This window comes from Tasmannia lanceolata, unplaced genomic scaffold (assembly GCF_043159265.1).
Source record: "Tasmannia lanceolata isolate RefF3 unplaced genomic scaffold, GAP_Taslan_0.1 ptg000013l, whole genome shotgun sequence".
Lineage (NCBI taxonomy): Eukaryota > Viridiplantae > Streptophyta > Magnoliopsida > Canellales > Winteraceae > Tasmannia > Tasmannia lanceolata.
In genome coordinates this window covers 7,533,273-7,813,090 of record NW_027518690.1, presented here as the reverse complement: position 1 = coordinate 7,813,090, position 279,818 = coordinate 7,533,273, and the positions used below count along the sequence as shown (strand labels likewise).

Below are 279,818 nucleotides of genomic sequence, written 5' to 3'. Positions count from 1 at the left end.
TTTTCTTTTTGAGGTTTGCCGAGTCCAAAACTCATATACCAACATGATTTGATTAGTACAGCATTCGAACTACTGAAAGAACTTCCTTTTTCTGAGGTCTCTTTGAATCACTTGTTAGGCAGTTGGGGTGGGGGTCGGGGCAGTTTACAAGAGACCACCCATTTGGCAGCTCTGTAGATTTCCTTGAAATGAGGATTTGGAAGGTTAACATGGATGAGAGTACCAAATTGTCAAGGGTTAAAATCACTCCTGCTCAAAGGAATCCATGATGGCACTAAGTCTTCCTAACTTAAGTCAGCCAAAACCCACACTCAATACACAATTGAGGCTCTCTCAAGAAAGGGACAAGCACACGTAAAACAAAAGCATACACAAAGCACAACCACAGAAGGGACATTAGTTCTTATCGTTGTTCGGCTCAAACAATGCCGACTCCACAAGCAATCTCCGTTGCTTCTCTATTACAAACTCTTTTTCTAGGCCAAAAGCCATTACAAGGAAGGTTTTCTCTCCAAACACACACAAACCCGCATTGGCGATGATCAGTAGCTGGTCCGAGAGGATGATCAGCCACACTGGGACTGAGACTGAGACACGGCCCAATTTCCCAGGAACTATAGAATAGACCATATTCTCCTAAAGGCTTTTCATGGTCAACGAAAACAGGGATATTTGATCATCTATGATATGGTTAGACCCTACGGGACTGAATCCATACTTCCCTGAGTCTCTGACAACTGGGTCTGGACTTTGGAGGAGTGTTTCTTGAAGGGCATGGTGAGAATTGTAATCAAGTCCTGATGGTTGCTCTGATGCTGAAAGAGCAGAATCTTAGCTCTTAGATATTGTCACTCCTTGGCTTCTATCTTGCATCTTTAGAATGAATTTCTGATTTTCTTTTTTCTTTTTTTAACTGTGTGCTCTTGAATCTTGATATTGCATCTTTAGAATGAGTTTAATTTTCTTTAAAATGTGAATCTCTTGTCCACCAAATTCTACTAAAAATATATTTCAAATGAGATTTTAGATGTCGTCTGGCCGTATGGTCCAGTATTTTTCAAAAAGTAGGAGCCATTTCATAGCATGATCCAAACCGTTCATTTGTTGGGCCACTACGTAAATAGGTCATGCCCCCAAAAATCATTTCCATAGGATGATCCACACAATCAATGATCATCCACACAAAACGATCTTTGGACCAAAGGTGGTTTTAGATGAATCAAAGGTGGGTCCCACATATTAGCCCACTATAGTCAAGGATATAGTCAAGGAATCTATTCTTTTCCAGTTTCAACCATGTATTGACGGAGGAAATATATCTTTGTATACATGGTCAAGACCATGCACGTGAATGGGCGGTGCTCGTGAGGTCAAACATCAAACCCAACAAAAAATTACTTTCTAAATGCTTCATCCATCAAAATCAACGAAAGAGAAATACACCGAGGGGCCGTTTGGATACTCAGATTTTAGAATCCGGGATTTCTTCAAAATTGTAGCTAAGAGACAAGAGAAGAAGCTGACCGGCCGTCGTTTTTTACTTATTTTTTACTTCTCTCCCTTCTTTCCATCGGGAAGAGAGTAGCAGATCCTCCCGTATTTCCAGGTTTTAGAAATTTTAGGATGCAGGAGAGAATTTTAAAACCTAATTTTCTTTCTTAAAATCCAAGAAACGCTGCCATGACAGCACACAACAGTTTGATCATGAACCCTCTCTTACACTGTTTTCAAACTAAAAACATGGACTCTAAAATCCGCGTATCCAAATGGCCCCCAAATAAACAAAGAGACATTACAATTTGTAATATGGATGGGTTGAGTAGACCAGGTAGGGACTCGGAGTGTCAATTAGTAGAACAAAGTCTTAAATTTAAAGTTAGTTCTTATTAGAAAAACAATATCAAGACATGCTTGTTTTAGGGCGTGTTTGGAAACCATGAAAAATTATTCTATGGAATATTGGCGGACCCAATTGCAAAAGAGGAACTTAGAAAAGCAAGGAGTAGGGAGACAGAAGAGGGCCAAGTAGAGACAGCATGGAGTGAGAATGAGCAATGGCCCACAAGCATGAGAGAGTGAGAGAGAGATTTACATTGCCTAGCTAGCTTTATGTTATGCCTATGAAGATACTAATCAAATCCAAATGTAGCTCCCCACACGGGCAAAATCATCTTAATTTAATGAAGTATAATTACTGAAGCCTAAAAGCAATTAGCATCTCTATCTAACAAAACGGAAAAAGTAGGGTGGAATGATAGCTCAATTCCTCAATGTAAATGGAATCCCTCCATCCCTTAAAAAAATTCTCATTCTTCTATCACTTTCCACCCCTTCTTTTTATGTGTTTGTATTATTCTATAATCAAGTAATTATACACCCCTAAACACTTTTATAGACTTTTAGGGCATGTTTGGCAACTACAAAAAATATTATTCCATGGAATATTCATGGGCCCAACCGTGAAATAGGAGTTGAGAAGGAGGGACAGGGAAAAACTTGAGAGGGTGAGCAGAGAGAGAGCAGGAGAAATCCCTAAAAACATGATATTCCATGAAATATTTTTTCATGGTTGCCAAACATGCACATTATTCCCTAGGGTATAAAATCTAAGATGTGACCAACCCTATTAGAAGGAAAGAAGCACATGGGCGATGTTCCTTTTCTTTGATTAAACTGAATTGTTTACCTTAATCCAAACTACATAAAATAGATTATAGACAATTAGGCAGGTCTCTACTCTATCTAAACCATTTTATTCCTCTAAGCACGCTTTGATTTTTAAATGTACCAACCAACATTTTATTATTCATGACATTACATCATGATTATGTCATACTTTAAATAAATCTCCATAATCGATTCACACAATCCTAACAAAATGGTGAAGCTATTGTAGAAAGAGTAATTTCATGTAGGCTTAGGACCAGTAATTCTTTGTTAAATATTTTTCTAATTGGTTTTGATGGGTTTTGGCAATTCTAAGAACTATTTAGAAATGAGTGAACAAAAGTGGGTCCCCATTATTAAAATAATAGGGTGAGCATATCATTTGTAACTATGAAAAAAAAATACGGGAAAAATTATTCTATGGAAAAGACTTTAGGGGATCCATAGAAAATAAATATTCCATCATTTGGTTAACTAAACCATTTTACTTGGAATCTTTTTCAAAAATCTTAGGCTCTGTTCACTTGTTTTCTAGCTGCAGGAAAAGAATCTGACGTGGAAAACTGGAAAAGAAAGGAAAAGAAAATTCCGTTGTTCACTTGGCCAAGAAAGGAAAAGAAAGTATACAGGCAAAGTGGTTTTCTCAGGAAAGTGATTTTCCTATCCTTTTAGTGATAAAATTTAGAGGGAAAGTGCAAGAAAGTTGGTTTTCCACGTCATTATTTATATTTTCCACCTGTGTAATTCCGCTTTCCTGAGAAAATAAGTGACCGGCGGAAAATGTTAAATCATGTCCAATCACGGGAAAATTTGGCTTACTTTCTTCTCCTTTCCTTTCTCAAGAAGGCAAGTGAACAGAGCCTTAAAGAACGAGTTAGCGAAACGCTAGGAAACTCATTTTTCATGGATTTTTTTTTCAAGATAAGTTTTCCATGCATCCAAACAATCTTTATAGAAACTATATGAATTGATATAACAATAAGATTAATCTTCGACAAATGGCTCAACTAGAAGTCTACCACACTTGAAACATTGTCGATCGTAGGACCACTCGTGCTCACAATGGCATACTGAAGCAGGGCGCGGATCAGAGGAAGGGAACGCTTTGATACCAAATAATGCAGGGGAGGGATGGTGGATAGCTCAAATATCAAGTGGACGAATGTTGTAGCTGAAGCTAAGGAAGGATGTTGGTGGCAAGAGCGAAGAATGGTCGGGTTTGGGCATATAATCTTGGCTGTAGATGAAAACTGAAATTTTCTTAAGGTTATCTAATTTCCTATTGGTTCCTTGAAGCTAAAGAAAAGATAGCTGCAACAAAAGGGAAATTCTAGGCTCGATGGGCTAAGTTTATAAGGGATAAGATGGCTTGGTTTCAAAGGCTGTTAGAATCAGATAACACAAAGGGAACGGATGAAAATTAGAGGTTCCTATTGGGTAAGTGATGCAGGTGCATCTCGCACGATCATGAAGATCATCGGAATATTAATTGGATCGTCCAAGATACGGCATCTAAATCAACGGCCCGCGCCGATTGCTGGTGTTAGATTTATTAGACTTTTTATTTTATTTTATTGGGACGATTTTATTAGGAGAGGTCGTTGGATTTTGGATACTTCTAGATATTTTACGAGATTAGAGAGAGTTTGTAGGGAGTTGAGTTTTATTAGGAATCTTATTTAGGGAAGTGATATTTACGCCCCTTTTCATCACCAGGGACACCCAGTGTCAGTGTATCAATGGCAGAAAGGGGGCTCATGTACTTTATGTCAGAAAAATCCAGAGGCTTTGATTGCAAAGTAAACTGGCAAATGGGTGTCCCTGGTGATAAAAGGGGCGTAAATATCATTTCCCCTTATTTATTGAGCCAGTAAACTAGGATTATGATATCTTTTAGAGATTTGTTTAGAGAACTTTTAGGAATTTTATGGGTAAATGAATTGTAGAGAATTTATAGGATTCTTTTCTTTTTTTCCGTTTCCTACTTAGAGTGTAGGAACGCCCATACAAGCCTATAAATATAGACCACTTGTAACTTTTCTTCAAGCTTTTATGAATAATATTTTGGTTGCCATCTGCTGCTCTTTTGACCCTCTATGAGAAAGCCATCTGCTGCTATCTCTACAATAAGCCATCTGCTACTTGTTTTTGCCGCCTCAATTAAACCACCTGCTGTTGAATATTTCAAATACAAGCTTTCGCTATATGCCCCTGCGTCAGTAAGGTTCTGTAGACTGAAAACAGGACAAAGAAGTTAGAGGTTTTTATGTGATAAGAGGAAGGGAATTGGGTAGAGAAAGGTCACTGCTAGTTAAAGATGGTGGATGTGAGGCTAATTCTTGGGTGATGAAGAAGCAGGTATGGGGCTGCTTCTACATGATGAAAAAATGAAACCTGAAATAAACAAGTTAGAAGGTGATGGGGAAGAAGATGAAAGACTAGAAAATTTCAGTTTTTGCAAATTTACTTCCAAGGAAGAAGATGAAGATAAACAAGGAATATAATTCCTAAAAAAAAAACTCTCAATTTTAAATCCTAAAATATCTCCTAATAGTATCCGTTCAACTCTAGCTTTCTAGAATTCCTAGCACAAGTAGGAAAAGGCTTCTATTAGCCAATAGAAAATTCCAAAATAAACTAATTATAACTATTTAAAATTATGGGATCCTTGATGAACAAGGACTGTTGATTTTAGGGCGGGAGTTGGAAAATCATGGCGTAGCACAATCTCAATCCCGATCGTCGATACATGTGATACATGCCATCCGTTGCTTGATCCGATGGTCCAATTTGTTTGATCACGGCGTTGTTGCTCTCGGCCTTCGAACGGCATAGATGCACATGCATCACATACCCCAGCTTATCGGTCACTTGGAACAACTTTGTAAGCGCGAAAAAGACAGCGAGGGAGCATGATCCCCATATGTCCACTAGGAGAGTGTCAATTCTAGGCTTTCTTTGCCTCATTTCACCAACAAACCCCACCTATGAGGGCGAACACTCCTTGAGTGCTCCCCCGAGCTTTACCTTTGTTTGGTACCATTATGACCCACATTATTCTCTTGTATTGTTCAATATAGATAGCTGTGTACTATTTTCCTGTGAAAAGATAAAGGGAATAAGTACAATCTATCTTCTAAATCAATGGGAATGGGTGTATTAAGCATAATAATTACTATAAACAAGTACAATCTAATCATTGACCTACGAATCTTGCGGCTAAATGATTTAGCCTAAATCTTTAACTACATTTTCTTAATCAAGGATTTGGAATTCAAGAACCCATGTTAGCCTTGGGTTAGTCAGGTGAAGGACCCCGGAAAAGCCCCAGTACCAAGGAACCGTTTGAATACATGAATTTTATAATCTAGGATTGTAAAATTCTGGATTTTACGAGCTAAAACCTCGATTTTACAATCAATGTACAATCTAAGTTTTAACTTATAAAATCCAAGATTTTAGAATCCTGGATTATAAAGCACGGCATCCAAACGGCCCAGGGAATTAAACTCTCAAACTAAGGATTAACTTGATCAGGAGGGCATGTGATGAAGGGTACATAGTTTACAACTTTGAAGAAACCTAAAACAGATGGATTCTAAACTCACATGCGCCCTTGCAAATTTGAGATGAAAGGGCACTCCCATTGGTTGAAAATCACCAGAGTGAATTGATCAAAGCAGGTAATAATCAAAGAGTAATAAAACACTTAGGTGGGGAGCGCGCCCTTTCATCCCAAATTTGCAAGGGCCCTGTGAGTTTAGCATCCCTCCCTAAAACAACTATGTTTTGGGCTTGGAAATGTATTTTGTTTCCAACCCATGTTGCAAAGTTTTCCTTGCCAAGTATGAAGTGCGTCTCACGCGAGTCTGATCGCAAGGACTCTTACTATATCCGCTCCCTCTTCTTTCCCAGTCCACCCCCTCTGGTGTATTTATGGCTACTCTTTTTCTACACTATAAGGGGGTGGCCGGGGTAGAAAAGGGGGCAAATATACCATTTCCCTTGAATATTTACCTATAAGTGAGGCTTAGCCCCTTCCCATTGTTCCCACATTAGTACACAGTACCAGTCAGGTGGACTGCATGTGGGGTCCTTGCTGAATGGAAGATCCTGACCATCCGTTTGCAAATTGGAACTAACGATTTTGTTCTGGCCCATCAGATCAACAGTCATGATTACTACTAGGGAAATGATACACTCGCCCTTTTTCTTCTCATGTAGCTTAAAAAAAGTAGTCATAAATACATTAGAGGGGTGGACCAGGGAAAAAAAATAAGGGCTGCCCAGGGGAAAATGAGTAGTAAAAAATAATATAAAATGACAAAAAGAGAGTTACTTTTAGGGCTGGCAATTTCACCCGGAAAAGCGGGGATCCGCCCCCCGTCCCGCTCCGCTTGGGGAGGGGATTCCCTGATTTGAGTAGGGGAAGAAGAAGGGGAAGGGGATTTTAAAAATTCCCCGGTGCGGGGAAGGGGATGGAGTTCGCCCCGCCCCACATTAATGCCATTTTTTCCTTGTATTTTTTTAAGTGATTTTTTTGTTTTTGGGAAAACTACTAGAAACCCCTTGGATCAAAACATATCTACAAGATTCCCCCAAAATTTTCATAATTTCCATTAGTACAGTTTTGTCCCTGAAATAGCTTTTTATGTTTTCTTTTACCCATAATCCATTGGGCATTGTCCCTCATTATATTAGTATATTACCCTTAGAAATCCTTAAAATCTCTCCATCGAATCATCACTGTAAGGCAACATTAAATTCTTTGAAAATCTCCCTCCTCAAATAAAGGCAACATCTCTCTGATGAATGATGAGATTTTATATGGTGTGCGCTCGTATAGTCCATTATTTTTCAAAAAGTAATGTATGGGCTACACCATAGGATGATCTAAACCGTCCATTTGATAGGCTACAATTTAAAAGTATTTTACAGGCCACACCATAGATCATCCAAACCGTCCATTTGATGGGCCACAACGTAAATAGATTGCGGCCCAAAAATCATTTCCATAGGATGATTGCAACCCTCCGATATATAGAAAGTACCATAATATGCAATTCCTCTATAGATCAGAGGGTTGGGATTATCCTATGGAAATGATTTTTGGGCCACAACCTATTTACGTTGTGGCCCATCAAATGGACAGTTTGGATTATCCTATAATGTGCCCATCAAGTGGAAGGTTTGGATCATCCTATGCATATGGCAGTATGGTGTGCCCATCAAATGGACGGTTTGGATCTTCCTATGATGTGGCAAGTACAGTACTTTTTGGCAAGTGGGATTGGGAATTAGGGATCTGCTAGGGACTATTGATCAATTAAATGAATATGAGAGCAACCACCTTTGTCCCCATGTTAATAAAATGAATAAGACAAAATCTTAGCTTATGTGGGTTGTGTGGCTACTCTCACATGCAACAGCCAAGCCACAACATGCCTGAAGTGATTGTCCCTAGCAAATCTTTAGTTTTAAACCTAACATTTAACAAAATAAAGTGAGAAAGTAAAGTGATTGTCCCCGAAGGATGCGGGGCGGGGAAGGGGAGGGGATGGGGATTGGATATTCCCCGTGGGGAGGGGAGGGGGATTCCCCACCATCCCCGCAGTGGGGAGGGGAAGGGGAGGGGGGAAATTCCCCGCAGAGGAGAAGGAGTAGGAGACCCCAACATCCGGCCCCGCCCCGCCCCGTTGCCAGCCCTAGTTACTTTTACCCCCTTTCCACCAAAGCTACTGAGAACCATGGTTTTATATTTCGACAGAAATCTTCAACACCGAACCGAAACACTCTGAAACTGAAATCTCAGAAATGTAAGAAATTTTGGCCGAAATTTCAGAATTTTAGTCGAAATTTCGATAAAATGCTAATTTTTTATTTCCTTACAGAATTCCAGCCGAAATTATCGGGACAAAAAAGGGACATTTGGGGAGCTTCTACTGAGCAAAATTTCAGGGTTTTGACCAAAAGTCGGGTTTCGGTGAACACCGAAATTATACCCGAAACCAAAATTTAAAACCATGCTGAGAACTTCTTGATTGAATGATCATAAACCCTTGATCACAAGCCAGTATAGGGTTCCATCAAGAAAAGTTTAACTATTGAATTTTGTAGGATATCCGTTGGGGATGGGGATCAATATCATATGGGTCACCTCATTATGGTCTACGAGATCAACGGTCCTGATTTCGAATACGTGCTTCCATTTAACACCTAAAAGTTACTTTCTGCGTAATTGTCCACCGTAAAACATGCCATGTAGGGTCCGTGATCAAAAGATGGTAAAAGTGGCGGTGGTTTGATAACAGTAGTCACATGTTACTATTTCATAGTGGGCCCCACTTGTTTGTTAATTTCGACCGTCGATCTTACCCCAGTTAGACAAATTTCAATATCCAAAAGGGAGATGATATTTTCACTCCCCCTGCATTACGCATGCGCTCCCCTTATACCGTGATTTGACGTGAAAAGTGGGAACTTTAAAGCTTTTGGACGTCGAGTCACGTTATAAGGGGGGCGCATGAGTAATACAGGAAGGTGAAAATATCATCGCTCTATCCAAAAATGTAATTTTTCTCGTTAAAGTTCAATTGGCATGATTTTTGTGTCTGTAGCGATCGCAATAAGGGCCTACCAAATGGATGGTTCTGATCAACCAACAGAAGGACCCCACTTCTACCAAATTGGGTGTGCCACGTCAGAATTCATACTCCATTGTCCATAATGGGACCCACCACAGCTGGCTTCCCTCTACAGGAATAAAATAGTAATTTCCTCTTAAGTCCAGTGAGCGAGAAAAACTAGAACAGGAAGAAAGCAAAACTCAAAAAGGTGGGTCCCATCCAGACAGCTATAAAACCTCCCTTCCTTCACAAAACCCACCAAGTTAGCCAACAACCAAAAAGAATTAAAAAACAACACAGAAAAAAGAGATACCGAATCTCCCCTTTCACCCCCCTCACCGGCAATCCTTTTTCCCGTATTCCGGCAAACATCCAACTACTCTTCTCCGGCCATGGTCGACGTGGACCGTCGAATGGCGGGCCTAAACCCGGCCCACATAGCAGGCCTCCGCCGTCTCTCGGCCCGAGCCTCATCCACTTCCGGACCCAACCCGGCCCGGAAAGGCCTCCTCTCATTCTCTACCCTCACCGACAACGTCATGACCCATCTCCAAAACTCCAGCATTCCAGTCCATTCCGGACTGTCCGATACAGAATTTATCCGAATCGAGGCCGAATTCGGATTCATCTTCCCTCCAGACCTCCGGGCCATCCTCTCTGCCGGACTCCCAATGGGCCCGGGCTTCCCGGACTGGCGATCCCCCGGACTCCGCTCCGCCTTCGATCTCCCAATTGCTGCCATCTCTCTCCAAATTGCCCGAAACTCTTTCTGGCCCAAATCCTGGGGTCCGAAACCTTCGGACCCTAAACGGGCCCTTCAAATAGCACGAAACACTCTAAAAAAAGCCCCCCTTTTAATCCCTCTCTTTAATCATTGCTACATACCCTCTAACCCTTCTCTCGCCGGAAACCCAATTTTCTTCATCGATGAAAATCGGATCTTTTGTTGCGGATTCGATCTCGCCGACTTTTTCAAACGGGAGTCCGTTTTCCGGTCCTATGATCCGTACATCAAGCACAAGCGATCCGTTTCGGAAAAATCCGAAATTTGTTCTTTGAATTTCTCCCGGAGAAGTTTAGATTCCGGCGGGAAAACCCCGAGATGGATTGAGTTTTGGAGTGACGCAGCAATTGATCGGAGACGCCGGAGTTCATCTTCGTCGGCCTCGCCGGAGATTTTCTTTGAAATTTCTCTCCGGCGGGAGTTTTTCCAGGCGAGATTGCCGGAATGGGTGGAGGAGTATTTGGGGGGAATAGCTTCGGTGTTGAGGGAAGGTGGGTGGGAGGAATCTGACGTGGAGGAGATTGTACACGTGTCAGGATTTGGGTTTTGTGAACCGGACCCGGTTTTTTTAGACCGGCAAGGGTTTTTAGACGTGCTTCTTTTGAAGGTGGACCGGTTTTCGGATTCTTTAAGGAGAGCGGGTTGGAGCTCTGAGGAGGTTTCGGAGATTCTGGGTTTTGATTTCCGGCAGGAAAAGGAACGGAAACCGGCGAAATTATCGCCGGAGATTGTTGAGAAGTTTGGGAGACTGGCTGAGAATGTTTCCGGCCGGTTTTCTAACGAACCGGAAAATTAAAAACCGGGTTTTTTTGTTTTTTTTTTAATGAAAGTTGGGAGGAGACACGCGGTGTAGTACAGAAGTGTAAAAGGAGTTTGGTGAAAAACGGTATAATATTACATAGTAAAAGGAATAAGATATTTACAAGAATGCCACTGTTTGGATTTTTATTTTATTTTGTTTTGTTTTTTTTAATATTTTTCTCTGCTGTTTTTCTCGAGCAACGATCTCTGGTTTTTCTAGGGCGCACGGTTTGCCGTATTTCGAAAAAGAGCCGTTGAGATACACATGGGGGCCCCATTCCTTTTATTAAATCAAGTTAATAAGTTTTTGGGGTCCTACTGCTAGAATGCGCTGGGCGGGGTCAATTAGAATATTACTGTTTCCAGCTAAAGTGCTTGATGGATCTTGCTAACGTGCACGGGAATGCGCATCGGATTCGAGAGACCTGCTTGGTAAATTGGACCGTGCCGGTTTTTATCATTGGCCCACAACCTACACGTGGCGAAATCCAGTGGGTCTCATCTCAGATTGATCTTGCACAGTGGCTTGATGATGGGTGCTTATTTTGAATTAGATGGGTCCCACAGTGATGAACTGAGGTTGGGCCCACCAAGTTTGACAAGATGGGTCCCCCGGAAGCAACCCCCTTCTTCTACAAGCTCGAAGAAAGAGAGGGTTGAGATTTTTTTAATGATGTTACGTGCGTGTCTGTCGTCTTTCTAGACTTAGGGAAGAGGAATTAATAAGGCTTTCTTGGTTTCCAATTTCCAAATTAAAGTCTAGATGATCTAAATCGTTCATTTGGTGGTCCCGCTATAGATATTTTGTACGCCGTTGATCAAGATGATCCTAACCCTCTTGAGATGGCATTTATGTTCTGTTTGGTTGCTTGTAGATGACTCGGAGAATAGGAGAAAAATAAGTAAAAGAGATTTAGACAAGAACGGAAGAGAATGGAAGATGGGGAGAATATTAGGAGGGAGATTTGCGAGTAGTGTTTGGTTGCGAGAGGAAATTAGCGGAAGATTTAGGGTGTCATTATCAAAATATAGGTGGAAGAGAGAGAGAAGAAGAAGACAAGAATTTCTCCTAATACCCCTAACAAATTTCTCCATTTTGGTGAAAAATGGCAGAAGATTACCAGGGGGGATGGCAGAAGATTACCGGGAGTGGGGGAGGAACATCTCCGCCACGTAGGCGCCACCTAGGATAAAAACCAAACTGATTAGAGCATCCTTCTTCTTTATAAGGACACCCTTTTTGCAACTATCTTTATAGTCTTTACCGTTGTAGGAAATACTAGAAAAAGTCGTTCTTTTTAAAGACTTTTTCCAGAAAATTAATTTTTTGGAAAAATGAAAAATAATGGTTACCGATACCAAGCTAAAGCCCCTATCCATGTGTTGCTTTTACCACTAGCATTCAGTGCCTCTCAGTACAAGTTGGCGTGCGCATATTACGCTCGTCGCGCAGTTTAGAGAATCGTGCGCGGCGCCACGTGGAGGAAAGATTTTTGTGTACGGACTCCGTTCCGTAGGATCCGCAACATCACGTGACCTCAGGGGTCAAATTACGAAGCTACCCTCCTCAAAGCCATTTTCCTCTCCGTACGGGCTTCCGCCTCGACTGCTCTCTCTTTTTTGTTTTTGTTTTGGGCTTCCCCCTCGACTTTTGATATTTGCACCCCACGCCTGTTTGTAGTGCAAAATTTTCTTCTCGGCTGAGGATGATCCAACGATAGATTGGAGGGTTAGGATCATCCAATGCAGTAGAGTACCCAATTATTTGGGACCCACTTTTTGTTTTGTACATGTTCTACCCTTTTTAAAATGTTGAAAGACACTTTAAATTTTGGACAATGAAAAATCCGCACCCCCTTTAAGATAATTACGCACCTCCTTTAAGATGAGGGTATGTGGTAGAGATAACCGGGTGGGAATTTATCATCGCCCCAGGGTGCGAATTATCCTACAGGGTTCCGAATTTATCATTGCCCTAAATATTTTCAATTAAATGTTGTCCACTTAATCAGAACCTATGAGCAGGGAAGTGATATATTTGCCCCCTTTTCTTCCTCGGGCCAACCCCCTCTAGTGCATTTTTATTACTCTCTTACACTACAAGGTGGTGGCCTGGGGAAGAAAAGGGGGGAATATATCATTTCTATTATTAGAAATGTTCCTTTGGGTAATGTGGGATGGGACCCAATCTAGATGAGCCGAGCAGAGATGGTCCCACCACATCCAACGATTAATTGGGGATATTCGATCCCATTTTCTTCCCAGGGACACCCCCTTCATGTCGATTTATGAGTTATGACTACTCTTTTACACTACAAGGGGCTGTCCCAGGCAAGAAAATTGAGTCTAATAATCAGTTTTGAACTCACAATTGATTCTCATACAAGACAAACAGTGCGAATTCTAATTTTACATTTTCTTAGTTGGCATAACCTTCTTTTATTGAAACATTAATCTCTATACTACTTCTTGAATAGTGTTTAAAAACTTGATAGACAAACATAATGTCAAATGAATTGATATACTAACCTATGCAGTTAATATCTACAAATTACCTTACAGGCCACTTGGCATAAGAAAGGGTAGTTTACGCATTTTAAGTAAAAGTAAGAAATAAAAAAAAGAAATTTGACTAGTACGTATAGCTTCGGCCTTCGGTATTATTAATAGGGATTTGCTAGCATACATTGCAGAAGGCATTTCGCGGATGATCTGTTGTATGTGACAGTAAAGGTTTTAAATTTTGGTTTCGGTACCGATTTCGGACCCCACCGAAATCCGAAATTTGGTAATAATTAAAAAACATTATTTAAGGAATGTTTCTTCTTTTTAAAAAAAAAATACATTTTCTCTAAATTTCAGCCGAAATTCCAAAAGCCCGAAATTCGGAATTTCGCCAAATTTCGGTTTCGGTCTCCACCGAAATTAGAAATTTAGGATTTCGGCCGAAATTTAAAACCATGGTGACACAACCACAAAGGCTCACTTTTCAACAGATTTTGTCTTCATTCACGAGGTGGCTGCTGTTAGAGGCACCAGGCCATCCACGAAATGCCTTTTGCGATGAACGCTGGCAGATCCCTTATTATTATTATTAATAATATTGATATTTTGAATGAAAAATGATTTTTTTCACCCATTCTAGTGTAAACAAGTAGACATAAATAGTTAAATACAATAAATAGGGGCTGGCCGAGTGAAAAATGGGGGGTAAATAAATCACTTTGCTCTTGAATCAGGCATTCAAGCTTCTAATTTCTTGTTTTGAAACATGAGGGTTAGAGGTTTTAATGTCGATAGGCTGGAAATATTAAAAACAGAGGGCATCTTTTAATAGACTTTGTACCAATGGGTAGTAAAATATGCTGTACTTACTGCTTAGTGGGGTGGTAAAGAGGAATCAAAGTGTCAAACGAGGTGCCCTAATGCAAATAATACTCCAACGGCCACTTTACCAGAAATGACCGTTGAAAAACCACGTGTATTGCCACTTGCCACCGCTAGTTGTGGCTTTTCTTATCCAGCACGTGAATAATTGACACTTGTCACGTGCGTGCTCGGTCGCCTGTCTCTCGCCATGTGTGGCTACTCGCGGTATTGTTGGCCCGATGGACCATCCCCAATTCCCAAATCGAACTAAAACGGATCCATGGACACACATATTGGGACCCTATCATAGGATCCAATATATTACATATTAGATCCCAGACAACCAACAAAAGCCCGGGAGTGTCCTAAATCTGATTTATCGTACTATTTTATAAAAATCTCCACTATTTTTCTTGGGAAGTGATATATCAATTAAGCCGCAGGCTCCACTCTTGGTGGTGTCCTTCTGTCAATTCCTTTAAGTTTTAGCCTTGTGACCATATTCCTCCCAGAACCTAAAAACTTTGATTTCTCACAATGTGACAGCAGAGTCCTCAAGATATTTCACAAAGTCGGACAAGAGTCAAGCTCAACAGGGTCTTCTTTTCCTCGATAGTAGACAGGAACACTGGGATTACCAGGGACACCTAGAGCCAGTGTATCAATCAATGACTAAAGTGAGGCTGATTGACGTTAGAAGAATTCAATGGGCCTGATTGCCACGTACACTGGCGCTGAGTAACCCTATTAATAAAAAGGGGCCGATATATCACTTCCCTTTATTTATAACTCTAAGTATTATTTTAGGGATATTTTATAAATAAGTCATCCGCATTTTTTTCTCAAACTACTGCTATCTTTTGTATTTTTTTTGGTCATCTCTCTCGAGTCTTGAGTCACCCTCTTCTCTTCTCTAACTATTGACCCTAAGTCCCTGGCCCACTGCTCAGAATGTAAGTAGCACATGCTAGCACACTCTGATGGATGGTCTGATTTGAAATGAATCATGACCGACACATAGAGAGTAGGATCCAAAGAAGACTCTGAATCCAATCTCATCGATACGAAATTTGAATGGATCATGACTAAGATATAGGTGGATCCAATCTGAAGTGGATCTGTTGACACCCGTGTACATTTTTATGAAAAAAAATGAGTGAAGAATGAGATTATGTATCGAACGATCAAGATTGTCTGTAAGGCCTTGCTTTGGATATCCTAAGGCCCAGAATCACAACAATCATCATATCTTATCCTTGAATTCGGACTGTCTAATAGATCCAAAGGATCAGAACGTTAATGGACATGATTTGGACACAACAGATGAATCCGAGCGTGTCCATCAGATCCATATCCGAAGGTCCATAAGAAGAATTAAGATCCGAAAAGCATTCCAAAAAAAGATCCAATTAATAATGGAATCCGAATGGATTGTAGATCCCATCCGAAGTAGTTCCAATTACAACCCTAGCTGCACAACTTGGGCCCTAAACAGGTAGAGAACATTATGTCTAGGTGGGACCCTTTTTTGCCCCTTTTATTGGGTGATGATAAATTCGCAGCCCTGTAGGATGATTCGCACCTCTATAAGGTTAAAATATGTGGCAGACTTTGTTGCTTTTTAATGTTGCAGAGGTGCGAATCATCCAACAGGGGGTGCGAATTTATCATCTCCCCTTTTTCTTTTTTTTCGTGGAGAGTCCGGTCATTCCATCCGTGAAAAGTTTAAATCCACACTAAATAATCCACCATAGCCCATGGAATACATTTTCCTCAGATCAAGCAAAACACAGATGTATCAACTGGCAAGACCCACCTATGTGAACGGTCAGGATCCACTCGGATCCTACTCTTGGCATTTGATTCCTCTTCCATTCCCAATCAGACCGGCCATGATCCAACAACAACACACACAAAAATATTTTACTATCATTACAAAGATTACTCATACATGTAACTACATGTTCCAATGAGTAAATATTTAAAAATCTTTATTAAATTTACTAAATTACCCTTATAATTTATGGAAGAGTATATTTTTACAATTTTTTGGATCAGAAAGGGACCCACATATGTCCATAAATCCATATACTATCGATAAATAATTTTTGAGAACCGAATCGGCTTCTAAAATATGGATTCGTAAATGAAATCAGTTTCAAAATCTATTTTAATTGGATCAGATACTAAGGATCCGTTGGACCGGACCCATCGAGCTCGGGTCTTTTCAGCCTCTACTACGGTTTAGGACTTAGGGTTTAGGGTTTGTTGACATGATAATTTCCCATTATAAGCTCTCACTGGGAGTTTGAAAGTACATGAGTCAAGAACTTGTGTCCATATCTAATCTAAGACATTGCTATCTGTGTGAGCATGGGATTTTAAATGCCTAAGCATGGGGCTTGGCCCATCTCTTCTTGTTGTGTCTGCAGGTCTAAAGACAAAGCATTGCAAGACACAAACTTCGCCCTGTCCTTTTCGCCTACCCCCTATTTTTCCCACAACCACCCCTTTTGTCCTTCTTCCCTTTTCATGTCTAAACACATTGCAACTGTCCTTTCAAAGTCCCTTTGTCCCTCCCTCCCCCTACCGTTACACAAATCTCCTTTCTTAGATCCTAATGGGTCCCACCTGGCCATCACCGTCTGATTTTGATCCAATGCTCATAAATTCTCGCCAATTTCACAAATATCGGATGTTTTGTGGGTCATACCCGAATCAAACCCACATAGCGGCGGACGGTTGGGACATGCCCACTCATCCACATACCATGCCAAAAATTATGAGGATGGGTGGGTCCTGTCTTGTCTAGGCGAAGATCTCTCTTATTGCCATCATGGATGGTCCCATTGTCGTGGCATTTGAAGGCATTACACCTGATTCGGATTTAATGCGCTTGGTAATGACCCAGCGATCACCCCGGTCTTGACCGTGACCACACGTTCTATGACCATGCAAATTGGGCACAATTATTAGGGCGATGATATTTTCATCCCCCCCCCCCTCCCCCGCCCCTGCAGTACGCATGCGCCCCCCTTCTAACGTGATTTGACATCAAAAAGCGTTAAAGTTGGCCACTTTTTACGTCAAATCACGTTATCAGGGGAGCGCTTGCCTAATGCGGAGGGATGAAAATATCATATCTCCCAATAATAAATTGAAACTTTGGCATATAAATCATCTCTATCACGGGTTGGGAATAGTAATTTTCGCCCATAATTGAGAAGGTCAAGCGATCAAGCCATTAAGAATTTTCAATAGGGGTGCAACTTGGGTTGAGTTGAGGCCAACCCTAGCCCAACCCGAGGTGGCATTCTCTCAACGCTATCCCAACCCAATACTCGAGCATTGAGTTGAGGATGGTCAACCCTAACCCATCCCGCCGCTAAATCTCTCAACCCTAACCCAACCTGTCTAACCATTTTCTTTCCAAATCGACTTGAGTCAGGTCGAGTTTTCTTGCGAAAAAGGTAGAGAATAAAAGACATAAAAAAATTTAACCCCAAGATTTTGAAAATTGAATAAAATTAGAGGTCGAGGTCGAGTTGCCAAAGACCCCAGCCCGACCCCACTAGAAATAAAATCTGGTTTGTTTTTCCCAACCCAACCCAACCCGAGGAAATACCAACCCAACCTAACCCGAAATTGGGTTGAATCCGTGGGGTTTGGGATGAGCACGAACCAAGTTGCACCCCTAATTTTCAATCATCGAGGTTTTTAGACAATGACTCATTCATTGGACAATACAGTTCAAAGGCATGTGTACCATTGGGACATTAGAGATGGTTTAAACTCTAAGTTTTGGTTTATAATTCATAGTAGTTTGAGCATTATGATAATATTCTTGCAAAATTAATGTTAATAACGACCATTAAAAAGATCACGAGTGCAGTAGACTTTGCTTCTTGCAATGTCAAGAAATAATCCTAACATTTGACTAAAGCTATAAATTTGAGGTACCCTTATTGATTTTTGCCACAAGCCTAGCTTTATATTTTTCTACGGTTTGATTTTCAACTTTTCTTTCTTGAAGATTCACTTACACCTAAACATTTCATTTTTTTTCTACATAGAGTGCAGTTTTTCAACATTGCCCTCGATCCCTTACACCTAAACATTTCATTTTTTTTCTACATAGAGTGCAGTTTTTCAACATTGCCCTCAATCCGTATGTTTGAATTAGCATCCTCATAGGTGGGTCTTATGTGCTACCATATCTTTACAGGTCACCGACTCCCTCTTACTTCGAAAGTCCTCTTAAGAGTTTTTGTTTCCTATTTTCAATTATCATTTAGGGCACCTTTGGCTGCCATGATTTTTTTTTTTTTTTCATGATAAATCGGTGTCTCCAAGTTATGTGAAGTGGGGAAAAAACAACAGAAAACAAAGAACTCTACTAAAAATCGGATCGACTTTTTCCTTATTTTTAGCAACTTCTCTGGCTCATCTCTATCACGCCCTGTCAAATCTCTCTCCAACTGCCCTACCCCTCTCTCACCAATTGGAGACACCGTTTTATCAAGAAAAAAAAAGCTCCTGGTAGCCTGGCGTGGCCCTAGGTTATGTTTGGCAACCATGGATTTTTTTTCACGATAAATTAGTTTCTCAAGTGGTAAGAAAGGGATAGGGTGGGTGAGAGAATGAGAAACTTGAGAGGGCACGGGGGCGAGAAGTGGCTAAAAAACAAGGAAAAAATTAATCATATTTTGAGTGGAGTTTTTTCATTCTTTTGTTTTTCATGCTTTTCTACTCTCTCATCACTTTAGTCCCTCTCGTTTCTATCCCTCTCCCGCCCTCCTTCGCATTTGGGTAAGCTAATATTACAGGGGGGGAATCATGGTAGCCAAACATGCCTTTAATCGTGTACACGATTTAGATGAAATCATCAATCGGTTCTATCTCCGCTACACAATTAAAATCCTTACTCAAAATGACACAACATTCCATTTTTCTGCTTATTTTGTTTTGATGACATTTCTCTTTGGTCTTCTCCCCTAATCCTGAGCCCTCATTGTGTACACCATAAGTAGGACCTAAGATACTCCGATGACGGTTTGATTTGAAATAGAGCATGACCCAAGCTTGGAAAATAGGATCTTAAAAGCACTCCAAAAAGGATCCGTCTGAACCGATGAGGGTTCAGATGAATCGTGACCAAGACATACGTGGATCCACTCAAAAGTTGTACCATTGACAACCTACATAAATTAAATCCGAAACATATGTTCTACCATTTTTAAAGCCAAGTTAGATTGGTGGGTCCCAAAGTAGTTAAGCCCAACAATAGGGACTACATTTGTTGTTGAGATTAATTGGTACGGTGAATGATCAAATTATAGAGATGCATATGATCAAAGTACCGTGTTTGGGATTTTCAGACTTTGAATGAAAAAAAAAGGGAAAATTGCAAAAAAGGAATTCGACAAACTCAACCTGCAATGCCCTCAAGTTTTTCTAGATTATGGATTTGGAGCACTAAAAGAGGGAGAATGAGAATAGTAGGGGGGGTTCTTAAGATTTTATTAACCCTGTAGGGAATTTAACGGGTAGACCTCACCCCTAAAAGCTAGCTATTAGAGGGAGGGTGCACATTCCCTTATAACCCATCCCCATCCATCTCACTTTACCGATGTGGGACTATTTTGCTTTTGCATGGAACCCCAACAATCTCCCCTTCCACGCGGAAGCAACGTGGACAATCTCGCCCCTCTACACAGTGGCAACGTGGTTCCCACGAGATCCTACACCGAGGTTTCCAAGATCTTCCCCGAGGGACATTCCCGCCCTAAGAGGAAAACTGGGGTTACCACCCCCTAACTTCTGATACCATTTGTAGGGAATTTAACCGGGTAGAACTGATGCAGGACAATACTTAATATAGGGAAAGTCCTACACTCCTAGTGAGATTCAGACTTTAGGACAATTTAGGGCTTACACGGAAAACTAAAAGAACACTTGACAACTTACCTAGAGCTGAATTAACGCCTAATTAATCTATGGGCAGCAACAATAATGAGACTTAAATAGCATAAATAATTGTAAAGATTATAATTAAGCATGAACTAAACCTTATACAAATCAATCAAAGCAATAAGGATTCGTTAGATGAATTGATAATAGAAACATTAGTCCGAAACTAGGCCTACGCATGCAACTAATTAAAGAACTAAAAGCTAAGGCAAGTACCAATGAAATAGATTCACACTAGCATGAAAATAATAATATCCAATGAAGAAAAATAAAAAAAAGTCTAGCAGCAGTAAAAGGCTCAAACGATCTAGTTTTCGGTTGTAGGGGTATTTTGGTAATTTGGCATATTTGGGATTTTTGGTTTAATATTGCTGTCCAAATCTTAGGTTAATGTTTAGAAGGTAAAAGAAAGGTAATTTCAGGGTTTAGGTTCTGATTTGATGGTAGGTTTAAACTATGGATCTCTTAAAAGGGTTTCCGGGCTTGAAAATGGGTGAAAAATAAGGCTAAAAATGGGTCTAAACTTAGGGTTCTTAGGTGTTTAGGCTGAAGTTTAATCATAAAAACAATTCCTCAAAATCTTATAACAAAATCTTAGAGAACAAGGGAAATATATGGATTTTGGATTTCTAGTTTTATGGTTCAAGAACAAAGAAAATATAAAATTTGATTTACTAACCTTATTTGTGTTGATTTGATTGAAGAAATAGAAGATAATAGATGAGAGGGGATGAGAGAAGAATGGCTCCAAACCACCAAGAGAAGAAGAGAAGAAGAAGTCCAAGCCATAATAGCTCTCCCAAAAAATTCTCAATTCTATTCAATAATCCAAAGTCTCTTACATTGCTTTCATAACATGTATTTATAATAAAATAAACCCTAGAAGATAACCTAAAGTGAAAAATTAATCTCAACCATTCATCTAATCTAAAGCAAAGGCTAAATAAAGATAAAAACTTACCTAAAATAGTAATCCCGTAACAGACCTATACCACTTCTTAAAAACACTCATAAGTTGCTCAAAACACATCCAAATCATGTGATCTTGAGCCCGTTAGATAGGTAATTGAAAAACCTTTCTAATAATACAAAAAATACAGCAAACGAATGAGATTTGATGCCTAAAAAGTAGAGTACAAATAAAATGCCGAAAACAGAAAGTAAATAATAAAAAACAACTAAAAGAAAAGTGGGCGTCATGTGGCATGTGGTATGGCACATGTAATATATGTAGCATGTGTGAACGCTCATCTCTCATGCAAAAATCAGTCACTCTCCTTCCCACAATTTTTTTTCGCTTGTAAACTTTGAATCCTCCTCCTTCATTGATGTCCCCATTAAGAACTCACCTCTAAAAGCTAGCTATTAGAGAGATGGTGCTCATTCCCTTATAACCCATCCCCCTCCATCTTACTTTACAGATGTGGGACTATTTTGCTTTTGTGTGGAACCCCAACAAACTCATTGTAATATCTGTGACTAGGGGTGTCAATGGGCCGGATTCTGATTTGATCCCCTCATTTCAAGATCATGGTCTACTCGGATTTTAATAGGAGGATCCCTTCAATCCTATCTTTTTGGGTTTGAATCTAGGCGCATTCGGATTCGACCTTCGGTTTTAGGATCCAAAAGGGGGAAAAAAAGAAAACTTATTGTGGTACCATAACAATAAAGCCATATCATGTTCTCTATGTTTTTTTAATGGGATTTCCTAGCGTCCAATGCAAAAGGCATTTTGCAGAACTTCTGTTGCATGAGAGAGCAACCACATAGACTCACTTTTCAACATATTTTCTCATTATTCCTGGGGTGGCTGCTCTCTCATGCAACAGACTGTTCGGTAAAATGCCTTTTGCAATGGACCCTAGGAAATATGAAATTATGAAACTAGCCTAAATTCACACACTAAACCATATAGATCATAGAGGAATGCTAAACTGAAGCGTGCCCTTGAAAAAATCCCAGGCACAAGGGCACCCCATTGGATCCAGCCTAAACTAAAGGGCACCCGTGAAAAACTCAGCTGCGAGGGCACCCCATTGGATCCACATCACTCCACATAAGAATGATTAATTAAGGGCATTTTCATGATCTGTGAAACCTTGATCGGGCGTTCTATGGATTATCTCTCAGACTGTTTATATGGATCCGTCCGACTATCCGACATCCTACCCTTCACAAGAGAGTTTCATGGATGAATAAACCTCAATGGAAGTAGCTTCACAACATTTGAAAAGCATCATAGAAGTATTCTCAAAGAGGGATGCTAAACTCAAGGGAGAAACCGGCGACAAGGGCGGCACCATTAGATCATCCTGAGCGCACTGATAACGGTGGAAGGAAATGACGCGAATTGTATCCCATGAAAGAAATGTTTAAAAAGTCACCTAATCGTTCGAATCTTTGTTGCGAAGTCTATAAATTATACATCCCTTGGTTGAATCATAACGACTTACTTCAATTTTGACTCTATCTCCCGGTAGTATCCTTACAGTTGCAAAAGTTGGCACAACTATTATAACCATTTTGGCTCAACGGATCATCCCGTGTGCATTTATAATGGCACTGATAGCGGTGGAAGGAAATGATGTGGATCCAATGGTGCCGCCCTTGTCACCGGTTTCTACATGAACTTTGCATCCCTCATTCTCAAAACAGCTTAATTTTAAAAAAATATCAGGCCATCAATATAATATAGAGTAATGCTAGGGAAACCGAGAATAGGACCTAGAAGGAGACCCAGCAAATTGATTCACGCCACAACATCACAAGTACGTGAGCAGACCCTTATTTTAGGGAAATCTAAAAAAATAATTTTTTTTTTCAACACATGGCATATTCTCATTGCAGGTCCCCTATTTAGGTCCTATTCTCGGTCTCCATAAATATAAATCAACTTGAACTTCCTTTGATTTATAGTGGCGCGAATTATATATTTTGATAAAGAGATTTGCTAGGTACCATCGCAGAAGGCATTTCGCCGAGGACTGTCGCATGAGAGAGCATCCACTACAGAGGAGTTAGATGAATAAGACAAAACCTGAGCCTATGTGGCTGTTCTCTCATGCAACAGCCCGTCAGCAAAATGCCTTCTGAGATGGTCCCTGGCAAACCCCTTTGATAAATATGCTTTAATTCTCTTTCTCAATACAAATTTCATTAACTCGACTAAATTATGGGTGCCAATATAAGCACTAAAAAATAGTTATTCGTTTTGCTCAATGATAAATTCGCACCCCCTGTAAGATAATTCGCTCCACTGTATACGTTAAAAAGAGTTAAAGTCTGCCGCATACGTCATACCCTCCTTTAAAGGGATGCGAATTATCCTACACAGGGTGAGAATTTTTCATTGCCCTTCTTTTTAGTTTATTCTTTCTTCATTTTCATGTCCTCTATGCCAACAAAAGGGGGATTTTAGGATCGAGGATTGTAAAATGGGATAATGGTGTTTAGATTTCCAAAACCTAGATTTTAAAAACTCATCCCTTTATTTTCTTCTCTGCAACGAAGAGGATTTGGATTTCGACATTCCATCGGAGCAGTTGTTGCATTCGTAAGGTTCTTCTTAGATCTGTAATTCCTCTTCTATTTCTATTATCTGCTTGGATTCTTCTTTGTCGCCCTAATTTCACGATGTAACAAATTTCTGTTTCCTGCTTATGATCATTTCTTTCTTAGGGTTTCTGCTTCAGATCGTTTTATGCTGTTTAAGTTGCTTTCTTAGGGTTTCTACAATTACTTCATTTTTCATTTTTCTTTGGATGATTCTGTTAATTTTTTAGGCTATTTTTAGGTTTAGATCATTCTCTGTTGTTTAAAATGAGGGATTGTGATATCTAGGCAATTTTGTGGTCGGTGCGTCTGTCTTGAGAAGCTAAATCATAGGATAGAAATGGGAAAGGATGTCTGAAAATGATCAGTTATTGTGTTTGATTATCAGTGCACATTTATAAGAAGAAATGATTACTTGTGTTGTTAATGTTCATCAAATGTCAAGAAGTATGTATAAGATCAATGTTTAAACCCCTGAAAATGTATAACTTTGCTATCTACAAAACTAATTTAATGCATAAATTTGCTGACTACAATACTTCTGTTAGGACGAATATTTAATCCTTCATTTTCGATTTTTGGGCGGTCGTGCTTACCCATTTCTTTGTCAAGGCTTTTCCTTCACACCATGTTTAATAATCCTCAGATCTATTCGCTTTTCCCGACCTTCTTGTTTTGCGACAAATTTTATTACTATTTAAGAGAGCTAATATGTTAAATGTTTTTTTTTTTTTTTTTTTTTTCATTTGTGCTTTTCCTCTGTGCATCCAGATAGTGCTGCAGAAAATTTGGTTTAGAGATTTAATATGGCAAGTACTGCATGCTTTATTATTGTCAGTAGGAATGACATTCCTATATATGAAGCTGAAGTGAGCTCTACACTTAAGGTATGAGTTTATTCTTTCTTGGCTTCTACTCCCTCTTTGCACGTATCATATATGTCTGTTAGAACTTTCTTTGATGACATATATCATTGGAAACTTTGTATTCATTATGAAGTAAAGTGTATTTGTTTCTCTGTGGTTGAGTTTGAAATAGTGTTACCTGTCTTCGGACCTACATCCATTGACTTTTATGATTTTGTATATAGGTATTATGTTTTTTCTTTTTTTTTTCCTTTTCGTTTCTTGGTTAGTTCCAAGTTACCATCTACACAAAGAAGCTAAGAAGTGTGTTCATCTTGCAGTCCTGAGCTATCCTGCAATGTACACGTTGTTGCCTTGAAAATTGATCAATCCATACCATATAGTTACATCTTAATCTTACCTTGAAAATTAGGCCGGATCTATAAGCAATGACAGCTCTCTGACGGATATGGAATTATGATTGGCATTAAGTCAGTTTTTTAAAAGAAATTTAAAATGAGATGTTTTGGACTTTCGACGCTTTAGATGTCCTTATTTCACTAATTGCTTTGGGTTGGAACTTTAGAAAGGGGATTAAAAGATTGGGATGCACAATGCCAGGAGGATTTCTCTTCTTATGACTTGTGAGGCGTGGGTTTTTGTTTCCGTTTAGGATGGGTATATATTGAAAAAACATCAATAACAATCAAAAGTCCTCCAAAACCATGGTTTTGAAGTATTTTTTATTGTTATTGATGTTTTTCTTCAGGGGTTGAGCCTCCAGCTCAGTTGGTGAAGACTATGTTCTTTCACCCTAAGGTCAGGGGTTCGATCCCAACTTACCTATTAAAAAAATTGATGTTTCCTTCTCTACTGAGAAAAGTAGAGGAAGACTTGGGTTGTAGTCCCAAATCCAATGAATGATGGTTGTTGCACTCTCCTCTTTCATGTTATGTTTTTGCTTGGATCCATCTTGTTTGCATCAAGTAATATCACATGCTTGTTGTGCTTGGTTCATCCTCAAAGGTTTGGAAGAGATGCTTGTGTGAATGCAGATGTTGGAGAGTATGTAACTTACAATACATCATTCGATGCCCAAATCATGTTGGAAAATGTATCAACTAATGTGCTCCTGCATCTAGCAAGTAGCAACACCCTACAAAAAGGGTTTGGAGATTTGAAGTTAGATTTTGATTGTTCGAACAATCAAATCCCTTTGTGATATTTGAAACATTCCTTGATTGTCAAAGTTGAAAAAGAGTGTGTTTAATTACAAGAGTAATGATGGAGGCATCATTGGTTTGTAATATGCACCAAGCCAGCATGGAGCAATCAGCATGGTCTGAAAGCTTTATGGAATCGTCCTCATTGCCCATCTATGATCTGCCCATATATGATAACATATTTTTAGATAGGGTTTGGGCAATGGCGCAGTCTAAAGGCTCTATGTAGTCTTCAATATTTTCGACTCCTGACCGTGTATGAATATTTGCTCAGGAATTTTAGTAGATGGACCCAAAATCAAAATGTTTCAGCATTAAGTGATTTGAAGATCCAGAGCCTGACTCTACCGTTGATAAGCTGATTTCTAGTTTCGATGTGTTTTCTGTAGATTATATCTTAGATTGACTTCAATAGACCAACCATCTTCACCAATCATCCATTTCTTCAATTAACCTGCATACTGTGCTTGTTTTTCTAGTGAACAAGGACAACATTTACAGGAGCTCCTACCCAAGTTTCCACTTTCAACTTGTCAAAGTTAAGTTTCTTCTAAGTTCCAAGTTCCAACCGGGAAGGTTTGATGCCAGAGCTACAAGCGATGACATTACTATTGCATCTTGTTGGGACCATCGAAGTAAAAGTGTTCTAGAGAAATATTAAACAATGCTTTTGGGACTTTTTATGTTTAGACTTCCTTATTTTCACATTTAATTTAGGGTGGGAGTTAAGAATTGGTATTAGAAGCATGGGTTGCACGACAGTAGGTTAATTTTAAGCATGGGTTACATGGAAGTAGGTTAATTTTGGGCAATTTATTGTTGTTAGGAGTAGAGCCTACATTTTAGTTAAGAAATTGACTAGCAAGACTATATATTCTTCATGAATGAAAATGACCATGACTAAGTGCACTTGTAGCATATGTTCGTGGTGATCAGGGCCTTTGATCTGATAGACTATCACAGAGTGACCCAGTGGGTCCAAGTTCGAATGACCCAATGGGTCCAGGTTCTATGCTGAACGGAGACCTCAATTGCATGATTGGGGCATTCAAAAATCAACGGCTTAAACACACTTAAAGGATGTCTTTTTCAACATGCTTGATTGACGGTCTAGAATCATCCGATGAGGGTGGTACCAAAGGAAATAAGCCAGACTTGTGACAGACAACAATATTCATGGACCACATCACCTTCCAGGTGGTAATGGTTCCATCTGTACAATGATTGTTTTCATTGACAATGATTGCTCAAAAAGTTTTTCAGTTTGGTTACTAAGGCCCATATGTGGGAATGGAATGGGTTTTGGGGTGTTTTATATTATTACTGATGGACCACATCCCTAAAATTCTCAACAGCCCCTCCCACCCACCACCCAAGCCTCCTTTACTGGTTTTTTGAAGTTCACATTCGGGGCTTCTTCTCGCTTTCCTTTTATTCCTTCTCCCTTGACAAGAGCCTCTCCCCTTCTCTTCATTGTTCTCTGTTACCTCCATTTCCTCCATCCTCCTATTCTCAATGATGCCTTCATATGATTTCGTATTAGCTTTCTCCTGCAAACTTCCTCTTCGCCACTCTCCCCTCCATTGAAGATTTTTATCCCATCTTCCATTTCATGGAGACGACAGTCGAGAAGGCAACCGACCAAAATGATCAGTGGTGAGATAGAGCCGAATTACGAATACAATGGGTGTGTCGATGGCAATGTTGCCATGACTGGTTATGGCCTGTAGCAGTCATATCTGGCGACGGAGATAATGCATGTCAATGATAGGAAAGGAGGTTGAGAGCTTGGTGATGTGGCGCATGAGTGGCGTTGGGATGGTGAGGGCTCTTCGACAGTGGTGAGAGAACAACGGGATTAGGCAAGGGAATGATATGCAATAGGCTTGGGTGGCCATGGTGATTAGGGATCTAGCCCTACTCGAAATTGACGGGTTGAGCCTGATTTCGGCTTGGGTTGGGTTGGCCTTGCCTTAGGTTGGGAAAATCTAACCCGATATAATTCTGGGTTGGGTTAGGCTTGAGGGCTTGGGCAACCCAACTTGACCTGAACCCAATCAAATCCCCTAATTTTATTGTGATTTTATTGTGACCAGAACCCAACTCCACCCCGAACCCAATATCCATTATTTTTGTATTTTTTCTCTTTTTGCCCCAGACCACCCTGGACCCAACCCAACCCAATTTGAAAAATCGGGTTAAACAAGTTGAGTTATGGTTGAGAGGTTTTAAGGAGGTTGGATTAGGATTGACCATCCTTAACCTAATGTTCGGGTTGGATCGGTTGAAGGTTGGGGTAGTGCTACCTTAGGTTGGATTGGGGTTGGCCTCAACCCAACCCAACCTGGTCTGAGTTGCACCTCTAAGCGTGATGAAAGCCCCCAATCGAGGTGGTGGTGCAGGAGGAACACTGGCAACGGCGTTGATGGGCGATGTGGTGACGGTTGAGGACATGCTTGCGTCTTGCCGCGAAGTGTTTTAGATCGGCAATCGAAATGCAGGGGCAACCGGTAAATATATCTGCATCCTATCATATATTGCAATATAAAATATATGACACTCGCAATACAAGACATCAATTTTGCAGTTTCACCTCAGCGTGGGTTTAGGACTTCCATCATAGTTGATTAGACACTAACTGGTTGCTAGCTGCAAGAGCAACAAGTGTGCGAATAGTCGTCATCTTGGATTTGCTCATTCTCCTCAGTTTCAATCCTATATTTGAATATCCCTTTTCAACAAGGCTCGCCTTGCTTGTATCTTTTTATGGCCTAAGGGTTGCCAAACTCAACCGAAGGGCTTGCTCACCTTCAAGTTCAAGAGTCGTAAGCCAAAACGGCAGGAAGAGCATATTAGGGGAAAGGAAGGCTAGGAGAAAAGGAATTTACCACTTCGCCCTAATCGAATAGTTGAAAAGTTGACTTCACGACTCGTCTATTGAGTCCCTATAACGGAACCAAGTGACTCCGTCCGCTGCCTTCTTGAAAGAGAGATGTCATGAACCACCAGATGATAGGGGCATACCTGCCCGCGGCGACTCCTGATGAGAGCTGATCTAGTTGATTTAGATCATTTGGAAGAGCGAATAAAAGCTTGCTCTGTGAGGAGAATTCCCCTTAGCCCGTCATGTCGTTTGCTCCGCTCGTTCCCTTTGTAAGTAAGCTATTTTCTATCCGTAGATAGTGATTGAGCTTAATGCTCTGGCTGCCAAGGAAGGAAGAGGGCTTGTTGAGATTAGACGACGTATTGAGCGAAGGACTTCCTCAAAAGAAGTCTGAGTGGGATCTCATTAGTCTTCCAATCAAGGATTGAGAAGCCGAAAGATCCAATGTACTACAATGATGGTACCAATTGTCGCATAAGAAAGACTCAACTTTGGCAGTCGAATTTCTTTCTAGGGCTTAATGGCGCCTAGCCTATGGAGTGTCAACCCGATCCTAGGGGTTTCTATTTTAGTTCTCGCTTTCGCATTTGTTTCTGATTTTAGACCCATCTTCGGAAAATCATTCATTTCCTGGACCACCCACCGCCCTCGTTTCAACTGTTGTGAGCCTTCAATGATTGAGAATCTAGGCCTCGCCGCTTGAGAGTACCCATATTCTATTTTTTGTCTTACTAAGGAAAGGCAGGCGAAAGAAAGGACGATTAGAAAGGAATTTCCCAAAGAATTGTTCCATAGTCAGAAGGAGATCATTCATGTTTTTCATCGTTTAGGTGGATTAGGTTAGATATATGAAATTCTCCCTCAATCCCTTGTTGTGTGCTTGCTTGTTTTGAAGCAAGATGATTTGAATTTGTTTGCTCAATGTTTGATGAGGAAAAAGACTGCGGTCATTTATAATGGGGTCTTCACTTCCACTGCTATTTCCAGTAGCACGACCAAGACTGTTCATTGATTTACTTAGTGCACACCTGTGTTGTAACTCCTCGTTAGACAACATCGAATTGAACCAATAGATATGGATGCTTTCTTGAATAATCACTTGGCCTTTTCCATGCCTGCCTTTATGATAGAGTAAGCACCGGGGAATCGAAGAGAGTCTGGCCCTATCACATTGGGAATGCCCAATAGAGGTGAGGCGGGTACGACCTAGCTAGCCCAATAACGGATGGAAGGCGATACACTAGTTGGACCCAAGCGAAAGCGGGTGAAGCATAGGTGACTCTCCATCGAGTGGATCCATAGCACTAGGACCAGATCGAATTTTGATTCTTAGTTGTTGAATCCGAGTCACTACATAGGTGGAATTTAATAAGCTCCTGTAGGCCGACTGGCCCATAGAGTCTTAGGGTTTCCCTTGACGCAAGGTCGGGGTCGTTACAAATATGACAAATATACACCAAACCTTTGAAGGATGAGGTTCTAGTTCACCATTCCTATGCGCTTCACCTCAAGAGAGAGAATTTCTTAAGGTGCGGCAACGACAAATACATGCGATCGAAACATTGCTAATACGAGACCACCTACCACTAGTCTTCGGCCAGAGGGATCAGTTTGACCGGGGCTCAAATCAGACTTCGCCGAGCAATGATCAACTTAGGACCTCATTAAGTAAACTCGCTCGCCAAATGCATTTGTTTGGGATAGCAAAAGCTTCAAAAGCTTCATTGATGATTGACAATATAGCTGGAGAGAGATTCTTTGGATCATAATGAACACTCTTCCTTTTATTGATCTTCTTCCCCCCTTACTCCATAGGCGAATCAAGGAATTTGATAAGGCCTTTGTTTTGCCATTCAAAAAAAGAATTAGAAATCAAAGATGGGAAAGTAGAGGACTACCTCTCGGACCTCTATGGACTTCTATACTGCAATATAAAAGAGGAAATGAAAGCGACGTGTGTAGCTGACCAATTGCGAGGGCTGAGCTAAGGCTACAATACACATCTTACTTCCGCCTTCGTGTGTCAATGGATGTTTCTCATACTCCCTATTATGTCTCCCTATTGGTCTCCTTACCATACCGAACCCTCGCTCCGGTCGCCTCGTTCCCTTGCTTTTCCATTGCATCTATGGATTGATTCCCTGAGCTGGTTACACACAAATCCACTTTTCTTCGACATCGAGTCGAGCTTGGAAAACTTTGATTATATGATATACCCTCTTTCTGAGCCAACAAGGCATGTTTGCATGCTCTCATATAGAGAGGAAAGTCAGGAAACGCTTCCCCGCCCCCACCTGAACCGGCGGCAGAATTGGACTAAGACTAAGCAAGATCCTTCCCTCCGAGTGTGTAGGTGATCAATAGCCTGTGAAATATGAAATGCCCTTCAACGCATGTGGTAATGCTCATGAATGGATTATGAGTTCCCAACTGTCATTAATGACAGCAATTTAGTGACTTAAGATCCTTCCATATTGTTCCACTTCTGTATGCCTCTGTGGCAGTGAAAAACACCAGAAAGAGCAGGTCTTCGATAACGATTTGAATCCCACCAGAAGTAGGATCTGTAACCTATTGGGGATCAACAGCGCGACTGATGAAGACAAACAACTAATATCTCTTGGCATCCCTTTTAAGGGGAAACACACCTGTAGGAAGGACTGGTATCCATTAGGTATTCCCACTCAACTCAAGCTGATCATTCCATTTTGAACTCTTAATTGCATTACAGTGGCGGCACCTCTTTATGGAACCTGCTCTTTGGCTCACATTTCTGGGATGGACAGGCTTCTGGGCTAATGCTGTGGAACACTGACAACCGTGTTGATGGGTGATTCAGTAACGATTGAGTTGTAGCTGAGGACATGCTTGCATCTTGCCGCTAAGTGTTTTAGATTGGCCATCAAAATGCAGGGGATCAGCTTTGAAAACTTAGGAATTGTGCAGAGTGGTTTGCCCCAGCTGCACTACACCGATCCTCAATTCGGCTGGACGGATCTCTCATTGCATTCCAAGCAATTCCAAAACCTAAAACCCTAAAAAATATAATTATTACAGAAAAATAAAAAATGTCAGTTGGGGGAGGCAATGGATGCAGTGGAGAAGAAGGTAGAGGAGAGAGGCTCTTGTGAGGGGAGAAGAACAAAAAGGAGGGGAAGTGTGTGTGTGTGTTTTGTTGGGTGCGTGCGCGGGGGGGGGGGGGTTGGTTGGTTGGTTGGTTGGTTGTGAACTTTGCATCCGGTAAATTTATCAGTACCCTATCATATATTGTAATATAAAATATGACACTCGCAGTTCATGACATTAATTTTGCAGTTTCACTTCAGCGTGGGTTTAGGACTTCCAGCATTGCTAGGTTTCAGATTTCGGTTTTGTTATTCATATCAATTGTGATGAAAATGGAATCATGTAGGTTTTGAATGGACATTTTGGTGGAAGTCCTATAAAATCACAGAAACGTAAGAGAACATATTCAAATGATGTAATATAAATAGGGAAATGATTTCAGCGCTCCAATGTTTTGATAAACATGCGCTCCACATGTTTGTCATGTAGTATTTAAAGGTCTTTAAGAGCTTTTTGAGAACCGTAATATTCCTCTGACATCCCTTTAAATACTACACGACAAAACTTGGAGCGCATGTTTATTTAAACATTGTACGGAGAAATCATTTCCCTATAAATATTTATTCATAATATATACACCACATTTCATATGTTATTCATATAAATATAATTATGTAATATAGTGTTATAGTATATTACTAATATACATACGGTTTTGCTTTTGGTGTGCGTTTTGGTGGGTTTGGAAACAAACATTTCGGTCATTTTGTGTCTGTTTTGGTGGTAGTTAGCTATGACTGGTTGAACATGATGATTTTAGTTGACTAGTATCATCATGATTTCATTTCTTGATCAAAGTAATATGCTACTTTTTGTAGAACAGTTCCTAAACTTCCGATTTTCATTATTGTTTGTTTCTAGATAAGATTTTTATCCGTTTTCTAAATGGTGTTTATCTCTGGCCCATTGACTCTGTTATATTACATATGTGGGGTGCATGTGACAGAAAGAAGAAGCTGCTCATGAACACCAGTTCATATTACACGCAGCCTTGGATATTGTTCAGGACCTTGCATGGACCACAAGTGCTATGTGAGGTTCCATGGCCTTTAATACTTCCACCTATTGCTTCTTACTATCAAGAACATGTGTTTTGATCATGGATTTAAATTTTGGACTGAAATTTCGGCCGAAATCCGGAACCAAAAAAAAAGAAAGAAGAATTAATTAATTATTTCCAAATTTTGGCCGCCGAAATTTCAGTAATTTCGACCAAAATTTCGGTATTTCGGTAATTTTGACCGAAATTTCAGTAAATTTCAGAAAAATACTATAGTTTAAAAAAGAAAAAAAATTCAAAATCTCGAATTTCGGCCAAAATTTCTGGTTTGGTTGTGTTAAAGTATAAAAGATAAATAGTGCCTTTCTCCAACAGCTTAAGCTTTTGGAGAAGTTGGTAAGTTAACATGGTATCAGAGCCAAAGGTCTTGAGTTCAAACCTCTCCCGGATAGCAAAAATCCACATGCGATGGTCGGCCCGAAGTGGGACTACATGTGCCACGTGTTTGCCAAGAGGGCGACACGTGCAGGGGAGTGTTAAAGTATAAAAGATAAATAATGCCTTTCTCCAACAGCTTAAGCTTTTTGAGAAGTTGGTAAGTTAACAGGTTGATTTCGGTTTCAGTCCCAACCGAAATTCGAAATTTCGGCCGAAATTTAAAACCATGGTAATTGTATTCATTTTCATTTTCTTTCAACTTACCACCTGTTATATACTCCAAACAGGTTCTTGAAGGCCATGGACAGGTTCAATGATTTGACGGTGTCTGTTTATGTAACTGCGGGTCATATCCTACTTATGCATGCACTGTGCATTTGATTCTGAAGATGAATTTATTCTATGATTATCTTGCCAAAAGAAATGAATGTCACCTCAGACCACTCACTTTCATGCAAAACATCCAAGTATTTTTAACAGAAAAATGAAACATAAGTGTACACCATACAACCTGTTTGTTACTCGGTAGAATGATAGATTCAGAAGAGTTTCTCAAATCCATTGGGATCTTTTTGGTTTTCTGTATCCATTATGAGAATTATATTGAACCTTTTGAAATCAATATCACTATCTTTAAACTGAAAATAATCCTTTTCTATTCTGTTTCTAGATAATATTTTTCATGTCAATATTTTTTTTTAAAATGATTTTTCATGTCAATATTGTGACAGTTCTTTAAAGAATGTCACTTCTTTAAGAAACAGTCTATTTCAAGGAACTTGTACCCATCCTTATGAATTATAAATCTGGAATTTAATAGTTCGTTTTTACTCGACCACATTTTTTTCTTAGATTATCTAAATGATATCAACTATTGTAATTTTGTTAACAAGTTTCAATTGTGGTATATCGTTGTACTATGAGGGCCTGTTCGTTTGGGATTGTGACAACCGATTGTGAGTCCAAAACCTATGATTGGACTAAAAATTACATTTACATTTGAGTCCGATAATAGATTTGGATCTCACAATCGGTTGTCACAATCTCAAACGAACAGGGCCTTATTGTTTGTGTATGATTCTATTTTCCTTGACTTACATATCATACACACTAGATTGATGCTACTTCATGACTCACGTAATGAAGATGGGATAAAAAGCTTTTTCCAAGAGGTCCATGAGCTTTATATAAAGGTAATGTTGCTTCTGCCCAGTTGCACCTCTTAAGAAGTGATCTTTTCTTTAATTTAAGTATCGCGATTCGTGGAGAGTGGTCCTTTCTTCAATTCATGCAACTGTTTTCATAGTGTCTGAAATTCTATAGATTCATTCTGAATTTCTTCAACTTCTTCATGGAGTCGTGGGAGTAATCTCATGATATTCTATTTTTGAGTTCATGGGGACAATGCCTGAGTTTTACTCCATGGTTTGTCACAGACCTTGATTTTTTGAGTTTGACGCCCAGCTTTCTTGTCAAAAGAAAAAGCTGCCAATCTTCCATAGCTGATAAAACTTTGAAATATATTGGTCTTTAGTTCCTTGAACAGTCTTTTCCCTAAATATAGGGACTAGCGTTGTATGTCCTCTAGTTGAGAAGACCTAAAACAACTGCACCCCAATTGGGGTTTCGTTTAAATAAGCCCCGCTCACAAAGCTAAGGGTCAAGTGACGCCTTCGGAACGTCGACTCCACAAGAAGGAAAGTGTCACTTATCAAAGTCTGATATCAGATATAAAATGACCTTTCCTTTCACTGGCAAAGGCAAACTCACTATTTTCCTTACCCAATCCTCCCTGAACAATCCACGGGATAGCATTATAAACGAGTTATAACCGGAAAAAAGCTTAGAAAGAGGAACATGCTATGGCTCTGCCGTTGGGATGGATACACGGGTACTGGTTCTCGAACGGACTCTGCAGAATTAGGAATTGGCTGCGGAAGCAAGGTGCCGAGCTACCATTTATGCAGTGGGTATTAAGTTGATTGGGCAATTTGATCATTGGTCGTATTGTACATTTTGGTTCCCACACCATATCTGTGTTCAGTTTCACTTTCATCTCACTTGAGCTTGGGCTGTTTGTTTGTTGAGCTCCCTGTCTGATAGTTTTTTTTTTATTTGATTGTGTCTGTATTGGCAGATTCTTCTAAATCCTCTATACATACCAGGGTCTCGCATTACATCATCATATTTTGACACAAAAGTCCGAGGCCTTGCAAGGAAATATCTGTAGCCATGTCAATCTTGGAAAGACAAAAGCTTTTTGCTTGCTGGGCAAAATAACATTTGTGAGTTTCTTTTCCAACTTAAAATTGGTAACATGGATATCTTCTTAGGAAAAAATGACCTTTGAACTTCCAAAAGATAAAAATGCTCTAAGTTCTAATTTATTACAAACTAAATGGTTTCTTATATGAAATTATCTTTTAACTTCCAAAAGATACAAATACTCTCGAGTTAATGTTTTCTCTCATTTTAACAGAAAAAGTACAATTTCTAGCACTTCAATATCTAAATATTTATTTATTATTTTGGGTAAAGCTAAGTCTCATTAATTTAATAAATTATTTCTACCTTAAAATTAGTCTCCAATGGATTGTGACTATGATTTAGGTGGATTCGATCCGATGTGGATCCTTTGACACCGCTACCCGCTAGCATTTCCAACTTTATAGCAGTATAATTTCTTAAATAATGAGCTAGATAATATAATAGGTGAAGTCCACCCAATGATGCCAGTTAATAGAGGTTTTACTTTCTTTAGGTACTCTCTTGAAACTCCTAATCAAAATGATGTGCTTTTCTATGTTTTCAATCAGGTTGCTGTTTTCAGAGGTGTGGCAAACTCGTTAGCTTGAATGAATTTGAGTTTCAGCTATCCACATATTGTTCCTTTTTTTTTTTTTTGGTAATGTTTTCTTATGTTTCCAGAGCTTCAGACCATCAATTGTCAAATGAATGGTCTTGGAATTGGGATGAACTCAATCAAGTTCGGTATGTATAATCTTTACATATCACCAAAAGAATTTTTTAATCAAGAGGAACTCCGTCAAGGTTGGGATGTATATAATCTTTACATATTACTAAGATTTGTTTTGATCAAGATCTTGATTGACAGCTTAACATGATGAGCCATTCAAAAAAACAGGGCACCAATGAAAAATTCCGCAAAAGAAAAATACCATACTAGGCATTTTTTTCCGGCATGTTATGTGTGCTCGCCTCATTGCCGATCTCTCAAAGTCTCTCCCTATTTGCCCATCCCTCACAATTGGTCCCACGAAAATTTCTAGAGAGTATTTTTCATGGTTGCCAAATGTGCCCTAAAAATTCTGCTTAACACTAACTCCTCTTTCAGTCGAATTTCACTCGATACTAAGAAGGGTGTGATAGGTCTTTCTATGCATAGGGTCCCATTAGTAAGGTTTTAGCCCTTATTAGTTTGTCATTGCGCCCTTTAATCTCTTTCGCTGATGGCAAGACAGATTTAAATGGAGCTGATATGGTGATAAACTTATAGCCTCCCTGTTTTATTAGAAGACTCTTTTAATTGGTAAATGATATTTACACCCCCATTCTTTTTTATGGAAAAAAAAAAAAAAAAAAAACCAAACAGAAGGGTGTGAAAATGCAGGTATTATTAGGAAAAGGCAAACACGAGGATTACAAATGCTAGAAATAGGGGTGCAACTTGGGTTGGGCTCGACCTGAACACGAAGAGTTCAACAAGATAAGCTCAGGTTGGTTGGCGTTTACCACGGTTGGGTTGCGAAAAGCCAACCTGATTTAAATTCAGTTTGAGTTAGGGTTGAGGCCTTGGACAACCCAACCCGAGCCAAACCCAACCTCCGTCCTTTAATTTTATCATAATTTAAATTTTTTGTTTTTGCCCTTGGCGAACTGGAACCAGACCCAACTCAACCCCACCCGATTTGGAAAAAATGAGTTAGACGGGTCAGTTTAGGGCTAAGAGATTTAGAGGTGGTTGATCATCCCTGACCCGAGGCTCGGACTGGGTGGGGCTATGGTTGATGGAATGCTATACCGGGTTGGGCTAGGGATGGCCTCAATCTGGTCCGACCGGGCCCAAGTTGCGCCTCTAGCTGGAAAATGGTGGTGAAGCATAGTTCAATTTTAATTTTTCCATTGGTGAGCGTAGGTTTTTTTTTTTTTTTTCCATACACATGTTTGAGGGTGCCCTTATGCAGGCCTCCATTGGCAGAAGACCATCTCTTCGAACATGGTCCATAGATCCCTCAAATGTTTGCGTCACATGTTCAGGAGGAGGGAAAAAGTTGGGTCAAAATTGTTGTGCATGAAACAATTTTTATGATGACAAAAATTTTCAAGAGATTGAAAGTTGTCTTCATCCAATTTACACACTAATTACAAGTGGTCAATAGAAAATTCAATTGATGAAAGTAGGGGTGCAACTCTGGCCGGGTTGGGTTGGGATTGAGGCCAACCCCAACCCAAGATAGCATTCCCTCTACTCTAACCCAACCCGCGTCTAAATCTCTCAACCCTTTACCGAGTCATCTAACCTGTATTTTTCGAAATCGGGCCGAGTTGAGTCAAGTTGGGTTCCTATTTATTTCCAAATCAGGTCAAGTTGAGCCGGGTCGGATGGCACGAAAAACATTTCTGATGGGAAAATTTTCTATTTCCACGATTTAGAGGATAATGATGTGACTAAGTTAATTTAGAAGGATATTATCATAAATTGAAGGTGGCTCTGAAGAAAAATTGAATATGTTTGGTTCGGGTACCTCCAAAATACCCCAGTTGAATCGTCCCAATCAATGAATTATGGTATTTTATTCGGATATACAGTGCCAACTGTCGATCATCCAAAAGCAAGATAAGGGAGCCCACTTTAGTTTTCAAACCATGGATAGTTTATACACTGAAGTTTCGGTGCATAAAGATGATCACGTCTTTTCATCAACCTGTTCGGCAAAAATTAGTCGTGCAGACAATCCCTAGTTATTGAGGAGGAGAATGAAATCAACTCGCCACTACTCGACCGAGGAAAGTGGATTTTGGATTCTGAGAATTGGTTTTGAGTCCAAATCTAATTATAGAACTGAAAGTTGCATTTAATTTTAACTTTTTATTTTTATTGGAGAGGTTTGCATGTCGGAATCGGTGATCAGAATCAGCATCTTATTCCAATTCTTCAAGCATTTGGCGGAAATAAATGAAAGTAATAGGAGAGCGAAATTGAAACAGAGCAGAACGGAGGGAGAAATTTAAGGATCTATATGTTTCCTGCCCAAGAAGTGGTATTCTGATTCCTGATTCAGGTAAGCCAAACACAATTTTATAGACTGCAACCTGTGATTCTGCATAGCAGCATGTATTTCCTTCGTAAAGCAATTCAGGCAAGTCAAACACAATTTTATAGACTGCAACCTGTGATTCTGCATGGCAGCATGTATTTCCTTCGGAAAGCACAAGTGGGCCGCCGTGACCTGATTCCTGATTCCGGCAAGCCAAACACAAATATCCTCTTCTTCTTCTTTTTTTGGTATCTTTTGTTCTTTTTTGCGCTGAGCAAATCCGAACCCAAAGTGACCCAATTTGAAAAATCGGATTACCCAGGTTGGGTTAGGGTTGAGAGGAATAAAGGCTGGTTGGGCTATGGTTGACCCCCAGAGCCCGAGGTTCGGGTTGGATCACGTTAGGGTTGGCCTCAACCCAACCAAAACCACCCTAAATTGACACGGCAGACACTGATAGTAACGGAATAAATAGCAAAAGATAAATCATTACCAGTATCCTAGTCTGAATTTTCCCAACAAAGCAGAACCTGCTGCTCTCTCAAAAAAAAAAACTTACATTCAAGAACACCCCAAAAGGGATCTATTTACAAACAAACTCCAGTTCCAGAGTCCCCAAGCAAGTCAGTATCTGGAACGGCTCCTTACCCTGCAATTTCAGAATTTCTTTCAAGAAAAAGGCAAGGCAGAGCACAGCACAAGTACAGTAATGGCCAAATGCATTGAATTACCTCCTCGGTGATCGAGAGCGTGAATGGTATCTTCGAGGGCTCCTACTTCTGCTTCGACTTCGGCTTCTGGTTCGGCTATGTCGGTATCTTCTACAAAAGTATGTGATTATAATGAGATGGTGAGGGCATCATTTTCTAAAGCTCTAGATTTTAAAACTAGTCTGCTTAAAACGGGACGTGCGTGGAAGAACTGTGATGTCAGATTCGGGACCAGTAGAAACGTGCGATGCAAATGAGGCTGAGGTTAGGGCTCTGCTGTTTGGGCTTAAATGGTACTCAAGTAACACCTCCAAACCTCTCATCGTGGAAGGGGACTCATCAAACACGATAGTATGGGCAAAGGATGATTCGAAAGGACCTTGGCGGCTTCACAATTACATTGTGGAAATCAAGGACTTGGTACAAGCGATCCGCCCGAAAATTGAGCATCGAAGGCAGACGGCAAATGAAACGGCGGATGGATTGGCAAAACAAGGGGTAATGCTGGCATCGATGTCCATCCACATCCCACCCGTTCACATCCCACCAGCTGTTATGGGGAATGGAGATGGAGTGTTATTAATTGCTATTTCATTATTTCCTCATTCACTGCGATGTAATTCTGGCGGGATACATATGCCTGTCTACTGTTTTGAGGGACACCTTGTCCTCTACTTTTCTGGGTTAATAAAAGTTAATTTTGAAAAAAAAAACAAAAAACTAGTCTGCGTACTTAAGAAATTCTGATGTTCATTCACAATGTGATGCTAGTCATTTTCTAGCAATTGTATGGACTCTCATTGTGGGTATAATGCTAGATGTTGGGCACCAAAAAGTAGGAAAAAGTCGAAAAAGGAATAAATATAGTTCTTATATTCTCCATCGCTGTAAACAGTAAAGTAAATAGGAATATTGAAAATCGAATAAAATTACGTAACTGGTGAGAAGAGGCGACTCGTGCAAAATTGATGGAGTAAAAAGTGGTAGGGGCAGGCCGAAAACAACTTGGATAGAAACAGTGAGGAAAGAGTTGATAGCTAGGAACATAACAGAGCATATGACCTTGGATATGATAGAATGGAAGAAAATGAGCTAGGTACATAACAGAGAACATGACCTTGGATCGGATAGAATGGAAGAAAATGAGCTAGGTACATAACAGAGAACATTTTTCTTTTTTGTAATGGCAACAACATAACAGATAACATGACCTTGGATAGGATAGAATGGAAGAAAATGATCCACGTAGAAGAACCCAACTAGAGCTAGGATTAGAGCCGGATAGATTCCTTCACATTCTTCATGAATTTTCTTCTAAAGGATTCCTTTAGCCGACCCCAACTAGTTTGGGACAAAGGCTTTGTTGACTTGAGTTGAGTTGAGTTGTGGGCCCCGGAAGCCTCACTCATAAGTTGCCGGAATTGACAATGGAAAAGGCAGATGAGCCGCTGAGTAATGGGAATGAGGTTCAAAGAAAAAGAAAGAAGGATTTTTTGTTCTTTTCTTTCTTAATTTTTCCATTATATCAATGACTCAATAAAAATGAAATTATCCCCAAAAAGGAAATATTTGTTATGCTTAATATCTTTAGTTTGATCTGTAAAGGTTTTTCAACAGGTTCAGGGTTTGGAGAAGACTAGGGAGTGCCTGCCATGCTAAAACAAGTCTTATAGCAAGCCATGCTAAAACAAATCCTGCTCTAAATGGATTCGGTCTGCAGCATCAACATAAATAAATCCCTAGGGTAAACAATTTCTTTTTCATGCAAAGATAATCTTCGGCTTCCAGTCTCATGATGAAAAACTAAATCCATGAAAATTCCCATATTGCTAAGCTTAATGCATACAAGGGGAAGTATTGATCTCAGACACTAAATCCATGCGAATCCCCATATTGTTAGAAAGTACAAATATTTCCTAGAAGTACCCACAATAGTTTGCATCATGCTATCAACAATGTGAACCAAAGACAGGAGCTTAGCTTGATGCCTGCTAAGTTTTAGATGAGTCAGGCACCACTCCATTCACTAAAGGTCAAGGCTCCAAATCTCGATAGCTCTAGGCACATCCAACAATGCCCAAACTGTTATGTATCTCATATTATCATATAAATCTACACAATACTTTTTTCGTCTAATAGACTCAAAACTCCACCAGTAAATATGGTTTCTCCACAGGTCCCTGCCTTCTATTTTAATAATTTTTGACAGATATTGTTTAATAAATATCTATGTTTTGATAATCTTAATGTGATTTATCATGTTTTTAGTGTACTGGTGTGAGCATGCCAGACCTTCCCATTTGCTTGCCTATCGATATTTTATATCTACCATCCGAACAATAAATGTTAAAACAGGTGAGCAACTAAAGAAATGAATATTGATAAAAAAAACTAAAGAAATGCATAACATATGAAATACACGAACACAAGTCACAAAAGAAACACTAGTAGCTACATTTACATAAAATAAAAGGCAAAAGAAAACCAAAATAGAATTATATATATATATATATATATATATATATATATATATATATAGAGAGAGAGAGAGAGAGAGAGAGAGAGAAAACGGTTCCTACACATGTGTAGATAAGTTATCTACACACTAGCTTAAATACAGTGGGGGCCACATTATTTGGGTGATCCAAACCATTCATTTTTAAGGCCCTCACATAGATAGGGTGTCCACAAAAAATCAGATCCATAGCATCATCCTAACCATTCGAACTGTGGAGGCAAAAAATGGACTAATTTGTGAAGGTTTAAAGACATCCATTTTACCTCCGCAAATCGTAGGGTTGGGATGATCCTATGGATCTGATTTTTTGTAGACACCCTATCTATGTGAGGGCCTTTAAAATGGATGGCTTGGATCACCCAAACAATGTGGGCCTCCCACTGTATTTTAAGCTAGTGTGTAGAGAACTCTCTACACATATGTGTAGGAACCGTTTTCTCGTATATATATATATATATATATATATATATATATATATATATATATATATATATATATATATATATATATATATATATATATATATATATATATATATATATATATATATATATCCCCAGACCCCACAATTGCGGGAGCCTATATATGAAATGATGACAATACTTTCTAGTTTACCATGTTTAGCAGAGTAGTTTTGGCGGAGACAAAAGGCAGTCATAAGGGGTTCCAATGTTTTTGCGAAGAGACCACTTTAATCCTCACCGGGAGGACAACTTTAATCCTCAACGGGAGGACAATTTTGGGGCCTCATGCATTCTCTAAGAAAAGAAACCACCGGATACCACACCTTGAATTTAATTGGTAAATGCAAATGACTTCCTAGATGAAAAGTTCACACAATAATCCTTTCCTTTCTTAACTTTGTAGTCTCATAAAAAAACAATCAATTATTGTTTCAGTTCAGAAAATATAGTAGATGCCATATGATAAGAACAAATTAAAAAGACAATTGAAAAAAAAAGAAGCTCTCCATGCATAAAATACCTTGGTGGAGAACGACTGTGGCTTCTACTATGACTTCGATGCCTATATCGACTTATTCTGCTTGTTTCTGCAAGTTTTTCCTGCCTTTGTCGTTCCTGTTCTCGTTTTTTCGCCATCTCAACAGCAGAATCTTTCTTAACTGTAGAAGCCATCAAGTGTACAACCATCCCCGGTCATAGATCAGAATGGGATGCATCCTCTAATAATCAGAGTAATTAAAAATAATCCAAATTCATGGTTCTCTTCATTGTAGCATGGTGCCTTTTTTTCATAATGCTGCAGTACTAATAACCAAGGTTTTAAATTTCGGCCAGACTTTCAGATTTCAGTTGGGACCAAAACCGAAATCCACAAAACCCGAAATTTAGGAAATTTCTCAAATTTCAGGAAAAATGAATTTTTTTTTCTGAAATTTCGGCCTAAAACAGTAATTCTCCTTTTCCGAATTTCAGCCGAAACCGAAATTTAAAACCTTGCTAATAACACATGATATTCATCGGACTTTCTCATTAAAAAAGAAAAATAATATATATATATATATATATATATATATATATATAACATACTTTGCTTATTCAGCTGCTTGCTCATTATCCGCTTAAGACGTTCCTGAGGTGTTTCTTTCTTCTCAGTCTGCTGTGGTTTTAAGGCACCCCCAGTAGCAGTTGGCTTGCTTAACTTTGCTATTGCTGACGATGTGCTATCATTTAAGAGAAAAACAGTTGTAGAATAAGTAGAAATAATGGCAATACAACCATATAAATTGGCAATACTTTCAAACAATCCATTGTCTTATTATATACATAGCACACAATGCCTCCTGAGCTATGTCACAAATGCCATTCTCGGGAATTTCTCGGCAAGAGAAAATCTCAGGATATATTAAATTTTTTTATTTTTTTCAAGTTTATACCATAGTTAGCAAAACGTGATATGCCAAAAAAAGGGGATGGCAAAAATTCGAGTTTAATATGGTACCGATTCAAAAAAACGCAGTCCAAAAAACGGAAACACAAGAAAATGAGTTTAGAGTTTTGTCATTTACATGGTGGGGGTAAAATTGGAAAGTTGGCACAAAAAAACATGTTTAAAACGTTTAAAACGCATTTTAAAAATATCGTGATATTATCGGGATATTTTATGATAAAAACAAAAATATTACCATATTTTTAAAATCTCACGATTAGTTGGGGATTTTGTTGTTTTATGAACATGCCGTGATAAAAACGTAATATATTGAAAATATCGAAGATATTTGTGACATGGAATAAACAGCAAAGAATTCAAACGGGTCCAGATATCAAAAGAGAGATACCTGACGGGACTTTTCAACAATTTAGTGTTTCTTTCCTGATCAAGAGACACGGCAGATGCAGGATCAATATGCAATGCCTCAAGTATACGACCAGCCGATGGCCTGCAAAATTGCAGAAGAGTTAGAGATACTCATGGAAATGGTTCAAGATTAGCTTTTGGGAAATGATTATAAGGGTCTATTTTACAAAAATCTTCTTTTGACAGGAAGAACCCATCTAGTAATGCCGTTATCAGTGATTTAGTCAGCTCCAAATTCCATAGATCCCCCCCTGTAATCATTCTGTTAAGACTAGGACTAAGGTACCCTAAAGGCCTAAACCCCAAAACTTGGTTTAGATACCCAGAACGAGCACGAGAATAAGCTGCAGCAGATAAAACATTGTTGAATATATCTTTGCAAGAATAAAAGGCCAAGTGCTCCGACCGGTTCAATACATCAGCTTGAGATTGAGGAGAATGTGGTGGAGACACCCCCCGTAGCTTCTGAGCATCCAAGTTGCCGGTGCCCCCAAACTCGGTAATATATTCTATTTTTGAAGTCCTTGGTTTGCCACGGTGCCCATTATCGTCATGTACACCACGGTCATAGCGTCTTGAGTAAGATGGGGAATGTGAACGTGATCTGGATCTGGATCTGGATCTGGATCTGGATCTGTCCAAAAGAAGCATTTCTCTCAAGGTCAAAGCAACCAATGAAAGAGTAACATCCAGTAGAGAAATACCAGTACATAACCATCCAGGAAGATCAGTGAAATATAATAGATGCACACTGCATACTTTCTGGAACGAGGATAAGCTTCATAAGTAGGACTACGGCGAGACTCCCTGTGGATCATAAAAAATAACCATCAGAATCGAAGGCATAGCCAAGGTTTGAAATTTCGGTTTCAGTTTCAGCCTCAGCCGAAAATGAAATTTAGGTGGATTTTTCGATGGCAATTTCGATTTCGGTAGAAATTTCGGTGTAAATCTTACAATTTTGGCCGAAAATTTTAAATTTTGGTTTCGGTTTTAAATTTTGGTTCCAGACGAAATCCGAAATTTCGGTATTTCTGCAGAAATTTAAAACCATGGGCGTAACCGAATGTATTTGTTTTATGTGCTTGTACCATAAGCTTTAAGAACAGCTGTTCTATTTTAAAATGCATAGCAGGCGTATTTAGAGTTGTACCTGTAGGGATCATGATGGAGCACTCGGCCACCTGTTGTTATACGTGCAGCCTCCCTCTCCTTTTCTCTTTCTATTTGAGAAGCCTTCCTTCTTTCTTTGCGACTCAGTTTTCTCTGCGAATGTTAAAATAGTAAGCAGCTAGCAGAAATAAATAATACAACTACAAGAAGCCCAAGTAGTAGACACCTCAGCCTTCTATGATGAACTTACAATTGCGGGATCCCCCTTAACTACTTCCTTTTGCCGTTTCTCTTCTTCTTTGGCCTTTTTATCCATATAAACAAGCCAACTAAACCTCTTCACTCCAAATTCTTTTGCAATATTTTCCATTCCTTCATCATTGCTATCATCTGTACTAATCCCCTTCTCATCATCATCTTCATCGTCAGTATCTTCATCCTCATCATCGGTGTCCAAAAGATTGGATTCCTCTTTCCCATCTCCATCATAAGAAAATCCCACCTGTGAGTATGAACCCTTGCTTGCGGGAGGTTGTGGTGGATATGATCTACTCCAGATAAAGATAACAATACATGATAAGGGCAGCCCAAATAATAGAGAAGTCCAAAACTCGGAGAACTTGGTCTCAAACTCGAAAAACAGCAGGAAGAAGGCAAAACCAAAATATTTCATGAAACAACTTAGAAAATGTACACAGACCAAGTAGTGATGCAACTGTGTTAACTTGACTCTACATGAGTACAATTATGACTCAGATCTAAAGATTCAAAACCTTGGAGACAGAATGATAATTAAAAGCATTGTTATCCTCACACAAGACGCATCGACACTTAAGCCTAAGGCCTTGACAAGGTCAACTTGACTTGAGATTAAACTTTGGCGACAGCATAATATCATAAGCATTATTGACCTCACAGCTAAGAATGAAGCATAATGTCTCAAGGCTCAACTCTAAGGCCTAACAGGATGAGAAGCAACAATACACCAGTCATACACCTTTAGCGTTGAGGCATTTCCTTTGGGCAGAAAAGCAACCATGGCAAATGGGCAATGATTAATTTTTAAGGTGTTGGTTTAGTTATAGCTTATAAATGTTCAGATTTAATTCATTGGAAAATTAGCCATACTAAAGAATTTGAATTGAAAGAATCTCTTGGATGATTACTAATGCCAACTTTTGATGAAATATGGTTTAACGTGATCATTTTTAATAGTCCATTTTCTTGTTCTTTTTCTTCTTCTTTTTTTGCCTTTTGAAACGTAAGAAATTACTGAAGAAAGAAAAACAACGCAGAAGAAAGCAATCATGACCAAGATGGGTTGCTTTTACTGTTTTGAAAGAAACTTCCTGACCTATTTTATATCTTTTCCTAATTTCTATTGCTTTAACCTTGGAGATTATTGTCCGAAAATGCAAAGAAGACCAATTAAGGGAATCCCATAATCTTCTCAGATTGTTTCCCTAAGACCATAGTTCTATGCAGGGGCAGTAATGACAAATTCTAGTTCAACAGAAACTCGTTGCTCAATAAATGTCGTTAGAATGGGCTCATATTACCTAGAACGTGGGTATCTCTGATACAGCATAGAGTAAGTGGTGTGCTTCTTCCCCGTGCATAAAATACAATGAAGGTAGGCCTAGTTAGGGCACTCCTCCAGAATGTGGTACATTTGAGGAGTTTCATTTGGGTCTCTCCGATATACTACTAAATATACATATATTGCATAGTTGTACTCATTATTAGTTGTACTCATTATTTTGAAAATCTTACGATTTACGATTCAAATCAAATCTTATGGATAACGATTTGAATCCCATGATTGAATCTTAATTTGTATGAATCATACGATTTTCGATTGAATCTTACGGTTCGATCGTAAATCTTACGATCCAAATTAAGTTTTGTCTAAAAGAATACCATTCAAAAAAAAAAGTTTTGTATAAAAGAAAATAGGACCTTCTTTCAAAAGTCATCATTTCTTTTCTACATTACAAGAAGCTTTCAAAATCTCTCTCATTGGAAGGAAGAAGATAGAAGAGTAGGTTTTCGAACAAATTGAACCAGTCAAGCATAGTGCATGTGCTTGAGGGCATTACATGCATCAGGGTGGGAGACAACTATAATGAGGACAACACCAACGACTCCAATCTTTTATGATTGATATTTGCCATTTGACGTTTGAGACTTTGAGAATTGATACGATCTTGTGTCTTTTTTATTTTTAAGATTTTTATCCAATATGCATGGGTTTGGATGAGAAATAGATGATTAGTGTGGTCAAGTTTGTCACCAAAAATTCGTATTACGATATTGAATGGCTAATCATGGTAATTTCTATTTGAATTAATGAATTTGGATGAAAATTGAATAATTGGCTATTTTTTATTCTTTAATTTGTTTATAATTATAATTTTTTATTTTATATATATATATATATATATATATATATATATATATTTCTCTTTTATTGGTATTTCTGAATGAATCTTCCGATTTACGATCCGTTACGATTCGACACCCATTATGATTTACAATTTGATTCCCAATTTTCAAAACATTGATTGTACATGTAATTATGAACAAATTAACCTAATTATGAACATCACCCACATTAATCTTACACCCTCGCATGCCTTTAACCTCATTCCCCTATACCCTACACTACACATATCCCTTACCCTTAATCACTTCTAGATTTCGTTTGGCTATAATTAGGGAATTTATTTTTATAGATCAGCTTTGGTTGATAGACCTGATTAGATATTTGATGATTATTGATAAGTGAGATGCTTTTCCTTATTTATAATCTATTGTATGGAATTCTCTTGGCTCATTTGATTTCTATTGGTGGAAGAATTCAAAAGCTTTGAACCTTTGTGAAAACCTAATTGTTTTGTGATTACAACTTGATGTTTATTCTGTTATGAGAAGTGTGGTGCTATTTTTAGTGAAACTAGAACCTATTTACACGCCAACAGTTCCCAGTAAATGATTCGTGAACCCTAGGTTCACATCAAATTGGCATTAGAGCTGGATTTGCATCACTTTTCTATGTTGTCTTCTTCTTTTTTTTTGAAATGGTAACTTTTCTATATTGTCCAGACACAAAAAAAAAAAATGAGGGTTTCAATTTCTTGACTTCGTATAGTTTGAGATAGTTTTACGAAAGGCCAATCCTATAAATTAAAGATAATCAGGTAAACTGGACCTAAAAAGCAGCAAACTCCACAATAGACATGTGACAAAAGTTAAAATTTAATGTATAAGAGATGTAGCTAAGAACAGGAAGTTGCTAATAGATAGCTCAAGAAACATATTCGCATTAAATTAATGAAGCAAATTCTTTAAAGGGCCCTACTATTCAAGAAAATGGAGTTTATGAGCAAATATGTCATAAGGGTATATATATCCAACCTGTCTGATACAAAAGGAGTAGCAGTCTTTGCCTCCAGCTCTTGGTTAACATTTTTCAAACCCTCTTCATCAGTAACTGTTGGATAGATATTGTTGAGCTTGTGAAAAGCGGCAAACAGTCGAAATAACGGAGTGCTACAACATCGAGCTTAAACAAACTATGCATGGAACTTGACATGGATTGTTTAATCATCATGACTAAGAGAATAATTAAAATGGAAATGCAGGAAATGTTAAAATATGTTCAAGTATGCCAAGACAGGATAAAAAATAAAAAAATACCGACATCCTTTACGGCGATGCTTAATTAAATCCCGATAACGCTCAAAATTAACAAACTCTTCTAGTTCTTCTTCCTCTTCTGTTTTTTCTTGGACCCGGAAAAGACGGGAATCAGACTCTCGAATGAAATCAAGGAGAGCGCGGCCGTCAAATCTGCCCAGAATAAACCACATAAGAACCATTCAAAAAAAAAAAAACCACATAATAAGAGGATGTCTTCAATACACAAATACACAAAAGTGCGAATGCAATTCACCTGTCAATCAATATATTCTGTTTCCCATTCCAAGGTATCCTGTCATTGAAACCAATGATAAAAAAAAGTTCAGGAAGAAATTTATTGTTCAGCACGAGTAATGACATCACTCTGAACTTGAAGAAAAAACGATAGAGAATTTTCCATTGCTCTGAAAAAACACAGCCAATGTGGCATAACAATACAAAATCATGTTGCATTAAGCCTATGAGATTGAATTGTAAGTTCTCTGCCACAATTTAAAAAATGCAAGAACTTGATGCTACACATGCAACAAATACGCACTAAAAAATTATGCAAAATAAAAAAGTTTGACAGCAATTCAATAACCAACTCCACACCCCCCCCCCCCCCCCCCCCCAAGGAAAAATAAATAAATAATAATAATAATAATATGAATCAAGCAGAAAAAAAGAAGAAACACAAGGAAATAAGGCTGCTGTTCCAATGGTTAGCATGAAAGAAAATTCGAGGAGTTCAAAGGATGAAAAAACCTCCAAAACTTGACAAAAGTAAGCAATCCACTCAATTTTCCAATAAACTATAATCAATTCTTAACTCTTAAAGTAATACCCCTTCAAGACTTCCTAAAACCAAAAGTCCTCACAGCATTAAAACCCCAAAATTCAGAAATAAAATCAAAATGTAAATTTTGAAGAATGGGGTTTCGAAATACCCAACTGAGATGATTTTAAAGCCCAACGAACCCAAAACTCCATAAGGCTCCATTTCTTTCAACGTAGAATGGTACGTAAAACAAATTTTATGCTCAATTTTAAGTCTAAAAAAGGGCATAAAATTTGTTTTTAGACCCATTTTATGTCGAAAGAAACGGAGCCTAAACAAAAAATGGCAGCTACATTTAAGATTGAGGCCAAAGGCATGTGGTCCATTACTGCAATCAGCATGATGTTATCATGAAATCATCAGCCAGATTCAATCTCAGGCCTTCTTTAATATCTTGCAATTGCTATCATTTTCGGGTTTAGTTGCCTTGAATCAATCCTTCCCCTCTCCTCCTTTTCTATCTTTTCTTCTTTGTTTATTGTGCCAACACAAATTATGCACACAACACCATGGAAGTTTCAATGATTTTCTAGGAAAAAAACGAAGCCCCAATTCAGAAAACTTTTATCAAACCACATATCATCATATTTATCAAGATTAAGAATCAATATATCTATGTTGAAGCCTACTTCAAAGAGAAAAGCAAAAACATCCACAAAACCAACAAAAGGAAAAGGGGTGTGTTGAGTTAAACAATCGAAACCCCCAAGCAAATTTTGGGGAGATGGAAATTCTTAGAATAAAAAAACTCTAAGCTGAACCCTAATTCAAAGAGAAAAGCAAAAAACACCCACAAAACAAACAAAAGGAAAAGGGCTGTGTTAAGTTAAAGAATAGAAACCCTAGAACAGATTTTGGGGAGAGATGGAAATTCTTACATGCCCTGCTGATCTAACTTTTCTCTTTGAATTAGGGTTTTTTCGCACAAAACAAACAAAACGAAAAGGAGTGTGTTATGTTAAACAATAGAAACCCTAGAGCAAATTTTGGGGAGATGGAAATTCTCACAGGCCCTGATGATCTTGCTTTTCTCTTTGAATTAGGGTTTTTTCCCTTCTAACATGCCCTTATGATCTTGTTTGCTCTTTGAATTAGGGTTTTTTTCCTTTCAAAAAACCTAATTCAACCACAAAACAAACAAAAGGAAAAACAGGGGTGTGTTAAGTTAAAGAATAGAAAACCTAGAGCAAATATTTTGGGGAGATGGAAATTCTTACAGAAAAATAATATTAAAAACTACTATCTAACCACAGATTATCGTATTAATTGACATAAAGAATCAATAAATCTACGTTGAACCCTAATTCATATAGAAAAAAAAAAAAAACCAACAAAACAAAACAAACAAACCCTAATTTGGTGGAGATAGGGAATTCTTACAAGCCCTGCTGATCTTGAGTGGCTTGATAGAGGCCATCATCACGGTACATACGGCATCGAGATCCCATGATTTGGAGAGATTGTTGAGGATCTCCTCTCCTCTTCGCTAAGAACACGGCCCTTCTCTGAGCTCGCCTTCGAGCTGCGTCCATCAGATCGTGAACTTTCCTCTCTGATCTTCTCGCCTCGTGCCACATCGTTAAGGAAATTCAATTCGAGATTTGCAGAGCAAAACCCTAACCCTAACCCTAAAATAAGTTCCACCTTAGAACGCGGGGAAAGAAGAAAGCGAGGACGTGAGGAACGTGAGAAAAAGAGAAATTACAGAATCCCAATTTGTAGCCTCTTCAGCTCTAATTTTAATCTCCTCGGTAATATTTTCACCCCCTGCAGTACATGCACACCCCCTGATAATGTGATTTGACATAAAGTTGCCCACTTTTCACGTCAAATCAGGTTAGGGGGTGTGCACGTAATGCAGGAGAGTGAAAATATCATCCCCTATGGGCTGCGCACCATTAAAATACTCAGGTCGTGTAGTACGCACGCCCTGGATGGAAAATTCAACTCCAACCTAATTTTTTGTTAATAACCCAGAAATTTCATTGTTTTTTCCGAAAATGTAGGGGTGAGATGATATTTTCACCCCCTCCGTGGTAAACATTCGCCCATCTTATAACGTGAACAGTAGGCAACTTTAACGCTTTTTGACGTCAAATCACATTAACATGGGGGGCGAATGCATACTGCACGGGGGATGAAAATATCATCGCCCTTAACCGTTGGCACTGTATAGTCCAAAAGACCTTTTTAGTTTTTACCCTCAAAATTAGTCCAGACTATGGGTGTGTTTGGCGTACTGTTTGAAATAGCCGTTTTGCAAAACGGCATTTTGCCAAACGGCGTTTTCATGTTTGGTTCACCAGATCAAAACGACATTTTAAACGGCAAACGGAGGTATTGTGTGTTTGGTTGCAAATGCCCCAAAACGGAGTTTTAGTAGTAAAATGACCAAAAAGGACATTGTTTGGTTGGCTTCAATGTAACTCAACTACTCTCTCATTAGGCCCAATATTAAAAGGTCATTAGGATCTCATTCAAACACTATTAAAATTATACCTTTGGGGTTCTTCTCCTTCTTCTTAACGGCTGGATTTGACGAATGAGTGGAGGCGCTGAGGCAGTGAGGCAGACGAGTGGGTTTGCAACTTTGCAAAGTAGATGAAGAAAGTAAGAAACTAGGATTTCTTTTAATTCTTTTGTCTTTAAAAAATCAAAATTAAGAGATCATATAATGATATCAGCAGCCCCATTGTTTTGAATTAAATATTAACAATTTAACAAATTTGCGAGGGCAAACACGTAAAAACCCACAACCCAAAAATTCCGTTCAAAACGGCGTTTTGCAAACGGACCTCCCCCCCTCCATTTGCAAAACGCATATATGTAATAATGAATAAATACAAGATTTTTTGGAGATATTCCTTAAATTTCGGGGATTGCCGAAGGTCCAAATTTTGAAAATTTCGGCAAATTTTTTGATAAAATATTAATTTTTTATTTCTTTACAGAATTTCTGCTAATTTTGCCACAAAAAACTGACATTTGGAGCACTTCTACCGAATTTTGGCAGAAATTTCGGTTTCGGTAAGGACCCAAATTGTACCTGAAACCGAAATTTAAAACCTTGGTCATCCCAAGTAGTAAGCGTTGTTAGGGGTATATGTGTGTAAGAGGTGAAGGCATTAATTGAGTTAAAAAAAAAAAAAAATTTGCTAACTAATTAAAAATTAAAAATTGAGATTTGCTAGGGATTTTCGCACAAGGCATTTCGTGGCTGGCTTTTTGTATGAGAACACCCACCTAGGCACAGATTTTGTCTTGTGAATTTAATTCATCTGAGGTGACTGCTCTCTCATGCAACAGCCAGCCGCATAATGCCTTTATGTGAAAATCCCTAGCAAATCCCATAAAAATTAAAACATTTCATTTTAAGACTTATGAAAGTGATATGGAATGCATGAACAAAAGCAACATCCTTTCTTCACCCCCCCCCCCCCCCCCCCCGGCCCACTTCGCTTTTAACGTGATTTGATGTCATAAGTGTTAAAGTTGCCCACGGTTCACGTCATAAGTGGGGCGAATTCTTACTGCAGAGGGGGTGAAAATATCATCTCCCAAAAAAAATCTTATTTTTGTAATTGTTATCAGGTACTTGGAATTTAGCATATACTCAGAATAGATAAGTAAATATCGATGGGCCGTTTGGATACAAGGAATTTATAATCTAGGACTGTCAAATCCTGGATTTTACAAAGCTAAAACTTGGATTTCATAAATTAAAACCTAGACTGTACATTTCCTGGATTGTAAAATCTAGGGTTTAGCATACAAAATCTTCATTTCAGCTTATAAAAATCCAGGTTTTAGCTAGTAAAATCTAAGATTTTACAATCCTTGATTTTAAATCCATGCATCCACACGGCCAGAAGTTTGAAGAAAAAATCATTTCCCCAATGCTCTCAACGAACAATGAGAAGAACGCAATAAAACAAAGGCGCTGATATTCCCCCTCCCCTGTAGGCTATTCCACCCCCCCTTGACGGCTTCCTAACGTTAAACGTTAGGATCTAACGTATATGTCACTTTCCCACCATTTGACCGGTCGCTCTCTCTCTCTCTCTCTCTCACTCTCTCACAACAGGAACAGTTGGTGGGCCCATCTTTGAGCAACGTAGGCCCCGCCCATACCATAGGATAATCCAAACCGTCCATTTGATGGGCCATAAACGTAAATAGGTTGCATCACAAAATATCATTTCCATAGGCTGATCCTAGCCCTCCGATCTAAATAGAAACTACATCTTATGCAACCTCTATAGATTGTAGGGTTGTAATCATCCTATGGAAATGATATTTGGGGCACAACCTATTTACATTGTGGCCCATCAAATGAATGGTTTGGATCATTCTATGGAGTTGGTCGTAAAGTAACATTAAGGCCCGTCCACAACATAGGACGATCCAAGCCGTCCATGGTTTGGATAATCCTATGGAGTTGGTCGTACAGTAACATTGAGGCCCAATCGTAGGCCCCACCGATATTTTTTCAAATTGAATGTACTGTCCACAACATAGGATGATCCAAGCCGTCCATCGTTTGGATCATTCTATGGTGTGGTTCGTATAATAACATTAAGGCCCAATTTAGGCCCGACCCATATTTTTGAAAATGAAGTGTACCATCCAGACCATAGGATGATCCGAGCCGTCCATTTGATGGGCCATAACGTAAATGGGTTGTGCCCCCCAAAAGGGTTGGCCAATCAAATGAATGGTTTGGATCATCCTGTGGTCGTACAGTAACATTAAGGCCCGTCCACAACATAGGATGATTCAAGCCGTCCATGATTTGGATAATCCTATGGAGTTGGTCGTACACTAACATTAAGGCCCAATCGTAGGCCCCACCGATATTTTTCAAATTGAAGCGTACCGTCCACAACATAGGATGATCCAAGCCGTCCATGGTTTGGATCATCCTATGGTGTGGTTCATACCAATTTAGGCCCCACCCATATTTTTGAAACTGAAGTGTACTGTCCATACCATAGGATGATCCGAGCCGTCCATTTGATGGGCCACAATGTAAATAGGTTGTGCCCCAAAAATCATTTCCTTAGGATGATCACAACCCTACAATCTATAGAGGTTGCATAAGATGTAGTTTCTATTTAGATCGGAGGGCTAGGATCAGCCTATGGAAATAATATTTTGGGACGCAACCTATTTAAGTTTATGGCCCATCAAATGGACAGTTTGGATTATCCAATGGTGTGGTATGGGCGGGGTCTACGTTGTTCAAAGATGGGCCCACCATTCCACCAACGGTTTCTGTTGGGCCCACCAACTGTTCCTGTTGTGTGTGGAGAGAGAGAGAGAGAGAGAGAGAGAGAGAGAGAGAGAGCCGGTCAAATGGTGGGAAAACGTTAGCCAGCCGGAGAGGGGGGCGGGGGGCGGGGGGTGGGGGGTGGGGTGGTGCGGAAATAGCCTACAAGGGGGGGAATATCAGCGCCCTAAAAAAAATAAAAATGAAAAATAGAAAGGAAAAATTCTAAGCTACTTTTCAGTAGATGCCAATAAATTCTAAAATCTAATCTAAAATAATAATACATGATTAATCTGCTCCTATTTTACTAATTAATTATACCCAAAATTTTAAACATTTTACATTTCAACACATCTTAAGATTTCATCCAAGATCTCAGGATAAGTTTTAAAAAAGGGAAAAATACACTTAGACCCCCTATGGTTTCGACACATTCAACTTAACTTCAAAAGTTTAAAAAGTTACAAGTAGACCCCCTGTGGTTTCATTAGGTTTTTTTAACTGGATGGAGCTGACGGCGTGGGAGAAAATACCAAAATGCCCTCGTCTTCCCCAACTGAAAATTAGCGTTAAAATTGGGGTTTGATTCAAACCCTTGTTGATTTATCAACATAAACCCTCCATTTAGGAGTTTTATTTGTCTTCATTCATATCATTATAATGATTTTCACAAAAACCCTAATGTTTTAGGGCTTTATTTTTTTGTTTTTATCAAAGTTTTTTTCTTTAAATGTGGGTTTGATGTAGCCATGAGGTGGGGTTCGATTGTCGTGTAGGTGATGTCGCTTGCCGGAGATGGAAACAGCGGCGGTGGCCAAAGGTGGCGACGAAGGCTGTGGCCGGCGGGGCGACGGCGACAGTTGGAAATGGCGTAACCAAAATATTAACCATGGTTAGTTTTAGTCTGTCCGTAAGGTTAAATTGACAGAGGGGGTGTACTTGTCACGTTTTGAAACCACTGAGGGTCTACTTGTAACTTTTTAAACTTTTGGGGTTAAGTTGAATGTGTCAGAAACCACGGGGGTCTAAGTGTATTTTTCCCCTGCTCTTAATGAACAATGAGAAGAACCCAATCCAAAAGAAAATGAAAAATAGAAAGGAAAATTTCTAAACTACCAGTCAGTACATGTCACTAAATTCTAAAATCTAAAATAATAACACATGATTAATTTAGTCCTCATCTTATTTTACTAACTAATTATACATAAAAAAAATAAACATTTTTAAGACTTATGAAAGTGCTATAGAATGCATGGACAAAATGGTCTCATGGGTGGCTCTTCACCATCTTAAGCAAAGAAGAAGAACCTTATGTTTTGTAGTTTTAACATTGCACGTGGAACTTTTCAGCATACACTCAAATTAGATTAATTCAAACAATTATAGTTTACACCCACTACTATATCTCAATTCAACACATCTTTAGATTTCATCCAAGGCCTCAGGATGTGTTTGAAAATTCCATTTTTCCTTTGATCTTAATGAACAATGAGAAGAACCCAATTGAAAAGAAAATAAAAAAGAAAGGGAGTAAAAGGGAAGGAGAAAATGATTCTCATGGAGAGAACTTCAATTTTTGTTTTCAAAAGTTTTCTAAAAAAAATGAATAAAATGAAGTTTTTTCAAAAAAACATAATTCAAAGCTTTGATGTTTTAAAGTTATATTGAAAAAATTATCAATATTATGTTTTTGAAAAAAAAAAGTTCTGCTAACATAAGTTTGTCACTATATTTACAGGCATTCAGTAGAAAGGCCAGCCACTCATGATCTACAAGAGCAAACCCACCTGGTTCTTCAAAAATCAAAACATAAAGCAGTAAACTCATCACATATAAGATCATGTCCTTATTGAGATTGGCATCACTAGTCAGATAGCACTATTAAAAATGTTCTTGGCGATTCATCAATGTGGAAATTCATCAACATTCGAAAAATAATTAAAGCACGATTATGAAGAATAACTAAAATTTATTTCTGAACAAATGGGACACATTGCAACTAAACAGTCAATATACAGGATACTTCCAAAGCACAATCAGAATGTCCCGTGAAATCAATCCTAATGTCGTATTATACCAAAAGATTTGGTAAATTTCTATTCTCCATCTAATTCGTAGTGGAATGTCTATACATAAATATGACTTGACAAAAAGGATGAACAAGACAAAGCAATTGAAATTACCTCATAAGTCAAGAATCCATTTGAAGATGTTAGCGAGGAGGGCTCATTGCTAAACAAAAATGACTTCGAACTTTGCACACGGGTTTCTCTCTACGCATATAGCAAAATCCGCATCACCACTAAATCTGAAGGTGTACAAAGCTTGTCTCTGTGTGAGGTTTATTGGATATATTCTATATACTTTTAGTTCATCTCCTCTTATACTTTCTGGTCTTTCTTGCTTCCACATGGGAACATGATTCAGAGACTTGAACTTCGCATGTACCGCAGATTCCAATGCTAGCAACGTCAAATTGCCAGACCTGTTCACCAATGTTAGGTTGCAAAGAAATTTACACGACACCAACATCTAAAAAGGACAGTCAAAAGTTCTGAAAAAACATGAAAATAGTGTTGCCAAGACCAAGATGGTGTCTCAATCATAATTACTATACAATGAAACATGGAGAAACAAGGAAAAGAAAAACCAAGAATTTTGTTGAGCAGTGATTTAGTCTTTGAGTATATTTCAATTCCATGTGGATGGGTGTTTTGTTTTCCTTCTGGAATGGAATGTTCTGGTGTTCGACTAGTTTTGTTGTATAAGGAAAACATATAGAAGCAAGGAAAAGAAATATATTGTTGAGCTGTGATTTAGTCTTAAGTATGGTTCTCAGCTACATTCCCATGGGTATTTTCCTTCCGGAAGGGAATCTTTGGTGTTTCATTAGTTTTGGTGTACCATGATCAAAAGAACGTATTAAACCTGAACAGAACAAAATGACCAGAACATGGACCGGGATATTCCAGTACAGGTTACAATATGGCAGAAAGGAATGTTTAGTTCCACCTGGAATGAAAAGAATTGACAACCACGGTCTTAAGCCTGTTATTGAATAAATCAAATGCATTGGGTAAAATAGGATGTTCCTATAACCTTCCAAAAATCAAAGGAATTTTAGCAACTTTCCAAAAATCAAAGGAATTTTAGCAAAATGTTTTCAGAGAAGCAAGTTTTATGAGATACTATTAAAAAGGCCTACTTTAGTAATCCTTAAATAAACCAAAGAAAGTAGTTTGCCTCAATCTCCATCACACATGGCACATGTAAAATGGGCAGAACAGGTCATCTAGTTGGGCCCACCATAAATAAGCTACAGGTCAAAACCTATTCGATTGGAAAGCGTCATCGATGCAATCCGAGAAACATTCATTCAAGATTTACAATTAGTCTTATAGGTGTTGGCACTAGCCGAGAAGATGGAAGTTCACGGGTTTCTCGGGTTTCGATCCTCGCCGGAAGATGGAAGCGAATCTCTTCGGTGATTATCGTTTGGGGCGTTTATTGTCGGTTGATTCTCAGTATTGGTTGTCCGTGGAGTGGGGTTTAGCGGCCGGAGAGGCCTCCTTATGGTGGTGGTGTTTGGTTCCCCTTCTCTGGGTGTTTCTGCTAGTTCAGCTATTATTCCTTCCCATTCAGAATCAAGTCTCTGTTGCAGAGTCTTCTACTTCATAAACTTCAGGTTCATCGAGCTCCTCTTCAGATTCTTCGAGATCCTCTTCTGATTCTTCGTCATTTTCTTCGGTTTCGAGCTCTGTCTCAGAGTCGTCACTGGTTTCGGTGCCGGATTCTTGTGGGTTTTCACAAAGGAGTGGCCTACACATTTTCTGAATTTGTGGGGTGAGTGGTTATCTTTCTGATCTACGAAGAATGGTCGAAGGAAGGGTATCAGAGTTAGTGCCCGGAAGGTATAGAGGGGTCTCTTCTGGGGTGGCGACATGCCCTAATAAAATTCCCTTAGGAGGTGACTATGTCGACAAATCTTGGGTTATTGTGGAGAACAAGTGGGTCAAAGCGTTGCTAGGGTTTCCAGGCGTCGTTCGGAGGGCGGTTTGGGAGATTGGAGATGTTGTAGATGTGGGTTTAGGAATTTCCAAAAAAGAAATATCTGTTGGGAATGTAAGAAAATTTGGTCCAAGTTGGATTTTAATTTTCTCCCTTTACAGTCTAGGGCCGCCCAGGAAGGAGGTCAGGAGAAAGAGAGCAAAAAGGTGGAAGCAATCATGGCAGAGCATCCCTTTGTATCGAGAGTTCAGCCTTTTGAGCCTCAGATTTCTGAGGGAGTGAGCTTCAATCTGGAAGTAGTTCCCTTACAGTCTATTAGTAATGCTGAGTTAGGGATTTGGGGTAGAGTTTCTCCTAGGTGGCTAGGGGATTTAAAGGGTATGGAACGGTGGTTGAGAAGTAGAAAGGGTATTAACTGTGAAGTTATTGTGTATAAAATTGCAGAGCTGGAGATTCTGATTTCTTCACAGGTGGGGGTGGATAGACATAAGCTCATGAATGTCTGGATTAATGCAACAAACTCTCCATTTATGGAGCTTTCATTATGGGATAAGAAGTTCGGCTCTGAGGGGCGTATCTGTTGGTGGAACATCGAAGGAGTGCCACCTTAGGCGTGGTGTGAGGAGAATTTCCGTCGGATTGGGGAAAAGGTTGGTAAAGTGGTGGAAATGGGTAAATCCTGTGAAGCTGGACAGGGTTACTCCATTGCTCGGGTGCGGATTTCTGTTGTAGGAAGTTTAGGAAAGGAGTTGGCTATCCAAGTGTCTCTGGATGGAGCCGTCCATTGGGTGCGAGCTTCGAAGGAGGAGGACATAGGGAGGATGGTTCCTGAAGAGCTTAGCTATAGTAGTGAGGGTGTAGTTGGTGATGCGCCTCTTGTGAGGAATCTCTCGGAGAATGCGAGTTTTCCTGTCCGAAAGGTTTCGGGGGAGGAGGAGGAGCTTGTGACCGGAGCAGAGATTACCAGTGTTGAGTCGGTCCCGGTGGAAAAGTTGGTTCATGATAGAAATATGGGCTATCATACGCTGCATGGGGTGCAAGATAGCGCAGAGACACATGGCGGCAGTTTTGAATTTCAAAATGGTGTTTCTCCTGTTGGTTACAGGTGGCGAAGCGTCTGTGGAGGGAGTTCTGTTTATTCTGACTCAGTGGGCCCCACCTGTCACGTGAACAGCTTTTTCGATATTATTAGAGCTCTCTCTCCCTGTCCTTCTCACATCTCTGAGGCGTCTTATCATCAGGATCCGGATCTCGTTCCCTTTTCTCGAGAGACAAGAGATATGGGTTTTTTAACACCTGTTGCAGAATCTGGTTTCTGGGCTGAGGCCCATTTATGTGAAGATGGGCTTGGTGGGTCCAGTCGTAATGGGCTTGTTTTAAAAAGTAACATTAAAGATTGGTCAGAATCAGACTCTCCTGATAGCTATGCAAGTTTTTAGAAAGCTCGAGTAGAATCTCTCAGGTTCAGTCGGGTTTTCCTGGCAGGTGAAGGAGGGGATGGTTTATCCTTTACTCACTCGTCGTCCTTATTGAAAGTCAAAACTATGAGACTAGAGCGTGTTTCTGAAGGTTGGAGCTCGGCGGCTGGTGTTTCGAGAGCTGCACTGGCTGAAGTTGCTTCTCATCTTAACTTCGATGTGGATCTGGAGGATGAGAACATCTCGGAGGAAGAAAGGAGTATCACCGGGAGCAGATCCCAAAGGGGTAGTGGTGAGGATGAGGAAATTCTTCAGAAGGTTGGTGATCAGACTCACCAGGATGTTTCGAGCTTTTGTTTGCGTTGTGGAGCTTTGAGCTTAGTGATCGAGGGTTTCGACGGTTTTCGGGCTATTCAGAAATCAGGGAAGCCAGCTGTGGTTATCAGAGTGATTAGTAGTGATAATTCTAAGCTGGAGCAATTTCAGTTGCCTTCCTTTGCTGTCGTATCCTTAGAATCAAAAAGCTGTTTGCCTAGTCCTTGTGATAATCCGACATTGCAGGTTGTCGGAAAAGGATCAAAGAAAAAATCTCCAAGATATCCAAGTCCGAAGAAGATATGCCAGAGGGAATCCTCTCTTGTTTCGGGAGTTTTGGCAAAGGAAGTTATTCCTGATATATTAAGTAAGGAGTTGAGATCCATGAGGGCTCCTTTGGAAATAGTTGAAGTTTCTCCGGGTGATCCGGGAGGGGGCATCTTAATTGAGGAAAGTGATGATTATGTTGGTCATATTCTGGGGGTTAGTAAGGATCTGGGTGTGGTTTATGCTGGGCCGGAGGAAGACTTTATTTCTGAAATCCAAGCAGCTGAGATGCGAGATTCAGAGATCAAGGAGTCTTTACGCAAGGGGGCCGGCAAAGAGGCCGGAGCGTCTTCAAGAAGGAAAGATAGAGAATTACAGAAGTTAAAAATCGATTTAAAATATTCGCGAGAAGTGGCTTTGGTCGGGGAGTCTGTGGATCAAGCGAGAAGAACTCCTAGTGGTAGGAGGGGGAAGCGATCAGCAAAATCTGGTGCGTCATGAAAATTCTTTCATGGAATGTAAACGGCCTGAATCATCAGGAAAAGCGAATTCAAGTGAAGGAGTTGGTTCGAAAGCTAAAACCGGATCTTATTTGCTTACAGGAAACAAAAATGGAGGTTGTAAATCGAACTGTTGTGCTAGGTTTGGGAGTGCCTGCGGGCTGGGACTTTTCTTTTGTGGGATCATCTGGAGCCTCGGGTGGGATTTTAGTAACATGGAATGAAAATGTCTGGAGACTTCAGGATGTTTGGAGGGGTAGGTTCTCTTTGTCGGTGGTTTTAAAAAAGGAGGACAACTCGCTGTGGTTGTTTTTAGGGGTTTATGGTCCGGTCCTTAGAGCGGAAAAAGTCTGTTTTGGGAAGAATTGGAGAAGGTTAGGGAATTTTGGTCCATTCCTTGGTGTATTGGGGGGGACTTCAATGAGGTTAAAGAAGTGGGAGAGCGAATGGGCTGTGAGAGATCTAACTTAAACATAAAAGCGTTTGCGGAGTTCATTGCAAAATTTGAACTTATTGATATTTCTATGTCGGGAGCTTCTTTTACTTGGTCTAGAGGACCTTGCAGAAGTAGGCTGGATAGATTCCTTGTCAGTGCCGAGTGGATGGTTTTGGTCCCTGAGAGTTATTCTAGAGCTCTGGTGCATTCGGTCTCGGATCATTGCCCTCTCCTTCTGGATCCGCGTCTAGAGTCTTGGGGACCTCCTCCTTTTAGGTTCGAATTGGCTTGGCTTAAATATCCAAATATGGAGGAGCGATTGGGTAATTGGTGGTCGTCGTGTAATGTAGAGGGTCCTGCAGATGTGGTAATTGGGAAAAAACTTAGATTTGTAAAGCATAAACTAAAAGACTGGGTTAAGGATCATCATCATCTGAATCAGGGTAGGAAGGTGTGGTTGGAAAACCGTTTAAAAGAACTGTTAGCTTTGGAGGAATGTGGGTTAAGCTCAGAGGTCGAAGGGGAAGAGTTGGGAAAACTCAAGCTAGAACACAAAAGGTTGCTGTTGCGGGAAGAGATTTCTTGGAGACAAAAATCAAGGGTGAAATGGTTGAAGGAGGGAGATAAGAATACGGCATACTTTCACGCGATGGCTAGTGCTAGAAGAAGATCGAATAGAATCGAGTCTATTTCTGTGAATGGAATTATGCTGAATTCTAAGGAAGAGGTTTCCTCGGCTATTGTTGAATTTTATGCTAAGTTATATGCTTCCGAAGGAAGTCTTCGTCCGATTCCTGTGGGAGTGGAGTTCAATAGTTTAAATCTGGAAGACAGTGCGAGTTTGGAACAACCTTTTGCGGAAGAGGAAATTGAGAAAGTTTTGTTCTCGATTCCCAAAGACAAAGCTCCTGGTCCGGATGGTTTCTGCCTAGCTTTCTTCCAATCTTGTTGGCCGGCTGTTAAATGTGATATCCTTCGGTTCTTCAAGGAGTTCTATGAAGGTTTGGGTCTTGATAGGATCACAGGGGCTACCTTTATAACCCTAATTCCCAAAGTTAGAGGGGCATCCAGGGTGTCTGATTTTCGTCCAATTAGTCTGGTTGGATGCCTGTACAAGGTGTTGGCCAAGGTGTTAGCTGACAGGATTAAAGTTGTGCTCCCATTGATAATCTCAGATAGTCAGAGTGCTTTTGTTAGTAAGAGGCAAATCCTGGATTGTTCTTTAATTGCGAATGAAGTCATTGAATCATATTCAAGAAGTGGTTCCGGGGGAGTAATATGTAAGTTAGACATGGAGAAAGCCTATGATAGAGTGGACTGGGAATGTCTGGATTATCTGCTAGGGAGAATGGGTTTTGGAAACCGATGGCGAGGTTGGATGAGGCAATGCATTTCATCGGCATGGTTTTCTGTCCTGGTAAATGGGTCGCCAAAAGGTTTCTTTAAGTCCTCCAGAGGGTTAAGGCAAGGGGATCCTCTCTCTCCCTTTCTTTTTGTAATTATTTCGGAGACCCTCAATCGGTTGATGGTAAAAGGAAGCAGTAAGGGGTTGTTGGAAGGCTTTATCATTGGTCGGGATAGAGTTGAAGTGTCGCTTTTACAATTTGCTGATGATACCATTTTGTTCAGTGCCCATGATAGAGTGAAGATTTTAAATCTGAAGGCTTTGATTAGATGCTATGAATTGATTACCGCGCAACGATCAAATTTTCAGAAGTCCAGTTTGTTTGCGATGAATATTCCTTTATCAGTAGCTATCGATTTTGCTAAGGTGATGGGATGCAGGTTGGAGACTTTACCTTCATCGTATCTTGGGCTCCCTTTGGGGGTTGGAAAGCCGAGAAAAGAGCTCTGGACTCCTATTGTAGAGAGAATAGAAAGAAGGTTGGAAACCTGGAAAAGAAAGCTTGTGTCTAAGGGTGGTAGATTAGTGTTAGTCAAGGCAGTTTTGGCGAACATTCCTGTATATTATCTGTCACTATTTAGCTGCCCAGTGAGTGTAATTTCGAAAATTGAAAAGATTCAAAGAAGATTTTGTGGGGTGGGTCAAATTTGAAGGGTGGAATCCCTCTAGTAAAGTGAGAAAAGGTTTGTGTTCCTATAAAAAATGGAGGGCTGGGGATCCGGCGGTTGAAAGAGTTCAATTGTGCTCTTTTGGGTAAATGGCTATGGCGTTTTGGGGTGGAACAATCCTCGCTTTGGGTAAAAGTTATAGGGAGCAAGTATGGATTCTTACATGGTAATTGGTGCTCGGATGATAAGTATGGTAAGAAAGGAGGGACCTTGTGGCTTAATATTTTGAGTCTCAAGCAAAAATTTGAGGCGGGAATTCGGTTTAAAGTATACATAGGAGATTGCATTAAATTCTGGTTGGATTCATGGTGTTCCGACGAACCTCTGGCTGTGCTTTTCCCTGGGTTGTTTTCCGTGGCCATGGTCAAAGAAATGAAGGTATCTGAGTGCTTCGAGAGAATTCATAATAAGGTGGTTTGGTCCCCATGTTTCAGAAGAAATTTTTTTGATCGAGAATTACCGGATATCTCTCAGTTGCTTCATCTCATTGAGGGATGTTATATAAAAAGAAGAGGGGTGGACAAACGGATCTGGATTTGGAACTCTTCTGGCCTTTTTTCCGTCAAATCTTTTTATTTTCATCTAATGCCTGCTTTTGGATTCCCGAGTTGTGCTGCTGTTTGGAAGTTTATGGGCCCCCCATCGGTCTCTTTTTTCAACTGGGCAGTGTGTAATGAGAGGATTCAGACCATTGATTTTCTAAGAAAAAGGGGTATGTGCCTGGTGGATCATTGCTCGCTTTGTCTGGAGGATGGGGAATCGATCGACCACCTCTTCATTCATTGCAAAGTATCAAGGGCGATTTGGGATTGCATATTGGTCAGGTTTGGCATTTGTTGGGTCTTCCCCAAATCCCTAGCAGATCTATTTTTGAGCTGGGAGTTTGTGCCCTGGAAGAAAAAAGGTAAAGTGCTATGGAGGTTATGTTTGATAGCAGTGTGGTGGGTCATTTGGAAAGAATGAAACTCGAGAGTATTCAAAGGATCGGCAAAGTCATCGTATTGGTTATATAATAAAATCATAGTGTTAGTTATTTTTTGGGTAAAAAGCATCACTATGTTTAATTTCGTCTCAGCTTTCGATCTTTGGGAGGGTTGGAGCATTGTGTGCTCTGAAGGGTTGAGAAGAGAGAAGAGAAGTCAGAAATGGGAAGCCCCACCTGACGGTTATATTACTATAAATTTTGATGGGTCCTCTCTTGGGAATCCGGGTCCAGCAGGGATTGGTGGGCTTTGTAGGGACTCCCGCGGGAGAGTTTTGTGGGCTTTTGCAGGTCCAATTGGAATAACTGATTCGTCTGAAGCGGAAGTAAGGGCTGCCTATCAAGGGATAAAGTGTTTATCTGTTGATTCTTATGACAGGGCAATTGTGGAAGGAGACTCTTCAAATGTAATCGGCTGGTTATCGGGGAGAGTGGATCCTCCGTGGAGATTCTTAAGTTTCTTTGAGGAAATTCATGATCTTATTGCAGAATCATCTATGGTTTGTAAGCATGTTAGGCGTGAAGCAAATGGGGAGGCGGATTCCCACGCTAGATCTAGTGTTCTCAAAGAGGGTTTGGAGTGGTTTGATTTCCTTCCTCCGTGAGAAGAGTGTGGTGTCCTGTTCTCTACATTTCTGTCTTTGTTTTTATTGTTATTGATGTATTATCTTTGTATCTCTGGTGGTCTATCTCGGCCTGCCTTCTTTAATATATTATCATTTCAAAAAAAAAAAGGTGTTGGCACTAGTCATCTATCACAGCCCCGCCTTTTGACCAATTCCAATCACCATTCAAGATACATAAGTACTGCGAAGACCGGGGCAGACCTCAGAAACCAAGGAATTTTTTTCCATGGAATATTTAGTTTTATGATGTAGTGAGAGAGAGTAAGGAGGGTGCAAGGAGAGACTTGAGAGGGCACGAGGAGGGCGTGAGAAGTAGCTAAGAAATGGGGAAAGATAAATCATATTTTGAGCAGTGTTTTTTTTCTTCTTATTTTTCAGCCTTCCCACACCCTCTCATCACTCTCTCCCTCTTAGGTCTCTCTTTCCATGGAAATAAAAGTTCATGGTTGCAAAATATGGCCTAAAAAGAAGAAGCATATCAGTTCTTATAGAAATATCAAGTATCTTCGTGTCATCAAGGAAAAAGAAACTATGTTGAAAAATGCATCAATTCTCAATCAAGATCCTTAGGCTCTGTTCACTTGCGTTCTCGGGAAATCAAATCCCGGGAAAACACCTTTTTCCCGAGAAAGCTAAAATCGTGGTGTTCACTTGTTTTCCCGAGAAACTAACAGGATTAGGTGGAAAATGTCAAAAATGACATGGAAAATCCCACAAATGACGTGGAAAAGAGTCTTTTCTCACAAGTGTGAGAAACCATCACCCACCATTTTGATGAGATTTGCTTTCCCGGGAAAACAAGTGAAAAACGATGGGCAAGCAGTTTCTCGGGAAACCTTTTCCTGCACATTTCCTGCGCCCGTGAACAGGCATGGGAAACCTTTTCCTGCACAGTTTCTCAGGATTTCTTTTCCTTTTGCCACGTCAGTTTCTCGGGCATCCTTTTCTTGGGATTTCTTTTCCTTTCCCGGGAAAACAAGTGAACGGAGCCTTAGATTAAGCATTAAAAAAAAATTACCTCAGAAAAATGGATTCCATCTCAAACCTCCCTCTTTCTCTCACAAACAAATGATGCACAGTTTCGATGCCTCTAGTACAATTGCAAGGGCGTTTCTGGAACCTGATGCTCCTTTCTTCTTGCTCTCTTATCTTTGTTGCAAGATGAATGCATAGTCGGCAAGATGAGTGGACTGCGGCCATGTCAACAAGGGCCTTGAAATAATCAGATGGGCCCTCATACTTCCACCTACACAATAAACACCTGCCATTAGCTGGAGATTTCCTAAGAGCGAGCAAGAAGTAACATGCAAAAGGTTCCCAGCAGTGAAAAGAACAATTACTCCAAAAACTTGAGCCGTTGGAAGGCACTATTTAATCTTTTATACTTTAACCCTCCTCCTCACGTGTGGCCCCTTCTTTATAGGGTAGGCCAACACGTGGCCCCTCTTTTGGGTTGGCCATTACATGTGAATTTTTAATATCAAGGAGTTTTGCTCTGATACCATGTGAAACAACCAATTACTCCAAAAGCTTAAGCCATTGGAGAAGGCATTATTTAATCTTTTATATTTTAACATCAGCCATTCCAATAACAAGCAGTCTCTCTTCTGATATATCAGTGGACACAATAACTCGTTAACCATGGTTAATGGGCTATGACAGTCATCGCTTTTTGCCCCAACTGATTGTTCAGAAGATTAACTTTTTAGAGGATGATAAGGATGACACGACAATTGTTTGCCTCAATTAGCAGTTGATAGACTCAACTTTTATCATTTAAAACCAAAAATGCAGAAAAGAGAAGAAAGATAAACTCCAAATTTCCACACAGAGACACAATAACTATAAGAAATGTCAGGGTCTCTAATGGAAGGGTGCCGCACATTCATCACGAAGCCACTGTAACAATGATAGAAAGATTGTATATTTGACCACCTTAAAATTGGCAGCAGGAGTTCCAGTCCCTTTATTGAGATGCTAGAGAGATATTGGCCATTTACCCAACAAGAGATGTAGAACGTTACCTTAATGATTGATTATAAGCATCAGGATTTTCTGCAAGAGATTTCATGGCCTTGGCAATTGAAGGAACATCACTCAGATCTTTGACATGCAATATTGAACCAGGAGAAGGTGCAAAATCTTTGATATTTGGGGCACCAACAACCACAGGAATAGTGCCTGTGAGGTTTCAATATAGAAGCAACAGCATCAAAACCACAAGGTTACTTATTTTTTAATTAAATAAAAGCTTTTCCTCCTAACCTAAACCATATAAAGTTCCACAAAAGGTCTATAGCATAGAAAAGGAACAGTTATTTACAGTGGGGTACTAAGACCATCCTACATTCCTAAATGATACAGAAATAGGATCATTTCAAATGGGAGTTTAATCGACATACCAGCAACAAGAGATTGAAAGTATTTCTCTGTAACATAATCCTCCTCATTGGAATTCTCAAAAGCCAAGCTGAATTTATAGCGCTTCAAAGTTTCTAATTTATCCACTGTAACATATGAGAAGTAGATTACTCTATGCTTTTGTTGGTTAGAAAGTAGTAGCTCTAAAGACAGCATATCAACATATAATGGATGCAATAAATAGGCAATCATTTCACAAATGTGTAAATGGCACAACAAACTGGCCAAGTGATCCTAATACACACTGATCTATAACTTGTTTTTGTGTGTTTTTGAATGGTTGTCTTGTATCATAGAGCAATAAAAAGAAGTTTACCATAGCACAATCTAGTGCAGAGGCTTAATATAGAGCCATGGAAACAACTATGGCCAAATTTATATGGATACAACATCAATAGGTGCTGCATTTTTTGAATGGTTGTCTTGTATCATAGAGCAATAAAAAGAAGTTTACCATAGCCAGTGGCGGAGCCAGGATTTATGCACAAGGGGGGCAAGCTTATACATGCTTACACATAAGGAGGGCAGGCCTTCAAATTTTAAAGGGGGTTGGGCCCAATTCAGTTGGGCCTATTACGGATTTGGTCCAACTCAACAGGGGCAACTGCCCACCTTATGCTCAATGTAGCTCCGCCCCTGACCATAGCACAATCTAGTGCAGAGGCTTAATATAGAGCCATGGAAACAACTATGGCCAAAATTATATGGATAGAACATCTATAGGTGCTGCATTTTACTTCTCATACATACTCTCTTCCATGAGATAATCAAAATTCAATATAAAAGTCTTGAATTAGCATGCTGAAATTGTTCAACGGAACCTTCCAGCTTGAGGGGGGTGTTAGAAAATACCAAGTAGGGGTATTTAGTCATTTTACAGTAAAGTACATATGCCATTGTAACTCCATTTTCAAAATTCAAATTACTAGTCTCTCCTCTCTCTCTCTATTCACTTCACATGGTGCTTTCACTGATATACACAAAGCTGCTCATTTTGGGATTTCAGTCTCATGCAAAAACCATGCTTACGTACCTCTATAAACTTGAAAAGTAACTGCCACTTTAAACTCAAGCCTAATGCTTAGGTACCATTTTCCCCTGTTGCTTTCTCAACATTAAATCAGTGATTACAAATCCTTTTGTTTACAATTTTGCATAATCATTGATCTGAAAATAAATAAATAAATCAATTAGTATCCCCCTTCTTTAGTCTGTAACTAATTATCATTAAAATTAAAGAACTAAGTTTTAATGAATGATATAGCAATACATAAGTAGAATTAATCATATTTATAAATTTTAATACTAATTCTATACTACACATTACAATGTTATAAAAAATGAAAAAGGGGGATTTTTTGACATTTTAATAGTATAATAGTTTTAATACAGGAATCATCCTTACTCTGAAATAGGGGTTGTTCATTGCAATCTTTACAAAAGAATGCACAAATTCCAATGAATCCTATGCATTGCAAATTCATTTATTATGTACAATGTCATTATGTTGAATAACAATAAGATGGTCAGAAATGAGATATAATAATAAAAAAAGCTTCATATATACATACCTCTGCCATTGTGGTTCTGGTGGCAGCGACCATAAGAATCAATTTTGATATTTAGTTTTTCTAGCATGTCAAGGGCCTGTAAACGGAAGTTGCGGGCCCCACAATTGGAAATGAAGGCAGCCGCAAGGGAATCCTCAGTTTTTGATTGCATAGGTGCCATGATGTCATACTCCGCCCATGAGAAATATCCAACAGGAACGTCGGATGAGAGACTAGTTGTCATCACGACTTTGTACCCTCGCCTAAGACATGCAAAAATGGCAAGTATCAGTTTTTATTAAACTAATGATAAAGAAAATAAGTTGGATGGTTAAGATGAAACACATATGACAGCAGGAATTGAGACAAATTAGTCAGAAAGATGACAATATTATTTATAAAGAATAATAATTGCCATACAGAAGAGAACCAGTAGCAACTGAAACATTATAATAAGAATTTTACTTGCATAAAACTTTATGACATCGCTTTCTCACAAGGCTTGCTCATATAGAGTTTATAAAAGGGATCTTAAACATACATCATACATTGACACAAATAGATTTCCACTTTGGGTCGCGGTTGGGTTGCAGATGGCAAAGGGCGGCGAACAGAACCAGGCGAAATGGCTCATGATGACGACGTAAAATTGAGAAAGGGGATGAGCCGCCTAGAACCGAGGATGGAAGCCGATTGGCCAGATAGTTAGCAGTGAGAACTGCATTGCCCCAATAAGATTTGGGAACTCGCATCTGGAAGAGAAGAGTGCGAGTTCCATCCAATAATGATCGCATTTTTCGTTCAGCGACACCATTCTGTTGAGAGGTGTGAGCACATGAATATTGATGTAGTATACCACGCGTGGAAAGGAATTCCTCAAAACCATTGGACTTTGAGAAATATTCCCTGGCGAGAGAATACTTCTGAGTGATCTTTCAGTAAATAAAGCCAACACATACGTGAATAATCATCAATAAAAATGACAAAATAACGATGTCCAAAAACAGAGGTAGTCAGCGCGGGACCCCATACATCGGAATGCACTAAATCAAAAAGGGTGTGAGGCCCAACTAACAGGCCTAGACGGGAAGGACACCCTATGGTGTTTCCCATGTTCACAGGCCTTGCACGTAAATGGGGTAACATAAGAAGAAACTATAGATGTCCGTCGCAAACGATCAAGGCTGGGATGTCCAAGACGGCAGTGCCACTGATATGCGTCGCTGGAGCTGTGTAAAATGGTACGGGAAGGGCTACAGTCCAGACGATAAAGCCCATCTATCTCACGGCCCAAGCCAATCATCCTCCCAGTTAAGAGATCCTGAAACAAGCAGTAAGAGGGATAAAATGAGACAGAACAGTTGAGATTTTTAGTAAGCTGACCAACTGAGAGAAATTAAAGGGTAACTTAGGTACACATAGAACAGAGGACAATGTAAGCCCAACACGAAGAGAAATATCACCAACACTAGAGATAGGAGTGGAGCTCCCATCAGCCAGTGTGATGGACTGATCAGAAAGTGGACGAAATGAATGAAGTGTGGAAGAAGTACCTGTCATATGATTGGAGGCTCCATAATCAATGATCCAGGAGCTGGAGCTAGTAAGAAAAGATGTAGGGGAGCTACCTGGTTCAGCAAAAGTCACAATCGGGGGATGGCTGGTAGACCTGAGATGCTGTAACTCATCATAGTCAGCACAAGACATAAAAACACCATCAGCCTGAGGCCCAGTGTTGGGCGGAACGGAAGCAGAAGAGGGCTCAGAAGAATCTGGTGCAGCGAGGTGTGCGGAGCGGCCATAACGAGCCTCAAAGGAAGGACGAAGCTCAGGGTGCAAAACATAGCAAGTCTCCATATAGTGTACCTCACGACGACAATGCGAGCAATATGGACGCGGTCGGCCACCATGCCCTGCAGGAAGATCACGTCCACCGCCACGACCACCACGGCCATGGCCACGACCAAAGGTGCCTCCACCCCAAGTAGCACAGTCACCTATGCCATAGGCAGCAGTGGCAGTAATATCAACCGAAGGAGCCGACAAAGAGTCACCAAAAGTACACTGTTGGGCACGCAAGTAAACCTCCTGAAGAGAGGGCATCGTGCCAGATCCTAATATTTGATGACAGAGATGCATTAACTCAGGAGCCAAAGTCTCGAGAAATTGAACGACAGGTATCTAATCACACTGCTGTGCAGCTGTAGTCAAATCAATGGTAAGAGACATAAGAACATCTAACTGATGGCAATAGGAAACAAACTGACTGTAGTAGGTCGAGAGAGGAGTGTCTCCGAGGCAAAGGTTCATCCACTGAGAATATGTGGAACAGATTCAAGAGAGGTTGCCTTTCCCGGAGAAGGTAGTAGCAGTATGATCCCAAACCTGGCGAGCAATGGGAAGGTGTATCATGGTCCCGAAAATCTCAGGGGACATACTCTACCAGAGGAGAGTACGGATAAGGGCATCATCCTGCTCCCACTTATCATAAGTGGGATCACTAGAAGGAGGGGGGTCGCGACGAAGAATAGAAATCTTCCCCCTAGCAATGAGATAGGTCTCCACAGCCACTTTCCAATTCAGGTAATTGGAACCATCAAGTCTGACTGTGGTCATGGGAGGAAAAGAACCACCCATTGAAGAAGACAGAGGGTTATAAGAGGAGGAGGATGGGCGAGCCGTAGGAACATTAGCCACAGGGGGCCGCCCGAGAGAGGGATCCTCAATAACGGGGCTATCCATAAGTAAATAATCAAAGAGAGAATCAACTGATGAGAAGAAACGATGCCGAGGCGGAGAGCAGAGAAATCAATAATGGAGATCGCGGCTCCGAAGAGTGACAAATGATGAATAGGGCATCAAAGAAACCCTTACTGACATGATGAAGACACACGTATCTAGGTATATAAGGTCGGAGCCGCGAAGAGAAGACGAAAGTAGGTAAAAGAGATTTAAGCCATTAGGAGAAGAAAGACAAAGAGAAAGTGAGGCTGCGGGTGCAGATTTCTAGGGTATAGAAATTGTTTTTTTTTAAGGCACTGTAGTGGGTACTGTAGTGGGTTACTGTAGCGGGGAGGGGAGGCGGTGGGGCAGGTTACTGTAGCAGGGAGTGGAGGAGTTAGGGGAAATGGAAGAGGGGCAGTGGGAGGAGGAGGAGAAGGGGAGGGAAAGGAAGAGGGGGTGGGGGGCGGGGATGTTGGGTTAGGGTTAGAGGAGAAGGGAGAAAAGAAGAGGGAGGGTGAGGGGTTGCTATGGGGGTCCCATGGGAATCAAAACCCTAGGGCTCTGATATCATGTTGAGGAAGAGAATGAGAGGAAGAAATTGTGAGTTAGGGAGTCTCCCCCTCACTTATGTATTTATATATAATGAGAAATGTACAAAAGACGGATATGCCCATAGGCATATGCACACTAACAGATCCTAATAAGTATCTTATGGATAAAGTTCATGAGAGAGTTTCCTATTTGGTTAGTTTAATTTATAGTATAGTTTAATTTAGAGTATGGCCAATTTTTCTAAGTTGAGGTATGTCTTTAGTAAGTGATACGGTCTTAGGATTAGTTTCTTATTTCCAATTGATGTCTTTTGCAAGTTCTATTAGTCTTTGTTTTTATTTGGAAATTTACATTAAGAGTATCTCTAGATTCAACAAAACCAGGTTTTCACCAGGATAGTTTAGGAATTTTGGGATGCCTCGTAAGATTTTACGTCTCTCTGTTGCCATTTTAGCAGGGAAGTCCCGGTTAACTTTTGTGGGCGTGGGGTGTGGGGGGGATCCCTGCTGTATCCTCGAGAAGTTCTTAAAAAATGAAGGAATAGTTCAGGTAAATCGCAGGGACGAATTCTCTCTCTGCCGATGAGAAATTCAATCCCTTGTCTTTGACGGAAAACAACCATGGGAGTGTCGGAAACTCGCTTCATCTAGCAACTGGTCTTGTACAAGGAAAGCGCATTTTTCTCGGCTACTCACGCACCCAGAAAGGTTATCATTGTTATAGCCCTCGGTTGCGTCGATCATATGTCTCGGCGGATGTTTTATTCTTCGAGACTGAGCCCTTCTTTCTGAGCCCTCCGGATACGACCCCTCTCTCTCATTCTTCAGATCTTCCTCTACCGATTCCCGTTCTTCCTGACCCGGTAGTCTGTCCGTCTCCATCGTCTCTCTTACCTTCTCCTTCTGTGGTTCCTATTCCAGATACCTCTCCTCCCTTACAGGTACCTTCTCGGCCCCCGGCTCCATTAATTAAGAAGACCTATCAGCACCGCCATACCTCTGTAGCTCATCCATCTCCAACAGCCCCATCGCCAGCCCAACAGGAGCTCCCTCCTTCAACATCTGAGGTATCTATCGACTCTCCTATTGCCTCCCGCACTTGGTCTCATAGTACTGCTCATCTTATTTCGCCTTTTGTTTCATATGATGCTCACGCCTGCTTTCCGCAGTTTTGTGTCCTCTCTATCTTCTGTTTCTTTGCCAAAGTCCTTGGCTGCAACACTTTAGCATCCGGGGTGGCGCTCTGCTATAGACCTTGAGATCGATGTCCTTCAAGCAAATCAGACTTGGGATTTAGTTCCACTGCCTCCCGGTGCATGCCCCGTTGGGTGTCGTTGGGTCTATACTGTGAAATATTTGCCTGATGGCTCTGTTGAGCGCCTTAAGGCGCACTTGGTTGCCAAAGGGTACACTCAGACATTTGGGGTGGACTATGGCGAGACATTTTCTCCTGTGGCGAAGATTCCTTCAGTGCGTGTTCTACTTTCTCTTGCTGTTAATCAGGGCTAGCCTCTACATCAGTTGGATGTCAAAAATGTTTTTCTTCATGGTGAGCTCACAGAGGAAGTTTACATGGAGCAACCTCCTGGGTATGTTGCTCAGGGGGAGATGTCATCCTCTGTGTGTCGATTAAGTAAAGTCATTTACGGTCTTAAGCAGTCTCCTAGAGCATGGTTTGGAAGGTTCAGTGATGCCATTATACGCTTTGGTATGATGCAGTGTGGAGTTGATCATTCTGTCTTCAGTTGTCAGTCTACAGTTGGGTGTGTACTCTTGATAGTCTATGTCAATGACATCATCATCACAGGCAGTGATACAATTGGGATCCAGAAATTGAAGACATTCTTGCAAAATGAGTTCTCTACAAAGGATTTTTGTCGTCTTAGATACTTCTGGGGTATTGAAGTTGCATATTCAACAAAGGGGATTTCTCTCTCACAAAGGAAATATGTCTTCGACCTGCTTGAGGAGACAGGTTGTCTTGGAGTGAAACCTGCCTCAGTACCCATGGATGCAAATGTGAAGTTACTACCTGAAGAGGGAGACTTGTTAGATAACCCAAGCAGATACAGGAGGTTCGTTGGTAAACTTATCTACCTTATAGTCACACGCCTAGATATCTCCTTTGCTGTTGGTGCTGTCAGCCAACATATGAGTTCACCTCATACTTCACACTGGGCAGCAGTTCTTCAGATTCTTTGGTATTTAAAAAGTGCTCTAGGTAGACGGTTGCTATTCAAGAAACATGGACACCAACAGATAGAAGGGTACACAGATGCAGATTGGGCAGGATCTCCATCTGATAGGAGATCTACCACAGGATACTGCACATTTGTGGGAGGTAATCTTGTGTCATGGCGGAGTAAGAAACAAGATGTTATCTCCAAATCTATTGAAGAGGCGGAGTATAGAGCTATGGCACACACAAGTGGAGAGCTCATTCGGTTACGTTATCTCTTGTCAGAGATCGGTTACTCCCCATCATCTCCTTCTCAGTTATAATGCGACAACAAGGCAGCAATTCACATTGCTACAAATCCAATCTTTCATAAGAGAACTAAACATATAGAGGTTGATTGCCACTTCATTCGGCACCGGATTCAAAAAGGAGAAATATGCACAGTGTTCCCTAGATCGGTGGACCAATTAGCGGATATGTTTACCAAGCCATTGAACAAAGCTAAATTGAGTGATAATTGTAGCAAGCTCGGAATGTTTGATATATACATTCCAGCTTGAGGGGGAGTGTTAGTGTATGTACATGCCCATGGTCATATCCGTCTTTTGTACATTTCTCATTATAAATAAATACATAAGTGAGGGGGAGACTCTCTAACTCACAATTTCTTTCTCTCATTCTCTTCCTCAACATGATCTTTACATTTAACAAATCCCGTAAATAAACAAAACCCAAACTTGTGCAATCAATCAAGTGGGCCACTCTTCAGCCTCTGATAATCCAAATTAAGAGGCTTTGCCATCTGCAATAGTTTAACCAGGGTCAAACTCTCCAAGATGACAATTTCTCCCTACATTTTTTTTTTGGATTTTTTAGGAAATAATATTAGCTGAAATTGAAGTTTTTGGAAATAAGATCGGCTCCATGATTTCATGGATGTTCACTCATCATACTCCTTGGTTGAAAAGGATTTTGCCGAGTATAAGGAATGGTGGTGATCATAGGAGTCACAATTAGCTTACCTGAGCTCATCAATAGTGATCCTCCTGTGAGGAAAGAATGGTTGTCCTTTCCACCAAGCAAGATCCTTCTATCAGACAAGAGACAGTCGCTTCTACTACTAGATGTAATCTTGTCATCAAGGAAATAATATTGGCTACAGTATCAGCTTCAAATTTACGCCACCAAGAGGATTTTCCGACACCTTCTTGAGAGAGACATTGAGTCACAACCAAGGTTTAAAATTTCAGTTTCGGTACCGGTTTCAGTACTGGAAATTTCGAAATTTCGGTCGAAATTTGGTACAAAACACGAAACGAATATTTTCTTTAATATTAAATTTCGGCCGAAATTTCCGTAAAATATTAAATTAATATTAAAAAAACAGTATTTTTGGGTCAAATTTCGGAAAAACCAAAATTTCGACCGGCCGAAATTTCGGCCGAAATAAATGACCGCTTCGGTTTTGGTCAATTTCGGTGTCGGTCTCCACCGAAATCCGAAATTTCGGATTTCGGCCGAAATTTAAAACCATGGTCACAACAACCCTTGACAATTCCACACCATCCTTTGCCAAGCAATCGGCCTTCTAATTGGTAGATCTTCTCATGTGCTGGACTTGGGGACATATTACTCAAACCAGGTCTCGTATCTCAGCAATGGTGTTTTCAAGCTTCCAAGGTCCCCTGTACCTATTAGCCTATACTAACGCATTCGACGAGTCGCCTTCTAATCGCCTTCGATGATAAGAGGGACCGAGTTGTGTTTCAGGTACCAACGTGGACCATAAAGCAATGCCCTCGCTTCAACTTCATTAGCATCACAAAAGCCAGCAAGACCCGAGAATCACATTAATACTATACCAATAGCATCACGAATCAAACCTCCAATGCTGGCTCGACCCAGGTTGCCAATAGAGCTGCCATCAAAATTCAACTTTACCCAACCCATCGAAGGAGCCTTCCACTTAGGAGAGATTTTCTCTTTTCTTTTCTTTTCCCATAGAAGCACATGCCAATTTCTAAGAATTTCCCCGTCATTGTAAAAAAGACCAACCTTTTCTCTTGTCCAAGCTATTAGGGCAAGTTTGACATCCAGAGCAATTTGGTACCACCTCTTCTCCTTTTCCTCAAATATCCTATTATTTCGCTCATTCCAAATGTTCCAAATCAGAACATAAGGAACTAACTTTTACATAGACCGCCATGTGTAGCCTAAGGATCCACCTACCCAATGTAGTAAAACCTTCTTGGTGTTCATTTGAAATACCCACGACACACCAAAAGGCTTGATAGCATCCATCCAAAGGCTATAGAAAAAGGGACTGCAATAATAGTGATCCAAAGATTCCTCCTCCTTCCGGCAAAGTACACTCCAACTTGCTAATCAAAGATTCCTCCTCCTTCCGGCAAAGTACACACCAACTTGCTAATCAGAACTTCCTTTTCTTGATGTGATCACAAGAGTTTATGCTTCTATGAACAACAGTCCACACGGCACTACCCTAGGAGGGAAAATGGTTTTCCAAATTCTTGCTCAAATTGAGGCAGCCCTGCATCCATCATTCAACCTGTAGAAAAAAGTTCACGGAAAAACCACCATTTGGGTGGTTCGGGGGGGGGGGGATTTTAATTAAGTTTATTGGTGTTCTGCCTGCTTAATCTGATATGGGTTGGTAGCGCTAACTTTAACTGAAAGCTTAGTCACATATTATGCTCCTAAAAGTTCTCCAATGAACCCGCGGACCCTAGGTTTGCATCACACCTCCACTTTGATGTTCGAAGACTTTAAAGTTTTCTTCACAGATTTCTTGATTTCTCTAATGTTCATTTCTTTCAAGGCTAGTACGCTGACCATTGTATTGAAAATGGTAAGTATTGGCTTGTCCATTATGAAGGACATCTCGAACATACATAAATAGTCTACCAAGTAATATGTTGGCAACATTTCATTGGAACACAATCGCACCAAATAGAATCCTCATAGATAACACAAAGAAATCAGACGTTGATGGGTGACCGGTATAATAGGTTTGTCTACCCATGCAACCTTGTATTGATTGGGATGTGGTTCATGTTTCAACTTGAGACGATCGATGGATTTCTGAGAAACCACAATCAACCTATTCCTCCATCAATAATCAAGCATACAATTTTCTCTTTGCAACAAACATCGGTTCAGAATATAGCTGTGCGAAACCAATCTTGTTCCTCTACCAATTTTGGGCTCGTCAAAATATGCCCTACCATGTTGATTTGTGGGGCATCATCTTCCTTGTCAAGGTCTTCCCTCTTCATCAATACTCATTTTTCCGTAATTCATCCCACTACTACGAATGGTCATATGAACCTAAGCTCTTCTATCAATAGGCAACCTCTCCTAAAAAAATCCCACTACTTTTAGTAGCCATCCGTACCTTACTCTGATACCAAAATGATGCAAGACGTTTTGATGCAGAACGCATGGCGTTGATCAAATCTTTTATTTTTTATTTCTTATTTTCGTCATTTTATTTGTGGTATTTTTTTGGGACGTCAAAACTTGTTTATTTAGCTTGATTTTGGTGTTTTTAGAAAGGTTTTTCGATTACCTATCTAAAGAGCCCAAGTTTACACTATTTGGACTTGATTTGGCTGAGTTATTGGCAATTTTAGGATATGGTAAGTGTCCAGTACGGGATTACTATTTTAGGATTATCTTAGAGATATTTCTTCCTTTTATTTTTGTTGCTTTAGATAGAAGATGGAGAATAATTGGTAGGCAATTATTTAGGGTTGTTATTCTTAGATTTTTAACTCTCTATATTATGTAATGGCATGAGGAAAGAAAGATAGATTTGAATAAAGTTTATTTTTGGGATATCTTTTGTGAAGAGCATTGGCTCGTTCACGTGGGTGAAGGAGCTTCGCTCCTGTCATCTGTTATGTTGGAGCTTTTCTCCAAACCGTGGGATGGGTTTTCAAGCCCCATGAGTTTATTTTAGTTGCTACTTGTGTCGATCTTTATCTTTGTGTTGTCGCTCCACGCTCCCTGCGTCACGTTTCTAGAGAGGGAATGCTTGGAGGGTGAAGCATTGAAATAGATGATATCCAACCTAAGGACTACAAGAAAACTTTTGAATTTTGGGATTTAGAGAAATTCCTAGTTTTAGAAACTGACCAAAAGGATTGGCAAAGTTCTGATCGTTGGATCACTTTGAAATTTTCGTATGTAGTAGGAAATCGCTAATAAAAGACAATATCAATGTTTGATATCAATCAGATCATAGAAAAACCATATCAGAAAGGTTCTTCAGTTATGCAAGTTATGACAATACCCAGATCCTTCATATCTAAGCCTAGATCAAGATCTAATGGTTGGATCGGTCTGAAACTTTAGTATGTGGTGTCAGCTATGGAGTAGACAAACGCCCCAAAGTTTAAACCCAATCGGTCTGTTAGAGCAACGGCTAGGATCTCTTGACAGTATGTGGTGTCAGTTATGGAGTAGAGAAACACCCAAAAGTTTGAACCCAATGGGTCCCTTGGATCAACAGCTAGGATCTCTTGATAGGGACCCAAATTGGAAAGTAGCAAAAAATAAGATTAAGAAGCAAAGAAGAAGATCAAAGTGTAGATTGGAATGAAGGGCTGGATAGCAAGAAAATAGGAATTTGAAGAGAAAGAAGGGATAAACACTTACAAATAGAATATGTTATGACATCATACCACTAACTAAAACTAACCTAAGGCATCACACCAATGGCAGAAGAGGCATCACACCAATGGCTAGATCATGAGCATCATAACCATGTCAAAGAGCAATGGATGTCACACCCACGCAAGACCATAGAGCTTCAAAATCATTTATTCATCATCATCCTATCTCTACTCGTAAGGATCTACATTTTATAGGGAGAAAACCTGTGAAATTAGCAAGGAATCTTGTCTCCTAGACACTTTCTAACTCTAGACTTTCTAATTAAACCACTACTTAACGATTCTAATTGATAATAAAGCAACATCTCACTTTAAATAAACTTCTGAATAAAAACAAGGCTAAGAAAAACTCGCTAAAGACATCAATTGGAAGAAACCAATCCTAAGACCCAATCACTTACTAAAGAAATAAACCTCTCAGCTTACAAACTTTAATTAAACTCTAGAGTAGACTAACAAAATAGGAAACTCTATCATTAACTTTATCTTCAAGGTATTAATTAGGATCCCAAAATTGTGCAATCAATCAAGTTGCCCCCCGCCCCGTGCGCGCTCGCTTTAAAAAAAACCCTCCTTGAGCGTACGAAAATCCAAATTAAGGGGGTTTTCCGGTTGCAATAGTGTGAGCAAGGTCAAACTTGTCAAAATGACAATTTTACCCCTATAGGTTTTTGTGGATTTTCTAGTGGGGGTTTGAGGTGTTTTGTGAGTCCCAATTGACCATCATCATTTTGGAAATGAGCTCCTTGTCTTCATCGCTTCGTGGATGGCTCCCCTTTTTTGAGTAATCCTGGTGTAAACAAATTCGTCAATGCACAGGTTGGTGCAACTGCATGACCAAAACTCTGTTACACCATAGCTGACTACGCCATGCCCGAAGGGTAACCCTCCTACCTGGCAGGCATTCCCTTTCCTAGAAATGTCCTACATCAGCTTGGTATCAGAGCTTTGGTTTAGATGGCATCGCATGGAAGCAAGGTTTCTATGCGAGGGCTAACTATTGCTCCAAGGGATAAACCACTTAGAGTTCTCAAAGCGGTAATGAAGATGGACCATATTCTTCACTCGAGAGAGTCCGGGCTTTTGAAGCGTGTGCGAGGGTGGCGGGGTGTGATGTGGCACCATTGATAAGGACATCCAACCAAGGTTTTGAGTATACCATTGTCGACGGAGCCCTCGCAGCCAGACATCGCCTCCATTTGGTTTGGTGAAGGATTTCCTAGTTTTGTGCAGAGTTTCAGCGATCATTAGATTTTAGTTACTTTTATTTTCATTTTCATTTTCATTTTGTTGTGCTTATTTATATTGTAATTTTATAATATCGTATTGAGATAATTATGAAGTCAAGGCTTTTGAAGTAAGGGAGAAAGATGGGGGACCATTGATGAGGACATCAAAGAGTCCTAAATCAACCTTAAACCCTCATAACGGTCCCTTCTCTTTGTTCCTTAACTGACCCCCAAGCCGTCGTACATCACTCCCGAAACGGATAGTTCACTCCCGAATCGGATAGTTGCCACTATGTGTGGCAACACTTCTGCAAGAAAGGCATAACAGAGAAGAAGGTTGCATCTGTTGACATTTTGAAACAAAACGAAAGCAAGTCATTATGGTTACACTAATAGTTAGCACTTGGTGCTTTCTAAATTTCAAGGCTATTTATTCACACAACAATGTTTAACTAGGATTCCGAATGATAATGATGAGGAGTGCTTAACTTCTTAAGAAGTTATTTATCTATCTAAAATATGATCCACGCCTAGAAGGATATCTGCTTTGAGTGTCATGTAAAAGGTCTTATGATCTTTCTGCCTTTAATTTTCATGCTTTAATGCTAAAGAAAATGCTATTAGGACCATGGTTTTAAATTTCCACTGAAATTGACCCGAATCGACCTAAATGTTTTGGTTTCCATCCCCATCGAAACGCATACCAAAACCCAAACCAAAACTGTAGGTATATCAGTGATAAACCACATCAGTATGTATTACATTATGAATTGCATGTGAAATGTGATGTATGCACTATGCATTCTGAATACATATTTGTATGAATTGCATGTAAAATGGCGTATGTACTGAATTATTAGACATGCTGGGCAGCACGTGCATTAGGTGTTGGATATTAATCCATTATGGGTGATTGTTTTGCCTATGTGGTGGTTTTTAGTGTGTATTTGTACTTATTCTAGCACTTTCTGAAGTTTCATTTTAAATGTCCATCAATTGCATATGTTTCCAAGATTTTATAAGATTTCCACCGAAATTTCCACCCGAAACTAGTGACAAAAATTCCTCTTTCATATTGTTTCTAGGTTTTCAGCTTCTCTTTAAGTAAAAGGAAGAAGTTAAAAGTTCCGAAGATAAAGCTGCTTCTCAACCTCTTTCTGTGTTAAGTTTGTTTCAATTTCTTGAAGATGATGATTATCAAGACAGACTGCCATGTGTTGAAAGCACGAGTCAATCTGCGAAGAGAAATTTAATACTTTACCGGAGCTTCTAGTGGTTGAATAGTGAAGTTCAAGCAACATTTAGGAAGCATCAAATTTGCCTCATGTGCTCGGAGAAGAAGACACGGTTGGTATAAGGATTCTTGCAAAACAATCTGAACTGGAATCTGTCTACGTTATCTTTGCATCTGAAAATTTCTCTGTATAGCTTGGACGTAAGATTATACCAGGGTGTTTGGTTCCGCAAGTATTGATGTCAGAGAATCTGGTTGGAAAGATTTCAAATCTTTCTAAGGTCCTCTGCATGCCTAAGCAATAGTTCCAAGAGAAGTAATGTGGAAAGCATTAGAAGAAAGCTCCTAGACTTAGTGTTGTGAAGGCATACCAGGGAGAGAGACAATTTTTGGGGCTTTCATTGTCTATGATGATAAGATTCTACAAAGGAATGAAGATTCACATACGTGAGAAATTATATGATGAAAAGGCGTACAAACACGTACTCACCATCCAATCCTTGATATTTGATCCAGAAGCAGCTCACTTTTTGAGGAGCTGCTGTTGGATCAAATATCAAGGGTGGGTTTTTGGGCGTACCACCTTTACGTGTTTGTACGCCCTTTCATCATATAATTTCCCCACAAACGTAGAACTTTTCCAGCGACTTTTTTGTAAACGAAAAAATCTTTTCCTTCACTTATTTTGAAGGGATGTTTCTAAGATTTTTCTGTTTCTAGAGAGAAAACCTAAATATTTTTATGAGGTTCTTCTAACTATCAGCCAGCTGAAAAATACAAGTATCAGGTTTACCAACACAATCTTGCTAGCCATGCCCCAAAGGATAAATATGTTGACTTTTTTTCCGAAATGGTGAAATATTTAAATGTTGATTTGCCGATACAATGTGCAAAAATTGGTTTTGCAATTCAATATGCAGCAGCCAATGTACTGTCCACTTTATGAACTCATACATATGGCTTATTTGACGCAGGTCATTTCAAGTATTGCAACGAACAATACCCTCGTGCAGTTCTGAAAATGCTCAAGACACAAATGCAAAATGTCAAAACATATTATCTATTTTAAGAAAGTGTATTTATTTTCAATAATAAAATCAAGAAAATAAATTGTGATCAATTAATAAAACTTCAGACCTACATTATTTAGAATTTTAGAATATTATCTATGACTCTCTTAAGGTAGCCAAATTAACTTTTAAAAAAAATATTTAGAATTTTAAGTTTTAACCATAATTTTCAACACTATTAATTTCCCCCCTTTTCTTATCAGTTTCCCTTCAATATTTTATTTTTAAATCTTTTTGTAGTTATAACTCTTTTTAGAATATATCGTGTATATTCTTTTTACAAGTGATTGCTATATCAGTGATGTGACCACGACCCTTAGTAAATGATAGTATCATAGCTTGTCAAAATATTAATAATTAATTAATGAGTGCTAAGTCATAACCATCATAATTTATAAGGAAAAAAAGGGTAAAAATGCTCCCAACCCTTACGGTCATTATTCCATCCTAAGAAGTTAGGGGATAACAAGACTAACACTGCAATTCAAACACAGAAAAACAATTCAAATTGTGCTTACCCACCGTCGTGCCTGATCAAGGTTGTTGTCTGGATAGTAGCTTGAGGCTTCCATGGATCGAAGAACACCGGCTATTACTGGGTCATTAGGTAAACCAAATGCAGCATCAGGTTTCTTATCTGATGCAGCATAATGTCCAAATTTACAAGCCACGGAGCAGGAACGCCAGTCCTGGATAATAGTGCATGGAAACAGCAAATAAAAATTCATATAAAGAACAAGAGCCGGACACCAATAGGTCATTACTTATTCAGCTTTGAGAAATTACAAAATAATAAAATATTATACATGTCGATAATATATGCAGAGGTTCTCAAAAGGCAAAAAAAAATAAAAATGCAAAATTCCATTTGGGGAATAAAAAATGAACCACAAATTATGATGCTAACAGTTAATAAGCATTTACATCTACAGGATTTGTCGTTTCACTAAAAACTAGTTCTAAAAAAGTAACTAAGCTTCTATTTTTCTCATAAAAGGTTGTTTTTATTCATAAAATAGCCTTGATATAACCCACCCAGCTTGACTATTACAATAAGAACAAGTTAGAAAAGGAAAACCAATTTTTGTTTTTTAAAAAACAAACTAGGAATGGTTTTGGGCCTTTTGGCCCCTTTACATTTTATCAGACATGCGAGGGCATACACCTTAGACCATGAGGTGCTTTGAGTGTCAATACACGTTGACGCGCCTTAGTGCTTGAGGCATTGATGCTAGTTGTTATCTTCTCGAAAGATTGTAATCTCACATCAAGTTTCTTTTGATGAGGCTCATTTTAATGATTCTCCATCTATTGAGCATGAGATTAAGCAGGGCACATCCTCATCTACCCTTGTTGCATCTGACCATGTTGTTCCTATTCCAAATGATACTTATCTTCTAAAATTAATGATAGACACAATCAAGGATCCTTCAACCAAATGGAAAGATTTATACTCGCCAAAACAGAACACAAGCAAGGTTACCAGCACAAATGACAGAAGTTAGGGAACTTTCATCCTTCACATAGGCCACTACAAGTGACTGGTGGATAGAAAATATGGGAAAGTGATGCGATTCGGCCTCATCATCCCACCATCTATAGAGACTCTTCAATTATTAAGTTTTTTTAATTTTATCTAGGACTTTTTATTTCAGTATATTGTTATTTTGGAGCCTAGATGTGGGGGCTGTCCACATCATCTAGTGCCCACAGCACCTCCCCTACACCCCATCAAAAGCATTGCTACCCATAAGTGACTAGTGAATGTTTTATTATTAAGTAGCGGTAATTAGGTCATTAAGTTACAACTTAAGTTATATCCTATTGGTCCATGCGTGGGACCACTCATAATGGGTTATAGCCTTTAGAAGAGGGTCCACTTTTCTCACTTAAACGCTATTTAAAGAGGCCAAGGAGACGAAAACCTCACTTTTTGGGGAAATCGTGAATCCCTTGCGCCCCCGCCCCCCTATTCCTTTTCTTCCTCCTCCTCCTTTTCCTCTCTCTCTCCTACCTTCCCTTACCCTCTCCTCACTTCTTTCTTCCTTTCTTTCCCTAGTATTCCCCCCCCCCCTATCCATCCACAGTTTTCCTTTCTAGCCTAACTGTGGGGCCGGTTGCAGTCAATGGCTACGCCAAACTTCCCTCTTCCTTCTTTCTCTACCCCCTCTCTTGTTCATCTTTTCCTCCTCTACATCCCTTTCTACCCCTTGCTTATTTTCTGCAGTTTTCTGCAGTCATAGGGCTGTTGCGCTGTCCTGCAGGCTACTAGATTTAGCCAATAGTCCTTTCTCCCTGCCCCCTTGATTTTTTCACCCTCTTCTATCACTTGGAACTGTTGGATCACTTCCATTACACTTGTTGTGCAGCCAACAGTCCGCCTTTGCTATATTTCTCCTATTTTCTTTCCTATGTTGATAACCCTTCCGGTTATAACCTGTCATACCATCTTTTGTCCTCCACTTCTCCCTTTGTGACGCCTAGTATTCTAGGGGGCTGTTTTCTATCTCGGATTGTGCACGATTATCTCCACACCATCTCTCCCTCTTCTAGGCTCTCCTACTTGGTGGCAGTTGCAGTTTACTTGGTCTGATCGACTTCCTGGATTCTCCACCACACATCTTGGGCCTCACACGATACAGATCCAAGGACAAGGCAATGCACGTACTTTACCGGGTGAGCTCTGACCTCTATTGTATCAGCTCTTATTAGACCTGATTTTGTCTTCGACACCCATGGCTAGCCCCCATACCCTTAGCTTCATCCTTGAGATTGTTTACCTTAGATTTGCAGTTGTTATTCGCTCCTAGATCTAACATTTCCTTGGTATTTATATTGTGATCAGACCTTACACTTGTACTGCCATATTATATACAATTGATATTTTATTTGGTATAATCTATTTGAGCAATGCATATTCATGACAGATTTTAATCTTATTGTTGATTTATCTTCAATACTTGATTAAAGTAAATCTCATACTACAAGTCGATTAATTTCTAGAGACCTAATCTGAGAGTGGAACTGGTCTGTACTAGCATACCTGAAGATTGACCCATTTAGCTCCTAGGGTTCTTCAGGATAACCCACGAACCTCCGAGTTTGCACCATAAAGGATGTGAGAGCTACATATAAGAATGATTCTTGGAAAACTATTCCCAAACCAATAAGTAAAATTGGTGTTGGATGCAAATGGACGTTTAAGTTGAAACATACGCCTGACATAAGGATAGATATGGACAAGACTAATTGTGTAGCTAAGGCCATGTCTCGTACCTAGGATTTTTTTTTTTTCATGATAAATCGGTGTCTCCAGGTGGTGAGAGAGGGGTAAGGAAGTGGGAGAAGGAGAGAGATTTGAGAAGGCACGATTGAGATGATCCTGACAACTGGCTAAAAATTAAGAAAATGTCAATCCTATTCTGAGTATAATTTTTGTTTCGTGATTTTGTCGCTTCTCATCACCTGGAGACACTAGTTTCCTATTTTTGTTTCCTGATTTTTAGCCACTTCACCCTCATCTCCACTTGGAGACACTGATTTATCATGAAAAAAATTCATGATATCCAAACGTGCCCTAATGCCTGTTTGGTTGCCAGTTAAAATTTTCTCCCAGGGAGTTTTTAATCCAAACAGTGAAGTAAACGGGATTTGCTAGGTTTTTTTTTTTTTCCTACAATTCCAAAATTCCCGTCAAAATTTAGGGGTGTCATTACCAAATATGGGAAGGGAGAAGAGAGAGAAAGAGAGAGAAGGAGAGAGGACATCATTCCCTAGGAAAGAAAAAGAGGGGACAAGGAGTCCATGTCACCACATAAGTAATCATTACAAGTGTGGGATTAAAAAAATTCTAGTGCTAAAAGGCAACCAAACATGGGATGGGACGAAAATTTTACTAGATTATTCCTAGGACAAAAATTTTACTGGCAACCAAACGGAGCATAAGGGTATAACCAACAACATGGACTAGACTATGATGAGATGTTCAACCCTATTGTTAGGACTAAAGACCACTATAGAGAGGTTGATTGTAGTACTAGGTAACATCTTTGGCTGGTTTCTATGCCAATTGGATGCTAAGATTTAAGAATACTTTAAATGAATGTTTAAAGGAAGAAGTGTACTAGAACCCAGAGTAGTTTGAAGCCGTCAAACGAAAGCAATTGCGTATGTAGGTTGAAGAAGGCAATATACAAGCTTAAGCAGCACGTCGAGCATATAATAGCATACTCCATCAAGCAAAAGTAGAAAATGATGCAGTCCCATGTATGACACATCAAGTTTGGTATTAGAGCCAGTCGGTACAAGTATCACACATCAAGTTTGGTGTTAGAGCCAGTTGGTTCCGGACTGGCCGACGGCAATAGAATAGCCCAGTTTGTCGAGGTTGTCTCCCACCTACATGAAGCTTAGATCGAACATGGACAACTACTGTCCAGTTTGCAAGAAGCGATCGCTCCTCAAAATCAGATCCTTTTTTTAATGGTAGCAATTCATTAAAGAGAAGGGAAGATCGAGACAATCAAGCCCAATATACAAGTGCGAAAAAAAAAGGAAAATACAAAGAAAATATACAATTACGGAGGGAGGAAATCAAACAACTCCAAACAAAGCCTGCCCACCCCACCACGAGATAATCTAGTTGCCTCATGGTTTGCCGATCTTCTAATATGATTGAAAACTATGGAAGAATCACATATCCGATCTTCGATTTCGTCAAACAAAGATGCAAACCTCCAAGGCGGCACTCGCGCGCCTCTCAACCATCTAATGACATTCACTGAGTCACCTTCCACAATTGTCGAATTCAAGAGTTCACTTGGAATACACTTTATACCTTGATGAGCAACTTTTACTTCCGCCTCACTAGAATCCGCTGTCCCAATGGGACCGGAGAAGGCCCATAACACCTCACCCAATGAATTCCTCAATACTCCACCAATCCCCAACGGACCTGGATTGCCCAAGCTAGAGCCGTCAAAGTTTAGCTTGAACATGCTGGTGGAGCCTCTCAATTTTGAACTATGATGCTCCGCGCCTCATTACTCTTGCATATTATCCTCCATCCCTCCCATAAGTCATGAGCCGATACAAATAAAAACATAGGGGTAGTTCTCACCCAAGAGATGACCATTGCTATTGCTTGAATGTAAAGGAAGTAAGGAGACCCAACAGTGACAAAACCCAAGGAGATTCTAGTACAGCTGTCCCCAAGTCATCCCGCGTGAATATTACGCTACTCACTCCGGCCCAAATTCAGGAAAGGTGTGCCCAAGGACTGTGCTATAACTGTGACGAAAAGTTTCATCTGGAACACATTTGCAAGATCCAAAAGTTGTATCTGATGGAGGCTACCTGGTTGGAAGCAGTAGATGAAGAAGAGAATCAGGATGGTGAGGCTTTGATTTCGAATGCTAACCAGGTTCTTTGAAGGGAGGGGGATGATATCCATTGTTAGATGCATGTGTAAGTAGGTAGATAAGTCAAAAGTCCTTTGAGGTTATATAACACAGTAGTAGGTAAGTTTAGGAGTCTTTTGAGGTTATCTAATAAAGTGAAGGGGGGTCTTAAATGTCCATGTGTAGGTGATGCTAGGAGTCATCTCTGGTGAGTCTTCAAGATAGATTTGGAGGTAGGGAGTACTTAAGAATTTATAGGAATGAGATTCGTGGTTGCTTCCCTGTATTTAAAGTGGATTATGGATAAAATATGCACGGAGATTTCTCTCAAAAGTGACACTTTCTTCGGAGTGTTTTGATTTTCGTCCAAGCAAACCTCCTAAACAACACCATTGCACGGGGAAGACGAAATCATGTAGCACATCTTCAATTCATGATTTCCCAAACCAAATACCCTACTTAGCTAAACGTTCAACCCAAACTACACAATTTATTACGTGCGCGGTGACGCATGAGTCCGTGGGAATGTTTCCTTATTACAGTAGGATTGTTTCCTTTCTTAATGTCTCCATTTTGAAGTAGGATTGTTTCCTTTTTATTTGATCTTCGAAATAGCAGTTTAGGATTTTGATTTCTTTTAGGAGATTTGGAGTTATATGAGATAGGAAGTCTCTTCTACATCATCTTGCTTTTTGTAATTGCATGAAGAAATGAAGAATTTCAAACTCAAAACTGTGTTTTTGCAAACAAAGGGGGACTGACCCTTCCCTCAAAGTGAGTCTAGATGTTGATCTTCCCTCTAAGAAGATCAATCACATTGCAAACCGCTTTGGGTTCATAACACAATTGCACCACAAAGGAGGACTGACCCTTCCCTCAAAGTGAGTCTAGATGTTGATCTTCCCTCTAAGAAGATCAATCACATTGCAAACCGCTTTGGGTTCATAAGAAATTGCACCACAAAGGAGGACTGACCCTTCCCTCAAAGTGAGTATAGATGTTGATCGGGACCCTCTAAGAAGATCAATCACATTGCAAACTGATTTGGGTTCGTAACACAATTGCACTCAAATGATGAAATTGAACAAGAGAACCCAAGATAGCATACTCAATTTCATATTCGCTTGAAAACTCCAATAAAAGAAACAACAACAGGTCAAGAAAAGAAAAGAAACTACAAAGAAATTCATCAAAGGTGTGGAAAAATAATGATAAAAAAAAGACCCAAAAAAAAAAAAAAACAGAAAGAAAAGTAATGAACAAACCTCCTCCACCCCAGAAACCAAGATGGGATCCTTAACAAAATCTCTAGAATATTCCACATCATCTTCTCTCTCCAACCAATCCTCACAATTTATATCAAACTCCTCCTCTCCCCCAACCACAGGCAAAGAAGTGGATGAAGGATAATAGAAAGTATTGGTCCAAGTATGAACCATAGAAGCGTTCTTGGCCATATCGAGACGGGTCAAGAACATAATCTCTGCAATAACCACAAAAGCCACAAAAAGGGGTAATAGACTCGACCATCTCTTCTTCCTGCTTGAAAAACCACCAACCCCTTCTTGGGTTGGTTTTTCTCTCATCCCTCCCTGTCTTCCTCTCTTTTATCTAGATCACTATTTGGACGCAAGAGAAGATATCACAAATGTTGGTTCAACTTCATACTAATAATACCTGATTTGGCCTATTTTTTAATCTTTCCCCGTTTCCTCTTCTGCGTTGGAGTTTTCAAGAAGTCAAAACGTAAGAGCCAACGATTTCTCAAAATTTAAAAAGTTTTCCTTTAAGGACACGTTTGGATACCAGCAAGATTTAGATTTGGATTTAGTTGAACTATATCAGATCCTTAGAATTTCCATATCAGTTACAACAGTGCAAAAAATTCCGATTTTCAAATCTTTTCTGCGAGACATATTTGCAAATCAACGTTTGTGGCAACTTCCGTCACCATGGCTGCTCCTCGACGTTGCTCCGGCAGCAGCGAGACATCCTTCCCTCCCTCCCTGACTCTCTCTCTCTCTCTCTCTCTCTCTCTCTTAAAACATGATCATGAAGATGATTGATGTGTTTTGTATCCAAAACTCAAATCCAAATCAAAATACAAATGCATGAGTTGTCCAAACGGGCCCTTATTTCATTTTTCCGACTTGTTTTTGGAATGGTTTTCGGTTTTCTTACCAATAGTAAGCTCCTCTGAGTGTCCATTTGATGGGCCATAACGTATATAGGTTGTGGGTACAATACTTTTTGAAAAATAATGGGCTATACAGCTTACACCATATAAAATCTCATTTGAGAGAGAGAGAGAGAGAGGTGTTGCTTTATTTATAAGAGAGATTTTCAAAGGATCTAATGTTGCCTTTTAGTGATAATGTAAGAGAATTTAGGGATTTTTGCTTTATCTATAACTAAGAGTAATAAATGAAGGGTAAAATGGATAAAATTAAAAATTAAAAGCTATTTTAGGCACAAAACAGTATCATTGGTAATTATGAGAAAAATTGTGGGATTCTTGTAGATATGTTTTGATCCAAAGGGTTTCTAGAGAAAAAGGGATTGGGCTATGGCTTGGTTGGTTGAGGACTTGAGGCATTATATCTCAAGGAAAAAATACCTAGACATTGCATAGCACTGAAAATCAAGTTGATTGAATTGTGGCGTTCCAAAAGGCAATTTTGTCATATTATTATCTTTTGCTCATTTTTCCTTTTTCATCTATTCAACTTGAAAGAAGATGAAGCGTAAGAAGAAAAATCAGAGGAAGAAGAGGAATAAGAAGAATGGAAAAGAAGAATCGGAGTTGGAAAAAAAGGAAGGTGTCGGAAAATATTGAAAAGAAGAGTAAGAAGAAGAATCGACGCGAGGAAAAAAATAGAAGGCGCTGGAAAAATGGAAAAGAAGAGGAAAAAAAGAATCGATGCCGGAGAAAATGAAAGACACCTAGAATCGACCAAGCTCGAGGACATTTTGGTCAAACTCAATATCATCTCGATCTGACTTGGGTCATCTCGGTCTGACCCTGAGTTCAACCAGAACAACCCCAAATTTGATCAAGATGAGCGATGCACCCGAGTCAAACCGAGATGATCCCGAGTCGGACCGAGATGTCCCAAGTCGATTCTTCTTTTTCCCTTCTTCTTCCCCTTCTTTTCTATTTTTTTGGCATCTTTTCTTCTTCTTTTTTCCTTCTACTTCTTCTTTTTCATTTTTTTAAGGCGCCTTCCATTATTTACGGCACTGATTCTTCTTTGTTTCTTCTTTTCTATCCAGTTTTGATGCCATGTGAAACAACCAATTACTCCAAAAGCTTAAGCTGTTAGAGTTGGCGTTATTTAATCATTTATACTTCAATACCCCCCTCACGTGTGGCTCCTCTTTTGGGTTTCTGTACATGTGGTTTTTTTAATATTAAGGGGTTGTTGGCTTTTGAACGAGGACGGCCCAGAGGCCATAGCTTTGATGCCATGTGAATCGACCAATTGCTTCAAAAGCTTAAGCCGTTAGAGTTGGTGTAATCATTTATACTTCAATACTCTCACGTGTGACTCCTCTTTTTTGGGTTGTCTGTACACATGCATTTTTTTTCGTGAGGCCATAGCTCCAATGCCATGTGTAACAACCGATTACTCCAGAAGCTTAAGCTGTTTGAGTTGGTTTTATTTAATCATTTTTTTATGACATAGGGTATCCCCACACCAATTTTCAGGGCGGGACTATTCCCTACGGATGCGTGCAATCACCCGTAAACCACGCACATCGGGTAAGCCCAGGGGTTTAAACTCATGTCAATTCCCATGGCTTTAAGCCAAAGTGCCACCTCCATACGGGTTTTATTTAATCATTTATACTTCAATAAGGGGCAGTTTGGTGCAGGGTTTATTTAATCATTTGTTGTGGCTGCTTCTAGGAAGATGCTCCTTTGCTCCTTCCCAAGCTAGATTTAGGAGTTTAACAAACCTGCAAAAACATCTAAAGGGGAAACATCTAAAGGGGAACCCGTACGGGTGGGAGACTCAGTACAAACCCCTAAAACCAGGAAAGAAATACAACTGGGGAAACTAGTACTGATGGGGATGTTAAAGTACAAAGGATTAAATAACGCCATCTCCACCAACTTAAGCTTTTGGAGTAAATGGTAGTTTCACATGGTATCAGAGCAATGGTCCTAAGTTCAAACCTCATTGATGTTAAAAATCCACATGCAATGATCAACCTAAAAGTGGGGCCACATGTGCCACATGTAGGCCAACCCTAGAAAGTGTAGAAAACAACGATTAGAATAATTGAAGCCTTACAACCATCTGTTCTTTATATTGAATCATGTAACTTACAAGACAATAATGCCCTTCTAAGAGCACAATATTACAAAGACTACAATATACAAATAATTACATGCTATTGGAAAGAGGGGCCACACGTGAGGGGGAGTGTTAAAGTATAAAAAATTAAATAACGCCATCTCCATCAGCTTAAGCTTTTGGAGTGATTGGTAGTTTCCACAGGGGAACCCTCTGTGCTCCCAAGGAAAGGAGGGCTGTTAGCATGTGTGCCCAATTTAGATGCCTGAATTCAGAAACTGATAGATACAGCTAGGAATGAAATTTTCAGTCATTCTTTACTGATGGGGACTGCTCATTCTTGTAATGATGTTTTAATTCAATAAAGTACCAATATTATTGTGGACTACAATGAGTTGCTTAGGCCCCGTTCGTTTCAAATTTTAAAGTCCAAAACTGATTATTAGACTCAAAATTATGTTTAAGATCCACAAAACCTGATCCTTTCTGTCCTATTTTTAGAACAAACAATTCAACACTAGGAAATTTAAACTATTGGAAACATTCAGGTGCGTCTCGAAACAGTGAGCTTCAATCCATTTGCAATGGATAGAATTGTCATCATTCTGTATCTCACTGGATGGTTTGGTACCAGAGTGAAGATGAAAAATCTGCACAGAATTGCCAGTGACATCTTCATTTGGAGATATGCAGAGTCCTTTCCCAAACATATCCTAGGCCCCGCCTGCGAGACACAAGGGATGTACATCAATAGATCACAACCAAGCAAGCAAAGCAGCACAATAAAATCGATTGGAGATGAAATTGATATGACATTCTATGTTTTTTCGCACCTGGAATGCAGTAAATTTGAAAGGCGAGACGTTTTGAAGGGTCCCGTCTTTAAACCATCTCTCAGGCTTGAACGCAGACGCATCGGGACCCCAGTTGTACTCCATTCTACCCATTGAGTAGGGGACATATGTAACCATCCCTCCGGCTTTTACTCGAGTTCCATCAGGGAGAACATCATCCTCTAAGATGCCTTTGGGATCCTGTGGTCACACATTATGTACTAGGTGTTGTAAAATAAGGATCAAAGCTACTAACCCATACACCAAAGCACTTGGAAGTTGGAATTATTATTTTTGTTTTTTGAATGGTGAAAAATATATTAAAAGACAAGAAAACCCCAAGACAGAGATGGTCAGATACTAGAAGATAGAAATGAAACATTGATGAGGCACAATAAAGCATAACAAAAAGAGGCCAAGGCAGAAGAAAATCAAACTACTCCAAGTAAGGTCTGAGCTAACTGGCCGGTCCGAGCTAGCTGTCCGGCCTCACTCTTAGCTGATCTCCTGACATGCTGAAATATGCTCTGGGTCCTCTCCCTTGGAAGTTGGTATTTTCTATGTTAATTATTAGCACTATAGGGACTAAATTGATCTTATTTTATTGGCAATAAAACTTACTAATTTTCAAAATCATGTTCAATAAAAAATCATAACTAGATGAACACAAAAACAGTAAAAAGATATGATCGAACGAAAAATTGAGGCACGTATCGGATTACGCTATCCTTAAGACAAATATTGCTCGTTAAGATAAGCTATTTGAATGAGTAGTACCTGAGGAACTGCAGGGTATAGGCGAAGTGTTTCGGTGATCGCCGCGTGCAAGTAAGATAATTTGCCCAATGAATCATAGGTCAAGAGTTCTGCAAATTGCGACATTCTTTGGTTGAAAGATTTGGGATCTTTAGGGTCACAAGGAACCAATGTGACCTTCTCTTCCTTTGCTCTATCTTCTTCAAAAGCTTTCAGCTCCTTGTAGAGCCTATCTGCTACTTGGGTGTGAGTCATTATCATGTAAATAAGCCAGGAGAGGGTGGTGGCAGTTGTGTCGCGACCGGCGATCACAAAGTTTAAGACCACATCTCTGAGATTTTTATCATTCAAATTGCTTTCTGGGTTCTCACTCAACTCAATGAATCTAGACAGTATGTCATGCTTTATCTGTTGATTTGATCAGAATTACATTAGCCAGAAGATGCATTACTGTGTAGTAAGCAGATTGAGTCATTGGAAAATTGGGAAAAAAACTAAAGGTCATTGACTAGTTGGGATTAATCATCACAAAAACCCTTCAGAATGAAGTTGAAGATTATTACCTTATCTTTCTTACCAGTTTTTCGTGCTTCTTCTATCTCTGCTTTCCTTTTACGAATCATGGAATACGTGAAATCATCGATGAGTTCAATGCTCTGATTAAGCAAAGCTTCTGATCCGGCACGAAAAAACCTTTTTATTCTCCATAATGGGTCGATGAATCTAAGTGTGACGATTATGTTTGCGGTGTCGAAAGCTCGAGCAAAACTGTTTTCTGGCAGGTGAGGAGACAGAGTCCCTATCTCCACACCAAAGCCTACCTTACATATGGAGTCCAAGGTCATTCTCATCAATAATTCCTGTAGACAAACAACCCCAAATCTCTATTAGCATTGATTATATTCCTTACTAATCCCTCAACTACTAAGATATAACACTATTTTGTCTTATGTATCTAAAAACTGTTTGTTGTATTGTTGATGTGTTTTAGGAATGATTAGGAGGTGCGTAATCCAATTGTTTGGAAATTGTTTTTCTTTTCATTAGGCATACCTTTTGAAATGAGAGAGGGGCATGCTTTATTATTATTATAAAGAAAAATGATATCCACACTCCTTTATTTGATAATGGCACTCTTTATTTACACTTTTCCAATTAGCTGTTAGAGGTTATTACAATAGAAAAAGCTATCACAGACAATCAGAAAAAGTTCAATACAGTGAGGAATGATATTATCAAAATAAGGGAGTGAAGAAATTATTTTTCTATAATGAATTGCAATTAACAAAATAGGGAGCTTGGTTGTGCAGATTTTCATAAGAGAAATGTTTGCAGTTCAACCAATTGCATTTTTGTCATATTTTTTCAGCTCTATTTTATATAGGACCTTGAAAAGAATAAGAACTTGTGTCTATGTTGCATCCTAAGTTCACATATCATGGATGAGGCATGTACACACAACTTGAATGCATGAATATAAGTCATTTGCACTCAATAACATGCATGAATGTAAAAAATTTCTCGAAAGTAGTTGGCTCGAAATGGATATTTATTAGAGATAAAATTAAAAGTACTTTATCCAAAAGAATGCAAGATGTTGAAGATAGGAAGATAATTATTCAAATCGGGTGAACCTTTAACTGAAATAGGGTTTTTGAAGACTTTCAATTGGATCTATGTCCCAAATTAAGTTGAAATAAATATCTACTTGGGATCAAATTGAAAGAGTCAAAACAACCCATCTAGAAGTAGAAGCTTTTACTAGACCTGCATATCTATTTCTTGGTTGTGTGTAGATGCCTGGCACAAAATACTTGAGAGCTTCATGGCATATTCTCTAAAGACAATGGTGCTGAAATCCCTTAAATTCTTGGATGCAAACTCCAAACTTGAAGTCTTCCTTTGCTTCCTCCACATCTCTCCATCAGCATTGAAGATCCCATCTCCAAGCAAAACTTCCATGTAAGAATGATACACTTCACCCTGCATATTTCTCTCATCTTAAATCGAAAACAAGCAAAATTTATGTCTATGTAATTCTACTGATGTCCTCTTTCTAATGAAACAAACCTCACCCAGAAATTCTTTGGCTTGAGTATGATTTGTTTACTAATAAATTAAGAAGAAACCTTCTAGTTACCTACTTATGAGAGCTTTACCTTGGGGTAATTAGCAAAGTTGGTCTTGAGTACATGTTCTACATTTTCTGGATCTGCGATATAAGTATAGGACATGAATGGCATTGCGACCGTAATGGTTTTGGACTTGGATAGGTATTCAACTAGCCAGTCGTGCATCCGATCATAGTTCATTAGTTGTTCGATCACCGAACCAATGATGGGCCATGTCTTGGGGCCTTTTTTGTTCCTCTGAGTCCATCTGTGGATCAAAACCCATGATATAAATGCAACAACAAGGGTCATTGCCATGTTGTATCCACCTGTGGTTGTAGAAATGGAAGAAACATTGGTTTTTTCCTCCATGACAAGCAATATGGAACAAAAAATTGAGAACAAGAATGTGATGGGTTCATTGAAATCTAAGAGGGAACTGTTATTTATAAGGAAACATGTAAGAAGGCAGTGGGTGGCATGTTGATAAATGGTGAAGGTGATGGCTTTGCTTGGCATGTTACCTCAATCTTGGTGTGGGTTAGGATTAAAGATGATTTCATCTCTTTTGCGCTCCAAACCTAACCACCTTTTATTTTGTACATACAGGCATACATACATGCACACAATATGTTCATAAATACATATATACATAGTGAGAGAGAGAGATGTACATATCTAGACATCAAACATGAGAGAGAGAGAGAGAGAGAGAGAGAGAGAGAGAGAGAGAGAGAGAGAGAGAGAGAGAGAGAGAGAGAGAGAGAATTGGCAATCGCCCATGTTTCATGTCAGCAAGATATCAAAGTTGATATCAAAGTTGATATCTTGACAAAAATAAGAGCCAACTTTGACTGCTCATACACTATGTGATATGCTTGCCACATCCTTTTATAATAGTTTTTTTTTTTGAATGGCAAAGAATTATATTAATGAAGAAAAAAAGACACGGGGGGAGGACCCTGGTGATTGAGATGATCGAAACAAACACTGAAAAACAGCGAATATGAGATGACAATACAAATAGTTGTCAAGGAGGGAGAAAGTCAAAAGTTTCCAAAGCCGCCATAGAGACTTCATTTGCTAGCTAGTCTGTCTATTTGTCAATCTTACATGATGAAATGAAATGGATGAGCCCTCCACTCTATCCAAGATCTCGTCCATCCAATGAGTAAACCGGTAAGAATAAGACGTACTCCCCCTCAACCACTTGATAACCAATTGTGACTCCAATTACCTATTATTGCAATAATCATTCCAATCAGTGGAGTCCCCAACTGATTATTGGACTGAAATTTAGTGCAATTTTCGGTCTTGGGGACTCCACAATCAGTTGTCATAATCTAAAACAAACAGGCCCAAGTCCCACATTGGAAAAACATATTTTCAATTGTGGGACCTGATGCCTATATAAGGAGATCAAATCAAAGGATAAAAATAGGAGAAAGTGGACTGTACCCATGGGATGTAGCAGGAGAACCTGATTCAAAAGGGAGTCTGACCAAAGGGTTAGATACCCTGTTTGTTTCAGAGTATGCCAACCGATTGTGACTCCAAAACCAATTATTGGACTCAAAATTAAACTAAATTTGACTCGCATAATTGGTTTTGGAGTCAAAATCAGTAGGCATAATCTTAAACGAACAGGGTGTTAGTATCAAGAGAATACTAGTCGTTTGAACGGAATGAAAAGGTTCCAAGTTAAACTCCAAGTATCTTCCTAGGGGTGTCAATGGACCCAGATGGTCCTTCTCAACCTCTTTGCAAGTATCTGGTCGATCAAATAGAATTATAGAAAGCGAGTCTGTGGGCCCTTAGAGGAAAAGCTGAGGATCCCCACTCCGGTTCACAATTGGAGAGGTTGGTTTCTGTTTCATTTACAACTTTCTAAGATTAGATTTTGGTGTATAACATAGTAAAATGAATTAAGGATGCCAGGGTAGAGATCTTCATCTGGGCGGCCGTACCGCCCTTGATATTCGATCCAACAGCAGCCCATTTTTTAAGAGGCCACTGTTGGATCGAATATCAAGGGCAGTACTTTTGACGTACCGCCCTAAAAAATAGATGGAAAAACCCTATGTCCCAACATAATACATAAACTTGTTTACATATAAAACATGGAGTTTTTATATGGTATTGGTGGCCAACGGTCCACCAACGAGGGCAGAGAAAGAAAAAACTCTTCCCCTTGATTTTTGATCAAGCATGAGCCCCCATTTTTTTACTTTTACCTTGATTAAAAATCAAGGTGGTAGATATTTTCTCTCTCCGCCCTTACATATAATGGGTGGCCACCATATAATTTCTCTAAAACATGATACTAAAAATTATTTATATGGGACTTGCTAGGCAATTTAGCATAAAGCCAATTTGGTGGCTTACTTTTTCATGAGAGGACAGCCACCTCAGATGAATTAAATGAATAAGACAAAGTCTGCTACGAGGTGGCTGTTCTCTCTTGAAAAAGTGAGCCGCAAAATGGCTTGATGTGAAATTGATTAGCGGGTTCCTATTTATTTGAGGTGGCTGTTCTCTCCTGAAAAAGTAATCCAAAACTCTAAATTACTAGTCAATACATGTAGTCAAATTCTAAAATCTAAACCAATAACCTATGTTTCCTCCATTTCTCATTATATTTTACTAACTAAATTATACTTTAAAATAAGGGATTTGCTAGGCAATTTCGCGGAAAGCCATTTCGTGACTCCCTTTTGCAGGAGAGAACAAGCACCTCACATGAATTACATGAATAAGACAAACTAAATATGCTAAAATGTGAGCCACGAAATGGGTTTATGCGGTAGCCTAGCAAATCCCTAAAATTATAAAACTTTTGAAGACTTACAGAAGTGTTCACATGCAAAATGGGTCTTCACCAACCAAGAGCAAGAAAAAGACCCTATTTTTGTGGTTCCCATTAAGCACTTAGAGCTTACTCGCTATAATGGAATTTGAATTAGATTATGTATAAGCATGCACCGAATAATATGATCTAACAATGTTTATTTTATAAATCCAACACTAGGTCTCACTCCAACACACCCAAGACCTCACGATTAAGTATGAAAAGCTCTTATTTTTTCCTTGATCTTAATGAATTTCATTAGAGAAGAGTCCAATTGAAAAGTAAATAAGAAAAACAATGAAAAAAATTTCAAATAAAAGTTAGGCCATGTTTGGCAACCCTGAAAAAAATATTTCATGGAGTATTTGTGGGGCCAGCTGTGAGAGTCCAGATCGTGACACGTGCCATCTAGCCCATCAACTATGAACCTGACAAATGTACAGTCCAGATCGTGACACGTGCTATCTATAGATTCACTAAGATTGATAATAAACAAAAAAGAAAAGAAAAACAAAAGATTTGACCACATGATCCATTTCTCATTTTAAATTCTAGTCATAACGGATTTGATATTGCAACACATTTTTCAAACCTACCAAACCTGGCCAAACCCCAATCAGCAAGGCCTAATTTTCTGGGCTTCACAACCAATCAGTACCCGCCAGGTGTCTACTATCCCTGTCCGTACAAAAGAAACAGGGCCCACTGATTTGGCCAGCTCAGCACCTCATTATGGTTTAATTAGCGGTCAACCATCGGGTTAGTTAAACTAAACAAAGGGGTTTAGTAGGCTGTCTTGTGGTGATTATGAATTACATCAATTTGAGGCTTTTGGGTTTGAGATAGACAATGGTTTGGCATGTTGACAAATTAGCCAACTGGTTTTGTATTGTTTTTGTTGAAGATATGAAGTTTCAGTTTTTGGTCCTAGTCGTTTGCATGTTGCTTTGTGGAAAATATGCATGGCTATGGTCAGTTGCATAATTTTGGTGGGTATGATGGCATGTAGACTGTGGTTATGAAATGATTATGAAGAACATTTATTGGTAAGCTAGAATTTTGGCCGTACACGTGGCACATTAGCCTCTCTTTTGGGCTGGTCATACAGGTGAATTTTTAATATCAAGTAGTTGTCGGGATTTGAGCTCTGATACCATGTGAAACAACCAATTACTCCAAAAGTTTAAGCTGTTAGAGTTGGTGCTATTTAATAATTGGTTTTTGCTAACGAGTGCCTTTAAGGTGCATTGGTAATGTGTTTTTACACTTATTTCCAATAAAAAAAAGTCTTAAATGGTTGATAAAAATCCCAAAACATTCTCAAAACGTGTGCAAAAACACGTTCACTATGCACCTTAACAAGTAATAGAATAAACTTTCTCACTAACACTATATAAGCAACCAGCAGCATGCTCTCTTGTGTTAATATTAGATGGTTTGTGTAGATTTTTCTTGCCTTCTGCTATCTCATACCATAAGGATTTATTCTTTCAATAATTAAGACTCTTTGTTTGACACAACTGTGATTAATCATATTTTACTAGTTCTCTTTTGATGGTAGAAGATGAGTTCTCTTAAGTAACTCATTTCCATAGCACTGCTGGTTTTTCTCAACACAAGCAGGATTACTATCGTGGCCATGTTATGGGTTATGTCTCTATTGCCTAAACATTTTACCCATATTTTGTTCTGAATTGAATCACTGTCATTCATCTTTTTAGAGTTATCGATTCTTCATTATCCCCGTGCACTGTTTCTTACTAGTATACTATATGACAAGGACACTCCATTTCAAAAAACTTTTTTGAAAAAAAATAGGCCTTTACCGGTCATTGCCACTGGTAAAGCCATTTTAATTTTCTAAAAATCAAAATTTTTAAAAATTTTAAAAAAATGTCTTCACGAGCAGTCATGACCACTGGTAAATTCCGATCATTGCCACCGGTAAAGCCATTTTAATTTTTTTTAAATAAAAATTTTTTAAATGTAAAAAAAAATATCTTTACTGGCAGTCATGACCACTGATAAATCCATTTTTATTTTTTTTTAAATAAAACTTTTAATTTTTTTAATTGTTTTTAAAAATAAAATTAAAAAATTATTTTAATTAGAATAAAATGTCTTTACCGGCAATCCTTCAGGTAAAGACCCTTTTTAAAAAAATAAATAAAAAAGAACTGGCAGATAAATTAGATATAGAGGTGGTCATGACCGCCACTTTAAATTAATCTTTATCTGTGGATAAAAATCTGCCGGTAAAAACTTTAAGGACGACAAAATTACCAACAGATTCATGATCGCCGGTATAGGTTACCTTTACTGTATCGGCAGTCAGGACTGCCGTCAAAATCCAGTTTTCTTGTAGTGGCACTTGAAGTGTTTGATGAAATGCGTGTGAACGACTATCCATTTTTTTTGTAGTTTGCAAGGTGGGTGAGAAAGGCCATAGAACTAGAGTAAGTTTGGGTCATTCTAGGTGGTATCAGAGCTGATATTGGCCAGCTGTTGGTGGTGGAGATGCCCTCCAAGTGGTGGTCTACCGCACTGGAAACACCATGATGTTGGAAGTTGGATGTGCTGCAGAAGTATATGGAGAGGGCCGGTGCTGCTCATTGTGTGGAAGAAAGTGTAGTAGAGAAACTGCCTTAAAGAGTTGGAGGACGGTGCTGCTCATGAGCAAAAGAAAATTGAGGGCCAAGCACCAGGAACTAACCTTAAACCAAGCCAAGAGGGTTGTTGACACCTACGAGGTGCCCGAGGTCTCCATGGACCCGAGGAGGGAGGAGATTGTTGATAATGGTAAAGAGGAAAATCTAGTGTGCAGGATGGTCGCCACCCTTGATGCTACCATGTTTAGATTAGAGACGGCCGTTGGGACTAGTGGAGGAAATGATCTCACCATTCACCAAGATACCCATGGTGGATCGAGGAGGAGGTTTGGCGGAGTTGCGAGAAGAGGCTGACACACTCATGGACGATTACATGTTGGCTCGCCAAAAGTCAGGGACATGATGCCCTTTAAGTGCTTTTTCACATTGAGAGCCAAGCACACTGCCCCACGGCCTGGGATCGGGCTATTGACCGCTATATAGACAAACATAATTGTGTTCCCTTGCTCCATTACAACAGCACCTCAGGAAGAGCAACTCGCACGTGGTTTCAAAAGTTGGAGGTCTTCTTGGAGGTGAATCAGAAGTTTAAGGAAGGCAAAGGTCTATTACTCCATCCTCGACTTAGAAGGTGTGTCACATGATTGGTGGCACAAGGGAGAAGGACCTTGGAACATGACCAAGTGACACACTTTCCCGAAATGCTCCTGCAAATGTCCTATCAAGTCCCTCTAGAAAGAAGGAGAGAGGAAGAGAGAAGATATCTCAATGTTTTTCTCGGGTTTTCATTTGGGGTTTTCTCTCGTGTTACGCTCGGTTACTTTCTTGGTTACGAGGGCAAGGAAAGGGTTACGGGTTTGTAGGTGTGGGTAATCCATTGTAATCCTTATATATTGTTTTTCTCAAACTAGTAGATCGTGTTCTTGCTCGTGGATGTAGGCATCTTGGCCGAACCACGTAAAATCTCGGAGTGATCCTTGTTCAACAGGGCCTGGCTAAAGTGTTGAAAGAAAAGGGCGGGAAGACAGAAGATGACAAACGCCGAGTGGGACGACATTGAGTCGAAGGCGGTCAACATAAATCAACTATGTATGGCTGAATGTTTAACGTTGTGAAAGAAGAATCGATGCTTAAGTTATGGGAGAAGTTGTAAAGGCTTTACATGTCAAAAAGTTAAGCCAACCGATTTTATCTAAAGTGGCAGTTCTAGGGGATCAAGATGTAGGAAGGTGGAGATCTTCTAGAATACATGACTTTGTTCAATAGAATTGTGGATCGACTTCACAAGGTTGAAGAAAGTGTAAGCCCAAGGGTTCCCATGGGTTCAATCATTCACCTTACCTTCTTGTTTTGATGCTAGCAAACCTAAATTGATTAGTCTTTATGGACTAATGTGTTGCTTTGAAGTGTTGTGGTTTATATAGGAATTTCATATGTCATATCGCCATTACACAATTCAACACAACACATGGCTTGAGGATCAACATGCAAATGGACCAAAGAGCTTGCACCTACAATGAAAACATCAACCTTGGAAGATGTTCGAGTCAAGAGCTCAAGTCAAAGACCCCACAAGCATGCCTAGCAAGTGCTAGTAGGAGCTTGGAGTTGAACAAGCATTGGTGGCATCTCATGGACCATTCAATATGCTCAAGGAATGGAGGATGTCACAAGAGTCGAAGAAAGTCAAAGAGTTCACTCACAAGTAAAAGTTGTCCAAGAAAGTGCGGAGGAGCTAAGCAATCCAAGAAGACTCAAGGTTACATCATTTTTAGATTGTATTTGGAGTCCTCTTGTTATTTGTACTTGTACTTTCAAAGGTTTTCAAAATGGTTTCTTAAAACAAATTTGATATATTTTGAAACCATCCACACCCCCTAAAAAGTGTTTGAAAACTTTGGACAAAAGCCCAAAGACCATGGCCCAAAGCCCTTGATTTTTATAAGTTAAAATGGATTTTCAAACAGGGCCGGTCGACTGGGGTTCCCCGGACGACTGCGGCAAGGTAGCTTGAAATCCAGCACTTGTCGAAACATAGCGGGTCGGTCGACCGGGCCATCCCGGGCGACCGCGGATGTGTTTCTGAAAAGCCAGAAACAATCCATCATGGTCGGGCCGATCGACCTCCATAGGGATAGGCGATCGCGAATAGGGACCTGGACAAAAAAAAAGTCCACGTAGCTCTCGCCGGACGACCGCCATAACTCGGTCGACCGCGCCGGTTTGAAATTTGAAAATAACAAGAGAGTGCTCGATAGGGCAGGCGTCAAGACACCTCGGTCGACCGCGCCCGTATCGAAAAGTAGCCGTTGGGGCTTGCGCAGTTTGACTTTTTCAAATATGTTTTTTACGGTTTTGCCCCCAAACAGTCATATTTCCTCATGGGCTATTTAAACCCTATCCTAGACCAACTAAGTAACATTTTTGGAAGATCATTTTTATATCTTTGTGAGCTTACACTTTCATATCAAAGGTTTCTAGTTCATCCTCTTCATGCCTTCATTTGTGAAATTTTCATTTATCAAGAGGAACTCCATAGGGCTTTGATTTGTTTATCTTTTGGAGTGATTGTGAGCTTAAACTTTTGTATCAAGCCTAATCAAGAGGCTAAGAGAGTTTTTCATTTTTGTTCTTCTATGTATTGAGAGTCTCCGATTCGGCCCGTTAAGAAAGGCGAATCTTGGAGTTGTATTGAGGGTCTTCGATTCGGCTCAGTAAGAAAGGTGAATCTAGAAGAGGGTTTTCGCTTCGGCCTTAAGGAGAAGCTTGATTGTAGAGGGTCTCTGATTCGGCCCGTTAAGAAAGGAGAATCTGGAGCAAAGAGGGTTTGTCCCCTCGGAGGTGGAGAAGGCGTTTGTAAAGCTTTCGTCATTAGTAGAGTACCCAAGGAGCTAAACTTGGAAGAGTGGAGTAAATCTTGTTGATAGACCGAACCACTATAAATCTTGGAGTACTTATGCTTCTCTTCTCCCTCTCTTGCACTTGGTGATTGGTAACTTCTTTCCCTTGCATTTATCTTTAATCTATATTAACAAGGGTTAGAGAATATAAATGATTGGTAATGTCTAAACTAGGGCTGCAACAGGGTCGGGTTGGGTCGGGTTTTTCAAAACCCTAGCCCAACCCTGGATCCCATTATCTCGGCCCTGACCCGCCCTGACCCTGAGTCAGGGCCGAAAAACCTCAACCCATTGTCCGCCCTATAGGGCTCAGTGCTGGTCCTGGCCCGCCCTGATTGGGCACGGCCGAGTCGGGCCGGGCCTAATTGACCCTAGTGCAAATACCTGTTAAGAGTGCCAAAAATAAAGCAACCACTTATCATATAGAACAAAATGATAAATAAACAGAGAAAGGGAACAAAATAAGACAATATGAATTCAACAACATGACGAGCAACAGAGACAATTAACAATAATAATCTAAAGAAACATCAATCCAAGATAATAGAAAACATTAGCAAAAGAAACATGCACAGATGGTTCGATTCTATAATAGAAAACTTAGGGTCGAGCCGGGTCAGGTTACCCGAGGCATTAACCCAGAACCCGGCCCGACCTGAGTCAGGGTCTAAAAAATGAACCCTGACCCGCCCTCAGGGTTGGAAAATCCAGCCCTGACCCTGTTCGGGCTCAGGGCAGGTCAGGGCTGACAGGGCCAAACTTGCACCCCTAGTCTAAACCCTAATTTCATTGTCTTGCTTAATTAACAAAGGTTGGATTAATTAGTGCTTAATTGATGAATTAATTTTTAATACCACATCTAATTAAGCCAAAAGTTTTAATTAGCCAATTCACCTCCCCCCTTGGGTTGCCTACTTGCATTTCAGAAAGGATGGAGGAAGAAGACATGAACCTTTTGCTTTTTAATTTGCTTCCTGATTCGTACAAAAATATGGTGACTACATTACTATTAAGTAAGGATAATGTGAAGATGGAAGAAGTCACAACGACGCTCTTATCAAATGAAACTAGGAGGAGGCCTAATCAAGATGTTGGTTAAGAGCATGTATTGGTTGTTCGTGGGGAAAATCAAAGGGGAATGTTGTATGATAAGGGATCAGGAAAAGGCAGGTCAGAATCCAGGGTAAGCAGAAAGGGTGTACAATGTTACCGTTTCAAGGAATACTGTAACATCAATAAGGATTGTCCAAAGCGAGTTGACCAATTGGACATTGGTGATAAAAATACAGTAGTGGCCGTAACAGATGTGCAGAGTGAAGAGGTTGGATATATTCGCATAGTCAACATAGGTAATCATACTTCTCCTCATGATGAGTGCATTCTTGACTTAGGATGTTCTGTTCATGTTTTGATAAGTTCCAGGAGACAAGGACATGTGTAGTGTCCTTGTGTGAAGGGTCTAGTTGTGACGTCACGGGAGTTGAAACGATGAAGATCAAGATGCTCGATGAAGTGATTCATACTTTGGGTGGGGTGGCGTATGTCCCAAAGATGCAAAATAATCTAGTACCACTTGCCTGATTGGATTTCAAGGGTTTAGGTATTCAGCTACAGGAGGAGCCATGGAAATCACATGTGGATGTATGGTTTCAATGAAAGGAGAAAAGTGTGGTCGATTATATCGTTTGGTCAGGGACACGGTGACTAGTGTTCCTAAGATCTCGATGGCTAGTTGGAAATGGAATGGTAATGCGTTCACACGTAGGCCCTCTTTTGCAGCTGGTGCAAAGATAGGTTTCCAGGTTGCAGAAGATGATGAGAAGGTAATGGTACCTGTGATGAGGAGGATGGATCAAGATCCCTCTCTAGGGTTGACATGATAACTCAATGGTTTGGCAGCTTCACATGCGCATTGGCCGTATTGAACGAGTTAGGAGGAGTCAGAACAATGGTGATTTGATGGTATGTAGCTGATACTTTAGAAGGCCAATTGTGGTTTGTGGTGGCAACAGACCGATAGTGGCATCAATGAAAAAAATCTTCAAGTGACTAGGAAACAAGCCAAGGTGGAGATTATTGGGAAAGTTGCCACATTTGCCACCATCACGTTCCTATTTTGGATAGGATCATCGGTTGTTGTGGTGGGAAGGCAGAGTAGAAAGAACGAAGTATTTTTTGGTTTTTAGAAAACCTAGGTATAAAGGCTTTGAAACGACCATAGGATAGTGAGTGGCGGCTAGGGCTTGGGGCTTAAGTGAAAATGAGAGGGAGAAAGAGAGGGAGAAAAGGAGAGAAAGGGAGAGAGAAGGAGATCTCTAGGTATTTTTCTCGTGTTTCTTTCGGGGTGGGTTCTCTCTCGGGTAGGGTCTTGGTTGAGAGGACAAGAAAAGGGTTGCGAGATTGTGGGTTCGGGTTAGTCCATTGTGATCCTCGCATATTGTTCTCACCGTGAATGATCATATTCTTGTTTGAGGATGTATGCGTCTTGGCCGAACCATGTAAAATCTCGGCGTGCATTTTGTGGCTTGTGCTTATTTCTACTTTTCTATTTACTTGTATGCTATATAAAAATCGGATTGGGTTTGCCCAACAGATATTTTCAACCGGGAGTGATATCCTTACGGGCTAGATATATTATGGGCATAAAAAACAATCGAATTAAATTTCCAATCAGTGTAAAAACCCTTTCAATGTAAATTTTCTTATCAACATAGTCGTATAAAAGTCAAAAGGGTAGTTTTATCTCTTTTTTTTTTGCTTCTATTGACCAAGTTAGCTCTACTTGATAATTAGGGATAGGAGGAATTCTAAAGTGAGGGGCGCCCTTGCAGAAAAGGGGTGAAAGGGCACCCCATTGGCTGCAAGAAAGGTTATTCATTTAATATGCTTTGAACCGTCCCATGAAGCCAATGGGCGCCCTTTCATCTCATTTCTGCAAGGGTGCCCTTCAGTTTAGAATACCTCTTAGGGAAAGCTATACATGGGGAATTCTAACTTTCTTCTTGCTTAAAAAGGTGAAAAGGGTTAACCTACAATTATTGAGGTAAAAATAAAATAAATTTTTTTATTACCAATGTAACTTAAATGTAGGAGTAGGAGAAATTGCATTTTTTGTCTTATTCTTTTGATTCATCTGAGGTGGCTGCTCTCTCATGCAACAGCCGACCCATGAAATGCCTTCTGCGATGTCCCCGGCAAATCCCTTTTTCCAATTGGGAGATGATATCCTAGGTCTTATTTTGATATTCGCACTCTTTTATTTATTTTTGGGAAAACTACTAGAAACCCCGGATAAAAACATATCTACAAGAATCGCCCCAAAAATTACTTATTTACATTCCCATAAATAGCTTTTAATTTTGCCTATTACCCATTTTACCCTTTCTTATGTTACATTACAGATCCCTAAAATCTCTCTCTCTCTCTCTCTCTCTCATCAATATGTATCGTTTGAACTCTCTTTGGCTCTCTTAATTGAGTAATTTTAGCCATTTTAGCCCCGCATGTACGTGGAGCCCAAAAACCTGTGGGGATCGGAGGTTAGCATCATCCTACGGAGGAGATATTCTGGACACATCCTATCCACGTCAAGGACCAACATATGAATGGCTTGGATCACCAAAATAATGTGGGCCCATTGTATTTTTTTGGGTGGGCATGCACGGCCATCCCATATAATTTCTCAGAGAGAGAGAGAGAGAGAGTGTGTGTGTGGATGGGGAGATTTTAGGGATTTATAGGAGTGATATAAGGGTAAAATGGGTAGAAGGCAAAATTAAAAGCTATTTATGGCCCGATTGGTAATTAAGAAATTTTTGGGGTGATTTGTGTAGATAAGTTTTTATTTAGGGTTTTTTTAGTAGTTTTCCCTTTATTTTTCTCTTATCTCATTGCCTAGTAAAATTTCCAACAACCTGTTATTAGATAATAAAAAATGTTAATAAAAAGGAAAGGAGTGGCAGAGTCAAGATGGGAGGGGTGTGTAGATAATTCATTCTACCAAAAATAGAAAAGTGTTTTAAATAAATACATGAGTACACATGTCGCATTGGGGATCCAGCGATGGCACGAAGATAAGGTGATTGAGTGTTTATGCAATATTTTTTTAGAAAAAGAAAATGGGAATTGATAAATTATTCTCCCCCTTTTCTTCACTGAGCCAGCCCCTTTAGTCTATCTATGACTACGCTTTTACACTACAAACGGGTGGCCCGCTTGTATATATAATCGGGTAATTCCTGAACTTATTATATAAAAAGAAAATATATAATAATAGGCAATTGGGTTTTTTTTTTTCTACTGATAAATTAGGTTTGCAACTCAGTTTGATTTTTAGGAATTCAGGTTGATGTTTTACCTTAAAATCAGCTTGGGTTCGGGTTGATTCCAATTGATTTTTTTAGCAAAAACTCAACAGGACCCAACCCAAGTTGCACCCCTACTGACAATATCATCATATGGGTAGGGGTGGCAATGGTTCGGTTTCGGTTCGGTTTGACCCCAAACTGAACCGAACCAAAATTTGAATCGCCGAAAACCAGATTTTCGGTTCCGTTTCGGCTCGGTTCTGGTTCGGTTCGGCCAATTTTGCCACCCCTACCTATGGGAAGTGATATATTCACCCCTTATTTTACTTGGGACAGCCTCCGGTAATGTATTTATGACTTCTCTTTTACATTAAAGGGCTGTCCCGAGTAAAATAAGGGGGCCAATATATCATTCCCGTTGTCCTAAAGTTAACACCCATTTTCCTAATATTTGAAAAATTGGTGTTAAGTTGAGATCTTTTCTGTTTTGACAAGAAAGTTTGTTGTGGGTTGTCTTTTGTTTCCAAGTATAACAGAAATATTGTTTTTATGTGTTGTATTTTTATTTTTTTTGTAACTTATTATATTTCATTGGATGTCATAGCATATCTAAATGAAGGGGTGGTGTGAGAGGTCTAATGACAATTATTCCATGGGAATTTTGGGAAATCCATTTACAGAGGTTTTTCAAATTTTTAAAAAATCATTAACCATAATTTTTAATCTAAACAAATAAAAAACTCATATAAGTTACCAATTTATCTCCCACAAATATGATTTACTGATATTGGCACTGCCATGTTTTAATAATTGCACAAACTCAGCTTGTCTTTTTCCTTTTTTAATTGGTTTCTGACAACTTTTTGGAAACTGTAATAAACATTTGACAGCTGTTTAATTAATAAACTACAAGATGAGTTAGTGCAATTATAAAAACATCGTAGTGCCATTATCATTAGCCTAAAAACAGAAGGAAAAAAAAAACAGAAAAGTTGAAAAGAGCTTAAACTGCCTACGTAGCTGCCTTAAATTCTACGTTTCTATCCATCCAAAAGTCAGTATTTAGGAGGGTTCAGCTCCTTGGAACAATTTTTTTCTTAGCAACCTTTTAAGTTCACATAGTCTACTACCTTTTCACGTCTCTTCAACTTCCATCATATATCCATTAGCCTGTACTTTGTATAATTGGTTACCTTCTTTTCTTTTTCTCTGTTGGGATAGCTTGACAGATGAAAACTAGAGCCTTTAGGTAGAACCCATTTGAATTTCATACAGAATTTTCAGGTTGGTTTTAGAAGGGAGGCTATTTTGCCTTTTCTGTTCTAGTGGGTGATGATTATTAGAGTTCAGTGGTTACACTTTTATTGAATTTTAGATAGAATTTTCAGGTTGGATTTAAGAGAGAAAAGATTTTTCAGTTTTCTCTATGTTTTTTTTCTCTGTGGGGTGACCCCAGTAGTGAAAATTAGAACTTTTGTTTCAAACCCAATTCAATTTTTAGAGTTCATTGGTTACACTTTTAATGAATTTTAGATAGAATTTTCAGGTTAGATTTATGAAAAAAAAAAAAGGATTTCTCTGTCTTTTCTATATTGTTTCCTTTGTGGGGTGACCCCCAGTAGTGAAAATTAGAACTTTTTTTTCAAACCCAATTCAATTTTTAGAAGAACTTTAGGGCCTAGTTTGATAAAACAAGGCTACTTGGTTTTGCTGTTTTTCTGTTGCTATGCCTAGAACAATAAAAAAAATAAAGCTAATTGGTTATAATAGTGGTTCTTTTGGTTGTTCTCTGTGGAATAGTGAAAATTAGACCTTTTGTATCAAACCCAATTCAAATTTGGAGGAATTTTCAGGATTTTTTTTTTTTTTGGCTACTTCTCTGTTGCTCTCCCTAAGCAATAAAAAATACAGCTAATTTGTCATAATAGTAGTTCTTTTGGTTGTTTTTTGTGGAATAGTGAAAATTAGGCCTCTCATTGATCAAAACCTATTTGAATTTTAGACAGTTTTCACTTTTGATTTCAGAAATATGGTATTTCAAGCTATGGATTATGGTTCTGTTCCTACCGAAAGAGAAGATCGTATCGAATTGCCTCCGGGCTTTCGATTTCATCCAACTGATGAAGAGCTTATCACTCACTATCTTTCAAAAAAGGTTATTGATATCAGCTTCAATGCAAGAGCAATAGGAGAAGTGGATTTGAATAAGTGTGAGCCTTGGGATTTGCCATGTAAGCCTTCCATAGCTTATTTTTCTCTCTATTAAAATTTATTTGCCCATGTATTGGTTAAGGTTTAATTGAATTCTAGTCCTAATTAGTGTTTTTTTCTTTTCATTTCATTTTCTTATGTTCTGTTTTCTATGGTTATGAAGGGAGAGCAAAAATGGGAGAAAAAGAGTGGTATTTTTTCTGTGTAAGAGATAGGAAATACCCAACTGGTTTGAGAACAAATAGGGCTACTGAGGCTGGCTATTGGAAAGCAACAGGAAAAGATAAGGAGATCTACAGAGGAAAGACATTGGTTGGGATGAAGAAAACACTTGTTTTTTACAAAGGGAGGGCTCCTAAAGGAGAAAAAACCAATTGGGTTATGCATGAGTATAGATTAGAGGGGAAATTTTCTTCATACAATCTCCCCAAGACATCAAAGGTAAAATATCCCTATTTTTCTTTTTCCCATTTCTGCTCTCTATAGCTTTTATTTTTCATTTTCATTAATGGGTTTCAATTTTTCTTTGTGTTAGAATGAATGGGTGATATGTAGGGTGTTTCAAAAGAGTTCAAGTGGGAAGAGAACTTATTTTTCAGGGCTGGTTAGAATGAGCTCTTTAGGAGATGAATTGGGTTCTACAATTTTGCCTCCATTGACAGATTCTTCTTATATAAACAAGATCAAAACCGATGAATCCGAGACGGCCCACGTGACCTGCTTCTCCAATATGATTGAGGGCCAAAAAAGCCAAAAAGAGATTATTAATTCCTTTAAATCTCCACTATTACCTTCAACATCTAACCCTCCTGATATCTCACCCAATTCATTGCTTTTCTCTCTTCAACCATCATTTTACACCACTCAAGGAGCTCAATCTCTAGGGACTATGCAATACCCAAGTTCTGTTTTGATGCAAGACCAGGCAATCTTGAGGACTTTACTTGAAAGCCATGGGTCTAATATGAAACAGAGATGCAAAACAGAGAGGGAGATGGTTAGCATTTCACAAGAAACAGGTGTGAGTACTGAAAACTCCTCAGGTTTATCACATCATGAGAAGGGGAGGAGCTCTTTTGAAGATCAAGAGGATCCATCGGCGTCCATTGGGCCTGTAGACCTTGATTGTATTTGGAACTACTGAAAAAAAAAAAGCAGCTTCAGTTACTATTATTGTGCATAATTTATAATTTGTTGGTTTGTATAAATTTTAAGAACCTTAATAACATGATAGAAAAAGAAGAGTATATTCTTCATGTATCATAACAAATTAAATTTCCCCTCTTGCATTTTCTTGGGTTTTTAATATCATGTATCTAGGATTGTCATTCTATACAAAACTCTATGATTTTTAGATTCATTTGATGCTTTACTGACCTCAGTGGGACCCCACTTTTGATGAATAATTTCCATTACTATTCAACAATGTTGATTTTAATCCATACATCACTTGCTCACAGCTAAGTCATGAATTTGTATTTGAATCTTTTTATAGTAAGATGTGGGTCCTTGATAAATCAGCAGAAGATTCACTTCAGAGGTCTCACTTGATTTTCTTTGCTGTTTTCCAATTATTTCTATGAGTCTGTTGATGTGGTGGGGACTTAATCCGTTCCTGAGAATAAATGATATGATGTGTTGTTGATTGCTCAACCTCTTATTCTCATTAGTCTTTTGTATTATTGCATGTCTAGTTCTTTCTTCTTTTTCTTCTTCTTACCTAAAGGGAAGTTCTCTTGTCTTCAACCACTACACCTTGACACATTTGATCATACATTCTAGAATGAGAAAGAAGAGGCCCTTAATCATGGGTTTTCTTAATTAACACAGATTATAGGATGAATAAACTAATTGATCTCTTATAACATATATGGTTTTAAAAAATACTATATATGGAATGGGTTTATGTATCTAAAAGTCTAAAACTGTGCTATGTGGGGGAGGGTAATGTTCTAGTAGTTGGGACGTAACGCTCTTGAAATTGACATAATGGTTTTGATATTGACCTTCCAATAAGCGATGATAACCATCGATTGTGTATCAAAAGGGTAAGGCTAGAATGAAACCATTGATCTCAATTAGGGTGCAGTTTGGGTCGGGTCAGGTTAAGAATTTGCTAGAAATGAATAGATTTCAATTCAAACTTGATCTAATTTTATGGTGTTGCGTAAGCGCTTCTGCTTAAAATGAATTGATTTCAATCCAAACCTGACCTGTTAATAAGGAAAGGCTCAACTAAAATTAACCTCAATGTTGTCTCTTATGTCCATGACTGGCCCTAGCTTGAAAATTACTCTCAAAGAAGGATTAGGGCCTAAATTACCCTAGTAAAGAGTGAAAACCTGCTCCATATCATGTGCTGATCACAAAATGCAGTAAAATAAAATCTCTCTCTCTCTCTCTCTCTCTCTCTCTCTCTCTCTCTCTCTCTCACACACACACACACACACATCCGGGTTGCACACAGTGTTTGGGTGATCCAAATCATTCATCTAATGGGCCCTGACATATATAGATAGGGTGTGCCCAAAAAATCATCTCCATAGGATCATCCTAACCCTTCGATTTGTGGAGGTTAAAATGGACGGGTTTAGGATTATCCGTTTAAAACCTCCACAAATCGAAGGGTTAGGATTATCCTATGGAGATAATTTTTTGGGACACCCTATTTATGCCAGGGCCAATCAGATGAATGGTTTGCATGACCCAAACAACGTGGCTCCACTCTATTTCTGGTCGACGGACAAGATAATTTATCTAGTCTGGCTGACCAAAATATATATGCTAGATGTGGCTGCTCACACATGCAACAACCCCTCCCCAAAATACCTTCGTTGAGGTCTGAAGCTCGCTACCTTTGCATGGTACAGTTGTGATCGATTCGACCTACTGATACATTGTTGGGAAAACAGTTGGATTGATACAGAATAGCATATGTGGTTGAGGAAGATCCCATGATATTTACACTATAACTGGGCTGTAATATGCATTTGTTTCTCTTTATCGGCCACAGACATTTTTATCGGTTTTATCGGTCATTTTGCAAAAAAATTCTAAATATATAAAATTAGATATGCTTACTTTGAAAAATGATTTTGCAAAGCAGCGGTTTATTTAATAAATGAACAAGTACATGTTGAAGTGAACGGAGGCTCTTTGGGATTAGAGAAAAGTTCAACCCGATGTAAATTGTGCGGGTCTAGGACAGAGTGGATGGGATTGTATGTTACCATGCTAGTCAAATGAAGATTTGGTAATGTGCTCTCGCAGAGGAGATGGGCTGTGAATTGTGTCAGTGGCTGGCCTACCTAGTGAACCCCTCTTTAATTAGCCTCTAATTGGTCTAATTAATCTAAGATCTAAGATTTATTTATCTCTCTATATACTAATTCTTCTACTCGTCATCCAAGTCACTGATGGACCCAAGTCCCAAGGCCCCTATGCACCAATCTATTAGTGGGCCAAGGCTCTTGGATCCTAGTTATCCTAATTGAAGTCTAATTAGTCCCTAAAGTTAACTAACTAGAGCTTAAGTGGAGGGATTACCCTTAAAGCATGGATGGAGCATTCGTTTAGGTGCAGCCGTGGCCCCTCAGATGCAGCAGCATCCCCTCATGTGATTTGAGCTTTCCAACGGTTCAACACCTTGATCGGTGTGGGCCTCGGACTCCCAATGTAGACCCACCAAGGCAGATTGGCAAAGTTATGCAAGGCCCCTATGCACCAATCGAATACGCAGTCGTATTCTCGAGTACACCGCTGGAATCTCGAGAACGCCGCCGGAATACCAAGTACGCCGCCGGATTTTCTAGGTCAAACATGTGTTCCAAACGTACGCAGCTGAAATCTCGAATACACCTCCAGATTCTAGAGTACGTCGCGTAATCTCGATAACGCCGCCGGAATATCAAGTACGCTACCGAATTTCTAAGTTCAAACATGTGTTCCAAACGTATCGAGTGTGCCACCGGATTCTAGAGTGCGCCGCTGGAATGTCGAAAACGTTGTCGAATTTTCTGGGTTCAAACATGTGTTTCAAACATATCGAGTACGCTGCCGGAATATCTGAAGTACATAAAAATATTTCCACTTGTCAAGGATCCAACGGTCTCTGCTTATTGGAGACAAGTATTAAAACGAACCCAAGGCTTTTTTTGGTCAAACACATGTTCAAACGAGCCAAATAATGGCAGCTATGGTCAAAAAGATTAAATGCTACCCTGATTTCTTTCAAAGATAATACTAAAATATAAAAAAATGTGGTTACAAATAGACGTGAGAGATAATAAAATATTCAGATCTAACTTTAAAGATAATGATTGACGTGGGATTGTGATCATGTCAGAATGATATTAGGGTCTTTTTTCCACCCTTTTTTATGAATCACCCAGAGTTTCATACTTACTTTAATTGGTACACGAAATCCGTATTTCTCGGTAAGTAACACACCCATTCCGTACTTTTCTCTTTATAAGGGCATAGATAATTATGAAAATGGCACAGACACATATAAAATTAAAGGAACAATAAAGGCACTCTCCTGAGAAGTGAGAATGACCAATAGGCGCACTTCAGTCTATCATCCCTAAATTTATCAATAAAAATAAAAGGAATGCTAAACTGAAGGGAGCTCTTGCAGAAATCAGCTGAAAGGGCGCCCCCATCGACTGTACATCACCAAAGTGCTATAAATTGCTGTAAAGTTAAAAGACACTGGTGACGTGCAGCCAATTGGGGTGTCCTTCAACCCTTTTATGCAAGGCGCCCTGAGTTTAGCATTCCTCTTAGTAAAAATGCAGCTAATTGTATTTAATTTTAGAGGATTGCTACACTCGGGGCGCCCTTTCAAAAAAGGAATGCTAAACTCATGGGCACCCTTGCAAAAAAAGGGTTGAAGGGCACCTCATTGGCTGTTGGTCACCAATGTGCATTTAATACTCTCAGGCTTGCAAACATTATAAATGTACTTTGGTGACCGACAGCCAATGGGGGCGCCCTGTTCTCTTTTGCAACGTCGCCCTTGTGTTTAGCATAGCTCTTTTACTAAATGTGTAAATCAGTGATAATAAATGCGCCCCCTGTTTTACAACGGACAGGGGGCGGAGTGGGCGGTCAACACGTTGGATGTGAAAGGCCCCACCCTTAGACGCACGTCAGCGCGTGTGACACGTAGGATGCTAGGCTACTGTACACTACTTGCTTGTTTTGCTGACGTGGAAGCTCATACGCCACGTCATAATCATAACGCATACGAGCGACACGTGTCATCGGAAAAGCGCGGGACCCACGATGTGGAAAATTTGAGAACCTTTACCCGCTTTTACTAACATCAACCGCTTATATTTTTTTGCAGGAATTCCCAAAAAGCTCAACTTGAATTCCCAAAAATCTACCTTGAGTTGCACCCCTAATCATTATATTAACTAAAATTATTTACTTAGGAATTTAGCATCTTTAAGCCTAAAAAATGTAAAAAATAAATAACAATCAACATTTTTCATATTAATTATTTCGTGAATTTTATTAATTTGATCTTTAAAACATCGCTGCAAATGAATTCTCTGAAAAAAAAAAAAAAAAAAAAGAGGTTGGCACTTCCAATCAGGGTTTTAAATTTCGGTTTCGGAATGCGTTTCGGTCCTCACCCAAGCCGAAATTTGGGATGAAATCTAATGAAATCAAATAAAGTGTTATTTTAATATCGTACAAAATTTCGGCTGAAATTTCCGGAAAATAATAAATAATGAATAAATTCTAGATTTTTTGAAATTTCGACCGAAATAAAGTAACGCTTCAGGTAATATCGATTTCGATTTCGGAATTGACCGAAATTAAATTGAATACCTTGCTTTCAATTCCACATTCAACAAGAAAAAGGGTGGGTAAAATCATATGATGCAACGGCCCATCTGTTTTGGGGCCCACATTTTGACCCATTACTTGTCAATTCAATAGTTTGCAGCCCATTGTGATGAGTAAAGAGATGATGAAACATATTTTAATCATCATTATTATTCCTTATCTTCTTCAATCTGAAAACTTCAGTCATGAATTGCCACTAAAAGATAATGTAATGCAAGTGAATTTGGAAAAAAGGCATCTACTTTTTAGATAAAGTGAGCGTTAGGTCAAGCTTATCTTCAATTCCTACTTGTATACATGTCACTTGTTTGTTAAGAGGATAATAAAGTTGAGAGGCTCCAAATAGGGGATGGTCTCTCATTCTTAGCTTTCCCTCTAATTGAGAGTAGAATAATTTCACATTCATTCAAGAGGAAATTTAGTTATTTCTTGTATGAAGTGCACCACCTAATCTCTCTTTATATGTACATGCATCAATGATATTTATGAGATGTAGTGTTCGATTTGTCACTATCTGACGAGGTCGTAGGGCTGTCATTTTCATTTGATAGTGAAAAATCAGATCACTCACTCTAAGTTGGTATGTTTTAGGCACATAAATTGATGGATTGTTTCTCATTTCTGTTTTGATAGAAATTGATTTGATTAGGAGTGGGTGAACAGGTGTAAAGAGTAGGCATATGTAGTTTCTTTCTTTTTTCTTTTTTTGTGGGTGTCTATGTTTTCAAAGGATTAGAAATCTAACTGATGTAAGGGGTTTGGATTCACTTGCATCAAAACTTCAATGGGAATCTCTCTCTCTCTCTCTCTCTCTCTCTCTCTCTCATTTGCATCACACCTCCAATGTGATGTTAAGTCTGTAATTGGGCCCCCACCAAGCCTTTTGAGAATATGATAAGTTTCATCTTCCTATGCATGTGCATGATGGAGATTGTATGACCACTCCATCAAACCATAGGTTTAAATGGTGGACAACAAATACTGCATGATTTTGAGTGAAAATGGCGGGGACACCCTATCAAAACATGTGGTGGGCCCCAGTATCCGTATGGGTAGAGATGGACGGATGGCGTACCCTACCATATCAAAACATGAGGTGTAAATTGATGGGCCTCACCTTATGACAACTTCAGTTGTGAAATGATGTGCCATTTTTTTCTTTTCGAAAAGAATTATGAGACCCACAGTTGCTATGCATTGAGGTGTAAAAATAGTCTAGCACAGAAAAAATTAAGGAATTTTTCTAGAGTAAAAGGTTTCCAGTAGGCTCCGATTCTTTGGATGTAAAAATGGAAGTAAAATTTGTTTTATGTTCATTTTTACAACGTATAACAAATTTTACATCCATTTTTACGTCGAAAGAAACAGAGCCATAAGAAAATAAAGAAAAATACCACGAATAAAACTAGAGTACAAAAAGACCACTAAAAATCAAGACGGGAGAAAGTTAAAAAAAAAAAAAAAATCAATCTCATTCTATTAACTCATGAACGAGCAAGGCAATTCGCCTTCCTATTAGCTGATCTCCTCACATGATAGAACGAACAGAATAACTTTCTAACCAATCCTTGATATCATTGAAGAACTCCGCAAATGTCCACGAACCAACCATCCTGCCATGGAATGACATTGAGGGAATCTCCCTCCACAATGAGGCGGCCCAAAGCAAAACCTAGAGAAGTCATTCCTTATTTTAAGAGCAAGCCCACTTTCTTATGGGTGGTATTCAGCATGGTCATTCATAAAGTGGGATACGATTACAGAATAATTCCACTGGGACAAAAAAAAAATATTTGTACTGAGAACGCCCAATGTGGCAACCAACAATCAAACCACCATTATCTATATGTCAGGTTAGTGTCTCTGCTTGCATTTGGTGGCAAGAGTTCAAAACAATTCATAATATCAATACATCCTCCAACAACACAACCCACATTCCCTCAGCTTTCTCTTAATTCAAAAGAATAGCATTTGAAAAGATGAGTGGCAGAACCCCTCCTCTCCCTTCTACAATCTATAGGGGTTCAAGGCCTCCACTTTTAAGCCTCTCCATCCGAGCTTGGAGACCTGATAATGCCTTTTCATCCATGGGAAGAACACCCGTTTGTACTGGAATTCTCACATCGCCTTGATCCAATCCATGTGGAAACTGACCCTGCAACCCATGTGTGTTGCCTCCATTCCCAGAAGCTGCCGCAGCCTGAATGCTTTTCATGCGTTCTCTGATGGCATCCAATGTCCCAGGGGTTACTGCGGTAGCTGTTGCCACTTCAGTCAGAACTATATGGAGAGATCATAGTCACAAATATCATGATTTTTTAGAAAAGAAAATGGTATCAGCACAACCATGTTTTGATATTTTCACTAACTCATCTTGTCTTTTAGTATTTAAAGAGCTGTCAAAGGTTATTAGAGTTCCCAAAAAGCTCTCACATGGCAATTAAAAAAGAAAAAACATGGGTTTGTCCAATTATTAAAACACAGTTGTGCTGATATCATTTCCCTCCCGAAAATATCACGATATTTTATAATTTTTTATACACTAAAAATCCCAAAATTTTACACACACCGAGATATCTTCATATCTTGTTCTTAAATTTTATATTTTTTTATATAGGCTTTGATAGGGACTTTCACAGAATGGCATTTTGTGGCTGGCTGTTGCATGAGAGAGCAGCAACACAGACTCACTTTTCAGCAGGTTTTGTGCATCTGAAGTGGCTGCTCTCTCACGAAACAGCACACCACGAAATGCCTTTTTGTGAAAGTCCCTAGCAAATCCCTTTTTATATTAATTAAATATTTTATTTTCCCAGCTTTTTCCAATACAAACCCAAAAATAACAAAAAAAAAATTAAAATAACCCAAAATACACACTTCCAGAGAAACTCCCAAGAAAAGTATTTGTAATTATGAGAGAGAGAGAGAGAGGGAGAGAGAGAGGAAGAGAGAGGGAGAGAGAAGGTACCCCCAGATGAATATATGCCATTGCGATCCTCCCCCATATGCTGTTTAAAATATGAATGATTGTTAGGGTCTTCAGTATATGTTGATGGCAAATTTGAGTATGTAAGTTGAGGCTTCACATTTACTGATTTTGTAAGTACAGGGGAAAGTGGTGCAAATTTGGGAGATGAATGAGATAAAGCGGACGGCGGGGGGGTTGACATTGGCAGACTTGAAGGTGTCCTCCCAGCTGCTGCATTTTTTTCCATCTGTAACCGCCAATAAGAAGTGATTGATTGCTCAGAAGCACATTTATTAACTTATATTCGAGGGGAAACATGATAAGAAAGAGTTCCTGCTTACCTGTGCTAGCCCATCTCTTATGTATGTGCGGAATGCCTCACTAGCATTCTGGAGCTGAGAAAATATATCAACCTGTAATAACCTCAAAATGAAGTCATGAATAACCAGATAATGAGAATCAAAACTCCCAACACAAACATTAACAAACATACAGACAGTCCTTAACTGAGACCATAGTCACAAATCTCCAACTTTTTCGAAAATATCATAATTTTTTGATAAAACAAAAAAACCACAAAATTTTTTCGCCAAGATATCTTCACATTTAATTTTATCGCAAAAATATCTCCAAAATATCCCAATTTTTTGTTGTCCTAATTTGTTTCAATATATATATATATATATATATATATATATATATATATATATATATATATATATATATATATATGAGGAAAATGATTGTGAGCTTGAAGCTCATATAGCTTATATGAGCTTGAGGGCCCAAACACATGTGAGCCCACAATGTTAGGATGATCCAAAACATTCATTTGAAAGGCCCTTACATAGATAGGGTGTGTACAAAAAATCAGCTCCATAGGATCATCCTAACCCATCCAAAAGTGGAGGGCAAAAGGGACAGACACCGTTTGCCACAAATCTGCCCATTTTTGCCCTTCGCTTTTGGAGTTGTTAGGATGATCCAATTGAGCTGATTTTTGGTACACACCCTATCTATGATGGGGCCTTGTAAATGAATGGTTTGGATCACCACAAAAAATGTGGGACCCATGTGTTTGGGCCCTCAAGCTCATATAAGCTATATGAGCTTCAAGCTCACAATCATTTTCCTCTATATATATATATATATATATATATATTTGAATGGTTTGGATCACCACAAAAAATGCGGGACCCATGTGTTTGGGCACTCAAGCTAATATAAGCTTATATGAGCTCAAGCTCACGAACAGTTTTCCCATATATATGTGTGTGTATATATATATATATATATATATATATATATATATATATATATATATATATATATATATAATATTTTTTTTATATGTTTTTCCGATATAAATCCAAAATTAACAAAAGATATTAAAATATCCAAAGACACCCTTCATGAGAAATTCCCGAAACAAATATTTGTGACTGAGACAGAGACAGTTCTAAACTTCTAAAGGATTCCATGCACTAACAAGGAATAAATAGCATTAAAAGATGCAAAAGTAAGCAAATGTTTCACCTTAGGGTATAGTTGAGTGATACGGTAGAGCTCATATAAACCGATGGTACAAGTTTGTTTGTCACCAATTTTCTTGAATATTGCAGCAAGCTCTTGCTGTCGTCAAATCAAGCCAAGACAAAACATTTTTCAGCAGCAGAGGTTAATGAACATGAAATCGAATTGCATATCAAAAACAATTAGAATTAGTCACAAATATCTCCGATACTTTCGAACAATTTTTGGATAAAATGACAAAATCCCAAAATGTTTCTTAGATTCTGAAAAATCACCGAGACATCTTCATATTTTATTTTTATGGTGAAAATATTACAAAAAAATCCCAATAAATTCATGATATTATTTGCTGCCCTAATCTTGTTCTTAAAGTCTACATTTTCGTATATTTGAAGCATTTTAGTTTCTAAGTTTGTCTCCGGTATAAACCCGAAGATAAGTAAATAACAAAAAAAAAATCCCAAGATAAACCCTTTCCTATCCTTTCCCGAGACAAATATCTGTGACTATGAATAGAATTAATTGGTAGTACAGAATGTCTGATGAAACTAACCACGAATGAAATGTGACAGCAACAAAAGTGAAAGTTACATAAGTACCTTCAATTGTGCATCTGTAGAATGTGTTGCAGGTGATGGACTGTTGGAAGCAGAATCTCCCCAATGCGTTTGGCCAACAGGGCCTGATGGGGTCAACATTCTAGCTGCTGCAAGAGTCTGATAGAAACAACAATAAGTTAGTTCACCATGGTTAGATTTGCAAAGGATGAGGGTTTTTTAACAATGTTTTTTGAGCCAATCCCTCGACTCAACAATCCCCGTACCTGAAGATTAAGGTCAATGTAGGCAAGTATAATAGGCTGAGGTTCCATGTCTATAGGAACCATGGAAAGGTGGCCCTTTATTGCGGTCCCACGGAGTTTAACAAGTTCATGTAAAACAGTCTTAACCATTCGCAATGGTTTATCATCAGCTCCAGCTCTGGTCATAGAGCATAAGATAACAGAGAATTGGAATCAAAATCCGTGGCTCACGAAAACTATTAACAAAAAGGTTCACAACAAAAAAGCTATATAAGTAGATACCGTCTCCTGATTTCTTCCATCCCCAACTCCTGTAGATATACATGAATGCTTTGAAGAATTCGATCAAGATCAACTTCAAATATCGTACTCTGTAGAACCTGGTAACGTACAAATAGATTGAACATTTCTGAACAAAAACATAAAACCAAGAGAGAATAAAAAAAAGACAGAAGGCATACAAAGCAAAAAAAATTACTTTGGTCAGCTTGATAAGACATTTGACAACTAGATCAGAGAACTTCTGATTCCTAGCCGCATAGGTCTCACTTGACGCAGGCGATGTCCATCTCGAGGGATCTAGTGGTTGTAAAAGATTAATTAGCACAACAAAGGACAGTGTTCGTTCAGCATTATCCTGCGTACACGAGCAACAATCACAATGGAGAAGTAATATTTGCATATATGCCAGACATGGCCGCCAGGAACTTTTTTTTCATGATAAATCAACGTCTCCAAGTGGAGATTAGGGTGAAGTCGCTAAAAATCAGGAAACAAAATCCAGGAAACTAGTGTCTCCGGTGATGAGAAGTGGCTAAAAATCGCGGAAAGGTCGATCGGATTTTGGGTAGAATTTTTTGTTCCCAGATTTTTAGCCACATCCCATCACCGTAGACACTAGTTTCCTGGATTTTGTATCCTGATTTTTAGCGACTTCACCCTCATCTCCACTTGGAGACGCCGATTTATCATGAAAAAAATCATGGTAGCCAAACGTGCCCATAATGTAATAAAAACGATGTCTTCAGAGAAAAACCAACAAGAATCTTAAGCATCAAAACATTTAGTGCTTTCAAAAGTTGGCTGCCATCATCCATCAGAGGAACCCTTTCATCTAAAAGCCAAAGGAGAAGCTCGGTGATGAGGCTGTCAAGGGTATTCTCCTTTACAGAATGAGCAAGCCTTTTAATTTGAAATATCTGCAGCAAAAGTGATAGTAATTAAAATTTGTCTAACACACCCGCAACATATAAGTCACTCTCAGAAAAAAACTAATCAGTAAATTACTGTACATACCTGCATAAGTGTGTTCAGAACATATTTACAGGACCTTGAAGAGGCTCCAGCAAGACTAAAATCAAATGTTTTTGCCACCTGCGGAAAGTTGAGGATTAGAACCAAGCAGGGAACATGAAGCAACCAGATACCAATCTATGTCACAAATATCTCCACGATTTTCAAAATATAGCAATTTTGTTTTTTTAATTGGTGATGAAAAATATAGCGATTTCATCATGACATTTTGGAAAAAAATCCAAAATCCCAAAATAATCCAAAGAATTTAAAAAATATAGCAATAGTTTCATTATCGCGATAATATCATGATATTTTCACGATATTTTCCCGGTATTTTATATTTTTTCTTAATTTATATACTTTTAAATATTTTACATAATTTTATTGTTTTTTTCCCGATATAAACCCGAAAAAATAAAATAAAAATTAATATATCCAGAGATTTTTGCCGAAAAATTCTCGATAACGATATTTGTGACTTAGATACCATTGAGAAGAGACATTTACCTTGGTCGCAAGAGATGCAACAAGTCTATCGGCATCCTTGACAAGATCATCCATTGTGGTGCTTTCGGGATCACTTGAGGCCTGTGTCAGCTCATGGCAGACAACTTTCATGCCTTCAACCGACTGCACCAAAGAATGTAATGTACAGTTTAGAATGTTGATATTCAATAGAGGTAATCTAAACTGAAGGGCGCCCTTGCAGAAATGGGATGAAAGGGTGCCTCCATTGGCTGCAAGGGGCAGTTATGCATTTACAATGGCCGAAAGTCAAAGTGTATTAAATACATAAACGTCTCTTGCAGCCAATGGGGGCGCCCTTTCACCCCATTTCTGCAAGGGCGCCCTTTAGTTTAGCGTTCCTCTATTCAATATTGTTCTTTCATTACTACAAACATCATCAAATTGAGTTCCGAAACATCAACTGCTCAGTTAAACATGAAGGTTAAAATATTTGGGACTGAAATTAGACGTGTTTGGCACGAGTCAGTATACTTGGGGCTTTGGTCAAATGATTGAAGCAGACTAAATCTGAGTCTTGCTATTTCAAAATAAAAAAATAAATAGCATCAATAACAAGGGAACAGTGAGCAACGACTTGAGGGCCAGGAATATAACAGAGAACATGACCTTGGATAGGATACAATAGGATACTCAACTCAACAAACCCTTTGTCCCAAACTGGTTGGGGTCGGCTAGGATAGAATGGAACAAATTGATCCATGTAGATGAACCCAACTAGTGTCAGGATTAGACTTAGCCAATTTGAGCCGGGTAGATCCTTTCACCTTCTTCATGAAAATTTTCTAAAGCATTCATTAGCCGACCCCAACTAGTTTGGGACAACGGCTTAGTTTAGTTGAGTTGAGTTAATAACAAGGGAAGTGATATCCGCATTCCTTTGTTTTGATATTGGCACTCATGTCTGTATATTTCTTTTTATTGGTTGTTACAATTTAAAAAAACCAGCCAATTAGAGAAGTTCAAAACAAGGGAGGTATGCCACAAGGGAGGTATGCCAATATCAAAACAAATGAGTGCAGATATAAAGTCCCTAATTATCATAACAACAATATCAAAGATGATGATGATAATAATGAGGGTGGTATGCTTCCCCTCAAACTAGGCAACACTGCTTAAATCATTTTTTTCATATAAAAGTAGATCACGTAGGACAAACTAGCTAGAGTGGAAATGCCAAAATTTACACTTTTCTAATTTTTTGCTAAAGGTTGTTACAAGTCCCAAAAGGCTATCAACAGTCAATCTAAAAATGTTCAGTGATCAGCTTCCTAATCAATTTCAAGGAGCCTTTTGCAAACTAGGATGGGCTTGGATTCATCTTCACTTGTCGGTTGTAAGAATTTGTAAATTTGGTTCTACCTCTTCTTCCTCTTTCTCTCACTCTAACTTTCTTTTTTCCTCTTTTAGTTTTCTTTTTTGATGCCACTCTTTTCCTCTTCTTTCTTTGTCATTGCCCTTCCGTGAATTACAATAAGCTCGGACACTGTGAGGCATGATTTCTAGGGATAGCAACCATTTTTTTCAAATTTTTAGCTTTTGTTTTTAATTCTTATCTTAAATTTTGCAACCATATATTTTGGTTACTCAGTTGGTAGGGCAATTTTGCCACTCATGTAGTAGCATCAAGTACTCAGTCCTCGTTAACAAGTAATGCACACCACCCCCATATCATTTTCTATTATGAAGTTTAAACCACTTTGATGCTATCATACAATTTCCATGTTTCGTATAAATAATAGATTAAAAAAAACCTAATACTTTGATGCTAGGTTCAAATGATTAGTGAATATAGTTATTAAAACATAAATTGAATTTATAAAGCATACCCTAGCTATGGTAGCCCAGCAAGTACATTGAACAACTAAAATGTATGTATAAATTAAAAATATAGTTACAAAATTTGAAACAAACAGTAAACTATACCATAAATAGCAGACATGCCATATTGCTGAATAAGACCAAACTAAATAAACCAAATGAGAAGAAGAAGAAAAAAATAAAGCAAACTAGGATTATTAAATTATACCACACTACCACTTACCAGCACAAAAAAGAAACATATAACAGTGATGTAGACACTATTTAACAATATAAGTTTGGACTTCCATCATCAATTATTTACTAAACACTCCAACTTGAACATGTTTCCTTTGATGTAGGACCAAAGAAATAGAAGATCATTCCAACTCACGCTCGTTCAGCCAGAATGATATTCATAAATCATAACAACTCTGCCCCCCACGCACACTGTTAAGCTACAACTATTCTAGCAATTTCGTAGTTGGGCTAAGATGTCAGTGGCCATTACAAATGAATAGATGCGGCTATTCAACAAGTTCAGGTTTTCCAGAACATAAAATAGACTATTCATTCAATTTTAAAAAAAAATAGACTATTCATTATTAGCTTTTAGAGAAAAACTTCAACATATTTTATAAATCTAAAAGGAGCTTCTTTCAAATGCAATAAATAGAGATAAATTTATCAGAACTCCATGGACTGCCTAACAAATGCAGAATCTAAACAAAGTGTCAAACAAAACAATGGCCAATGTGTCATTCTTTTTTTAACATGGCAGATTGATGAATTTATGCAAAGTCGTGCGAGTACAAAACCTGCTCAGGTGAACCCAACGATATGATATCCAGAGCTTGATTCCAGTCCGTTGGTCCATTCATAGTGGATAGTGAGAGGGGTAAGAGATGCCTTTCAATATTAGAGGCAAACTGTCCACTGCTTTCCCTGGTGCTGAATAACATTAGCATCAAAAAGCAACATCAGACACTAATAATAAAACAAGAAGGGATATCCATGTCATGAAAGATAGCACACTCAGAAAATCAAGTTTTTTTGTAAACATAGTTGATTGACCAACACCTTGCCACAAAAGGGACAGGAAAGGACCTTGAGAGAACTTCTCCACTCTGCTCGGCTACATCTAATCTGGAGATCCAAAGTTGAATATTGAAAAATAGTAAGCAAAAAGAAATGATCGTGAGTAGATATTATATACCGACCTTATAGTATAAAAAGATCTCCACATTCCCAATAATCTATTGGCACAATACGGGAAAGAAATAATAACTAAGAATGATATTACGGATAGAAGGAAAGGGTGAACCTTACAACTAGTTTTACATGGAAAAATGAACCGTCAAAGATGTGTGAGTATACCTAACTTACGCATATGCACCTCAATTTATTAATTTTCATTTTACTTCCGACTTAACTAGCTCATTCTGAATATTCAACTCAAAAAAGTTCACCAAATACTGGGACAAAAATTTAATGTGATGCAAAACTTAAAAAAAAAAGGGTTGAGGAGCTTAATCACCTCCAGTCAATCATTACAAAGGAATTTGTGTCCCATAGGATTGGCACTATAAGTCTATAACCCCTGCAGGAAGGATACCATCCGTTGAGCTGGAAGGAAACAGATTGTCTTTATCTACCCATCAAATTAACACTGAGGGAGTCCCCTTGCACATTCAAGGGGCTTGAAAAATAAATGCAGGAAATATATAACTACAGAAAATGAAAGGCACCTCCACTCCATCCAAGTCTGAACGTCAATAGAACCAAAAAATGGTTATCTAAAGCTACCCAAATGATCATGAAAGACCCCTCTTCCCCAAAAATGGGGCTTCCATCAAAGTTAACCTTCAAGAAGACTTTTGGAATCGGCATAAAAATTGAAAAAAAAAAAACCACCATACACTGACTAAATTTATTAAACATGACATTCTTATAACTTCTTTGAAGGTCATCCATCTCCACAAAGCAAAAAACCACTCTAGAAAAGCCACATGAGATTTATGAGGCCTACAATGTGCAGCTAACTGTGTCAACACTAACAGCCAAGTTTATTTTCAATGATCATGCTTTTCCACACTTCCCACAAATCCCACGGATGAGGATTTTTTCTAGTGGTGGTCCAACAAGAAGTAGCACCGTCAGGACTTAGCAGCCCAAATAATCTTCCATCAACACAGTAGAAAGCTCCAAACTCCGAGGCACTACACAGTACAAAGCTCTCTTAATGACAGAATAAATGGAAGTTCATCACAATATGTCCCTTCAAAAATAAGCCCTACTCCCATCCTATATCACAAGTATCGTTCTAAGGAATTTCTCGGCAAGGGAAAATCTTGGGATATATTAGTTTTTTTTTTCGGGTTTATATCAGGAAAAACAATAAAATTAAATTATTTAAAAATATATAAAAAAATAGATTAAGAAAAAATAAAATATAGCAAAAATAATGATATTGTCGCAGTAAATGAAAATATCTTAAAAATCGCTATGTTGTTTTTTTAATTCTCAGGATTATTTAGGGATTTAGTTGTTTTATCAAAATATCGCAATAAAATTGCTATTTTTTGAAAATATAAGAGATATTTGTTACATAGCTCCCATCCACTCATTTTACTAAATCCCACATCGCAGCCCAGACAGCCATACTATTCTTAAATGTCAACATTCATCTCATTAATTTGCCTGATGAGTCCAACACTACTCCTAGATGCATAATCAACAACCTACCATAACTTAAAGACATGCCCAACAGCTGCTCGCACCTTATTGATTGGAAAGAAATTTGTGTTAGTTCTCATTTTCTTTCAAGCATTTAATATCGAATTCTCTCCAATGGATTTCCTCGTTTGCCCTTTCCTCTCCAGCCTCTCTTCATCTCATCCAGAGCCGAAACATTCATTTCCATTGTCTCACTAAAGAAATCCCCATTTCAAACTTTAATGTCTCTGTTGAAAGCAGGGGAGGAGCCAGGAATTTGCTCCAAGGGGGGCAGAGAATGGTTGTTATCGCATGTTGGGCCCACCATTTTACACTTAGGCCATAACGTAAATAGGTACACCGCGTAAATCATGTCCATAGGATGATCCTAACCCTCCAATCTATAGATGATTCTATAACAGGTCATCCCATGCATAAATCATCTCCATAGGATGATCCTAACCCTCCAATCTATAGATATTTCTATAATGGACAATCCCATTGTCGATCGGAGGGTTAGGATCGCGTTATGGAGATGATATACAGGGTGCCAATTGTTGCCCTAACAAATGAACAGTTTGGATTATCCTATGAAGTGGGTCGGCCATACTTTTTGAAAAATACGTGGACTTCACACAACATATAAATTCTCATAATTAATTACTTACCTAAGGTGCCATTCCCTTAGCTAATTATCCACAAAGAGAGATTTAGAAACCGGTCATTAATCTAGAAACCGACTTAAGAAAAAAATCCGAATTGAAAGTAGAGATTGAGAGAGAGATTTTGAAACTGATTGCTAAAAAATCCTGTATTTGAGGGGGGCAGTTGCACCCCATTGGCTCTGCCCTTGGTTGAAAGGTATTTTGGTCTTTACATGTATGTTGAAGGGTATTGTTGTCTTTGTACATGTAACCCTACTTTGGGCTCTATATATACATCATATTACATGGGGAGACTCATCATCTTCTCCCTCATTCTTCTTCTTCCTCCCCTCCTCTCTTCTCACTTTAACATGGTATCAGAGCACCAGATCTTATCCTCAAAAAACAAAAACAGAAAGACGAAGAAGAGCACCCCCCCCTGTGGCGCTATGTGGGCGCGCGCGTGCTGTAAGCCTCCTTCACTCCTTTCACGTAACCCCAACCCCCAAAACCTCATCCATTTTATGCTAAACCCAGTACGCAACCCTATCCTTGCTGTAAAGAAAAAACAAAAAAGAAACCTAAAATCCCGTAGCCCCAAACCCAAAACCTCGTCTCGCAGACCATATCCCCATCCCCCTAGTTTTGTTGCCGTGAACCCCACCTTGTGCAAATCACCCTCGATCTCCATCCACCCAACCCCCTTTGTTGTTCCACTCATATCCCCACCTCCTATATTCCGCGCATAATCCTCCACGCTCGCACCCTCATCTTGAGCAAACCCCCCCCCCCCCCCCCACCTCTTCTCCATTAGAGTAATCCCTTCTCCTCCACCACCTATGCCTCCATATTCCCCATTATCTTCATCCAAATCCCCAACGCCCAACCCCAAATCCCCTTCCCATAACCACCGCCACTAGAAGTTTCCTTCCCAAATCCCAAACCCTAACCCACTCTTCCATATCTAACAAAAATCCGTTCTCATTCCTATATCCTATCCATTCAAACCCGCAAATACCTAACCCCAAACTCTAAATATCCATCCAAAACCCCAAATCCCTAATCCCAAAGGCCAAAACCCTAACCCACGCTTCCATCTCAAACAAAAATCCATTCTCATTCCCTTTCTCCCCTTTTGGAAATCCGTTCACCCTCCCTTTTGCAAAAACCATTTGTAAATCCATCCACCCAACTTCCAAAACAAAGAAAAACAAAAAAGAACCCCCTTTTTTTATAAATCCAAATCCTTTTTCTAAATCCCTAACTCCATGTCCCCTTTCTTTAAGTTGTTGGAGAAGGGACCCCCCTTTCTTTATGGCTTGAGCTCTTTTCTCTCATTTTTTTAGTGGTTCTGGGGCTATGGTTGGTGGATCCGTCCTGTTGATGTTATTGTTGGCCCTTGTCAAGGTATCTTTCTGCCCAGAGCGACGTACTGATGTGTGGGACAGCATATGTTGGTGATTTGTTAGTTGTTTGTTGGTGGTTGGATGGTGGTTTATTGGTCGTCTGTTCATGATTTGTTGGTGGCTTGTTCGCGCTTTGTTGGTGGTTTGTTCACCCTATTCTGTGTTATTGGCAGCTCTGGGCTGATGTAGTTGCGCCCTCTTTGTTGATGGTTCACGCTGTTGGTTAATTCCTTCCATAGTTGGTGTTTGTTGGTGCCATAAGTATTGGTTTACCTGCAGACTTCAGTAGTATGTTTATGAATTTATAGAATTGAAAAGAATTAGGGGTGGCTTGCGGTGTAGATGCTCTAGCATATTCTAGTTCTTGATTTCAGTATTGTATCTGCCATTCTTCTCTTTCATTTTTTGCAATTATGGTTTAGAGTTGAGTACCACATGCATCATTAAAACTCCACCTAGATGTACAGTCACTGAACAAAACCGTTAAGACAAAAGTTAGTAATCCCTCAAACCAGCATATTAATTATTTTCCTTGACAAACCAAATTAAATTTAAAGAATATAGAACTCTTAACGTTTCAGACAACATCCATGTTTCCATCATGAAAGGAAAATAAAGATCTATGCAATTATCAAGGAGAAGTCCAAGCCAATTTGTAGATACAGAACATAAAAATTAATAATCAAGATTCAGCTTGCAAAAAAGGGAAGCATTATCTAAAATCAGTGGAGTTCCAATAAAAAAGATGGAAAGCAAAGAAAAGACAAAAAATACATACCCATTGTCTCTAACAGAGCGCCTCAAAGCTGCTCTAGCTTCCCCAGGCTTTCCTTCCTTCCTCTTGTCCATCTCACGGGCCTGGATAAGAATATACCATGAAATATAGACAAAAAGAGATTAAGAAGTAACACAAGCAAGCGCACCAACCTTCCACTTGAATCTATCATCCAGCATACTTTTTTGAGCATCCGATAACTTCCCAGCATACTTCCATATGTCGTCACCTGTTACCAAGAAAAGGTGATATTTGAAGATATACAAAATATATGCACCCAATAAAAAGGCTAACTGATACAGGGAATAAGTTGTTGAGAAATATTTAATGCCCATAAATTTAGATCAATTCATATGAATCAAGAGAACGTTTCTAACTAAACATGGCCACCAAATTATAGATTAAAAATCATGCTTTAATTGTGCTGTCACCAAACATGAGTTGTGGAATGGGTAGAAGCCCCCAAACTCATTATGTAATGCAAAAACCATAGGAATCGAGAACCAGTCGAACCATGCATAAGAATTTAAACATAATGTAGAATAATAACATACCAAGATTCTTATAAGCAGTAGCCAATGTATTTAGAGCAGCTTTCCTAAGTTCACCGTCTCGTTCAGATGTCAACCCAGCAACTTGTTGCAAGGACTTTAACTGTCCACTTATCTGTTGAAAAAGAAGAACAAGCTAAGCTCTCTTCTAAATAAAAACAGTAAAATGATGGACAACCTGTCATGATACCTCAACTACGTGGTGATCAATAAAGAACCCAACCAGGTCAACACACTCTATCCGAGTCCGGTTGTTTTTTGAGCGCAATCCCTCCAAAATATAAGGGAAAAGCTTTGATGCTGAATATATGCAAGCAATTTGCTTTGTCAGTTCACGCATTTTTTCTCTCACTTTTTCAATGTTATGTCCAGACTGCAACAAATCACAGGCCAACATAAGAAAGTTTAGCTTAAAAGCAAATAGTCTAGTTAAATTAAATGACAGTAAAAGACTATTAGAAGAAATCATCCAAGGCCTCATCCTCCAAAGTTTCAACTACATTAACGGACATAGAATAGAAACAATCACATGGTGCAAATACGAATAAGTGGACGAAGGTTTGATTGAGGTGAAGTATGAGGCTAACTTTGGGAGCTGAAACTCGTTAGACAACTACGGGAACTTGAGTGTCATGGTTTGGAGAGATATCCAGAAAGCTTCCTTTTCTTAGGAGGATTCATTATAGAGTTCCAAAGGGAGATAGAGTGATGTTTTAGTTTGTTCCTTGGTGCAATTTAAGTATCCCAGAAAGACTTGTTCCCAAATCATTTTCTTGTAGCGAAGAAGAAAGATCAATGTCAAAGATACTTTCAACCACGTAGACAACATGTTGGACGGACTGGAAGGTTGAATTTCGTAGAAACTTTTTGGGTGTTGTCGTTCATGGAAATCTTGGGACACGACTCTTATCATACGAGAGGGCAAGGATACGAGGATTTGGAGTTGGGCTCGAGATGGGGTTTTCTCTGTGCATTCTTTCTACCAATATCTTATGTCTGTTCAAGTCTTCCTTGCCAGCAAACAGAATTTGGAGTACTGCTTTGACAAGAGTATGTCCATGATAGATCACTTGCATAATAGCAATGTTATTTTTTTTTAAAGATGACAAATCTCATTAATATTCAGAAAGCATTCGGGACCAGGAGTCCCATCCTGCAATACAAAATATTAGGTTGAAATGGCAAGGGTATACCCGAAACCAATATAAAAGTAGCAAAAACTACAAACCCAACTATTCCTTTCCTCAATTGTACTACGCATGATTCTTGAACTACACCTGATTCTGATCTGCACATAGATCTTTCATCTATTCCTTTGTCTATTCCTCTCTTGACTAAAACAATAAGAAAGACTCCCAACCCAAAAAGCCTCAGCTAGCGAAAGAGCATGGCCTCTCTAGCTATGGAGGAACTAAATCTTTTCTCAACACATCTAGGATCTGGGATTACCTGCCGCATAGATAAACCCCTACAACACATTCATTACAACAAGTTACCTTACCCACAACGTAAAGGATTGATACCGACATCACGAATTCCACCACCATGTACTAAGTTCCATGCTTCCTGCGACCTTCCTCTTCCCACCCAGGATCTATTGCTTCCTGCGACCTTCCTCTTCCCACCCAGGATCTATTACTTATATGAAACAGAATCTTCATGACTAAATAGTGTTCCATCAGAAAAACAAATCCACAATTAACGGATTCACCTTACATAAGGTCTTTGGTAGACAATGCAGGCTCCCTAGAGCAACCAATCATAACAACTTCTCGAGATAAGTTCTCTTACTCTCACAATTCAGGTTCTGTTTCAGGCGCCTTGCCTCTCTCTAATTTTTCATCTACCAAGGAACATTTCTCTGGTCTTGTCTAGATCCTCGAGATAAGAGATCCCAAAAACATCTCCCATTGCTAAGAAATCGTTAAAACCCTCCAGTTCTGGGTGCCCAGGTTCGTCGGAAGTCGGGGGTAACAAGACACCCTTTCCTTTATCCTTTCTACTGGATTCACTAAACTGCATTAAGCGTCGATCCTCTTCCCACCACTGAGAACCCTTGCCCCCGCTCCGGGACACCACCCAGGCCCTCACGCCTAATTTTCAAATTTGAGATCGCCATTTGCTTCTCCTCCTCCCACAAACGCCTTCGGGTTTGCCTTTCCTTTTCCAAAATCTTGTTGAAAATGGGCAAATTACGAAGGGGCGTGTGAAGTTCTTCCATGCTATTCATGGTGGTCCATGAAGGAGACGATCCCGAGATTCGACACTGCCCTTTCCTTCATCCATTGTTTCTTAAGAGGAGAGAGTAACACCTCACCAGGTGTAGGCGATTCCTTCCTTGCTAGATTTCCATTATAATTAAGGTTTTTTAGGAGATCCAGGTCTTCATCCACCAGAGTAATTCCACCCTTGGCTACACTGCTTGTGTCCTCAATTCGATCATTGCCAGACATACTTAAACTAGGCGATTTTTGCAGGGTTCGAAAGTAATGTTGATTTTCAAACTCACGGTTTTTCTTTCTAACGTCCTTTTTTCGATACAGACACTTAATCTTTCTATTAAGTACTGACAACCCACCACGTGTAGCAAAGATACGAGCATCCTTCCCAAGGCCTCTCCTGAATTTTCCTTTACCCAAGTGTGTACCTTTCGCATCGACACTTTTACCATCCTTAAGAAACCTATTTTTTTAATTTTAACACCTTCAGCTCCTTTGCCAACTTTAGGCTAAAAGAGTCTACGACATCTTTTCTACCTGCCTTCCCTATTGTGCCGCGTGGAGCTACCAATACTGATTTCCTTACATTTGGTAGACTCACAGGTCCCCTCAACCTAGCCTCCCTACTTTCTGACGAGACAGGGATGATCTCAGAGGGGACAGGCGGGTAGGTGGGAAATTCAAATTTTGAAATGGGGGCCACCACCGGCTCCTATCCACACCCAGTGTCCTCTGCCACCTTTTCCGATGGATAGACCGCCGCCGGTGAGCATTTATCAATGGGAATCTGATCGGATCCCTCAAAAGGTGGCACATTGTCCTTACTACTGGCATCTCCCACCACCGACATTGCCAGAGAATTTATACTATCCTCAGACACCACCTTAACTCCCACCGAATAAATGGTAGAATCTACCCTTAAATTAATGGATTGAGGGATGGATTTCCACAAAGGGGATATAACCAAGGTAGAGGCAAAGGCCAAACAGTGAGTATGATTCCCAAAAAGCTGGGTTTCAAGGACCTGACCCAGATGTGAACCAAGAATCTCCACCGTGGTAATACACCATGTATGAAGTGGAATATCATAAAACCTCAACCGAACTGTTCTAGCGCCCGTATTGTAAGCAGGGAACTAGGGCTGGAGGTAAGAGAGATATCCCCCAAAAGCCTCACCTCCACACCGGAGAATAGAGGTAGCCTAAACCTCAGAGTCGAAACGAAATAGAATAACCACTCTGCTAATAGCGAAGGGTTTTTCCAACTCCGGAAGGCCCCAGAAATGTTTAGCCCAAACCCAAACATCTTCTAAAAGCCAGGATCCATATTTTAAAGTTCCAATAAGACAGTTCTTTAGATTTCTTTTTCTATCTTCCACTATTGAACCTGGAAAGTCCAAACAACGATCGTCGTCAAGAGTGGCGACTTGGATCTTTTTAGGTCTCCAAACTAAGTTAGGGCGCTCTCTATTTCAAGGTTCCAAGCATTTCATGCACATGGTACGAGAGCCAAAATTTCTGTGTTTGCATTTTAAGCACAGTCAATCGCTCCCATTCGATAATGGCCTTCGATTTGATTCCACTGCTGTGCGACCAGGAGCCTTCCTAGCTCCAAACTCCAACCTTCTCCCCCTGGTATCCTAATCTTCCAAACTTCCAAGAGAACCAGCATGCGAGCGGGGTGGGGGCCATTGAGGCCAATGAGATCTTTCTGCATTGGCTTCTTGCCCAAGTGAAAAAAGGGATCTTCTGCAGCATAGGTTATAAATCCCAAGGGATTCAAAGACTTCTATAGTAGAATAGCCTCCATCTAAACATGACAGAAAAGGCTCTTATAGTCACTCAAGGTTTGAACCAAACACAGAGAGAAAATATGACGATTGATGGAAAACAGAACCTCCCGGAGGGATATTCCGACGACTTCTAAAAACGTCCCTGATGGTCATCCCCTCCCTCATCCAACTGCACCCAACAATTTCAACTCACTAAGACATCCACTAACAATAATGAAACCCTGCAGATTCCTTTTTTCTTTTTCTTTTTTGAAAGATAACAAATTTCATTAATATTAATATTTGAAGAGCAATGGGGACCTGCTATTACAAATATTAGATATAGAGACATTGGACATGTCCAATGGTTTACAAAAGAGCGAAAGCCTACTTCCAGAAGAAAGGATAGAATATCCTTATCGTAATGGAAGACATTCATTACAAGTATGAGAATATTTCAAATTCCTCCCGTATTGCTCCCGCTTTAGCCAGAGTGTCGGCCATCTCATTTGCCGATCGCCTCCGATGTTCAAGCTGCAGATTAAGTACTCGCATTCGATCCAATATTTCCGCTACGAGCTCCTGCAGTTTCCAGGGGCCCTTTGACGATTCAGAAGCCCAAGCCACTACATTTGAGGAATCACCTTCTATTATAAGAGGACGATGATCGTGTCCAGATGCCCATCGTAGACCAAAGACTAATGCTCTAACTTCAGCCTCGTTAGAGTCACATATTCCACACGGTCCCAAATATGACATAACAACTTCGCCAGAAGAGTTCCTAATGACTCCTCCAATTCCCGCTCTTTCAGGATTGCCCAAAGAGCTAACATCAAAATTGAGCTTCAACCAGCCCGCTGGTGGGCATAACCATTTTGGTTTAGTCTTGGAACGATTAGTTATTTCCCATATTATTGACCACCAGTTCCTTATGAGGTCACCCATTACATATGGAGTTTGCTTCTTGACCTTTATCCATGAAATCATTTCGATTTTGCTATCCAAAGCGATACGAGCCATAGTTCTACTTTTCTCCTGAAAGACGCATCTATTGCGCTCTTTCCAAATATTCCAGGTTATGGCATATGGAACTGTGGCCCAAAGATATCCTCCCAATTCTCCAAAGGGACCTGATCGACATCCATAAAGGAGGGAGCAAATCGTCTGCAGGCAGACCCAAGAGACCCCAAAAGCACCGATTGCTTTCGTCCAAATATAATAAGCAAAGGGGCAATGCAACATTAGATGGTCCAGGGTCTCTTCATCTTGATGACAAAGAACACACATACTAGCCATACTGAAGTGTCTTTTCTAAAGACGATCACATGTATTGATCTTCTTGTGTAACAATGTCCATCCAAAAGCAACTACCCTTGCTGGAGCCAGCGATTTCCAAATACGACTTACTGGAGAAAGATAGGGCTAGCAACGGCACGGGGAGGGGCCGGATGTTGCATTCCCCGTCCCCGCCCCGTCCGAAAGGACCATTCCCCGTCCCTGCTTCGGGGGATGGTGGGAAATCCCCGTCCCCACCCCGCGGGGAATACCTAATCCCCATCCCCGCCTCACACAAAAAATCTCACTTCAAAAAGGCTTTTTAACACCCAAAAAAAGAAAAAGACAAGCCATGTTTGTGCACTTATAAAAATCTGGTAGTGCCAATATCACTAGCATAAAAAAATAATTACTGTTAACTTAAAAAACACTAAAAAAATACTAAAATAAGAGGATATTAATAATGGCTTGCATATTAAAACGGGTCGGGTCGGGGCGAGTCCATCTCCATCCCCGCCCCGTCCCCGCTCCAAGTCGGGGAATCCCCGCCCCGTTAGGGGCAGGGCGGGGCGGATCCCCATTTTAACCGGTGAAATTGCCAGCCCTTGAGAAAGATGCCCCTCGATTAACAAAGAGAAGGAGGACTTAGCAAAAAAGTCCCTACACGAAGAGGGGATCCAGATTCTTTCATCCTCCCTATATTGAGAACAGTATGTCGATTCCAGGGAAAGAAGTAGTCTCTAGAACTCTTGAATTTAATCATCCTTAAGATCACGACACAGACGAATATCCCAAAATCCTCTTCCACCCTGACCCTCTCTCACCAGGTAATCAGCAACAGTCGCGTCTGGATTCGATGCAATTCTAAAAAGCCTCGGAAAGTCCAGACATAATTTAATTTGTCCGCACCAGAGGTCCAGCCAAGATCTTACTGTGGTACCCTTTCCCACTTTGTAGTGGATGGACCGATCAAAATCCTCTTTAACAGAGGAGATGGATTTCCAAGCACCTGATCCTTTTCCTCCCAATGGTTTCTTGAAGCTCCAATCTCCCCATTCGGAACCATATTTCAACCCTGTAACCCGGTGCCACAGAGCAGATTTTTCTTTACCATATCACCACAGCCACTTGCCAATCAAGGATTTGTTACGTAGTCTAATCTTACCAATACCCAGGCCCCCGTTTGCCTTTGACTACGTGACTTTGTCCCAGCAAATTAGATGCCTTACTTTCTTCAAGGTTCCATCTCCATCCCATACCTCTTGATTCTCAATGCCACCTTAACTAGGATTTTGTACAAGGACATGAAGTATACAAGTAAGTTAGAGAGAGCTGCTTTGATTAGTGTAATCCTTCCCCCAAAAGAGATATACTTTTTTCTTCCAGGTAGCCAACTTTCTTTCAATCCTTTCAACAACCGGATCCCATTGGGATGGTGATGGGATACCAAATCCTAAGGGCAAGCCCAGGTAGGAAGTAGGGAAGGACCCCGTGGAACGCCCGATAGACTCTGCCAATCGATGCACCTCTGATTGATCCATATATCAGCATGCCCTTCTTACCCAAATTAATTTTATGGCCAGATGCAACCTTAAACCATCTGAGAATTGCCATAACATTAGAGATAGCCTGGGGAGTATATTGAATAAATACCAGAGTGTCATCTGCAAATTGGAGATGGGTAATGTCTTCAGCTTGCGGTCCCACTCGAAATCCCCCAATCAATCCCATTTTGTTGGCTCTTGTCAACAATAGACTGAGAGCCTCTACTACCATAATAAACAAATAAGGTGACAGTGGATCCCCCTGTCGAATCCCTCTTGATGCTTTAAAGAAGCCCTCCGCTGAGTCATTAATGATTATGGAAAAGGAGTTATTTGAAATCAGTGTCTAACCCAATTCCTCCAGGATGAACCGAAACCCATTTTCTCTTGAATGAAGTCAAGAACTTCCCAATCAACATGATCATAGGCCTTTTCTATGCCAATTTTGAAAAGAATACCCGGACACCCACTTCTTTTTGCTGAGTCAATAAGTTCGTTGGCTATTAGAACACCGTCAAGAATCTGCCCTGATTCAACAAAAGCTCCCTGAAATTGTGAGATGATATCCCCCATGTAATGTTTCACTCTTCAGGCTAATAATTTTGCAACTATCTTGTTGATACCGTGCATCAGACCAATCGGACGGAAGTCTCTTATCCCAATAACACCTTCCTTTTTGGGATTAAGGCGATGAGAGTCGCCTTTGCTGCTTCACTAATGATTCCTCTCTGAGCAAATTCCACAAAGAAGGCCATAATGTCCTCTTTTAAGATCCTCAAAAAGAATTGGAAGAAAACTATGGAATAGCCATCCGGCCCTGAGGCTTTGTCCCCAGCCAATGGGAAAATAGCTTGTTCAACCTCCTCCTCTGTAAAGTTTCGATCCAGATTGGCTCTCTGACTGCCTGAAATTTTCTTGAAGTTAAGACCCTCCATCTTCGGCCGCCATTCCACAGTTTTTGAATAGAGGCCAGATTAAAAATCCACAATTAAAGATTTAATAAGATTGGGCTCTTCAACAATTGAGCCGCCATGCTGGATGCAATTGATCCGGTTTATCCTTCTCCTGAAATTAGCTGTTCGGTGAAAAACTTTGGAGTTCTTATCCCCGGCCTTAAGCCACAATTGCCGGGATTTCTGTCTCCATCGGATCTCTTCTCTGCACAAAAGCATCTCATGTTCAGCCAGAAGATTCAACCGAGCTAACTGATCCTCCTCGGACAATATTCCTTCCTCCTCTTGGAGTTCAAAGTAGGTCAGCCTAATTGAAATAGTCTCTTTACTTTGACTAGATTCTTCGTCAAAGGTTTTTTGCCACTCCTTGATTTTAAGTTTAAGCATTTTCAGTTTTTGACAAAGAACATATATCCTTTCCAGCCCCTGATTTGTAGCTCCTCCCACCAATGCTTTACCTTTTCCGTGAATCCTGGAACTTCCAGAAGGTCTATATCGAATCTGAATGGATGAGGACCGCCTGAGAAATTTGAGATCTCCAGGACAAGCGGGTTATGATCCGATTCCGTTCTCGGCAACGCTTTCTGAGAGATGAGAGGAAATCGTTCCTCCCATTCACGAGTAAGGAGAACACGATCTATCCTTGTCATTATTGGACCAAAAGAACTTTGCTCCATTGAGAGGGATGTCCAATAATTCATGATTCTGAATAAAGTTTGAAAAGTTCCTCATACTAGTTGTGCATAGTGTGCTCTTTTCAGATGGAAAGCGAATGGTATTCAAATCACCCCCCAGAATCCAGGGACCCTGCCATGATTCTCTAAGGCTCCGTTTGGTTGCCAGATTTTTTTTATTCTTGGGACTTTTGTGGGATTCCCTCAGGAACCAAAAATAAGCTTGAGAAGAATTTTTTCTTCCCAACAGTTCAAGCAACCAAACAAAGCATTTTTTTACCACCATAGTCCGGTCAACACAAACATGGGATTTTTATTTTACCGGGATACTTCTAGGACTTTTTTTCCCACCAATCTCCTTGGATTTTTTTTCTCCCACATAAAAATCTAAGGAAAAAAAACCCGGCAACCAAACAGAGCATAAGGGAGATTAACTCCCGCCATAATTCGCTTCTATCAGAGGAACGAGGTGGCCCGTAGACAATTGTGACCATCCAGTCCTCAGTGCAATCAAGCACCAGAGGAGGACAGACACTACAGGGAAAGACCGCTCGACCCTGTTGCTCTAACAACGAAAGGGTACCATCCATACGCCTCAAGCTCCTTAAAGAGCGCAAGAAAGCCTGACTTAATCGGTGCCGTAGAGCTTCTCATAGAAATACAAAAACGTATCACCCACTTCCTACAATCCGGCCTGAACCTTTGGGTAGGTGAGGAAAAAACTATAGATAGCAAAAATCTTCCTTCCCTTTATTTACAGCGGAATCTGCCCTCCTTCCATACAACAATGATCCCCCATGCTATGCCAATGGCATCTTTCGCAACCCAATCTCGCTGATTTCGTCCCCAGGCTCTATTAATTGTCACATCTGTAACCCCCATTAATTTTGATTCAATTAATGCCTCCAAATCTAACTGATTATTAACAATAAAAGCCCTTACTGCCCCAAATTTTCTATCCTCTCTTAGTCCCCTAATATTCCAGAAGCCTATCTTCATTGGGAGAGGGAACGTACTCCCAAGGCTTTGCAATTCTTCAGGTAGCGAACCCTCGCTGGCCTAGGAGCCGCGCGGGATCCTTTTCTCCACAGCACAACAAGTTTCTTAAAGCTGCCGGTACATCTTGAGAGGCAGTGTCAAAGGTGAGGTTGGAGTTATGATTCGGTTTCTGCTTTTGCGCACCCCCGGTACTTGGGTTCCTTCCTTTTGTAACCCACCGTTTTGGTGGATGCTTTCCGGTTTCTTTTCTTAAGCTTGAGAGCCTACCTTAAGATACCCAAAGCCCGATTAACTTTTTGTGTTAATCTTGGATGAACCGAGGACTGTGAGGTCTTTTTCTTTTTGGGACCAGGATGAATTCCTGCCATGATGCCTGGTCTTGTCACTTTTCCAGCCGGTACTGTCAGGGGTAGTTGAAATTTGAATTTTGAAATCGTTCTCTGTAAATCTGAGGGTTCGCTGGAGGCTTTCAACACACGGTTTTGAGTTTGCCACGTGGGACCTGAAGTGTGGGGTATGCTTTGCCACGTGGGGGGCATTACTACAGTCTTCCCTTTGATGTCGGTACGGTCGCCGGAGCAATTCAAAAATGATTCTGATTCCCATTCCTGAATTGTTCCAGTCAAGTCTTGCATTGGAATGTCATCCTCCCATCTATTATCCACATATCGAATTCCCTTTGCAGACCCAGCATTAAAAGTTGTTTCCCCTACTCTCCAAGCTTCAATCTTGTCTTCGGCAATCAGGTCAACCCTATTTGGTGGGATATACCATTAACCCGAAGGATCACCAGTGACTTCTGTATTTTCCAGGCTGGGACGATGATTTTTGCTGATACAAAACTCATACAGTCTTCACGGTATCCCTTCATATCCATCTCAAGGACCGTTCCAAATAACGAGCCCAAAGCTTGCACCGTTGAGGTAGCCCGGACATGGAGGGGGGTACCTATAAATCTAACCCACATAGTTTCGACACCTTGCACATAACTAGGGTTCCATTCCGTGAGAGAGGATAGATAGTCACCGAGCGCCTTGTCCCCCTTGGTTCTTAAAGTGGCTACCATATGCTCCTCTTGAAACATGAAGAGAACTTCTTGAGGTGCAAGAGCTGAGGGTTTTGGTAAACTAGGACGATTCCACAACCCTTTCGCCCATGTCCATAAATCGTCCTGCCCTACTCCAGGGTTTTTAAGACGACCAATTAGGCATGATTATAGGATCTATTGTCTCTTCTCAATCTCTTGCCCAGAGATTAGGATAGTTGGTATATCATTCATCTTCATGACACGGGTAATACCGGAGTCTAGCCAGACCTTCTCCTCTCTTGGATTTATCTGTCGTTGAGATTTGGTTTGAGGGAAAGGTATCACCACTGGCTTGTCGTCCCTGCCACGAAAACAAATCCTGCAAGTTTGTCGCCATTTGAAGTTCTAGTAGTGGCATCTCAGACAACCCCAGTCCTTTCGCCGAGAGGCTCTCTCCGCCATTGATCCCCCTAAGGATTTCTATAGAGAATATTGGGAAAGGGACGAGAAGGGCTTGGGCCCTCGACTTCAACGGGACGAGAAGGGCTTGGGCCCTAAAGCCGCCGGAGAAGAAAACCGCCGGAGAATCACTGATAAGCTAATTTACCAGAAAATATTGGAAAGTTCGATAGAATCGAAATCGAAGGCTTCAAACCGAGCGAGGATGAAGAGCTGGCTTTGGCCCTTTTTACCTGGAGCACTTTTTAAATACCGAAGAATCTGAAGAACTGATGCCCATTGTGAAGTACGAGGTGAACTCATATGTTGGCTGCTACAAATTCCTTTTTTGAGCGAATAGTGTGATAACTTTATGCCTTTATGCGATGAGGCGGGGCCGTCAATCATAACTTCATTAATTAATGGGTGACAAGATATTTTGACCTATATTTTAAATCTTTTTGGCATTGCTTGGATTTCCAAAATAAAGTCATTGATCTTTTTTAAGGACAGAAGTTTGCCCGTTGGTCATGAGGGGTAGGACTGTAGAGCTTGGCCCTACTAGTTATGATCTCGGCAATTTGGAAAGAAGGAAATAAGAACTTCTTCAAAGGTTTGGCCGGATGTTCTTATTCTATCTGCCATGAGGTTTTATCGATGATTGTTCTTTGGGCAAGAGCTCTCTAAGGCTTTTGAAGAATCTCCTCGGTTGATACCTGCATGAGTTAAGTTTGTGCTCAGTACCCGTTCTCCAAAGTGGTCCACCCTACTACCTGGCAAATGAAGTTAAACTTTGATGGTTCAAGTATAGGGAACATGTGCCCAGCTGGAGTGGGGTCTTCTTCAAGAAGAGAATGGGATTACTAAGTGGGCCTTCTCTAGGCCTATCGACAAAAAAGATGCTAACACGACTGAACAACAAGCTTTACTTTTTTTTTGGGTAGGTAAGCTGCAATTGAACCTCTGTCCTAAAGGTTCACCTCAAGGTTGCAGAACAAAGCCTTAACCAATTGAGCAAGAGGCTAACTGCAAGCTTACAGATTGAGGTCTATATTGTGGACTCTAGAAACCTTAATAACCTGATCATGGAAGGTGACTCACTTAATGTTATGAAGTGGACCAACCTTGGGGTTTACTTCCCATAGATATAGGATGATGAGATTGAAGAAATCTTACATCAGAAAAATGGTCACCCTGACATTTTTCAGCGTGTTAGGTGCTTGGTCAATTAGTGAGGCCAACCGGATCGCCCGTAACGGAACAGATAGGCTCAATATGAAGCTTTTTATTTTCACCCTCCATGAGTTTGTGTTATATTTTGCATTTCTTTTGCTCTTACTCGTATTTAGACATCTTGGTCCCTCAAGTTTGCCCTCCTTTAAATAAATCGTTGCCATTCAAAAAAAATGGAGTACAGCATGAAGCAAAATGAATCAAACTTACAGACAATAATTGATTTGCAAGTTTTTAAAAAAGTGTTTCAAACACTAGAATAAAGAACAAATGTAAGCAATCATGATCAGAACTAAAACCCAAGCAACATGATTATTGAAAACAAACCTTCTCTATCAAACATGGAATAAATATGGCAGCTTCTGACTCAGAAAGAGTATAACCTTCATCCTTCAACGTGCCAATAAGCTCAGGAAGAAACTCTAGCACCTGTTTGAAGATAAGGATAGACGGATCAATCACAACTGGTAAAACAACCGTTTAAAATGTTGAGAGAAAAAAGGTGTACCTTCAACAAACATGTCGTGTTCGACTCACAGAATCGCAACACAAACCACCTTAAAAGTATATCAAGAAGTTCGATTATTTCCTTTCCAATAGATGGTAGAGCCTGTACAATAGAGAAAATGAGTACAGACAACCAACTGCAAGTGACAAGAGGAATTCGGGAATAAGATAGCAAAGCCACCTTCTGTAACAACTCAAGCCCATCTACTTGCTTTTTAAAATCTGTGCTTAGAAGTCGCCTATGTAGGTCTTCTCTGAAATACTTCATAAGATCACTCTGCAGAAAAAGTCCAATTAAGAAAGCATTTATGTGCTTTTAAGAGAAATGGAGGAAAAGCCATTCAAGAGAGAGAGAGAGAGGAGCAGAAAAATGGAGGAAAATCGTCTTACGCAGGTTTAAGCAATACAAACCTCAAGCTCTTGAATCTGCTCTAGCCGTGGCTCCTCAAATTTAACTCTCCGTATGATCGTCCTCTCCCTATCTTCCTGCACATATACCAAGCCATGTATTAGGTCTGCGGTGTTTCAAAAAGGATTAGAAAACTGTCCTGCATCCAGAGATACCTTGTTTGACTCCTTGATATTTAATAAAGCCTGAGATTGAACAGCAAGATCCTGAACAGACACTATAGAGCCTGACCTAGAGACCTTTGTCTGAGGAGCTCTCTGTCCAAATTAATGAAAAAATTAGCATCTCATTTGTGTCCAAACAGAGAGGATTTCTAGACAATAAAAGGATTTCTAGACGATAAAACAAACCGGAGGGACAGCTCTGCCACCATGCTTTGGAGCACGATCACCACAACCATTTGTAGCTGATTTTCCGATCATTGTGCTGCTTTTAGATGTCAGACCGGTACGTGTGGACTCGGATGCTTCTAAAGGACTCACAAAAAACCAAGAACGTGAGTGTGACACTATGAAGAACAAGCCAATAAGTAAAACCATTAAGGCCAAGTCTGCAATAGTAAACCTTGGAGTAACACAGCCGGCTTTAGTCGTTCAAGAACAAGAGCTAAAGCAGGTCCATGTAAATCTTTTAAGCACTTGGTAACCTAAAAAAAGATCAGCAGATAGGAAGTCTTTGGCATAGTAATTAACAAATTTAAATTTCAATCAACAAAAGAACTAAATTATTCAAAAGGCATCGACAGCATACGGCTTCAGGTCCACAAACTCTCAAAATTTCACCAAGGGAAACTTCGGCTGCTTTTCGGACCTCTGATGATTTGTCCTACATAAAGCAACATGGATTGGAGAAAATTTATATGGTATACTAATATTAAGTAAGAAATTTAGTGCAACTACATCAAAAATTTAACAGGTACCGTGAGAGCAGAGGCAGTTGGCTTCAGCAGATGCAAAGCATCAATTGAGTCACTCATCGTGGAAAGATGCTTCGATAACCAATCAAAAAGGTCCTTCCGTCCCTCCGCACCAAGCTTGCTATCAGCCAAAGTAGCTGTAATATATGGAACCTACATAAAGCCACAGAATATAAATATCAATCCATAAATGCAATTATCAAGAAACAGCTTCTTCAAAAAGTCTGTAAGAACCATTCAAAAAATAGTCTGTAAGAAGCTACCATTTTCTCAAGTTGAACAGCGGCAATCCAGGAATCTAAAGTGTTCACTGTGCATTCCCTCATGTGCTTTTTATTGTCCCCAAGGCATTTCAAAATATCTGACAGAATTCCCTGTGAGAAGCACACTGTCTAATAATACATCTTCAAGGATTCAAAACACAATACTTTGGAACATAAAACATTGGAAATTTTCATTAATGTTAAATAGCAAAACCTTGCTCGACTTCTCAACAGCAGGGCCCATTGCGGATGCAACACTAGCAATGGTAGCCAAGGTTGCCATCACTAAATTCTTATTGCTGTCATACAAACGGCCTCTAAGAGCTCCAAATAACTCCGCTGACATTCAAATAACAAATTCAAGAGCAAAGGAGGTGTCATATTGAAAAAAATTCACACATGTCCCTAATGATGTTAGCATGTATTGCTACTAAAAGTACAATAACCCGTTGGTCCCAAATTTAGAAAACCAATAACAAAGATGAACTACGATCATGCCTTACCGGTGCCTGTGGGCTGGATGCGCTTATTGGCTTCTTCCAAAATTTTACTGATTGACTCGATTGATTCCAAACGGACCTGGAAAATATCACATAAACAAGCTAAGAAATAGTACCAATAGAGTGAACCCTCACACCACACCACCCCTCGATAACACCTGCAAACTTCATACAAATATGTTGAGAAGTAGACCTTCCAGTCAGTACTGCCTAGGTTCTTTAGAAGCGTAGGAGTGATCTTCCCACTAATATCTTCACGAGGGAGGCCATCTAATCCAACAGCAGACATAGATGAACCACCATCTGAGACCTTCACAGTTTTCTTCGTAGCAGCTGCCACACCCTTTTCAAGACAAAAATGAAGTATTTGAAACCGCAAGCCACAAGTAACTCAGATGACATTCATTAATCAGCACTAGAATGTTCTACCTCAAATGGGTTTTTCTCATACTCAGACTCAAGTGCACTAATAAGTGCCGGTTTGACATCTGCAAGAAACCCTTTAATATCTGCAACAAAGAGAACTCTTAAAAAACCCTCATGAGATTAGGACCAGCAAACAGATTGGAAAAGAAACAAACAAAAAATAACACCTGGACCAACAAACTTATGTAAAGCTCCAATAAGTTTGATAGTTGAGTTCCTTGTTGCAGCAGCACTGGACTGTAATCCCGTGTCTTTGCAGAAATCAATTAAATCCTGTAAGTGAACACCATTAATTTATAATTATCACAGCAAGAAGAGGGTAACAAATCCAGGACACAATAGGTGTGAAATATAAAACAGATATCTGGAAAATATGAAGTCACAACATTAGTCAAGATACTGGAAACACCTTCAACTTCAAATGTAGAACACCAAAATCTTCAACAGCAGAGACCATCCATGCAATTCCCTCGCTAAGAACCTTGGGATTTTTGTGCTCTCTAGTGATCTTGAAAAGCTGAAATATAAAAAGCGGAATTACAAAAAGATGTTATCCGGATGAGAAATAGGCAGAGCGAAATAGGTAAGGTAGATAAAGAAAGCTATTCTTTTTCAAAAATATATAGAAATCTCACACGCACGCACGCACGCACACGCACAGAAGGAAATGATGTATAAGTGACCTATATGCTTACTCGCTCGAAAACAAATCCCGGTCCCACTGCCTCAGAGAAAGAACTAAGGCACTTCATTGCATGAGTGCGGGTCTTAATATCTGCTACCCGTTCACTTATACCTGTAAGTAAGACCTATTTTGTAAAAATACAGTAACAGATTACCCTATAATGGAGCCCTTCCTGTGATAAAACAAGAAGGAAAGTGCATAATTAATGTTAAAAAGCATGCTGATATGACGTGCAACAGCCCAAGTCAACAAGGCCCACGTGCTCAACATGTTAATTCGAACAAAAACTCATTAAAGACACTTAACATTGAATCTGAGATGTTGATGGAGACTTGAAAACTTTTAGTCAATGCCAACTTTTACACCAACTTTTGAATTTTTTTTCCCATTTTCAAAATGTTCTTGCTGACAACATGGCATAACTATAGAAGACAAGTTCATTTTATAACTTTTGACACCCACCTAAAAGGCACAGCACGACACATCGTTTTGGGAATTTTTTTACAGTAGAAGATATATGAGTAATGACCTCAACAACCTGCTGTTGCACCTGCATTCATCCAGAATGAATTTTGAGTGACTTGTTAAAAAATAAAATTTCTGGCAGAGTATAAAAAAAAGAAGAAGAGGATGTATACCTGAACATTTTTCTCGCCCCAACCAGGAACAGCACATAGCAAACGAATGACAAGCTCTGCAGCCTGGTCAAGGTTTTCAAGACCTCCTATCTCCTGTTTTAGCAAGGTAATTGCTGCCAAAAGAACAGAGCTTGTTTAGTACCCCTTCTATGATCATCAGCCAACACAATAGATCAAGCCATGCATATAATTCAACAAGGTATGATGACTACATTTAGATAATAACAGACTACAGGAGCATTTTGTGAACCCCATGCGGTACAAAAGTTCCAGACTGGAATGACAAACATGATGTATTATTCTAAAAAAGTAGGAAAAACAAAAGACAAGAAGTAGAATTTATTTCGAAATCTACAAATATACTTTAAACTAATAACAGAACAAGTCTGGAAAGTAACACTGATTAATCCAAAATCCTACATAAAAGCAGCCCAGGTTGGGCTTTTAACAACTGATAATGGGATTGTCTCGAAATGATAAGATAGTTAGGCACTAACAGTAAAATTGATCTTCAAAATGAATCTGATTATCAAACTGGCATTGACCAACTAACTAAAAAAAAAGATACTTCCCAAGCTCTGCATTTTCTTTAAACATTGGGTAATATGGAATTCAACCTGTGACCTTGTGGCGAGGTTCAAAATATTGGTATCGGACAGTGTGTTGGCCAGAGACCGAAACAACAATTATCGTTCGTATCGGCGATAAACCTGTTAATTGGGCGATACATCTACTCATGCTGTGAAAAACAGAGCATTATGCAATGTTTCGGCAACAGTTTTATGCTTACTTTCATTTGTAATGATTTTTGACATTTTATTTCAACTAAAATCTATGATTTCATAAGTAGAAGTATATTGTCTCATAAGGTGTATCGGTTGCCTACCTGTCTGCTTTGCTCCGAATTTTTATTTTTATTTTTTTAATGGCGCTTTGCTATCAAATTTATATGCTACTACTTGAGCTAAAACTGAAGAAACAGTTATTTTGACAAAATGAAATGATCAAATAAACAATAAAAATGGGTAAACCACTAATTTTATTCAACATGTGCTAGACTAATAGATGTAAAAAACCCAATACATCACACAACTCTATCACTAAAATATGAAATGTTACGAAAAAAGTAAAAATAAAAAGGCGAAACAATAAAATCTGCATAAATAACTGTCAAGTCTCCTCATTTCTTGTTGCAAACATGTATATCCAATAAATCATGCATGTTTATGATGTATTACAGCTAATTCATATAAAGACACAGAGAAATAGTTATCGTATCACGAACACGAATGAAAAAAATCAAAAGAATTATGAAAATAACTTCGAATCTTGCTTCAAATATTGTTTTTTTTTTCAACAGAACTGTGCTTCAAATATTGTTTCAATTGTCGAATCTTAGGAGATTTATCGTTGTTTAGGCCAACCAGCCTTAAATCAAGTAAAACCCCTTTGAAAATATTAACAAAAAATGGAAAAACAAATTTCATAAAATTCATATGAACATGGCATGATCCTGCATTGGCCTCATATCAGTCATATTGGCCCCCTTATAAGTCGATACACCTTCCATATAAGTTGTATTGACCGATGCACGTGATTTTTTGTGAGCCCCGATATGAGAAATTCATTGTATCAGATTTCGCCTATAGGGATTATATTGGCTGATATTTCAAACCATGCCTTGCGGTTGCTATAAAAATCACCTTCCAACTAAGGTAGGCTAAGAGGTGTTTTTGTTTCAAACATAATTGAACAATCAAATAAATAATCAGCACACCCAATCATTTATCTTCACTTCTTAATCAAAGTTTTAGCCTCCATCTTCTTATTTCGTTCTTTTCTTCACATTATTGCTATAGCCTAGAACCTTTTTTTTAATTATAAGCGATAACCCGATAGAATTTATTAAAAAGAAATATGGTACACGAAATTCCTGAGGTGTTCAGGCGTTAGCAATACTCAAAACATAAAAAAACATAAAACCACACCATGAAAAAAGAACAACAACGAATGGTGGTCTCCAACAACTAACAACGAAAAGACTGCCCTTTTTTTTAATCTTTGCATAAATTGTTGGATTTCTCCAGGTTATTTTTAACTACAAGATTTTACATGATGATACTTGTTCAAAACTTTTACGCAATTCAAAAAAAAAAACACACACACACTAGGGCACTAAGTTTAATGGATGAAAACAGCAACAATGCCAAATATATAATAAAAGGTAGTATTATTAATCAATGATTAAAACTCACTGGGTTAATCCATGATTACCGAGTCAACTCTGTGTTGGCCCCACCAAGTTGAGTAAATAAAAACCTGACGGGTCACTCATTAACTCGCTCGAGTTAACCAAATTTTGCCTTGGGAAAGTTCTTGACCGTATATGAGTTATTAGACATTGATATTAATATTGCGCCTACTGAGAACTTCCTTTAATACAATCTGATTAACTTAAGGGATTCTCAGTGTTTATTTTGAGAAAGGAGTGACTGAGACTGGAATGGAAAAGAAGGTCCTGTACAAAGAAAGGCATAGAACAAACCAGACTAAAGCAGTAGTCACAACACTATAGCTACAAAGTTCTAGAAGAAAATTAGCCATATTATTTACATGAAAACAATGAAAAGATATGCAACAGAGAGTAACAAGAAACCTTCAAGCCTTTCCTTCCAAATGCCACTCTTTAATTGGGAAATCGTATCTGCTTTTAGAAGAGAACCCAATCTTCCTTCGATCTCTTCAAGACTCATATCTCCCGGCTGAAAACACCAACAAAACCCAATCGGAATAAAGCCCACACTTGCATTTCATACAAAATTATCTCCAAAAGAGGATGGAAACCAACAAAAAACTCTGCAAGCTTCTAGGTAAGAATGGATATTTACTTCAATGTCTTCGTGTTCAACCAATCCAATATTCTTCGGCTGTCCAACTCCATCACCCTTCCTCCCAATTCCAGTTTTCACCGGCCCCAATTTTTTAGTGACCAACTGCAATAACACTCAAGTAAGCCAAGAACGATGCATACTTAGTAATTGATAAATGGAAAGGAATTAGCAGAATAAGCACTAACAGCTGGCTGGATAGACTTCTTTCCACTAAGCATGCTTGCTGCTGACTTTCTCACAAATAAGCTCTCTGAAGCCTACAAAGGAGGCAATCAAGACAGCATCATTAATTTCAATGAAACAACATATTATCCGACACAGAAAATTTCTACGTCGCACATGAATATCGGGATTGGAAAACTTTGTGTGAAATATTAACATAGAAAATCTAAAATCTTATAATAACTGCTAAATCCTCTTAATATTCAAGCTGTCACCACCTTGGAAAATGGTTTGCCAGCTCATCAAGGACTTGCAGGTTGAAGCCCAACAATGTAAAGGCACCAACGGAAAATTTATAGCAAAATAACGTAGTAGGCAACCTCAAAAGGGAAAATTTCCAAAAAAGACATGGGAATCTCAAACCATGATAATTTCAAATGCACTGATATGGAAATTTGTCTTTCTTCTTTTCAATTGACAAAGAATGTGCGTCCTGTTTTACAATGCGTCAGCAAGCAGCAGCTCACCAAAAACTCGGGTACCAGGGACAAGCCATCATGTGGTTCAAATACGATGACTAACAGAAATGGGAAGAAAATAGCACCAAAGATATGGTTGCAATATCATAAGCGTAGAATAAACAATCACGGTAGTATTTGCAAAAGAAACAATGCTACATGGGCGTGTTATGGACAGTTGAATTTCATTAGCTGTTTTGAGCAATAGATGCCATGTCACAAATATCTCCAAAATTTTCAAAATATCACGTTTTTATCACGATATTTTGATAAAACGACAAAATCCAGAAATAATCCCGAGATTTTAAAAAATATACCAATCCTTTCATTTTTTATCAATTACTGTGAAAATATCACCATAATATTGCGATATCTTTACGATATGTTTTTATTTTATATTTTTTCTTAAACTTCATATTTTTAAATTATTTTATTTTATCATTTTTCTCGATATAAACCCGAAAAAAAAAAATTAATATATCCCAAGATTTTCCCTTCTCAAGAAATTCCGGAGAACGATATTTATGACTTAGGATGCTGCCAAAGAAGCAAGGCCTAAACAATAAATAGCAACATTTTTATGGAAGAAATTTTACATACCAATTTCAAGGTTTGATGCAGGAAGCAAAGTCAAGATGCATTTCACAATACATTGGAGGATTGTAAACTTCAATATTTTTCATTATACATCAAGGATTCCAAAGTTCAAACTTCATTTTAAATGGAGTTGGCTCTCAAAGACCTCTATCGGTTAAGTGATTCCTATCGTTATGCTATCAATACTGAAGAACTTTCCAATCAACAATGAGATTGGCGTACAGTTCAACTATAAGATTGAGGTACAGCTCCAGGATAACGGGGATGGAGCTGAAACTGGATAAGGGGATGGAAGTGAGGGAGAATCATCTAGGACAAGGGAGAGGTAACTGCAATCAAGATAAGAGTTGATGACAATTGACCAAGTTATTTGCTTCTAATGTTGCGAAAAAGGACACAGATTACATTGACAGCCTAAGGAAAACCATGTACCCTATGAAAGCTTCCATGTTTTTTTTGGGATGATAGCTGTGGAAGCTTCCATTGTGAAGATTATGATGGAGAAAAGGTTTGGCAATTCAAAAAGCGTCAGTTAATGGCTAGTTACGGAAAAAGTAGATGGAAGTTTGGCAATTCCAAAAGCATCACTCACAAGTGGTTAATGAAGATTGTTGTCATGTACTGACATGTTCAGAATCAAATATACTTTGAGAAGAAAAGTTACGTACAAAAAACATCAAAGGAAGTTCCAATACTGAGCAACAAATTGAAATTGAAAAAAAAGAAGCATCAACAACCCTAGCATATATAGTGGTTCAAAAAGGAAGGTCAGATTTTGGTTACAACCCATCTAATTTGCTATTCCATTAGAAATAAATATAAGAACGATGTAAATTGTAAGATGCAGTGTTATTGTTAATGGATGCCGGTCACATATTTGCTTTCCAAATTCCATATTTCCATCTAAAATATCTTAATGGGATTTGCTAGCACCCATTGCAACAGAGAGTTCTATAAATAAGGGAAGATCCTTTAGAAAAAGGATCGGATCTTCTGGAAGAAAAAGCTACACGAAAGGAAAAACAGAAGAAAAAAAAGAGAGAAAGGTGAGAAAAGATTTGCGGCTAACAGTTTCTTTTTTTTTCTTCTTTCTTTCTTTGGCAGATTTTCTCCGGGGAAGAAGACCTTTCACTTTCAAGAGAAGGATGAATAAAATCCCTTTAGAATATCTTCCAAGACTTTCTAAAGGTCCCTTTACAATCTCTTCCCAGAGACTCCCCAAAGGGAGAAGATCTTTCTCTTCCAGGAGAAAGATGATAAAGACGGCAGTCTCCCCCCAAAAGATTAAAGACGGTGGCTCCCTAAAAGTAAGAAGACCTTTCTCCTTCGGGAGAAAGAAAAAAATCCCTTTAGAATCTCTTTCCAGTGACTCTCTAAAAGTCCATTTAGGATCTCTTTCCAGAGACTCCCTAAAGGGAGAAGACCTTTCTCTTCAAAGAGAAATATGATAAAGACGGCAGTTTCCTCCCTAAAGATAAAAACAGCGGTTTTCCCAAAAGAAAAGAGACATTTCTCCTTCAGGAAAATGAAGAAAATCCCTTTAAGATCTCTTCCCAGAGACTCCCTTCAGGGAGAAGACCTTTCTCCTCCGGGAGAAGGATGATAAAGATGACGGCTCCTCAAAAAGAAGATGAAGAAAGTCCCCAGGACAACGAAATTCCATTCGAAAGGATCTGTTAACAAAAATCAGACCTTTCTGAAGGATAATTAACTAAAAGTTGTATTTAGATAGGGAACCTCTTGATGGATAATCAGAGGTGTTTTCTTTCTTCAAGAAATGTAATTAACGGCCAATAGAGCTGGAAGTGTACGATTCCTACAAAAATTAATAAAACATCTTCTCGCAAGAGGGAAATTTGATCCCAATATATTTTATGTGTGATTCTCTTTTTCATGCATGTGAAACTTGTTGCGAACAATGTATGTATATATATCATGAACTGATGTATATGAAGGACGATTTCAATGATAATGATCACGACAATTCTGATTTTCAAGGATAGATTTATACGATGAACAAAGATTGAAACCAGAGTGGTGGTAACAATCACAACAATGTGATGAAGAAGATTATAAAAAAAGAGTTTCTATATGATGTCCATACGTTGTTGTGCGCAATCAGGGTGCTGCCCTGGATATTTGATCCAACGACAGACAACACTTTCAGAGGCCGTTGTTGGATCAAATGGCAAAGGTGGCACCTCTGTCATATCCCCATTATGAGCAGCAACAGGCAAACACCGTATAATTTCACTAAAAAAATTTGTACAGGCATAGTCACATGAACATTTGTTCAACATGGGGATTTCAACAAAATAAAAACAAATCAAGCATACAAAACAGTCAGTACGTAACAAACCAGAAAAAAGGATGTCTGAAAAAGGATCAAGGAACAACTAGCGAAAGAAAATATGCCACAATTATTAAGAAATAAATAATAATTCCATAAAAATATTCAGTAATATAAACCAAGATGACATGCAGAGTATAAATCAAGATCAGAAGGAAAAACAGAAACCCACCTCAGGAAATGAGACACTTCCAATTGAAGTTGAAACTAAACCTGGCATGTTAAGAAATAAAGGTGAGGGAGAAATACAAGAAAAATTAATCAATAACCAGAAATACGACTTAAAGAAAAATAATTCAACATGTGTTCTGTGAAACTACCAGTTGCTCCAAAAGCTTAAGCTGTTGGAGAATGTGTTATTAAACTTTTATACTTTTAACACTCCCCTTCATGTGTGGCCCCTCTTTTTTAGGGTTGGCCTACACGTGGCACATGTGGCCCCTTTTTTGGGTTTGGCCATTGCATGTGGATTTTTACTATCAAGGAGATTTGAACCCAGAACCTTTTGCTCTGATACCATGTGAAACTAACCACTTACTAAGCTGTTGGAGAAGGTGTTATTAAATCTTTTATACTTTAACATGTTCAAATTGGAGAACAGAAAACATTCAGACCTGATACTGTACCAGGAAGGAGACCACCCGCAGAAGTCGTAATCATTTCTGAAAGCTTCTTTTTCCGCACCTCATCAAGTTTCTCAAGTGACCTTTCTAGGGGTTTCATACCAACCAACTAGACGAGAAAAATGACAAGAAGAAGATATCTTAGTGCAAAGAATAAATAGTTATGAGGAAAAACACAGATGCACATGGCTTACGGGAGATTGCGCGCATCCATAGGGAATAGTCCTGCCCTAAAAATTGGGGTGGGGATACCCTATGACCTATGTCATCAAAAAAAAAAGATAGAAAGAAAGAGGACCCCGATTAATATAATATGGGGACTACCTTGGCTATTGCTGCCAAAACAGAAAATGCTGCATCTCTCACTTCTGGCGTGCTGTCATTCAGGCACTACAAAAAGCAAAAAATGTATAGATTTTATAAAAGAGAAAACCAAATCAAAAGAATGATGAATCAGACATTCACTGACCTCCATACAGACAGGGACATAATCCTTATGCAACTTAAGGACAACTGCTCTGTTACTTGTCTCAATACAAAATGTGACCCAGTTTAAGGTTAATGAGCGCACAAGTGGAACTTTATTTTTCACCGCTCCCCTAATATCTACAAGAACAAAGAACTTTCAGCCATTCAGAAAGTCTTAAGAATGAAAAGAAAAGATTATCAAAAGTTAAACCATGAAACTGGTCTGAATTTCTTAATGTGCTACAAAATTCTTCAAATGTACATGTTTTTATTTTTTTTGAAAGATGACAAATTTCATTAATATTCGAATAGCTATTGAGACCAGGAGTCCCATCCTGCAATTACAAAATATTAAGGTGAATTAGCACGGGCATACCCGAAGCCAATTCAAAAGCAAGTAGAAGAGATTACAAAACTCAACTATTCCTTTCCTGTATTATAATGCCCATATTACTTTAGCTGTACAAGATTCTAATGTACACATAATCGTTTCCTCTATACGTTTGTTCATGCCTTTCCTCAAACCTTCTGCCAGTAAGAACTTCTTGAGATTACATGAAGCCGGAATTCATGAAGACTTACCAATGCTACAAGATTATGAACCAGCAGACGTGCAACCTGAAATTCTGAGGCTCTAGATTTATCCTAGAATTTCAAGGGAATCAGCAGATCTAGCGCATCCAGACTAGATAACCTTAGCGAAAGAAAGAGTCTCTCAAGCTTTGGCTATTAGAAATCAAAATACTCCTGGATAGCGACCAGAAATCACATTGATTTTAAGCAAAATATACCTTGAATGGGGCTGAGGGAATTACTCCCTACCATCCCACAACCCAGATCCCGTAGATTCAACTAGGGCCACCAATCTCAAGCAATACTACACTACCTCCTCATACACTTTACTGAGGGGAACGTCCACAGTTCCACACTCATCTCTCAGACTAACTTATTTAAACATCAACTCCAGACTTCTTTTTAAATTTCTTTTTCTCTTGCCTTTTTTTCTTCCTTATCTCTTTCCTTCATTGCAAGAAACATTTTTTTGGTTGCCCCCAAGTCTTCCTCATATGTAATCCCAAAAACATCCCTACCGACAGTAAGTCATTGAACTCTTCCGAGAATGATCCCCTACTCCTAGAATCTTCAGAACTATTATCAACATGTACACTACCTCCTCAAATGTACATGTTGCAAGTTAATAATAAACAACATAGTTAAATATGTCAACTTGAAAACAAATAGAATTTGGTTTCCCAAAAATGCTTCAGCTAAAAAACAAAGCAAATTCATAGGGTCATTCATTCCTGACTTGGAGACACCACACGGATGGTCCACAAAAGACTCATTTCCATGTAGAGAGGCAGCTGCAAACTCAGCAGCCATTGAAAGCAATAACACCAGCCATTTCCCAAAGAATTACTAGTTTCGAATGAACATTTGAGTCACCAAAAGTCCATAAATATTGAAAAGTGGATACTCCTACATTGAAAAAAGCAAGTACCACTGGCACTGATACCGTCCTTCAAATCTGCTGTTGATTATAACCTTGTGTTTTATGTCCTGGGATTTCAATTAAACAACAGCCAGGAAAAATGAAACACGTCCTCATCTTAAAATCTCAGATGCAATCAAGCTTAACTATGTTAACGATTCAAATAAAACTTTCCACCCTGTTCTTAATTAGCCTCACCAGGAAAGCCAAATTGGGGGATGAACCAATGAATAGAAAACAGATTGAAAGAAAGACAAACAACTGATGCAGATATTAATAAATTAAGCTAATATTAAGCATAATGATGTTACAATGGCAGTAGAAATAATGGTGGGTAGGAATATAAACATTAGTAAAAGTTCCAGATTTAGACCATTCAAAAAAAAAAAAAAAAGTTCCAGATTTAAAATGAAGTGGAGCTTGCCTTCGATAACATCAGCAAGAGTTAAACATCCAGATTTATGCATTGCTTGGAGTGTCTGAGTAAGAGACTCAGTGAGAACTGGTTTCTTCTCTTTCAATTTTTCCTAGAAAAGCAACAAAGTATTATCAGCCATCATAACCAACTTTAATAGCACATCCAAAAATGCATGCTAACAAGCAATACATGTGAGACAAGAAAAAAAGAACTTCAATTTCTAAATTTTAATTTGAACTATTTAAATTATTTGCTCGTAGCGTATTTTCTGAAATGGAACACTGAAACGTACGCAACATTGGAACGTCCTGTCGTACTGACCAAAACGAAATGGAACGGTATTGAGAACTATGCCTCGAACCCCGTGTGAAACTCGTGCAACGCCCCAACGTTAGCCCCGATCACCCTAACCCATATGACCTAACCTTGGCCTAAGGCAAGGTAATGTAGACTCTCACAAAAAGAAAGCACACAACAGTGAATGGGAAGAAGGCTTGTATTACTCTGTGGAAAGCTTACAAGGCATAAAGTTAGGGGGTGAGCTCTAAATGGGGAGTTCTCATCCTGATTATGCCATTGTCATATGGCAATCATCCAATGGTTCAAGACCCTCCAAGAATGTTCTAGGTTCTCTAACATCTTCCATACTTCTCTACTACAAAGAATATCAAGAGTACTCTTAAGTACTCCAGCCCACTCTAGCCCCTTCTATACAACTCTACACTTATCTACACTAGGCTCACCTATAGTCTTCTGGAGAATTTTGGGAACAGAAAAGGAGCTTAGGAGTCTCATGTTGTGACAAATAGCTTCACTAGATAGATCTAGTCTTTCTTTTGTGGTGTTTTGAGTTACAATGGACAATATCAGTTTCAATAGTACTCTAGCCCCTTCTATTCAAATCTACACTCATCGACATGTTTCTAGGCTCACATAATAGCCTTCGGGAGAATTTTGGGAAAGGAAAAGGAGCTTAGGAGCCTCATGTTGTGACAAATAGCTTCACTCGATAGATCTAGTCTTTCTTTTGTGGTGTTTTTAGTTACAATGGACAATATCAGCTTCATTTTCAAATCATTGGTTTGCATTTCTTTGGCTTTAGAGCAATCAGGCATGAGGGTGCCTGCAAATTCCATCAAGGTGTTGCATAAAGTTTATTCCTTGTATCAAGAAAATTGATGTATCTGCAAAAAATGTTATCTTATTTCATGGTTATCACAGACTATTTTTTGCAGTTTGTCTATTAGACCCTTCAAATAGAATATAGAGGTTTCTGCATATGCAACTCATCTTGCCAATTTCATCAGACTGCAACAAAAGATCTGTATAAAGATTATATTTATAGTTCTACACACAATGTTTAAAAGCTTATGACTTGACTCAGAATTAGGCTGAGCTTTTCAACTAATAAGTTTACAGGATATGTAAACTCATACAAGTCGCAATTGAAACCTTCTAACTGTAAACATTAGAGAGGAAGATACAGACAACACAGATGAGAAGCTCGGTCAGCATCATCTCATCATAAGCGTTCTCCATTGTCTTATTCTTTGTTGCACCAAGTTTTATTTTCCTACAAGCATTATATATATATATAGGGAAATGATAAATGCACCCCTTTTCATCACTAGGGACACCCAGCTGCATTGTACGTGGCAATCAGGTCACTTCATTCCTTCAGTTGTGAAGTACATCAGCCCCTTTGCAGTCATAGATACACTGTAGCTGGGTGTTCCAAGTGATGAAAAGGGGCGCATTTATCATTTCATCTCTCTCTCTCTCTCTCTCTCTCTCTCTCTCTATATATATATATATATATATATATATTATATATATATATATATATATATATATATATATATATATATAGAGAGAGAGAGAGAGAGATCAGATGAGGGAATATTTTGCATGAGCCAATGCATCCCCTTTTTTTTCTGTTTTTTTTTTTAGCCCCATCCACTAGGCTTATCTTTTTTGCATGAGAGAGAGAGGGCAGCTGTTGACGGTAACTTTCTTTCTTTCTTTTTGAATGAGAGCAAATTTGATTAAAATCAAAATCCAGACCCCGCAATGGCGGGAGCCTTGTGCACTGGACCGCCTTAAAAATAGCAAATGTGATTAAAGAAGACCGAGATGGTCAACGTACAAGAGGTTAAAAAGCACAATTTCAAAATACATAATCAAAACATAAATCACAGTGGGAGGGAGTCAAATAATGCTAAAGACTCTCTCGACATCCCTAATCTTGCCAAACTATCGGCCACCTCATTAGCCGAACACCGTACATGTCTAAAGGAAATGACATGGGTCTCGTACAATCACATATCTCGTCAAAGAATCTGTCAAATCTCCAAGGGTGTCCTTGTGGTCCTTTCAACCATTGAATAACATTTGATGAATCTCCTTCAACCACCACATTCTCTTCGCAACTTGATGCACCTCAGCTTCCTTTGCATCCGCCACCCCAATAGGACCCATGAAGGCCCAAATTATGCCCCTTTTGTCATTCCTTAGCACACCACCAAAGCTAGATCCATCAAAATTTAGCTTAAGACAACTTGATAGCGTGGTTCCCATTCTTGTGGGACCTTTTGCTCTTTTTCCACACTCACACAAACTTCTTCCCATCCTTCCCAAAGGTCATAAACGGATACAGATCTAAAGGATGGAAGTGTTTTCACCCATGACACAATTAAATCTATCACCTTCATAAATAAATAAGTGGGACCCCGGGAACGCCCTTAACATCTTGCATTCCTTTCCTTCCATAAGACCCATATAGTGGCCAAAGAGCAATATTCCACAAAACTTTCCTTGTTTTCCTCCAGGGCACCTTAGACCCCCCTTGAATTCACTAAATTAAAGTTTCAGAGAATACCCAGTTCATGCCAAACCTTACAGCAACTTTCTTTTTTAAGTGACTCATTTTTTATACAAGAGCAGAAATGATGGCTGGATAGAGAGATGAACACGGCATTGTTGGGTAAATGGTTGTGGAGATTCGAAGAGGAACATTCTCAATTTTGGGCCAAAGTTATAGAAAGAAAGTACAGGGCTAAGATTGGTCATTGGGAATCTGACAACTTATATAGGAAGGGGCCACGGTTTGGACTTTGGAGAGATATCCTGAAAGTCTCTCATCATTTTAGGCTGGGCACTCGTTTTAGAGTGTACTCAGGGATCGAATCAGTTTTTTGGCATGAGCCTCGATGCTCAATCTCTCCTTCGAAGGTCTTATTCCCGGAGTTGTTTCTTGTGGTAGAGCCTAAGGATATTTTGGTTAGGGATTGCTTCGAAAGAATTGGGGAAAATGTTTTCTGGAAACCGAGGTTTAGAAGAAATTTCTTTGACCGGGAGTAGGAATCTTTGGAAAGGCTTATTGAGTTGTCAGAAGCTTGTTACATCAAATTTTCTGGGGCTAACAAAAGGGTATAGATCTAGGACTCTACTGGGGTTTTTCCTATCAAATCCTTCTACACTCAACTAGTGCCTTCATCTATTTCCTCCGTTGAAGCAGAAGTGTGGAAGATCCAAGCTCCTCCTAGAGTCTGTCCTTTTTGTTGGGCAGTTTGCAGAGGCCGAATTAAGACGATCGACTTCCTATAAGAAAGGGGCATGTGGCTAGTAGATCATTTATCTTTGTGCGTTCAGGATGGAGAATCCATAAATCATTTTTTTCACCACTGCAAAATTGCCAGAGTGGTTTGTGATGCATCTTATCCAGGTTTGGTATATCTCCTGGGTCTTCCCATCCAAGTTTATCGAACTGGTGCTTAGTTGGGCGGGAAGCCGGTGGAAGAAGGTAAGGTGATGTGGGACCTTTGCTTACTAGCAACGATTTGGGTTATTTGGAAAGAAAGGAATGCTAGAATTTTTGAGGGGGTAACTAAATCTCCCTATTTCCTTTATATCAAAATAATTGCCTCAATGATTGCCTGGGCTCGGGCTCTTCCTCTTTTCCAACTCGTTTCGGCATATGACCTTTGGGAGGGGTGTAAGGAGGTGTGCTTCAGTAGGGAAAATCGACCACAGATTAACCAATCCTGGAAGGCTCCCATGGAAGGCATGGTCAAATTAAATTTTGATGGCTCTAGCTTGGGAAACCCCAATCCCGCTGGTATTGGTGGCGTGTTGAGGGATTTTAGTGGAAGTATCATCTGGGCTTTCTTGGGTCCTATTGGATCCTCTTACGGTAGTGAAGTAGAAGTTAGGGCGGCTTATCAAGGAATAAAACTCCGAAATCGAGAGTTATTGAACACTACAATTGCAGAGGGAGACTCTTTGAATGTGATTTGATGACTTAGAGGGACGGTTGTGCCTCCTTGGAGATTTGCGCACCTTTTCGGCGAGATCCAGGATTCAATAGAAGGATCTTCCATCACTTTTAGCCATGTCAGAAGATCTGCTAATAGCAAAGCCGACAGATTAGCGCGGGAAGGGGTTGGAAGATTGGAGCTAGAGATGTTTGAATTTATGCCCCCTTGATTGTTTTTTCTTCTTTCTTTTTGTGGCTTCTTTTTTGTATTGTTATCTCTCCTTGTTCTCTTTTTTGGTGTGGACAATCTCTGTCTTCCCTTTACTTAATGAAATTTTACCATTCAAAAAAAAAAAAAAAAAAGCAGAAATGAGGCTGGAAGCTAATTATATCAAAAGATTACTTTTGATGAATGGGGAAGATGGCCAAAGTTAAGACTATAGTTTATTGATAAAAACAAAAGGTTGCAAGTTAGATAGGTGGGATAGTGGATTAACACATGTTTAGTCATAAATAGGCAGAATTAAAGCAAAGTTAATATCCCCCTAAACTTGATACATTTATCCTTCTTCACTAGCTTTACTGACTCTGACTCGTCCATGTTGACTCAGGATGCCTTGGAATTCAACTCAGCGATGGAGTTGAGAAACAATTGTTGTACAAATCGGAAAAGGAACACTCATTGGAAGCTTCTACAGCATAGAAATGTTTGTTTCCTGTGCTATTTCATTTAATTGTGAACGCCTGAAAATTAAAAAATAAAGTATAAAAATAAAGCAATCTGTTTATGTAAAGGAGCAATAGAAGTTGCCACTATAATGTAAATGGATCATATATCTTGCAATGAAAAAATAATGTTGAAACAATTGTTTGTGAATCAATTACATATCAGTAATGCAAAATCATGCGGCCATGATAGACAGAATCTTTAACAACGTCACAAGCAATACCATAAATACGCTTGAGATATGAAAGAAATAACGATAAGCAAATGTATCTGTGTAAGCTGTGCTAGAATATACTCACAAGTAATACGGGTAACATAGAGCGTGAGCCCCCAGAAAAATGATTTCTTAGACCCCTGGCCAGATTCCCAATTGCTTGGATGGCTTCTACAGAAACTGCTATGTTTACGTCTGTAATAAGCTGAAAGAAGGAAAGATGGACTTATAAAGATCTTACTATAAGTGAATCACTAATCAGCATTAAGTCATTAGCAGCAATGCAACATAGAGATGGGTACATGTCCATATCATACATTGAAATGATGTGCCAGAAGTGGGAACCACCAGAGAGACCCTACATGCTAACATGCATGTACCATTATAACCAATAATGCAAGACACGTCAATATACATATATAGGAAAACGTACCCGACTCCAGATAAAATAGAAAAGCATTAATATACATTAATAATGCTTAGTTAATACGAAACAGCTAGGAAAAGAAGGAAAAATTAAGGCATTGTCCTAATCATGTGTAAAAATGTGCCCAACACATGGCTTCAGCACAGCAATTTCTAGTGTTCTCTGATTAATAGTTTAGAAGAAAGAATGACCTTCTTGAGGGTCCTACAGATTTCCGTGAAATCCCCCGGAGCAATTCTTTTTGTTGAAGAAAGTTTAGTAAGTTCTGCAACAGCATCCCTCCTTTCAGACCATTTAGCAGCTTTCTGGAATGACAACATAAAAAAACTCAAAAAATTAAATATTAAAAAGTGACTTCCTATTTGAGCTTACAAATTTTGCCTAAGATCAACAATAAAAGGAGAACACTGACCACTCCATCCCAAAATCCTGACTTATCCAAAGGAGTCAAAATGTCAACAGGATCAACAAGTTCATACTCATCCATTTCCTGGGGAACTGACAAGTAAGATTCATATTAGCATGCAAATGTGGGCGAGTTCAACAAGTCAAATGCAAGCGCTAATAATACCTAAATAAAATAGATTAGTTAATAAGTGCCATGCCTATCATATCTAAATAAAATAGATTAGTGAATAACTGTGCCCTGGATTATAAGAATAAATCACATCACTTAGCCCAAAATATTAAACCAAACTGATTACAAGCATTAGATAAAGTTAATTACTTACCATCAACTGCAGATTTGCCACAAGGGACAGTGCCCACAACTTCAGACACGGCTTCCTGCTCTGGCTCCTTGTCTTGCTCAGATCTGATAACAAATAAACAGATCATCAATTACATAAATTTTTTACCCAATAAATTGTTTAGGAACCCCAGAAAAAAAAAGAATTTATCTAGGAACCCCGGAAAAAAAAAACAGTTCAATTACATATAAATAAGTAAATAACAAAAAGCCATTTACGAATCCACATTTTATTAACACTCTACCAGATTTCAATTTACACCAAATAGTTTTCATCTACATTACCATTTTATGAGCAATAACAAGATTTTATCAAACGCAATAAATAGTAATTAAATATTCAATTTTTTATTATGAATTAAACCGATAACATGACTTTTCTCCTTTTTTGAATGACAAGTCTTTGTATTTATCTTATTCGGTTTTAATAAAGTTTCCATTTTCAAAGAAAAAACGTACTAGTGTTCCAACGCAACAAGAACATCAAAGCAATAGATTTGAGATATCTACCTTATCTTACGTGTCGGCTTTGCTGTCCCCGTGACATTGACAAGCTCTGCCTCAAGCTCTTTTTTCTTAAAATAGCAGAGGTGAATTGTTAGTTTGGATATACAGTACAAAGAACATGTGAATGAAAAGATTCTTTTTCTTTTTCTTTTTTGAATGGTATGAATTAAAAGATATTAAGCAGATCAACATTATCCTCACCATTGTATCCCGCATTTTTTCAAATAAGATGGATTTTACTGGTTCTTTCCCAATCCAGCGGCAAAGCTCAAGCGTCAGACCTTTCGAAGATGCACGAACATTCTGGTCTTGGTGGTCGAAAAGTTCAGGGAGCATTCTCAAAATTTTTTTAGGGGGTACAACCTTTGCCCCAAAATCACTTAATATGAGAGGCAGAAAACAAACATGGCAACATTTAAAAGTAGTTCAGAAAATAATCAAAAAGGAAGTAATAATCAAGCCTCCATCAGTGCAGTAGTCCCAAAATACAAACCTGAGGGCTTGAAACATGACATCAATAGCTGGCACAACTGCTTTTGCAACTTTGTTCTTGATAGCTTTCTCCATAGCTTCCTGCAAGCCCAACATGGATTGAGTATTTTCTTAATGTAATGCAATGCCTGCATGAGAAATTAATTGCATATTCATACAAATGAAATTCATCACATTCATAACATGTGATACACTTTAACTCATATAGTTTTGTACGGGCACTTCTGAAGTAATCTTCAAAATAATACTAAAAATCGGTATTTCATCCATCAAAATAATGAGGTTTCACCAGACAGTATAAACCTGACAACCGCTGAAATTAAGTGTAGCAACCTTATAATTCTTCACATAAATAGGAACTGGAGATTCAACAGTTTTTACTTTTCAAAATGTCAACTCCAAGTTTTATTTACTGAGGAGAAGCTCTATGCCTCTAATGTAACCTAGAGCAAAGAAAGACTCCATTGAACAAGACAGGAAAAAAAGTTTTCTTTTTTTTTTATTGATAAGCTGGGGTTAGGCAGACCCCCACCAGAATACAAAGAAAAAATAAAGAAGAACAAGAAAACTACAGTCTTGGATACAATGCAGCCTCTCTATCCAAATTCAAACATAGAGAAGAGACTGAGAACATAACATGGAAAGGATACAATGCAGCCTCAGCTACCGCATTCGCCTCTCTCCAGTATGAGAGATTCTCCATTTACTGAATGATTTAAGAGTGTCAAGGATATCAGTAATGATTTTCATTTTCCTCCATGGTTGCTTTGAATTTCCACTGATGATATCAACCGTGAATTTAGAGTCAGACTCTATCCATAGATTTTCAATTTTCAGGTTTGCTGCTTGGATAATGCCTCTGTGAATTGCCATGATATCCAGCTCATAGATTTCTTCCATGTCGCAGTTGACAGAAAAAAAGTTGTTAAAAGATTGGTGCAAACCTAGGGCAAGGTCCTAGGTTTGTACACTGCCTAGGACAAGAGGGTGACAATATATGACTTAGTCTTTGGGTTTGTACACTGCTCAAAATAAAGTAATCCGACAACGTTTGGATTTCCACTATTGCAACACCTTTGAAAAAGTTAACCGAAGATGCCCAAACTGTCACCAAATTTAAGATGAGATGACCTCTTGAAGAATTTTTACTCTACTTTTTTCATTTGAAAACTTGACTAGTCTGCACTTTCAATATTGTCAGTATGAAGGCCATTAGGCCCAGTTTCCATAAAACTCTTCCCCTCAACAGTAAGGGAGCAAAGACCCAATTTTCCACCTCAACCCCAAGGAATCCTCACAAGGTAAACTTAGAAGAACAAACTTATTCTCAAACATATACATGCATTGCGCCAATGGCCCTTGCAATACCCACTTAGCCCAATTAGGCAATATGAAGAATGCACATTTGCTAATGCTAGATCTCCTTATAAAGCAACAATAGATACAATGCAAATTTTGTCAGCAAAGGGCTACAAGAACAGACGGCTTCTCAACCCATATACCACAGTTTTGAAGCAGAGTTCGCAGCCAAATCGATTTCAGTAGGAAAACACCTTCAAAAAGGTTGAAGGATTATCTACACAGCATTATGGCATCATGTCAATGAACATACATGTGTGCTTGTGAAAAGCTGCAACTAGAACAATGACATTCTTGTAGACTGATACTATGCTACTAGCTACCCAGAGAATCAAAGTAGAAATTCTGGGTTCCGAGAACTGTGGAAAACAGCTGTACTTCTAGACCATGCCAATGTCGGATGACTATGGAGCGACACCTAGAGATAAATCTGGGTAAGTATTGAACTTTTAAATCATGTTTTCCATCTTTCAATAGAGGCAAACACAATCATTGAAGGATGGTCAAAGGCAAAGAATCAACTAAGCCTGCATCTGCCTGCATGCAATTCAAAACACTAATTGAAGGACAATAAGCCACACAGATCCCCTAAGCAAGTGCACCAACTCAAAAGGCAGTCATAAGCTACCTCCTAACATGATTTAGTTTAAGTGATATATGAATGGCACATACCAAATTTCTGACACGATGCATACTAATCTAACAATGTGAGGTGAACTAAATGAGCACAATTCAGACCTCGAACAGACAGAATCAGAACATAAGGAGGGGAAGTTATGTTGGAGAAAATTAAGGAAGAAATGATTCAATTCAAAATGAGACACTCACCAAGAACACATCTGTCGCCTCCAATTCCACCCAGAGAAGAAATGCGGCCTGAGCCTTCTCCACGGTCTTGGGGCGACCAGTGAGGCATTTGGCGACAATCGCATCGCATACTTCTTTCGCATACCTGAACATATGAGCATCCAAACACACATAGAAAGACAGAGACCAAACATTGTCAGCCAACAAATGCTGAAGAACACAAACTGAGAAACAACCAATTACACCAAATGCTTAAGCTGTTAGAGTTGGTGTTATTTAATCATCTATACTTCAACAGTCCCCCTCACATGTGGCCCCTCTTTTTTTTGGATTAGCATACACATAGCACATGTGGCACCTCTTTTGGGTTGGCCGAAAATGAGGATTTTTAATATCAAGGAGATGTTGGGTTTTGAACCCAGGACCCACCGTGAGGCAATTGCTCTAATGCCATGTGAGACGACAAAAAAAACTCCAAAAGCTTAAGCTGTTAGAGTTGGTGTTATTTAGTCATTTATACTTCAACACAAACAAAATGCATGCTACCTAGACGCAGAAAAAGAACTAATCAGAGATCCTAAAGACACCATACATTTAAACAAATTTTTACCTTCCAGCATCGGAATCCGCAGCTCGTAAGAACGATATTAAGGCATCAAGAGCTTTCTCTTGGACAGGCGCATTTGAATCAGCAACTGTTTTCTTGAAAATGTGACCTAAACAAAATAAACAAAACACAGATCAAACAATTAGGTCTTGTTTGGATTGCAGGAATTTCCTGGAAAAGTTTGGAAAGAAAAAATATTTCAAATTTTTTTAATTTTTCACACACATGCACAAAAACAAAACAAAAAAAAATGACTTGAACCAACCCTATTCAATTTTCACATAGAGGGACGTCCGGTTTATGATGATATCCCTCTAAATTAACCATAATCATATCATTTCCCTCTAAAATGTAGAAAGAATAAATTTCCCTAAGGCTCTGTTTCTTTAGACGTGAAAATGGACGTAAAATTTGTTTAACATACAGCAAATTTTACGTCCATTTTCACATTGAAAGAATAGGAGCCTAAGAAGAAGAAGAAAATGTCAGAAATGTTTTTCTTACAATCCAAGACCCTGTTTGGATAGAAGGAATTTTTCTGGAAAAGTATGGAAAGGAAAAAAATATTTCTAAAAGTTCCTACTTATTTTTACACCCTAAAAATGATAACTTGAACCAACCCTAAACAATTTTTACTTAGAGGGACATTCAATTTATGATAATAGTCCTCTAAAGTAACCACAAACATATCAATTCCTTAAAAATTTTGGGAAGAAAAAAATAACTTTCTATCGGAAATGTTTTTCTTGCAATCCAAACAGTGCATTAGGGTTTTCAATCGATCTATCCATCTCTAATAAAAGATTAGATTCCAGCAAAAAAATCAATGTGCATGGAGGGAGAATCAATAGATCCTAAAACGGAAATCAAATCTTGCCCTAGGATTGAAAAAAAAAATTGAGGATTGTTACCAAAATCTCTGAGTCTCGGATCCTTAGGATCCGAGATCGAATCGAAGAGCAAAGCGAGATCTAAGTTCGCATCGTTACGGATTTTCCAATTCTTGTGAAGGAGACGATCTTCCCATGGAAGTTTTTTCGCTTCTTTGAGTAATTTCTCGTCCTCAGACATTTTTTTTGCAGACTTTTTTTTTTCTCTTCGAGTCAGGAAGAAGAAAAGAGGGGAAAAAAAGGGCGAAAAAAGGAGAGAGAGAGAGAGAGCGGGGTTAGAGAGGAGATGCTCCTCTTTGTTTTTACTCGAAAAGGAGGGGCGAACAAATGAAATATGAAATGACAAAAAATTTCTCTCTCCGGAGTTTTGGATTGCACGCTACATACACAGAAGAGGTAATTATTTTTTCGCCCCTGCTGTAGGATAAATCGCACCCGTTTAAGTCTGGCCACAATTCGCTTTTCAGGGGGTGCGTATTATCTTACAGAGGGTGCGAATTTATAATGCTCCTTCTTCTTATAGAAGAGATTTTTACCCCGCTTTGTTTTCAAAATGAAATAATTAAATGAGTTAGGGGATTGTGGCCTCCCTTTGATAATGACACTCTCTTTTTCTTACTTCGGCTCCATTTCGGGGGCAACAAATGTCGCTCCACGGCTCGAAGGTGGGGATAGAACCTATCATGTTTTAGGGGACTGAAATGACCAAAATACCCCCATTTCAGGAAACTCGGTTTTGTCAAAAAATCTTAAAAACGCACTTTAGAAGAAGTAAAATCCATAAATCAACAGAGAGAAATGATATATTCGCACACTTTTCTTCCCTGGACCTCCCCTTGAAGTGTAAAATGAGCAGTCATAAATAGGCTAGAGGGGGTGGCCTGGGAAGAAAATAGGGGGAATATCCCATCTACAAAATGTATGATGGCAAAAAAGTAAGGGGACATTTTTATTGGGGAAAAAATTATAAGGTCTTGTAGGATTGCAATTTTCTTAGAAATTAGGGAATATTTTTAATTTTGGAGAAAAATCCATGAAAAGTGAGATAACCAATTACTTGAAATTCAATTCCCATATAAAAAGGTTTCCCAAGATAAATAACTTCATATCCGAATAGCCGTGAAGGCCTCATGAAGAGTATTTCTATCATTTTCCCAAAAAAAAAAATTATTTGCAAGACCGGATCCTATTTTTTGATAAATCGTTGAACAAGGGCTGAAATGGTTCGAATCCCGACTTACGTGCTACACGTGGTGAATGGGTCGTTGTGTGTATCCGTAGGGACTAGTCCTACAAGTCCCAAAAAAAAAAAAAAAAAAAGAGGGCTGAAATGGTGCTTTGGATGCAATGTGACAATGAGCTAGAGGCTAGTCGGGGCTGAATATTGCTTTCTAGAGAATGACAAAAATACCCCTGAAGAAATAATATTACTTTCAAAAATAATATTGGCATGATCATTCTGCAAATACAAAATAAACAGAGTTTCTAAATACAAGGGCATTTTTGACATTATATAAAATTATAGGGCATACTCATAATTTAAGTTTATAATATGATGATATAATATAGATACTTCATGTGTACTTCCTTAAAAAAAGCCGTGTTTCCCAAGAATTTGTAGGCATCAGCCAAGCATTTAGAGCCTCTTTGCATGCCTCCAGAATCAGCCATTATTTGAAAATAATATTATTTTAAGCCAATCTTATAAGTATGTCTCACATTTCAAACTAAGCTCTACCTTTTTCGAACCTCATAATTTTGAAATTCAAATTTGAGGGCTGCTAGAAGAATTACTCGTATAAAATAAAGATGAAATCCTATGTTGTGACACAATCCAACTGACCAAATGTTTAGTCAATTTCACTTTCGTCTTTATTTTCCAAACCAAACCCCATTTTGGAAGTGTTTTCCTTCAGATTTTAAAATAGTTTGAACGGAAATTAGTGCCCTCAAATGAGCTAGTTTTCAAGCCAGTATGGCATGCTCTGTGCAAGTAAAAACAACATGTAGATAGATATCAAACCCTATTGTTGGTGGATCACGATTGAAAAAACCCATATAAATTGCCCATTCTTACTCATTGCAACGTTGGATATTAAATGAATGGTTAGTGATAAAAAGAGAAAGATTACACATATAGTCACTTTTACGATCAAAGAGGCAATTTTCGCCCGAGAAGTAGGACATAGGACGGCATGATGTGAAATCAGGAGCGTTGATCTTGCGTAACGTTGTCGGTAACCAACAACATCGTCTTGGTCCCATCACATCCCATGTGTACGCAACGGACTAGATGCTGCTCAAATCTGTCCAGGTGATCGAACGATCCTGATTGCACCGGGTCCGCCCTCTACCTAGTTCTAACAGCGGGGAGGAAGAGCTCACCTCGACATGTGACTTGCGCCCACAGACAAAGGTTTAAGAACTGCCCGAAGTTGGAACTCCAGGAGAACCCTACAACATCCAAGTCATGCGAAGGCACCATAATGAGGACTAAATACACAACGGGTTCCATTTAGGATGTGCACACCTAGGGAGTGTATGAATTACCCTTACAGGGGCTAATAGAGGAGCTATGTAGCTGGAGGGTCTCGAGCCCAGGAGCCTGGGCCAAAAGCCCCGGATGTGGAGTGAAAGGTTCCCTTTTATAAGCAGAGTTCCGTGATTCTGTTCGCTATGTGACGCTGTGATAATCGTTAAAGACGCGAACCATATGTATACTAATCTCGGGAGTGATGTGACAAGACATTCACTTTGTGTGGCCTTAGGTGGTGACGTTTCGTGGTTGGCAGTTGCCGGATCTTGTTCGGTTGAGGTCAGAGTTCTTACTATTACTAGATGATGGCTGTGTTGAATAGTGACAAGATGTGATGTGGTCACCTAGGGAAACAACGGTGATTTTCGAGGTGATGGTGATGGTGATGGTGCTGGTAAAATCCATATCTTAAGGAGCCCAAATATTACGATTCTTAAGACCGTTGGAAAAATCCATATCTTAAGAAGCCCGAATATTATGATTCTTAAGATTGTTGGATAAAATTGACGGATCAGATTTCTACAAATCTTATAAACAAATAATGAAGAAATTATATATGGCTTAGTCGAACCCAAAAACATAAGTCAAAACAAGTTTTTCAAATCTAAAAGAGGTTACTTGAACCGAAAACATGTCACTCGACCTAAAAACAGTGCAACTCGAAGCCAAAAAATTCATGTACTGTAAATCAAACCATAATTGAAATAAAACATGGAAAAACATATTGCACTTATCTCTTTTGATGAAAACCATTTGGAAAAATCAGATTTAAAGAGAGAAGGTTGAGTCGTGCCACTGGTCACTCTCCTTAAGAATCGTATTCGTCCCCTACTGGTGCAATCAGGATCCGCGAACCGACGCTCCAAGATAAAACAGCCAAATATGGCTCCAGTCCACGTGCACTCGCTCACTGGTCCACGTGCACTCGCTGACTGGTCCACCCAGGACCACCTAAGAATTGTGCTCAGACACGGAAGGAAGGAGATGAAGCAAAACCATAAAACATAACCCTTTTTCTGTGTAAATCTCTTTCTTTTTATTTTGGCAAAAGCCACCCCAAATGTAGACCCAAAATCTCTTAGCCTTACCCAAACCGTATTCTCTTCTCTTTTATATAGACCACAAAGTGTCTGTTGGAAAAAGCTACCAATATTGGGTATTAATGTTGAGAAAAGCCACCATTAAAGCCATAAAATGTTTCTCTCCCAACATTCACATTTGTGACTGTTGGAGATGAAACGGTTTTTCAACTTTAAATGGGTGTTATTATCATAACTGTTTGGGGTGTCATTATAAAAAAACGTTTAGCAATTAATGGGGTAAAATGAAAACCGTTTTGGGCAATAAAAAGGTCTTTTTCATTTAAACCCAAAAAAGCACTCAAAAGTCATTAGCTTTTGAAATAAGAGGGAAACCAAATTTTGAATCATTCCCTCTAAATTTTAAAGACAAGGCAAAAGTACGTTTGACTTTTCAAATTATTTAAAATTTCCAACAGATGATGTCATTGACAAGCAAGCCTTCCAAGAGAATGGGCCCTACGGGGTCTGCCCAAACGGAGGCTTTAGGCGTCGAGGGGTCTTGGCTTTAGTTGGCCACCCTACTGTGGCAGGCGACCAGCACTCTAGGTGGTCGAGTCGTTAGACTTTCTAGAGTGGGTCGACACATGGCGCCGTCCTGAGTGGGAAGCCTAATTGGAAGACGATGCTTATCGGGCGAAGTCATTACAACTACTGTTGTTGTCGCAAAGTGCGAACAAGTGAGCCTTGAATTATTCAATAGAATGTACTAACAAATGTCAAATGAAACTTTCACATCAGAGAGGCCGCATTGCTCCCTTTCAATAATGGCTAAACAAATTTCCCTTCAACTTGCTTATAATATATTTTTTATAATCAACTATTATGCCATGACACAGCTTAAATTCTTCAATAGAATGTACTAACTTTTGATGTGACAGAGGATTTGATTCAAGGCCTTCAGGCAATTAATGCAATATTTTTTCTACCATATTCATAATAGAAAATATTATATTGCTTTTATAGTGTGATGTGACCAGTGTTTTATCATGTTGTTCTATTGTAATATCATAAGTAATGTTATTCAAGCCATCAATGCCAAAATACACTTACACGAACAAACACACGTGTCGTTTTGCTTATCAAAATAATTTTCATTCTAAAAAATCATATAAAATAATTAAAAATAATGTTAACATTTGATATAAATAAAGTAAATGAGATGCTTCTTCTTAACCACGATTTTTATTTTTTTTCTAAATTCGTAGCATTACTTTATACAATTTCACAATATTTCACAGAGACTGTTGTAAAGATGTTGAAATATACCATCATTAAAAGTCTTTCCTTGAATTGGAATATTTTAAGAATTCAAAACTCCAATGGCGATCTCCAATCCATGCAAATATTCTAATGCTAAACTAATTCCACAATAAACCTTTTCAATTGATTCATCTTGAAGTTGGAGAGAACCTGCCCTACCACTACGTTTCTCCTCTTGTTCTCTTTGTCCAGTTTTTAAAAATGCAATCTACTCGGTCCCTCTCCATTGCTTTATCTTTTTTTCCTTTTTAACATATTTTAAGGCTCCATTCATTGGTTTTCCATAGATAGGAAAATAAAAGAATCCGGTGTGGTAAAATGAAAAAGAAAGGAAAAAAAATATAATGAAAAACTTGTGAGATGGATGTTCAGTTGCCAAGCAACCGTATAGAAACTAAACATAAAATATAAAATGTTGTATTCAGTTGCATAGAAACTCAACAAAATTTTTACTAATTTGATTCCAACCATCATCTGGAACCAAATGTAGCAGTTCATGCATGTATTATGGGGCACGCATAAAATATATACCACGAATGTTTTCAAAATAAGTAGGCATAGTGTGTGTGTGTGTGTGTGTGTGTGTGTGTGTGTGTGTGTGTGTGTGTGTGTGTGTGTGTTTTAAAGTCTAAAGTTAAAATTAGGAAAACCACAACTACAAAAATAAGAAAAATTACTGCGACGGTCTCTAATGAGATGTAGGCTCCGGTCAACAAATGATATTTTATTTGATTTTTATAATATGTTAAGCACGTAGTATTAAACAAAGTAATAGATTTTGGCATACATACATATATAATATACTGACAGAGGATGTATAGCATAGGAAAGTATGAGTGCATAAATAATACCAAAAGGTAAGTAGATGGCCAAACTTTTTCCATCATTTATAAGACTTTTATGGACCTGCATAGAACATGTTTTGTTTTTTTGTAAAACCAGAGTGTATAGATTGTTTGATTATAGTGAAGAGCAATCCAGATCGGTTCATACATGGTTAGTGATCAATAAGGTTTGAGCCGGGAACACCTTTGCCACTTGTGTTTACATTGGAAGTAGTATGGTAATGGGTTAGTAAAATGTGTGGGCCTGTTGTAAGCCCAATAAGGTTAGTGGGCTTATTGGAGAAATAAGAGTCCATACTGGGTGGACTCTAGGGTTTCCTTTGTGTTATTATAAATACTAGATTGGTCTCCACTCTCACATACAAGGTTGTTATTTCTCCCCATCGGAATACACATAAGGAAGTGGAGAGTAGAAGGCCACCCAAGATTGTTCCTTGCCTTGCAAGAGGATCAGATCTTGAAATCATCTTTTCCAAAACATCAAAAGCCATGAATAGAGGTATTTACGTTCTATCTCTTCATGTGTTTAATCTTGCTCAATCACATGCTTATGATTTGACCATACTATTTTAGTATTTACATGTGGTATCAAAGCCTAGGTGCTCAAATCACAGGCTATGCTATTCTATGATTTTTCTCAAAATTTATGAGATGAAAAATCAATTTTTTCTTTGATTTTTAATTTTTGATCTTTGTTTCTTTCGATCTTGCCTTGTAAACCTGGTAAACCGATTAAAGTTGTTATTTGGAATTAAAAAATATGGAATCGACTATTAATGGTGTTTTTAGATTAAAAGGAGTTGAACCACAGAACACCCTTATCAATAAGTTATGATTAAATTATGATAACCCTTTGTGATACACAAACCCTCATTTGCCCAGGTGAATTAAAACCCACAAAACAAAATCCAAGATCTTCAATATGTTATGGTGATTTCCTACTTCTAGATTATTCTAATATTTTCATGACAAATATCATAAAGGAAATTAGAATGACTCCAACTCAAAATATAGAAAAAAATCGCTCTCCAAAATCCTTTGTGGAGATGATCAGATATGGATTTGAATCTTGGTTGGGAATTTGGGGGTTTTCGGCCGGGTTTTTGTAAGGTTCCTAGGTTTGGATTTACTGTCGTTTGTTCTCGGATAGGAATCCGGCAGCCGTCACCCATGGATTGCAATGATGGACGGTGGTGTGGTCATGGGTATTGACTTGAAATCTTAATGATAAACCCTTTTTCTCCAAAAAACAGATTGTTTCTATTTTTTGGGCATGACAAACACTTTAGAATAGGAAAGTGTTCATAGAAGTAAACAAAATATAATAATTTTTGCCAATTTTGGGTTAGATTTTCTCATCCCACTGGAGATTTGTGCTTATGGGTATGTCGAAACTTAGAGTTTTGTCTTGTGTAGATGTTTTATAAGGAAGATGATCTTTTTGTAATAATAGGATCTTTTGGCTTTGTCAAATTATTAAGAAAACACAATCTGTACTTTTGTTTTTACCACCACCCCTTTCTGGTTGAAGAGTTGAAATTACGTGGAAAATTTGGTGTAAACAAAGTTGCTTAATCTTTTGGAGAAGTTGCTTTTCCAAAACCTATTATTTTACCTACAAAACAAGAAAAGGGATAGTTACTTTTCCAAGAGTGTACATGTATACCATGCATGGTTTTAAATTTCGTATGAAATTTCGAATTTCGGTTGGGACCAAAACCAAAGAGATGTTGCAAAATCTTAAAAAAAGGAGATAGGAAATGGAAGAAAAAAAAAGGAACAAAAGCCCTAAAATGCCTCTAGATCGATAAGGTCTCCTTCTTCCCCTCCAGCGGTGATGACAACTTCTTCAAGTTTGACCATCGAGTTGACCATATGGAGAGAGAGGGAGAGAGGAGAAGGGGGGGGATCACGAATACCACTTCCTTCCAACGGTATCAAAAGTGGCCCTTTTTCCGCCCTCTTTTTCGTCCATTGACTATGATTGGCCTGAGAATATCGAACTAAACGCCATAATCGGCGGAAACATAGTCAAATCTGATTCTGATTGATTCCAGAAATCCAAACACGCCCTAAGGGTATGTTTGGATTGCCATAATGAATCAAAATATTCAACACATTGCATTCCCATTTCATTCCCCTGTAAATGGAAAATATCAATTATAATTAGTGCTTGGTTGAACACTGTGGCAAACCATAACAATTTTAGAAAGTAAAGGAAAAGACTTGACCATTAACCCGTTGAGCTTTACCAGCAAGCCTGCAATCCTAGGACTTACAAAAATGATCAGGGAGCTCTAGTAGTCGCTAAACCCACTGAAAAGCCATGGACCAAGAACCTCTCCTATAGCGCCCTGTTTGCAAATTGACAAAGCCAAGGACTCTTCACATATGAACTACATCTTCCTTTAGAGATGAAAAGGCAACATTGAAAACAAATTGGTTGAGGAGGAGATCCATGAGGTAGAGAAGAAATGGGCCAACTGCTTAGTTGGATATTTCCTCGGAAAGAGGCCCTACTTCGTTGCGCTCAAAGACCATCTCTCCAAGAAGTGGAAGTTAAAAGGGGAGTTACAACTATATACTCTATCAAATGGTTTCTTTCCATTTGAGTTTACAAACCATGATGACTGCACTCAAACGTTAGAAGCAAATCTCAACTATGGACGACGAACATCCAACCTTCGTAAATGGTACCCTGGCATGCCACCGGAAAAGCTCTGTTTCACCTCCATTCCCATCTGGAATCGGCTTCCAGGCCTCCCCTCGGAGTAATGGACAACATATGCTTAAGTAAATTTGTGAGTAGAGTTGGAAAACCACTCTACATGGACAAGCACACCACATAAGCAAGCAGATTAAGGTATGCTTAGACCTGTGTTGAAACAGAGGCTCGGGCTGTTCTCCTTGACTTCATTGATATAGCCACTCCTCGAGGGTCCACAGGACAAATGATTGAATATGATCGGAGGCCTACTTCATTCATTGTATGTAAAGAGTTCAGTCACAGTACAAAGACCTGTCACCAAATCAACAACTCCTGGTTCCATGAAAAGAAGGAAAAATTGGAATGGAAACCAGCGGGGCAGAAAAAGAAGAACAAAGAGGAAGTCAGAGCAGACCCACGAATCATGAGTGAGAATTCGACGCCAGAAAAAAATTGTAATGGAAGAGCCCAAAGCACAACCCAATTGGGAAAATGTTGCTAAAGCTAAATCGAAATCCCCGAAAAGTCCCCCTTCTCGCAAATCTCAACCAATTCAAAGGCCTGTCACCCAGATTATCCAACTCTAGAACAACTATTCTATCATTGACCAGATGGAGGAAGATGCAGATGGAGAAGATACCTTGGGCATAGTTACAACTCCTTCCCACCAAATCACATATCCTCCTAACTCTGGTAATGAAATGGATAGGGAATGGGAGGCAAAGCTAAACCAGCAAAGGTCTCAAAAGCCCATGCAAAAGCACAACTTATAAAGCTGCCGAAAGAGAAAGGCTTGGGTCTAAAACAAAGTACTCCTCCAAAAGCCGCGGAGGGAAGAGCCGGAGAATAAGGAAGTTTAGCCAGAAGATGATAGACCTTCTGAATCACAGTAAACGTGGCTTGACCTGAATACGGGGTCCGGCTCTGGGATGACGTACCTCCTAAGCTCTACCAATCGCTCAAATCGAGCTCGTGCATGTTTTTTCTATTGCTTGCTCTGAGTTTGTCTTCAAGGATATCATAACCCTTGTTGTTCGTCCCTCTTCCTTAGACATTGTTCTAAAGACTGGGTAGTGGTCGTATTCTTCTTGCTATTGTATCATCTTTCTTTATTTATTATAGTCCGCCCTAACCCTAGCTTACCCATAAAAAATAATTTTTTACTGAATTGTTTTGATTAAAATTTTAATTTTAATTTTAAAATTTTCCAATCGGAATAGGATACCGATTCCGATTCCTGCTATCCAAACTCAGCATACATTCATCCATCTTACCACATCCATACGATCGAAGGAAAATCCAACAAGAGAAAAGTACGGAATGCGGGCTCATGTTTCGAGGAATTATGGATTTTGGGCACCTTTTAAAATAAGAATGAAACAGGGGCCATTCTTCAAAATCGGGTGGGAAAAAACCCTGATACCCTTCCGACATCAACAAAAATCTCCTTTTTTCATTACTGCCTATTAAATTGGCGCGCTTCACAAGGCTTCTTCTGGCTCGTGTAAATGTGTATTTGAACAGACAGAACCTTGGGTTCGTTTCTATCTTGGCCGTCAGAAATAACTAGGGATGGATGGATGCTTGACACGTGTTGAAAATTTTGGTGAAACGCTGGCGCCTTTATACACAGCCGGTTTGGTTTGGATTTGAAATCTTTCTTTGAACCCAGAGTTCCTTGGGTTCTTTTAAATCTTGGCCGTCACCAATATGCATCAACGGTTGGATCTACGACACGTGGACATAAATATGGAACGGTGGCTATCTTCTAATAATACATCCTCTCTGTATGAGATTTCGCCGGCATACCCATTATTTTCGCCGGCGTACCCATTATTTCCGCTTACACCATATTTCCAGCGGCGTACTCGATACGTTTGGAACACATGTTTGATCCCAGGAAATCCGGCAGCGTACTCGATATTCCGGCGGCGTACTCCATAATCCGGCGGCGTACTCAATACGTTTTGAACACATGTTTGAACCCAGAAAATCTGGCGGCGTACTCTATATTCCAGGGTGTACTCTAAAATCTGGCGGCGTACTTGATATCTTAAAACGGTGGGTGTTCTTTGAATCCGGCGGTGTACTCTAGAATCCGGCAGCGTTATTAGCACGTGAGAAATAATAAAATATTAATAACGTCGCCGTTCTAAGCCAAAAGAGACGTGAGAAATAATAAAATATTTAATAACGTCACCGTTCTCAACCAAAAGAAATGTGCAAAATAGAATCCTGGAGGATGCGGGTGCGCCACAAGGCACCCCTACTAAAAAAATGTAAAACTCTCTCTATATGATGATATATTTGGATGGTAGAAAAAATCTCACCATATCCTATGTTTTTAGCAAAATTATTTATATTACTCAATATCCCACGTATTGTTTCTATTTACTGGAGAAATAATCTCCACTATGTCCCATGATTTTAGCAAAATTGTTTCTATCTCTCAATATCCTACGTTTATTAGGAAAATTTTAGCGAATTAGTTATATTTTGCCCCGTGCATCGCACTGGTTGTCCACTAGCATTCAATAACGTAGTCATTTTCGGGTTGTCCACTAGTATTCAATAGCGTAGCTGTTTTCGGCCAAAAATAAGTGAGAAATGATAGAATATTACTTTAAAGATAGTGATTACCTCGGGTTATGGATTTGTCAGGAGGGCAACATATTTGTCAGGAGAGCAACATACGTGGACTATGTCAGAAGGGTATCCGGGTCTTTTTCGTTCTTGTTTTAAAAAGTGACCGAAATCCGTAATTCCTCGAAACATGAGCCCCCATTCCGTACTTTTCTCATCCAACAATGATGCCACGGTTTGGCGCTGCACCCCACCGGCGCATATTAGCTAGTAGCCACTCAAGCGTGTAAACTTCACTTCCTCTCACAAAGCCCCTATATATATCATGCTCGGCCACTGATCCTCTTTTCTCTATACCAATCTAGGGTTAGGGTTAGGGTTTTTCTTGTCGTCTCTACGTTTCTTTAGTAACCGTCTGAAAGAAACCCTAATCTGCAAGAAAAAAAAACATTTTCCTACACTGAAATCGTCTCTTCCTCAAGAGGTACTTCTTCCACACCAATCCAAAACTTCATTTTCTGCACTTTTTCTCTTTACTCCCTGTTTGGATTGCAAGAAAAACATTTTCTGATTGATTATTTCTTTTCTTTTCACGATTTAGAGGGAAATGGTGTGATTATGGTTATAAACTGAAGGTCCATATAAATAAATATTGAATAAGGTTCAATCCAGTTATCTTTTTCAGTGTGTTAAAAAAGTAGGGCATTTTAGAAATATTTTTCCTTTCCAAACTTTTCCACAAAATTCTTGTAATCCAAAAAGGGTTTTATAGGTCACTAGTTCTCAGCCTTGCATCTCCATTTGCTTGCCCTGATGCAACAAAAAACATTAATCTGATGTTTGGATGCATGGATTTTATATTTTAAAGTCCTGGACTTTACAAGCTAAAACTTGGATTTTATGAGCAAAAAATCTGGATTTTATAAGCGATAATCCTGGTTTTAGATTATAAAATCTAAGTTTTAGACAGGTTCGATCCCTGCTTACCTACCCAAAATATATAAAATTTTTTTTTAGGTTTTTGCTTGTAAAAGTCAGGATTTTACAATCCGGGATTATAAAATCCATGTATCCGATATTTCTTTCTTTTTCTTATTTATTTCTTTCTTTTTACCCACCATTTTTAAATTATGATGTTCACTAGAGTGTCATTATTTATTTCATTAGTTTATTAAATTTATTTATTTAGGGTCTGGATACCTCCTATAGGGTCTTTCATTGTTCTATTTGAGCTTCGATTTTAGCCTGATAATAATTTGGGATTAGTGTATCTACTTGATCGAGTAGATAACTTATCTACTCCGTTGGCCAGAAACACAGTTGGCCTACATTGTTTGGATGGTCCAAAGTATTCATTTCATAGGCCCTCACATAGATAGACCGTGCCCAGAAAATCAGCTCCTTAGGATCATCCCAACCCTTGGAACTGTGGAGGTGAAAAATGGACAGATTTGTGAAGGTTTATACCCGTCTATTTTAACCTCCACAAATTGAAGGGTTGGGATGATCCTATGGAGCTGATTTTTTGGGCACACCCAATCTATGTGAGGGCCCATCAAATGAATGGTTTGCATCACCCAAACAATGTGGGCCCTATCTACTTGATCGAGTAGATACACTTTTCTCTAATAATATTTTGGGACTTCAAATTATTTATATTCAGGCAGTGGTAAAATTGACTATGTTAAATTTTGGGAAACGATATCAGCTCAACCATGTTTTAATAATTGCACTAACTCATCCTGTCTTTTATTATTTAACACCTGTCAAAGGTTATTACAGTTCCAAAAAATCTCTGACAAGCCCATTAAAAAAGAAAAGACAAGCCGAGTTAGTGCAATTATTAAGACATGGTTGGCTAATATCATTTCCCTAAAATTCTATCTATTTCCCCTGTTTTACAGTGTAGAATGCTGGTACACTATTAGAGTGTTTTGCCTTGTTTATGTAGATATATATTCCCTGCAATCCATGGTTAGGGCGCGTTTTAATTATTTGATACATGAACTTTGTTGTAGACAAGAGTCACAAGACGAAAATGTACCCTTCACGGGGGAGTAATGCATATGGGCAGCAGTCATATGCATCACAACAGGCGTATGGACAAGTTGTAAGTCTTACATTATGATGAAGGTTTTCCTTTTGAATTAGGGTTGTTACAATATTGTGAAACAGATTCTCAAGGTTAATTGAGTTGTTGAAGATGTGCAATTTCTTTCTGACTAGAGTTTTGATTTACCATAATTTTTGTTTGATTTTGTAGCCCGGATCTGGTTATCCTGGCGGTCCTGAAGGGGCACCACAACATTCAATGCCCTCTCGACATTCTTCTATGTTAGGTTCTTCCCAAGAAGCGGACATTGTTGGACATCAATATGGGGGGCAATATGGTGCTGTTTATGGAGCATCTAATCTGGGCAGTGATCGTCAGGTCATATTTTGGTTTCTCTTCACATTGAACTCAACTTAGATTTTCATTTTTTTCACTGCCTTCTGTTTGATTTGCGCACTGATTTGATTGGTCCGATGATCGATTTTTTTGTTTTTACATTTCGTGTCAATTTGTGCACGCTTTGATTTGATATTTTTGCTAATATTAAAGAAGTCTCCCCTGCGACAAAAAGATGTTATACATTATGGCCTAAGATGCATATGATATCAAATATTAGGGATTTGCTAGGGACAATCGCAGAAGGCATTTTGCGGGCCGGCTGTTGCATGGGAGAGCAGCCACATAGGCTTACTTTTCACCAGATTTTGTCTTATTCATTTAATTCATCTGAGGTGGCGGCTCTGTCATGCAACAGCCAGCCAACGAAATGCCTTCTGCGATGGTCCCTAGCAAATTCCTAATTATTAAACATCAACTTTTGACTTCCACTCCCTTCTCCTTTAAACGGATAATGTGGGAATCCCGTCCAATGTAATAGGTGCTTGGAATAGTGATCCATTACCTGAATCTTGAATTTTATGGATTTTTCTCTCTATCATATTCAGCCCATAAATTGATATGCCAGCATCCCCTCTCTCACCTTCTTCAATGTTTTCATCTTTGTTCTTTGCATTGTAAACCAGATCCTCCAATTCCTTCTTCGTTTTCAAGTTTAGACTTTCCTCAGTCTGTTATTGTATTGGATTGTTGGTCCCTGGTTCTTCGTTTGCTGGATTTTGATCACGAATCATTCAATTTGCATTCTCATTCGACCAAATTCAACCTGATCCATTATTTATTTGCCAAAAGTTTGCATCGCATGATCCTGAAATTTCTTCTTATCTTCCAACAACATCTGCCATTCTGTATTGATCACTTCAAATTCTCAACAAAGAAAAAAAATGTTGCAAAGCTACATTAGGGGGCAGAGGTCGCCCTATTTATAAAACAGTTCACACACAGGGCTGTAGCTAACCATCTACTAAGTCATTAGCAATCCTAGTGATACAATAAAAGGAACACTCCCTTTTCGACAATTCTATTACATTCTCCCAGTCCCCCTCAACAAAAAAAGACTCCCTTAAACTCTTTATTAAAAACACACATTCTCATAAGCAAAGCATGAATCTCGGCATCATTTGAGTGTGTAGAACTAGGACCGATTGGCCCAATGTAGGAATGAATAATCACACCATGCATCTCTGAACATCTCTTTGATACACCGCAAGATCATGATTTCCAAACAGACATCATACGAAGTTTAGTTTGATGACATTTGCCCAATGTAGGAATGGATACTCACACCAATGGGAACTTTAAACATCTCTTTGATGCTCGTTTCCTAATTGCCAAACAAACATCTTGAATAGTTTATCTTGTTGACATTGGTCGGCCGGGGTGCTAGTCTAGCTTGTATCTTCTTCTTTGAAAGCTTAGCTTAAAGAAGCTCCTTCTGTTTTCTCCAAAAGTTGAGAGCTAAGTGGCCCCAAGACCCTTGTTAGGATAATCACACCAACAACTTGTTAATAAGAAGCAAACGAGCCGTAAAATCATTCTTACCCTAAGTTTCTACCATTTATTTCTATGCATGTTGACCATATCTGATATCACAATGAAGAGAACGACTGGCGATTGAATCCTACATAATATCCTTAGGTGTCCAAGGTGCTAATCCTCAATAAGTGCTCCCAGAGTCTTCAGTATGACCATCATAGCCCAAACCAAAGGAGGTTCTTACTCCAAATGGCTCTAGTAGTCTTGCAATGGATGATTAAATGACTAACTGATTCCTCATCTGGTAGGCATATATGGCATCTTTATTTTTTTTGAAAGGATATATGGCATCTTTATGTGAGTCTACATTTCATCCAAGTGGATCTAGTTGTCTTGTAGTGGACAGATAATGGCATCTTTATCTTGAGTGTAGGTTCAAGTTTGCTGATGATGTCTAGTCATATGTCAGCATACCAAAGAAGTAATTCACTTGAATAGGCCATTTGGACCATGGGCCTAGATCCTCATATCTTCCTCTGCCCGTGAGATATAAGAGTTTTCATAACCACAAATGGGATACAAGAAAATTTTAAATTTGTCATCTTTTAGATATCTGTGAAAGATCCACTTTGAAACTATCCTCTCTCTCCCTCCCTCATAGCAGTTAGAAACTTTGGCGTCTATGTCCCAAACTAACCTATAGAAGTTCGATTAGGCCGGCATTGAGCAACTTTTCCTAATCAAAGATCCTCCCAATACATATTCTCTCACCACTCCTACCTTAAACCTAATATGTGGAATGATTTCATTCTGAACTCGACAAATGAACCTCCATGCATTTGAGCTTTGATCTCTTCCTAGATTTTTGATGTCCTATTCAAACCAACTTTCCCCATACTTTTCCTACTAACGTTCCTCCAAAGATTCTCCCTTTTAATTCAAAATACTCGTATCCATTTCTTAGTAGTTCTTTGTTTTTAAGACTGGTATTACTAATTCCACGGCCACCAATTCTTTTATATTTGCATTCTTCTTGCCATTTCAGCAAGTGTTTAACCTTTTTCATTCTTTCCCTTCCCATAAAATATCTCTTTGTAACTTCAAGATGCTGTTCTATTTTTGCCATGATCTAAAAAAGTGACATCAAATATGTAGGAAGATTTGAAAGGAGACCCTTGATAAAAGTGGTTCTACCTCCAAAAGAGAGGAAATTCTTCTTCTACGTTGGGAGTCTTCTTTACACTATGATTTAGCTGACACTTTGAATTTATTTCCGACACACGTGTCCTGCCGTGTCCGTCACGTCACGCGTGTCCACACGTGTCCTGCCGTGTCCGACACTCCTATGGATGCTTTTAATTTGTTAAATGAATATCAGATTGATATTGTTACAAATTCTGATAGTAATAAGTAATTTTATATGTATGTATGTGTCACTATTTTTCAGATTTTTAGATATTGCCATATCAGACAACTCGTATCTGTGTCGAAACCCGGCACACGAATCCGTGTCTGGAATCATGATTATATATACTTTGTATTTTAGCCGTGTCCCCGTTTCTAAATTTTGGGGGTTTGCTGTGTCGGACGCTCCGTGTCCGTGTCGACACGTCACACTCGTGTCCATGTCCACAAATCATAGTCTTTACATCATTTCCATGATTGTAGCACAAAGGGTCTTCTTAGGAGGGATATCCAACATCAACAAAAGGCTCATGTAAGTCATCAGAAGATTATCACACTTGGAACCCCACACACACACACACACACATATGTATATTTGCCAGGATCTTCGATATATCTTCCTCCTTGTTGCAATCAACCATTGCACTTCCCAGATCAATCTTTAAGTTTGAGTTTGCTTCAAGCCATTTGAGAACAATATTCAACTTTTGCACAAGCCCTTGATCAGATATACAAAAAATTAATATATCATCTGCAAATTTGAGTTGAATGATTACCCCCACCTCTCCAATAGAAACTCCCTCTAGATGGCCCGCTATTATCAACCCTAAGGAGCATTTTACTAAGTGCCTCTCGCACGATGGTGGACAAGAAAGGTGAGAAAGGATCCCTTGAAGGTCCTAGAGCTGGCAAAAACCCCTCGGGCGACTGTTAATGAGAATTGGGAAGGAGTGGATATGAATCCCATATTCTCCATTTCCCGCCAAATTCATCCTTTGAAGATTCTACTAAGTTGCAGTCGACGTGATCATAGGCCTTCCATGATTCTTAACATTCTTTAGCACTTAAATCCCGTCCATGATTTATCTTCCTCTCCCATCAACCTGCTCATCTCTTCTCAGGTGGTAATTCTAGGCTAGAATACATGTGCCTTCTATATCTTGACAGATTTCCGCCATGCCACTGCCTGTGTCAGAGCCTCGAGGCCGCCAGTATCCCCTTCTCTGCATAGGCACTTTCTTATAATCAAAATCCTTTTCCACCATTGTCTCCCATTCCAAGTACTCATTGAGCTGTTAACCTCTCGTAAATTCTGAAATCTCATTCTTACTTCCCCACTTCCCATCAATTATTGTCTTTTGGAAAACAGGTCGGGGGCTGAAATTGTCGCTGAGAGTGCTGCCTATTATATGGGGCTTGATGCTATGGTTTATGTCTTCTTCAAATCCTCCCATGTTAACATCTACTTGTTCCGACACATCCAGAGTTTGTTGCAATTTCTTGTTATACATGAATTGGGTAAAAACAGCGCCCAAACTGTGTAAGTTGCTCCTTGACCGCCCTCGCATCCCCGTCTTGTTTTCCTCCCATTTCTCGAATCAGTTCTTTTTGTTGCCGGTTCAACTCCCTTTGTTATCGAATAAATTCCCTCATATCGTCAAGGTTTTTATGTTCTTGACCATCTTCACTAATCTCAGGACTTGAGGCCTCTCTTGCAGGCGTAGCTCTGATACCAATTTGATATAGAATAATTCTATCTACTATAATTTTTTTTAATGATCTACTATCAATGTTCTGATATAGAGGGCGAGCCTTGACGCAACGGTAAGGTTGCTCCACTGTGACTGGTGGTCATGGGTTCTAGTCACGGAAACTGCCTCTCTGCAAAGCAGGGGTAAGGCTGCGTACATCTCGCCCTCCCCAGACCCTACAGTGGCAGGAACCTCGTGCACTGGGCCACCCTTATCAATGTTCTGATATCAATTTATGATGAAACTAGTTCTAAAATTCTTAATAGTTAACAACCTACTCACAATTTATGATTAAAGATTCAAAACCCTAGAATTTCAAGAACTGATAATAGCTTGTAATTTTTTTTTTGAAGGATTAAAAGTTTAAAACAAAAAAGCTTCATGATTAATCTAGGGAAATGATGTCCCCCTCCTCCCTCCCTCCTCTCACGGATAAACACCCACCCCCCAGGGGGGGGTGCAACTCGGGTCGGGTTGGGGCCAACCCAACCCAACCCAACCCAAATTGATTTTTCCCTAACTCGAACCCGACTTGACCTGACCCGATTTCCCAAGTTGGGTCGGGTTGACCATGACAATCACCTGTTTACTTTTTACTTTAGTTTTTTGTTTGCCTTTACTTTTTGGATATAAGTTAATAGGAAATATTAAATAAGTATTATAATTGTAAGGATGGAAAGAAAAAACAAAAAAGTCAACAAAAGGTCAAAAACTACAAAAAAAACATGTATACTGACAAACTGTGTTTATCTTTGGCGGGTTCACGGGTCGGGTCGGGTTGCCTGGTCCCCAACCCAACCCAACCCGAATTTAAGTCGGGTTGCCAAATCCCAACCCGGACCCGAACCCAACCCGCCCAAAAATCGGGTTCAACCCAACCCAAGTTGCACCCCTACCCCCCCTCTTTTTTAACGTTAGTCGTTAAGTTTTAAAGCCAAAGAACAGCGTTAAAGGGGGTGAATTTATCCTCATGCAGTGAACCAGCCTCACAGAAACCGTTAAAGGTGGGGATTTTATCCGTTTAGGGTTGGGGGGGGGGGGATATCATTTCCCTTAATTTATACTTAACAGTCAAAACTTAAAAAATGAATTTTCCGTTACAAAATTTTGTGTTCTTTGTTGAACTATCTTTCCAATCTAAAAAATTCAGTAGAAATCACTCCATTTCTTAACTGTTTTATGAGTTCAATAAAACTATGTTGAATTTCGGACACTAACCTTGTCGAAGAATCCACATAGTTTTCTGATCACAGATATGGAAATCTCCCTTAAATTCACAGAGAAAAGAAAACATTTCAACATCATGTCTTCTTCAATCTCTCATGATCAAGAACCTGCAAAACACAAGTGCATGTAGGTTTCTCATTCATGAATTTAATAGCTGCCCCAAAAAACGATTTACATTCCCTAATTCCCTCGAAGAAATAAAAGGACTCTCTCCTAAATTATACGAATAAAAGCAATGAAAATGGGCCCCATCCAAATAACTAATGTAACTTAAAGAAAACCAATGATAATGAACACTACCACTTAATTAACTAGCTCAACTTATAACCAAATGAACCATTCAAAAAAAAAAAAAAAACTTATAACCAAATGAAATGAAAAAAGGGGGCCTTATCACTTAACAACTTAAAAATAAAACTCCATATACCACCTTACGGAAATAACAAGTGGGTACAGAATTCATGGGAAGCTGAATTTTCCTTCCATCCTATGTCACAAATATCTGTGAGAAATCAATTTCTCGCTAGAAAATCCAATGTTTTCATTAAAATATAAATTTGTGCTTTCATAGCCATAAATTGAATTTCTCGCGATTTTATTGTGATTTTATGACGATAAGTTGGGGAGTTGACTTTAAAAAATTTGTATATTTGATTTTTTATTTCTAAATTAATTTATTTTTACTGTTTTCCCATCCATTGTATGTTCATCCTTTGCACTGCATCACCTTACTAAGTGGTATGCTTGTACAGATTAGTCAAATGAGTGGCAAGGTCGCAGGTTCATCTATTCATCAGGCCCGTGGTGGTTATGGTTCAGCTCTAGCAGAGTCCCCAAAGTTTACCTCTGGTGCTCTAGGATCCAGCTTGGGATTACAGAGTGATGACTATCTCTCAATGTCAAACCATGGATATGGCCACAAAGGAGACCAGTTCCCGACAGGGAAGATCCCTGATTATCCTCCAGTAGACAGACGGCACTATGGTGAGCATCAAAGTGCTTATATCGGGCGGGACCCGCAGAGTGAAACAACTAGAAGATACGCTGATTCTGTTGGTCTTGGTCATCAACATCAGGTATAGGGTTTAAAGTCCTCGCCCTCATCCTTAACCTATCCACACACGCACCCAAAATTTTCCACTCATATTTTCCCCTTTTCTAGCATAATAACCCACATTAATTCTCTCTTTTGTCTGCTGCAACAGTCTGAGATGCACGATCGCATCGACCAGGTATTGAATTTTGTCTGTATTTATGTATATTCTTTGAGGAATGCTAGATTCACAGGTGCCCTTGCAAAATAAGTGGCAAAGGATGCCCCCATTGGTCAAATACCATTAAATATGGCACAGAAAATTGCAATCATAACCTCCTCTTTTTGGCTACCATTTTCAAAAATTAAAATAAAATTGCAATCATAACTTTCTTTAATGGCATTTGACCAATAGGGGCGCCCTTTGGCCCTTATTTTGCAAGGGCGCCTGTGAATCTAGCATTCCTCTTCTTTATATTGTGGCATTCTTTTGTTAGCAGAGCCAATCAATTTTTTTTTCTTGGTTAGCAGTGTAATTTATATTTAAACATGTACAGGCTGCACTGCTCCGACAACAGCAAATGCTAAAAGCCCAATCAATGCAAGGTGGTTCTGATATGAGACACGCTTTAGCAGCTTCTGCTGCTCTAGATGGGAGTGCTAGGTATTTCCCTATGGGTTTCCATTTTTACTCTATACATTAATTATTTGTTTCCATTGGGTACTGTGTGTTTCCTGATGGTGAGCATGGTTTTTGTGTTTTCTTGTCTGTGATTATTTTATTTATGGAAAGTTGTCACCTTTTACCTTCGTCACTGTTGTCTAAGGCTTTTTTTTAAAATGCTGGTGTCTCCGCCCTATGTTACAAGGGATTTGCTAGCGTCCATCGCATAGCATCCATCACAGATGCTCTGTTGCATGTCAGACCAGCCACACAGGCTCACTTTACAGCAGCTTTTGTCTTCATTAATGAGGTGGCTCATCTGACATGCAACAGAGCATCTGCGATGGACTCTAGCAAATCCCATGTTACAAATATCTCTTTTTATCACGCCATTTTGATAAAACGACAAAATACCGAAATAAACCCGAGATTTTTAAAATATAGCAATATTTTCATTTTTATCATTAATAAATATCGCGATATTATACTGATATTTTTACGATAGTTTTATTTTATATAATTTCACTTTCATCATTTTTTCCCGATATAAACCTGAAAAAATAAAATTTTTTTATGTATCCCAAGATTTTCCCTTGCCGAGAACTATATTTGTGACATAGTCTCCGCCCTATACTTTGTTTTGTTAGATATTCTCATTTTCCTTGCTGCACTGAGTAGTATATGCATTTCTGGCAGACAAGCTGATTATCTTGCAGTAAGGGCTGCTGCTATTCGTCATGGAACCCAAGATCTTAGCTCCTATGGTGGAAGAATGGATGCCGATCCTCGCAATTTATCTCTTCCAGGTAGCGCTTCATATGCCGGGCAACATCCCGCCTCCATTCTAGGCGCCGCTCCCCGAAGAAACATTGACGATCTCATTTATGGAACAGAGTCTTCTAGTGCTGCCTATGGTGTGGGTTTACCTCCTGGTCGGGATTACATTGCCGGGAAAGGATTTCGCGGTCCATCAATTGAGTCTGATTATCCGAGTAGCATCTTGTCGCGTGGTGGGCATCCGAGCGTTGGAGTTTCAATTGATGACCGGAAAGATGATAGGAGTGGGTTTCGTCGGGAGCTCGAGATAAGGGAGCAAGATCGGCGGAGGGAGCATGTGCGTGAGAGAGAAAAAGAACGTGAAAGAGAGAAGGAACGCGAACGCGAACGCGAAAGAGAGCGGGAAAGAGAACGCCGTGACAAGGAGAGACAACGGGAACGCAGGCGTGTACCTGAAATTCGGCGTGAACGGACTCCACCAAAAACCCCAAGAGATCGCCATGGTTCACAAAGGGACGAAAAATCTCTACGACGAGACTCCCCACGTCTGGAGGCTTCGCATAGGTGGACCTTAATGCTTTCTTTGCGCACTGTGATAGTTTTGAATAGACTGCCGCTTAATTAATAATGCAGCCTTTTAAACTAACTGTGTTCTCTATCATGCTGAAGGCGTCATTCACCCGTTAAAGAAAAAAGGAGAGAATATGCTTGCAAGGTAAAACCATTTGTGAACTTTTGGGTGTTCAATGATGTTGAGAACGTAGTCGGCCGTGAGACCCTGGAGTTCAAGGCGGCTTCTTAGGTTCTTATTTCAATTTTTTCATATCCTTTGGATACCCATAGGACATGTGATGTGAACCAATTGGGCATTTCCTTCCTCTCAGATGTTGTTTTAGATTCTTAAGAATTGCAGATTTGTTTAAATCAGCAATACACTAGGGTATTTCTGGAGTTTTATTTGTAAAATTTAGGAGTCAAACATCTTTACCTCGACTGTGGCTATCTTCCAACATCCCACAATATATGCATTTGATTTGTAGATACAGTTAGTTTTAGAGTCTGTTTTTAGTCTTAATAGTGGATACAATCATTCCACTAAGGGTGTGTTTGGTTGCACGAAAGCTCGGCTACCGTCGGAATTTGGCTTGGATTTGGCATGGTAGTCCATGTTTGGTTGCCAAAATAGCATTGGAGACTCCCCTTTGACTCCCTTAGATGTCTCCCATGCAATAATTGCTTGTCTGCTATGTGGATTACTTTTAAACATAAACCAAATCCTTCCAAAAGCAAGGAATTTTGGTTGAGTTTTCTAGAGAATGATGCTCTCTCTCTCTCTCTCTCTCTCTCTCTCTCTCTCCCTCTCCCTCTCCCTCTCTCTCTCTCTCTCTCCCTATATTGGTAATGACACCCTCTACTTATTCTCCTACTCTCCGAGGTAATTCCAGACAAAATCAAAATGCTCGTCTCCTTCTTTTTGACTTCTTATTCCACAACTCTCCGAGTGACGCCGGCGCAACCAAATATACCCTAATACCATCATTTGCGAATAGAGAAAAAATATCTATTTGAAACTTTAAACAATGGAGTTACGTGAAGCTTCAATTGGTCATAGATTGCTTTACTCGCTGAGAGTTTCTGATTGTTTTGTTCCTTGAGAGCTGATCTGTATTCATATTTCCCGCTTCATTTGTTCCTGCCTTTTGTTCTATATGGAAATTATAGTGTCCATGGACTTTATCTCGATGATAATTGAATTAGTTTGATTGCAGGTTTATCCAGCCTGTTTAGTGGACGTCGAAAGGGATTATTTATCTATAAATAAGCGGTATCCCCGGCTATCAATTTCTCCAGAATTCTCCAAGGTATGTCTCTCTTATAAAAAAAAGGGGAAGTGATATTTACGCCCCTTTTCATCACCAGGGACACCTATGGTCATTGTATCAATGGCAAAAAAGGGGCTAATGTACTTTATGTCAGAAAAATCCAGTGGCTTTGATTGCAAAGTACACTAGCAAATGGGTGTCCCTGTTGATAAAAGGGGCGTAAATATCATTTCCCTAAAAAAGATGTGATCTTCAGCTTACCATCAATAATTATCTTGATAGCTGCACTTCAATTTTCTATAGGTTGTTCTTTACTGGCCAAAGGAAAGCCTGTGCCTTTCATTTCACACTCCTGTTAGGTATTTCACTATGTTACTTTTCTCTTTTAAATAGACTTGTTTGAGTGCATTTAGTTTATTGTCCGGCATTTTCTTTTATGTACTGCTATTTTTAAGCTGTATGGAGTCCTGGACCTGGGTAGCTAATTTTTCATGATTTCTTAATGGAGTTTATCTGAGGCAGTGGTTATGTGGGGTTTGCTCATGGACTTAAACATTTCTAAATAATAATTTTGTTACCATTTTGAGTGGAACAGCTTTGAGCATGACTTTGTTGAAGTAGATAGCAGAGCTGAGGCAAAAGAGCCATCAACAGAGCCATTAGCCTTAGGGAAATCCAATTGTGGAAGTACCGTATGGAATGCCAAGGTGAATTCTCTCAGAAATTTGAAATTACTCATGGTTCATTGTAGTGGGCAGATTGATATGAAGTTATATTTTCTTATTTCAGGTGGTTTTGATGAGTGGTATCAGTAGCAATGCTATGGAGGAGCTGTGTTCTGACAAAAGTTCTGATGAAAGGCTAGCCCATTTTAACAATGTACTGCGATTTGCAATTTTCCGAAAAGACCGGTCCTTTATGGCAATTGGAGGCCCTTGGGATGTAGACATAGATGGTGGGGATCCCTTGAATGATGATTCCTCCTTGATTCGAACTGCTCTGAGGTACGTGCCGGTGTCTGCTTTCTGTGTCTCACTTCTTGGGTTTCTAGATAGACAGATCGTTTTTGGCTTTATTTTAACTCTTAACGGATGGTCTACTCTTTGACAGATATACAAAAGATTTAACCCAACTTGATCTTCACAATTGCAAGAACTGGAATCGTTTTCTTGAGGTATTCTTTGCTCATGTTTAACCTTCGTTTTCTAATTTTTTTTATGATGTTTCATGATCTTCGTGTCATGTATTGGAGTTGGTCAGTTCTGTTTAGTTGAAGTCGTATGAACTGATTAGGATGCTTGATCATTAATGAATTGATTATTTTTATTCCATGTCAACTTGTTCTATTGTCATGTTTGAACTGATTTACTCAAGTCCTTTTAATATTTATGCCCTTCGCAGAGTGCTTACTTGGACACTACTTATTGAAAACGTAAGTGTTAAACCATGTTTAATATGTTTAAGTAATTCCTGAGAACATTCTTATTTATATTCAATTAAGTTCTTTCTGGGATGGGTTACTTAGAACGGGCGGTTTTATAATAGGAATTATCAGGGTTAGGTGCTTGGAAGCATGATAGTTTGGGTATTTGTCTTGTGTCAAGCTTTATTTGGGGCTTAGGTGTATAGGAAAGGAGACCAGGTTTGGTGGTTTCTGAGTGTGTTTAAGAGGAATCATAAACATTAAAAAATGAGTGATGCAAATCACTTCTCCTATGTAGACAACTGGAGTATAGTTCTTTCAATCATGGTTTTAAATTTCCATCGAAACCTACACGAAATGACCGAAATGTTTCCGTTTCCATCCCCACTGAAACGAAACCTCAATGGATTCGGCGCACTTCATTATTTCGGCGGAAATTTCAAATTTGGACCGAAATTATCAAAATTTGACTGAAATGGTCGAAACGACAAAAAAATAAAATAAAAATAGAAAGAAGTTCCGATTTACAGTATATAACCGTTTTTATCAAAACAAAAAAATCCTTCTCGAATCTGTTGTCAGTCGAAAAAACACTGTAAATCAAAGAACCATGTTTTTTCTTCTTCTTTTCCATAGATTTGTTTCCTGAAAAACCTTGCTTTTAAAAACCCTAAAAAGTTTAGAATTTTTTTTGGAAAACCCTGTTTTGGAAAACCCTAAAAAGTTTGAAATTTTTTCCATGAAACATGCTTCTTTGATTTCACAACCTTTAGTTTGTTGCATTTATAGGTAAATTAACATTTATATATAAATGGTACTAATAGTGGTGTAAATATCAATTGCAAAAGTAGAAAAATATTTAAGATTTTTTAACTTTACCAACATGCTTTGTGGGCCATCTTGGCTGAATCAAAGGTGGGCCCACTTTTCATTTCAACGTGAAGGCACGGTAATTTCAAATTTCTGAATGTATCCATCATACAAATGAGAAATTATACGGTGCCCGACCGTGAAGTCAAGTGTAGGTAGTACTTTAAAAGTACCACCCTTGATATTTGATCCAACAGCAGACTCTTAACAAGTAGTGTGCTGTTGGATCAAATATCAAGGCTGGTACCCCCCACACTTGACTTCACGGCCGGGCTCCGTATAATATCTCCATACAAATTATGAGTTTCTAACTAAGCAAAGAACGGGGAAATATATTTTTTTTTTGGCTAGTCATTTTACTTTTCATTTCATTTTATTAATGTAAATAGTGCTATTTGGTAGGCAACAACATTGGACTGCACAACAAAGTGATCGTATCTTATTCATGGGATGTTAGAACGATATGGGACCAATACCACCTCATAACCCTAGGTGTTACTGACATAAAGTTGTGGTCCTTAGTGGGATGACTGGTCATTGTACATTCTTTTACTTCGTTATATTGTACTTCTTTATTGACTTGCTAGTTCCTGACATGTTTGACAACTAATGTCATTGGGTGTTCGATGTGATTAGCCATCTTGGATGGCTTTCTTGCTCATGTGATGATTTTTAAGTATGTATTTGTTCTTATTCTAGCATTTCCCGAAGTTTCATCTTAAAATTTTATCATTTGCATATATTTGCATACGTTTTCGTGTTTTTACAAGATTTTCACTGAAATTTCCAAATTGAAACCAGAATGTTTCCGTTTCTGTGCTGATCAAAACCGAAATTTAAAACCCTGCTAGAAATTGAGAAGGACCGTACAAAGTTGACCGAAAAATCCAAGTGATTGCCTTCGTGGATCCCAACGCGCTCACAAGGCGCACAATAAGAATAAAAACCAATAGAGGCTTCATAAGGGACCATTTGACCTGCAGATTGTAATGCTCCTACAGAGTTATGTTTCTAATATAGAGTGAAAGTTCCCAACAATCAACAAGAATACCATACCCCTAATATGAACTGTATGAGCACGTCCTCTGTCACCTCCCACTGTAATTCCGAATCTATACCCGAACCCAACTTACTTGTTCTTGCTAGCGTTGGAGACATCTTTTTTTGAGACGGTTTTGTTGTTTGACTCCTCATAAATGATGTTAGGATCAGGCGACTCATCCTTGAAATCCTACAGACAAAACGAAATCACTTTCTTTCTTTGACATATCTAATCAGACTGGATAGGATCAAAAGAGCTGTCACAATCATTCACATCAATTTTAGCGTCAAAATTGAAGCACAGCATGCTAATAGGGGCGTTTACGGGCCCCTCTCAATGGTTGTTGATATGAGATTGATTTCGTGCTTGAGTTGGAGGGTCAACCCTCCATCCATTGAGTCAAGTAATTTGCTGTTGAAACTTCTTTTGCCTCATCTCTCATGCCATGCTTCTTTTTTTCTTTTCTCCAAGTTGGCTGTTAGTGTCAACCAAGGTTTGGCATCAAGAGAGGGAAGAGCCTTTAGGCTGGTCTCGTCATTCACGCAATTCCCCTTCGATTGTCCACATGGCTACGCATCCACTAAACACCTAGCGATAGATAAAAGCATTCATTATGGATTCTCTTCCTCAATGCGTCTGTCTATAATTGATCTCTATTCATTCAGTCAAAGTATTCATGATCTCTTCACGCCCCTCTAGTGAGAGGTGCACCATGTTGATAGGAATTGGCAAACACCTTGTACACGTCCTCAAGGACAGCATTCATGGAAATCATCTCGTTTCTTCATAAAGGGTGTTCTCAATCGGTGAAGCCTCACAGTGAAGCCTGACTAGAAATTTCTACGTTTTATGTTCAAGCTCTGCTGATTTCCTATAATTATTCCTTTCTAATTCAAGAATAAGATGTGGAATTTAACCTTTATAAAGCTTTGTTTATCTGTATGGATATCCAATCCATTTTCAAATATAGTTGGGGAATTTACCCCAGAAATGGGGACATAAAATGGAAAGATCGGAACACTGGAATAGATCTGATACCAATACGAACTACCTATTTCAATTGATTTGTTTTCTTAAATATCATACCTACACACAGGTTCAAGTTTTGATTGATATTTGAGGAGTTGATTGTCCTGCTTGGTATGGGTTTAGTGGTATACGTGTGAAGGGGGTTCGTCTTTGTTGAAGTGCCATCTTCGTACAGATAGCGAGCCCACCCTTGAGGTTCATAGCAAGAATCTCATTTTCCTACTCAGAATATGAATAAGACACAGATCACATCTAAACCGCTATCTTGATCAAATATCTCATCAATAATGTATGCCAATCCTCAGCAGCCTGGAGAATGTCTCAAATACCCCCAGGGGGTCCCCCACGGCTGAAGTCTGAAAAAACTTTGTAGCTGCTTATGGATTTGATTTGTGGCTCTCTTCTATGAGAATCCATGCATCTGAAAATTATTTGCTACTCAAGTATAACATAGGCTAAGTGAAACCCTAAAACATTAAATCTCTTACTTTGGAGCTTAAACCATAGTTAACTGGGTGGGAAACAGAAACGGGAAACGTATGAAAATAATAATATAGGGGAAACGAGAAACATGAAACACTAGAAAATGGTACGAAAAACGTCTTAGGAAATGATGTGTTTTTGCCAAAATGATTTTTCGTAAGTTCCACACATGTTTCCTACACGTTTCATATGCATTTTCTACCAGTGTTGCATACGTTTATCACGCGTTTACACATTATTTACATAAGTTTTCCATGTTTCCCATGTGTTTCAGAAATGTCTCCAATTTTGTATCATATTTTGGAAACACGTTTCCGAAACGTGTTTCCTTCATTTTAGGGGAAACGAGTTTCCCAACCGCGAGAAACATATTTTTAGGGGAAACGGGTTTCCCACCCGCCCAAGGAGTTTCCGGCAACTATGGCTTAAACATTGTTCTTACATGCTGAAATATTGTATTTTCTTTGTTTACAATTATATTTTTCCCCTAAAGTGGAATGTTCCCGTCATGTTTAATCGACACTTAGGATGTCTTGACATGTATTTCCTAATTGTGAATTGATTTGCCCAGATACACTATGACAGAGTTGGCAAGGATGGGCTTTTTAGCCATAAAGAGATCACCGTACTATTTATTCCAGATTTATCAGAATGTCTTCCTTCGTTGGATTTATGGCGAAGCCAATGGGACGCATACCAGAAGGCTAAAGTTGAGAGAGAACGACAGCTTTCTTTAAAGCGGGAGAAGGTTTGTTCTAGATATTTCCTTGCGATCTGTTTTTTCTGTCAGTTTTCGTTTGTCTATGGTTGTATATGTTGTATCTAAACTAAATTTGTAGCTCTTGTTCTTTCAGAAATTGAGTGAAAAGGAAAGTGTGAAAGGTATGACAAGTCCTATACGGAAGTATTCCTATTTGCTGCCTGGGTTAAATTTTTTTATATTAGCTGTAGTGTTATAAAGACTGATGATCATTAGCTTATTTCTTTAGGTGATCGGGGTCGTAGTAAATCTGTGAATGACGATTCCACGAAAAAAGGTAAAAAGGAAGGCAATACAGTGAAGGACGAGAAGGAAGAAAAAAAAGTTTTAGGTGGCACCCCTCGTGAAAAGTCAGTTGATGTTAAGAAAAAGGAGAACAAGAAAGGTAATGACAATGAAGTTGAACAAAATATATCTGAGCAGAAAGAGAAGGGCCTAGGTTCAGATGAAAAACAAATTGAGATAAAAAGTGAGGCAGAACAAAAGACTGAGAAAAGAAAACACGACGAGCTCTCTGTTGCCAAGGCAGCTGAAGTTCAAAAGCCTGTGAAGAAGAAAATCATCAAGAAGGTAACCAGAGTAAAGGTTGCCAACAAGAAAGCAAACACAGATGATACAACTAGCAAAGAAAATGAGAATATAGTTGAGAAGGGTGTTGGAGAGAAAGAAAGGACACCTGAAAAAATTGCGCAACAAGATGCAACTTCTTCTGATCAGGCTGGTGTTAAAACGTTTGTGAGAAAGAAAGCCGTGAAAACAGTTTCTAAAGGAAAGGCTACAGAGAAGGACGATAAGGTTATAAATAGTGATGACAAACAGACTGAGAAAAAGGCTGAGAAGGAAGTGGAGCCTCAAGAAGATAAAACAAAGGGTAAGAAAGAACCTGTTCTGCAGGAAACTGGAATCAAAACAAGTGGAAAGAAAAAAGTTGTTAAAAGGGTGCCTAAAAAGAAGGCTAATGAGGTAGGAGATAAAGGTGGCAGTGAGGATAGTAAGAAGGATGGAGAGAATGATGAGAGTATGACACCACAGAAAGCAAGTGAAAAAGGAATCAAGGAGCCTAAAATGGTTGCTGAGGAGTCTAAAATGGTTATTGAGAAGAAAGATGGTGCTACTAGTGCCACTGAAAAAGAAATCAAGGAGGAGAAAAGGGCAGAAGATAATGATCCGAAGGACGATAAAGGAGATGCTCGGAGTAAAATGGTGACTGAAAAAGAATCCAAGAAGGATAGTGATGGAAAGAAGGGAAAAAGTAAAGATGAGAAAGAGAAAAAAACCAAAGATGGCAAGGATGAATCTAAACGGAAATCGAGTAAAGAAATAAATGATAAAGGAAAGGCTGATGAACCTCCTCAACACCCTGGTTTGTTTATACAAACAAAACGTAGCAGTGAATCTAAAGTACGTTGGAAGAAAATTGACTTTCTTATTGTTTCTATATTCTATCATTATGCTTATGAAATTTACACGATAGTTTTCTGATTTCGGAGTGCTCTCCTGCAGGCTCGCTCAATGTCACTCTCATTGGATGCACTTCTGGACTACAACGACAAGGATATTGAGGAATCAACATTTGAGGTTTTTTTTAGTTATTGTTATTTAATTTTCCGGTTCTCTACCATATGCATCATTTCCAAATGCTGTTGACTTTGTTCCTTATTTGCCTGCCTTGGGCTTGCTGGAGTTCTTAGAGCAGTCTTTCTTTTTTTTTGAAAATAATTTTTAGGGCATTCTTGCTCATGTGCCTTCCTTTTTCTTTTGTTATTCACATGTAGCAATTCTAAGTTTGATAAAATTGTGAATAACAAATAAACGTTTCATATCCAACTGGAGTCTTTAGAATCAATTTCAAGAAACTAAAATTTGTGAACCCACAATGATGATGATATTCAAACAGTTTCATAATATTTTTATGTTGACATGGACCCAAGAAATTAGACATCGAATAGGACTCGAGTTTATTTGACTGGATCTATGTTTATTTGACTGGTGTTTATTTAGAACCTTGATAAATATCTGAAATAAAACTGAAAGTGCAAATGTTGAATAGGACCAGGTCATATATTTCTGTGATATCTTTTATGTTTCAGACCATTTAATTCCATCTGATTGCATTCCGCCTTTTGCAGCTTTCATTATTTGCCGAGTCGCTATATGAAATGCTTCAGTACCAAATGGGTTGTCGCCTTCTCTTGTTTCTTGAGGTAGGACCTGTATGGAAAATTTACACATTGAATATATTATCCTCTATGTCACAAATATCATTCTTGGAAATTTCTTGGCAAAAGGGAAAATCTCGGGATATTTTATTTTTGTTTTTTATTTTTTTGGGTTTATATTGGGGGAAAAACGGTAAAAATAAATTAATTTACAAATATAAAATATCAAATATACACTCTTTTTTAATTTGGAATTAGGGTTAGGTCGAAGGTTAAATTTAGGATGTTTGAGAGATTTTTAGAGTGAATGAGAAGGTTTAAAATATTTTTAAAGTCAACTCCCCAATTTGTCGCAATAAATTCATGATAAATTCAATTTCGTGTGAGAAAATTCAATTTCTCATGAGAAATACATGATATTTTTATAGTTTAATCAAAATATCATGATTTTCTCATGAGAAATTGAATTTATTGCCGACATTTGTGACCTAGGTTATCCTTGCATGATTCCTCCTGATTGGTGCACATTTAATTTATATGGTTGATCTATATGTAGAAACTCCGCTTGAAGTTTGTGAGCAAAAGAAATCAACGGAAAAGACAAGGAGATGAAAATCTTGAGAAGGAAACTGGCAAAGAGAAGTCTTCAGGGAAGCGGTTGAAGTTGACTGATGAGAATATCAAAGAGAAAAATTCTGCTAAACTAGAAATGCTGGATGCTACCAATCCGGATAAGGATGTAACTGCGGCAAAGGAGCCTGATTCCACAGCTGATCTTGATAAGTCCAAGAACGAAGATGCCGATGAAGATCAGGGTGACGACGATGATGAGCCAGAGGAAGCTGATGATAATGCTGACGAGGATGATGATGATCCCGAGGAAGATGTCAATGAAGATCAGGAAATGAAGGCAAGTTTTTTTTTTCTTTTCTTTTCTGAAATGGTAGTTTCATACTTTTTCGCATCTGAATTTTGAGAACTTGGCTTTTTGTGAAGTGAAGTGTTTCTCTGTAGAGCGCATATCATGAATCTTCATTTATCGTCATTTCCCCCTTGACCTTCTTTAGAAGTAACACTTTATTGTTAAAGAAATACTAAAATATTATTTAGACTAGGGCCTGAGGTTGCCCAGTGGACTCCTGTCTGTTTACCTTTCTCTAGCTTATGAATAAACCACTTAACGGATTTCATGCAAAGCCTACTTGAACAACACATCTATGATGGGGCTATATCCAAACTTTCATTAAAAAAAAAATCTACCGCATATATGTTTCAATGCTGGGGTCAGCTTGTGAAGTTATTCTATTAGATACTGTAATAATTTAGTTTCAGGTATCCATTGTAAGCATACTAGTCGGCTAGTTGCTGTAGCCAAGAACTTAATTTGAAACCTTCATAGACACTGAATGCTTCAATTGCTGTCATGTATTTTCCCAGTCATTCTTATTTACAGAGTTGTCATGGTTCTGTCCTAGCAACTTTCTAAATGTTTTGAGATCCAACCTATTTCTATATGGTCATGACAACACATTTCCTGCACTTTTTGGTGTTTTTTTTGTAATTTAGAATTTTGGTCTGGCTGGATTTTTTCTGTTTGCAACTTCCACAACTTTATTTTTCTAAAATTATTTATATTTTCGTATTTCTGTAACTTTTTTTTATTGCTGCTTGGTATTCAATTTCACGGCCTTGAAGGGCGCATCTCAGTTGGAAGGTGTTTTTGCTAAAAAAAAAGGAAAAATAAGGGAAAAAGAATCTTTGTTGGAAGGTGCTTCTTGTTGCAACCACGAGCTTATGGGTACAAGCCAGCTTATCTACCTAAAATAAATTTAAAACATTTAATTTCTAAACAGAACTCAATGAAAGTAGCAAGGTTAACTTTAGCTAGATGAGTTTTTGACTATGAAAGTTTCCATGCACATGCTGCTCTGAACATGATATATGCTAGGTTATGTAACCGTGGTAAATTTCAAGGTTCAGAATCTGAACCAATTTGGACTTGGAATCTGAGTTTGACTCGAAAGTTCGTGGAATACTTGGTGGGGTCTTTTTAAATATAATGAAAAGCATATTTTGTGGTTCGGATTTTTTTCTTTCCTTTTGAGTGCCTGATCTTGTGCTCTTGGATTTTACATAATTCAAAATTGTCATACATCACATCTTGAATCTTGATTTAGTTGAGTTGATTTGAGAGTTATTTGAATCATAGTTTAAAATTTCGGCTTCGGTCAGGACCGAAACGAAATACACATTGAATCGTTGTTTTACCAAATTTCGGTTGAAATTCCGTCTTCACGCCTATTTACAAGATTTCCGAAGAAATTTGCAAGATTTTTATCTAAATTTTAAAGATTTACACGAAATTTTAAAGTTTTTCACTGAAATTTTAGACATAATGAAAAATTTCACCAAATTTTACAAGATTTCGGTCGAAATTTCCACTTAAACTGAAACGAAAATTAAAAACCTTGCTTCGAATACCGACTCTAGTAATAAGCACATGTTGAAATGCGCTGTAATTCATTTGCAGATAGTGGTCTGGTTGAAACAAAAATTTTGTGGAACATGTTGTAGTCGTAGGCTTGTAGTGCATTTGTCTAATAATATTCCATTTGCAGGAAGGAAATGAAGACGAGGTAGCTGCTCAGGAGGTTAAGCCCGAGAAAGAGGTTACTGGTGAGATTGCTGATGAGAAAAAATGTGACGATGCTACTGCCAAGACAGATGACAAACTTGAGGGGGAAAAAAGCAAGGGTAAGGGTGATAAACTCGAGGGTGAAAAAAGCAAAGGTACTGAGGTTAAAACCGAGAAGAAAGCAGATGCCGTTGTGAAGGAGCCAATAGTCGACAAAGATCTAGTGCGGGTGTGTTGCCGCCTCATTTCTTCGCTTATCTATTCAAACACTAAGCTACATTTTTCTGAGTTCTCTAACAGCGTTATGTACTTATACAGGCATTCAGGTTCTTTGACCGAAACCGTGTGGGCTACATCAAGGTAACATTAATTTTCATGTGTTTTTATTTTTGGAGGTATGCTAAACTCAAGGGCGCCATTGCAAAAACCAGGTGAAAAGGTGCCCCCCCCGAGTGTAGCATTTCTCTTATTTTTTGTTCGCTATTTCTTATAAGAGGAATGATAAAATGAAGGGCGCCCTTCCCAGCTACCGGGGGGGGGGGGGGGGGGGTTGCTCCTCCCATTGGTCAATTTCCATGAAATGCATTATTAGTGAACAGAAAAACATGACAATGGCATGGACAGATGCAAGGATAAAGCAACAAGAATTTCACTTTTTGATGTTTCGCCAATGGGGGCGCCAAGGGAACCCTTCATTTTATCATTTCTCTTCTTATAAAGAGGTTTTTTTTTTTGAAAGGATAACAATCTAACAAATGCTTTTGCAGGTTGAAGATTTGAGGGTGATTATTCATAACTTGGGAAAGTTCCTCTCCCATAGAGATGTCAAGGTAGACTTTCTTGTACCATAGGTCACAAATATCTCCAATATTTCAAAATATCGCATTTTTATCGCAACATTTTGATAAAACGACAAAATCCGGAAATAATCCCGAGAATTTAAAAATCTAGCAATATTTTCGTTTTTGTCAAAATATCGCAATAATATCACGATATTTTCCCAATATTTTATTTTATATTTTTTTCTCAATTTAATATGTTTATGTAGTTCTTAAATAAATTTATTTTATCATTTTCCCGATATAAAAGATAATTTTTTTAATATATCCCGATATTTTCTCTTGCCGAGGAATTCCCAAGAACAGTATTTGTGAGATAGCTTGTACCTTCCATTTCTTGCTTTCCATTTTTCTTTGTTTGTGCCAAGAATTTTTGGTGATTGTATCTTGTTCTTGTGGGACAGGAACTCGTTCAGAGTGCTCTGCTAGAAAGCAATACGGCAAGGGATAACCGCATCCTTTACAAGAAGCTGGTTAGGCTATCTGACATTTGATATCATGAGATTTGGTATATGAGGTTAGAACACTTCACCTCATGAATTAAACATTGAGCCAATGAGGAGATCATAGCCTGTTATGCCCCAAGCTAAACACTAGTGTTCTTTTTGATCATTTGGTTGACTATTTATTTTTGAACTGTCTTGGAAATTTGAGTTTACTCCAGAGAGTTTTGCCAGTGCTTGATCGACTTGTTAAAACTATGTTAATGCATGTCATTCTGAAATCTTTTGAAATGGTGAATGGAAATGAATGCAAGGGTTACTTTTGTGGTAATAAAACTTATACTAAATTAAAAATGTGCAGTATTCAGTGCATCCATTTAGCCTACTGATTTTAACCTAGATTTTAGATGGATTTTATTTGTCTTTTTTCTTTCACTGACAGGGCTTTTCTTGGCTGCTGTTTTACCTGTGTTGTGAAACTTCGGGTGCCTTTTCTATTCTCTTGAAAATTAGCTGTGAAAAATAGTGGTTTGGTTTCCAGGCTATGTTTCCGTTTTTCCTATGGTTGTATCTGTATTAGCCCTAAAAAAATGTATTGCACATGCTGAAAAAATGATCAAAACCCCTTGTCAAGTAGTTCTTTCTGTACATCAATAGGGGTCTGAAATCAGGATTACAAACCTAATAAAAAGATGAAACCATCGTCCTCCTGACAGAACTAAAGTCTTCTATCCTGTAGGGGTCTGAAATCAGGTTTTTTTTTTTTTTTTTCTGAATTTTTGTGCTGCATTGGGCACCATCTGAACCTTATTGGAGTCTACTTCTGGGTGTTTTTTTAGTGCCTGGTAGAACTGCTAAATTGTGGTAGCACTCTTGGAAACGTACAAGAATTTGCTAGGCAATTCAGCAGAAAGCTGACATTGAGGGGTTTCACTACTCACATAAAGTCAGGATCGTTCTTTCCGTTATCTCCCAACATGTGCAAACCAATCTTGAATTCCTGAAGTGGCAAAGGAATTGAACAGTGTCTAAAAAATCTATTCCTTGATCCCCTCATAATGTATCCACCAAAAACAAGAATGCCTGATAAACAAGATTGGAAAACCCAATTCGTACATGGAAAAGCGAGCGAGCCAAGCAAGAAAAAAAATCAAGCAAATACCTTCTTCTGTAGGGCTTTGGTTCCTTTCTTATGGCCTTGAACTGTTAGGGTTAGGGTTAGGGTAAGGGAAGAGAGGAATAGGGTTCTGGTTGATGGGTTAGGTAAGACTTTCTTGTCTTTTGACCTTGAACCAATAGGGCTAGGGTTACTGGGTTAGGGAAGGGTTAGCCATTGTAGTTCTCTTCCCTCTTTTAACGGTTAGGATTACTGTGTTAGGGGAGAGAGGAAGAGAGTGAATAGCTAGGGGCAAGGGATGGGAAATGTAGAGTGTGCGTAGCAGCAATTACGGTTAGGTTTTTACTTTTTACCCTTTAATACATCTGATTTTAACTTGGGTCGGGTTCATGAGACCTCAACCCGAACTCCATTCGGGTTCTCTTCTCTCTTCTCTCAACCTTAACCCGACCCAACCCAATTTGATAAAATCCAAATTAACTCGCTCAAAAATTCGGGTTCAACCAGACGGGTTCAGAGGAAAGCTTTCGATGCAATAAAATCGGTCCTTATTTGCATATGGTATTATTTTATTTTAATCTTATTTACAACTGGGACATTAAGGCCTCTTTGGAAGCTATTAACAATATCATTTCTGCCATTCAAAACTAAAAAACAATTTCATTTGCAGATAACAATTGATAAATAATCATTGTACGTTGTGGACCCATTGACATGTGTACAGTGACCAGATCAACGAATATTGTGTCGGAGAAAATCCGTGAAGTGGTTGAGAAGAAGATAAGAAGATGCTTCAAGGCGTGTAAACGCTCCCCCTACCAGTAGTGTGCAAAGGGGACCACGAACTCGCCTCCAAGATACAATGAAGCCCGGTTCCAAACCGATTGCTTGACCACGTTCTGCATTGAACGGAATAAAGCTTGAATCACCTTTGAAATTTTCAAGTAATTGAGACCCAAGTGTTCTGTTTCTGCAGAAAACATAATACTTGAAGAGAACTTCTAAAACAGTAAAAAACAGAAATTCTGTAGGGGTATAGAGAGAGAGAGAGAGAGAGAGAGAGAGAGAGAGAATTGTGCTGGAAATAGCAATTTTGGGTATGCCAAAGTAGAAATCCGAACTCTGGCTAGAATGAGTATTTTCTACTGTTTTTATAGAGCTTCTGGTGGCTTTTTCCGTTGGGAAACACCCTTTCTAGACATCATTTCAGCGGGTTTGAATTCTGACCATTAGATCGTGTTTAATAGAGACTCTACGGTTCAGATCAATCCTGGAGTGACCGTTGGCCTATGTAAAAACCCTTCCAACTCCGTAACCGCTAGATCTCTCATCCACGGTGCAGATTGCACCCTTTAGGAACTTGACCGTTGTGTAGGAGAGAAACAATCCAATGGTCATCATCCACTAGCTGCTACACCACGATCCCACAGTTCGGATCGCACCCGCTCATGCACTATCCATTGGAGCCCGTAGGCCTGCTGGGCCAACCGTTGGGCCTGAACTCAGGCCCAACCCAACCAAACCATTCGGTCTATCCACTTGACCAATCCAAGTCGATCTTGATCCAACGATTCGGATCAAATCGGAAAAAATGAAAGTGCAAAGTGAGCTTAAAAAAGCGCCACTATGTGCCCTATAGCCCATTGCTCACACGCGCGCAAACGATGTGTTGCATCGTCCCGCGGTTCAACCCAAGGCTGAGACCCATTGTGCACCATAATAAAGAAGAGAAAAGAGTAAGGCTTTATAAGCTCAACTTTTTCTTTCTTATGAGTCGGTATGGGACTATCTTTTTTACACTACTTTTGCACTCTTCTCTTTCTCTTGCAAAAAGTAAATCTTTCTAAAGAAAAAATTTTCCTTTTCCAAAACACACTTAGCAAATATTTTCCAAACAATTTCTTTTGACCAAAAAATAAGATTTTGATTTAACATATTGTTCCCCATCACAAGCTCGCCCTATTGCTCTTTGACCCATCCTTATCATATGAGTCTGGACCTTTGACAATGCTCAATTAAAAATACGCCTCTTAAGGGTTAAGGTGTCTTTAAGTCTTTGATTTTTGCATAGCTCAATCTTGTGAATGAGATTTCCATTCAGTATGAGGTCAACTTTCCCGACTACTAAGGACATGCCATGTCTGCACTAAGTCATGCCTGTTTTTGTTCATCAATAACAATCTCTATTTTCAAATAATCTTACTTGAAACAATCTCTATTAGTATTTTCAAATAATTTTACTTGAAAACACTTGCACATAAAGATTAGGTTAATAGCCTTTCCACCCATTTTCCTAAGAATGATGACTTTATTTTCAGGAAAAGACTAACAAAAGGGGGAATTCTCGGGGGAAAAAGCAAGAGAGGAAGGTATTCAAGAAAGGGGCTGAAGTCATTCTTAGGAAAAGACAACAAAAGAGGTGGAAATGCATTCATTCTTGGGAAAAGACAAACAAGAGAACAGGGGTGTTCATATCATTTCCCATAAGATTTTTTTTTTTTGAAAAGTAAATTTCCCATAAGATCATATTCAAATAATTCTTAGAGGTATTCGAGAAAGGTGGTGTTCATATCATTCCCATAAGATTATATGCCTATAATTCCTAGAGGTATCCAAGAAAGTGGGTGCACGCATCTGTCCCACAACATCATATGCAAATAATCCTCATAGGTATCCAAGAAAGTGGGTGTTCATATCATTTCCCACAAGATTATAAGCAATTAATCCTATGAGGTATCCAAGAAAGTGGGTGCACATATAATTTCCCACAAGATTACATGCAAATAATCCTTAGGTATTCAAGAAAGTGGGTGTATATATCATTTCCCATGAGATTATATGCAAATAATTCTTAGAGGTATCCATCCAAGAAAGGTGGTGTACATATCATTAGCCATAAGATTATATACAAATAATTCTTAGAGGTATCAAGTAAAGCAGCACACCAAACCAACCATCATCATTTCAGAAAGAATGGGTAAAATACCCATCAAAGTTAACCAAAGCAAATGGAGAGAAGAGCAACATATAAAAGAAAGAATGGACAAAAGCAATGTATACCCAAGAAAGAAATGAAAAAAAAAAGAAGAGAAAGAAGCAAAGAAGTGAATTCATGCTTTCACTTAAGCAAAAGAAACATCACCAGAGCAAACACTCACAACCCTCATTGCATTGTTCAACTCTAGTATCCTCACCCTATCCTTCATCCTATCCAATTCCACTTCCATAGATATCAACCTCTCCTTCAACATCACACCCTCTTCCTCTAAATGGGCTAATTGATGATCCTGTTTCCTAATCCTCCAAGCTAGCAATTTGGGTACAATTCTAGAATTTGGTACTGAACACACAATCCCAAATTGCCCTCGACCCAATTCTTCTGATTCGTCAGTTTCTTCACCCCTCAGCCTTAGCCCTAACAACCCTTTCATGGAACCATATTTGTCTAAAACAGGTGAAGATGATGGCTCCTGAATTGGAGAAATGAGATGGTTCCCTTTAGCCCTTATGATATAAGATGTTGTGTTGAGGGGTGCATTAGGGGCAATAAGGTTGAATTGGAATTTCTTAAATGGCCTTTTGGTCTTGAAATTGTTTTTCTTCTTAAAGTTATCTGAAGCCCATCTCTTGTTATTACATCTCTGTTTCAGCTTCCCATAACCACACCCTCCTCCCATTTTGTATGGCCTGAAAATATTCAAAAAAAGCTTGCATTAGATAAGAGCTAAAAAAACCCACAAGTAAAAGACAAACAAATAGGTGTGGAAATATCACTTCCCTATTTTAAAAGGTTTCATCTTATCCTGTTGTATTACTATTTAACACCGGTCAATGGCTATCACAATTTCCAAAAAAGCAAATTAAGAAAGAAAAGACATAGTTAGTTAGTGCAAATATCAAAATACCGTAGTGCTAATATCAGTAGCCTTAATTTATGACTCTCTAGTCTCTACAAAGTACAGAGCGGGGAAATGCAGGAGTTTTCCTAAAAAATATTTTCTGCCAGTAATATTTTTCCGGCAATCTGAAATGATAACGCCACTCCCTTTTGTTTGTTTTTGCGATAAAAATGATAATTCCACTCGTGCGCAGAGATTTCTATTTTGTCCTTTACACCTGTCTCGATAGCATCGGATGATTATTATCGATGGTGGGCCCACCAGGTCTACGGCCTTGATTACTCCCAGGCGGTGGGGATAAAAAAGATCTAAACAAGTGGGTGGCAATATCAATTACCCAAACAGAATAACAATAATAGAGGCTAATGATATTGGCACTTCCACATTTCAGAAATTGCACAAACTCGGCTTGGCTTCTCTTTTATTTTTAAACGGGCGTCCCAGAGCCTTTCGCGAACTGTGATAATAGCCTTTGATATAAATAATAAGAGACAAGATAGGTTAGTGCAGTTACCAAAAGCAAGAGTGCCAATATCAGTATTCTTCGAAAAGTAATGTTCGGCTTACGCCTTTGGATGATCTAAACCGTCCATTTAATGGGCCACAACGTAAATAGGTTGTGCCCCCAAAAAGAAAAAAAAATTCATTTCCATATGATGATCCTAGCCCTCGATCTATCGCATATTTTGGAAACCTCTATAGATCGAGGGTCGAGATCATCCTATGGATATGAATTTTTTAGCACAACCTATTTCCATTGTGGCCTATGAAATGGACGGTTTGGATCATCCTATGGTGTAAGCCGTACAGTGCTTTTCGAAAAATACTGGACTAAACGAGCTTAAACTGTATAAAATCTCGAAAATAAAACAAAGGGCGATGACTTTTTCACCCCCCCTTAGGATAATACGCCCCGGTTAGCGTGATTTGACGTCAAAAAAGCGTTAAAGTTAGCCCACAATTCACGCTAACTGGGGGGTATCATCCTACAGTGGCGTGGGTGAAAAAACTATCTCCCTAATAAAATATGGATATATCTTTTACGATTAAATTAGGCAGATGATTTTTTCACCCCATGTTGGATTATGCGCCCCCTGTAATGTGATTTGACGTCAAAAACCGTTAAAGTCTGCCCGTTAGAGTGGGGCGCATAATCCTACAGGAGGGGGGCGAAAAAATCATCTACCTTTAACTATTCTCTAGCATATTCCTGAAGAAAAAAAAACCCCTTCCTCTCGCATCTCTCAAAAAACAGAGAGAGAGAAAAAAAAAATCGTAATAATTACGATAAAAAGAAAAAAGAGTAAAATCTGAGGAGAACAAAAACCCTAATTTGAGCTGAGAAAAACCCTAATCTCCGGAAAACAAATCGATTCTCAATCTTCTGTTTTTGCAGCACAAATCGAACATAAAAGAAATGAGAATAAGTAAATAAAGACAAAAAAAAGAGACCGAGATGTTTATTTTTCTCGCTTGAGTTCTTCAGAGCCTTCGTGTGAAGAGATCTGCAACAGCTTCAGCTAGAAAAAATAAAGCTCTTGAGAATAGCGTTATCAATCTCAAGAAACCGATCAGTGAAGGCATATCCGTCCGATCAAGATCCGTTCTTATTGGCCGTCGGATTGATTTTTCTTCCCTCTCTCTCTCTCTCGCTCTTTCTCTGTTTTCTGTTTTTGGAAGGAGGAGATGTGGATTCTAAAAACGGCTTCCTCGTTTTCTTTTCGAGGCTTAGAAAAAGATGGGACGTTTTTAAACCGTTGGATTGAATTTGAACGGACGGTTTAAAAACGTTTTTGAACACCACGTCGATCTTATCGCATCTAGAGAAAGAGAGAGAGAGAATTACTTTTTGAACGTCATTGTTTTTTGTTTAGAGTGTGGTCCCACTGCCACGTGTACGATGATCAGGTCTATAGTCATCGGAAGATTTTAGACCCTTGATCTTTAAGATTATGATCACACCAAGACGTTTATCTGTTGATTGCCACGTCAGCCCTAGAAGATAAATGATTCACTATCAATGACTAAAGGGGTGCAAATGTAGTTGACGTTAGAAAAATCCAGTGGCTTTGATTGCCACGTACACTGGCACTGGGTGTCCCGGTGATCAAAAGGGGTGTAAATATCACTTCCCAAAGTTTTTCATTACCTAGTGAATAAAGACATTGATTTTATAATCAAGGATTTTACAATCCTGGATTATAAAATCCTCGCATCCCAACGGCCCATTAAGGTTTCGATCCATAGACACATTACCAGGATCCATAGACTTCGAATCATAGGATGATCCAAACCCTTCATTTGTTGGCCCACATGTGAATAGGTTGTACCCCCTAGAATTGACCCTTCAATCGATCTATAGAGGCTTCTATAATCTTGTTGGTTTATTTATGCTGTGAGCCAACAAATGAACGGTTTGGATCATCCTATGAAGTGGGCCCATTGTTCTGTTTGTGAGTTAGGGTTTTTTGAAGACACAGCGAGAGAGAGAGAGAGAGAGAGAGAGAGAGAGAGAGAGAGAGAGAGAGAGAGAGAGAGAGAGAGAGAGAGAGAGAGAGTTCTTGCTGCTGCTGCAAGTTGAGCAGCAAGGTCGAGGAGCAGCGAGGGTGAAGGCAATTGCCACAAATATTGATTTCCAAATAATGTCTTGCAGAACAGATTTGAAAATAGGATTTTTTTTCCATTGTTGTAGCTGAATTGGAAATCCAAGGACCTGATCCAGTTCCAAATCTCAACTGCAAATGAGAGAAATCTAAATCTAAATCTTGTGGGGATCCAAACATTTCCTTAATGTAGAAAGGCGAAAGGACAAACATAAAAGTAATGTTAGAAAGATTAGATATTGAGAGAGAACGAGAGCCCGCTGGATCAAAATTGCGCATACAACTCTACATAAGTTACTCGTATCCAAAGAAATAATACATATTTTTCCTATGTGTGTTAACCAAATTCTCATGTGATTTGCTAATCTGAATCTGGATCACCATCAACAATATCTGGTAAAGAATACTGAGAGTCGGAATCAGAACCATACATCAGCCCCTTCCCCTTATCAGAAACAGGTAAAACTCCGGCAGAAACAGAGCTACATTTCTTAGGATTCGACACATCACTGGGTGAAAGTATGACAGAATTGGTGGATAAAACACCAGCACAAGATTTGACACCATTACCAGATAAAACACGGTCACCATTGTTGGAAACTGGTACTTCAAGCTGCTCTGAATCAACCATATTTTCATCCCTATTCGCCCCAACTATCTCCATATTGATACTGTTGTTTGGCCCCTCAGTTCCTTCTACCAGAGCCTCAGCACCATTTGAAACATCACTGCAGAGCTTTTCCGATGGAGGAACTTCAATAACTGGCCTTACATCCTTCTCAGCGGGGCCATTGGCATTTTCAATTTGCTTATCTTGTGGTTCGCTAGTGTCGGCTCCGGTTTCTTCTCCATTCCCAAGCCAACTCTCATACAAGTCATCATCTGGGTCAAAGTCATCCACCCCTCTTGAAAAAGGTGTACTGGGCTTATGACTGCTTGAAAATATGTTGTCTGGAAACCTGCGTTTATGTCCTTCATCCAAAGTACTGTAGTTACCAGCTGGAAATTCCGATAAGGGAAGCGCCCGAGGATGGATGAGTACTTCTAAGGCCAAGAGAGCATGTGCACAGAATTCTGCGAGCTTTGTTCCCGCCTCTTGTTTGCCTGAAAATATTTCCGCAATTCTAGTTCCGTGAGTACTGTTCTACTGAAAATATTTCCACAATTCTAGTTCCGTGAGTACTGTTCTACATATCCACCTTGCTGCAATTTTACTGGCAATGAAAGAGATATCTTTTGATTGAGGAATGCTATAAACTCAGTGGCGCCCTTGCAAAAATTGGATGAAAGGGCACCCACATTGTTAGAATGTCACCAAAGTGCATTTAATGTTCTTTGACTTTTACGCGTTATAAATGCACTCTGGTCTTGTTCCACCAATGGGGGTGCCCTTTCATCTGATTTTTGCAAGGGCACCCTTGAGTTCAGCATTCCTCCTTTCGATAACATGTTAAAAAGGTTTACCTCTACGGAAAAGTTCCAGCCCTTGAGATAAATATGGGGGGCGAACACGGGCAGGAGATAGAAGAGATGCCAAAAGCGCACGTAATGCAGCGAGCTGGAACTCAGCTCGAGATGTGTTTGGTTCATCCGACAGGGAAATTCTCTTGTCCTCATTGGGCCATCCTGCATCACAAGCATTTGTTGCCACAGTTATCAGGAGATGATCAACATCTGACCGCCAACACTCTGATCTCAAAGCACCACCCTGTGAAAATTTTAAGAACATTTTATATCCATTAATCGAGATGTACACCTCATGTGGAAATTCTGTAATGAATCACAAAAACTAAAAATCAAGGAGTCCTACAGGAACGCTAAACATGTAACCTGCCTATCTTTGGTAGGAAATACAAGTTAAATAATAAACTAATGATATTGCATAACCGGAGGGGCATACACTGCCAAAATTAAAAGCAAGTGATGATGATAAACTTTTGTAGAGACTAGAGAGTGATCAAGATGATCTTGTTTAGTGAACTTAGTCAGACTCACAGCAAGAATGGATAACTTATTTACATACTATTGATAACTAGAAGCAGTTTCTACTTATGAGCACTGATTGGAACCATTGCAAAATAAAATACATTTAATATAGTTTTGCACTGAAGAAGCATCTTGGACTTCCGGCAGATGTATTTTATAGAACCATCAGCTATGTGACAAATACATTATTTTTTTTAAGAAAACATTGTACTATACATGTTGGGTATACCGCAACAAGACTATTAGGAATTAATTTTAAATCCTCTCCATTTATACATGTTGAATTATTCATATATGTGCTGCTATTTATCTAGATATCTCTTTTGGAGCTTCTCTATTTTAATTCCAGCCATGCGTATCCCAACTAATGAAAAAGTGTTCTCCAAGTTTATAAAATCAAAAAGATTAAGGACAAGAGAGGCAACATCCTGATTGTCAAGGACGCCTTTACAACTGCATCCGAGGTCCTTTATTACCAATTCCTAAAAGCTGGATCATAATTGGAAGCAAAGAGCAACAGCAGAGAACATGCCATTTCATAAGCCACGTAACCTATTCAACACATCTTTCTAAAGAGAGAACTGAGGAGAAGAAGATTAAGGTAATTAATAAGTAATAGCATGCATCTCATCAACACAAAAGCACAGAAAAAAATGCATACACAGTCCAATGATATAAAACAGTGTAGAGTCAAGTATGGAATTCAACTTCACGTAAACATGTTGATGAAAATCTTTGGATGTACACATCAGTCGCTTAGGACTCAAGGTTGTGTACCAATCACCATGTGATTTAAGTGTGTACAATCAAGTTGAATACTAAATTTCATGCCGAGTTTATTCACTACCATCAAATGAAGACTAACTACAATTGCCTATCTCTGCATCTATATTAAGCCTATAATTCAGATCATGAAGAGGTCAGCTAATGAAGCTGATAAGTTGGGAAAAAGGAGTGGAGAAGGAGGATGGCGAGATGAAGAGCACCTATATGTTAAGATTAAGAATTTCACTGAACTTTTGGATCTTTTACAAAGACAGTCAATCGGTGCTTATAAAGAGCACCTACATGATAAACATTGAATCAAATCTAATCAAATCTAGATAACTATGGAAAGAGATTATTCCAACTCAATCTAGTTGCCTGATCTATATAGATTACCCAAACTAACCAACTTGCTTAATCTATACCAAGATAATCCAACGGTTAACACGCCCCCTCAAACGTATATTGATTGAAAATCTATATACGTTTGCTTACAATAAAAATTCCCAAATTGATTACAATAAAATGTCCCCACTACACTTAGCAGTGCAATCCACACCAAGCTGATGAAGGTCCGTCAACATTGATTGATGCTTCTTGCCGAATGTACGCCGGAGCCGGTTGCCAAAAGGGAGCAACAATGGGTTAGATGAGACTCAAGGCCTCCATGGGCGAGTCAACATAAAAACGGTCACTATGGACCTCGCCAAAATTGGCGAGAAAGGGCCTCCATGAGCAAAACATCATGGTTAGGATTTGAAACTACTCTCTCAGGCACGCACCCCAAGGGTCCGAGGCATATACCTCAATGGACTGAAGCACCTCAACTAAGTAGAGTAGCTACTATTTCAGGCACGCACCCCAAGGATCAGAGGCATATACCTCAATGGACTGAAGCACCTCAACTGAAATAGTTTAGAGAATGGAGATTTGAGTCATAAAAAGAGCGACAACTAGCGGCTCAATGGCAACAATTATTGGCGAACATCAAAGAATAAGGGGTGCAAATATCAATCATGAGGGATAAAAAAATGAGGTGTCTAAAGGAAAATGGTAGATTTTAGATGCAATAAGGAAAATCTAATGGAAGGAAAGTGGGTGAGGCTATCAAAGGCAAGGGGGCGAGGATATTGATTTAGGGTGTGAAGTAGAAAGAGACGAATTCTAATTTTTCACCCCTTTTTTTTACAGCTATGTTCCCCTCGCATGCCCTCTGTAGCTATGATTTGACTCGTCAAACACTCTCATCATGACTTGATGGCAGATGAGAAAACCCTGCAACTTCTTCTCACATGCAGCCTTCTAACATAATCAATGCCTAGATGACCATCAACAAACGCCGTGTATATATATGGTCAAAGCAAAGGCAAGGGAAGAAACGAAGTCCCAGTAGAGTACTAGGGTCATCCCATCTGAGTCACCCATTTATACAATTTTCAGATCAACATGAATCCCTCCAGAACCCAATACCTGAATGGGCTTCCACCATTCCGGTATCCTGGTGGCCTAGACCCATGTTCCAAGCCCATAGAAAGCACCCATCACTATCTCGTATCCGGTGGTGTGGAGCGCCTTGGGCAGAATGGGTGCCACTCCTGATACACCCATGCCGGAAAAGAACACCCACACACATGCTCCGGTATTCGGGGTTCAGAAAGAAAGTGCGATGAGGCGGGTGATTTGCTAGAATAGAGAAGGATACAAGATGCTTGTGTCTTAGTCTACAAGAGAAAGAAGATGGGTTTCCATTTCTATCAAGTCTGGCGTGTAAAAGGTAAGATGACAGGTTAGTAATCGCAGCGGTGAGATCCTTGGTGGCCCGGCAGACAGCCGTCCGCCGGAGAATGAAACTCCGTGCACTGTGCTCAGCACCCGGTCGGATCGGGAAGCTTGGATACCATGTTAAGATTAGGAATTTCATTGAACTTTTGGATCTTTTACAAAGACAGTCAATCGGTGCTTATAAAGAGCACCTACATTATAAACATAGAATCAAATCTAGATAACAATGGGAAGAGATTATTCCAACTCAATCTAGTTGTCTAATCTATATAGATTACCCAAACTAACCAACTTGCTTAATCTATACCAAGATAATCCAACGGTCTAGATCTGACAAAACTTAACAATATATATATATATATATATATATATATATATATATATAGAGAGAGAGAGAGAGAGAGAGAGAGAGAGAGAGAACATTTCACTACCTTAAAATACAGTGGGGGCCCACATTGTTTGGGTGATCCAAACAATTCATTTGAATGGTCCTCACATAGATAGGGTGTCCACAAAAAATCAGATCCATAGGATCATCCTAACCATTCAAACTATGGAGGCAAAAAATGGACTAATTTGTGAAGGTTTACACACGTCCATTTTACCTCCACAAATCGTAGGGTTGGGATGATCCTATGGATCTGATTTTTTGTGGACACCCTATCTATGTGAGGACCATTCAAATGAATTGTTTGGATCACCCAAACAATGTGGGCCCCCACTGTATTTTAAGGTAGTGTGTAGGTAACTTACCTACACAAGTGTAGGAAATGTTCTCTCATATATATATATATATATATATATATATATATATATATATATAGAGAGAGAGAGAGAGAGAGAGAGAGGAGGGCGATTGTTTTGGGTTTTGCTGCACATATTGTGGGGGAGGTCTGACTGTTTTGCTTTGGATGAAATCATTGCTTAAAGAAAAAAAAATGTTAAACGCGTCAATATTGCCTTCCTTTTCTGCTAAAAGATATTTCCTCCAACAAACCAAGAGGTACTCCAACGCATTCAAGATTAGTAGACTGGAATTTCACAACTTTAACGTACTTGTTGCAGCAACAGCTATTACTTGCTTCTTTCCAACAAATTTAATTATTTACAATAAATAGAAATCATGTTTCTGAAACCACAAAGTACAGCCACCTTGCCCCCAGGACTTGTAACATCACCTTTCTTCTCAAAAGTGATCAAAATGCTCTAGGTTAAAAGACTCATGCTATGTGAAAATGCACAATATTAATCGAAAATTTCATTAAAAGGATGTCTCGATCAGCAATTTAGGATTCACAGAGACACTTCTAGGTCTCTTTTAATTGTTTTTTTCCCCTAGATATTTCTACCACAACCTTACACTTACTCCATGTTTTACATTTTATCCATCCTAATAGTAATTTTTTTATATGAAAATAAAACATTATATTTACTCAACCTACTAAAGATTTAATATAGTATTTATTATAATTAAAATTTCAGAATTAATTACAATATTTTGGTGAATCCAGAATCCTTCTTTTTGAGGTTTGCCGAATCCGACACTCGATACCCGTGTCGGATTCCGACGCTCGTATCCATACTGATGCAACATAGCTTACACACTAACTAATGAAAGTATCGTTACAGAAAACACATACCACAGTAACAAGAGCCTCAAGTGCCTGTAGCGCAGCTATCTGAACGGAAACCGGAGTTGTTGGTTTGTTGTTAAGTACTTCCACTTCAACAGCAACACCATTTTGATGCTCCACTGAGGACACAGAACCGTGCTTCCTTTTCCTACGGCCAGACTGCTGCAATGCCTCATTTACAACTTTTAAGTATTGGTTAGATGTCGAATCATTTCCATGAATGACAAAATGCAGATCGGCAAATGCATTGGTGATTACTTCTTGAGCCAAGTACAGAGCCATTCCTGCTCAAGATCCAACCATGCGCAAGTTATTATCAACACGTAATTTAATTTGGTTACCAAGAGAGATGAATGCCAATAAATAATAGACAGTATATATATATATATATATATATATATATATAGGTCTGCTGCAGCTCTATACATTAGCAGCAGTGGATAATGAAAGAGAATAAATATGAAGAAAGCGGTCTGGAAAGGATACATGAAAACTAGAGTTCAACAGAGATTCCTAAAGGTAAATAACACAGCAAGGATACTAAAAGTAAGATATGTAATGAAAAAGAACATGAGCATTTCAAGTAAGCAATTTGACATGAGTAAAAAAGGCTTGTCTATCTACCATTATCTACATGAACGAAAAAGAGCTCTCTTGAATGCGACAGTGATTTAGGGTTGTCACTCAACCAGGATTTTCTGCCTTAAAAATAATTAGCCTACAAAATTCCAAAGTACATGCAGTGATTAAAGCTTGGCAATTTTTTTCCAATACATGGCAAATTTTACTAAACAAAAATGAATAAATTGCTGCACATTTCCTGGCCACTTTTTTTTTTTTTTTTTTTGAATGGTAAAATATTATTAATAGGAAAAAGAGAAGCAAATTACAAAGCAAAGCCGACCAAGGGGGTCAACAAAAAGGAAAAGAAACAAAGAATTACAATAAAACAGCTCAACAAACAAGACCATCAAGGGGGGAAGAATATCAAAGAGCTCAAGCTCCAGCCTCCCCACTTGACGAACCAGATGCCCTATAAAGCTGCTCTGATCTCTGCCTCATTAGAATCCGTCGCTCCTATCGGACCTGAAAAGGCCCAAATGGTGACCCCCAGCTCGTCTCTAAGAAGACCGCCAATCCCTGAAGGGTCAAGGTTGCCCAAACTAGATCCGTCGAAGTTAATTTTTAAGGCAACCATGGGCGGTGGACTCCATTGAGGGCCACCTGTCTTTTCACGTTCACTGCTTGAACACACCACCCTCCATAACCATAACAAAGGTTATAAAGCCGAAATGAATCTAAATTTGGGGAGTGATCTAGACCACGAGATAATTAGAGCAAACAGAAACATGGTGGGGGCCTTTTTCACGCCTTTAAATACTCAAACGTTTCTTTCCTTCCAAAGCGGCCATATCGTAGCCAACAGAGATAAATTCCATAAGATCTTACCTTTCTTAAGCCAATGGAAAAATTCCCAGCAGTTGGCCAAGTCCGCCAACTCAGCGGGAAAAACCCAATCCAATCCAAACCTCTGAAGGATCCTACTCCACACATAACGAGCAAACTTACAATGCAAGAGGAGGTGGTCCACCATCTTCCCCTCCTCTATACACAAGGCACAATGATCTACTATCAACATTTTCCTATTTCTCAGTTGGTCGACAGTAAGAATCTTATTACAGACCGACGTCCATCCGAAAGCGCAAACCCTGGGAGGGGCTGGGATGCTCCAAACTTTGGCTGCCTGCAGAAACCCCGTGCACGAAGTGAGCTGATGATAGAAGGACTTGACACTGAAATCCCCTGAAGTGCACCAAATCCAAACCCTCTTGTCCGACCTTGAACAACTGATGCATTGCGAGTAGAGGATGTGAATTAAACATTGATGAAAATTGCCATGGTAAAATTCAGTTTTCTTCTAAAAATAATAGCCATATATACATAATTCTTAAACTGCATTTCTCATTTTACTTTTTAACTCTTCTCTGACCTAGGAACTAGGAAGTAAATTGTAGAATAAAACGTCTAACACTTCTAAGTGATGCAAGTTTACTCATGTCAGTCTAATGAAAACATGCATTTCCAATCTTAAAAACTTTACAGTATAAATCAGGACTTGCTACAAGAATTGTAGCATCAAAGGTATAACTCAGGACTTGCAACAAGATTAAACTTTGCAGAGATTGAATACTTGTAAAGGCAGAGAGAGAGAGAGAGAGAGAGAGAGAGAGAGAGAGAGAATGTGTTACAGATTAACCTTCAAATGTAAAAGGCACGCATCAAGGTTTGGAGTTCTACATATGTGCTTTTGATCAGAGGCACATTGATGCAAAGATAGTCATCAGAATCTTACTTGAAAAGTTGGTAAATTTGCAACCCTGTATTCAAATAGCTTACAGGGAATTTGAAGCATAATAATAGCTCCCACAACAAAGTGAAGACTAGTTTCCCACAACAAAGTGAAGACTAGTTTTTCGGTTTTCAAAAGGCAATAATTGGAGCAAATTTTCTGACAATCATCTCATAGTATCCGTCTTCCAACTTCACTAGCAAGATTTCCCCAATTCAATATAATTCTATCATTTGATCTTCGAACTCAGCATGGACATCATGCTTAGTTTCTCAACATTTTTTTTATAAAACTATCCATCATTCAAAAAAAAAAAAAAACTGTACAATTCTTTCCTAAAATAGTATTGTGGAATAGCATAATTGCAACTCCAACAGCCCTAGTAACAGACTCAATCGAAGCATAAGGTAGAGCGTTATTGTCTGGGGTGCACAGTTTCAAGGATTTTTTTTGGGAGATAGGATAGTAGAAGGTAACTCTAAAGTGGTGATACCTTGGAAGGGAATGGGGGATTGGAGATGTTGCAAATGCTCCTTTCGGGACTTTCGAAGGCGGGATGAATGTTGAAACTGCGGGAAAATTTGGTCATCTCTGGACTTTAATTTCCCAACAGCAGAGGTTGGAGTACACCATGGTGTAAAAGGCACAAATCGGGAGCGGAGTGTAGTGCTCAACGATGCTGGTGCGGAGTGTAGTGCTTAACGATGCTGATGCGGAACCTGCAGTCGTTGAAGGAGTTCCAGAAAGCCCGGATATAATCCCCTTAATCGCAATCAGCAAAGCATCTGAAAGTTCATGGGGTAGAATCTGTCCAAGTTGGTCTGGAGACGTACCAGCCCTTGAAGGGTGGCTCTGATCTAGAAGTAATGCTGGACTTCATTGAAGGTGTATAAGATTGACTTGCTGGAGGTGATTATCACTTGCCCTAGACGCAAGAACGTAACATCACACAAATCCAGATGGAAGTCAGCAATAAATTCTCCATTCTTGGAGCTTATTCCATGGGCAGAAAAATTTTCATCCTTGGAATCTGTAGACTGGTGGAGGATTTCGGGTGTTCCTCCACATGCATGATGCGAAGAGAATTTCAAGAGAATCGGACGGAAGATTGGTAAGATTGAGTCATTGGATTTCTCATGTAAATCGGGGAGGGGTTACAAATCAGCTAAAATCCAGGTAAAAACAAATGCCGAATGCCCAGTGGCGATTGCTATTCCGGTTTGTGTAGAAAACCAGACCTTATGGATTAAAGCAGAGAAGAACTCATTCATAGTTGAGGAATCGGTGGGAGGCGAACCAAGTAAGGATTCTATGGTTTCTAAGCCCTCTAAGGAAGAAGGGCAATGTGAGCCAAGAGAGCAGGAGATGTCGGATGCCTTCTCGGACCAATCACTGATTATCTGGTGAGGGATGGACGATTGGGGACGATGAGAGCGCAAGTTAGCCAAAGGATGGAAGAGGCGTACGATAGCAGAGGGGCGCACGATATGGAGAGCTTTGAATTTCGAAATACAAGGACAGATGCCGCAGATTCATTGAAGCTCCCAATTGAGGCGGGTCATTCTAGAAAAGCGCCTTGTAACATGTCATTGAATGATGGGTTTGCTCAAATTCAATCCTCGTCTCTGCCATCTCAAGTAATGCAAGTGGTATCCAGCTGTCCACTAGCGGTTATTGCAGGTTGCGATCGAAGAGCAATTAACACCTGTAGGTTATCTGATGGTTCTCGAGATGGAGTTATTGCTGAACTGAAGGATACGGATTCGGCTGAGATAAGTGACCAGACGGCGTCAATCCACGACGTCGGAATCGCTTAAAAGGGTTCCACTGGTTGATGCTTTGCAGATGGCGGGGCAAGATCCATCTATTCAGACAGTGGAGGCAGAGGGCATGAATAATGGGGATTTGGTTTTAAATTCAGTAAGACGAGATCTGGATTCTCCCTCCTCAGATATATTCAAGGATCCAAACTTTGTGTTGCCTCTCAGAATTAGGGCGCTTTTCGAGAACATAAAATATTGTCTTTTTTGCAGCCAGGTTGATGAGTTGTCAATGGATAAGGACATGGATGATGAGCTTGTCGCCATGAATGCTACGGGTAACAATCTCGGCACGCTGCATAAGAACGATGTTGTTTGCACCCGAAAGACTTTCATGGAGATCAAAAACAGGGATCGAGCTGGGAAACATAAATCAAAAAGCTTGGGAAAAGGAAAAAAGGAGGACAAAGACTCGCGACGCGCGAAGGCTAGAGGGTATTGTGGGAGGGGCACTCGTTTTCTCAAAAGAAGATCATAATTTGGAAGATTAGGGGTTTGGGGACGAAGAGGAAGAAGATGAAGGCAAAGGACATACGCCATAGGAGAAAACCTGACAATTTTTTATATCATTGAATCTAAAATTCGGGGGTAGCAGAGAATTCTATCAATGAGATTTGGGGTCGAAACAATCGTCAATGGTGCTCATAAGATGTAGTCGGAACCGTTGGGGGTATTATCGTTGTCTGGAAGGATGACTTATTCTGATTAGATGAGCAAATGATTTCAGATATCAAGGACCTCGTTCGCTAAATCAGATCGATGATAGCACTAGGAGGAGGTCGGCAAATGTGATGGTAGACTACCTGGCCAAAGAAGGTGTTTTTCCTGGTCACAAGTGTCTTTATTGCACCTGACAGGGAGGTTCACTGAATTGTATTCAGGGGGTTGTATTATTGAATGGGTGTTATTATCATGGATATCGGGTACAACTTCTAGGAAGATCATAGAATTTGAAATTTTAGTGTTTTTGTTTGGACTGGTGAACGTAAAGGAGATGATGGTAAAGGGGGAATAGTTTTGGATTTTTCTTTAACGGCCATGGAGTTATTTTTCTTTAACGGCCATGGAGTTATCTCCTAGGTCCTCATATGATGTAGTTCATGTGGGACTCCTGGTCCCTTCTTCATGTAATTCTCGTATGAATTATCAATATATTTCCGTCACTTTTCAGGAAAAAAGAAAAGAAAAGAGTGGTGATACCTTGGACAAAAAGGGCGCCAGAGTAGCCATGGAAGTTAGCACTTGCCATATCAGAAATTTCGGAGTCATGAACCATTAATGACCCCCAGTTAGTTCATCAGTGGAGGTCAACCAACTCGGAAGCGGACCTATTGGCTAAGTAAGGTGTTGTTCAGAGTCGACTGCTTATCAGTGATGTGTACTCTAAAGTAGATTTGATTTGTTTCGGTTTCTAGTTTACTGTTCTGCTTGCAGAGGACAGCTCATTCCCTTGTATCTCCTCTTTGCAATGCAATTATCAGGTTTGAAAAAAAAAACTTGTAGGGGGCTTCAATCTGTTGATGAGATCCTGAACCGTGCCTTGAACCAGCCATGAAAACCCATAGAGATCAAGTTTCCTATGGATCTGAAACCAATTTGATGTACTTGTTTGTGCAGCAAGAGAATATATATATATCTGTGTGTGTGTGGATCTGCTAGCGTCCTTCGCAAAAGGCATTTCAAGGATGGTCTGTTGCATGTGACAGCAGCCACCTCGTGAATGAAGACATAATGTGCTGAAAAGTGAGCCTGTTTGGCTGCTGTCTCATGCAACAGACCATCCACGAAATGCCTTTTGCGATGGACGCTAGCTTATCCCAAGTAACAACCTCTCGAAAACCAGACTCATACCTTAAAATTGGACTTTAATTCCAATCCAAACTAAACTCAAGACAAAGTGTTTCCGAAAGTAAACTGAAATGATAATGGAAAAACCTAAACAAGAAATCCAAATCACACAATTAAACCCCTAATAAGAAACCTATTTTAGAGCAAGACTAAAAGTCAAACAAGAATGCCCTAAATCGTCAACAAGATAAAACGACAGGGAGCCAGAATTTGAATGCAAAAATATCAAAAGAGGGCCCTAAGATAACATCAACAATGCATCATGATAACATGGGTATCCTTATTTGCATCAAATATATTCCAAGAAACATGGGTGCTTATGCAAGCATAGACAGGGTATCAAACTAATTATTGGTTTATTTGGAGCAGAAAGGCAAGGCAGTGCCATGGCTATGGTACAACCTAAACTTAATAAAAGGCATGATGACAAACCGACTACTATGCCCTTGTGCCCCTATTACTACCTTACTACCTTCACCAAAATGCATCTTTTTCCTTCCTAAATTTCTAAAGCTGATTACCAAGGAGACAGACATTCCACTTTCTAATATTACCAAGCCCTAGCTCCCCCTACGTCCTTGACTTACAAACCACCTCCAATTTCACCAAGTGTTTCAATCTCTTACCCCCCACCGCACACGTACGCACACGCACACGTATGCACGCATGCGCACACCCCCCCGAGCGCGCGCGCACACACACACACACACAAAAAAAAAAAAACTCTTTTAAGGCCTTTTTATTTCCTTAGACATGAATGCGATAGAGAGACATGATGGTAAAACATTCGAAATCAATTTTCTACTGCTAATTATTATAGTTCTATGAGCCATTCACCCTCTAATGGAGAGGTAGTATAATGTGGGATTACCTTTATCAAAAAGAAGTGGCAAGTGACTTTATAGCGGTCCAGATCATAGCAAAGCTGCAATATCTTATAAGAGTGGGAATCCAACCTGAGGTGTGAATATTGATGAGACTCAGGACCTAGCTAAATAAAATTTTGATAATGTTTATAGCAATCGGGCAGAAAAGCATAGTTCAACACCTCAGCCAAGGATCGTATAACATTTGAAAACAGTTTTCTATTGTTAATTTCCACATTATAGTTCAATTTTTTGTCTTCAATATACAAGCCATAAGTGCTTCATACGACTATATTATCTTGGGCATGAAATTATATATAATCACCTTAAAAGATCTTGTTACATTTTCCCTCCTTGAGTCTTGAAAGTTGAAACACAAGTTTTTTGTCGGTAATATTGCTTCCAGAATGTAAAAATAAAATAAAATGTATTCCAAATTAGGTTTATGAAAGAGATCATAAAAGCAAACTAGTTTCACAAATTAGAGTAGCCCTGAATATGGCTTGGGAAGAGCCCATGCTCTTGGCATCCCCGGCAAGAATTGGTTTGCTTTTACCACATCCCAAAATGTTTATAAAAGTTAATAATAGATGGCAGCAAATTTTCATCTGGAAGAATCATAACTAAGCAAGTTTTGGCGAATTCAATTAACTAAGAAATAAGGGAACAAGGGTGGTAGTAAGGGAGAAACTTCACAAGAAAGTAAACACAAAAATATAGAGGAAATTTCCGAGAAATCCATGTATACCAACACCCATTGAGATCAGCAGAATCTGCATGATTGAGTAAACTTTTATCCTTACAGAAGGCAGCATGCATCTCCTGAAATACTCGGTTAGAAGTCGTACAACATCTGCTGCATGAGGTAGTAGCTGACTGCATGAGGTAAGTTTGAAGCTATAATCAGCACACAGTTCTATTGTGGTCCACTAGTCTAAGGTATAAGCAAATCAATGAACAAATAATCACAGTCACAGTCACAGCAAAGCCAACATGAATTCTACACAGGGATTTATGGTACATTTAATAATTAAATAATTTGCTCTCGGGAATTTATTGGTGGGGATTTTATATTTTTGATATCTCAGGGTTTATCGAAAAAATCATGAGCAAAAAATTAAAAATAAAATGTTTTTTTATTATTTAAACTTAACTTCGCTGGATCTAGTTTGGGGAATCCTGGGCCTTCCAGCATTTTGGTGTGGGGTGGGGGTCCTTAGGGATGAGCAAGGTTCTGTGATTTGGGCTTTCTCTGGGCCCATTGGAATTGTTGACGCTAACGAAGCTGAAGTGCGAGCGGCGCATTAGGCATAAAGCTTCTACCATCTTCTCTTTTTTTTTTTGAAAGGTAAGCTTCTACCATCTTTAAACCTCAATAATGTGGTGATTGAAGGAGACTCCCTTAATGTAATTAGATGGCTTAGGGGTTCTCATTCGGTCCCATGGAGATTCACTGCTTTTTTTGACGAGATATTTGATAGGTTGGATAGAGCTTCGGTATCTTTCACTCATGTTCGTATGTCGGCTAATGATATAGCCGATAGGCTTGCTAGAGAGGGGGTCTCTAGAGCGGAGTTGGAGTTATTTGATCGCCTTTCCCCTTGACAGCCTCCCTTTTACTTACCTTTTTTGTCTCTCTATATGTTCTCTCTTTTTTCTCTTGATCCCTTGTATTTGACCACCTCGGTCTTTTATTGGAATACAATTTTTTACCATTCAAAAAAAAATGTTTTTTATTATTTAGATAGAAAAATTATACAGTTTTTTTAGATTTTTTTGTCACCACAAACTAATTTACCAAAAAGTCAGAAAATCCTAAATATTTTTTGCACTGCAAAATCTGCAAAAAAACTGGTTATGTCGTTATTTTAAATATTGTGATATCTTTCCTATATCTTTTATAGGTTTGAAAATATCGAGATACTTGTGGCACCGCAAACTGGTGGCTGGCGAAATAGGGCCTTTGTTAGAGTTGATTGATTGCATCATATGAAGTTCTAGTAGGACATACTTTACCATATGTTTCCTCCAAAAAGCATATTATGCCAATGAAAAATGTATAAGTAAGACTGATCACCTGCGTACTGCCTTAATGACTGCAATCAGAAGATCCAAGCTACACAAATGAAGAACTGGAAGCTCAGCACAGACAAACTCTTGTTGCAAGACTGTCAAAAAGGGCATTAAAGCATGGCACGGTGAACCATCCACCAACAACACCCTTCTAACAAGTGCTAACAAAGGGTAAACGGGAACCGTCACCTGTTTAACAGAAGAACACCAAAAATAAATAAAAATTATGATGTTCCAAATCATAAATTTCAAAAGGAGCCTAAAATATATTGCAAAATGTCATGAACAAAAAAAAACCACAAACCATTTCAATCAGGACTAAGAAAAGAAATTATACTGTATAAAAGAGGAACTATGGTCAAATCAGAGATGTATTCTACCTGGACCGGATAAGGATTAGTAAGCATCATACAACAGCACTGCATTAGGGTAGACACTCTGGGCATTATCAATTGTTCAAACCATGCTGTTGAAGGGACAGAGGTTTCTATGGACATTATTTGACCTCCTAGAGGAGGAGGGGGATCCTTTCCTTGTGGAACCAAGAGTCTAATAGCCTCGGCAGATTTAGTTTCTAGAAAATACACCAAACAGAGATGCGGGTCTTGTCAATACAGGAGCAACAAATAAAAACCATAAAATATTAATCCAATATAGCAATGATAGGGGCAGCTAATACCTTCTTCTAGGCCTTGGAAGGCATCGTTCAGATGCCCATTTATTGAGATCAACATCTTGTGCATCATTATGGACCAGCTATCATCATCACCTCTCGCCTTAGGAAGTAATGCTAAGCACTGGGCTAACTTCTAAAGATAGGAAACCAAAGGAAACGATATTCTTTAGCCAAAGTAGATGACATTTTCATCTACAAGATTTTGCCAAAATTTCGGTGAAATTTCGAAATTTCACTGAAATTTTGGTTGAAATTTCATTTTTCACCCTTATTTACAAACTTTTCCACCGAAATTTAATTATTTCCACAAAAATTGCCGAACATTTCCATGGATTTTTTTAAATACAGAAAATTTTAACCTCATTTTACATGATTTTGGCCAAAATTTCCACCAAAACCGAAATATTTTGATTTCAGTGGTGGCTGAAACTGACACCAAAACCGAAATTTAAAACCTTGCCTTACGGAATGGGAAGAGTGACATAGCACATAAGAAACAAATGCCACTTACCTTGGACATTCTTGCACTGCATTTTCCTGACATAATCTTTGAAACAACACCCGCTTCAATCTGTCACAAATATTATGTTTTAATTTTGGCAGTTTACATTAGCCTGACCAACAGTAATGATTTCAAAGAAGTATATGAAGAACATATCGGATTAGCAATAAATGAAAAGCTATATATAAGCCTATAAGGTAACTTTTATGAGAATTTTGGCATGGTCTTCATTTCACAAAGCAATCAGCTAATGAGGGAGTATTCGCTCTGCATGTTCCTTTGTGTATTATCTATCAATACTGTTGTTAGAGTATAAAAATATTAAATAACGTCATCTCCAACAGCTTAAGATTTTGGAGTAATTGGTTGTTTCACATGGTATCAGTGCAACAGGTTTTGGGTTCGAAACTACTTGATATTAAGAATCCACATGTAATGGCCAACACAAAAGAGGGGCCACATGTGCCACGTGTAGGCCAATCCTAAAAAAAGGAGGGGCCACATGTGAAGGGGAGTGTTAAAGTATAAAAAGATTAAATAACCCCATCTCCAACAGCTTAAGCTTTTGGAGTAATTGGTTGTTTCACAACTGTCTTATCACCTACTGAATGCCACTCTAAAACTGGGTACCTTTTTGCTACTTGGTGGCAATTTGAGAAAAAAAAATTCAGTATAGCCAACACTCAGTATGATCATCTATGCCAATGGTCTGCCAAAAAAGTCAAAGACTTGAGAAGATATTTCAGAACACTGAAATAAGGTGAGCTTGCCACCAGAGTATGACCTTCAATCAAGTGTTAGTTCACTGAGTAGTAGTTTGTTGACAGCTCTTTTTTATGATCCACACTAGCATGGACACAAACACAATAGAACGGTTTTAATATTAGGACATTATCTGAATTTCTTGAAAGAGGGAGAGCCTTGGTGCAACGGTAAGGTTGCTATTGTGACCTGGTGGTCACGGGTTCGAGTCACGGAAACAGCCTCTCTGCAAAGCACGGGAAGACTGCGTACATCTAGCCCTCCCCAGACCCTGCAATGGCGGGAGCCTCGTGCACTGGGCCTCTATCTGAATTTCTTGTAATAAATTCTTTCAGATAAAAGAGAAAATCATGAATAGAGACGACAACAATAAAAACTCAATTTGATAAAAGAGTACCATTAGAATATCAGTGGGGCTTGAAAACAATGGGCATAGCTCACGTTTTCTTTAAAATCTGATTTTATCATGATACATGCATGACCCAATATAAAGAAGCAAACTCAAACCACAAAAATTGGTTCATTAAACAATGTACATAAAGTCATAAAGGCTCTTATAAAAGGGGAAAAAATAGTAAGTACAACTCACACTGTCATAGTGACGATGAATTGAAGATGGAAAGAAAGATATGAGGGTGCATAACAAATCGACAGATCCTTCCTGCACAATGAATCACCAGAATGAAGAAAATAACTTATAAAGCAAAATAATTTATAAGTCGGAAAGCCATGCATGACTGATGAGATGGGAAGGCCAATTAGAAAATGATATTTAGAAGTTGTGTAGAGTTTTCTAGAGACACCAATCCTCAAAGCTACATTCTAAAGGTCTAAAGGCAGGACCTTTTACAAAAAGAGGTAGCCAAGAGGTTGGTAAATGATATTTGGATGCTGTACAATGATTAAGTGGAAATGCAAATTTTCTGAAATACTTTGTTTTGTCTTAAAGTCAGCTAGATTTGGGATTTCTTTAAACATATGAGAGAATGATATGTGGATGAGATAGTAGTAGAACAGACAGTCACAGCCATGGAATTAAGAAATTCAAACCCAAGTGAAACATTGAAATACTTAAAAAAGAATAGCAATACAATGTACAAGAAGGGTATTAGGTGCTTTTCAATGTGAAAATCAGTACCAGTGCAAAGCATAACTTGCATATGTTTCAAATCTCATGATTAATTAAAATCTCCCTATACATAATGTAAATAGACCTTTTTTTACCTCAAAAATTCCTTCCCAGACATAGAAACTCTAGACCTTTTCTACACACTTTCTAACTTCAACACACTTCTAAAACAGTACCAAAACAAGCTGGATTTTTAATAAAGAATCCAAGTCTCCTATAAAAATAATCTTTATATGATTATGTCCTAATATGTTTCTGACTATAACCATAAATCAGTCCAAATTCAACATTTCTACTTCAACTTAATCATCTTCAATTCAAAAGAATAACTCTAGAAGCTTCAACCTTTAGTGGGTTTTGCCTTGGCTAGTCGGTTGTCAAATTGAGGCCTGGACTTTTGACCCGCCGCCTGCGAGAGGTAGATCGCTTTGGAGTTCTATCTCCCTACCACTGGATGTACCATTTGGAAGGAGAGAAACTGGAAGATTTTCATCAGTAAGGCAAAGTCAATAGGTATGCATAAGGATATCAATTTTCAGCCAAGTGGTTAGGTGCATGGCTAGCTCAAACTCCTCTGGTGTGTCTATTTTGGGAGTTACAGTGGATGTGGGAATACTATCAATTGACTGTGGTCTCTAAGGAGATTCTCTCCTCTCGTTGGTTGCCGCCCCTAGAGATTTTTTTTCAAGAGTAATCTTGGGCTTGTTGGAATCGGCAAGGTGTGGCCTACGATAAGTAATATCATTTTCAGGCTAGACCATATTAGGCCTGAGGGACTATAACGAGGTGGTGGTCATGGAGTTGAGAAGGGGCCTTGCTCGATGCTTGTCTTTTCAGCTCGAACCCCTTATCCTGGAAGGGGATTCTAGCAACATGATAATGTCATTGAACTCCAAGGCAGCCATTCGTTCGGGGGTTGTGGACTTCATTGAAGAGATAATGGATCTTGTTGAGGGCCATAGGATTTCCTTCCAACCCACTCTTGGATCTGCCAATGACTACACATACACCCTCGAGATAGAGGGAGTATTCTCTTAGTATCTCCCAAGAGAATACTCCGAACTCACTCTGCACCACTGCCCACCGAATAATAGAGGAAAAGATCACCTAAAAAACACCCATGGTGAACTAGCAATCCTCTTGGAAATCCTTCGGTTTCTCTCCTTGCACACCACCCAAAGCATAACAGAAATATTGCTCCACAAAATCATTCCTCTGACAGGCCAAGGGGAAAAGACCCAAGCCCCAATCAGCTTCGCTAATCAGCCCAAAAAGGTGGAACAAGAGACACCAAATCTCACACGTAAACCACAATAGATCAAAAGATAGTTGACCCTTTCTTCTGCAGTGCTGCACATGATATAGTGGTTAATAATAACCCAATTCTTGCTTCCCGAGCGACCGGCAATGAAGATTTTTCAAGTAATGCCATCCAGCAATGCATAGACGTCCCACACCAGCCAATAGGTTGGAAAGAGTGGATATTATTGTCTACATATCATGACATTCTAATGATTGTGAATGTTCTACTTACTGCCGACATTAAGAGACCAGTTGCATCTTATTTAATTCTTATGACAGCTGGAATAAATGTGAAGCAACTTTGAGGAAACATTTCGGTCCAAAATTTCGGATTTCGGTTGGGACCAAAACAAGAATTTCCCAAAATCCAAAATTTTAGATTTCCCAAATTTCGGCAGAAATTTCAGGTGAAATTTCAGCAAATTGAATTTTTTTTTTCAAAAATATCTTATTTTTCCAAAATTTTGGCTGAAATTTCCGAAATAATAAATAATACTTTTTTTTACCGGATTTTGGCCTAAATTTCCAAGGGCGAAACAAAGACCGAAACCGAAATTTAAATCCATGGTCGAGAGCACAATCTGCTCTAGAACTATTAATGGAAGGATTCCCAAGACGTGAAAGGTTTAAGAGACCCAGCCCTGGCTGACATTGCAACAGGCCAAACCTACAAGAGTCAAGCCTAAAATGCCCATTTTGCTAAGCCTGGGCACATTCTAGACCAAAAAATCCTGGCCTATATGCAAAGCCCGAACAGATCCTATGAATTAGAGGCCATATATTTGGTTTTACTTACAGAGAGAATTTAATGTGAAACTGTAACTGAGTTTTCCTTTTTTTAAGCAATACATAAAATAAATATAAAATGAAAGTTTCTATCATTTGGCTATGATATTCTTCTTATATGTGACGAGCAAAAAATAGTTAGCACTAAGTTATAAGCAATAATTCACGATTCAATGAGTATTTCAAGTTTTTTTTTTTAAATAGCGAAATTCAATGATAATAAATTTGTAGTTAAAGTTATTGTACATCCATAATTCATAGATACATGTATCAGTTAGCAACTATTAAAAATAGGATGTAAACACTAAAAATAGTATCATACTGAACTCTAATATCATGGCATTGTTATATAATTACTATAGAACAGCAGCACGACCCGTTGACAGTCTTAATCAGCACTGTATCTTTCCATCCAATTTATGAATTTTGTACAATAAATAAAAAGTTAAGCAAGGTGGAACATCATTAAGAGCTCAAACAGTTACCAAAAAACATCTATTTTGCTGATAAAAATGTCTCAAATTTTTTTTACTTCAAATATATTAAGTGGTAGTGGATTCAACGAAGGAGAATAGTTGCATGACTTAAAGAGAAGAATCATAAAACTTCAAAGACTTCAATGACATGTATCAAGAGATTAGCAGGAACTCCTGTTTTCCTCTAAGGTATAATGACCATAGCAAGCAATAATAGAACAATGAAAGAAACTACTAACCCATACAGTCTCCGAGCCATCTTCAGTTAATAACTTCAGAACTGATGGAATAAGCCTCACAGCGTGAGATGTGGCATCTTTCTTTACGCTTGAAAAACCACCCAACCTGATCTCCAAAATAGGTCATGTAGGAAAGTAAGTAGATCTTGAACAAAATTAATACAAGAAAGTTTCAAACAATAAAAAAAACATAGTTTCTCACACCCAAACATGAACAATGATTAGTTGTATTGTAAGGAAAAATTTATGTATGAGGAGATGTGGATCCAAATCATAGAACACAACAGATTCCTTATGAAATTGTGCCATTTTTTGTAGCAGATGATCTATGCGTAGTTTAACATCTTTTTTTTTGGAAAAGTAACGATTTTTATTCCAGTGAATCACCAAGACGATACAACAAGGGGACAAGTAGTATAACATCTAGATATATCGATAATAGTACATGTCTGTGCACATATTATTACATAAGCATATTCATTAACTTTATAAGACATTGTTATCACATCTAAATCAACATACATAATTGTATACATATCTACATTACTACATATATATAATTTTTCCACTTATCCATGTAAAATCATTTATATTAAAAGATATCGCTATAGCAGACAGGCCATCCTAACTCATTGTCATGGATAGATCTTATACATATCATATTTCAGTTATAACCAACGTTTTAAATTCCGGTTTCAACTGTCACGGAAATAGAAATGATTAGGTTTCGGTTGGAAATGTTGATGGAAATCTTGTAAAATCACGATGACGTATGGAAACATAGTCAAATGATAGAATTTTAAGATGAAACTTCAGGAAATGCTAGAATAAGCACACATATACACTTTGAAACCATCAAATAAGCAAGAAAGTCATCCATAATGGTTTAATATCGAACATCTACTGACATGCGTTGTCAACCACATCTCATAGTTTAATATATACCATATCTCACTTGCAATTAATATAAATATTTATCCATAATATATGCACCGTATTTCACGTCCAATTTATACAAATATAATTAATATACCATGAATACACTTATGGTTTTGCTTTCGGCATGCGTCTCGATTTCAGTAGAAATTTAAATCCACGGTTATAACTGACGTAGTGTTATATCAAATCTACCTGTCACAATTTTGGATTTTCTGTTGGATTGACAAAAATCCTTTCCTTTGCTTGTAGTTATTTCACTTATTTGCATTTGTTCATTCCAATATTTTTGCGCCAAATAATAGGCAAGTTTGGGTTTTCTTTGCTCACTTAGTTTAGCCACAAACATGTACGACTATGTACATGTCCGTGCAACACTAGAATGAGAATCTTAATGATGAACATGTTGAATACTCCCAACAAATTAATTATGTTCCCAAAAGGAAAATTTCTAATACCAATCACTAACATAAAAGCATGACAAAGTTGTGGCCAAAAAAAAGTTGTTTCTATATCAGGCAATGAAAAACCAAACCTTGTGAACAGATCCGATAGGGAAGCACAAGAAGCCACCTTAACAAAATGAGAATCTGATGGTGGCTGCTTCAAACAGAAGAAATATCACATAATCAATACAACTCTCGCGTCAGGAAAGAAAACAAATAATACTCTACTAATTAGAACTTGAATTCGAAATGAACATTTGTAGGAAATGCAGTGTATCGGCATTAGGAAATTTCCCATCAAGGGAAGAAAGAAATAATGTATTTATATAGAGATATTTGCTGTAAAAGACTGGGATGCATCAAATTTGACATGTTTTGAGATGAAAAAGGTTTTACACAACCTAATTTTTCCATAACTGAAGAATGAGAAGAATATGACAGACAATCTTAAGCTTTAGATTTTTCAAAAGAATCAAGTCCAAGCAACACTAGCTTTGACGGCGAAAAGGGTCCGGAGGTCATGTGAAAGAACTACGGTTTGATATAACACTTGAAAGATAACTAAGGTCAAGGACAGCTCGCACCTTCGCCTCAAGGCAGCCCAGTGCACGAGGCTCCCCCCATTGCGGGGTCTGGGGAGGGCTAGATGTACGCAGCATTACCCCTGCTTTGCAGAGAGGCTGTTTCCATGACTCGAACCCGTGACCACCAGGTCACAATGAAGCAACCTTACCCGTGACCACCAGGCTCCCGCCAAGGCTCACACCTCATGAGTTAAAAACACCTATGGGGCCTGAGAAGAGCCCCCCCCCCCCCCCCCCCCCCCGGCCCCTGCATCCCTATGCACACCTCCAATCCCTACACATGGTAGAGCCCTCAAAATTAAGCCCAAATTAAGCTTAAATTGTCCAGGAAGTGGAGGCTTCCACTCCATAGAAGGAGGGATCCAAAGCTTTGAACTAAAGTAAATCTCCCTCCAACCATGCCAAAGGTTGGAAGCGCATACGAATCTGAAAGACAGAATGATCCTAACCCACGATATGGTTAAGGCAATAGCTTTGAGGAAGACAAGAGAGGCGCTTTTCACAAATCCTTTAAACACACGAGCGTTTCTCTCTTTCCAAGTGACCCAGAAGAATGTTAGAAGAGAAACTTTCCATATCTCTGGCGTCTGATGGGCGGCTGGTAAGCGCTTCGGAGAGATTCGGAGTTGGGTGGTATCGGACTGGGAGTTCTTCTCCAGTTAGCCGAAACTGGTTGTCCCCTATTTCTCGCCATTTCAGCCTCGAACTCTTCCCTCTCCGATCCTGTTACTGAAGTTTCCGACGTCGAAGTTTCAACGGTGTATACATCAGGCTCATCGTATTCCTCTTCTGTTTCTTCTGATCCATCTTCTTCTGTATCTTCCGCTCCGGTATTATTATCCATTTCCGTGTCTTCGTGGGTATCGGAATCGGAATCCGGTGGAGTGAATCTGTCTTCTGGTCTGCACATTTTTTTGAAAGGTGGAGGTTTCAGTGCGGTCTGTTCAGCGCGGTGTGGCTAACCGTTTCTATAGATGGAGGAATTTGTCAAGAAAATGAACTCAAATGGGCAGGAGCGGAACCTGGGGCGGTTTGCTTTTCAACCCCGTCCCTGGAATAACAATCGGTATTCCGTGGCAAAAGAGTTCCTATCAGGGAGGAAAATCCATTAGGAGACATGGAAAGTTAAACTTAGTAAAAGAGATGAAAGATTGGTTCGGGTGGCACAAAGAAGAAAAGAAAGCAATTTAGGGGATTGGAAATGTTCCAAGTGCAAATTTATCAACTTTAGAAGACGGGTGGAATGTTACAGATGCCGGAAAGTTTGGTCAGGTTTTGACATCGACTTACCCTCTTCCTTTGCAAAAGTCACCCCAGTTATCGCCTTCAAGGATAAGTTGCCAGAATCCACGCCTAAGGTAGCGGCTAGTGGGCAGGAGTCCAAGTTCATAGGGGTGTTCTCCAACGCAGAGCGTAATGAGGAGGGTTTTGTTAACTATGCTGGTGAACCAGAAGATAGTGAGGCTTCAGTTTTATGTCCAGAAGAAATTTGGGCAGAATCAATCACTTTAGATTCCCAGTTCAGTATTGTGAACACTCTATGGGGAAAGACTAAAGGAGGAATTATTATCGAAGCAGAGGAGATTCAAAGGTGGTTGGAAAGGACATCCGGTAACACAGGCAGCTTACAGGTTTACAAGGTGGCTCATCGGGAGTTTGCGATTGCCTCCTCTCTCATCCTCTTACTGGACTCGTATAAGGATCAATGGGTAAAGGATGAAGATAGTCCTTTCGAAAGGATATCTGTGTGGAAGGATAGATTCACAGGGAAGTTCTTATCTTCGTGGTGGTCGATCAAAGGCCTGGCTTCTCACGCTTGGTCGGCGGTTAATTTCAGAAAGGTGGGATGCAGAATCGGGAGAGTGCTAGCGACAGATGGGTCTTGCGAACAGGGTAATGGTATGTGACAGCTTTGATACTATTAATGGTATCTATTTCCGCTCCCGATGTCATCAAAATTCCGGTGTGTATAGACGAAACTGTATTCTGGGTGGCGGTAGAACGATGTTATACTCGCCCTTGGCTAAATGACGTTCGTGAATCGGAGGAAACGGCCGAAATGTTTGTTCAAACGCCGGCTGGTTTAATAGTGAAGAATGGCGGAGACTTGCCGGAGAAGAGGGGTGCGCAGTCTAGCAAGCCAGGCGGAGAAATACTTCCTTGCGCCTCTTCCTCTTATAGTATGCAATGCGACGTGTCCTCTGTTCGTAGAGGTAGCTTGAGCTATAAAGGGATAGTATACGGCGATTCGATCGTTGAGAAGATGGCCATGCAGAGGGATAGCGTGGAGGGATCTCTCTCGTCTACAGTATGGCGTGCATCAGAGGTAGATTTCTCGAAAGAGGTGGAGACGCTTATCCCTTTGATAGACATCGTAGATCCTCAGCCGTTGGATGAGCAATTGTTGCAGACGGATTCTCAGCCACAGGATGAGCTATTTGCGTTGAAGGGCCCATCTTCGCAGATATTTCCTTCTCCTATCCCGTCGTTCTGTGGATCTAGCCATTCAATCATTCCGTTTGAATCCTCTCCGTTGGGAAGTATTGTGGGATCTAGATCGGCGGACCTTTTTAACCTGTGTTGTATGGAGGCCCAAAGCCCACGCGACCTGATGGATTTTATGGATATTTCGGTCCATGGACTCTCTATAGACTATCCGAGCGGGATCGTAAGCGCGGAAGATTCCCAAATTCAGTTGAAAGTTCCTGCAATTTCTTCTCCCTCGCTTCTAGTCAACTGGTCTGTGCAAGCCAAGGGTTTTTCGCCCTTTCTATCACCAAGTATGGGGACCCGAGGGGAAGTCGGGATCATAGGCGAACCTAATATTATATGTAATCTATTGGACGAGTTTGCAGAAGCCTCTCGGGAAGCAACCAACTCCGAGGCGGGCTTTCAGGGCGATGTTTTAGTGACAAAGGGGAGGCAAGGTCAGCTCCTGTTGCAAAGTGGGGAGGTGAATGAGGTTTTTCCTTCTTCAAATGCATTTTCCAGTAGTTGCGTGCAGACGGAGTGGAGAGTGGGTATCGGCGGGGAGGATCATAGGGACCCAGAAGACTCTTTTTGGTCCGAAAACAGGAGTAATAACTTGGCGGTGGTTATTTCTCAGCAGGACGATCCAAAACCCATTTCCTGGGTTGATCCTAAAGCTCAGATTCTGGAGGTGTTTGTTAACCACATCATTTCTACAAGCAGGGCCTTGGGCTTAACTTACTCCGGCACAGAGGATCAATTAATTGATTTATTCAGGGTTGCAGAGGGAAGAGAGTTAGATCAGCGAATGTTATCCGATCCTTCCAGCTTAGAGGGGATCAAGAAGATGCTGCGGGAACTAGCTAAACTTAAATCTGATGTTAATTATGAAGGGTCTCATGGTAATATCCCTAAATCTTCCAATAGGAAAAACAGTAGAAGAGAAGGTCCAAGGGGTCTGTTACCAATTCAACCGGTGTGTCCATGAAGATAATTTCTTGGAATGTGAACGGTTTGGGGTCTTTGGAAAAAAAGGCCCAAGTTAAAGGAGTTGTAAAAGAAAATAAACCTGTTGTAGTCTGTATTCAAGAAACAAAGTTGGGGGGGGGGGGGGGGGGGGGAGCTTAGGTGCGAATGCGAATTGGGAATTCTTGGCCTTGGACGCCATTGGAGCTGCAGGGGGCGTCCTTGTGATGTGGGATCAATCAAGGTGGGAAGTACAAGATTCTTGGATAGGCAAGTTTTCAGTTTCAATCGTATTGAGGCAAGTGGGGGAACCTCTTTTGGTAACCTTCACAGGCATTTATGGTCCAACAGTGAGGAATGACAAGGTCAAGTTATGGGAAGAATTAGCCGTAGTCAGGAATATGTGGGGCCATCCATGGTGCATGGGGGGGGGGGGGGATTTTAATGAAGTTAGATGGGTCGAAGAAAGGATGGGGTGCAGTAGATCCAATCAGTATATGGGTGACTTTTCAGATTTTATAGCTAGGCATGAATTGATTGATATTCCATTGTCGGGTGCTAAATTTACTTGGTCTAGACACTCCAGAAAGAGTCGGCTTGATCGGTTTTTGTTCTGCCCAGAGTGGTTGTCTATTTTTCCGGACTCCTATCAAAAGGCTCTTATTCATTCGGTCTCGGATCACTGCCCCCTTATGCTGGATCCGAGATTGGGTTCTTGGGGTCCATCTCCTTTTAGATTCGATCTGGCTTGGTTGCAAATTCCTCAGATGGTGGAATTGATGGGGGGATGGTGGGTATCTCACCAGGCAGACGGGGCTGCGGATTTTGTCATAGGGGAAAAGCTCAGAGCGGTCAAAAAGAAACTCAAAGAATGGAACTCTAATAGACTGGGGGAACGATCAGGAAGGAAATTGTGGTTAGTAGACCGCATTCGTGAGATCTCTTTGTCAGATGAGGAGGGGACTGCTGCAGAGGAAGAGCTGTTAGAGTTGGGTCGTTACAAGGACGAACATCGAAGTCTTCTATTGCAGGATGAAATATCTTGGAGGCAGAAATCAAGAGCTTTATGGTTAAAGAAGGGGGACAAAAACACAGCTTATTTTCACTGCATCGCTAGTGCGAGGAGGCGAAACAATCATATAGCGGCTCTTGATGTTGACGGTGTTTCTTCATTCAATCGGGGTGTCATCACCAAGGAAATTCTGGATTTCTCTAGGTCTTTATATTCCTCGGAAGCCATTGTGAGACCGGTATTAGATGAAGTGCATTTTAAAGTTCTAGACGAGCACAGCAGGTGTGCGCTGGAAAGGCCTTTCTCGGATGAAGAGGTAGAGACTGGCGTTTTTTCGATGGATCGCGATAAAGCTCCCGGGCCGAATGGTTTTGTCTGGCTTTCTTCCAATCTTGTTGGGAGTATGTTAAAGGGGACATCTTTTCATTTTTCAAGGTCTTCTTCGAAGGGATGGAGTTGGATAGAGGTACTGGAGCGTCGTTCATAGCTTTGTTGCCAAAAATTAAAGGAGCGGTGAAGGTCTCGGATTTTCGTCCTATTAGTCTAGTTGGTTGTCTTTATAAAGTTTTGTCAAAAATATTGGCTGACAGACTAAAAGTGGTTCTTCCCTCAATTATCTCGTTGAATCAGTGTGCTTTTGTCAGCCAGAGGCAGATTTTGGATTGCTCTCTTGTGGCCAATGAAACGGTGGATTGGATGTTTAAGTCGGGTTCTGCGGGTGTTGTGTGCAAACTTGACATGGAAAAAGCGTATGATAGAGTTGAATGGCATTGTTTGGACCATTTCCTTGGGAAAATGGGATTTGGGAATCGTTGGCGGGGGTGGATAAAAAGTTGCTTATCGTCGACTTGGTTCTCCATCCTTATTAATGGTTCTCCAAAAGGATTTTTTAGATCGTCTCGAGGCTTGAGGCAAGGGGACCCTTTATCTCCTTTCCTGTTCGTTATCGTTGCTGAAGTTTTGAGTCTCTTAATGGAGAAAGGCAAATCCGTGGGATTAGTTGAAGGGATTCAATGCAGCCCGAACGGCTTCGAAGTGTCTCATTTGCAATTTGCAGATGATACCCTTTTATTTAGTCCCCCCCAGATTTCTAAAATATTGAATCTTAAGGCAGTTTTGAGGTGCTACGAAATCATCACTGGTCAAAGATCGAACTTTTCAAAGTCCAGAATGTATGCTGTGAATGTGGGGGAGGAGGAAGCAAAGAATTTGGCGAATCTCATGGGATGCTTTTTGGATAGGTTCCTTTCTTCTTATCTTGGTCTCCCTTTGGGAGGTGGCAGACCGAAAATAGGTTCGTGGGCGCCCATTGTGGAAAGAATCGAAAGTAGGCTAGATACATGGAAGAAGAGTTTGGTATCAAAAGGGGGACGATTGACCTTGATAAAGGCTGTGCTGTCGAATATCCCTATTTACCAATTATCATTATTCAAGTGCCCTGTTTCTATTGCAAAGCGAATCGAATTAATTCAGCGGAGGTTTTTGTGGGGAGGTTCAAAGGAAAAAAAGAGTTTCTCTTTGGTCTCCTGGGACGATGTTTGTAAGCCGGTTCTCGGCGGAGGTTTGGGGCTCCGTAAGATCAAACAGGTAAATGACGCTCTCTTGGGGAAATGGCTGAGGAGGTTTGGCGAAGAACAGACTCAGTTATGGGCGAAAGTTGTTGGTGGTAAATATGGCGCAGAAGTGGGTAATTGGAGATCCCTAAACCGATTCAACAAACCAGGCGTGACTCTGTGGAGGGATATTTTGCGATTGAGTCCATGTTTTGACCGCGGCATAAGATATAGAGTATACTCGGGGGATAGAATTTCTTTTTGGAATATGGTATGGTGTTCCGACATCCCTTTAAAAGATTTGTTCCCCGATTTATATGTGGTGGCCAGAGACAAACAAGCTTTAGTCAAAGATTGCTTTGAGTTTCGGGCCAATAAGGTGATATGGAAGCCGATGTTCCGCAGAAATTTCTTCGACAGGGAATTGCTCTCGATGGTTTCTTTTCTTCAGCTCTTGGACGACAACTACATCAGTTCATCAGGGGCGGATAAAAGGCTCTGGGTGTGGGACTCATCGGGTTATTTTTCGGTAAAATCTTTCTACAAAGGACTGTATCCGTGCGCGGCAAATCGGTATGTGGCAAAAGTGTGGAAGATAAAGGTTCCTCCTAGAATTTGTTTCTTCGGATGGACGGTGATTCAAGGCCGTATTCAAACGGTAGATTTTTTGAGGGCAAGGAATATGATCATAGTCAATCATTATGCTATGTGTATCGAAGCTGGAGAATCAGTGGAGCATTTATTCATCCATTGCAAAGTCGCTCGAGAGGTATGGGGAAGGGTTCTGGCGAGATTCGTCATCGAGTGGGTATTCCCTTCCCAAGTTAAGGATCTATTTGAGGGGTGGGCGTTTAATCCATGGAGATCAAAAGGTAAGGTATTGTGGTCGATTTCATTAATGGCTACGCTGTGGGTTTTGTGGTCGGAAAGAAACAATAGGATTTTCGCTGGGCGCTCAAACTCTCCCTATTACATGTATATCAAGGTAGTAGCCTTATCGATTTCATGGGCAAGGGCACTGCCCATGTTCAAATTTGTTTCGGCTTTCGACCTGTGGGCGGGATGGAAAGTGGTATGCAACAGTCAAGTACCCACTCCTAAAATCTCTCAGCAATGGGTCAATCCTCCAGTAGGTTTCTCTAAGCTGAATTTTGACGGATCAAGCTTAGGTAACCCTGGTCCAGCTGAGATCGGGGGTGTCTTAAGGAATTCAGAGGGGGATGTTGTGCAGGCTTTTTCCGGGCCTATAGGTGTCGCAGATTCTACCGAAGCTGAAGTCAGAGCCGCTTACCAAGGATTCCTGATGTTAGGAAGCGAGAGGGTAGCGAACACTATCGTGGAAGGAGACTCCGTAAATGTCATTAGGTGGCTTAAGGGTTCGGTGAATCCTCCTTGGAGATTTCTTCGTTTATTCAATGAAATTAAGGATATATCGGTCGGTTGCTCGGTAGATTTCCTTCATGTTAGGCGATCAGCCAATGAAATCGCTGATAGTTTGGCTAAAGCGGGTGTGGTCAAGCAGTCTCTGGAGCTTTTCGACTTTCTCCCCCCTTAATTTCTTTTTGTATTTTTTCCTTTCTTACTGTGTGTAATTCTAGCCTAGTGGGGGGTGCGGGAGGCCTTTTTTCGGTCTATCCCTTTTTAATATATTCAGTTACCATTCAAAAAAAAAAAGATCTTCCCCTTCAGTTTCCATGGAACCAAGGACCAACACTCTAATACGTCAATGAGTTTTTCAGGGAACACCCAGGAGATATTGAATCTTCTCAACAATTTACTCCAAACTTCCCTCGCCATCTTACAATGGATGAAGATATGGTCAACAGATTCCCCTGGCTCAAGACGGAGGGAACAATGGTCGACAATAAGCATATGCTGGCTCTGCATATGGGTGTACAAAGGTAAACTACCTAAATTGACTTTTATACACTGACACATAATTGTAGATGGCATTTACATCTCAATAAACTTATGGCTTATATACACCATAAAATAGTGTATATAAGAGATACACAATGATACATAAAGGCTACTTTCCACAAAGAAATGGTAGGGCCTTTGAGGACAAGGCTTCCTCTCTTGGCTGATTGGCAGGGACAACGGACCTACCTTTACATGAGAAGGGTATCGAAGATGGGGGGGGTGACCTGTCACATGGGGATTCCCCTGGCTCAAGACGGAGGGAACAATGGTCCACAATAAGCATATGCTGGCTCTGCATATGGGTGTAAAAAGGTAAACTACCTAAATTGACTTTTATACACTGACACATAATTGTAGATAGCATTTACATCTCAATAAACTTATGACTTATATACACCATAAAATAGTGTATATAAGAGATACACAATGATACATAAAGGCTACTTTCCACAAAGAAATGGTAGGGCCTTTGGGGACAAGGCTTCCTCTCTTGGCTGATTGGCAGGGACAACGGACCTACCTTTACGTGAGAAGGGTATCGAAGATGGGGGGGTGACCTGTCACACGGGGATTCCCCTGGCTCAAGACGGAGGGAACAATGGTCCACAATAAGCATATGCTGGCTCTACATATGGGTGTAAAAAGGTAAACTACCTAAATTGACTTTTATACACTGACACATAATTGTAGATAGCATTTACATCTCAATAAACTTACGACTTATATACACCATAAAATAGTGTATATAAGAGATACACAATGATACATAAAGGCTACTTTCCACAAAGAAATGGTAGGGCCTTTGAGGACAAGGCTTCCTCTCTTGGCTGATTGGCAGGGACAACAAAGTGCTCTTAGCAAATTGGACATTAGCAGGAGAGAAATTTTGGGGCTATTCGATCAAAACTTCTTTAGGAAGTGGAAGCATATTTTGGAGACCTAAATGAGAGAGAGAGAGAGAGAGAGAGAGAGAAGCTAATTGGGTCCAACTCCCCAAAGGAGAATTGATCAAAATGAACTGTGATGGAAACCCAAAGCCAACAAAAATTGGAGGAGTTTCTAGTGAAGAGAATAGAGCCACCATTCTTTCGTTTTCAGCGCGATCAAGTTGAGACAACTCCAACGCGGTGAAAATTCATGTTGCGTACAAGTATGTTCACAATAAATTTATGCATGACAAAATTATACATAAAAATGGTGGATCAAATTTCTCTCTTTCAATAGGAGGTTTTATTAATATAGGAGGAATGTACACTTTCAGCACTAATGGTCATTAAATTAGATTTTTTAATGAAATAAAATACCTACGTTATTCATCAAAAGGTTTCCTGACAAAAAACTTTTACAAGGCAGAAAAAATTAAATAGTTGTCCTGATGCTTTTTTTTAGAGTCCTTAGTGATGCTTCTTTTGAGAGACCTTAGTACCTGTAGATATTTCTTTCGTGAATCCTTCTAGGAGTAAGAACTGTAAGATTCTTGGATTTAACCTAGAGTTTGATATCTTGAACCTTTAAAGAGTCCTCCCAAATGATAGACTATTTGAGTCGTAGAGAATGCTATACCCTAAATTTTTTCGTAAATAGTCCAACGAGGGAGGAACTCCTTTGATTCATAGAGAATTTGACATCTTGGCTCTCTTATAAAATCTACAATTGTCAACGGTGGACTCACAGGATCGCTACAACACGGTATACATTCCATTCCATCGAATCAGACATTATTAAAAGTAAGATTTCAAAGCAATTCCCTTGCATGAGTGACGAAGAAATCTTCAAAACCATGTTAATCAAGTGGTCAAGAAATGGAAGCCATTTCAAAGCAAATCCTTTGCATGGGTGACGAAGAAATCTTCAAAACCATGTTAATCAACTGGTCAAGAAATGGAAGCCTACATCAACCTCAGAATCATATTAATTATAACAAAATTCAAACAGTTGAGTAAATCAGATTTCTAACTTAAGCATACCAATAATCAAAACTAAAGGTTACAACAAAAGATAGTTTACATCCCTAATAAAGAACCTACAGACCACGTCAAAAATCATAATTTCCTCTAGAAATAGAGAGGACTATCAATAACTATATAATTTCATAGACCAGAAACCAAGTGCTCAAGATCTCCAAGCATATGTAAACAAATAGAAATAGGAATACCCTCAAAGTGTAAGCGCCATATATTGATATCATGAAACAACTCAACATAAAAAAATTCATAGAAGTTGAGATATACAACCTGAATTTGTGAAAGAAGCTTTTGTAACCAAAGAGGGTATGATGCTAGAAAACGATTAGAGCAACACTCTTGAGAAGTCACGCCTAGCAAACAAATGCCCGCCCAACATTTATCTGGCTAAAGCATAAAAAGAGGAGGAAAACAATCTAGTATCAAACAGAACTCAACAAACATGTAATATAATAAGGGGACTGATATCTACACAACCAATATCGATAATCGGACGAATCTTCTTGTTTTACACTTACCTGCTTTCAAAAGCTGTTATAATTTCCAAAAATTCAAACCATCAAATAATAGAAAAAAAATAAACACAACAAATAAAATCAGTAGCATTGTTTAATACTCCATTTCGTGTGCCATTTGATACTCCGTTTATAACTTTTACAGTGAAAAAAACTCCGTTTTTTTTTTTTTTTGTACAAAATTTTTTAAACACGTTTAAATTGCATTTTAGACGTATTAAATGAGTTTTTTTTTTTACCAAAATTTCCCAAACTATATTTTGTAAATGACAAAATTTTAAACGCATTTTTTTGCGGTTCCGTTTTTTTACTGCGTTTTTTTTTTAACCAATGCCATATTAAACTCAAATTCTTCGCGTCCCGTTTTTAGCATGTAAACTGGAATTAAAGAAATTCATATCACAGAAAAAATTGAAAATTTCCAAAAAAAAATAAAAAAGAACAATGTCTAGCATTCAGCATGTATAATTAACGAGATTCCTATCACAGAAAAAATTGAAAAATTCCAAAAAAAAATTAAAAAAAGAACAATGTCTAGCATTTAGCATGTAAACTGGAATTAACGAAATTCATATCACAGAAAAAATTGAAAAAATCCCAAAAAATTAATAATTAAATGTTACCATTTTGCATGAGATGAGTGAGAGCAAGCGCTCGATCCAAGCATCAACAGCAGATTTCCAGCTATCAATCTGCTTAGGATCGATTGGTTCTCGAAAAGATTCGGACAAAAGAGAGTGAGTTTTTACAGAAGAAACTACAGAAGAAAGCTCAGATGGGATCGGAAAAGGGTTTTTTTCATCAGGGAGACGATCTCTTATCAGAGATTTCAGTAATTTTGGCTTCAATCTGATGTCATTCATGTTCTGGAAGTACTCGGAAGGTGCCATTGGAGAGAGAGATGGAGGGCTGAAAATTGAAAAATGGGGGTGCTATTTTGCAAAACCCTAGAACCAGAGACGTTACCCTTGCACTGTAACGGCACTAGGGTTTTGTGAGAAGGAAAAAAGGTCTTGCCGCGTGGAGATCTGAAATGGTCGATTAGTGGGAAACTATATGGTGCGTGGGCGTGAAGTCCAGTAATTTTTAAAAAGTAAAGGGGTTTTGTATCTTCAAAAACCCTAACCCTACTATTCTTCTTCTTGTTTTTTTTTTTTTATGGGTTAACCCTACTATTCTTATGCCTAACAAAACATAACAATGGGCCCACTTCATATGATGATCCAAACCATTCATTTGTTGGCCCAGTGGTGAATAGTCTGTACGCCATAGAAATGACCCTTCGATCGATCTATAGAGGCTTCTATAATCTTGTGGGCTTGTTTACGTTGTGAGCAAACAAATGAACGGTTTGGATCATCCTATGAAGTGGGCCCATTGTTTTGTTTGTTAGTTGGGGTTTTTGAAGACAAGGCGTGAAATCTAGTATTTTCGTGGGGCCCACTTCATCGGATGATCGAAAGTGCTTATTAACGTAAATACTTGCTCCACGTAAATCATATCCAATCCTAACCCTCCAATCTATAGAGGTTTTTATAGTGTACAGTCAATCTACATATCGAGGGTATAGAGGTTTCTATAGGGTTGCGATCATCCTATGGAAATGATTTTGGGGGCAAAACCTATTTACGTTATAGCCCATCAAATGGACGGTTTGGATCATCCTATGGTGTAGACTGTACACTTCATTTTGAAAAATATGAGTGGGGCCTACAATTGGGCCTTAATGTTCCTGTACGACCCACACCATAGGATGATCCAAACCATCCGTTTGATGGGCCACAATGTAAATAGGTTGTGGCCAAAAAACCATTTCCATAGGTTGATCGCAACGCTCCAATCTGTATAGAGGTTTCCATAATATGCATTTTCTCTTTCATCCTGTGGAAATGATATTTTTGGGGTGCAACCTATTTACGTTGTGGCCCATCAAATGGACGGCCTGGATCATCCTATGATGTGGGATCTACAGTTCATTTTGAAAAATATGGGTGGGGGCTACCTTGTTCGAAGATTTCAACAAATTAATTGTTGGGCCCACCTAAGGTTCATGTTGCAAAGAGAGGTTTAGTAGTGTCGATTTAGAAGGAAAATGACATGATTAATTAATTTAGAGGGATATCATCATCGCCACTGATCACACCTTGATCGTAGGATCTTAGCCCTTGATCTTGTTTATCCATTCAAGCTTGTTTTAGAGTTCTACAAAAGAAATGCTAAATTGCTTATGTTTCTACTATTTTTATCTTACATATGGGATGTCCATCTGGCATGGGTTGTGGACCACTTGAGTCACCTCGTGATGGTCTAAAAGATCAACGGTCTCCATTACACATATGTATCTGATGCGGGTCCCATGAATATTGCTTGTGAGACTCCATGAATAATTAGTTCCTAATACTAAGCTCATGTTCGTTTTGGATTTTGAGTCTTTAGAACGGACTGTGAGTCAAAAACTGATTAGTGAACGCACAATCAGTTCTCAAAATCCAAACCAAACCAAACCAGGCTTAAACGTAATTTTGAGTATAATAATCAGTTTTGGGCTCACAATCTGAAACCCTTGAGTTTACACAATCAGTTCTCAAAATCCAAAAGAAACTGAGCCTTATGCCCTGTTCGTTTCAGATTATGACAACCAATCATCAGCCCTAAACCTATTATTCGACTAAAATTTAAATGTAATATGGAGCCCAATAATAGGTTTGGGACTCACAATCGGTTGTCATAATCTCAAACGAACGGGGTCTTAATATTTTGAGTCCAATAATCAGTTTTGTACTCAACATTAATTCTCAAAATCAACAACAAACAGGGCCTAGCTATATCAAGAGTTGGAAACACCAATGGTGATAAGTATAAATAGGGGTAAATTTAGGTTTTTCATACAGACAAATAATACAATTCAAAGGCAAATTTTTGTTTGGGCTGGATCCAATTCTCCCTGCTGGCCAAAATAAATAAAAAATAAAATATTTGAGGGTAAATCTGAGTTTTTTAGTGGACAAATATTACTATTCTACGATATCCTAGAAGGGATTTGGCTCTTCAAGCATAAGAAAAGTACTATTCGAGGATAAACGTTTAAGTTTTCCTAAGAAAAGAAAACTAAGTCTCCCTTTTGCTCTGTTCACTTGCATTCCCTAGAAAGCAAATCCCTAGAAAACAACCTATTTTTTCCTTGACAAGACCTTTACAAGACAGAATTCTGGTGTTCACTTGCTTTCCAGTGAAAATAGAATTACACATGTGAAATTTCTGCAATAAGTTAAAAATTGACATGGAAAAGCCCATTTACAGGGAAAGGAAAAGAAAATGTTTCCCGGAAATCTGACGTGGCATTAGGAAAAGAAATCCAGGGAATCTATGCAGGAAAAAGTTCCACTAGACTGTTCACTTGCGTTGGAAAAGGTTTCCAGGGAAATTGCTTGCCCTTCTTTTTGTACTAGTTTTCCAGGGAAACAAAATCCGTGTGTTTTTATTAGAAAATGAAATCCCTAAGGCTCTGTTCACTTGCGTTCCCGGGAAAGCAAATCCCTGGAAAACAGCATCTTTTTTCCTTGACAAGACAGAATTCTGGTGTTCACTTGCTTTCCTGAGAAAGTAACAAGCCTAAGTGGAAAATGTCAAATAATGACATGAAAATTGCCAAAAATGATATCGAAATGTCTCTTTTCTCACAAGTGTGGGAAACCAAATCTCACTATTTTGGTCGGATTTGCTTTCCTGGGAAAACTAGTGAAAAGGTGGGCAAGCATTTTCTCGGGAAACCTTTTCCTGCACAGTTCCTGCGCACACGAACAGGCGCAGGAAACCTTTTCCTACACAGTTTCCCTGGATTTCTTTTCCTAATGCCACGTCAGATTCTCGGGAAACCTGTTCATTTCCTTTCCCAGGAAAACAAGTGAACAGAGGCTCAAGGGTGGGAAAATGGGCTTTTCCATGTCATTTTTTGCATTTTTGCAAATATTCCACATGTGTAATTCTATTTTCCCTGGAAAACAAGTGAACACCAGAATTCTGTCTTATCAAGGTCTTGTTAAGGAAAAAATAAGCTGTTTTCCAGGGATTTGCTTTCCTGGGAACGGAAGTGAACAGAGCCTTAGGGATTTCATTTCCGACAAAAAACACGCGGATTTTGTTTCCCTGGTAAACTAGTGCAAAAAGAAGGGCAAACAGTTTCCCTGGAAACCTTTTCCTGCGCAAGTGAACAGTCCAGGAAAACCTTTTCCTGCACAGATTCCTTGGATTTCTTTTCATAATGCCACGTCAGATTCCCGAGAAACATTTTTTTTTTCCTTCCCCGGAAAAACAAGTGAACTGGTCGCTTGCCCCTGGGGATCTACTAGCGTCCATTGCAGAAGGCATTTCGCGGAGCATCTGTTGCATGAGGGAGTAGCCACATATGCTCAGATTTTGTCTTATTCATTTAATTCATCTGAGGTGGCTGCTCCCTCATGCAATAGACGCTCCGCGAAATGCCTTCTGTGATGGACGCTAGCAAATCCCTTTGTAAAATTCTACTTTCCTTACCACCGAGTGGAGGCAACCAAATGGAGCCTAACGCTGTTTGGATCTAGGAAAAAAATGTTGGAAAGAGGTTTCTTAAAAAAATATTCAATGGAAAGAGAAATTCTAGGGTTCAAGAGAGAGATCGATCCTGGATCAAAATGGTATTTTGGTTAAAAATTTTGACCATTGAAGGTTGTGATTAGATTGTTAGAATCATTCATTTGGCATGGGACCCACGAGCACATACATACTTTTGGAATTTTGCTTTGATTTCTTTGGAACGAATAAGACAAAATGTCCCGAAAAGTAATAAATTAATAAGACAGGATAGCTGAAAAGTGAGCCTGTAATTAAATAAATAAGACAAAATATGCTCAAAAGTATAAAATTAATAAGACAAAAAGCCTGTGTGGCTGCTCTCCCGTGCAACAGCCATATGCGAAATGCCTTTCTCCAAAGTCCATAGCAAATCCCTTACGTTACATCTCTCTCTCTCTCTCTCTCTCTCTACCCTCTCTCTTGTCCCTCCATATTGGTAATGACACTCTCTAGTCGCTACCACCACTCTAGAGGGGCACAACCAAACACTAGTTACCGCTATTTTCCAAGACCTGTCTCCTCTTTGTCGACTACTTATACCACTACCCTCCTAGGTAAAAAAAAAGGGTGTTTTCGTCATTACACTTCTCTGCAATACTCCACAAATGGAACTCTCTCTCTCTCTCTCTCTCTCTCTCCTGTCTCGTACGAGGCCCACAAAATCCCTTTCATTTCCTCAGATTCCTCTCTTACAAACCGCAAATTTCCCCCCAAAAAAAAAAAAGTAAAAGAAAATCTCATCGAGAAAAAGAATGAGACGGATAAAAAAAAGGGATATTTGTTTTTTTTTTAAATTATCTTTTCTACTAGATATGGATATGCTCATTCGCATTGTATGTGGTTCTTCTTTTTTCTCTTGAACCTGAGTAAGTTCCTTAGTTTTTTTTTTTTTTTTTTTTTAAATTAAAATTTTTATTGTCTTTTCATTTTCTGCTTTTTTGTTGAATTTTTAATTTTCTTCTCGAATGTTTTTTTTTTTTTTTTGGCCTCAATTTCGCTGTAATGTCATCATAAGTTCATAACTATCTCCATTTTTTTTTTTTTTTGTTTGATGGATTTGGAGGCATCTCTAGTTCTTCAATTTTTGTTTATACGAATCCTTCATGTAGATGCTGTTTTTTTTTTTTTTTTGGCAAAGCTGAATGTAAATTATACATATCCCCATGGTTGGCACGATTAAATTGATTTAGATCGAATTGCTTAATCCATTTTCGATTATTGTTTTATGGTTGAATCAGATTTCGAACAGCTATTTAAATTAAAATTTTGAGTGATTGAAGTTTCCAAGTTAGATATGAATCAGTTATTTAATGTTAATTCTCTCTGGTTTGTTAATCATTGATGTAATTAGTTAGTGTTTCTCTGTATGAATTTGGTTATGGATGTCTTTAGTGTTAATTGATTGCATATGGGAAATCCATTAAAGGTTTAAATGGACTCTGTTTTATTTGATGGATTAGACCTTTACAGAACTTGGAACAGCACCTATGATTTGGCCGACACTTTGAATTTATTGCCGACACCCGTGTCCACACATGTCGACACTCCTTTCAAAACTTTTAAATGTACTGCTAGAAGTGTCAATAACTTTACATGCATGTATGTGTATGATTGTGCTACTATTCCTATATTTTTAGGGGTTAACGTGTACTATACCCCGTATCCGTGTCAAAACCCAGCACATGAATCTGTGTCCACAAATCATGATTATATGTGCTTCTATTTTAGCCGTGTCCCCATTTCTAAATTTTAGGAGTTTGCCGTGTCAGACACGACACTCGTGTCCGTGTCCACAAATCATAGAACATCACTTTTTGCTGTTACAGAGATGTTGGGTTTTTTTTTAATATTTTGTTTGCTGCTTAAATCTGCCAGCTTGCAAACTATTTGCATATTGGATTTCTAGGTTACTAGTGAAGTTCAAGGGTTGATATTTTGAATTTGTAAAAACAATAGAACTAACTTTCCACCATCTAATGTGTTCTACAGATAAGTTACATGAAAATAGGAGGTTGGGAAAATATTAAGATGTGGTCTAGAACAAGTGAGTTGGTACTTTTTCTATAATGCTGTGTTTGGTTGTACAAAATCCCAGCAGCCATTAGTATTTTGTTTGGATTTGGGATGCCATTCCTCATTTGTTTGCCAGTATTGCATTGAAGTCCTTGGCGACTCCCTGGGATGTTTCCTTGGGTAATTATTGCATGTATGCTGAGGTGGCATTCTTGTCCCCTCCTTATAACTTTCAAACCAAATTCTACAAAAAAAATAAAAAATAAAATGAAATTTTGCTTAAAAAATCTTCAGAATGATGCCTCTCTCTCTCTCTCTCTCTCTCTCTCCCTCTCCTCTCTATATTCATAATGACACCCCATACTTATTCCCCTATTCTCCGAGTCTATGCAGTGTAACCAAACACTACTTACCTCTATTCTCCGAGGTAATTCCAGACAAATCTAATGGTTGTATCCTCCCTGTTGACTACTTATTCCACTACTCTCCGAGTATATGCAACGTATCCAAACAGACCTAAGGCTTTCATTCTAGCACGATGTCGAACTGTCGTCTTGAAATGTGCAAGCTGACTGGTACGCACTGGGGCGTAGATTTCTTGTTCTTGGATGTACCTATGTTGATGCTTCACACAGATACAAATATTAGCATTAATAAACAACAATGGAGGTTTTACAGAGTAAACCCGGCCTCTACACACACACAGGTGCTATTTGGTTTGGAAAATCTTCCTTTCCTTTGGTCCTTCTTCAATTAATTTGCATACAAGATAACTACCCACACAAGCCACTCAAACCACGCACACAACCACTCACCAAACTACCCTACAGACTTGGATAACTGAAAGACACGTTCTATTTTTTGAGACTCATAACACAACTGAAAGACACAACTGATATTACCTACAACACTAGATATTAGCATAAATATAGATGACTGTAACACTGACTCATTTTGATTGACAAGTATATGAAGTGATTTTTGTTATGGAAGATGAAGATGCTGCTAGAAGAGGCTGGGTAATCTCAATTCTGCGATTTTTATTTGAGGCTCTGGTTCAAGGATTTCTTGCATTGGATAGGTGGGTTAGCTAGATATCTGTTTTATTGGCTCGATGTAGATTGTATTTATTTGTCGGAGGATTCACATCTTTGCTCATTTATACTTGTTAGAATTTTTGAACAAAAATAATAATAAAAGATTTGAAAAGTCAAAGATGCTTTTTCTTTTTGTTTAAAAAATTTGGAGGGAAGATTCAAATTATTTCAATTGCCTCTCTTGTTTTAAAGCAAAAGACTTTTGCATGTGTGGGGACTTGAACCCAAGATCTTGGTGAGTGTGCTTGTGGTGTGTTTTCAAAACCAAAGGCAAATTAATAGTCCCACATCGCTTTGGAAGAAAATTCTTCTCATCCATATAAGATGGAGAGTTGGAGAAAGGCTTGAGCCTTCAAGGGGCTTTAGAATTTGTTGGGTCTTGGGCTTTTAGAAGAGCACAAGCCCATATGTAAATCACACAGGCGCGCCTCGCCGGGCCGTGGCTGTGGCCGGGTCCGGGTTTGGGTTTGGGTTTGGGTATTAAATAAAAAAAGGTTATTTTTATTGCCCAAAAACGGTTTTTCTTTTTACCCCATGTTTTTTATAAAGATACACCCCTTAATTGCAAAACCGTTTCAAATCTCAACAGTCACAAATATGACTGTTGGAGAGAAACGTTATATAGTTTTTACAGAAAACATCAAAGTTTCTGCTTGTCTTCTTCCTTTCCTCCGTTCTGATCTGAGCACAGTTCTACGGTGATTCTGAGTGGACCAGTCAGCGAGTGCACGTGGACTGGAGCCAACTTTGGCTGTTTTATCTTGGAGCATCGGTTCGCGGATCCCGGTTTGCACCGGTAGGGGGCGGATACGATTCTTAAGGAGAGTGACCAGTGGCACGACTCAACCTTCTTCTTCTCGATCTGTTTTACAGAAACGTTTTCTACAAAAGCTAAGTACTGATTTATTTACATTTCTAATTTCTGGATTCAATCAAGCCATATATCAGACCCTACTGGACAACATCTAATTTGTCCAACAATACCTCATACCTTTTGTTCATTTCTCCTCTGTTTCTCACATGTCAACTTGCATGGGGTATTTACATGGGTAAATGTGGGGTGTTTTCTTAGGTTACAAATCTTCACCGTGGAAAGTGATGTAAGGAAGAGACTAGTGAGTTTGTCCAGTGATAAATGCTAATTTTTTGAACTATCGGGGTTGTCTGTATGAATTAGTGGACAGTTTGTTTAACATCAAATTCTATGATCTCAATTACTGTTTAGGTAATAAACCCGGATTGCTTTTGAACCTATAATACAGTCACCATATACCTTTCGAGCAACATACACCCTGAGTTTTATGCTTGATTGTACTTCCATTTTAAAGTATGGCCTATATGATAGAAATGACAAACTTTTGGTTGGAAATAATCATGGAATGAATTCAAGACCTTTGTGGTATGTAATTCTCTAGAAATGCACAGACATATCTGTACATAATTGCAAGATAGAAGTATTGAAGAATGAACATAAAATAATAAACCTACATCAACCTAATTAAATCATTTCACAATGGGGAAACATGTAGGGAAAGGGTTAGTCCAATTTGGACCACCAGGAAGAACTTTACTTCAAGAAAATGACAAGTTCGTTTTGATTTTCCTGTCGTGGAACCGTATCATTTTGAGCTCACATCGTGACTGAAATCTCAATTCCAATCTGTAACTCAAATTACACGCTAACCACTTGCAGTATGCAGACCAGAGGCCTTGTCGATACTGCAGTATATAAACAGAGGAAGAAGAGATGGAAGAGAAGAAAGTGTTTATGGTGAAAAGCATAAGTAGGAACTGGGCGCCTTCACTCTATACAAAGAATGGCTTATTACAAATGCCAGAAATACTTCTAATGAAGGTGTTGAAAACTGAGTGATCCTTAATCTCTCAAAACTGGATCAAATTCGATGTGTAGCCAATGTCAATATGAGACGCAAGAAAAACAAACACACAAAGCAAGAAAACAAAAGATTTATGTGGTGCAACAGTGGTGCTCCTGCTGAAGAACAAAGTTTCACTATTTCGATTAGGGTTACAAACTCTTTTTTCTTCCTTTTCTCTTAGCTAAGAAAACCCAAAAAATGCACACTCGTAACCCTAATATCTGACTTATATATTGATTCCACTACATCAAGAATTACAAAAACTCGAACCGCATATGCGTCACACATAGTCTGCCAGTGTTATGAATCACTGCCATAATACATGCTATCGGCACAATAACCTCCACCTTGTCTTGAATTCTATGAACACTAGAAGATGAACGAAACTGTGTACTCTCAAGAACACATATATGCACATCCTGCACATGAGGTGCACATCCCATTCTATGGGGTGTCCCTTCAACCATCAACGACTGCTGATATTGTCCAAATCCAAGAAATGCTTGAACTTAGTCGTTGTAACTAACTTAGTCAATATATTTATAGCATTGCCATCTGTATGTATTTTCTTAAAATTAGTACTTCCATCTACAATCTGCTCTCATATATGGCACTTTGACTATCACAATGCAACAAAATGTCTTCTTACTCCAGCCCTATATTGCGAACCAATTCAGCTAACCAAATATCCTCCTTAGCAGCCTCACCTGCCACCATGCACTACCCCTATTGTAGACAGCTAAAGATCCACATCTATGACAACTAAAGACAATGAAGAGGAAAAACTCAAATGCGATGCTTTTAAAAAACTAAAAAGCACAAAAAAATTCAGAAAACCCACTAGTACAACAGCTTAAATCAGCAACAATCCCTAGCTATCGAAAACCAAATCAAAGCATATGCATTAATCACCTCCTAGCTTAATCCAAAAAAAGAAAAAAAAGAAAGGAAAATACATGACCTCTGACAAAATGAAGAAAGCCTAAAATGATTTACATCCATTTCAGTGTTGTTAGGAGAGATTTTCTGCATCAAATCCATGGCAGCATCCATTTATAGATTTCAGAGAAGAATAAGAAGAGGCGTAGGCGTCCAGGGGCAATTTTCCTGCCAGCTCAGCCAACAGGGGACCGACAAGCTAAGTAGAGTTAGCCAAGTTTGGGCAATCATATGCCCAAAAACAACTGTTCCTGTGGATTTCCATTGGTTGTCCATGGAAGTAAAACAACCAGACAAATCCAAAGGCTATTTTTTGACACACACACACACACACACATGTATATATATATATATATATATTTATATTATCACTTGTTCTCTTGAGTTATAAAAAAATTGTCTAGCTAATCCATTGCTTGCTATATTATTGTTGTTCATCATAGATATTATCTTTTGCTTTCTTGAGTTATAAAAAGTGGTCTATCTGATCTATTGCTCACTATATGAACATTTGTGTTGTTCTTTACTATATAGATTCCAGATAACCACTTGGAACTTGGTCAGTCATAATTTCTGTGTGATGGAAGAAACAAGGAATTCGGAAGAAAATTCTCCCCTGGAATTCTCTCCAACCAGTTCACCATCCTCCGAAGAATCTGTTCATGTTGATCCAAAATTAGAGCCTGACCCTCAAAGCAGAGAAATAAAAGATTCTGAAATACCATCTGTACATGATGCCCTTGATCCATCAAAGAATGCAAATGAATTGAGCCCTAAAGTTGAGGACATTGTTGTGGAGTCTTCCCCATGTGAAATAAGAGTCACTGAAGATAATCTCCAAGTCTTATCATCTGATGAGCTCCATCAACCCCTAGTGGAGGTTGTGAGTGTTCCAAGTACAACACCGGAACCTATTGATCTTTTGGAACATGAAAAGATGTATGTCAACAGAGGCCTTGTCGATACTGCAGCGCCCTTTGAATCTGTCAGAGAGGCTGTTACCAAGTTTGGAGGAATTGTTGGTTGGAAAGCTCACAAGATCCAGACTGTAGAGGTAAGGATGTTTCTCTGTCATGATTATTGTCTTTTTGTTCCTATTGTTTTACAATTTTACTGTATATTCCAAATGATTATGGATTACTCTAGATCCTTAAGGAAGCCGCATGTTTATACCTTCCCCTCTCAAATTATTTGTTTTGAAGACGTCGAACCGCCTAGACTTGGCATGCCTTTTATGGAGAACTTTTTAGAATCTAATAAAAATGTATAACTTTGTATTTGCTTTTTATTAGATAAAATGGAAAAGAAAACAATAAATTTTTCCATTTTTATGATCTTCTTTCTAAAGGAAAAAGGAGGGAATAACTGTCTTTTATTTTTCTTACCTCCATTTTTGGGACCCAATACATATAAAACCTTTTCTAGTAAACTTTTATTCAACTGCGGTTCTGAGAAGGATTTTATCTTTCCTGTGTTTTCTTTTAGCACTTAACGACGATATGAATTAAAGATGCTTGATGCTTCATTTTCATTTTTTCAACCATTGCGTCAAATTATGCTATGGCTATTCTCCATTCCTACGTCACAAATATCTCCGATATTTTCAAAATATAGTGATTTTATCACGACATTTTGATAAAATGAGAAATTCCTGAAATAATGCTGATAATTAAAAAAAAAATAGTGATATTTTCATTTACCACGATAATATTAATAACGCGATAATATCACATTGTTTTTTTATTTTTTCTTAATTTATATATGTTTATGTATTTTTAAATAAATTTTTTTATCGTTTTTTTTTTTCCGATATAACCCAGGCATATTAAAAAAAATAAAAATATATCCATAGATTTCACCTTGCCGAGAAATTCCCGAGAATGGTATTTGTGACATAGCTCCAGACTCCCGTGGATTTTTTTGGAAATCTCTGATTCTTTATACCAGGGCTCTAAATTTACTTCTTTGGCTATTCACAGAGGCGCAAGCACGTCGAACTTGAACTCAAGAAGATGCATGGAGAAATCCCAGAGTGTAAAAAACACTCAGAGGCTGCTGAAGATGGCAAAAAACAAGTATTGAAGGAGCTTGATAGCACAAAGCGGCTCATAGAAGAACTTAAGCTGAACCTGGAGAGAGTGCAAACTGAAGAGGACCAGGCAAAACAGGACTCTGAACTTGCTCGGCTCAGGGTCGAAGAGATGGAGCAAGGAATTGATTATGAAGCGAATGTTGCAACCAAGGCAAAACTTGATGTCGCCAAAACCTGGCATGTGGCTGCAGTCACAGAACTGAAATTAATGAAAGATGAATTAGAAACCCTCAGGAGAGAATATATTTCTTTAGTTAATGACAGGTATGAAACAACCAATTACTCAAAATGCTTAAGCTGTTAGAGATGGTGTTATTTAATCTTTTATACTTTAACACTCCCCCTCACGTGTGGCCCCTGTTTTTAGGGTTGGCCTACACGTCCACATGAGGCCTCTCTTTTAGGTTGGCCATTACATGTGGATTTTTTTAATGTCAAGGAGTTTTGAACCCAGGGCAATTACTCTGATACCATGCGAAACAACCAATTACTCCAAAAACCAAGCTATTAGAGTTGGTGTTATTTTATCTTTTATACATTAACAACAGGAGCATGGCTGTCAAGAAAGCTGAGGAGGGACAATCAGCATCCAAGGAAATTGAAAAGACAGTGGAGGAACTGACTCTAAAGCTGATCACGGCTAAGGAATCCCTAGAATCTACGCATTTAGCACATTTGGAAGCAGAAGAGCAAAGGATTTCTGCGGCCAAGACCTGTGAACAAAATTCTCTCAAATGGGAGAGAGAACTAAAGCAGGCAGAAGAGGAGCTACATAGGCTGAATGAGCAACTTTTGTCGGTTAAGGACCTCCAGTTAAAACAAAATTCCGCTTCAAAATTGTTACTTGACTTGAAAGCTGAATTATCAGCTTATATGGAAGCTAAGTTTAACAGAGAAATTGTTATCATTGAGAAAGAGGAGAATCTGAAAGGTGGGCTTGAAGAAACAAAAAAGAACCAGATAGATGCACAGGCAGCTATTTCTTTGGCCAAAAAGGAGCTCGAAGAAGTAATGTTCAATATAGAGAAAGCTAAGAATGATTTGACCTTTTTGAGACTTGCGGCTGTATCACTCCAATCTGAGCTCCAGAGTGAAAAGGCAGCACTGGACTCTATGATACAGAGGGAAGGAATGGCATCAGTTGCCATTGCTTCCCTCGAAGCTGAGTTGTATAGGACAAAATCAGAACTAGATTTGGTTCAGATGAAGGAGAAGGAAGCGAGAGAAAAGATGGTAGCATTGCCAAAGTCCCTACAACAAGCAGCTCAAGAGGCAGATCTTGCCAAGTCTGCTGCAAAATTGGCACGTGAAGAGCTAGGGAAGGCTAAGGAAAAGGCAGAACGAATCGAGGCCTGTGTGGGGACCACTGAGAGTAGATTGAATGCAAGTTTGAAGGAGCTAGAGGCGGCCAATGCATCGGAGAGGTTGGCACTAGAAGCCGTCAAAGCTTTGCAAGAGAGTGAATCGGCCGTGAGCACCGAAGGTGAGGCTGCACAGAATGGAGTTGTGAAATGAACAATTACTCCAAAAGCTCAAGCCATTAGAGATGGGATTATTTAATCTTTTATACTCTAAAACTCCCCCTCACTTGTGGCCCCTCTTTTTAGGGTTGGCCTACACGTGGCACCTGTGGCCCCTTTTTTGGGTTGGCCATTGCATGTGGATTTTTTTATTATCAAAGAGTTTTGAAACCAGGACCTTTTCTCTGATACCATGTGAAATGACAAAGTATTCCAAAAGCTTAGGGCGTTAGAGATGGCATTATTTAATCTTTTATACTTTTAACAGGAGTGACACTTTCTTTAGAGGAATACAATGCACTTAGCAAGAGGGCTCATGAGGCGGAGGTGCATGCGAGCAAGAGGGTGGCAGCTGCCATCTCTCAAATAAAACCGGGTAAGGACTCTGAATTGGGATGCTTTGAGAAATTGGAGGAAGCAAATAAGGAAATGCGTGAAAGGAAGGGAGCGTTGATTTTGGCATTGGAGAAGGCTGAAAAAGCCAAGGAAGGGAAATTGGGTGTAGAACAGGAATTGAGGAAGTGGAGAGCTGAGAACGAGCAGCGACGGAAAGCTAGTGATGCTGCTGTTGTGCTAGTAAACACTATTAGAAGCCCAATAAAGAGCTCTGAGGAGAAGAAAGAACCAAAGAGCTTTGATAGGGAACAAGATGTGGCTGCGAAAGTGTTCATGTCGGAAAAAGATGCGGAGAATTTTGATCCAAAAATGAATGTGAAGAAGAAGAAGTCTTTCTTGCCGCGTGTTATTATGTTTCTGGCCAGAAGGAAAGCTAATTCTGTGAAGTGAGCTGTTACATTGGTGTTTTTTTTTTCTTTTCTTCGTTTTATTTCCTTCTTTCCTGCGGATTCGGAGAGGAATCCGGGTATTGTGATATCAGTCACCCAGGAAATGCAAGAGACAATCAAGAGATGACCCGTATTGTACAAATTGTGGGTATGATAATTTTTTCAATGTTTTTCTGATGGAAGTTTGTTTTTGTTGGGATGAAAGGAATAATATGGATGTATTGTATGACACTTGCGAAAACTCCATGTATGATTGAGCAAATATTGTTTTAGAATTTTTATCTACAATTCGCCATTTAAAAAAAAAAAAAAGAATTTTTATCCACAAGACACTTCTTGGGGTTGCTTGAACATGGTTTTGTATAAAATATTTGCCTCACATTCATTGCAACAGTCGTTTTCTCATCTCATTGAACTTATTTTTATCCATTCTCACATTGAATTAAATAAATATATCTCTATTAAATGCCATTACTTTGTCAAGGCTTCTCTAATATTATTCCAATCAATAATGGGACAGAGACCAGGTGCCTTCCCTGTTGTAGAAGCTGCTCATAAAACTCGTGTCTAAATCAAGGGAAACACCGAGCTTGTTTATAATGACTCAGGATCTAATCATTTTCTTCATGCATTCTTTTTACTCACTTGTTTATTATTTTACTTTCTTACTCACCTTTTTAACATCATTTGATCTACCAATGTTCTGGCAACTCATCTCAAGGCTTCTTTTCATGAGGTAAAACTATTTCATGAACCCATTATTTATATATTTCATTTGGTGGATCTGTTGCTCACACAGATATTGATTTTATTCCAGAAGCCTGTGTCCCTCACACAGGCTTCTGTAACTGTATAATTAATTTCTATGTTTAAAACAACTTGAAGTTTATTTGCTTTTGTTCGCCGCTAGTAGTTGTTTTGCTAAATTTAGTTGCATCTAAATGTCATCTTTCACATTAAAACATGTGCTGGATAGTCCAACAAGAGCAACTCATATTCATCTCTCCTTATGAACTTGCTTATATTTTCTCAACTGGCTGAGCTTCTTCTATTTTATGCTTTCTTCTCTTGCCTATTTATTTTATGCACAGGATGTGTGCATATCATTCCATTCTTTCATTTGGAACACTACCAACATGTTCTATCCTTCACTAACTCTGTTTGGTTGCTGGGGTTTTTTTGTTCTTAGGATTTATGTGGGTGAAGGTTTAGTGGTCACATCAGCTTTTTCTTGCTCACATCAGCAAAATCCTGTCTTGAAAAGGGTGTTCTCTCTCTCTCTCTCTCCAATCATCATAATATCTTTCTCTAATTAATGCTTGTCCCCTCTTTTGTCTCCTACCTTTACCCACATAAATCCCAGGGAAAAAAAAAACCCGGCAACATCTATCCTCCGCTATACGCTACCCATGTATAGCATAATCTGACACAGATATTGAGTGTCGGATTCAGCTAACCTCAGAAAAAAGGATTCGTGGATTCACCAATATATTTTAATTAATTCTAATTTTCATTCTATTACATGCCGGGAAGCAAGAGAGCCTAGCTAGGCCCATCAATGGGACGATCCCGACCGTTGAATTATTGCTGATCCTCAGATGGACAGTAAAAATTAAAATGGACAACTTATCAAAATGAATGTGTAAGACATCTGTTTATCGAATTGTCGGGATCAAAATTCAATAGGGAAGGTACATTTTAATCTGTACTATTGAATGATCAAGACCGTCCATATGGTGCCACTTATTATAGATGGTCCATAGCACGCTTAGGTGTCTACTAATGGAAAATCAAGTGAAATATTACAGACCCATTTGATCAGTGCAAACCATGGCTTATCTATTGTTTGATTCACTAGATGAACGGTTCAGATCAACGAGCAACTATGCTGTACCTGTTGCTCAATAATGCAGCTGAATTAATTTCTTATAGTATAATATAAAATGTCTCAATGCAATAGCAGAAACCGACTTTAGCTCAGTTGGTAGAGCGGAGGACTGTAGTAGTTAAGCTGAAATCCTTAGGTCGCTGGTTCGAATCCGGCAAGTCGGATGATTTTTTTTTTTTTTTACTTTTTCACCATTTTAGGATAGATTGCCCAGAATAAGATATCTTTCGGGATAAGAGTTATCCAATCTTGTCATAAGATATTTTTCAAAATAGTACTTCAAAAAAATAAGGATATGCATGATTCCTATGAAAATGTGGGAGTGAGATTGTACTTGGCTACGGGTGCAACTCGGGTTCATCTAGGGCCAAATAGAAAACTGAAAGGAAAAAACAAAGCATAATCAAAGAAAATCATGAGAAAATTAGAGGACGGAGGTCGGGCCTCAACCTTAACCCAACCTGAAATTAAAAAGGGTCGGCTTTTCTCAACCATGGTTTTAAATTTCGGCCGAGACCGAAATTTGGCGAAATCCGGAATTTTGCGGTTTACCAAATTTCGAGAATTTCGGCCAAACTTTTGACAAAATGAATTTCGGTCCGAAATTTCGAAATGAATTAAATAATATTTTAAATTATTACGAGATTTCGGCCCGAAATTTCGGATTTCTGCCTAGACTGAAATTGGGTCCGGAACCGAAATTTAAAACCTTGTTCCCAACCCAACCTGAGCCAAATTTGGGTTGAACCCGACCCAAGTTGCACCCCTTGTCCTTGTTTTTAATGTAAGTGTTTTTCAGGGATAAAAATTATTTGAATATAACTTATCCAGGAAGACAGGGCAATCAACACAGCTCCATACCCCCATTATTTCCTTGGATTATGTGTCTATAACCCACCTCTGATTGGACCCACCAATTGAACGGCTCAGATCCAATACATCCATACATATAATACACATGTACGTACGAGATGCCAATCATCAATCATACAAACAGAATCAATTATTCCCTATTTATTTTTGTTCGGTAAAGTAAGTGATGATAAGAAAAACCAAAATAACAGTTAATCTAATAAAAACACAACTCCCTTTTTATTAAGTTATATTTTCATCTCTCTCTCTACTGGTTAGGGTTTCCGTGTTCCGAAAAAACGACACCACGACAGAGGTATTCTTCTTATGAACAAAAGAAAAACGAAACCCTAGCTCTTCTTCTTATTCTTCTTTATAGAATAATCGTCTCTTTCTCGGCTCGATTCGTCGTCTTTATTATCAGTTAGGGTTTGATCTTGATCTTTCTTTCGAAAGAAGCTATCTTTCCTCTCTCCCTCTCTCTCTCTCTCTCTCTCTCTCTCTCTCTCTCTCTCGAGTGTTTCTCGTGTTTGTGAATTTCGTATTGTTTTTTTTTTTTTTCTATCGAGGAGAAATCTAGGGTTAGGGTTTGATGCAGTGGTGGAGATCAGAAAGGGATATAATTAGGGTTAAGGATCCGAGACTCCAATGGCCAATCCCAACGTCGGTAGCAAATTCATTTCTGTTAATCTGAATAAATCGTACGGCAAACCGCCGAGCTCTTCGGCGAATAATTCGGGGTTTTCAGGAGGAAATTTAGGGTTTTCGGGAGGAAACCGAGCTCGATCTGGGAATCATGGCGGTGGTGGCGGAGGAGGGATGGTGGTCCTGTCACGATCGCGGAATTCAGTTTCCATTGGTCAGCAAAAGAGCGGACCGAGACTTTCGGTTCCGCCCCCCTTGAATTTACCCTCATTGAGGAAAGAACACGAGAAATTCGATCCCCCAGGAGGTTCCGGTAATGGTGGGAGTACTGGATCTGGATCCGGGCATGGTTCTTCCACCATGGGTTGGACAAAACCTAGGCTGGCCGAGCTGCCCGAGAAAGACATTAGCGTAGATCGGTTAGGAAGAATGAGTGTTGGTGATCAGAGAGTTAGCAGCCCTAGGGACGATCGGGAATTTACCTTATATGGGTCTACGGAAAGTGGAGCGAGAGGGGGTGGTGTTTACATGCCACCCTCTGCTCGGTTGGGGCAACCAATTTCGGCTTCTGCTTCTACTAGGGCTTTTGTTCCGGTGGAGAAAGCAGTGGTTTTGAGAGGGGAGGACTTCCCTTCGTTGCAAGCTACCTTGCCAACCATATCCACACTTGCCCAAAAGCAGAAGGATGTTCTAAATCAGAATCAGAAGTTGAAATCAAGTGAGGAAATGTTAGATGATAATGTAGCTACATCTCATTCACGTTCCTCCCCATTCCGTATGCGTCCTCCGATGCGTTCGTCTCGTCTTACTATCGAAAATGGTTTGGGAGAGAAGGGGGGTTTAAGTCATGTGTCGGGTGGCACGGTGGGGCAATCACGGAAGGAGGGTGGTTTCTTGCCTGGCCCAATGCCGGTTGTTCGTTTGTCTCACACATTGGATTGGGCTGATGACGAGCGTGATACGGGTCTTAGTCTTTTGGACCGAGATAGAGATTATGGATTCTCGAGAAGTGAGGCCATTCGGGAAAGTGAATTTGATATTACGAGGGGTGGGAATGGGATTCCACAACGTTCAGTGGTTCACGATTTTTCGGATGGACGAGTTTCACGTGATGCCGAAGCTGGGAAGGTCCGGGAAGCTCTCAGAGGTGAGAGTTATGGCAGAGATGTAAGAATTCCAAGTAGAGAAGGCAGGGATGGGAACTCATGGAGAGCTGCACCACTTGCAAAAACTGGGTTTAGTGCCCGGGAAGTTGGAGTTGACAAAAATGTAGTTGGTTCACGGTCTTTTATTGTGAACAGAGAAATGAATAAAGACAAGTATGGTGATTCGCCGTACAGAGACAGTGGTCGAAATGATTTTAGCAGCACGATTGGAAGAACTCAGGATTCTAGGTATATGAGGAGAGATTCGGGTTATGGATCATATGGGCAGAATGGGAACCATGTTGCAGATAATGGAAGGGCTAGTGAACATAATATGGGCGGCCATTACGGTGACCACTCGAAACGAAATGGAAGTGATGTATTTCAAAGCAGCTTGATGCCCAAAACCTCGTTTTCTTTGGGTAGCAAGGGACTCCCTGTGAATGATCCGATACTGAATTTTGGTAGAGACAAACGCTCATTCTCGAACAGTGGAAAGCCATACGCGGAAGATGCTTTCGCCAAAGACTTTTCTTCCAGTCCTGTTTTGGATGGGAGAGATCCTTTTACTGGGGGGCTATTTAAGAAGAAGAAAGATGTGCTAAAACAGGAATATTTTCATGACCCTGTTAGGGAGTCTTTTGAGGCAGAACTTGAAAGGGTTCAAAAGATGCAAGAGCAGGAGCGACAACGGATTGCGGAAGAGCAAGCTAGAGCCTTGGAGTTTGCTCAAAAAGAAGAAGAGGAGAGACAGAGAGTGGCCAGGGAAGAGGAGGAGCGGCGGAGAAGACTTGAAGATGAGGCGAGAGAGGCTGCTTGGAGGGCGGAACAGGAGAGGATAGAGGCTGTGAAGAGAGCCGAGGAGCAGAGGATGGCGAGAGAAGAGGAGAGAAGGAAGATTTTTTTGGAGGAAGAACGGAGGAAAGAGGCTGCTAAAAAGAAACTTTTGGAGTTGGAGGCAAGGATTGCACAGAGGCAGAGTGAAGTTACGAAGGACGATAAGTTTTCTAATGTTGCAGGGGATGAAAGAATGCTAGGGCCAGTTCAAAGAGATGTCCAGAGGGTAGCTGATGTTGGGGATTGGGAAGATGGTGAGAGAATGGTGGAAAGGATCACTAGTTCTGCATCGTCAGATTCGTCTGGTTTGAACCGATCTTTTGACACGGGCTCCAGGCCTCATTCGTCCAGGGATGGAAATTCTTCCTTTTTGGACCGAGGAAAGCACACGAATTTCTGGAAGAGGGATGTGTTTGAGAGTGGGAATAACTCGACATTTCTTCCACAAGACCAGGAGAATGGTTACCGGAGCCCAAGGCGAGATGCATTCGGTGGTGGGAAAGTGTTTCCAAGGAAAGAGTACTATGGGGGTCTTGGTGTCACGCCCGCTAGGTTTGCTTCTAAAGGAGGGATGTCTGAACCTCACATGCTGGATGATTTCCCCCATCCAAGAGGGCAGAGGTGGAATTTTTCTGGGGACAGTGATCATTACAATAGGAACACCGAGATCGATCCTGAATTTCCTGAGAATTCCATGGACAAGTTTGGTGATATTGGATGGGGACAAGGTCGTACTCGTGGTAGTTCTCATGCTCCATATGCGGAAAGGTTATTTCATAGCTCCGAGCCTGACGAGTTTCCCTCTTTTGGAAGGTCACGCCATTCCATGAGACAGCCTCGTGTTCTTCCTCCTCCTTCACTGACTCCTATGCACAAAAGTTCCTTCAGAGCTGACATTGAACATTCTGGTTCTTCGTATCAGCATGTGGCAAGGAAAAATGAACACATCATGCAGGGAAGTTATGATAGTGGTTATCATGAGAATGTTGGGCGACCTGGAATAATGGCGGCAGTGCAGGAAAATTCTATTTCTATCCCTCAGGAGCAGACAACTGAGAAGAACACTCCGAGGTGCGACTCGCAGTCCTCACTTTCTGTTTCGAGCCCGCCTAGTTCACCTACTCATCTTTCACATGATGACTTGGATGACTCCGGAGATTCCCCAGTTTTGCCAGCCGCCGATGATGGTGAGCAGATAGATTTATCTGACAATGAACGTGTTGTCTCAACATTGGAAGGTGGGACCACAAGCATTATGATAGCATCGACTTTGGAATCTCCCGGTGAAGATGAGGAATGGGCTATTAGCAACAATGACGAATTGCAGGAGCAAGAAGAGTACGATGAAGAGGAAGACGGGTACCAAGAAGAAGATGAAGTGCATGAGGTGGATGATGACAATCTTGACTTATCCCAAGAGTTTGAAGGTTTGCACACTGAAGAGGAAAATGTAACCGACAAGATGGGTCAGCTGGTTTTGGGTTTTGATGAGGGCGTTGAAGTGGGAATACCAAGCACTGATGAGTTTGAAAGAAATGGGGAAAAGAAAATCGGAATGCAACCAGTTTCTGCTGGCATTGTAACAGAATCAAAATCTTTTGATGGGTTGGTCTGTAATGGAGAGAGTCTTGAAGTGGAGAACAATTTCTCAGAGGACATCGTGGATAGCTCTTCTAAAACTATATCTGAAAACTCAGTGGTCTCTACTAGTTTACTGCCGGAAAGTGTGGAACCATCTAGTTCTGGTATACCATCTCAGCAGCCAATTACATCGGCTGTGAATTTGTCATTGTCCTCTCAGTCGGCCCCACCAATCTTTTCCACTGTTTCTTCTGTTCCAAGTCAGGCCGAGTTACCACCTGTGAACCTGCAGTTTGGTCTGTTTTCGGGCCCACCCTTGATACCATCTCTGGTACCCGCAATTCAAATTGGTTCTATACAGATGCCTCTCCATCTACATCCTCAAGTTGGCCCATCTCTTACTCAAATACACCCTTCTCAGCCTCCTTTCTTCCAGTTTGGCCAGCTGAGGTATACACCACCTATCTCTCAGGGAATTTTGCCATTGGCTCCTCAGACCATGTCTTTTGTGCAGCCCACTGTTTCATCACACTACTCTTTGAACCAAAAACCAGGAAACTCTTTGCATAATGAAGGTGTTCAAGGCTCTTCTACTCAAAGCCCTCGTCCAAAAGATAAAATGTCGTCTGTTACAATGGAGCCAAAGCTAGTGGAACTCTCTCAAGAAAACTCAAGTAAAGAGCTGAATGCACTGCCAGTGACAGCTAGTGCAGGGAATAAAGTCACACCATCTCAGAATGGAACAGAAAGCTCCCTTATTGGCGAAAACAAGACTAGGTCTGAACCGATTTCCCAAGTTACAGACCAAGGCCGTCATTATAGAAATGTGAAGAGGAATTACAGATCTCTTGCTACTAATGGAGATGGGCCAGGTCAGCTGCATACTGAAGCTCAGGCCTTTTCAAGTGAAAGAGGTTTTGTTGGGTCAAGGGCTCCCGGTACAATATCTGGTGGGAAAGGGAAGAGATTTATTTATACCGCCAGGAATAATTCGTCAAGGTCTTTTCCTGTTTCCGAGCCTAGCCGCATAGAGTCTAGTGGCTTTCAGAGGAGGGCTCGACAGAATATCCGAAGGACCGAGTTTCGAGTGAGGGAGAATATTAATAGGAGGCAATCTGATGGCTTAGTTTCAACTGCCTACTACGGGCAGGATGAGAAGGCAAGTTCCAATGGAAAGGTGACACAAACGTCTGTGAGAAGTGGAGTTAAGAAGGATCCCATGTTGAATAAATCGTCCAAGCCCCTGGATGAGTCAGATAGCAATCTAACTTTTGGTTCTTATAGTTCACGTGTTGTTAATTCAGAAAGTAAGATGGACAAAGCATTAGGAAAAGAATCACCCTCAAAGCAGCTCATGCCTGTGGTGGACATATCGGGCTCTGGAGAGGGAAATCTCAAAAGTAATGGAAGTTCTGTAGAGGACGTTGATGTCCCACTACAAAGTGGTATCGTTCGTGTTTTTAAGCAGCCAGGCATTGAAACCCCTAGCGATGAAGATGACTTCATTGAGGTCAGATCTAAGAGGCAGATGTTAAATGATCGCCGAGAGCAGAGGGAAAAGGAAATTAAGGCCAAGTCAAGAGTCGTAAAGGTAATATTCGCTTTTGTATCTGGTAGTGTATTTCATGGTTTTGTCTGACTTTACTGTTCTCATTATAAATGTTGCTTGATTTGTACACTTGATTACCCCATGCCAGGCAGCTCGGAAACCTCGCTCTATATCCCAAACTACAGTGGTTTTGTCCAATTCAATTAAAGTGCCAACGGCGTTGGGTGATGAAATGTTACGTGGTGTTCGTAATGAGGCTGCTGTTGCTGATGGAAGGGGCTTAAATAATGGTGAAGTGTCAGCTGGATTTGCTACCAGTATAGCATCTCCGCCTCTTCCACCAATTGGCACCCCTGCAGTGAACATGGATAACCAGGCTGATATAAGATCCCACAGTAGGACGTATGTCCAGAGACTTATTCTATATTTTTTTTTCCGGTAGAGATAACAACATATTTGTTATAGGGTTGCAACTCGGGTTGGGTTGGATCGGGTTGAGGCCAACCCTAGCCCAACCCAAGATAGCATTTCCTCAACCCTAACCCGAGCCATCCCGAGCCTTGGGCTGAGGATGATCAACCCTAACCCAACCCGCCTCTAAATCTCTCAACCCTAACCCAACCCATCTAACCTGAAATCGGGTCGGGTTGGGTTCGGGAAAATAAAAGGAGAAAATACAACCCAAAGAAAATCAAGATGAAATTAGAGGATGGAGGTTGGTTCTGGTAGGGTCAGGTTGCCAAGGCCTCAACCCTAACCCAACCCAAAATTAAATTGGGTTGGCTTTACCCAACCCTAACCCAACCCAACCCGAGGAAATGCCAACTCAACCTGAGACAAAATCTGGTTGAACCCATCGGGTTCGGGTTGAGCCCGACCCAAGTTTTTTTTTTTGTTTGAAAATAAAGCCCGACCCAAGTTGCACCCCAAATTTGTTAGAAGCGAATGCCTAGCTAGTAGCTACTTATGACTCATAGATGCAGGATTCTTTCCAGGATTATGTTTCTAATGCTGATATTCTATAGGTCGCCTCCGATGAGCTCTGTTCCTGTTCCTGTCATATCTGGTGGTGGGATGAACCTTGTTCCGGGCTTAGCATTTGAATCCAAAAATGCGGCTCTAGATGATGTTCCTATTGCCTTGAGCTCTTGGGGCAATGTGCACATCAGTCAGCAGGTATTATGAATGCTTATATATGATTTTTTTTTTCCGCTTGCCAACTTGAGATTTTATTTGATTTCTCAAATTATTTCATATTTTTAAGAACTCCCAACATATTTGATTTGGCTCCTAGCTTGCAGCATGCTTGGTAAATGTCTCTTTGGATAGTTTGGCTGTACCCTCATACATAACCAGCATGTGATGGTTGTTTGAGTCTATATTTGCTCGTTGTCGGTTTGTTCTCTTTCTTTCTTTGGTTGTTTTCTTAGTTTGTGTTTGATAGTGTGTTGTGTGTCTCTTTGCTAGTCACGTACTACACGTGTGTTCATGTGTATCACTTTGCGATCGGATATTGGAGAATGTCACCAACGGCTTGGATCTCGAGGAAACAAAACATTAAGTAGTTACCCGTGAGCTTTTTCCAGCTTAGGAATGCTGCTCTAGGTTTCTTCTACATTTTCTCTTGGCATCCTATATGATGTTGGAGCTATGTTCATAACAAATATATTTAGTGTCTTTATTTTTCTAGGTGTAGATATAAATTTCTTTTTTCATTTTTTTGAATGGTTGGGAGATTCATTAATATAAGGACCGAGATGGTCCAATACAACGAACAAAGAGAAACAAAAATAAACCAAGAACATCAGCAAAGGATAAAATAAAGCGAAAATCACGGCGAGAGGACATTGAAAAGCTCCAGTGCTTTCAAGTTGACACCACGTCTAGCTAAATTATCCGTGGAGCCATTAGCGGATCTATGAACATGGTTGAAACATAGCAATGCGGAACCCACAATGTCTTGAGTTTCGTCAAAGAAAGAGGCAAATCGCCACGGGCAGGCATGTGTCCCCCTTGGCCACCTAATCACACTAAGGGAATCCCCTTCCATTATCACCCAATCGAAATTTTCTCCTGCCAATAATCGTAATCTTTACAGTGCTGCACGGACCTCTGCCTCATGGGAATCAACAAACCCAATGGGACTTGCAAATGCCCATCGAACCAACGCAGAATCGTCTCTAAGAACTCCAATCCCTGCTGGCCCGGGGTTGCCCAAACTAGAACCGTCAAAGTTAAGCTTTAAGAAGCCAGAAGCCGGCGGTTCCCAAGCTTGAACAATCAAAGGCCGAGCTTCTGAAGCACTACACACTTCCCTCCAACCATTCCATAGATCGAACTTGAAGCAAGGAACCACCTTAACCCAAGAAATTGTCAAAGCAATTGCCTTCAAAAGAAGATGAGATGATTTTTTTACCACACCCTTAAATATGCGAGCATTTCTCTCTTTCCATAAAACCCATATAACCGCAAGGAAAGAAACATTCCACAAGATTCTTCCTTTAATTCTCCAAGGAGCCATCTGCCAACTTTCCAAAACCTCAACCAGGTGCAAGGGAAACGCCCAAGAGACACCGAATCTTCTCAAGATTCCACCCCAAATCTCTCTAGAGATCCGACAATGAATCAAAAGATGATCCATTGATTCACCACCTCTAAGCAAAGGGGACAATGATCAATAATCAAGAAATTACGCTTTTGCAGGATATCCACCGTTTAAATACTCTCGCGAAGAGCGGCCCATCCAAAAACAAAAACCCTGTGAGGATTTGTTTTTTCATTTGTTCTCTTTTCTCTTTGTATAGTAGGTTGGCAATGCTTTCTTCTTTATTTCAAATCTTCTTCGTGAAACGATTTTGAGTTTTCTTTTTTCATCTGTTCCTGTCTCTTTGTATAGCAGGCAGGGTTTTAAATTTCGGTTTCGGAATGAAATTTCATCTGAAATCTTGTAAAATCGCTAAAACGTTTCACTACTAAATCATGACCGTAAGCCTAGTAAGATTTTTCATCACTGGTTTTTCTTTTTTAGAAACATCTTGAAGGAATCTCATGTTTCTTCTCTTTTCTCTGAGTGGAGTTGATTTTTGTCAGGGTTTCTTTTGAAAGTTCTTTGTTTGTTTATATAAAAAGTTACATGCTTGGCATATTTCGACCGTAACATTAATGAAATCCCAAAATTTCGCGTAAAATTCCAAATTTTAAGACGAAATTCCAAAATTTCGAGCGAAATCTTATATTTTTTTGAATCTAAATGGATTTGTTTTTGATAGCGGCCAGAATCGAAACATTTCTGTCGAAACAACATGTTTTGGCTGGAATTTAAAGCCATGATAGAAGTTTGACTATTTTTTCTTTTTATTTTTAAAACTTCTTTGTGATACAATTGTGTTTTGTAGGATACACAATATATGCACTTCTCTGTGGAAAGCAATCAAAATAGAGTCTCTAAATGTAGCATGGTTCACATCACTTACTAATTATATGTGGATGCTTTAACCTACATATCCTTACATTTTTGTGTCTATGTATAGACTCTAGATACATTATACATTATATTTATCTTGTATGTGTCTATGTATAGACTATAAATACATCATACATTATATTTATCTTCTCTGGAGTTGGCGCCTTTATGCATTTTTCATTAGTCAAAATACTATAATTGGTCTAGTTTGTTAATGTTATTCATCTTATGTATGAAAATCCAAGATCTTCTAGACCTGTTAACTTATTCTGTTCCATATTGCATAATTTGGGTTGAATTAAAGCCAGTGATTTCTGTCTGTTTCTGAGGTGGTAATGATAGCTTTTTGCACCTGGACTCTAAAAGAAGTGGTTACAACTCATGCAGAAAAAAAAGGTGATTAAAACACACATTTAGCGTTTGCCGTTTGTTTCTGGACTATTACAAAAATGTTGATAGTATTGCAGAAACAAAGGGATATTGAGCTGCTACTGCAGTAAAAAGAACCCCTTACGAAAAGATGATGAGAAAAGTTAGAGAAAAGTAATCTTCCCCAATCAGTCCTACATCAATATCATATCAAAGAATCTTGTAACTAGAGTAAAGTTGGTCTGTGGGGCAAGATTTTCCCTTTTTTGTGTTTCCATTTTTTTTCTTGTCATTAAAATTTCTCAATGCTGACAGGAAACTGATGTAAACTGTGCAATTTAGACTAAATAGCATTCTCAACCTAGCCAATTTTAGACCTGCTGATGCTCTAATCCTTCAAAGCTTAGCCATATTTTAGACCGTCCAGTCATAGGCCAAGGTTTACACCACGGCTTGATAAATCCCCGAGTTAATTGTCGTCTCCCTTATCTCTTGGCCGAGTTCTCACTTGAGTCCGAGTTTTATTCTACGAAGTACTTCAGAACTCCATTGACCTGTCCTGAGTTAATGAAAATACGGCCTCAGTCAATCATTAACTCTCCCATATTCTCTTCCTTTTACACTCTGCCGAGTTTTCGTTTAGTCAAAGTCGTGAAACACTGGTTTACAATAGTCATTGATGAAAATAAATAACAGATTTTACAATACTCATTTGGATATACCGAGTTTTAAGCTTTTCTGAAACCTATGTATACCTTTTTTTCCTGAAAAATGTAATGTAATTGACCCTTTTTTTTTTCTTCAGGTGATGTCCTTGACCCAGACTCAACTTGACGAGGCTATGAAGCCTGCACGATTTGATACACACGTTACCCCAATTGGTGATCATTCCAGCATGGTGCTAGATACTGGCAAGCAATCAGCGTCAATCTTGTCACAGGACAAATCATTTTCTTCCTCGACAAGCCCTCTCAATTCCCTGCTTGCTGGAGAGAAGATTCAATTTGGTTAGCATTTTTCAACCACATCCAAAATCTTCACTTAAGTGTCTTGTTTTGTTGTTTTTTGAACAATAAATGTTGTTGTACTCAGGTGCTGTTACATCTCCAACCATTCTCCAACCCAGCAGCCGCACTGTCTCAAATGCGATTGGCCCGTCAGGTGGCTCATGTAGTAGGTCAGAGGTTTCAACAGATCACAATTTTTCTGCACCTGGAAGTGATTGTACGATGTTTCTCGATAAAGAGAAGATCGCGGACGAATGTTGTGATCATCTAGAAGATCCTGAGGCTGAAGCCGCTGCTTCGGCGGTTGCCGTTGCTGCTATTAGTAGTGATGAGCCAGTTGGGAGTGCATGCTCTGCGTCTGTTTTGGATACCAAAAGCTTTGGTGGTGCAGATGATGCCGGGTTACCTTCAGGTGGGAAAAGAATTCTTGCAACTGTAACAATCAAACAAAACTTTTTGACCTTAGTCACAAATATTGATTTTATGAATTTCTCGGCAAAGGAAAATCTCAGAATATATTAATTTTGTTATTTTTCGGGTTTATATCAGGGAAAATGATAAAAATAAAATTATTGAAAAATATATAAAATATATAAAAATATATAAATTGAGCAGAATATAAAGGGTGATGATAAATTCGCACCCCCTGTAGGATAATTTGCACCCTTTCAATGTGAATTTATGTGGCCAACTTTAACGCTTTTTCATGTTAAAAAGGGTGCGAATTATCCTACGCGGGTGCGAATTTATCATCGCCCAATATAAAATATAAAATAGGCAACTGAACTCACCTTGTCTCATATACTTCAACAGAAGCCCAATGGCTGCTGAGAGCTTTTTGTGAATTGTAACAGCTTTTTGAATATATACGACAAGATGAGTTTGCGCATATTGTCAAAACATGGTTGTGCCAAAATCAGTTGCCTATAAAATATCGTGATATTACAAGTGAAAATATCAGTATATTTTTAAATTCTTGGGATTATTTCAGGATCTTATCATTTTATCAAAATGTCGTGATAAAATTGCTATATTTTGAAAGGGAAATGGTATCAGCACAACCATATTTTGATATTTGCACAAACCCAGCTGTCATTTGGTATTTAAAGATCTTTCAAAAGGCGATTACATTTCCCAAAAAGCTCTCACCAGCCAATTAAAGTAGAAAAGACAGCTGGGTTTGTGCAAATATCAAAATCTGGTCGTGCTGGCAACATTTCCCATTTTGAAAATATCGGAGATATTTGTGACAGTTTGTGACCGCTACACGCCAATGCTATTTGTTTTATTACTGTATTGAAGTATGAATCTTTGGCAGGTGTGGCAGGCAGTGGGCATTTGTCTAGTCAATCAAGAAGCGAAGAGTCCCTAACAGTGGCTCTTCCAGCTGATCTTTCCGTGGAGACTCCATCACTCTCTTTATGGCCACCGTTACCCAGTCCGCATAATTCTTCCACCCCACTGCTATCCCCCTTCCATGGGGCACCACCTACCCATTTCCCTTGCTATGAGATGAACCCTATGTTAGGGGGCACTATTTTTGCATTTGGGCCACATGATGACTCTGCTAGTACCCAACCACAATCACAAAAGAATAGCACTTCACGTGGTGGGCCACCGCTTGGAGCGTGGCAACAGTGCCATTCTGGCGTGGACTCCTTCTATGGCCCACCGACCGGATTTTCCGGCCCTTTCATTAGCCCTCCTGGAGGTATTCAAGGACCTCCTCACATGGTTGTCTACAACCATTTTGCACCTGTTGGACAGTTTGGGCAGGTCGGCTTAAGCTTCATGGGAACCACTTACATTCCTTCTGGGAAACAACCCGATTGGAAGCATACACCTGTATCTTCCGCAGTGAGTATTAGTGAGGGTGACATCAATAATCTAAATATGGTTTCTGGTCAGCGGAATCCTCCTGGCATGCCAGCTGTCCAGCATCTGGCCCCCGGGTCACCTCTCATGCCAATGCCTTCTCCTTTGTCCATGTTCGACACGTCTCCATTCCAGGTAGGTTTTTTTGTTCCATTTTGTAAACCTATTGCTACTTTAAATCATGGTTTAAAATTTCGGCCGAAATATGTCGGTTTCGATTGAAGGCGACACGAGATTCACATAGAATTGGAATATTACAAGATTTCGTTGAAATTTTGCCTAAATTTCAACTGAAATTTTGTTTTCACGCTTATTTAGAAGATTTCCACCGAAATTTTAAAGATTTCTACCAAAATTTAAAGATTTCCATTGAAAATTTAAAGTTTTTCACCAAAATTGCTGAAATTTTCACTGATTTTAAAATACAGGAAATTTTAACTGAATTTTACATGTTTTCGGTCGAAATTTCCACTGAAACCGAAATATTTCGATTTCGGTGGTGGCTACACCGAAACCGAAATTTAAAACCTTGCTTTAAATGCAGCAAACTGTAGTTATAATTTCTTCCCTGTAGTTATGACTCAAACAATATCACTCAAAACTTGAGCATACTTTCAGATTTACCTGATTTTTTTTTTGAAAATTGACAAATATATTCATACTAGCAAAATTTACAATGGGGACCAGTAGTCCCAACAGATTTACATAGTATGAATTGCCCCATTCTCCTTGGCCCAAAAGAAAAACCCATTACCCCTTACATTACCCAATAGCCTCAAATGTATCGAATCCAACAAAAAGTGCCATATTTGTGGGGCCCACCAAGTCAAGATCGTGACCTGCCACGTCACACAGACTTCTTCGCCACATTCCAGCTGGCGAATTCGATTTTAAAAAATCCCGCTCGAAGGTGTAGAGCTATTGTGCGCCCTTAACCGTGCACGATAGCCAACCAGCCAACAGCATCATTCGATCTCCGGCTGCCTCCACTTTGTACCACCACCACACTGGCAGCTCCCCATTAAAAATATATCTGTTCCTTCCACCATCTTCTCCAATTCTTACTTCCACCAACCCAAAAATTAGAATCCTCCTCCTAACTAGAATCAAATCAATCAGTTCCCATCCGAAAGTATACTCCAAGCCCTACCCCTAACAATTATAATACTCCCCTCTTCCTCCCCCCTTCAAACTCTAATCTCCAAACCCTAACCCTAACGACTATAATACTCCCCTCATCCTTCCCCCCTCAAACCCTAATCTCCATACCCTAACCCTAACGACTATGATACTCCCGTCATCATCCTTCCCCTTTCAAACCCTAATCTTCAAACCATAACCCTAACGACCATAATACTCCCCTCCTCCGCTTCCTCCTTCTCCTTCAAACCCTAACCCTACATGGCTACTAATGCGTTTCATTGCCGCCGTCTGCAACCTCTCTCACCTCCACATCCAATCTCCTCCTTTTCCCCTAAATCCGGCTACTCTTTTCCTTACTTAGGTCCCTTCCACAGCCTCCGACGACTCCCCAACCCACTTTCTCTATCAACCCTAACCAGATCTGGCCGTTTCACTATTAAATCCTGCCTTCTCAAGCCCAGATCCGGCCATTCCTCACCTCCAGCCACCATCTCTGCAATTCCTACGAGATCTGCCCATCTCTGGGCAACTTCCGACCACCATCTTCTCCCTTGCCCAGAGAGAGAGAGAGAGAGAGAGAGAGAGAGATAAATTCAAAAAACCAACATCGTATTAAACTTGAATTTTTCCCGTCCCATTTTTTTTTTTGCCGAATCACGTTTTGCTATTTATGGTTATGATAGTATCACTTAAAATTTAAGAACACTTTCAGATTTACTTGATTCATGTTGTTAGTTATGGTGTTCTGTTATTTTTTATTGTAAAAATGATAAAATGTTAGCTTCATAGTGATAGTTCCATTCTTGCTGTTTTCCTCATTGTTAGACTTTCCATACGTTCTTGTTTACATTAGCACATTAAGTGCTTGACAATGAGTCAAACCTGCTGTTGTTTCAGTCATCCACCGACATACCGGTGCAAGCTCGCTGGTCTCACATTCCTGCAACCCTTCATTCTGTTCCACTTCCGATGCCACCACTACAACATGTAGAAGGTCTTCCATCACAATTCAACCATGGATTCTCAATGGAGTCAGCTACTGGTAAGAGGTTCCACGAGCCCCGATCCTCGATGCCCCCAGATAGTGCTAGGAATTTCTCCATGACAACAGAATCCACTACCCAATTCCCAGATGAACTGGGTCTGGTGGACCCATCAAACCCTGCCACTTCCCATGTTTCTACCACCAGGCCCGGATCATACAACTCTTCAAATGCGAACACTAACGTGCAAAACATTGCAAAGAGCTCATCCAGAAGTACTTCTGCGAACCCAAGTGAGAATGGGCCTGTTGGTAATAACACCACTAGTATGAGCTCTGCATTCAGGACTCAAACTGTTCAGCCGAATCCTTCAAGTCAGCATTACCTTCATCCAATTGGGTATACAGATCAGAGAGTAGGTGGAGGTGGGGTCTCTCAGAAGGTCAGTTCTGGAGGCGAATGGCCCCGCAGGATGGGATTTCAAGGAAGGAACCAGACTTCTGGGACGGAGAAGAACATTGTTGCTCCCAAGATGAAACAAATTTATGTGCCTAAACCAAGCACAAGTGGGACTTCAACAACTCTTTGAGCCGACACATCAAAGATTTGATTCGAAGAGGTTTGAGTTGAGTCCATTGGCAACCCGTTGGGGCGTTTGCGAAACTTGGGTTGGGGGTTGCTATGCTTATTCAATGGCTGTTTTGATTATTAACTGGAACCATGAGTCCTTCATTGTCTTGTGTGTTTTAGAGAGATGAGAGGAGAATCTTATAGGGGAGCAGGTAGACCTAAGGACAATGGTGTTTCTTGGTGTTGTATAAGGATGTATTTGTGTGGCTCCATCTCTTTATTGTTTTTGTTTGGGTGCAAAGCAAGTTGCTTGCTGTATGAAATCCAGCAGATATTACATAACAGTTATTATTAATGATAAGTCATTTTTGTTGTTGTTTCCCTTTGGGGTTTCTCTTCTTTATGCTATTATTTCAGATGATATATATGAGCCTTTTGTGGCCCCAGAATTTCTGTAGATCAGATCTCACTTCTTTTTGGGTCTTATTAAAGAGATGTAGTAGTTTTTTCTGTTCTTGTGCATACAGCCCTCACTTCAATCATTTCTATTATTCTAGAAATGACCCCCTCTAGGTTCCATATTCACAAACCCTATATGAATATTGAACATGCAGATGATATATGCACCCCATGTTTTGATTGTGGCACTTAGAAGACAACTTTTTAAACACTTCCCCCCACAATTTCACAAATGGGTTGCAAAGCAAAACTCTTTTTTCAAAAGATTTTGTATTAGACATGAAAGTAACATTTAGGTAATGTCACAGTCACAAACATATAGACTTACTCATAAATCCACTTTTCAAATTTGCAATTTGCACACCTCAAAGATCAACTTCCTTCCACAAATGGCTTTAATTCACGACTGTAGGGTTCTAGGTGAGAAAGCTTTCCCTTGCATCCAACATTCAATTTGCCAATCCCATATATACCCTTCAGGTGTACATTTCCAACAGCAGTTGGGAAGCGCTTTTAAAATGTATTACCTGTGGAGACTTCGAAGAGATAAAATGGAAAGTTACATAGCTGTTTTTCTCTCTTTGATTTTGAAACCTGTGGAGACTTCGAAGAGATAAAATGGAAAGTTACATAGCTGTTTTTCTCTCTTTGATTTTGAAATTTTGAACGTGAGATCACTTTTTTCAAGTTTTGGTTTTTCTCTTGAGTAGATAGGAGAGACTGAAAGTGGTCGGTGAAGACTCATTTCTTGGCTCGTGTTCTTTTCTTCTTGACTAGAGAAGGTGAGTTGGTTCTTGGTTTCCTCTCCAATCGTTTCCTTTTGTAATATATAAAATGGGAGTTTTCTTTGTATGAAGGAGTTTGAGAGAGGGATGCATCCAAGGAAGGTATAAATATGGTTATGGGATTGTTAGATACCTAACCAATACGACAAAGGCACCGGCGCTGATGGAACGCATTAGGCTAGGCCCT

General features: G+C 39.2%; 11 protein-coding genes, 1 long non-coding RNA gene and 1 other non-coding gene across 26 annotated transcripts; 7 read left to right on the top strand and 6 right to left on the bottom strand.

Moving 5' to 3' along the window:
* The first annotated feature begins 9,539 nt into the window (after positions 1–9,539).
* On the top strand, positions 9,540–11,005 carry LOC143890759 (uncharacterized). The gene has a single exon (XM_077395442.1). The coding sequence runs from the start codon at positions 9,686–9,688 to the stop codon at positions 10,871–10,873; it is 1,188 nt and encodes a 395-aa protein (XP_077251557.1). The 5' UTR covers positions 9,540–9,685; the 3' UTR covers positions 10,874–11,005.
* A 12,578-nt stretch (positions 11,006–23,583) lies between these two features.
* Positions 23,584–36,388, top strand: LOC143889666 (SNARE-like superfamily protein). The gene is made up of 7 exons (XM_077393957.1): positions 23,584–23,773; positions 24,544–24,659; positions 32,797–32,882; positions 33,576–33,637; positions 34,396–34,481; positions 35,426–35,573; positions 36,105–36,388. The coding sequence occupies exons 2-6, from the start codon at positions 24,579–24,581 to the stop codon at positions 35,516–35,518; spliced, it is 408 nt and encodes a 135-aa protein (XP_077250072.1). The 5' UTR covers positions 23,584–23,773; positions 24,544–24,578; the 3' UTR covers positions 35,519–35,573; positions 36,105–36,388.
* Positions 36,389–39,027: 2,639 nt separating this feature from the next.
* LOC143889665 (CLK4-associating serine/arginine-rich protein) lies at positions 39,028–51,414 on the bottom strand. 3 transcript variants are annotated; one of them, XM_077393954.1, is made up of 13 exons: positions 51,130–51,414; positions 49,183–49,221; positions 48,931–49,079; positions 48,645–48,720; positions 45,478–45,775; positions 45,268–45,380; positions 44,874–44,921; positions 44,521–44,748; positions 44,095–44,196; positions 43,346–43,479; positions 42,780–42,918; positions 39,299–39,385; positions 39,028–39,216 (listed from the first exon to the last, which is right to left on the bottom strand). In XM_077393954.1, exons 1-13 carry the CDS (start codon positions 51,324–51,326, stop codon positions 39,192–39,194), a joined length of 1,635 nt encoding a protein of 544 aa, XP_077250069.1. In that variant the 5' UTR covers positions 51,327–51,414; the 3' UTR covers positions 39,028–39,191. The 3 variants fall into 3 exon arrangements, with proteins under 3 accessions (XP_077250069.1, XP_077250068.1, XP_077250070.1); XM_077393953.1 differs by having other exon boundaries at positions 39,299–39,388; positions 51,130–51,413; XM_077393955.1 differs by having other exon boundaries at positions 39,299–39,388; positions 44,521–44,736; positions 51,130–51,412.
* Positions 51,415–56,967: 5,553 nt separating this feature from the next.
* Positions 56,968–90,561, bottom strand: LOC143889664 (glycoprotein 3-alpha-L-fucosyltransferase A-like). Its single transcript, XM_077393952.1, has 7 exons — positions 89,963–90,561; positions 83,821–83,987; positions 69,636–69,877; positions 68,046–68,150; positions 67,668–67,824; positions 66,662–66,889; positions 56,968–57,503 (listed from the first exon to the last, which is right to left on the bottom strand). Exons 1-7 carry the CDS (start codon positions 90,281–90,283, stop codon positions 57,251–57,253), a joined length of 1,473 nt encoding a protein of 490 aa, XP_077250067.1. The 5' UTR covers positions 90,284–90,561; the 3' UTR covers positions 56,968–57,250.
* A 2,422-nt stretch (positions 90,562–92,983) lies between these two features.
* Positions 92,984–97,131, bottom strand: CYP704B1 (cytochrome P450, family 704, subfamily B, polypeptide 1). Its single transcript, XM_077393951.1, has 6 exons — positions 96,747–97,131; positions 96,355–96,570; positions 95,151–95,447; positions 94,609–94,995; positions 93,832–94,032; positions 92,984–93,722 (listed from the first exon to the last, which is right to left on the bottom strand). The coding sequence occupies exons 1-6, from the start codon at positions 97,068–97,070 to the stop codon at positions 93,543–93,545; spliced, it is 1,605 nt and encodes a 534-aa protein (XP_077250066.1). The 5' UTR covers positions 97,071–97,131; the 3' UTR covers positions 92,984–93,542.
* Positions 97,132–110,438: 13,307 nt separating this feature from the next.
* On the top strand, positions 110,439–112,942 carry LOC143889661 (NAC domain-containing protein 100-like). Of its 2 annotated transcripts, none has more exons than XM_077393950.1 (4): positions 110,439–110,646; positions 111,369–111,593; positions 111,737–112,014; positions 112,109–112,942. In XM_077393950.1, the coding sequence occupies exons 2-4, from the start codon at positions 111,392–111,394 to the stop codon at positions 112,715–112,717; spliced, it is 1,089 nt and encodes a 362-aa protein (XP_077250065.1). In that variant the 5' UTR covers positions 110,439–110,646; positions 111,369–111,391; the 3' UTR covers positions 112,718–112,942. The 2 variants fall into 2 exon arrangements, with proteins under 2 accessions (XP_077250065.1, XP_077250064.1); XM_077393949.1 differs by having other exon boundaries at positions 110,440–110,646; positions 111,388–111,593.
* Positions 112,943–119,108: 6,166 nt separating this feature from the next.
* LOC143889660 (protein MOR1-like) lies at positions 119,109–169,788 on the bottom strand. 8 transcript variants are annotated; one of them, XM_077393948.1, is made up of 55 exons: positions 169,501–169,788; positions 168,593–168,698; positions 168,004–168,127; positions 165,818–165,897; positions 165,526–165,703; positions 165,328–165,392; positions 164,801–164,883; positions 164,482–164,567; positions 164,261–164,374; positions 163,728–163,847; positions 158,453–158,555; positions 156,538–156,674; positions 156,393–156,458; positions 156,060–156,177; positions 155,618–155,658; positions 152,004–152,075; positions 151,816–151,920; positions 151,584–151,689; positions 148,928–149,040; positions 148,752–148,839; positions 148,300–148,400; positions 148,014–148,121; positions 147,772–147,877; positions 147,608–147,687; positions 147,372–147,521; positions 147,182–147,257; positions 146,893–147,017; positions 146,679–146,807; positions 146,419–146,568; positions 146,250–146,324; positions 146,064–146,145; positions 145,850–145,968; positions 145,655–145,756; positions 145,502–145,576; positions 145,272–145,367; positions 145,092–145,193; positions 144,911–145,012; positions 132,641–132,823; positions 132,454–132,565; positions 132,052–132,128; positions 131,903–131,982; positions 127,440–127,505; positions 127,178–127,310; positions 124,542–124,664; positions 124,035–124,112; positions 123,779–123,937; positions 123,217–123,375; positions 123,021–123,118; positions 122,760–122,916; positions 122,536–122,652; positions 121,940–122,035; positions 120,745–120,816; positions 120,522–120,650; positions 120,404–120,443; positions 119,109–119,685 (listed from the first exon to the last, which is right to left on the bottom strand). In XM_077393948.1, the coding sequence occupies exons 1-55, from the start codon at positions 169,658–169,660 to the stop codon at positions 119,450–119,452; spliced, it is 5,958 nt and encodes a 1,985-aa protein (XP_077250063.1). In that variant the 5' UTR covers positions 169,661–169,788; the 3' UTR covers positions 119,109–119,449. The 8 variants fall into 8 exon arrangements, with proteins under 8 accessions (XP_077250063.1, XP_077250062.1, XP_077250057.1 ...); XM_077393947.1 differs by having other exon boundaries at positions 119,109–119,694; positions 169,501–169,787; XM_077393942.1 differs by having other exon boundaries at positions 120,404–120,650.
* An 11,036-nt stretch (positions 169,789–180,824) lies between these two features.
* Positions 180,825–204,932, top strand: EMB1579 (ATP/GTP-binding protein family). Of its 2 annotated transcripts, XM_077393940.1 has the most exons (24): positions 180,825–180,976; positions 182,511–182,602; positions 182,756–182,923; positions 189,333–189,656; positions 189,786–189,812; positions 190,171–190,277; positions 190,974–191,083; positions 191,171–191,618; positions 191,724–191,769; positions 192,824–192,916; positions 193,181–193,236; positions 193,473–193,584; positions 193,667–193,881; positions 193,988–194,051; positions 198,296–198,472; positions 198,579–198,606; positions 198,714–199,885; positions 199,988–200,062; positions 200,614–200,688; positions 201,200–201,553; positions 203,262–203,507; positions 203,597–203,638; positions 204,046–204,108; positions 204,522–204,932. In XM_077393940.1, exons 2-24 carry the CDS (start codon positions 182,531–182,533, stop codon positions 204,609–204,611), a joined length of 4,164 nt encoding a protein of 1,387 aa, XP_077250055.1. In that variant the 5' UTR covers positions 180,825–180,976; positions 182,511–182,530; the 3' UTR covers positions 204,612–204,932. The 2 variants fall into 2 exon arrangements, with proteins under 2 accessions (XP_077250055.1, XP_077250054.1); XM_077393939.1 differs by having other exon boundaries at positions 190,974–191,618.
* A 3,670-nt stretch (positions 204,933–208,602) lies between these two features.
* LOC143889658 (uncharacterized) lies at positions 208,603–211,385 on the bottom strand. Its single transcript, XR_013254900.1, has 2 exons — positions 211,029–211,385; positions 208,603–209,364 (listed from the first exon to the last, which is right to left on the bottom strand). It is a non-coding gene; the product is annotated as an uncharacterized LOC143889658 (long non-coding RNA).
* Positions 211,386–212,387: 1,002 nt separating this feature from the next.
* On the bottom strand, positions 212,388–246,573 carry LOC143889657 (proline-, glutamic acid/leucine-rich protein). Of its 2 annotated transcripts, none has more exons than XM_077393937.1 (13): positions 246,167–246,573; positions 245,299–245,415; positions 234,647–234,711; positions 233,176–233,281; positions 229,833–229,904; positions 228,491–228,550; positions 227,983–228,112; positions 227,684–227,877; positions 227,308–227,492; positions 225,979–226,106; positions 218,353–218,630; positions 213,644–213,887; positions 212,388–213,283 (listed from the first exon to the last, which is right to left on the bottom strand). In XM_077393937.1, exons 1-13 carry the CDS (start codon positions 246,431–246,433, stop codon positions 212,541–212,543), a joined length of 2,589 nt encoding a protein of 862 aa, XP_077250052.1. In that variant the 5' UTR covers positions 246,434–246,573; the 3' UTR covers positions 212,388–212,540. The 2 variants fall into 2 exon arrangements, with proteins under 2 accessions (XP_077250052.1, XP_077250053.1); XM_077393938.1 differs by having other exon boundaries at positions 245,299–245,411; positions 246,167–246,302.
* Positions 246,574–250,863: 4,290 nt separating this feature from the next.
* LOC143889656 (protein WEAK CHLOROPLAST MOVEMENT UNDER BLUE LIGHT 1-like) lies at positions 250,864–260,711 on the top strand. Of its 2 annotated transcripts, none has more exons than XM_077393936.1 (5): positions 250,864–251,020; positions 256,618–257,137; positions 258,063–258,439; positions 258,724–259,658; positions 259,964–260,711. In XM_077393936.1, exons 2-5 carry the CDS (start codon positions 256,664–256,666, stop codon positions 260,479–260,481), a joined length of 2,304 nt encoding a protein of 767 aa, XP_077250051.1. In that variant the 5' UTR covers positions 250,864–251,020; positions 256,618–256,663; the 3' UTR covers positions 260,482–260,711. The 2 variants fall into 2 exon arrangements, with proteins under 2 accessions (XP_077250051.1, XP_077250050.1); XM_077393935.1 differs by lacking the exon at positions 250,864–251,020 and adding an exon at positions 253,091–253,248.
* A 1,735-nt stretch (positions 260,712–262,446) lies between these two features.
* TRNAY-GUA (transfer RNA tyrosine (anticodon GUA)) lies at positions 262,447–262,532 on the top strand. The gene is given in 2 exon segments: positions 262,447–262,483; positions 262,497–262,532. It is a non-coding gene; the product is annotated as a tRNA-Tyr (tRNA).
* A 948-nt stretch (positions 262,533–263,480) lies between these two features.
* Positions 263,481–278,768, top strand: LOC143889655 (uncharacterized). Its single transcript, XM_077393934.1, has 7 exons — positions 263,481–269,019; positions 269,126–269,379; positions 270,003–270,153; positions 273,615–273,816; positions 273,902–274,228; positions 275,135–275,826; positions 277,732–278,768. Exons 1-7 carry the CDS (start codon positions 263,869–263,871, stop codon positions 278,404–278,406), a joined length of 7,452 nt encoding a protein of 2,483 aa, XP_077250049.1. The 5' UTR covers positions 263,481–263,868; the 3' UTR covers positions 278,407–278,768.
* The last annotated feature ends 1,050 nt before the right edge of the window (positions 278,769–279,818 follow it).

Coding starts and splice junctions, on each gene's coding strand:
- LOC143889657 (XM_077393937.1), bottom strand. CDS start 246,433: ATGGCACCTTCCGAGTACTTCCAGAACATGAATGACATCAGATTGAAG. Junction 228,113..228,490: donor GCAGTGCAAGAATGTCCAAG/GTAAGTGGCATT, acceptor TCCTATCTTTAG/AAGTTAGCCCAGTGCTTAGC. Junction 227,493..227,683: donor CTAATCCTTATCCGGTCCAG/GTAGAATACATC, acceptor TCTGTTAAACAG/GTGACGGTTCCCGTTTACCC.
- LOC143889666 (XM_077393957.1), top strand. CDS start 24,579: ATGGCAAGTACTGCATGCTTTATTATTGTCAGTAGGAATGACATTCCT. Junction 24,660..32,796: donor AAGTGAGCTCTACACTTAAG/GTATGAGTTTAT, acceptor TGCATGTGACAG/AAAGAAGAAGCTGCTCATGA. Junction 32,883..33,575: donor GCATGGACCACAAGTGCTAT/GTGAGGTTCCAT, acceptor TACTCCAAACAG/GTTCTTGAAGGCCATGGACA.
- LOC143889661 (XM_077393950.1), top strand. CDS start 111,392: ATGGTATTTCAAGCTATGGATTATGGTTCTGTTCCTACCGAAAGAGAA. Junction 111,594..111,736: donor TGAGCCTTGGGATTTGCCAT/GTAAGCCTTCCA, acceptor ATGGTTATGAAG/GGAGAGCAAAAATGGGAGAA. Junction 112,015..112,108: donor ATCTCCCCAAGACATCAAAG/GTAAAATATCCC, acceptor TCTTTGTGTTAG/AATGAATGGGTGATATGTAG.
- LOC143889656 (XM_077393935.1), top strand. CDS start 253,154: ATGGAAGATGAAGATGCTGCTAGAAGAGGCTGGGTAATCTCAATTCTG. Junction 253,249..256,617: donor GGATTTCTTGCATTGGATAG/GTGGGTTAGCTA, acceptor TTTACTATATAG/ATTCCAGATAACCACTTGGA. Junction 258,440..258,723: donor ATTTCTTTAGTTAATGACAG/GTATGAAACAAC, acceptor CATTAACAACAG/GAGCATGGCTGTCAAGAAAG.
- LOC143889665 (XM_077393953.1), bottom strand. CDS start 51,326: ATGTGGCACGAGGCGAGAAGATCAGAGAGGAAAGTTCACGATCTGATG. Junction 44,922..45,267: donor CTCCATCATGATCCCTACAG/GTACAACTCTAA, acceptor TATGATCCACAG/GGAGTCTCGCCGTAGTCCTA. Junction 39,389..42,779: donor CACAGTCGTTCTCCACCAAG/GTATTTTATGCA, acceptor ATACTTTTGTAG/AAGATACCGACATAGCCGAA.
- LOC143890759 (XM_077395442.1), top strand. CDS start 9,686: ATGGTCGACGTGGACCGTCGAATGGCGGGCCTAAACCCGGCCCACATA.
- LOC143889664 (XM_077393952.1), bottom strand. CDS start 90,283: ATGAGAGAAAAACCAACCCAAGAAGGGGTTGGTGGTTTTTCAAGCAGG. Junction 83,988..89,962: donor TGGTTTCTGGGGTGGAGGAG/GTTTGTTCATTA, acceptor ACTATTATCCAG/GACTGGCGTTCCTGCTCCGT. Junction 68,151..69,635: donor CCAGAACCACAATGGCAGAG/GTATGTATATAT, acceptor CATATGTTACAG/TGGATAAATTAGAAACTTTG.
- EMB1579 (XM_077393939.1), top strand. CDS start 182,531: ATGTACCCTTCACGGGGGAGTAATGCATATGGGCAGCAGTCATATGCA. Junction 182,924..189,332: donor ATCTGGGCAGTGATCGTCAG/GTCATATTTTGG, acceptor ATGCTTGTACAG/ATTAGTCAAATGAGTGGCAA. Junction 193,585..193,666: donor GTACCGTATGGAATGCCAAG/GTGAATTCTCTC, acceptor TTCTTATTTCAG/GTGGTTTTGATGAGTGGTAT.
- CYP704B1 (XM_077393951.1), bottom strand. CDS start 97,070: ATGGAGGAAAAAACCAATGTTTCTTCCATTTCTACAACCACAGGTGGA. Junction 94,033..94,608: donor TATACCCTGCAGTTCCTCAG/GTACTACTCATT, acceptor GTGTGACCACAG/GATCCCAAAGGCATCTTAGA. Junction 93,723..93,831: donor TCAAATTTACTGCATTCCAG/GTGCGAAAAAAC, acceptor TGTGTCTCGCAG/GCGGGGCCTAGGATATGTTT.
- LOC143889660 (XM_077393941.1), bottom strand. CDS start 169,660: ATGTCTGAGGACGAGAAATTACTCAAAGAAGCGAAAAAACTTCCATGG. Junction 145,194..145,271: donor GGCTTGAGTTGTTACAGAAG/GTGGCTTTGCTA, acceptor TCTATTGTACAG/GCTCTACCATCTATTGGAAA. Junction 124,113..124,541: donor TTGCATCTCTTGCGACCAAG/GTAAATGTCTCT, acceptor AACTTTCCGCAG/GTGGCAAAAACATTTGATTT.
- LOC143889655 (XM_077393934.1), top strand. CDS start 263,869: ATGGCCAATCCCAACGTCGGTAGCAAATTCATTTCTGTTAATCTGAAT. Junction 270,154..273,614: donor ATGTGCACATCAGTCAGCAG/GTATTATGAATG, acceptor TTTTTTCTTCAG/GTGATGTCCTTGACCCAGAC. Junction 274,229..275,134: donor TGATGCCGGGTTACCTTCAG/GTGGGAAAAGAA, acceptor AATCTTTGGCAG/GTGTGGCAGGCAGTGGGCAT.